The following is a 288,358-nucleotide window of genomic DNA, read 5'->3' as shown; positions in this document are numbered from 1 at the left end:
GTCCAGAATTGACGTAATTAACAATTCTGAATTCAAATGTAAGTAAAAAAATGGTCAGACAGAAGAGGGTTCTGTTGGAATAGTTATATTTTCTATGTCAATGCCATATGTCAGGACAAGATCAAGAGTGTGATTCAGGCAGTGGGTCGGTTGATTCACATGTTGAGTGAAACCAATCGAGTCTATTATTGATTTAAATGCTGAACTAAGGCTGTCATTGGCAACATCTACATGAATATTGAAATCACCTGCTATAATGATCTGATCTGTTTTAAGAACTGTTTTAAGATAATTGCATTTATCACTGCAGAAATCTTTTGTGATTTACCTCTAAACCTCTGATTAAATTATTATTATTATTGGGATCAGATGTTTTTTCCCTTCCCATAACCCCTTTTGGTCCAAAGTTCCAAAACTTTCAATACCAATTGTTTTTGTTCTCCTTTGCCTAATAGAACATGGAGATCAGAATTTGATACCTTTCCAGTGAATCAATCTAAGCTACTGAGACAACACAGTGATTGAACACACAAGAAAAGTGTTACTTACAGAGGTGAGGGAAGAGTTCAGAATCTTCCATTGATATGCATATATCAAATCCTCTAGTTACATCTACACCTTGTGATGTTAAAATTAGCATATTACTCAATGAACACATCAAATCTCTACCAATAAAATCTATCAGCCAGCGTGGTGACAACAAAAATTAATGTTTAAAATTTCCTTAACCTCATTTTAACAAAACAATGGTACAGTGTATCTCTCTATATACTGTCCCCAGCTCCAACGCTACTCAATCACACTATGTGTATTGGTTCTCAGGACAATCCCTGATCTAATGTCCAATTTTGCCACATTTGAAACAAGCGTCAGTTCTTCCACGTCCCCTTCCTCTCCGTCCATGACCTTTCTTGTGCCCGCAGACTTGGTTTTGATATGCTGCCAGCTGTCCTTTTTCTTTGTCTTGCTGTTCAAGAGTTTTCCTGCATGATCAGCATGACCCCATGCTGGATTCACCATTCTCCACTCCTGTGCAGAGACGGATCTTGCCTCTTTCGAATACTGAGTCCCCATCTCAGTCATCAGCAGTCTCTGCTGTTCAGTGCTGGTTCCAGTTGCACTGCATACCACTCCCCCACTTAACACTTGTGGGAGAGATCAAATGGTAGGTTCTTTCATACTGGTGAATGTCCATGGTCTGGAGATCAGCTGAGTGTTTCCATCTCCTGCAGCCACCTCCACCATCAGTCCTTGCAGGGTTGCATTCAAATCATAAATTGCCTCCTTCCTGGTTCGCCGTGGAGTATGTGAGTGGTGCATGATGGAGGCCTATCCACCTCCTCTGCTGCAACAAGGTCGAGGTCTGGATGGAGGTTAGGGACACTGCACCGCTGCTGGCTGTAGTTGTCCTCTCGGTGGAGCTGAGTCCAGATCAGGGTCTAGTCGGACACACTGAGACTTGGAGATTAGTTCAATCCCTACCTTCTGTAAACTGTCCCTGATATTCACTTCAGTTAACCAAAATTCACACGCTCCAGTACAAATATCCCTACATTTCTTTTTCCCTTATAATTTGTCCTCACTAACTCGTTCCTCTCTAACTCTACGCTTACCATCACTTATTAACATATACTGAACATTAAGAAAAGAAAGTGGATTAGCATTATCCTCATCTTTCTTTCCTTTACCAATGTTTAAACCCATTTCTCTAATAGGTTGTCTCAGCAGTTTTAACATAACTCTTATTTATCAATTTAAACTCCCCATTTGTTCAACAAAATACAAAGTTTGGAGGACCAAAGTTATGCTGATATGGGAAAAGACATTTAGAAATTCCCTAATTTATTTTAATCCGTTCTTTTTAATTTACTTTTGTTAAAAATGTGTTGTTAGGATTTTAATTTTAGGATTTAAGTCTTTCTTAATAACCTGTAACGTAGTCACACTAACACTTAATTTGTTTTGTTTTTTTTTTGTTTGGTTCCATGTGTCATCACTAACTCTCCTGTCATATCAGGGCCTGCCCTTCTTCCTGCCTTGCTATCACGTCATTTCCCTCACGTGGTTTTCCCCGCCCACCTCCTCACCTGCAGTTCATTTGCTCATTAGTTCCTCAGTATAAATACCAGTCATTTTCACTCGCTCCCTGCCAGATTGTCTAGTGTGTTCTTGCCTAGCTATCCCGCGTTATATTCTGTGTTCTTGCCTGCCTGTTCCTGACCTGACTGCTACCCTGCTTGGATTTTTGGATTCCCTTCTTGCCTGCCCCTTCGGATTTGTTTGCTGTACTGACTGATATCCTGGTTTTGACCTCTGCCTGTCTTTTCTCTGCCTGTCGGTGAATAAACCACGTTGCCCACACTAAGACTGTCTGTTGGCGTGCTTTTGGGTTCTCCCTTGCCAGCACCAGTGTGCGTGACAGAACAATCTGGCCACTATGAACCCAGCCGACGCAGACTCAATGCGCAATGAGCTGAGAGCGCTCTTCAGCGACACGACGAACAATTTACCTCCATTTCAGGCGGTCTGCAGGAGATGGCGGCTCGTCATGAGAGGAGCATGGACAGCATTCAGGAACATCTCCAAAGGCTCTCTCTGTCGGAACGCGGTCGGGATCCTGCATCCTCTGTCAGTCCTCATCTCCAGTCTCCCCCGATGTCGGATGCTCGTTTGCCTCCTCCAGAACGTTATTCCGGAGCTCCGGGTCCCTGCCGGCCATTCCTCGTACAGTGTTCCCTCATCTTTGAACTCCAGCCTTCCGCCTTTCCCAGCGAGAGGTCCAGGGTGGCGTATATCGTCTCTCTGCTTACCGGCAGAGCTAGAGATTGGGGAACCGCAGAGTGGGAGAAGCAATCCGCCATCTGCTCATCTGTCAAACTGTTCTCCGACGAGCTGCGGAAAGTTTTCGACCATGTTACACCAGGAAGAGAGGTCGCTCGGGGTTTGTTTAACCTGACACAGGGAGGGAGGTCCGTGTCCGATTACTCAATCGAGTTCCGGACCGTAGCAGCTGAAAGTAACTGGAACGCTGCCTCGCTCTTTGATGCTTTCTACAACGGTCTCTCAGACGACATCAAAGACGAGCTGGCGGCTCGTGATCTTCCCGTTGATTTGGACGCACTGGTCTCTCTCTCTATACGCATAGACGGTCGTCTGCGGGAGCGGCGGAGGGAGAGGGTTCGGTCCGCTGCTTCACCTGCGCGGGTCAACCAGCCATCCTATCCTCCGGGGCGTCCTTCTGAGCAGCACACGAACGCTCCTGGTGACGCTTCTGAGCCGATGCAGCTGGGCAGGACACGGCTGTCTACAGCAGAACGACAGCGCCGCCTAAAGGAGAACAGGTGTCTGTACTGCGGCCAGGACGGCCATTTCGCCTCTTCTTGTCCAGTAAAAGACATGGCTCACCAGTCATCCCGAGGGCGCTGGTGAGCCGGATTATGAACTCTGAAATGCCCTCTCGGTCTTTGGTTCAGGTCAAGCTGTTCTGTTCCGGAAATTATCAGACTGTCTCAGCCCTCATTGACTCCGGCGCAGATGAAAGCTTGTTGGACAGGACTCTTGCCTCCAAGCTGGGTCTTGGTCAGGTGGATCTGGAGGAACCTATCGACGCCTCAGCCTTGGATGGTCGTCTCCTCTTCCGGGTTACACATCGCTCTACTCCCCTTCAAATGACCATTTCAGGTAATCACACTGAGACTCTTTCTTTTCACCTGATCAATGCTCCACAACAACCTGTCATTTTGGGATTTCCTTGGCTTAGGAGACATAATCCACACATTGACTGGTCTTCGGGAACTATATTGCAGTGGAGTACTCATTGTCACGCTATCTGTTTGAAGTCTGCCCTGTCACCTGCCTCTGGTTTGACTGTTCCCTCTGAGTTTCCAGACCTGTCACAAGTTCCTAAGGATTATCTGGATCTGAAGGAGGTTTTTAACAAGGCCCGGGCCACCTCTTTGCCTCCACATCGCCCTTACGATTGTGCCATTAACCTCCTCCCAGGTACATCTCCCCCTAGAGGGCGACTCTTCTCCTTATCGGTTCCTGAGACAAAGACAATGGAAAAATACATCAATGACTCCCTGGCGGCAGGGATCATACGACCATCATCGTCTCCCGCTGGAGCAGGATTTTTTTTTGTGGGCAAAAAGGACAAAACCCTGCAACCTTGCATTGACTTCAGGGGACTTAATGACATTACCATCAAAGACCGGTACCCTCTTCCATTAATCTCCTCTGCTTTTGAACTGCTACAAGGGGCTACCATTTTCTCCAGACTCGACCTCCGCAACGCTTATCACTTGGTGAGAATCAGGGAGGGTGATGAGTGGAAAACAGCCTTTAATACTCCTAATGGTCATTATGAGTATTTGGTCATGCCATTTGGTCTTACTAATGCCCCTGCAGTCTTCCAGGGTTTAGTTAATTATGTTCTGCGGGATCTACTCAATGTGTCTGTTTTCGTATATCTGGATGACATTCTAATTTTTTCTAAGTCCAGACAGGAGCATGTGGTGCATGTACGCCAGGTTCTGCAGAGGCTCTTGGAGAACCAGCTCTTTGTTAAAGCGGAGAAGTGTGAATTTCACGCTTCAGAGGTATCCTTCCTAGGTTTTATTATCAACGCTGGCAACATCCGGATGGACCCGGCTAAGACCAAGGCAGTCGCTGACTGGCCAGCTCCATCCACACGCAGGGAGCTTCAGCGCTTCCTGGGATTTGCTAACTTTTACCGAAGGTTCATTCGTAATTACAGTTCGGTGGCAGCTCCCCTCACTGCCCTCACCTCCCTCAGTAAGCCCTTCCGGTGGTCCTCCGGGGCTGAAGCAGCTTTTGGTGAGTTGAAGTCACGCTTCACCTCTGCTCCCATTCTCATTTTTGCAGATCCCACTCGCCAGTTTATCGTGGAGGTGGATGCCTCGGACACCGGTGTAGGGGCAGTTCTTTCTCAGCGGTCGGCTGAGGACCATAAAGTTCACCCATGTGCTTTCTTCTCCCGAAAACTAGATCCAGCAGAAAGGAATTATGACATTGGGAACCGGGAGCTGTTGGCAGTAAAACTTGCATTAGAGGAATGGAGACATTGGTTGGAGGGGGCAGAGCAACCATTTGTGGTTTGGACTGACCACAAAAACCTTGAATATATCCGATCGGCCAAGAGACTGAACTCTCGTCAGGCTAGGTGGGCTCTCTTCTTCAACCGTTTTGATTTCTCCCTATCATACAGACCAGGTTCCAAAAATGTCAAGCCCGATGCTCTGTCCCGTCAGTTCCAGTCAGAGGATTCTCCATCCCAGCCTGAAGGTATCCTCTCCTCTGCATGCGTCATCGGGGCGGTAACCTGGGAGGTGGAGAATAAGGTAAAACGCTCCAACACCGAACACCCTACTCCTAGTGCTTGTCCAGAGAACCGGTTGTTTGTTCCAGACAGTCTTCGTTCTGAAGTCCTCCAGTGGGGGCACTCTTCTCGTCTGGCTTGCCATCCCGGGGTGAGACGCACTTTGGCCCTGCTTCGACAGCGCTTCTGGTGGTCTTGCATGGAAAGGGACACCAAGGAGTTTGTTGCTGCTTGCCGTGTCTGCTCTCAACAAAAGAGCTCTCACCAAGCTCCATCCGGTCTCCTTCATCCTCTGCCAGTTCCTCGCCGTCCCTGGTCTCACATTTCTTTGGATTTTGTCACCGGCTTACCACCTTCAAACGGTAACACAGTTATACTCACTGTTATTGATCGCTTTTCCAAAGCTGCCATGCTCATTCCATTACCCAAATTACCTACCGCCAAGGAAATGGCTGAAGTTTTGTTGCAACATGTGTTCCGGCTGCATGGCCTCCCATCTGATGTGGTCTCTGACCGGGGACCACAATTCACATCCCACTTTTGGTCCGAGTTTTGCAGGATGTTGGGGGCTACTGTCAGTTTGTCATCTGGTTTCCACCCACAATCCAATGGTCAAGCAGAACGCATGAATCAGGAAATGGAGACAGCTCTGCGCTGCCTTACTTCCCACAACCCCTCCTCCTGGTCTGAGCAGCTCCTGTGGATTGAGTACGCTCATAATACCCTGCCCAGTTCAGCCACTGGTCTTTCACCCTTCCAATGCTCCCGGGGGTACCAACCACCACTCTTTCCAGAACAGGAACGTGAAGCCAGCGTTCCCTCAGTGCAGGCATATGTCCGACGGTGTCGGCGCACTTGGATGCAGGCCCGCACCACACTCCTGCGCTCTTCCGACCGTTACCAGCGATCGGCCAATCGACATCGCAATCCTGCACCCCGGTACACTCCAGGACAGCGCGTCTGGCTGTCGACACGGGATCTTCCCCTCCGAGTAGAATCCAAGAAGTTGGCTCCCCGTTTTGTCGGCCCGTTCCAGATCTCTAAAAGTTAATCCTGCGGCTGTCCGTCTTCGTCTTCCATCTTCCATGAGGATTAACCCCACATTCCATGTTTCCAAGGTCAAACCTGTCAAGGAGAGTCCACTTCAGCCCTCCTCCAAACCCCCACCACCCCCCCGGCTCATTGACGGGGCACCTGCGTACACTGTCCGTCGTCTCATCAAATCCAGGCGACGTGGTAGGGGAGTGCAGTATCTGGTTGACTGGGAGGGTTACGGCCCCGAAGAACGCTCCTGGGTCCCTGCTCGCAGCATCCTGGATCCAGCTCTCATCATAGACTTCCACCGGGCTCATCCTGAGCAACCGGGTGGGACGGCAGGGGCCGTCCCTAGAGGGGGGGGTTCTGTAACGTAGTCACACTAACACTTAGTTTGTTTTGGTTTTTTTTTGTTTGGTTCCATGTCTCATCACTAACTCTCCTGCCATTTCAGGGCCTGCCCTTCTTCCTGCCTTGCTATCACGTCATTTCCCTCACGTGGTTTTCCCCGCCCACCTCCTCACCTGCAGTTCATTTGCTCATTAGTTCCTCAGTATAAATACCAGTCATTTTCACTCGCTCCGTGCCAGATTGTCTAGTGTGTTCTTGCCTAGCTATCCCGCGTTATATTCTGTGTTCTTGCCTGCCTGTTCCTGACCTGACTGCTACCCTGCTTGGATTTTTGGATTCCCTTCTTGCCTGCCCCTTCGGATTTGTTTGCTGTACTGACTGATATCCTGGTTTTGACCTCTGCCTGTCTTTTCTCTGCCTGTCGGTGAATAAACCACGTTGCCCACACTAAGACTGTCTGTTGGCGTGCTTTTGGGTTCTCCCTTGCCAGCACCAGTGTGCGTGACATAACCTCAAAAAGCCAATTAGACCCATAATATACTTAAGTTTACTTAAATGTACTTACCTTTACTTACCTTTGGGGGTTGAGAACTTCTCTTAAAGCAGATTCATCGCAGTGTCGAGATGATCCTGGCTCAGGTCTCAGTCCCATCTCCAGTGCAAAACTCTATTTACTATATTATATCATAGTTTGTTAAATCATGAACTCGACGTCAGAACCCAATATAACAAGTTTATTAAAATCAACAAACACTCCGTATATTCCTATTATTATATCTTGTATATATCAATACTCCTTAACTCTGTGACCTCCTCTCGGATCACCAACCTGCTTATTCTAATACCATACTCATTAGTTCCCAATTAACTATGTGACCTTCTCTAAGATCACCAACAGGCTTATTCTATATTAACTCTGTGGTCTCCAAGACCACCCGTGATCTCCAAGATCACCTGAAGCTTCCTTGATTCTACATCGGTTCCAAACCTTGCCATGCCGACACGTCTGTCACTCACCCTGTGAGAGAACCGTTTCCCTTCTGAATTTGTCTTCCCAGAAAGACAGTGTCTTTGTGCTAAGTGGTCCACTGGATCACAGCAGTGAGAGCACTCTTTGGTTTTCAGGCATCAGGCCCTCACGTCTCTACCTTCTTTTCTCAGGGAGGTTGAGGTCAGAGTCCCAGACTCCCTGCGCAGTTTTACCTTTCAGCCCTGAGATCCAGAGTGTCTTCTCACAAGAGTGATCCTGCCGACAACACCAAAATTGTGGTGGCAATTTCTGTGAAACAAGCACAAAGTCAAACACTTCTTTCTGAAAGTTTAATTCAGCATCTGCAGATTGACTCATCAGTACACATCATCTGAATGACATGCACAAATGAGCAAAGAACATAGGAGAATCAGTGTTCAGTGTGAGATCCCAATCAGAGATACCAAGAGATACCATAAAGTTGTAGTTTCTCGAGGCCATAAAACTCAAGTCTCTTAAGCCACCATCATAATCCTTACGGTTACCCTTTTAGATTAACAATTTGGTCAACTCTTTGGTCAGTCATTCACATACATACATCATGCAATTAAACATACACAAATGCAAAAATTTCCATTACAGGAGCAATGTAAGCCATGCTTCGGCATAAGGTCATATATCGTCTGGGGCTTAGTGCATCGCACTGTGATCATGTTGGTGGCAGACCCAGGTGGCAATACTACCAGGCTGTGGGGTTCCTGTCAGGGTGACATGAAACAAACAAACGATTTGTGGAAAAGGAGTATATAAACTTTTCTTTTTTTTTTTGAGAAAAAAAAAGTTTAAGAGAGGATGTGCTCAGTACTTACATGTCTGCAGGATAGCTTAAACATCATCCTATGGTCTGCAACGGTCAGCTCTTTTCTTAGGGTCCGACTGCACGCTTTCACCAATGCTACTGTCTTAATGACATTTTCGTAGAAGCTAACTCCTGGCTGAATCTCAGTGTATGTGACAATATATTGGTTGACAATTTCAGTCAATGGTTGTTTATCTGTCAACAATAACTCAAAAGCTCCAGAGCCCAATAGATTAAACCTTGGGTCTGCCCATAGCTTCTTCATTGTAGAGAACAGTTTGGCTATATAGCTCCAAACACCAGCGCTGGATAGGTAAGCGCAAATAACTCTCAAATGCTGGGTCTCATTTTCTGTACAGTTCCACCTGCTCATGTACCACCAAGACCTGATGTGGGTTAATTGATGTGAGGCTGGGGCACACGGCACCATCGGACAACCACTGTCATGTACTCCATCATTTTAAAGCTTGTCGAGCAGACAGAGATCTGTTTCTGAGGAGAAACCAAGCACAGAATGATCTCTTCTGCTTTTATGCACTGATGAGGACCTTAAAATGTCCGTACAGATCTGAATCATCCCACTTCATAAATTTATCCAAACACCCCTTGTTTGTCTCACCAAGGTTTCTCATTTTTTTAAACGAAATGTGGTTGGATAAATTACAAAATATCTGGTTGGATATACAACATGTGATTGGATAAATGAGAAACCTGGTCGGAGCAACAATGTCCGGTTGGATAAACGAGAGGTGGTCAGATAAATGACAAAATATCTGGTTGGATATACAACATGTGATTGGATAAATGAGAAACCTGACCGGAGCAACGACGTCCGGTCGAATAAACGAGAGGTGGTCGGATAAATGAAAAAACATCTGGTTGGATATTGTGGTGGCAATTTCTGTGTCTCTTAAGCCACCATCATAAACCTTAAGGTTACCCTTTTTAGATTAACAATTTGGTCAACCATTGTCCGCTCATGCAATTAAATGTAATTTCCATTACAGGTTAAAACAAATAGGAGAATGTAACAAACTTCAGGAGCTTGAAGTACCATTGTAATCTTTTTTTTTTTATTTTAACTGAATTTTGGAGAAGAAGATTGTCCTCAACTAGATGCATTGGATAATCCATAGTAGAAAACAGGAGAGCTGACAGAGAGCTTTTTCTTGCAGCATTCAATTCCATTGCCATCTTCTCCTGAGCCCCCTGTGCCTCGACAGCAACGGCAGCTGCCATCTCTTCCAGAGCCTCCTGTGTCTGGACAGCAGCGACAGTGTCAGCTGTCATCTCTTCCAGAGCCTCCTGTGTCTGGACAGCAGCGACAATGTCAGCTGCCATCTCTTCCAGAGCCTCCTGTGTCTGGACAGGGAGAAGGAACTCTGTCTCCTGAAGCCCCGTAAATCACCTTTCCTTTGCTACATGAACACAATCAGACACATTAGAAGACAGATACAAACGGAGGCTCAGAGGTAGGTGTGTGTGTGTGTGTGTTTGCATTAATGTGTGTGATACTTACAATAATCCAACAGGAGCCAGCTTCACCTCCAGGTGTTTGGTCAGCTTCACTGCTGGCACATTGTTGAACTGGAGACAAGAACAGACACAAAATAAGAGATAAGACAACCTGCATCCTCTGTGTCATCTGTCCCCTTGGTGTCAGAGAGTTAAAACCACAACCTGTTAGTTATAATAGTTTTCATCCAGGATTGTATCAGTGCCTCATCCATAAGCAAGTCATACACTATACTGAGCCTTTATAATCAGTATCAAAGTCCCTGTCTCTTCTCTACCCACTTAAATACTTCTTATTCATCCAGTAATGAAATGTAACAGAATACTTTATATTAACAAAAGTAAAAGTAAAGTCACATTATTAAAACCTACTCTACTATAAGAAAAATAGGTCATTAAAATATTTGCATAAATACATTTGGTCAGAAGTATAAATGCATGTAATCTGCATGTATATCTGTATGTATGTATGTATATGTATGTATGTATATATATATATAAATATATATAGTATTTTTATAAATGCGATTTTAATTTTATTTTGGTAAATCATTTGTTTTATTATATTTATAATATCTATTTGGTATGTATCATAATGCATATCAACAATGAACTGGTGTCTTTCTTGTTTTGCACAAGTTAAATCTGGATATATAGATGTGTCATGATGTCAAGAATTATAGTTAGAGAACAGTTTTAGAAGTGTGGTCATAGACACAGCTGGATGAGGTTTGTGTGACACAGAGTCTCAAACCTACAAAGCAAAGACACATACTCTCTTTTCAACGTTGGGCTCAACGACTGCACAGTCAGGAGTTTCGAGCTCAGCAACAGCGTTTAGTGTCTGTTCCGTCTTCGAAAGCTTGACATACGGCATGTCATCATCCTGCTAGCTCTCACATTTTCTCTTTCTGTGGAAAAACAGAAAAAACACAGAAAGCATGAATTACCAATGTTTAAAACTGTGAGGAAAGAAAAGAACATGAAAGCATCTCAATCAAAGAAATATAAATTCATGACAGAAAAGGTGACTGTGAACTAGTCAGGCAGACTTACTGTGAGTGGCGGTTGTTCACGGGAAAAGGAAGTCTGTCTCCTGGAGCCCCGTAAACCCCCTTTCCTTTGCTACATAAACACAATCAGACACATAAGAAGACAAATAGAAACAGTAGCTCAGAGGTGTGTTTGTGTGTGTTTGCATTAATGTGTGCGATACTTACAATAATCCAACAGGAGCCAGCCTCACCTCCAGGTGTTTGGTCAGCTTCCCTGATGGCACATTGTTGAACTGGAGACAAGAACAGACACAAAATAAGAGATAAGACAACCTGCATCCTCTGTGTCATCTGTCCCCTTGGTGTCAGAGTTAAAACCACCACCACACACATTTATACCTAACCCAGCCTTGTATAATCTCTGTCCTGATCTTAATATTGTCCTCCTGAACATGATGAACCAAAGATGAATAATATCTGTAACCTGTAGTTGCTCTGTGGTGTTTCCCAGAACTCTAAAGCACAGCACTATCACTGACACCACTGATTCTTTAATCAATCACAGAAGAAATCAATCATGCACAGTTTTTACAATTTAATGAAAGAAGAATTTGCTGCTCCAAGCTGAGAGGTGATGCTATTGGGGGGGGGGGTCGTCATCAGAACCAGTCCAGTTGAACAAGTCATGCCATTCCTGAGCAGGGACATCTTGAGGAAGTGGATGGTTATTTGTGTCCTCTGACAGTTTGTTGACCACTGCCCAGATCATGTCCAACAACTCCTTGTCGTCCATCTCCTCCAAAGTAAGGTCACTTTCTGCCCTCAGGTCCCTAAAATTCTGGTGTGTAGCCGTCCATTTCATTGTTGTTCTTCTGTGACATTGATGAAAAACTGGGTTTGAGACACTGCAACAAGCTTACATGCTGATAAATACAAATGAATGAACCAATGTATTATGAAATAAAACTATACAAGTGTAACCCTTCTGAGAGGAAAAGAGAATAGTACTGAAAAATAGTAACTAGGTTCAATAACCAGTGAAATCAGAAGTTCTAAGATCGACTATGGAGCCCAGGATTGATCAAACGATGACGCAGGAATGAGACAAACTCAGTATACTCCTTAAGAAACAATAACGCTTCCCTATTTATTACAGGATGGGAAGGATGAATAAAAACATCAATCAGACAAATTATCACAACTCTTACCCGGGTAAGTATAGAAAATAAAATAAAGTTTTACAGCTGCGTTTTTTCTAAAGTTCAGTTCACCTGTTTTCAGTCACTGTTCAGTCAACACCGTGAAGGTGGAAAATCAGTCCCACCGCACTGTTGCGTGGATGGTGTGTGTGTATGTAAAGTGTAAAAGGATTCAGGTTCCACGGCGTAGTATCTCTAAGTATCCTCCGGGGTCTGGCTCGCCATCAAACTTTGACTGGCTCCAACATCCAGGTAGGTCAAACTCTCAATGGGTCCATCAAAAAACCTGACCTACGATAAGTTGGATCAGAGCATTCATCTTAATTTTCTCAAATCTCAAAAAATGAATTATAGTACATTAATCATGTTAAATCTACATAAACTCTTTATCAATAGAGAATAGGCCTGGGCCGATAATCAATAAATCAATTAATCGCACGATAAATTAAAATGAACTCGATAATTTTTCCCGCCTCGATTTATTGCCATGTGCATGCGCGTTTGTTTTCCTCTTCTCTCGCCTCCAAGCAGGCTGGATGACAAGAGGGTTCACTCTGAGCTCGGTCTCAGCACCTGGGGGCGTTTGTTCCATAGCGGAATGAACAGAGTGAACCCTCTTGTCAGTCATCCAGTCTCTTTGTCTCTGTGGGGGGAGGCAGGGCCGCTAGCATTGGCTCCACACCAAGCGGCAACCTCCCGGGCTGAGCGCTGAGGCCACTGCGGAAGTGCAAAAAACTGCAGTTCACTGGGTGGCCACTTGAGGCTGGCTCCAAGAGGGAGTCAATGGGAATTGACTCCCATGTTAAAACGCCAGACTTTAGAGCAGAATTAAACCTGTTTACAGCCTGGTTCAAAATACGGTTTTAGACTCAATCAGTAAGTTCTTCCTTCATGACAACTATGTATTATCTGTTTAGATAATACAGAGGTTTGAAATTGTGAATAATTATCACTTGATTGACACGCGACGTCACCGTTAGCTCGTCACTCTGGCTGTTAGCCTGTGGTCTGCTCGGCTTCACCTGAGCTAACCGACCGCGACCGGGTCTGGGGAGGAGTTTTCACTCACATGTGAATATTATCGTTTGTTGTTCGGCTGATTGTCCTGACGGAGAAGTGTCTGTGGTGTGTAAAGTACTGCCTTTTATTTACGTGTCAGTAGTGATGAGCAGGTATCATTGTCTCTGTACCTGGCTGGTTAGCTTAGCTCCGCTAACCTCCAGGCAACATACCAGCAGTAATGGCAATGCTAACGGGAGCGGCATGACATGAAGCGGTTCACACAGCGGAGAGAGGAGCGTTAGAGTTTATGGTGATAAATCTTTTAAACTGAAGGCGACTGTGTGTTTAGTGAATGAGCTCCACCAAGTTAGATATTTAACGTTATGTAAAGTTGTTCAGCTCCCCAACCTATTTGGCTTGACTATGTTACTGTGGGTAACTTCAGTAATAATGTTTTATTAGATTATTGGTTCAGAAATAACGTTAGTGCACCTGCTGCAGTGTGAAACTTGTTGAGCTGGACTTTATTTATGAATGAACAGTTTACCTACCAGGTATAGACCTGTTTTCATAACTTACTAACAATTAAAGCAAATGATTGCACATGATGCATTACATTATAAATGCAATACTTTTAATGTGAAAGAACTCCATACTGCACATTCATTGTAGTACACTGTTTAATCCCAAACCATATTCAAATAAATAGTTGAATATCCACAGAATGTAAGGACATAGACTTTGTTTGAAAGTAACACTTATCTCGGCAATAATGCCATACTTTTATGTTTCCTGTCATTTTATTAGGGACGGACGAACCTGAGGGACACAGCTGTGCTGACCGTGTTCTGTCTCTTATGACAAAAAAGAAAAGACTTTTTATCTAAAGTTTATCAAATCAGAAAGTAAAAGATGAACATTGTTGTGATAACAGTGTTCATTTTACCAACCATAATGGATATAGAAATTGACTCAATATTATTAACATGTTGACCAGCATGAAGCTGCCGATCTCCACCTTGTTGCTGCTGCCACAGTGGATTCAGAGGACATCAGGTGTTGCAGTGCTTCATGTAATGAAATGAAAAAAGTCACGTTAAAGGATATTTTATGCTGAAATCATTGTCATATCTGTAGATATTAAGGAACAGAGGAGAAACACGATTATTTACAGATACTGTACAATACAATAGCCTACAATATTTTTTACACATGTAATATCAGCTGTGTTAAGCAGCCAAGACTGGTACTTATAGTTTATTCTGTGTTCAGCAGGTGGAAGCACCACAGATTTCAGCCAAACTGATGTACTAAAAAAAATAAACATTGTACAAAAAAATGTCTTTCTACCACATCTGTAATAACCGAATGAGCAAGGTGAGCCCATCAACATGGACGAGCCAGTTCAAAAGTGGTGGCAACAAAAAAAAGCAACACAACAAACTCGCATGCCCACCTAAAGCACAACCACCCGACCCAGTGTTCCCAGCTGGGGGAAAAAAAGTGCACCTCAAGATGCAGAGCCTTCGTCCCGAAAGTCAACACTCACTGAGGCGTTTGGTCGACAAAGTAAATATAAATGGAGCAAAAATGGTAGTTCGCTGCATCGCAAAAGAAATGCTGCCCTTTAGTACAGTTGAAAAATCAGCATTGAGAGAGATGCTGCAAACGTTTGACAGACAGAACGAATTGCCTGCGAGAAAATACATGTCACAAACAGCCTAAATGTTCAGTATTTATTGAAGTGCAATTTTGTTAATCGAGACTTGATAAGCCATTTTATTTATTGTCTTGGTTGTGTGTGGTTTTATATTTGAGTGCTGTTTTTGCTAACAGAGACTGAGAGTCCATTTTATTCTTTGTTTGTTTTATTTATTTAGGATATTTCAACGTTCCTGAAATTACAATTACGATGGTAAAAAATTACTGAAAAATAAAAGTTTATTGTATTTGAAAGGGTGTGCATTATTATGATATATTATCATGTTGACAATCATTTCATTTATCGGCAATAATTCGTGGGACAATATATCGTCCAGCTAAATTTGTTATCGTCCCAGGCCTAATAGAGAATAACAATTTTACTCAATTACTGTTGCAACATGCTATCACAATGTTCAGTAATAAAATAAGCAACACTCAAAATATCAGATTATGTTATTGAATAATCTTCCTCACTCCAAGTCAACAGTATCAAAATATCCTGTGCTCTTTACATCGTAATTAGCACATAAAACAATATCAATCATCTAGAAAGAAAAACATGTAATGTGCACAGCTAATAAAATATGGCTGGATGAGCTTAGAATGCACAAATAAGGTGCTAAACACACACATAATACAGCTCTATGTGCAACAAAGGAGCAAACAAATGTCTCACATTGCACCTTTAAAATGTCGGATCAGGGCTTCAGCATTAATGTGTGGTGTGTCGTAGTGTGTCTCTCTCGTGCCAATCAGCACCGGAGCTAGTGCTCTGATGTTAGCTCCTATGCTAACGGTTTAACTCGTTGCATTAGCTATTAGCCTAGCACATCAAGACGGCCGCTCACCGATGCGTTTCTCTTCCCGAGAGGTTCCTCCGACGGTGCTCACACAGGTCCTGGTCGTCCCGGGAGATTTCTTCGGCAGCTTTTCCGAGTCTGATCCACTTTTCTTGTTTTATCTTCCTATGGTGAGTGTCTGTTTAATGCGCCTTGCTCTCTCTCTCTCTTCCCGGCAACTTCAGAGGAAGTGAACCTGCTCCGATCAGCTCAATGGGCGGGGCTTCTTTTCTGATTGGGTGACAGACCGTCTCCAACCCGTCTCCTTCAAACTAAAACTCTCTATAAATTATTTTATTATGGTTCTATCTCTCCTTTTAGATAAACATCAGTTTTTTATTATTAACCAAAACGTAGTATTAATGAATTGATTTTTCCACCATGAATTTCACTTGTCTTCATTCAATCAACTAATTTATTGTTTTTAATACAGATTTTTAACCTGGGTTACACAAGAATCTAATACTTTTATTTAGAAGCTGTTTTGTTGTGATATTTTTTCACTGTGATTTTGAGCTAAATGGAGATATGGACACTTCCTATGCTTCTATATACTATATACTATACATCCACTGTCATGATTACACCTGATTTCTTTGGAACTATGTTCTTTCAGATACAAATAAAAAAATCTATTCTATAGTTATCTTACAGGATCACATAACTGCCTCGCCCATAGGCAACTCATATACTTTACTGGGCCATTATAATAAGTCTCTATACTCAGTCAGGTTCACTACTCTGAGTAATCATGAATTACGACCTCCTCCATTAATAAGTATCTTTCTTGATACAGGTATTGATAAAGTTCCTCTGAATCGCTCTCTAACCTAAAGTTAGTACCTAACCTGTGTCTGGTTGTGAGGCCCTGCCTGGCTGAACTGGGGGCCTGACTGCAGGACCAGCCTTGTCTCCCATCTAGCCCTAATGTAATCAGTTGAAGCACTCGTACAGTCTCTGAGGTTTTTATATAACACAGATACCACCTTGATTTTTGACCCATTATATACTCGCATTTGTACATCTATCACTCCGTTTAATATTTTTGCACTCCCTATTTCCCTTATAATATAATCCCTTAGCTGTAGTTATCTAAAAAAAATCCTAATTTTTTAATCCATACATTTCTCTAAGGTCCTGAAAAGACATTATGTTTCCATTCTTTAGTATTGTACACATGGCAGTGATTCCCTTCCTCTCCCAGTTCCTGTATGTCAGGTCACTCAAGTTTGGCTTGAATCTTTCATCATATGCAATCCAGCTCAACAATCTCACTTTCTTTTCCAATCTATGCCTTTTATTGAAATCAGCCCAGATAGTCAGTGTGTGGGAGTTTATTGGATCTATTGAACCTTTTAGTAGTTTTTATCAATGTAATGTTGCCCAAAAGTGATTGCACTTGTTTGTTAGCCACCCTCATCTCAATCTCTTTCCATTTGGAGTTATAATGCTTGTCACACCACTTGAACAAGTTGTGCTGCCTCATAATAATCCTTTAAATTTGGGAGTGCCATACCCCCCCGATTCTTAGCCAGTTGTAGCGTGCTATATTTTATTCTTGGTTTTTTACCACTCCAAATGAACCGCGATATCATTTTGTCCCAGGTTTTAAATCTTTCTAACTGTATCTTGACAGTAAGGGATTGGAAGAAATACAATAGCCTCAGGAAAATGTTCATTTTAATAATGTCAATCTTTTAACTGAACTCCAGTGATATGGTCGACCATCTCTCAATATCCTCTTAATTTGTATATGAATCTGATCACAATGAAAACATGGCTGGAATTATCTTCTGAAGATGGCTTATCTGTTTTGTTAGGGTTACCCCAAGATATTTTATGCTTTATGACTTCCATTTCCATTTATAAGCATTTGTAATTTCTTTGGAAGTGGTATAATTAAAAGCCAGAATCTGTGTTTTATTCACATTTGTTTTATATAATGAGTGGTCTCAGTATATACTTATATACTTAAATGTGTTAGGCTTGTATCAGGTCTTTCTAAATATATTATTACATCGTCTGCAAACAGACTTATTACATGTTTTTGTTTTTTAATATGTATTCCCTTTATTTCCTCACACTGTCTTATAGCCTGCGCCAGAGGTTCAATGTATAAGTCAAAGAGGAGAGGGGACAGGCAACATCCTTGGCGTGTTCCCCTCTGTAGCTTTATGCTTTTTGTTAGACTACCATTCATTTTTATTCTAGCTATAGGATTCTGGTTTATTGTATTGCTGCATTTAATGGCGAAAGCCTTTTCGCCATCAAGACTCAGCAATATAGCCTTAGTTTCCTTCATTTGTATCGAGTTTACTATTTGCAGGGTCCTTCTTATGTTCGCTAATGTTTGTCGTCCCGTAGTAAATCCAGTTTGGTCCTCGTCAATTAATTCTGTCATGAAATTCTGATCTCTCCTTGCTATAATGGATGTGTATATGTTGTAATCTACATTGAGCATAGAAATGGGTCTGTAATTGTTACAATATTCTGCGTCTTTACCCTCCTTGGGGATTACAGATATGATTGCTTCATTACATGAGGGTGGCAATCTACCTTCCTTAAGGGCAGTGGCGGTTCTACATTGAGTTACTCCTCGGGCGAGGGGTGTTATATAAAGTAGAGTAATGTGTATAGTCTTTTTCCCTCAGATGCAGTTCAAGCCATACATCAACCAGTCCATGTTCCTTCAACGACATGTTTACAAATTTAGATATATGTGTCTTATTTCTTTTTATACTTGTTGTGTCTACCCTATGATCCATTATCATATTAAAATCACCAGCACATATCACTATACCTTCAGATTTTAAGGCCATGACTGGGAATAATGATTTAAAGAATTTTTTAGTACTCTCTGGAGGGGCATATACATTAATTAAGGTAACCATCTCTTCCTGTAGTTTCCCCTTCACTATAATATATCGTCCTTCTGTATCCTTGATTTCTTTTAGACATTCAAATTTTGTTGAGTTTTGTATAAGTATAGCCAAACCTCTTTTGTTCCTTTGTTTACAAGTACTGTAATAGGTGTTTCTAAAACCAAATTTCTTCAGCTTTTCATGCTCTTCCTGGGAAAGGTGTGTTTCCTGCATGAAGATAACTTGAGCCTTAAGTTTTCTCATTTTCGAAATTATCTTAGTCCTTTTAATTGGATTATTTAACCCATTAACATTTAACAACACTAACGATATGCTGTTCATTTATAGCTTTGGAAAATGGCATTATACTCCATGATATATATATATATATATATATATACATATATATATTATATACCATGAGAACAAACAATAGCCAAAAGAACATTGAGCAACTCAGCAATAAAAAAAAAATCGAACTAAGAATACATCAGTAGGCACTTGCCCCCCACGTTTCCCCCGTGGGTTGAGGGGAAATTCAGATGAAATATGGGGGCCCCTCCTTAGTGAGGTCCATTCTTGTTATCCAGATTCTCTTGAGCATCTGTCTCATTAATTCAATTCAATTCAATTTTTTTTATATAGCGCCAATTCATAATTTACATTATCTCAAGGCACTTTACATTTAAAAGTCAAGACCTTAAAACAATATTAACGTAGAGAAACCCAACAGTTCCCACAATGAGTAAGCACTGTGGGGAGGAAAAACTCCCTCATTAACAGGGAGAAACCTCTGGCAGAACCAGGCTCAATGTGGGCGGTCATCTGCCTCGACCGGTTGGGGTGAGGAAAGAAAAGTAAGGGGGGAGGAAAGGAGAGATGGGTGGAAAGCGGGGGAGAGAAGAGAGAGATGAGGTGGAGAGAGAGAGACCGGGAACAATTGGGCACCATCAGTATCAGGGCTGACTATAACAATAACAATGTAGTGATCTACAACAGGATTATATATATTAATGAATTACTGAGTTATTGTAATTAATGATAACAATGGTGATGGTAGTCGTTGTTGTCCTGCAGTCCTGGTGCCAGAGTTATCTGAAACGAGAGAGAGAGAAGAGCCAGAGGGACTATGGGAGGAAAAAGTGACACTTTGACATGATGACATGTTAAAATAAATAAATAAATAAATAAACAGGTGTGGGGGGGCAGAGAGACAGAGAGACAGAGGGAAGTGATGAAGTGCTCAGTGCATAATGGGAGTTCCCCCAGCAGTCTAAACCTATAGCAGCACAACTAAGGGATGGTTCAGGACTCACCTGATCCAGCCCTAACTATAGGCTTTGTCAAAGAGGAAGGTTTTTAGTTTTACTTTAAATGCTGGGACAGTGTCTGCCTCCCGAACCCAGATTGGGAGCTGGTTCCATAGGAGAGGAGCCTGATAGCTAAAAGTTCTACCTCCTGCTCTCCTCTTACAGACTCTTGGAACCACTAGAGAGCCTGTGTTTTGGGAATGAAGTAATCATTATAGCTCACACATACAGCGTCCGATCAGTCCTAACAGTGAAGACTGAAGACCTATATACAATCTCTTAGACTATTTGTCTTCAGTGTCTAACATGTGTTATCTTTCACTTACCTATTCATTTAGATGCACTTACATACTTTATTTGTCCATTCCTCGGTATTTCTGTAGTTTATGTTTTGCTTGTGTTGCGGTGTCCTCTTTGTTTCCTACCTGTTGCCATGGCCACGGGCCGGTGTCCCAGTGTATCCTCATTCTGGCCATGGGTGTCTGGAAATGGATTCCTCTCTCTTTTAAAACTTTTTTAATTCCTGCGTACTCCTTTCTTTTCTGAATTATTTCCGTGGCATAGTTACATTATTGGAAATAGTATTAGTTAGGTGATAAGTTGCAACATCATGTCCCAATTGGAGATTAGCCATGCTGCACTGCTGCTGTGCCTGTGGAACAAAGAAGAAATGAACAATTAAGCCACAGTATCACTAATTCCAGCTCTGTCCAACAATCCATATATAATAGCTCCAAAGACTCCTGGAAGAGACACTGTCCTACCCTGAAGAGCAGTCATCCACAGGAGGCAAACACAAAAGGTGGCCATCTCACAGCCCCAGTGGTGTGACTACTCTTGGAGATTCTCCCATCACAGTGTCTTCTCCATGCAGTCTCTCTGAATCTTCATTTGACGTGGCTGGCTGGAGGGGTGCGTGGACCAGTTCACATGTGAGAACAAAGCCTTTGCATGGACTGGAGAATATGCTCTGCCTTTTGGGTGAGGATAAATCCATATTTAGGCGAAAAAAATGGATGCGACTAAAGAGGAGATGGAGAGCCCCTCATCAGCAGCGATCACTTAAATAACGTTGACTGTTGTGTTCTGCTCCACGTGGAGTCAAAATAATGTTAGTATTAATGACTTTGCCTCATACAGAGCACCAAAAATGTTGTAATTATGTACTTTCCCTTGCGCGGGGTATGATTATGTACTTTCCTTCATGCAGGGCACCATTAAATGGTGTGCTTTTGGGCATTCAATAAATGTGGCTATCAGAGAAATATTAAATATTAATATTAAAAATACTAATATTAAACTGATAAAGGATAAATCGGGGCACCACCCTTCAAAGGAAGGGAAAAGATAGCCAATTTAAGAAATAAGTCTTACTGACTACAAATTTGGAACTCTGATTAATAATTAAATAAATAACTATAACCAAAATTACCACATCAATAGCTAGCAAAGTTGAAGGATATGGAGTTCTTGACAGTGTAGAGGTTGGCAAAATTCACACTTATGCAACATTAATGAAGATGGAGTTTTGAGACCATGTGGCTGAGATCACATGTATGTGTTAAGTTTGTGGAAATGAGTGTGTGAGGTGTTGGTGCCAGGTTAAAGAAAGTAGTTAGATGCATGCAAAGAAACTGATCAGTATAACAGAACTAACATTAACTTTCAAATAACATATTACCAAATATCACAACAACACAATTCAATCTTATAAACATCACATGAAATAGAAATAGGACAGTCCTTTGCTTAGCCTAGCGTAATAATAGAGCCCAGTTGTGTTACCCGTCCACGAAAAAGAGGGAAAGGTCCTTTTTGGATGTGCTGTTTGAAGTCGAGTGAAGTGGTCTTGTTGGTTTGTGGCTCCTGTTGTGCATCTGCTGGTCAGACCTTGTGTCGTGGCCAATTGTGCTGAAGTTCTTAGGCAGGCTCTCGCGTCGCTGCCTTTGGAAGGTTTTAGCAGTCTGCTCCAGGCAGGCCTGCTGGAAGTTGAGGAGCTTGTGTAGGGAGGAAGTCTCCCTGGCTGGGAGAGCAGGGCCAGAACCTACTCCACCAGGAGCGGTCAGCAGGGGAAGAGGCAGAAGAGAGAAGAGAGCTAGGAAACTCGGCTTATATTGGCCTTGTGACCTCATGGGTCATGGGGGACACAGTGACCAATAGTGGTTGAGAGTTGTCTTCTGGAGCAGTTTTACCACCTATATGTGAAGAGGAAGCACCCTGGGAGACTGAGTTCTGGAAGCTCTCCTTTGTCTCCAGAGCAAAGGAGACATGCATGTCAGGCTTTTGACTACACATGTAGGCCCAACTATGGTTCACAGATACCAGGTCCCAACATGACATTATGGCTTCATTGAATGAAAATGTATTTAACCTATCTCGATGTGCTTCTTTAGGTTGGACGGGGAGTTTTTAAATGCCAATATTTCAGTCACTCTCTGTAGGCATAACAGGCACTTAATCCAGTAGGAAGAATCTTTCACTCCAACGTACGAAAATATTTCTTTTTTTTTGGAATATTTTATTTTTCAAATATTTTCACGATGCATGAAAACTTGCAGAACATACTACATTAAACATTACAGAAAATTACATAACAAAATTAAAAAAATTCACACAGATGAAATTAAGTAAGGTAAGGTAAATAAATAAATAATCCCCCCCACCCAAAGAGAAATTAAAAGTAAAAAAGAGTTGGTGCATAGGATGACACATCACAGAGAAATACAGCAATGACACAGTACATAATGTAATTCAGTAGTTCAGAGCTCCAAATATTTAGTCCTACGGTACCGTTGGTGGTGTATCCATGTACTCCAAATAAGGCTGCCAGATTTTCAAAAATAACTTATATTTCTTTCTGAGACTATATGTAATTTTTTCAAGAGGAATACAACTGTTCATTTCCACAGACCATCTGTCTATGAGAGTCGGGGAATCAGACTTCCAAGTCATTGCTATACATTTCCTGGCCACACATAATGCAATTTCTGCAAATTTAATTTGGAGCTTCGTCAAAGACCCGTTGAAAGTTGTGAAGTTTCCCAGTAAACATAGCTCAGGATCCAATGGAAAGGTAACTCCCGTGATCTCAGTTAAGACATTACAAAAGTCATACCAAAAGGACCTCACCTTTGTGCAAAGCCAGGTACAGTGTAGGAAGGAGCCAACCTCTATACCACATCTGAAACACATTTCTGACAATTCAGGTTTGGATTTATGTAGCTTCTGTGGGGTGAGGTACAGTTGATGAAGAAAATTATAATGCACAAGTCTGTACCGGGCATTAACCGTTGCTGACAGACTGTTCTGGCACAAATCTGACCAGAGTTGTTCATCAATTGCTATATTCAAGTCTGATTCCCATCTCATCCTGGATCTGTGTAATCCTGGTTTTGGGCACTCATTCACAAACATGGAGTACATTTTAGAAATAAATTTGCATACATGTCCCTCATGAAGCATTCTTTCCAGATTAGTTAACACAGGTAGAATCATTTCAGGGCCCAGGTTAGTTCTCAAAAAAGCTCTTAACTGGAGGTAACAAAAGAAAGTTCTACTGGACAAGTCATACTTCCTCTTCAGTTCTTCAAAAGACATGAGACGTCCTTTATCAAAGCAATCTTCCAGATGCTGGATTCCCCTATCATGCCAAGTCTCCAGAATTTTATTATTTAGAGTCATGGGTACAAGTTCATTTTGTCTTAGAGGTGTTTTTGGGGACAGTCTCAAATCCAGCCCAAGATTTTTTTGAACTTCATACCATATTTTAATAAAATGTTTCAGAATAGGGTTATCTGTCCTTTTGGATATGGTTTTGGAGTTCCATTTATAAATGAAATCACTGGAAGCTCCTTCTTTCAGAGGATGAAGTCCAATTTGTATCCAAGAGGGGGCAACATCGCCGTCGAAAAGTGACGAAATATATTGCATCTGGGCCGCTAAATAATATTTTTTAAAATTGGGCAATCGGAAACCTCCCAGGCTATAATCCCATGTTAGTTTTTCCATTGACACCCTTGAGATTTTACCGTTCCACAAAAACTGTCTAACGTGATTGTTGAGTGTTTTAAAAAAGGTTTCAGGTAATGGAACGGGTAAGGACTGGAAAAGATACTGCAACCTCGGGAGAATATTCATTTTCACACAGTTTATTCGACCAATAAGAGTTATGGGTAGGTTCCTCCATCTGTTGAGGTCCTCCTCGATTTTACTCAGCAATGGGAGGTAATTAAGTTTGTACAAATTTTTAAGATCATTGTCTATAATTATTCCTAAATATTTAATATTCTGGAGCCACTTAAATGGGGTTGTTTGTTGGTATTCGGTGAGATCAAAGTTCGTGAGCGGAATAATTTCACTCTTTTCCAAATTGACCTTGTATCCTGAAATAGCACCATATGTGTTTAGCAGCGTCTGTAATTTCGTGAGAGAGTTAACCGGGTCTGTTAGATACAGAATTACATCATCTGCCAGGAGATTGATTTTATGATTTATTTGGTCCACTCTGAACCCCTTTATTTCTGGATCTCGTCTAATTGCTTCAGCAAGTGGTTCAATAGCCAGGACAAAGAGTCCTGGAGACAGAGGGCAGCCCTGTCGACTCGATCTACTCAAGGGAAATGCTGTCAAAGTCTGTCCGTTTGTGGTAATTTTGGCTCTGGGTTTATGGTAAAGTGTTTTCACCCAATTGATAAACAAATGGCCAAATCCAAACTTGTCCAAAACTTTGAATAAATACGGCCACTCAAGCCTATCAAAGGCCTTTTCAGCATCTAATGCTACAGCTACACTAGGTTCAGGTTTAGATTTCGTTAGATGGATAATATTAAAGAGTCTGCACAGATTATTGGCTGATGAGCATTTTAGAATAAAGCCACTCTGGTCTGGGTTTATTAATTTTGGCAAATGTTGGCCAAGCCTGTTTGCCAGGGCTTTGGAAATCAATTTATAATCTGAATTCAATAATGAAATGGGTCAAAAAGAGGAACACTTTAATGGATCTCTATTTTTTTGTGAATCACTGTGATTATGGCAGTGGAGAATGATTCAGGAAGGGTTTGAGTTTGAGATGCCAAATTAATCACATCCATTATAAGGGGGGTTAATAAGTCCTTAAATTCTCTGTAGAATTCAGGGGGGAAGCCATCCTCTCCTGGTGATTTATTGGGTTGTAGTGAGCATAAGGCCTTTTCGATTTCTTTCTTAGTGAAGGGCAAATCAAGATTCTTTTGGTCTTCATGGCTGAGTTTCGGCAATTCAATAGTGGACAGGAATTCATCAATCTTAGATAGATCCTCTGGCGATTCTGATGTATATAGATTTGTATAAAACTGTTTAAATGCATCATTAATTTCTGTTGGGTTGTGTGAGATTGCACCAGTTTCAGTTTGAATTGCATTAATTGTCCATGAGCTTTCCTCTGTTCTCAATTGCCAGGACAGGATTTTGTGAGCTTTCTCTCCCAGCTCATAATATTTTTGTTTGGTTCTTAAAATTATTTTTTCAACCTTATAGGTATGTAAAGTATTGTATTTTAGTTTTTTGTTAACCAACCGTTGGTAAAGTTCTTTAGACCCAGATTGTTGAAACTCCTTTTCCAATTTCAGAATATCTGCTTCTAGCTCATTTATCTCTGCCATATATTTCTTTTTGATACCCTTTGTATAAGATATTATTTGCCCTCTTAGATAAGCTTTCAGCGTGTCCCATAATATGAAACTACCGGGGGAGGAGGGGCAGTTTATCTCACAGAACAATTTTATCTGGTCCCTAATAAACTGGCAAAAGTCTGGTCTATGAAGGAGAGTAGGGTTCAGACGCCATCTATATTGGTTTGCTGGTTTTTCTGGCATCAAAATAGATAGGGTCAAAGGTGATTGATCAGACAACGTCCTAGATAAATAGTCAGATTCCAGTGTTCTATGAATCAACTGTGTTGACAATAAGAAAAGGTCGATCCTGGTGTGAGATTTGTGTGGGCAAGAGTAAAAGGAATAGTCTCTAGTCTGAGGGTGCATCTGTCGCCACACATCAGTCAGGTTTAGATCTTTCATAAATGATAAGGTAGTCTTGGCTGCTTTTGTTTTGGATATTGTCGTAGCTGACTTATCTAATATAGGATCTAAGCAAAAATTAAAGTCACCTCCTACAAGTATGTTTTGTTGTCCCCCCGATACTTTCATAAAAATATCCCGAACAAAGGATTCATCATCATAGTTGGGTGCGTATAAGTTTAACAGTGTCCAGGGTTCTGAGTAGATTTGGCAATTAACTAGGACATAGCGGCCTGCTGGATCAATCATAGTTTCTCCAATTGTAACTGGAATATTTTTATTTATTAAAATAGCAACCCCCCTGGCTTTAGAGTTAAATGAGGATGATAACACATGTCCCACCCATTCTCTTCTCAGCTTTTTATGCTCCTGTGTGGTAAGATGGGTCTCTTGTAAAAAAGCGATATCAACGTGCAGTTTTTTAAGTTGTGTCAAAACTCTCTTCCTCTTAACTGGTCCATTTAGCCCATTCACATTAAAGCTAACAAACTTAACTACCCTATTCATTAATACTAACTGTGTACATCAGAGTACCATAGCCTCCTTGTAAATGCACTGTGCAAGAGCCAGTGTATCCCCCGTGATGAAAGAAAAAAAGATAAACCAAAGCACCAACATTCAACAAGAAAACAAACCCCCTTAACCCACCCCTCTTCCCCCCAAGTGCCTAATCCTGAACGTTTGACACTATCTTCCCTCTCGAACTGGGTTGTGCACTTCGCACTTGTCAAGTATGACATGTCTGGCATGGTTCAGAAACAAATAAACCAGCCCAAGGCTCTATCTAAGAAAGATTTTTACAATATGCATAGTATCCATTTCGGTGTAACAAGAATTTATATGAAAAAAAAACGCTGAAAACACCCTTTTCTGAAATTGTTAGAATGCAAACAGGGTGGGATAACATGAAACCAATCCATCTGAAGTAAACTTAAACTTGAATTGCTGCCATCACTTACTTTATATCTCAGCACCTTTAGCATAACAACATTGACGGCAGTGTTAATGAGAGACAGCTCCGGAGCTGCCGCTGGGTTTCATCCACCTGTTGGTTCTGTCCGCCTGGTCCGTCATGCTCGTTCCGGGGAGTCGCGCAGGAATGCCGCCGCTTCTTTTGGTGTTTTGAAGAATTTCCTTCCTCCATCGGGAAGCGTGATCCTCAATGTTGCAGGATGAAGCAGGGCAAACGGGATGTCCTTGGATCGAAGCTCCCTCTTCACTTGGTCGAACTCCTTTCTGCGTTTCATCAAGCTGGCACTCAGGTCAGGAAAGAACAGTACAGGCTTTTCCTCGTACATGATGGGACCGTAGTTCTTGCGGGACCGCTGTGCGGCGATGTGCAGGATTTTGTCCCGGTCTTGGCATTTAAGCAGGCGTATCAATACATGTCTCGGTCTCTGGTCTGCAGGTGGACGGTGCGTAAAAGCTCGGTGCGCTCGCTCTATGATCAGCGGCTCAGTGAAATGCTCTCGTCCGAGAGTGGCTGGGATCCAATTAGCAAGAAAGTTCACAAGGTCCCCACCCTCGCAGTTTTCCTTCAGGTTAACGACCCGTATATTGTTGCGTCGACTGTAGTTTTCCAGCTGGTCGACTTTCTCCAATAAAAACTCATTTTCTTTACTCAGCTTTTGGACGCAAGAATCCAGGCTCACCAGCTGGTCCTCCGCTGTGCTGATGCGGCATTCCGCCTCGGTTGTGCGGGTGTTCAATATATCCAGCATTGCTTTTAGGCCAGAGATAGATTGGTTAATTTCTGCCGTTTTAGCGTCGATTTTACCGGAGAGAGCTTGATTTCCGTTTCGTATCTCTTGAAGAATGAGGGAGTCTTTCACACCTTCCAGGTGGCCTTGTGCCGCGGCCGCCGCCATTACATGAACTTCTTCCTCGCCGTAGCCGGGAGTTGTTTTATCAATAGATGTCGAGTTTTGCTCACCAGCTGAGTTCCGTTGCTTGTTTCTGGTTCTCCGGTCCATAATAAAGCTAACCGACCAGGTTCGGACTGAGTTTGGGTGTTTTAAAATAATTTAAAATGGATTTGTTTGAAGAGCCTGTGGGTCTGCGTCTACCTAGCTTCGCTGCATCACGTGACCCCCTACGAAAATATTTCTTGACAATACGGCCGGTGTAACGTTATCTTCATCACCACCACGGAGTTCACCAAGTTCGCCACTTTAGTTGAGATGCTCGTCATCTGCTACCGGAGCATTAACGTTGGCAGCAGAGCCGGCAGCAAGTGCTTCCATGATGGCATCAATAATGTGACATGCCCGTGTAGTAAAATTTCTGTTCATTACACTGTGTCACATATGAATGTCACTATGTACCTTTAATCTGCACTGCAAACTGAGGAGTGATTATAACATAAATTGCTAATGATTACAATAATTTTAAGACAGATATTACGAATCATCAAACGAATCAAACAATATACTCTATGTGTAACAATCAGTATGTAGTGTATGTATAACTTGTGTGAAGAAATCATAATCTTTTTGTTTTTTTAAAGGCAGTCTGACAAGAATGAAATATAATGGTGTAAAATCAGAGACAAATATCTTTAAAAAAATAGTAAATGGTTTGGACAGATATAATGGTGTCAAGAGTAAGAAAAACTGTGTAAAAGAAAAAGAGACTCATCATGGTACGGTAGGGGCTCTCCAGAGGGAAAGTCCCAGCTCCAAGGCCAAAGCAACCCAGGTGTTTGGAGGCTTTCCAGGGGTAAACTCAAGTCCAACGTATCAAAGTAACCCCGGTGCTTGGAGATTTTCCAGGGGGAAGGTCGTAACAGGTGTGGCCCTTAAGGATAGATAAAGCGGAGCAACACCACTGTTAGTCAGAGTTCTTCTGGTGCAGCTCCGGCTCGCTGCTGAATGCTCTCAGGTTTTGTTGTCGACAATAAAACTCTGCTGCTTTTAAGTTGAGTTCTACTAATTTTTTTTTTAACTGAATTTTTGGACTTTTGGACCACGAGTGGAACTTAGTTTTTCACCACAACACCCAGACAAGCGGGACTTCTTCTTCTTCGTGCTTGGCGGTTGACATGACAACGAATGTGTTGTGTAGTGTAAATGAAAAAAGAAGCTAAAAGGCAAGCTAATTCAGAGGAACAAACTTTACTCTTTCTTATTCAGGTACCAGTCACAGTCACTCTCTTCTTCATGGGGTACATCGAGTGACACTGCCACCCACTGGCATAATATATATTGCAGGCACACGTATATACCACAAAAAGTTTCCGGCATTACGTCACCAACTCAAATTTCTTCTGATTTTAATTTGTAGTAATGAGTAACGAAGATGGTTAGGAGAAATGTATTGGAGTAAAAGTACACATTTTACTTAGGAAATATAGTGGAGTAAAAGTGAAAGTTGTCAGAAATAAAAATAACAAAGTAAAGGACAGATATGTGAAATTTCTACTTAAGTAGAAATGTAAAGAAGTATTTGTACTTCGTTACATTACAACACTGGGTAAGGTCAGCTCAGGTGCTGTTGGATGGGCGCTGCTGACTACTTCGAACACTGTGGTTTTCTCAACCCCAGAGCGTGGCGGATTCTCTTCCAGAGTGAAGTCTTCTTTGGTTTCTCAGGGAGAACACTGGAGAGAGACTTCTCCTCAGTGACATCATCCTTACTCTCTCCATTGAGCTCCCGACTGGAAACTTCAGCTTCATGACAGTGGCAGACCACATTGTAAGAAGCTTTGAGCTTCATCAGCTCTTCTTGGAGAACCTTCTTCTCCTGGAGCTCAGTGTTGAACTTTTCCTGGTTGGTAGTCTGATTTTGACAGACCTCATGATAAGAATCTCTGAGCTTCATCAGCTCTTCTTGGAGAACGTTCTTTTCCTGCTTCTCCTCCTGGAGCTCAGTGTCAAACTTCTCCTGGTTGGTAGTCTGATTCAGACAGACCTCATGATAAGAAGCTCTGGCTTCATCAGCTCTTCTTGAAGAGCATTATTCTCATCCTGAAGCAGATCGCTGGTTTGAGTCTCCTTGTCCATGGAGTCAATCTTTTGGCTCTGAGCTTGCCTTTCCTCCATCTCTGTCACCACAAGCTCAAGCCTGCTCAAATCCCTTTTCAATAGGGCCACCTTCTCCTTCAGAGCCACATTGTCCTCTTCCAGAGCCTTCACCTTGTTGCTTTGTACTGCCAGTTTGCCATTGTGGGCTTTAGAGTGAGCTGTCATTTTCTCCTTCTCCCTCATCAGAAGCTCATCATTCTGTTTGAGCTTCTCTTCCAGAGCCTTCACCTTGTTGCTCTGTACAGCCAGTTCAGCCAGTTTGCCATTGTGGGCTTTAGAGTGAGCTGTCATTTTCTCCTTCTCCCTCATCAGAATCTCATTGTTCTGTTTGAGCTTCTCTTCCAGAGCCTTCACCTTGTTGCTCTGTACAGCCAGTTCATCCAGTTTGCCATTGTGGGCTTTAGAGTGAGCTGTCATTTTCTCCTTCTCCCTCATCAGAAGCTCATCGTTCTGTTTGAGCTTCTCTTCCAGAGCCTTCACCTTGTTGCTCTGTACAGCCAGTTCAGCCAGTTTGCCATTGTGGGCTTTAGAGTGAGCTGTCATTTTCTCCTTCTCCCTCATCAGAAGCTCATCGTTCTGTTTGAGCTTCTCTTCCAGAGCCTTCACCTTGTTGCTCTGTACAGCTAGTTCAGCCAGGACACCAATGTGGGCTTTAGAGCGAGCTGTCATTTTCTCCTGCTCCCTTATCAGAAGCTCATCATTCAGTTTGAGCTTCTCTTTCAGAGCCTTAATCTCAGACTGCATTGTTCCACATGTCTGAAAAATAGAAACATGGAATTCATTATTAAAAGTCCACTCAACACAACCTGAACATACATTTCTAAAAAAAAAAATTCTTACCAGGATGTCCATTTTGGTAAAGGGGGATTTGTATTTATGAGAGCAGTGTCTTCTTAATGAATTTTTACTGAACAAATCAGCGGTTGTCTCCGTAGGCAGCATTGTTGTCTTCACTAATGAGGACTGTGGTCTTCTCAGTTGACGGTCTGTTATTTTCACAAGCTAATAACTTGAAGCAAGGGAACTTGTTATTTATGTTGTCTTATGTAGGTCAGAGGACCAAAGAAATATCCTTAAATGTCTAGAGTTTTTGGTTCTTTGATTGGATTTGATAAGGATTTGCAGGCCAGCAATCCCTTTGATGGTTGCCCCCACATCAATCATCAAAGAAGATTTTTAAGAAGCAACCGTTTCCATGGCAATTTTTATAACTGCACAACATGGCGGCCCCTGGGGGTTTATCAGGTTGACTTCTATATGATGCACATCACTGCGGAGCATACACAAATCCTGAGCTAGGCGGCTACTATACACATGTCGCACTGATAGCTAAGTGATCCCTGTCTGAGACTGAGGTTAGTCTCTTGACCAAATGAAGAAAATCAATCAAGGATTTCAGATCCATTAGATAATGTGTGATATGCTTGAGGGAATTAATGAAATATGCTATGAAGTGTTAAATTAAGTATGTAGATATGTACATAAGCATCAACAAAATATAAGTCTATGTGTCAGTAGGTACATAGTGTGAAATCTTAACAGCACAAGCATTATAAAATAAATGTAGTAGGATGAAAATAAAATAATGAAGATGGAAAACACTGTAGAGCAGCTGTAGTCAACTACTTTACCATCACCGGGAAGTGGGTACATTTTTGCAAACTAATTGTTGCATTGTGTGTCACTGAGAGCATGGGGAATTGTGCATTTCTGCAGCATGTTTGGATTCGTGTTTGTAAAAAATGTGTGTGTATGTGTGTGTCAGGAAAGTGTGGACCTTGATGCTGGCTGGTTTCTAAAACTGATGCGAAATAATTGAGAGGATGTTTATTTACATGTTTATCTATGTGATTTTAGTGTGTGAGAGCTATTGATGCACAACACAGGCACTGACATTCTGTGATTAAGTATTGTATTGTTGTGTGTTGTTCATGTGTTCAATGTGATTTTACACTGCAGATAAAGGTTTCATATTTTAATTTCATTCATAGATTCATGGCTATTGAGCAGTGCTTTGTGAGTGTTGGTCGAATACTGTCAGTGGCATAAGATATTAATGAAAATGCATATTATTAATATTTGTATGTGTGTATATTAAATCAATACAATTGTCAATGCTTCTGCAGATGTGTTTGACTGTTTCCATTTAATTTAATTTACTATGTTCCACTTAATAATGGGCTAAAAGGATTGGTTTATGTAATATTTATGTCTTTGTTATGCACATTAGTCATCCAATCATTACTGATTTGATGATATAGAGCTCAATCTGAATGCAGACAATTATATCTTCAATGCAAAATATATTTTAAAAATCTTGCCTACATTTGTTTACATATGATAATGAACAAAAATAATAACCAACAGATTTGACACATCTTAAACAATTCATTGACCCTCAGCATCCAGCCCTTCATCAGCCGTGAGTGTGGCACATTATGTCATTCTTTGTCGTATATGGTCATCAATAATTTAATAATAATTTATCTCAGGCTCCCTCTCTGGAATCGAACCCTGAATCCCCGTTACCTGTGGTCATTGTAGGCACAAAAAGTACCATTGAAAGTTGATAGGGCAGACATTCAAATGAGACGTCGCCACCACGTGGGCCAGCGATCAGTTCGAGGTCATCTAGTGTCACCAAAGCAGCCGGGGCACCACGGGTCTGATAAATGCACACGTCCCCGAAGGTCAGCGCCCGTTGGGGAAGCGGAGAGCGGGCGGGGAGTGGAGTTCAGTTGGGGGGGTGGGATTTTGTGGAAGTTATTTTGCAAAAGGGGTAAGAACTCATACATCGCCTGGTACACTGGTGCTGACAAGTAGAAACATTTTGCTTAATTTTGCCTTTATACACCAAATTAAAGATTAGACTCTCCTCTTCCCAACAATATCAGCTTTCCACCCTAGCACAAACTGGCTGCTAGTAATCAGACATTTAGTGTGGTCCATTTCAGGCAGCTTTCGGAGCTGGGTCAGAAGTCAAACTTCTTTCACTTACAATGTTTGAACACTGCTGCTAATGTGTTTAAACATGTTTAGGCTTGTGCAGGAATGTGTTTAATTAGTTGTAACTTCATAAAAAAGGACTTTTTGGCAAGTAATTACATATCGTCACAACCTCACTCAGTCTGAGAATATTCATCACTGGTGGTGCACTTTTCAGTTTGAGTAAATTATCAGTTAATCTCAGGCAGGTCTCTCAATACAGCAAAACAATTCTTTACAAACTACTTTTCTTTCAATTGTCTTTTTATTAATGATAAAATACATATAAGACAATCAATGCACAGGAAAAAAGTTTTTTAGATTTTTCGTACAACATCCATAACACAAAACAATCCCTTGTCAAAACATCCGGACATGGACATACTTAAACATCTACTGACAAAAAAATGTAAATAGACAGAATAATAATAATAATAATAAAAAATAAAAAAATTACAACCACGCTTGGAAAGATAAAAGATTAATAAGATTTAATAACTGAAAAAAGCACAGCACAGACACCACCAAAAAAAGGTGAAATACATAAAAAATAGATACATAAATAAAATAGATAATAAAAAATTTTTTAAATTATTTTTTGTTATTTAAAAATATCAAAAATAAAAAAAATAAAGGGGGGGGGGGCTACTCAAAAATTATTGTTGAAGGTTTTTCATAAAATACCAAGAAGGGGCGCCATATTCTGTAGAATTTGTTTTCTGATCCCCGAATAGTGTATCTAATCTTCTCTAGATTCATGCAGGATATCATGTCTCTGAGCCAATGTGAACAGCAAGGAGGAGCTGGGTCCTTCCACTTAAGTGAAATAGCTTGTCGGGCTAGTAAAGAGGCAAAAGCAAGAAAGTTGAGCATAGCTTTATGTAAGTTCAAATCTGGAGCAATGCCAAAAATACCAGTCAAGGGATTTGGCTCAATTCGATGATGGAGGATATCTGATAACGCATGGATAACCAATGTCCAAAAGTTACCTAAAGAGGGACATGTCCAATACATGTGGTAGAGTGAGGCAGGTGCGCCTTTACATTTATCACATGTAGGGTCGACATCAGGATACATTCGCGCTAATTTGGTTTTTGATATGTGGATTCGATGCAGTACTTTAAATTGTAAAAGTGCATGTCAAGAACACATAGAAGAGGAGTGTATCCGATCAAGCACCGAGTCCCATGTGTCCTCTGTAAAGGTGTAATTTAGGTCTTGCTCCCAAGCAGTTCTTATAGTTGCCACTGAAGAGCAGTGCAGTTTGGAAATAAGGTTATATAGATTGGACATGATACCTTTAGAGGTGGGGTTAACAGAAAGAAATATATCAACAGGGGTAACTGGGGGTTTATAAGGAAATTGGGTCGTTAAGCGCTGTATAAAAGTCCTAATTTGTAAAAATCTAAAAAAGTGGGTTTTGGCAATGCCAAAAAGTTTCTGTTAGTTGAGAAAAGCTCGCAAAACAATTATCAATGTATAGATCTTCAAAGCATTTCAAACCTTTTCTGTGCCAAATATTGAATGCGCCATCAGCCATTGAAGGAGCAAATAGATGGTTAGCAGCAATTAGGCTTTTAAGTGAAAAAAGCTGTAGTCCAAAACTTTTCCTAAATTGGCCCCAGATTAACAGGGAGTGTTTAACTACTGGGTTGCTCTTGGGAATATCCGAAGCAAGTGGAAGTGCGGCACCTAAGAGGGCAGGTAAGGAAACAGGGTTACTGGCACAGACCTCCATTGTAACCCAGGCCGGGGAAGTGGGTTCGAGATGGAAATGTCTCCAAAATAACAAACACCCAATATTCACTGCCCAGTAGTAGTACTGGAAATTAGGCAGAGCCATTCCCCCTGCCTGCTTGGATCTTTGGAGAAATGCTTTCCGCAGCCGAGGGTGTTTACCATTCCAAATGTAAAATATCAATAATGAGTCAAGGGCTCTAAAAAATTATTTGGGGATGAGAACAGGAAGACATTGAAACAAGTAGAGGAACTTTGGAAGCAATGTCATTTTAATCGAGTTTATTCTTCCAATAAGGGACAGAGACAAAATCTGTTTTGCCTGATCAAATAAAGTGAGAAAATTTGATTTCAACAAGTTTTTGACTTCTCTGGTGACACAAATTCCGAGGTAATTAAATTGATCTTTGACCACCTTCAATGGGAGATGGGTATAGTTAAGTTTAAGAGCTTCCTTATTAATTGGGAATGGTTCGCTTTTATTTAAATTGACTGAAATTATCTAAGATCGTGAGGGCTTCTGGTAGAGAAGTGGTTGGTTTTGAAACAAACAGAAGTAGGTCGCCTGCATACAGCGAGACTTTATGTTCGACTCCTCCCCTCCATATTCCCTGTACCCGCCCATTGCTACGTAAGGCAATTGCAAGAGGCTCAATGGCAATTCCGAAAAGGAGTGGGCTTAGTGGGCAACCCTGCCGGGTCCCACGGTGTAAATCAAAGTATTCAGAGTAATGACTATTGGTCAAAACAGAGGCTGAAGGATATTTATACAATGTTTTGATCCAGGACAAAAAGACAGAACCGAAACCAAATTTTCCAAGTGTAAAAAAAAGATAGTTCCACTCTACTATATCAAATGCCTTCTCAGCATCCATAGAGGCAAGGCACTCTGAATCCACATGTTTGGGGGAGTACAGAATATTAAATAGCCGACGAATATTGTAAAACGAATGGCGTCTTTTAATAAAACCAGTTTGATCTGGCGATATTACAGAAGGAAGGATATCCTCCAGTCTGTAGGCCAAAACTTTGGCGAGGATTTTTACATCCGTGTTTAGCAATGAAATTGGTCTGTATGAAGCACAATCTAGTGGGTCTTTGCCTTTTTTCAGCAACAAGGAGATACAGGCCTGATTGAACGAGGGAGGGAGTGCACCTGAGTTTAAGGAATCAGAGAACACTGAGCACAGGACGGGGACTAGATCAGCAGAATTTTTTAAAAAGAAATCTGATGGAAGCCCATCTGGGCCAGGGGATTTACCTGATTGCATAGAAGATATAGCTGCTGAAATTTCCTCCTGGGTGATGGGCACATCCAGGTTATTTCTCAGGTCTTGAGAAAGGGACGGTGAGTCAAGGTTATTAAAGAAGTTTTCCATAATATTAAAGTCTGCTGTACAATCTGAAGAGTATAAATTTGAGTAGAAAGTTCTAAACTTGTCATTAATCTCTTTCTGGTCAGATGTTATACATCCATTATCAGTCCGTACTCCAGCAATAAATTGGTTCATTCTCAACCCACGCAGCTGAGTAGCCAGGAGTCTGCCAGTTTTTCCACCGTGCTCATAATAGTTACTTTTACTCCGAAGTAAGAGACTTTCGACTTCATGAGAGGAAAGAACATTAAATTCGGCCTGAAGTTTCAAGCGCTCCTTGTACAGATCAGGTGAAGGTGAATTTACATGTTGTTTATCTATGTTTAAAATCTGATTAGCAATGTCAGTCTGCTTGTTTTTATATGCTGAGAATGATATAATTTCTCCTCTTAAGTACGCTTTCATAGCTTCCCAAATTGTTTTATTAGACACATCAGGTGTTCTATTGATGCTTAAAAAAGTTTTAATATGTGTAGAGATGTGTGAGAGAAAGCTCTCGTCGGAGAGTAACAATGGATTTAGTCTCCAGTGTCTCCTTTTATAGTCAGCATCTGGAAAAGCTAGTACCAGAACCAGGGGAGCGTGATCAGAAATAACAATACTTTCGTATTTACATGAATTTATTATCTATAAAAAAATAATCAATTCGAGTGTAAGTGTGGTGGACATGGGAAAAGAAGGAATATTCTCTTCCTGTAGGATACAAGAACCGCCAGGGATCAGAAAGGCTAAAATCATCAAGAAATGCTTTAATGTAACTGGCGGATTTGCTGAGAGTGGTAGGTTTAGGTGAGGAGCGGTCTAATACTGCATCCAAATAACAATTGAAATCTCCCCCGAGAATTAAAAATTTAGAATTTAGATCAGGGAGTTCAGAGAAAAATCTATTGAAAAACTGTACGTCATCAACATTAGGCGCATGCACATTGGCCAAGACCACTGGCTTATTGTAAAGCTTGCCTGAAACATGGGTAATATGTCCAAATTTATCTGCTGTAATGTTGCAGGGCTCAAAAGGAATGTTTCTATCAACAAGGATGGCCACACCCCTGGCTTTCCTTTAAAGTTAGAATGGAAAAACTGTCCTGCCTAGCATTTACCTAATCACCATTGGTCAGAATCATGCAAGTGGGTTTCCTGAAGAAAGGCTACCCCAGCCCTGAGCTTCTTTAGGTGTGAGAAGACTGGGTGATTTAACCCCTTAACATTCCAGCTAATGAAGTTACAATTACCTTTCATTTAGAACACTTGCAGAAAGAATAGAGTGAGTAGCTCCGCAGGGGGAAAACAAAAAAAAAACAAAAAAAACCCTGAACCCCAAGCTCACACAGCGCTCTGTGGAGCAAGCTCAGAAAGACCTCCTCAGGTCTCGTACTATACATCCCCAGAATATACTTCCTATTTCACTAGCTCCAACATAGGTTTTTAATATTTAACCCTATGACAAAAAAGCAATCAAAACTGAACGACTAACACTAAATACACCATAAAGCTAAAACAACTATGAGCAATAACATAACACAGGTTATCATGCCTCTTCTCCCTGCACGCTGCACCTCCAGCTGTAATAATCTCCCCAAACCAGGACTACTCCGGCGAGAAATAAAAATATATTTTTATATATAATAAAAAATACGACTGCATCAACTGGTCTTGTCAAAAGCTTTAATCAGTTAAGTTGGATTTTCATGCATTATAAACAGGTGAGGGAGGGGATCCCGGAGCTCCTGTCAGCTTTCCCCTCTCTGTCTGCAGTGGATGGGCCAGCAAGGATATATTCTGTATATATTTGGCAGCACTTGCACATCAAACACATTGGCCATGAGAACTAAATCTACTTTCCCTACATGTATCTATCAACGGCCTCTGCCAGGACTGGTTGGGGTGAGTGGAGAAAAAAAAAATATATAGGGGAAAAAAGGAAATAAAGGGGGGGTGGAGTCACAGTCTCTGGTCATGGGCTTGAATCCAGCCCGGGAATCACCACCTGGATGTTGGCATGGTCTTCCAAGGGCGCGTTGGTCCCTCCGGGCACTCCTACCTCCCTCATGGTCCAACATGTGCAGTAGTAGTAGTGAACATGGCTCCAAAGGTGAGAGGTCCTCAGGTGAGAGTGCTGGTGGTTGCATGACCCTCCACGTTAGCCCTGCGACAAACCGGTGACCTCACTAGGTCCATCCCTCATCAGGACCCGGGCCAGGATGGGTTCCGGAGAGCCGCACAGCATGGACCAAGGAGGGGAGGAGAAGACCCAAGGAATTAGAGACATGTAATAAGATACAATAAAATAAACAAGGCAGAGAGAGAAGAGAGAAGGTGCTGGTTTCTGGTGCCTGATGGGTGATCCCCCCGCCGTCTAGGCCTATAGCAGCATAACTATGGATGACTATGGCTCATGACGTATCCACGCTTGTAAAGTCATTTTGAAAGATTTACTGGTAGTGCTGGAAGTGTGTAAATCTCAGAATCACTTTCTAGTTAACTTTGAGCATTTTACCACGATACCAATATACCTCTTCATGGCCCAACAACTCACACTTCGGGCAGAGTGGTGCTAAAAGCCCAGCTGCCCCCTAATGCAAACAACAGACCCAATACAAAAGTGATTTAGACTTGAAGGGAACAGTCTTGATTCTATGAGCTTCTAAAATATACCGTGTAAATAGAATGCTTTGCTTGTGTTTCCTATTGATGAACAGTTCTGACTTGCAATGCCTGCTCTCAATTTCAAGTCAATGTCATTGCCACAAATTTTTCAAAACATGAAAAGGCCCACTTAACTATCTTATTATTACAAAAGTGATATTTCAAGAAAAAAGTTTCAAATGGTTTTCATTGTCTGTTACACAAATAAACCAATTCCAGAAGTACATGTTGACATTTCATCTGCTCAACTTTCGAAATACAAAAAATTGGCCAAAAATAGTCTATTGCCGGGAATCGAACACAGGCCTTCTGCGCTAAACGTCCCTAACACGTTCCCATTCATTCTCTATGGTAGTGTTAAATCACTATGGAGGTAATGCCCGTCCCGGCGACTGAACATTATGGCGCTGTTTCAGCTTCATCTCTGTCTTTCTTACTTGACTTTTCCTTTAACTTCAGTGACTGAAGAACAACAAACTACAGCAGATGTTGCTCTACAACTACTTTACACATGTGATGTGTTTTATTCAGCAAAGGTAAGAGACTGTTTGACTAAAGACCAGATAAATGACGGGCAGATGTATGTGTCACAGTGTCTCTTTGTTTTTTATATTAAATTACATCCATCTCTGTGATTTTCTGTTACTGTATTTGTACATGATTTTTGATGATATATAGGATATATTTCTTGGCTTAGACTAATAAACTCTAAAAAAAAAAAAAAAGATTATATCTATCCATGTGAATGTGTACAAATAAAGTCTATTGTTGTCTTGTTGTCTTAAGGCCTCAGCCCCCAAAAGTTTTATTTAACAATTTCTACACTGTGACCCATATGTGTTTTTCAGCATGTAAATGGAATACAAAGTAAATAGAGGAAGTAAACAGTAGTATACTGGTTGTAACTGAACTATTGATCTTTTCAGGAATCTACATGCTGAGATCTCCTCTGCCCCTCATATACCTGAACAACCACACAGTGAGATGTTTCATACGGCTAATCTTGAGTATTATTGGGCCCCAAACCGCTCCTCCTTCAAGCTGACCCTCATTCTGCTCATCATGAACAACCTGCTGCCCATCACCAGGGGGACGCCTCTCATCAGTGAGTGTCCGACCCCTGTGATGCTGGAAAGAGAACATTTCTTGGTAGAAAGTAGTTCCACTGAAAAGTGTGTCAATTATTTGGTCAACGGGACAGTGTGACTTTAAAAGAAATTATTAATTTGTTTAATTTATTGTGAACAACAGGTTCCTCGAGTTTTATTGTAAACATCATTTCCAACACACTACAGTATCTCGCTGTTCTTGTGTTCATCCCTCCAATGAAGAGGAGCAACACAGTCACAATCTTCTTCAACCCAGCTACTAGAGGTATATTGATATTATCTATACAATTTATATATCTATATCAATATATTATTTATATAAAATATGCTGATCAGACAGTTGGAAGAAGTGGTTCTGTCCAAGCAACATTCAGTGGAAGTAGAGCAAAACTGTTGTCCTCTTTCAGATGATATTTCTTCTATTCGTCTTTTACAAAGTACCCTGAGCAAATAGATAATAATGTATGAGATGGAGAACATCTTTTCCTCCTCTACAATCCCTCTTTTCTAGATCCTCTGCTGAAAACATCGACCAGTCTTAAACTGTGTTTCGCTGGTTGAACTGGTGGTGACAAAAGGTGTTTCACCAGATGAAGATAACTGGAAAGATCCATTTATTACCTCTGTTTGTTTATTGGTTTATTTGTTTGCCAGATTACTAAAAAAATTAATTAACCTTTTTCTACCAAACTTGATGAATGGAAGGGGAGGAACCCATTTAATGTGGATGCAGGTGTGGATTCAGTTTTTTTTATTTTTTTCACTTTCACAGGAAATTCTCGACATTTTATGTAAAAAATATGTTCCTCTCCATCTGGGAATCGACCCCGGTCTCCCACGCAGCAGCCGTGGATTGTTTAGCTAAACGGCCCTAAACACATTCCCATTCATTGTCTATGGTAGTGCTAAACTACTATAGACGTAATGCCCCTCCCGGCCACTGAAAATTTTGGCGCTGTTTCAGCTTCATCTCCGGTTCTCGGGAGTCATGCTATGCAGGGTCGAGGTGAAGTCTGAACAAATGAGTCTTGAGTCTTTTGCGGAAGATGGAGTGCGATTCCGCTGTCCTGACATTGGTCGGGAGTTTGTTCCACCACTGATGTGCTAAAACAGAGAAGAGTCACAACTTCGCTGAGTGGGCTTTGCTTGCTCTCAGTGATGGGGGTACTAGTCAGCCAGCTGATGTAGATGAGCAAAGTGCTCTCGCTGGGGCATGTGGTCTGACTAGTGTTTGGAGGTAGACAGGTGCAGTTCCATTGACGGCCTTAAAGGCCAGCACCATCATCTTGAATCGGATGCTGGCCCCAACAGGAAGCCAGTTGAGGTCACGGAGGAGGGAGGTCACATGGGACAATTTGGGAAGATTGTAAACGAGGCGCGCTGCAGCGTTCTGGATACGCTGCAACGGTTTAGCTGCAGAGGCTGGGAGTCCAGCCAAGAGGGAGTTGCAGTAGTCCAGGCGGGAGATGACCAGTGCTTGGACCAGGAGTTGCGTTGCGTCTTTTGTGAAGAAAGACCGGATCCTGCGGATATTGTAGAGGGCAGACCTGCAGGATCGGGCCACAGCAGTGATGTTGGGGGGCGCAGGACAGTCCATCGTCTAGGATTATGCCCAGGTTCCTTGCCGTCGACGAAGATGGTACCGTGACATCCTCGACAGTGACTTACAGGTCCATATGAGGGCAGTATTTCCCCGCGATGAAGAGCAGTTCAGTTTTCTAAGGTTGAGTTTGAGGTGATGCGTAGCTGTCCAAGCGGAGATGTCTGCCAGACATTCCAAGATGCACGTCACAACGTGGGTGCTGGAGGAGGATGTGGGAAGAGAGAGGAACAGTTGGGTGTCGTCAGCATAACAGTGGTAAGAGAATCCATGCGATGTGATTGCAGAGCCTAGCGATCTAGTGTATAGTGAAAACAGAAGTGGTCCTAATACTGAGCTTTGAGGGACACCAGTTTCCAGAAGGCAGGGATTGGACAAGGAGCCATTCCATGTGACCTGAAAGGTGCGATTTGTCAGGTATGATGTGAACCAGGTCAGAGCAGAGTCAGCAATGCCAAGTTCAGCCAGAGTGGAGAGGAGGATTTGGTAGTTGACTGAGTCAAACACAAAGGATAAGTCAAGGAGAATGAGGACTGACGAGTCAGACGAGGCTCTGGCGGCACCGAGAAACTCAGTCACTGTGAGGCGGGCCGTCTTAGTGGAGTGACCAGTCCTGAAGCCTGACTGATTAGGGTAAAGGAAGTCATTTTCTGAAAGATAGGAGGACAGTTGGTCTTAGACTGCACGTTCCAGTGTTTTAGAGAGGAATGAAAGAAGAGATACAGGTCTGTAGTTTCAGATGTCAGCTGAGTCTAGGGTGGGTTTCTTTAGGAGTGGCTTTACCATGGCTGTCTTGAAAGGAGCTGGAATAATGCCTGAAGTGAGGGAGGAGTTGATCGGAGTGGTGAGGAATGGCAGGATGTCATGAGAGATGTCTTGGAGAAGGGAGGAGGGAATCGGGTCAAGGGAACAGGTGGTGGCACGGTTAGACGTCACTAGCGTGAGAACATCTTCAGAGGAGAGAGGGCTGAAGCAGGTAAGGCCATCAGAGGTGAGGTTTGGGGGAGGTGCTTTCTGGATGGGCATAGGAGTAAATGAGGAGCTGATGTCTTTTACTTTCTTGGTAAAGTAAGTTGGAAAGTCATCAGCAGTGAGGGAGGAAGGAGGGGGAGGAGTAGGAGGGGTGAGGAGAGAAGAGAATAAGGAGAATAGTTTCCTGGGGTTGGAGGCAGAGGAGTTGATCTTTGACAGGTAGAAGGCAGATTTAGCTGCTGATACTGTTGAGGTGAAGTCAGAGAGGATGTGGTGCTAATGGGCAAGGTCATCAGGATGATGTGATTTTCTCCATTTTCTCTCTGCTGCTCGTAGCACCGATCTATTGGTTCGCAGAGATTCAGACAGCCAGGGAAGGGGGGGGGGGGCTGATCGTGCCGGTAGGTAGGTGAGAGGATATAGAGCATCTAAAGAGGACAAGAGAAGGATAGCAGAGTGGAGGAGGCTTCCTCAGTAGACATTAGTGAAAATTTGTCTGTAGATGGTAGTGAGGAAAGAACAGTAGAGGAGAGAGCAGAGGGAGAGAGGGATTTCAGATTGCAGCGGGTGGTGACCGTGTGAGGCCTGGGGGCGAGGGAGGTGGTGAATTTTAAGGGGAGAGAGAAAGTGACAGCGTGTTGGTCAGACACAGTGAGTGGTGCCGAGGTACTACAGGATCTTGTGAAGACAAGATCGAGTTGGTTCCCAGCCCGGTGGGTCGGTGGAGAGGGGAAGAGGGTGAGGTCAAATGTGGAGAAGAAGTCAATGAATTCAGAGGAGCGCAGGACAACGAGCGGTGTGCCATCGTCAGGGGAGCAGCTCAGGAGGGCATCCATCTCATCAAAGAAGTCACGGAAAGGACCAGGAGGGCGATAGATCACCACAATGTTGAGTTTGAAAGGAAGTGTGACAGAGACAGCCTGGAATTCAAAAGCAGATCTGGGAAGGTGGTCCAGGGGAAGGACCTGGCAGGACCACATGGGGGAGAGGAGGAGACCAGTTCCTCCTTCTCGACCTGTTTGTCTCGGGGAGTGTGAAAAGGAGTAGGCAGATTAGAGGGCAGCTGGAGTGGCAGTTTTCTGGAGTGATCCAGGTCTCGGTAAGGGCCAGGAAGTGAAGAGTCTGCAGGGAAGCATAGTAACATAATTGACAGATATGTATGTCACGTTGTCTTAGGGAAAGTCTTTGCATTTTATATAGAATAACATTGATATCTGTGCTTTTCTATTCCTACTGCATATACAGTATAAAGTAGAGTGAGCTTAACTTAGCAACACCGCGAAAAAACTTTACTGTAAGGTTATAAAGTTAATGTTATTTCCGTGGGACATGAATTCAATTCAATTCAATTCAATTTTATGTATATAGCGCCAATTCATAATTTACATTATCTCAAGGCACTTTACATTTAAAGGTCAAGGCCTTAAAACAATATTAACGTAGAGAAACCCAACAGTTCCCACAATGAGCAAGCACAGGCGACTGTGGAGAGGAAAAACTCCCTCATTAACAGGGAGAAACCTCTGGCAGAACCAGGCTCAATGTGGGCGGTCATCTGCCTCGACCGGTTGGGGTGAGGAAAGAAAAGGAAGGGGGAGGAAAGGAGAGATGGGTGGAAAGCGGGGGAGAGAAGAGAGAGATGAGGTGGAGAGAGAGAGACCGGGAACAATTGGGCACCATCAGTATCAGGGCTGACTATAACAATAACAATGTAGTGATCTACAACAGGATTAGATATATTAATGAATCACTGAGTTATTGTAATTAATGATAACAATGGTGATGGTAGTCGTTTTTGTCCTGCAGCCAGAGTTATCTGAAACGAGAGAGAGAGAAGAGCCAGAGGGACTATGGGAGGACAAAGTGACACTTTGACATGATGGCATGTTAAAATAAATAAATAAATAAATAAAAAGGTGTGGGGGGGCAGAGAGACAGAGGGAAGTGATGAAGTGCTCAGTGCATGATGGGAGTTCCCCCAGCTGTCTGCTGTGGTGCTGTCTAATAATGTTGCCTAAGGGGAGCATATATAAGGTGAAGAGTATTGGTCCAAGGACAGAACCTTGTATGGATGTGCATGGAGGAGTCATTGTTAACGTTAACAAAGTTAAGTGCTGAAGAGGAACCTGGGGTTGTTCCTATTTTCTTCTATTAGTAATGAATATTAAGAGGTTCGGGCATTTCTAAGTGCTTTTTTGTAATTTATAAGGCTATTCTTCCAGGCTAGGTGGAAGTCTTGGCGATTGGTGGAACGCCACTTACTTTCTAGCTTCCGCGATGTCTGTTTTAGAACGCACGTTTGGGAATTATACCATGGAGCTAATCTCCTCTGACTTAGTTTCCTCTTTTTTAATGGGGCGACAGCTTCAAGTGCTGTTTTTAGTGAGGCTGCAGTACTATTTACAAAGTTATCAACTAGTGTGGGAGTAAGGTTTTGATAATCTTCTTGTATTGTACTGACACATGGCTGAGAGGGAAGGGAAGAGGGGAGCAGTTCTTTAAATTTGTGAACAGTTTTGTCGGATAGACATCGACTATAATAGAATTTCCGTCCAGAATTGACGTAATTAACAATTCTGAATTCAAATGTAAGTAAAAAATGGTCAGACAGAAGAGGGTTCTGTTGGAATAGTTATATTTTCTATGTCAATGCCATATGTCAGGACAAGATCAAGAGTGTGATTCAGGCACTGGGTCGGTTGATTCACATGTTGAGTGAAACCAATCAAGTCTATTATTGATTTAAATGCTGAACTAAGGCTGTCATTGGCAACATCTAAATGAATATTGAAATCATCTGCTATAATGATCTGATCTGTTTTAAGAACTGTTTTAAGATAATTGCATTTATCACTGCAGAAACCTTTTGTGATTTACCTCTAAACCACTGATCAAATTATTATTATTATTGGGATCAGATGTTTTTTCCCTTCCCATAACCCCTTTTGGTCCAAAGTTCCAAAACTTTCAATACCAATTGTTTTTGTTCTCCTTTGCCTAATAGAACATGGAGATGAGAATTTGATACCTTTCCAGTGAGTCAATCTAAGCTACTGAGACAACACAGTGATTGAACACACAAGAAAGTGTTACTTACAGAGGTGAGGGAAGAGTTCAGAATCTTCCATTGATATGCATATATCAAATCCTCTAGTTACATCTACGCCTTGTGATGTTAAAATTAGCATATTACTCAATGAACACACCAAATCTCTACCTATAAAATCTATCAGCCAGCGTGGTGACAACAAAAATTAGTGTTTAAAATTTCCTTAACCTCATTTTAACAAAACAATGGTACAGTGTATCTCTCTATCACTGTCGTACCTGTTGCTTCAATTGTTTTAAAACATCTCTAACATTCATTTTTGGAGTTATATTAAACTCTTCACATTAAATGACTGATTCTGTTTCACCTGAATCTACCAAAAATGTGATGTCTTTACCGTTTACTGTGATCGTGTGTTTTTGCATATGTGCATCAGTTCTAACAGTAATTCACATGGTTTGCGTGTTACAGTGCTCTTACGAATTTGGTGAGTAGGTTGAAACTTTCTCTCTGTCTCCGCGTCTGCACCAGATGAATCCTTCACTGTCCCCAGCTCCACCGCTACTCTGTGTATTGGTTCTCAGGACAATCCCTGATCTAATGTCCAATTTTGCCACATTTTAAACAAGCGTCAGTTTTTCCACGTCCCCTTCCTCTCCGTCCATGACCTTTCTTGTGCCTGCAGACTTGGTTTTGATATGCTGTCAGCTGTCCTTTTTCTTTTTCTTGCTGTTCAAGAGTTTTTCTGCATGATCAGCATTACCCCATGCTGGATTCACCATTCACCGCTCCTGTGCAGAGACAGATCTTGCCACTTTCGAATACTGAGTCCCCATCTCAGTAATCAGTGGTCTCTGCTGTTCAGTGCTGGTTCCAGTTGCACTGCATACCGCTCCCCCACTTAACACTTGCGGGAGAGATGAAATGGTAGGTTATTTCATATTGGTGAATGTCCATGGTCTGGAGATCAGCTGAGTGTTTCCATCTCCTGCAGCCACCTCCACCATCGGTGCTTGCAGGGTTGCATTCAAATCCTAAATTGACTCCTTCCCGGTTCGCCGTGGAGTATGTGAGTGGTGCATGATGGAGGCCTATCCACCTCCTCTGCTGCAACAAGGTCGAGGTCTGGATGGAGGTTAGGGACAGCTGGAGCTGCTGCCTGCACCCTCTGCACCGGTAGCAGCTGAGTGTCCTGCTGGTCATCACACTGCACCGCTGCTGGCTGTAGTTGTCCTCTCGGTGGAGCTGAGTCCAGATCAGGGTCTAGTCGGACACAATGAGACTTGGAGATTAGTTCAATCCCTACCTTCTGTAAACTGTCCCTGATATTCACTTCAGTTAACCAAAATTTACACGCTCCAGTACAAATATCCCTACATTTCTTTTTTCCTTCTAATTTGTCCTCACTAACTCGTTCCTCTCTAACTCTACGCTTACCATCACTTATTAACATATACTGAACATTAAGAAAAGAAAGTTGAAGTGGATTAGCGTTATCCTTATCTTTCTTTCCTTTACCAATGTTTAAACCCATTTCTCTAATAGGTTGTCTCAGCAGTTTTAACATAACTCTTATTTATCAATTTAAACTCCCCATTTTTCAACAAAATACAAAATTTGGAGGACCAAAGTTATGCTGATATGGGAAAAGACATTGAGAAATTCCCTAATTTATTTTAATCCGTTCTTTTTAATTTACTTTTGTTAAAAATTTGTTGTTAGGATTTTAATTTTAGGATTTAAGTCTTTCTTAATAACCTCAAAAAGCCAATTATATATAATTATTACTATATTATATCATAGTTTGTTAAATCATGAACTCGACGTCAGAACCCAATATAACAAGTGTATTAAAATCAACAAACAATCCGTATATTCCTATTATTATATCTTGTTTATATCAATACTCCTTAACTCTGTGACCTCCTCTCAGATCACCAACCTGCTTATTCTAATACCATACTCATTAGTTCCCAATTAACTATGTGACCTTCTCTAAGATCACCAACAGGCTTATTCTATATTAACTCTGTGGTCTCCAAGACCACCCGTGATCTCCAAGATCACCCGAAGCTTCCTTGATTCTACATCGGTTCCAAACCTTGCCATGCAGACACGTCTGTCACTCACCCTGTGAGAGAACCATTTCCCTTCTGAATTTGTCTTCCCAGAAAGACAGTGTCTTTGTGCTAATTGGTCCGCTGGATCACAGCAGTGAGAGCACTCTTTGGTTCTCAGGCATCAGGCCCTCACGTCTCTACCTTCTTTTGTCAGGGAGGTTGAGGTCAGAGTCCCAGACTCCCTGCTCAGTTTTACCTTTCAGCCCTGAGATCCAGAGTGTCTTCTCACAAGAGTGATCCTGCTGACAACACCAAAATTGTGGTGGCAATTTCTGTGAAACAAGCAAAAAGTCAAACACTTCTTTCTGAAAGTTTAATTCAGCATCTGCAGATGGACTCATCAGTACACATCACCTGAATGGCATGCACAAATGAGCAAAGAATATAGGAGAATCAGTGTTCCTATAACTCGCAGCCCCCTCCCACTAAGCATGCAAAGGTATTTATTACCCTCCTGTAGTTTCTCTCAGTGGAGGAGATATCCTGTCCATTTGTTTACATGTTCTGTTGATGACCCCAGGTGTGAGATCCCAATCAGAGATACCAAGAGATACCATAAAGTTGTGGTTTCTCAAGGCCATAAAACTTAAGCCACCATCATAAACCTTAAGGTTACCCTTTTAGATTAACAATTTGGTCAACTCTTTGGTCAGTCATTCACATACATGTCTGCTCATGCAATTAAACATACACAAATGTAAACATTTCCATTACAGGAGCAATGTAAGCCATGCTTCAGCATAAGGTCATATATTGTCTGGGGCTCAGTGCATCGCACTGTGATCATGTTGGTGGCAGACCCAGGTGGCAACACTACCAGGCTGTGGGGTTCCTGTCAGGGTGACATGAAACAAACAAACGATTTGTGGAAAAGGAGTATATAAACTTTTCTTTTTTTTTTGACAAAAAAAAAGTTTAAGAGAGGATGTGCTCAGTACTTACATGTCTGCAGGATAGCTTAAAAATCATCCTATGGTCTGCAACGGTCAGCTCTTTTCTTAGGGTCCGACTGCACGCTTTCACCAATGCTACTGTCTTCATGACATTTTCGTAGAAGCTAACTCCTGGCTGAATCTCAGTGTATGTGACACTATATTGGTTGACAATTTCAGTCAATGGTTGTCCCCATAAAAGAAATGTATCTGTAGGTTTGATGTTCACAGGTCCTGAGGAATTTGGAGAAAGCCTGAACAAATGGTAGGGTGTTAGGTCACAGTTCGAAGGGGAACACTAAATTTGAGCTAGTGTCGTCTCCCTTCCTGTCACTGTATAACCGTGAAGAGCTGGATAAGAAACCAGATGTGTTTTCTTTAGGTTTACGCAAACAACCCTCCTATATAAACGAGGAGATGAAGTTGCCTCGACAGAAGATTCGCATTGGCCCCGAATCTCTCTCCAGGCAGATTGCTTTGCTTGTATTGATGCTGAACTTTTTGTATTAAACCTTTATATACAATCAAGACGGTGTCATCGGAGATTCCTTCATCATCTTCACATCATCGCAACCCCAATATACGTCAAGACTTGGCGTCACGAACGGACGTGCTGTGTCCTGCGGCGTCGCCGACAACTTCAGCGGACCTACTCCCGCACCACGTCGACAAAAGAAGAGGGTGAGCATTTCTCACATTATTGGGCGCTGGTACGTTCGTTGCTGCTGTTGTGTGCTGCTGTTTGGTCACACCGTAAATGATTCATCTGTGTGGGCATGTCATGATGTGTTGCTGTTGAGTGGAGCTCCGTTCTAAATTTGATTTTGTTGCGTAGTGCACAACGCAACAGGGGGGAGTAGAATAGAGAATACAAGGAATATAAGTAAAAGAAAATGTAAAGTACTGAAGATAGTAAAGAGTTAAAGTAAAGGTGTAGAATAGTCTGATTAGTAACGATAAGGTGAGCTAAATAACATCATGCGAGATTAATGAAGAAAGGGCTCTCATCTTCTTAACGGTAAGACGTGTAGATTAGACACTGCGTGAAAATAGACTTTAAGGAATAGTCAGATTTGGCTTAAAAAGAGTAAGTAATAATCCTGGGCCCAGGAGTAATTGGTAATGTGTAAAATGATGTAAAAACGGATAAGGTAAAAGAGTAAATAAAAGTAAAGTTAAAGGATAAAGATAAGGAATAAAGTGAAAGGATAAAGATAAGGAATAAAGTAAAAGGATAAAGATAAAGGAATAAAGTGAAAGGATGAAATAAGAGTAAAATGCTTGTAAAGCAAATAGGGATAAAGGTAAGAATTAAAAGAAAAAGCCGCGGATTTGACCAAGCCCTCAAGGAGGCGATTCTAAATCGGCCTAAATCCTAGAAAGTCACTAAGTGAATTTCAGGTCAGTTCAAGAAACTGGAGATGTAGAAATAACATTCAATTGTAAGTTTTCAGCAATAGTTGACGAACAGATGCTTGAATTAACCTCTCATTGAATAACTACACCTCAAAAGGTAGCATAAATTTAGATTTAAAAGGATAAGGAAGGAGCGGCTAAAAGCATGCTATAGGAAAAGTATGAATGAGTCGACTTAAAACTTTAGGATTGGATGCTGTCTGTGTCTTTGGAATGATGCCAAAGTTCTGTGTGTGTGTAATGTCAGCTGTTGGAGCTCTGTGTGTGTATGTGTGTGAGATCAGTTGAGAGCGCTTGATCTGAGTGGTTTTTGTTGCTGTGTTGGTTTAAATTGAATAAATACATGTGGTAGAGTAATAAAGAGACTTACTATTTTATAATATAAGATATTTTGGTTTTTTAATCTGTTAAAATACATTCATGAGCCCTATTGATGATAAAGGGACTTTATGATTTGATTTATTACATGAGCCTTTTTTGGGGACGTTTAAAATATTTTAATAAACCTAATGAGCCTCTGAAAGGGGGGACATAATGATTGGTTAAACATGAGCCCCAAAAAGGACGTTTATAACTATTAAGAGAAATAAAGAAATCAGTGAGGATGTTTTGTGTGCATAAGCATGGATAAAACAAGAGAGTATTGGGAAACACTGCTTGGGGATAATAAAATACTATTAAAATTTGAGATGCTATTAGGGTGAATTAAATTTTATATTGATGATGTCTGGTATGTGACTGTGCGCTGATGTTTGAAAAGTGGATGACTTCTGTCATAGATAAAACAGATCTAATGTGTTGGCGGATGTGCGTAAATTGTATTGAATTGTTATTTTGCTGTTATAAGGACTTAGTGGGATATTAAGTTTCTTTCTGTTTTTTCCCTTATCCACCTATGGTGAGTAAGGGAGAGGAGAGAAGAGAGACACAGACAATAAGCGGAGACACTGACCAGTGTGTCCCACGGAGCGATACTTGCTGTGTGCGGCTCCTGATTCCAATTTGATTAAGGCCAGTGCAGTTTTATCCACAAACTCTTTAACCTATATCTGTATTTAAACATATGTATGTCCACTCATTTATAGTCATTATTATTGATAGATATTAGTTTTCTTTGACTTAAATGCTTTTATAAAGATATTTCTCAATTTGGGGGGTGTTGGAGAAATACCTCAGTAAAGTGAGAAGAGACATTGAGCAAGTTGGGAGACCGTTTAAGTGTTACTTTTATAGCTCTGAGTTGGTTGTGATTGATGCTTGTGTGACACTTCTGGTGTTTGCTTGACCTTTTAAAACATTTAGTGGTAGAACATCTGACTTTGTATGGCTTGTTTATGAACTTCTGTCACTCCTCCTACATCATGTGTTTCTCGTACACTAAATTGGCTTAGATAAATAATTCAATTTTGTGATTGTTTGGTGATTTGAGGTGAACTTGTGTGAGTTTGATGACAATTAGGTGGTTGTCTGGCTGTGAGTGGAAGCACATTTGCTGATAGTTTGTCCCTTGTTGGAACGCTAGATTTTTTGAGCTTTAATTCTGATTGGCTTTTCCTTGTTTGCAAGACATTGAGAAAATTGTGTTTACAATTTGATAGATTGTTTGTGTGCTGAGTCAACATTTTATGTGGACTTATTGTGGTAATCTTGCTATAATATTAATAAGTCCTTGATTTCTTTAGAGTTGGCAAATTAATTTCATTTTCTCTAACTGATTGTTATAACTTATTGGCTTATTAAAAATCAATTAATGAATTAAATTAAATTAAAAGAAACAAATAAAATAAAAAAAGTGATGCAATTAGCTTTAAATTGTCTTAAGTCTTAATAATTCGATTAAAATACAATAAGGGGATATAAAGGCACCATTACAATGTTTAAAAAGGACATTAAAACTTCAAAAGCAATCACTCCGGTTGATATAGTAAAGAAAAATAACCCTTTAATTAAAGGCATAGGCATCGTAAAGTTATCAGAGAAATGGCATAAGCGTTGGCCTGATATTGATATTGACCAACCATGGCCAGTTTTCAGACTTTTAACCCTGATGTAATTAAAACAATGCAGGTTCTTGTGTCTACATATAAGGCAAACCAAAAGAAAGGAAAAGAAGGGGCAACCAGAATTGTTTGCTGCAAGAAGAGGTCCAGTGTGGAGAGCATTGAAAGACACATTTCCAACAAATGTACATCCGGACAATATTCTAATTGAGCCATTGGGACAGGAAGAGAACCCGAGGGCCTATGTGTCAAGAGCCCATCAAGTGTGGAGAAATGTTACAGGAAACGATCCAGACCTAAATCAGATGGAGCAGTCAATTTTGCGAGCCAAGTTACAGAAGGGGCTGCCCATACCAGTGATGAGCAAACTAGCAGAGGTGGTTGGACTTGGAAGCATGGCAAAGGGTGTGTATACAGATCACATAGCCCATCAAGTGGAGCTATATAGGAAAAAGGAACATGATCAGAAGGAACAGGACCAAGAGACTCTCAGAAAACTTAATCAAATCAAACTGGTAGGGAGTGAAACAGCTGATTCCTCATACAGAACCAATTGAGCTCTGCTACAAAAATTTGAAAACTACAATACCCATACTGGTATCAGAACATACACCAATTGCACTTTTGGGAAGAGACGCTCTATGTAGACTGAACTGTGTAATAAACTGTACACTGGAAGGTTGTTTGGTGGAAGTACCAGATGATGCAATTCACCAATTACCAATGACAACGGAGACTGATGGCTCTTCAGTCTTTTGGATTGGAAATCTCAGTCCAGATTTTTTGGAACCAGCTAAATTGTGGGAGAAGTTTATCATATCAAACATGCCTGATGCGAAGCCTCCAGAGTATCCATTACACTGTACGCTTAAGTATTTCAAGGATGATACCAAATCAAACTCAGAAGAATGGTTGAGTCGACAACCAAAGCAAGTTCAACTCAGCTCGAGCTGTATAATCTTGGGACCACAAGGAGCAGCTATGAAGATAAATAAAGATGACTATTTGGACAAAGAGTTTGCTATCAAGAAGAGTGCACCACATGTGACCTTGTTGGTGTCTGATATCTATGAGTAGAAGCATATAGGAGGAATGATGACAGAAGCAGAGGAAGCTGTCGACCGGTGAAAGAGAACCTTGCCATCTGGAAAAGTGAAGATCAACGATTCATTAAGATTATGATCTCTGCTCAAGGACAGGGACAGCCACAAATAGTGCGGATGACACATGAGTCAATCTACAGTGTTAATGAGAGCTTAGACACTATGAGAGAGGAGATGCTGCAACAAGTTCCAGAATGCTTATGGTCACAACATAGTACTGATATTGGACTTGTGAAGTCAGCCCAACCGACGAAAGTTGAACTCCGACCAGGAGTCAGACCTCCTTGGAAGAACCAGTATCCACTAAAAGAAGAGGCAATCCAAGGGATTGAACCACAAATTGAAGGACTTCTGAAAGCAGGTGTTCTTAAGATAACACAGAATCCTCAAAGTAACACGCCTTTGTTACCTGTGAAGAAGCCAGATGATTCTTATCGCCTGGTACATGATTTGAGAGCAGTAAATGAAGTAGTAGCTGATTCTCCAGCAGAAGTGCCGGATCTGCATACTTTGCTAACTCAAATTCCTCCGGATTCAACACATTTCACAGTATTAGATCTATGTGGTGCCTTTTTCAGTGTTCCACTTAGTTTAGAAAGCCAGGGTCTATTTGGGTTCACATACAAAGGACAATTTTATGAGTATAAGAAGGCACACAAGGAAATAAAGTGGCAGACGAAGCTGCAAAAGCAGTCACATGTGCAGACTAATTGGGAAAAATCTTTCTAGTCACTCATGAAGTGGACTTAGAAGAAAAAATTACACTTAGAGATGTGATTATAATGCAGGAAACTACTGCTGCAACTGATAAACAGCTTTGGCTAGATCGAGGTGAAACCCGAGATTCTACTGGACTTTGGAGAAATCATGAGGGGCTGATAGTAGCACCTCCAGACCTGTTAGGTCTGATGATTCAGGAAGCTCATGGGTTAGCTCATGTTGCAAGGGGGGAAGTTAGGAGAAAAATCACAAAGGAGTAGGGTTTTTGGGCACCATACTTGCTTGAACAAATTGACTATGTTATAGGCAGATGTACCATCTGTCTGAAAAATAATATTCGGAGGGGTGTACCAGTACCTCCTGGTTACATTCCAACTCCGAGAGGTCCAATGCGTGAGTTAGTAGTGGACTATGTTGACATGATAAAACCAGTTGAAGGAAAAAGATACATGCTGGTTGTTGTGGACAGATTTTCACGATGGCCTGAAGCTTGTCCAACCAAGCGGAAGGATGCTCAGTCTGTAGCGAAATTTTTGTGTAGAGAAGTCATAAGTAGATGGGGACTTCCAGATCGAATTTCTTCAGATAATGGCAAAGAGTTTGTGGATAAGACGATAAAACTAATACTGCAAAAACTAGGAATTAAACAACGTCTCGGTGCAGTCTATCATCCGCCCTGTGTTTTTGGTAGGGTTAGGGTTAGGCTTTTTTATATATATAGAATGTTATTATAAAAGGGGGGAAATGGAAAGTGTGACTCATAATTGGGAATAATATGATGTCATGAATTATACATTTCTATGCATTTGATTGTTTCTGCAAAAGATACTGTTTGGTGTTTTCTTTTCTTTCCTCCTAGAACAATATTGGGGGATATGCTGAAGGGATTAAGACACTCAAACATGGACAATAAGAATGGACTGAAGGACTCTGAGCAAGGACACTGTGATAACATGTCTAGAAGTCACCACACCATCGACACTACACTGAGAGTCGACGCTGCGAAGGAGCTGCAGTGTGATATATTCTTGTCTTTTCTTATATATTTTTTGGATTATATTGTTTTAATCTTTGATAATGCTTATTCAACTTTCATAACATTTTCTTTTACAATAATTTTTGAAGAATGATGTTGTTACTGGGTGAATATATTGGGACCTCAGATTTTTTGATTGTTTTGATGTCTAGGGATATTGGGGCTAGGCAAGGACAGGTCCATTGGAAGGTACGATGGGTCGACCAGCCTGAATTTGGACATTTTTGACTTTATTTTTCTGAGGTTTCCATATATATTTGTTTAAGTAATATTCATATACAGATTATTAAATTCTTCATTTTTTTTGATTGGTCTGGAGTACTACGTGTGGCCGCCTAAGGCAGAGGGGCCGTGAGAGAATTTTCCTGTCTAGATTGATTAAGGGAAGTTTCAGGAAAGATAGCTGCCTGACAGGTTTTTCACTCTCGCACTCCATAAAGTTACTTAGTGTTGTTAAATCACAAATTTAAACATATATGTTATTATTATGTGGGGGGGAAATATGTGGTGTCTGAAATGCCATGTGTAATCCTCCCCATAAAAGAAATGTATCTGTAGGTTTGATGTTCACAGGTCCTGAGGAATTTGGAGAAAGCCTGAACAAATGGTAGGGTGTTAGGTCACAGTTCGAAGGGGAACACTAAATTTGAGCTAGTGTCGTCTCCCTTCCTGTCACTGTATAACCGTGAAGAGCTGGATAAGAAACCAGATGTGTTTTCTTTAGGTTTACGCAAACAACCCTCCTATATAAACGAGGAGATGAAGTTGCCTCGACAGAAGATTCGCATTGGCCCCGAATCTCTCTCCAGGCAGATTGCTTTGCTTGTATTGATGCTGAACTTTTTGTATTAAACCTTTATATACAATCAAGACGGTGTCATCGGAGATTCCTTCATCATCTTCACATCATCGCAACCCCAATATACGACACCTCCCCCCTTACTTTTCTTTCCTCACCCCAACCGGTCGAGGCAGATGACCGCCCACATTGAGCCTGGTTCTGCCAGAGGTTTCTCCCTGTTAATGAGGGAGTTTTTCCTCTCCACAGTCGCCTGTGCTTGCTCATTGTGGGAACTGTTGGGTTTCTCTATGTTACTATTGTTTTAAGGTCTTGACCTTTAAATTTAAAATGCCTTGAGATAATGTAAATTATGAATTGGCGCTATATAAATAAAATTTAATTGAAGACAGTTAAGAACCAACCAATTAGAAGACAGTTAAGAAACAACCAATAAGAATACAGTTAAGAAACAACCAATCAGAAGACAGTTAAGAAACAACCAATCAGAAGACAGTTAGGAACCAACCAATTAGAAGACAGTTAAGAAACAACCAATTAGAAGACAGTTAAGAACCAACCAATTAGAAGACAGTTAAGAACAACCAATTATAAGACAGTTAAGAACCAACCAATCAGAAGACAGTTAAGAAACAACCAATCAGAAGACAGTTAAGAAACAACCAATTAGAAGACAGTTAAGAACCAACCAATTAGAAGACAGTTAAGAAACAACCAATCAGAAGACAGTTAGGAACCAACCAATTAGAAGACAGTTAAGAACCAACCAATCAGAAGACTGTTAAGAAACAACCAATTAGAAGACAGTTAAGAACCAACCAATCAGAAGACAGTTAAGAACCAACCAATTAGAAGACAGTTAAGAACCAACCAATTAGAATACAGTTAAGAACAACCAATTATAAGACAGTTAGGAACCAACCAATTGGAAGACAGTTAAAAAACAACCAATAAGAAGACAGTTAAGTAACAATCAATCAGAAGACAGTTAAGAAACAACCAATAAGAACCAACCAATTAGAAGACAGTTAAGAACATGGTTGTTTCTTAACTGTCTTCTAATTGTTTTTTTCTTAACTGTCTTCTGATTGGTTGTTTCTTAACTGTCTTCTTATTGGTTGTTTCTTAACTGTCTTCTAATTGGTTGGTTCCTAACTGTCTTCTGATTGGTTGGTTCTTAACTGTCTTATAATTGGTTTTTCTCGACCATGATTACGCTCCGGATGTACTGAGAAAACGCAAAGAATATACGGATGCAAAGAAAGTATTGAGAGAGAAGAAAGTACGCTTCCAAAAACTTTTCCAGCGAAACTACGGGTGTTCTACGAGGGAGAGACTGGCGTTTACAACATGGCAGAAGAGGCGACTACAGACATGGTGAGGAGAGGGCTTCAAGTGACGGTGGTGAAACCTACGGAGAGCAGTCTGGAGAGGATCAAATGCCTAACCTGGCAGGTCAGTCGTGCATAGAGAAGAGCCAAACACCCAGGGAGATAGATCCAGGTTTTAAACATAAACTAAAAGCATTTAGGAGGAACTAGGACAAGATGTGTTGGACAGGTGATCTCTAAAGGAGGACTGAGCAGCCTTGACACATTTGGACTGTATACTTAGAAGCAATAAGGTGAGAAACGGGCCCCCCTTCTTAAAGTTGTTTTGGTTTACTTAGCTTGGGTAATTTTGACAGAATATATTCACCTCTCTATTAAAAAAAAAAGAAAAAAGGAGAAAGTCTGGGCTACATTTGCGTTTATTTATCTTTTCTTCCCCAGTTTTTTTTTTGGGAACATGTTGGACGCATATGGACAAAGCTGACTGCAGCACAGAGGGCCCACTTCACTTGGAAGGAAGAGGTCATCAATCAGGACTCATTCAGGGTCAAAATGCAGACCTCACACATGGAAGTGGTTTTTGACAGTGGGTTTATGGTGAATGTTTGTCTTGTTGCGTTTGTTTTGTTCAAGGCAGTTTGCCTTTGTTGTAGCATAAGGGGCATTTATGGAGTGAAAGAAGGTAAATAATGAATATGGCAAACCCAGAAGAAATAACTGAAAATAGTGAATAATGTGAATGGGATATTTAACCCAATTAGTCCAAGATACTAGGTAAAATGAGAAAGGAAGGGGTTAGAGTTGCTCTATTGCAAGAGACACACTTATCAGAGAAAGAAAATGGAAAACTAAAAAAAAATGGGTTTAACCAAGTATTTTTTTCTTCTTATAACACAGGTCATAGAAGAGGAGTGGCCATTATGATATCAGGGATGATTACTTTTGAAAAACTCTCAGAAATATCAGATAAATAAGGAAGATATGTACTGATTAAGGGGAGAATAGAGGGAGAATTGGTCACCAATCTTAGTGTATATGCCCCCCCCCCCGGCTCAGACTGGGTATTTTGCGTGTAAAGCTGTGATTAAAGGAAAACTAATTGCTAAATCAACATACTTGAAAATGCAAAAACAGGAAAAACTCAATAAATTAGAATCAGAGCTTAAAAAATTGGAAAAAGAACAAAAAAAATTTGGACGAGAGAATAAACCAAAATATCAAAAGAGTTAGAACAGAGAGAAATGACATCTCAGGACAAGAGATTCAAAAAAAGCTGTTGTACATGAAACAGAGATACTAATAAGCGGGAAGTAAATCTACAAAACTGCTGGTGTACAGATTAAAAAAGCAAATGGCAATTAATAACATATACAAAATTAGGGACTCAGCTACAAATCAACCAAAATATAAGACGGAAGAGATACATACATGTTTTGAAACATATTATAAGAATCTATATTCCCAACCAAAAATAAATAATAAACATAAGATAGCCACATGGCTGGATTCCTTAAATTTACACAGGGTGTCAGAGGACCAGAATTCAGCTCTGACAAAGGAAATCACAGCAGAAGAAATAAACTCAGCGATTCAAAGCTGAAGACCAACAAGGCTCCAGGCACAGATGGATACACCTCAGAGATTTATAAAGTGCTCAGAGAACCAGTGATCCCCTTGCTAAATAATGCATTTAACTGGGTGCTAAAAGAGGGAGATATCCCGAACTCCTGGAGGGAAGCCTACATTTCGGTTATCCCGAAGGAAGGAAAGGACAAAATGGAGTGTTCTTATTTTAGACCAGTTAGTGTCCTTAACCAGGACTATAGATTATTCACCACTATCTTAGCTAGACGTTTAGAAACAATTTTGCCAGACAAAATTCATCAGGACCAGACGGGCTTTATAAAGCAGAGACAGACACAGGACAATATCCGACGTACATTACATGTTATGCAAAACATTATTGAAAAAAGAATAGAGGCGATAATATTAGGATTGGACGCAGAAAAAGCGTTTGACTCTGTCAGGTGGGATTTCCTATATATGATGCTGGAGCGATTTGGTTTTCATGCAACGTTTGTACAATACAATACAATCTTTATATAATATAATAAACCTACAGCCAGGATTAGAATTAATGGGAATCTCTCAAACTCTTTCATATTAGAGCGGGGGTGTCGCAAGGGCTGTTCAATCAGCCCGCTATTATTTGCTCTCTATTTGGAACCCCTGAGTCAATGGATAAAACAAAATGAAAATATAAAAGGTATCAACTTCAAGGGAAATGAACATAGCATTATTTGTGGCTGATGTATTAATTATATTCTTAACAGATCCCACTAAATCTCTTCCAGCACTCATGTCAACACTTGAGGATTTTGGCTTATTTTCGGGCTATAAACTGAACGTGAGGAAAACCCAGATTCTCACATTCAATTATGTCCCAGATAGAAAAATTAGAGAGAGTTTTAGGTTTAAGTGGGACTCAAAATTCATGAAGTTCTTGGGAGTGAACCTACCTCAAGACTTTTCTCAATTGAAATCTTTAAACTATGATGCATTAATATCAAGAATAAAATCTGATATGGAAAGGTGGAATTTAATCCCCATCACAAGTTTGGTTTCAAGAGTGGAAGTGGTTAAAATGAATGTACTTCCAAGGTTACTATATATATTCCAAACCCTACCAGTAGAAGTAAAAGACAAAGACTTTACAGAATGGGACAAATTCATATCAAGATACATTTGGCGGGGGACAAGACCCCGAATAAGATTTATAACTCTTCATCTGCCTTGGGATAAAGGGGGCCTAGCCCTACCATGTCTTAAGAGCTACTATCAGGCTGCACAGTTTAAAACTTTATGGAACTTATGCAATCCCGCCCACAGTGCAAGATGGAAGGACATTGAGTGTCTCACATCAAACACACATGTTCCAATACAAGCAATAATAAGTGATATAAAATTGAGGCAACATCTCCAAGAGGAATTGAATCCATGGCTGGGGATAACCTTGAAAATATGGTTTGAGATTATATCAAAGAATAAAGTGATTGAACAGAGTAAGGTATTGAGATCAATCGCATATGATTCAGACTTCACACCAAACACAGCAGATAGTAGATTCAGTAGATGGGACACGGGACCAAAAATATTTTGGGAACTTTTTAAAAAGAAGACCATCAAAAGTTTTCAGGATCTAAAAAATCAGTATGGATTAAACAATCAAGATTTATACAGATATCTACAGATGCGGCATTATATGGAGAAAACTATAAAAAAGTTTAATTCAGATGAGCCTGAGTCAGGAATCATTAAGTTATTCATCTCAGCATATGATTCAGACCAGGGAAAGAAACTAATCACAAAACTATATAAAGAAGTGGAAAGATTAAAGGGTAACAATATGACATATATAAAAGAAAAGGGGGTAAAAGAGGCTGGGTGGCAGTTATCAGAGGAGGAATGGGACAAGGTAAATGAAGGACAGTGGAAAACAACATGCTCCCTCTCATGGAGAGAATATGGTTGGAAGAACATTGTAAGATACTTTATTACACCAACACAACAGAAATCTCAAGACACACGACGTTGGAGACTGTGTGGGGAAAATAAGGCCAACCATTTTCATATCTTTTGGGGATGCCCTTGTATTATACCTTTTTGGCAAGAGTTAAAGAAGAGTATGGAAACAATTCTGAAAGTGCAAATTCCACTTTCATTTGAAGTTTTATATTTGGGAAAAGACAACCAGGAGATTAAATACATATTTCGAATAATGGTGGTGGTGGCTAAAAAGGCCATCACCAGAAAATGGCTAAAAAAAGATCCACCAAAAATAGAGGGTTGGGTAGATGTAATGCTCGATATATATAGAATGGAGAAGCTGACTTTCTCAGCTAGACTAAAATCAAAAACTTTTAAAAACTACTGGGAAAACTGGGTTGATTTTGTGTCTCCATTGAGAGCAGACTTTGTGCAATAAGGACAGTGTGTATTGCAGTGTTGACCCCCTTGGTTCAGGCTACAAACTTGTTTATTGTTCATATATTTATTTGATATGTTTACCCCAATCAGGAGACAAGGAACAATGCAGGAGAGGTGTGAAAATAAGGACAAGAGTTAAAAAGTGGTTAATTTTACTTCACATTTACGCTACTGTAACTTTACTTGAGAATTCATGTCCAATTATGTCTCTGCTCTGCGGTGGACAAGTATAGGAATGTTTTATACTGTTGGAAAATTGTACAGATTATGTAAAATATTGATGGAATATTGATATGTGGAATCAATAAAAAAGATAATTAAAAAAAAAAAAAGCTCTGGGTGTTGGAGGTCAAAAGATCAAATTTGGGGCCTTTTGGGTTCAAATTCCACCTGCCTCAGTTCAAGCCCCAAACCACTCGGGGGCCCCAAATTGTCAGTAGAGGTTCCCCCGGGGACCCAGGCAGCGCAAGTACGTACTCTATAACAACACTCAAACATACTATCTATATAACAACAGATCTTAACTGTGTTTGTTCTCAAGTGTGGGTTGTTTTATACATTTTTAATAACGTTATACGGATCACATTATAGCATGACATGCTCGCTCTTGCTCGCTCTCTCTCACTCCATACACACACACACCGCCCCATCTCTTAAAGGAACCATGCCACTCTTAAAACACTCTTCTGCAGCAGACATTTGCTCATTTCATCATATCAACTCGTTACGCTATATTGTGATCCGTATAACCTTATTAAAAATTAAAAAACAAGAAAGATCTTACCTTTGCACCTTTCCTGTCACACAGGGAAAGACCACGCCTCCACGACACACACACTCACTTTCCTCAGAAATGAAACTTATCTCTCTCTCTCTCTCTCTCTCTCTCTCTCTCTCTATCACACGTGTCTGTGTGTGTGTCGGGTCAGATCAAGGTGGTCAGCGGGACCTTTCATGTGACACCTGCATTTAGAGACGTGGTCTTTCCCTGTGTGCCAATCTCATGAACGCCTTGAGGGAATTTCTTCAAATCTGGTAAAAACATTCACTAACAGATAAACTGATTAGACTTTGTTCCCTGGAGATCAAAGTTAAAGGTCAGAGTAACCTCACACCTCGGTGAATGTGATATATTAGGTCTGTCAGTAGGGAATTTCATTATATCTGGTACAATTAACTGGGACTCACTGCTTGAGGGAATTTCTTCTCAACTTTTGATGAGTTGTCACATGGACTCAAACAAATTATAGCGGTCCAGGGTCAAAGGTCACACTGACCTAATATGAATCTAGTTTTAAAAATGTTTAAGAGAAGCAAGTTATGCATGCCATAATGAAAATTTCCCTTTAATTTTCTCAACAAATTTACTGGAAACTTGATAGAGGATGTTCATCCTGATCAAGGGTGAAGTGAAAAATGTTCATCACCTTTTAAGGATTTTTTTAGGTTGAAATTTTTAATCGCTGCCATAATAAAAATTGAGCTGTCTTTGATAATAAACTTATGGTTAAAATTTAAATTTAACTTTTCGTTAATTAATCATTTCTTTCTAAAAGTCCATATGCTAAAACAGCAACAGAATGCCTATAATTCAAAAGTAACTAGTGTCTCTGCAACCCCCCTCTACAATGGACTATTCCATGAGCATGTCCACAGAAGTGATTCAGGGTGTAAACAGAGACTGATGAGAAGTGTTGTGCCAATTCACACTTGAGAAGAACTAATTCAGTTCATACAGATCAAAATGAACTATTTCACGTTCATCTGTTTCGTTTTTTATTGGGATTATATAGATGATGATTGTGCGTTTAGTTATTAATCAATGGTGTCGGATCATAAGTCTGTGTCACTCCAGTCACTTAAATGCTGAGCCCTGTGTGTGTCACCTCACATGTTGTATTGAGTGCCCACATAATGTGGATGACTTATTTTTCATGATGTTTAAATGCAGCCTCATAAACTCTGGAATCAAACAGACACTGAGTTACCTCTTCTACTGATCAGGTCCTGATAACTAGTGAGGAGTGTTTATTAGTTATTGTGAGAGCAGGTCAGAGTGAAGTTCGGAGGAAACAGAGACTCCAGCTTGACACAAAACATCTGCAGCTTCTGCTCTGATCATGATGAAGCTGATCATGAAGCAGATGTTACCAGAGAGAAACTCTGTGTTTTTGTTGTTATTCAACAAAGTCTCTGACCTGCTGCTTCATGAAGGAGCTCTGATCTCACTGTGTGTGTAGCTCTGAGAGTGTGAGTGAGGCCCTGGAGCCTCTATTTGCACAAACAAACACATTTTCACTTGCAAATGGTATTTCACATGATAGCCTTTACGATGATGATGAAGAAAATGTGAGCATTTTTAAGAAAAAGACATGAAAATAAAAACATTCAAGGTAGCGGAAGAAAAAGACAGAGACAAAGAGAAGTTTTAACTAACTTTATTCAACCCAAAGTTTCAGCAGAGGTTCCCCCAGGCAGCACGACTATGCTTTGCTGGTAAAAGCTCAACTGGAAGTTGTTGTTGTTTTTTTTATCTCAGGGTGGTAAAAACTTCGGTTTTAAAAGCTCTGTGAGTTGCACGTCCAAAGTTATAGCCCAAGGCTCTTTTCTGGCTTCATATTTCACTATTCAACCGGCCCCTATTTTGGCCCCTAACCAGCTAGAGGGTTGAAAACTCGCACACTGCTTTTTCTCAAAGCCCCAAAGGAACATGTGTGTTTTCAGAGCTCTGCACCTTGCACGTCAAGAGATACACCCCCCCAAAAGCCCAAACCCAGCCTTCCCCTGCGTGCCTGCCTTTTGATTAAAATTACAAAGATTCATAGTTTGGGCCCCTGACCAGTTAGAGCTCTGAAATTTTGCACACTGCCTCTCCTGTCGCCCCAGAAGGCTACCTATGTGTTTTAAAAGCTCTGGATGTTGTAGGTCAAAAGATCAAATTTGGGGTTCAAATTCCACCTGCTTCAGTTCGAGCCCCAAACCACCCAGGGGCCCCAAATTTTCAGTAGAGGTTCCCCCGGGGACCCAGGCAGTGCAACTACATTCTGGTCACTGTAGCCAGAAGTTTTTTTTCTTCATCTCAAGTGTAAAATACCTGAAAAAGGGAGTATTTAAGTGAACAATAAATGGACAGATCACGTCTATTATGACTCATTGTCAGGGTACCACCCACTGTAAATACAAATGCCACAATGTGTGCAATTACTGCTGAATATCTACAGAACTGAAATATTACATACGTTAATAGAATATACTGAAATATTATCATAGACAATGTACACGGGTCTTGGACGCAAGCTGACGTACTACGGTGAGCGTATTAAGTCATTTCCGGTTGTTATCGCTGTTGTGTCTTTTGCTGTCCTGAATACTGCTCTCTTCCCTATTATATTTCTATTATTCTGAAAACGTCTATCTATCTATCGACTCTCTATCTATCCACAATCATGACCTTAATCTCCTGCTCCGTGCCTGCCACTCTCACACTAAACATTGTTGAAGCGTAATTTCTTTGCCGGTTAGAAAACTTAGCTCCTAGTTTTAGTGGCAGCCATGGCTCCCCTCGTCCTCTACCTCTCCTGCCCTCTCTTGCTCGGTGTGTCTGATGATTAGCTACTCCTCTGCCTCCTTTAGTTGTAAAGATATGTGTAGTACATGTAGTTTATTCAGTAAGTTGGAGGCGAGGCTTAGTCAGCTAGAGGCATGGCTCCGCACCATTGAGGCACAACCTTTAGCGGCTAGCATTGGCTTGTCCCCAGTAGATGGTGTGATTCCAGTAGTGTTAGCTTCCTCAGCCCCCCCAGCAATTCCTGAGCAACCATCACATTCGTGTTTCCAATATATTTTCCCCTCTCAGCAACGCAACATGTGAAGTTTACGTCACCAGCGACCATAGTTAAGTGTATCCCCGGGGCCAGAGCTGGTGACATAGAGTCAAATCTTAAACTACTGGCTAAACATAAAAGTAAATTTAATAAAATTATTATCCTCGCCGGCAGTAACAATACCCGCCTGTGTCAGTCGGAGGTCACTAAAATTAGTGTACATACGCCAAAACTATGTCCGACACCATAATCTTCTCTGGCCCCCTGCCCAATATAAGTAGTGATGACATGTTTAGTCGCATGCATCAATTTAACAGCTGGTTGTCGAAGTGGTGCCCGGACAATAATGTGGGCTATATAGAAAATTGGCCAAAATTCTGGGGAAAGCCTGGTCTTATGAGGAGAGATGGTGTCCACCCCACTTTGGATGGAGCCTGTCTTATGGCTAGAAATATTATAATTATTTAACTTGACAATTCAGAGTCGAGACCAGGCAGCAGAGTTGCAGTCCTACACACTTCTCTGTGCTTCTGGATCAGTCACCTACATCTATGATAAAGATGTGTCTGCCCCCAAAACTCAAAACGTCCCCATTAGACAGATAGGAAGGAGAGGAGCAGTCCACAGTAACCTAGTAAAAATCAAGATAACCCATGCCACAGGATCTAAAAATAGTCAAATTAGATGTGGCTTACTAAATGTCAGATCACTCAGGTCCAAATCTCTACTGATCAATGACCTGATTAGTGATCACAAATTTGATTTATTCTGTATAACAGAATCCTGGCTTCAACAGGACAAATTTGTGATCCTAAATGAAGCTACACCTCCAACCCACAGTAATCCACATATTCCCCGAAGTACAGGTAGAGGTGGAGAGGTAGCAGCAATATATAACTCTTACCTTACAATCACCCCTCGAGTTAAAGAACATTTTACATCGTTTGAAAGCCTCACCCTTTGTCTTTCCCACCCAACCCTCAAACAACTTAAACCTGTTTATTTAACCATCCTATATCGCCCACCCGCTGTTTATACAGAGTTTCTAAATTAATTTGCAGAATTTCTGTCAGAATTAGTCCTTAGTGCAGATAAAATCATCATCATTGGTGACCTTAACATTCATGTTGATGAAGCACCTTAGAGGTGCGTTTAACTCCCTGTAGACTCATTTGGTTTCAGTCAGCACGTAGATAAACCAACTCATAACTTAAACCACACCCTAGACCTCATACTGACACATGGCATTGATGTTGAGAATCTAGTAGTGATTCCAACCCTTTATTATCAGATCATTTCCTTCTCTCATTTGAATTTATGACTAGCAACTGTACTCAGGCGAGTCAAAAATTCTCCCATAGTCGGTTACTCTCCGATAACAAAATTGATAAATTCAAGGAGATAATCCCCTCTATTTTGCAGCCATGCGTAAATGAAACGCGTGATTATCTTTTCAACCTCGCTCCTGCAGAACTCGATAACTTAGTGGATAATACAACCTCATCACTTCAAACTGTCCTTGATAGTATTGCTCCTCTGAAAAAGATGTTGATTCATCAGAGGAGGTTCACTCCGTGGTTTACTTCTGAAACTCAGACCCTAAAACAAGCAACACGGAGGTTAGAGGGGAAGTGGCGCTCCGCGCTCTTCCTGGAGGAGTAGCCTTGAAGTGTATAAAAAAGCTCTTAAACGTGCCAGAACCTCATATTACTCTAGACTAATAGAGGACAGTAGGAACAACCCTAGGTTTCTCTTCTGACCAGCTGACCAAGAGCCACAGCTCTATTGGACCAAAAATCCCATTGTCATTGAGCAGCAATTATTTTATTCACTTCTTCACTGATAAAATTGAAACTAGAGAAAATTCACCTTTACTCCCCAAAAACTTAGTCACAAACTATGAAAAAAGTGTAGACCTAGACTCACGGTTAGATCAGTTCTCCCAGATATCCCTTTCACAGCTATCTTCTTTAGTCTCATCCTCTAAAACTTCAACCTGCTCGCTGGACCCCATCCCTACTCAGCTCTTTAAAGAGGCTTTCTTAGAAGTCGGCAGCACTGTATTGAATCTAATCAATAGCTCTTTATTAACTGGCCACAGGGTTTAAACTAGCAATAATTAAGCCTCTGCTAAATATGCCTAGCTTAGATGCAGGTATCTTAGCAAATTACAGACCTATATCAAACCTCCCATTTATTTCTAAACTTTTAGAAAGAGCCGTTGTAAATCAGCTGCCCGATCACCTCCAGAAAAATTACCTGCAGAGGCCTATCACTCTGGATTTAGAAGGCACCATAGTACAGAATTAGCACCTTTAAAAGTTTCAAATGATATTCTCCTAGCCTCTGACCAGGGTCTTGTCTCCATGCTGGTCATGTTAGATCTCAGTGCTGCATTTGACACCATTGACCATAACATTCTCCTTCAAATATTAGAGCAAGAGGTTGGTATTGGAGGGACAGAATTAAGCTGGTTTAGTTCTTATTTATCCAATAGATTCCACTTTGTTAGTGTTAATGATGAATACTCATCATACACTAAAGTTAATCATGGAGTCCCACAAGGTTCGGTTCTTGGTCCAATACTCTTTAATTTATACATGTTACCATTAGGCAATATTATTAGAAAACATAACATTCTTTTTCACTGCTATGCAGATGACACCCAATTATATTTATCTATGAAGCCAGATGAACTGAACCATTTAATTCGATTTCAAAACTGTCTTAAAGACATCAAGGCCTGGATGACCCAGAATTTCTTATTGTTAAACACAGACAAAACTGAGGTCATAATCCTGGGTCCTAGGCATCTCAGAGAAACTCTGTCTAACCAGTCGGTTAACCTAGATGATATCCGCCTGGTTCCAAACTCCACTCTGAAGAGTTAGAGTGACCTGGGAGCAGCCATGATCCATGAGAACCTGCTGGACGAGAGAGCACAGAAACTCCGGGGAAGAAGTTTGTTGTGCTCTGCTCCACGTGGCGTCAAAATAATGTTATCATTAATGACTTTGCCTCACACGGAGCACCAAAAATGTTGTGATTATGTACTTTCACTTGCGCGGGGTACGATTATGTACTTTCCTTCAGGCGGGGGCACCATTTAATGATGTGCTTTTGGGCATTCAATAAATGTGACCATCACATTTGCTCCAGGCAGGCCTGCTGGAAGTTGAGGAGCTTGTGTAGGGAGGAAGTCTCCCTGGCTGGGAGAGCAGGGCCAGAACCTACTCCTCCAGGAGTGGTCAGCAGGGGAAGAGGCAGAAGAGAGAAGAGAACTAGGAGAGGGGAAACTCTGCTTATATTGGCCTTGTGACCTCATGGGTCATGGGACACACAGTGACCAATAGTGGTTGAAAGTTATTTCCAGGAGCAGTTTTACCACCTATGTGTGAAGATGAAGCACCCTGGGAGACTGAGTTCTAGAAGCTCTCCTTTATCTCCAGAACAAAGGAGACATGCCGTCAGGCTTTTGACAACACGTGTAGGCCCAACTATGGTTCACAGATACCAGGTCCCAACAAGTTTATTTAGTAACATGCATTAGCATGCATTAATGAGACATGTATGTTTACAGATGGTGATGATAATAGAGAGAGAGAGAGAGAGAGAGAGAGAGAGAGGGAGGGAGGGCGGGTCCCCCGGCAGTCTAGTCCTATAGCAGCATAACTAAGGGATGACCTGAGCCAGCCCTAACAATAAGCTCTATCAAAAAGGAAAGTCTTAAATCTACTCTGGGTCTGCCTCCCAAACCCAAAATGATAGTTTGTTCCACAGAAGAGGAGCTTGATAGCTGAAACCACAAGGAACCCAGCATTCTGAGAGCGCAGTGTTCTGGAGGGGTAGTAAGGTACTATCTGCTCTTTTAGATATGATGGTGCCTGCCCATGAAGAGCTTTGTATGTAAGGAGAAGAATTTTAAATTCTATTCTAGATTTAACAGGTAGCCAATGTAAAGAAGCCAAAATGGGAGAGATGTGATCTCTGATCTTGGTTTCTGTTAGAACACGTGCAGCAGCATTCTGAATTAGCTGCAAAGTCCTAAGAGACTTATTGGAGCAACCTGATCACAAAGAGTTACAATATTCCAGCCTAGAAGTAACAAATGCATGGACTAGTTTTTCTGCATCTGCTTGAGATACAATGCGTCTAATTCTAGCGATGTTATGTAAGTGGAAGAAAGCAGTCCTTGAAATTTGTTTTATGATCCCGTCTAAAGTAACCAAGTCTCTAGAAAGAGAGTTTCTGAGGTTTTTGCACAGTGGTACATATTGTGATCATCTGACTCTACAAAGAGCATCCACCATATTCAATGTGCAGTTTATGATAGTATCAACACTAGGTGTCGATGCAACAGCAATAGTATCCCCTCGTGGTCACTATGAGGAAAGTAATTTCATGCTGAAGGTCGTGGGGACCATTATGTGAGTCTTCATGGACCAGTCAGACCATTGATAAAAAGAATACAGGATGCAGAGAAGCAGAGGGTACTTGTTTATAACCCTGACTCTGATCAATATTCAAACCCTGACTCTTGACCACCATTCAAACCCTGACTCTGACCACCATTTAAAACCTGACTGTGACCACCATTCAAACCCTGACTCTACCATTTAAAACCTGACTGTGACCAACATTCAAACCCGATTGTGATTCGACACATATCCTCTGGATGGTTCCATATAACCAACATATATTGGAAGAAATAAAGTTTTCTTTTTTTCAAAATCCGATTCACCTTTAAGCCCCTGATCTGAGTGATCACGGGCAGTGCCTGACAAATGGAGCCCTGGACTGGATTTTTGTTGGCTAACTATAATTTTTGATTATGTATTATTTATGCATATTGTTTAGTTAAATTTGGACATATGTTTTTTACTTGGGTGTCCTGACAGACTGTTTTTACAATTGAAGAACTTCTGAGCTGGTTCATGTTTTGTATGACCCCCCCTTTGTCTGTTCTATAAGTATATAGCCAGTATGTAAGACTACTGCTCTTTTGTTATTGTATGTTTCTAAAACAGTAACAATAAATGATCTTGTTTTAAATTAATAGCTCGTGATTGGTTCTTGTTTCACAAGTTCCAAAATAAAGTAGATTGAATGAACATGTTATGCTGCTTGTATCAAGTATTTAATGTAAGTAGTAGGAAAATGATTAAAAGCAATTATTAAATTGGCATTAAAGACCAACAATAAAAAACTTCCTCAGGCTGTATAGAAGGAAAGTGTTAACTTACTTATTCAAAAAAGAACTATCTTAAATGTGTTTTTATTATAAAAGTTATTGTTTCCTGCATTTATTGTAGCAATAGCAAACAAAGAAAATGCTCTTCCCTAATCCACCCTATTACTGTAGTGCCACCTATGTACAAATCATAGACAAAACACAGACCTCTCCCCATAAGTGAATTCTTGTAGTCAGTGTGCAGGTATGGCCGTTATACCTTGGACTTAATGCTCCACCACGTTTTGCAGAAATTGTGTGATTCTGATTACATACAGACAGAAAATTACAAGAATGGCAACGGTAAACATGGTGATAATGCACTTTTCTCACACTATAAGCCATTGTTACATTATGCGTAATAGACGTTATTACATTATGCGCTCATGATTTTATTACATTTAAGTTATTACATTATGAGTTGCTACAAATACTACAGACTACTACACTACTAACTAAAGAAAAAGAACAGGTCACACAAAATACTATTTCATTTCAGGCCTGGCCAAAAGGTTTGATTTAAGAGAATGATTTAAGAAAAAAGAAAAAAAGAAGCAGTTACACTTTAATATACCACATACTGTTGTATTTAGTATGTGTGGAATTTTGTTGATAAAGGTGTCACATGGGGGGAGGATTGTTTTCTCAGGAGTTTATTGGTTTCATTTTAGAAACAAGGAACACTTAGTGAAGCCAAGATTACAGATGTTGAGAAGTTAAAAAAAAAACTGCAAAGAAAAAAAATGTCATTTTCAAATATTACTACTTTAAATATTTTTTTGTTGTTGAAAAAATTGTATTAACTGGTACTAGAATCTTGCTCCCTTTGATGAAACCTCTGAGTTTACCTTTTGAATGATACTTGAACAAAGGATCAATGGGCATCTAAATATGAATACAGACTAAAATAAATGATTAAATGGGTTTCTTTAGGAAATGCAGCAACACAACTCTGAATACTGTCACTTCCATATGTGCTAATTCTTGTTGCTGTCACCATTTTCAACAACTTTGCTCTTCTTCTCCTGTGTTGTTGCTTTGAAGATGTTGGCTCTGTAGTACTGCAGCTCTTTAATGCTCTCCCGAATGTCATTCAAGGCCCTAAAGGAGAAAAAAAGGAAATGTGAATGAATTGCTTTTGTCATGCATGTTCTTCTGAACCTTCTTCAGAAAATTAAAATTAAAGGGTAATTTTGAGTAATTTCAACTCTTTTTGCAGGTTTTCAGATCTCTTGGTTATGATCACAATGTACTTACCCAGTTAATTATTAATCATGCTAATTTTACTAAAGAATAAGTCTGATTAGGCAAGATACCTCAGCAGACAGGTTGAAAGTTATTATGTTGTTAAACTGTAAAATTACCATTCCTTGTAAACATTCATTACCGTTTATGGAGCCGCTTATTGCTTCAGCATTGACCACCTGTGTTTATTCTATTTGTGCAGTTTTTTCAGACTTTTTTGTTTAAACAAACAAAGAATCTTTTCTCTATCATACATCACTGTCTTGCCCAAGACTTCAATACGCTCTCTTGTTTGTGGACAACCAGCTCCATCACCTGAGCCACAGCCGCATATCGTACAAGAGACACATTCTGGGCCAGATGTCAATACCAGATCTGACTCTCACCACCTTTAACTGTGTTTTCCTCAGGATTCAGAATGCAGCTGAAGTTCCTAATTAAAATGCAGCAGAATCATGAATGAGAAATTAATTTCATATGGGTGTGAATCGCGATCACAATTTTTTTACAATTAAATGTAGTCTGACGATGCTCCCATCCATTTCCTGTCCCATCCCTATTGTGCTCAGATACAAGACCTTGAGATACCTTAATTATTTCACCTAAGGCAGCAGCTCACCCTCATCCAAGGTTTCTGGTGGGCACTGCCTCTCACTCGATGTCAGCTAAGATTGGCATTTCATCCCACTGTTACCCTCAAAGAATAGGCAGTTTAGCTAATGGATGATGCTAAATACTAAAATAATAAACCAAAAAAACAACGTAAACGTACCACACTGCAGTTGTATGTATCCAACAAGTGCGGTTTCATGTGTAAATATTTCTACATACTTTTTCCCAAAGATTCATATAAGGTCACTTGGACCACTGAACCGTAATCAATTTATCTCAGTCCAGATTTAAACTGATCAAAAGTTGAAGAAATTCCCTCATGCAGTCTTAAGATATCACATTCAAAAGGTGTCAAGAACATGTTTTTTGTGACCTTTACCTTTGACCACCGAAATCAAATCAGTTTATCAGTAAGTCCAAGCGAATTGTACCAGATTTAATCAAATTTCCTACCGGCAGTTCAAATACATCACATTTACAGGGACGTGAGTTAACTGTGACCTTGACCTTTGACCTCTAGGCACCAAAATCAAATAATTGAATTTGAGTCCAAGTGAATGTATTGTACCAAATTAAAAGACACTCCCTCAAGCTGATGTTAAGATATCACATTCAAGAAAAACATAAACATACTTGACTGTGACCTTGACCTTTTGGCAACCAAAATCTGAAAACATAATCCCTCCCGTCACTGGCTGTCGCCATGGCGGAGGCATAAAAAAGAAGGGTGTCTGGAGGAAAAAAAACATCTCTTCTTGACTCATCTTTGCAGATGCTGCAACAATATGAACCTATCATTATAGTTTAATTAAATGTGACAGTTTATTGAAGATTTTTCTAATCATTTACCTGTGGGTGGCTTTCTTTTCAGGTGCCATCCTGTATTCCTCTGGAAACCACCGTCTGTAAATGCCCGGGCCAAAACCAATCCCATATTAATTTTCTGCATTTAACTTGTCATGCAGAGGGTGCCATACAATTTTTCCATTTCCTAATGTACTAACAAGCACAAACACTAATCTCTGAGTGTTGGTATAATCAGAAAACCTACCTGCGATGCAATATTACAGTGAGCCTTTGATACTTAAACCAATGGACCATGAGACTCAATGGTCAAACTCAAACAAGGCCTGGCGTTGTCACTTTTTACTTGAAATTTGAGGATTCATTCGAATGTGGTGGGGTTGGGTTTTGATATTTGAACTGTATTTACCTGTTTGAAAACCAAATATACTATAAATATACACTCTAGAAGTGCAAGTGCATTAGAGTGTCTGAAGTAGTATGAATACATTAGAACAAATTCCGAATCATGTCAAAGTCAGTTGAACTAGATTTTTGTGAAAAGTGACAGTCCTAACAGGGTCTTAATCAGATGAGCAAGGAAAGTCCCCAATAGGCATGCCAAATAGGCTGGAAAAAATATATTGTATTTATTATTTAGTGTTTCCGTATCATTAGGCTTCTTAAAGAGGACAGGCGATAGATAAATGTGAATTCAAGTATTCAAATGCTTTTTTCAGACATACTGATACAATATCATCTGAACAAATACAGAACACTCAGAAAAGGGTAGAAAGTCAAAGCTAAGGAAGTTTTCATTACTTTACACAATAAACCCCAAAAATCACACTGGCCTGCAAAGCTCCTTGATAGTGCTGACATCAATGATTCTGTAATGAAGGTGGTACATAAACTGTGACATGTACTTTTCCAGAAACCTCTTGTCTGCATGCACAGAGTTACCTGCAGGGAGAGAAACCATTGGACATGAATGTAGAAGCCATACCAGTTGAATAACATCACAGTTCTGCTGCTGCTGCCAAAAAGAACTCACCAGCAAGTGGACACTGTCCAGGTGGGGTGTGCTGTCGGACAAAGGACAGGAACTCATACTCTGCTTGTTCCAGGGTGATTTTACTCTCCCGTACAGCCTGCGTCAGTCCTGACTACAACACAATGACACTGGCTGTGTACATCACTTAAAACTTAGGGCTGCTGCATTTGATGATTTTAGACCTGATATGCCAAGTTAGTTCCGAGTATGTATCCAAATAATCCTGAAGTGTGAGGGATTTGCAAAATAGTCTTCATGCTACTGATTCAGTCGGAGCCTCCCCAATTTCGAATCGTAAATGTTAAACATCAGCTCCGATAGAGATCCACAGGAAGCGTCAGCAACCAGATGTTGCGTAGTTGTACAGCTGCAACTAAAAACAACAATACATTTCCAAATCCTCTCCAGCTCGTGCTGCAAAATGTATAAACCAATTCTGCCTTCTTAGCCATGATTTCATCCCCAAAAAATGTTTCGTCATTTTTCGCTGCAGAACAGAACACACAACGTTCACAAAGTCACGTTCAATCATGTGAGGGTTCCACACTCTAGTTCAGCAGGGGGCAGTAATGCACCTAAAAGAATTTTGAGAGTCTCCAACATTTTGAAAATTGTTCGAGTTGAAAATCCTTCTGTGTATAGCAGCCTTTTGATGCAATTCAGACCTCGTATTAACATAAATCCTAAATGATCTGCTCATTAGTGGTCAGCATTAAGTACAGGTGGGAACATATCGAAATGCATTCTCAATACTTTCTGAGATCCGGTCAGTTAAACCACATTAAGAGGTGGTCTGGAACCCATGTGGCCACATTCTTTCTGCTTTGTGAACGTAGATGCGTCCTGGGCCTCATATAAAGGACGCCTTTCAGCTGACGTCCTCTGTTCTGTTTCACTATGAATCAAACATTTTTACACTCCCCATACATTGATTTGTTTGTAGAGACCATGACAACATCAACACTGATTACCATGTAATGATTGATACTTTCCTGTGCAGTATCATGGGTGATGTGCAATAATATTATATTATCCTGGTGTGCTAGACTCATTTACTTATGATCTGTGATTTCTTTTAACTGTTTTTATTGTTTGTTTCTTTTTATTGTCTCTTTGTACCACTGAGAGAAGTTGCACTTAAGTTTAGTTGTAAAGCTGTCCATTGAAATAAATGCTTGAATTGAATTAATCTGGTAAAATCTTTCTTCATAGCAGTGCACATTAATTCAATCGGCCTCACATTTTTTTTCTGGCTTGCACTGACACACAGGGATACACACACTTTACACAAATGCTGGGGTATGATTAACATTTGCAACTCATATAGAACTGTGAAATACTGTATATGTCCCCTGTCTGATATTCTATCCACTTTACTTCAAGCCCCTGACTACATAGAAAGCTTACTTTTCCATGATGCTCTTTACACCACTCTGACATCCCATCAAGCAACTCATCCTGCTGGTTAATTATCAAGTTGGGCCCCTGTCAATCGAAAACAAATACATTTAATTTACAAGGCAGTTAGAAGACAAGAGGCAGTTCATGGGTGTTAAGGTTTAGGTTACCTCAGCCAAAATGTTCAAGTCTGAGTCTGTAATAATGCATGCCATTTCAATGATCTGGTCCTTCTCGATGTCGAGACCGGTCATCTAAAAAGTACACACAATAAACACAAAGATTGAGTCGTCATCTATTATCTTTGCATGCAGACAGCGTATGTCTGAATACATGTCAGATATGTCAAATATTTTGAGAAGCAAGCATGAAGGAATGAAAACAAATTACACAGATAGCAGATTTCTTGTTGGCAGTTCCTTCCAACCAAAATGTGACCTTTAAGTCTGCTCATATACATTGCACTGTCAAATAATGTTTAGCAATGTGACACTGTAGTTGACAGCATGTGCAGTGTCTTAAAATTAAAGGAAACATTACATTGTGTATGTATTTTTAAGTACAGCTAAAATCATATTAAGCTATTCCATTTAAATAAACTTTTGATTTTCTACTGGAGTTAAAGTGAGTGTTAAGAAGCATATGTTAAACATTTTTAAAAGGCATGACAGCATATCACTCTGTATGCAAAACAGATTATGTTGTAAGCCTTCTTCTGGAAACAAATGTCAAGGCAGGAAGGCAAAACGTAGACACATTTCGTTACAATTCGCTTTTGTGGCTTGTAAATTTAAGTTACATTTGGTTCTGTCTTCCACATCAGTTAGTTACACACACGCCAGTAATTAATAAATTGACGCAACACTTCAATCATATCATTGGTACAGCCTTAGTTAACGTCAAAAAGAATGTTGAACGGCTGCGGTACCCATCCCAGTGACTTGCCTCCAGGTCAACCCATACCATTCTCTGGGACATCGCGGTGGAGGACATGCTGGTTTTTCTGGACACTTGAATGTAAAATCCAAATCTGTAACAAATGCCGGATCCTATTTCCGGAGCGGTGGATGAGTTTACAGTGCTCAATGGTACGCTTCTCTGCAAAACACTGTGGCTTAAACTACGCGCTGCCCTAATATACGGAAAGATGACCCGCCTCATGAAGAGGAATTCTAAAGGTGGCAAGAAGCCTGGCTGCCCACATGTATACATGAACTGTCGTAAAAATGCTAACAGTCACGTCATTGCCGTCTTCTTCTCTGGATTGGGCAGACTAGACACTTCGGTTGGGTTTCGCTGCTCTCTACTGTTTGTTACACAAATTGCACCAGTATCTTCATTTTGTTCCAATCGTCCAGGTGGAGTAAAGTTTGCAGGGTAAACAGGCTCTCCACTAGATCTTAAAAGAGCTTCTTCCTTTTAATTGAGTAATTTTTGTGATTTTTTTCAGAGCCAACCCACCGCTATGCCCACAATGGACAACCTGGTTGGAATTGAATTTGGATTTGAATTTCCCTTTGACAATTATAAATAATTTTAGCTTTTTCCACTGTTGGATGGAATTTAAAGTATGAACTCCCCTTCTTCTCTTCTTACCTTCCCATTTTTCTTTGCTCACCTCAACCATTCAAGGCAGGTGGCCGCCCACATTGGGTGTGGTTCTCTAAGAGGTTTCTTCCGGTTAATGAGGCAGTTTTTTCTCTCCACAGAGATTCTATATCCCTATTTAATTATTTATTCGGGAATGGAAACTCCAAATACCACTTTCCCACTCACTGGATCTTTCGATCTATCTGTATTACTTTGTAAATGGGATTGCCACTCTTGCTTTGACAAACATAATTTCTTCCTCATGTTATTATTCAGGATGCGTAGATGAACTTTAGGACCTGGTATGATGAAACAACTGACCAACAAGCTGAAGACACTAAATCCTTTTTCATTTTTTGAAATTATTTAACTTACATATTTGCTCTATCTTTTCTTTCTTATCTTCTGTTATTTACAGCCTCAGTTCCATTAAAGTGGAGGACAGAAACTGATCATATCCTCTCCTCCTCCGTCTTCTTCTTTTCTGTTTTATGGCGGGGGGCAACCATCATTAGATGCATTATATCCACTCATCCTGTTGGAGTATGGACCAGAGTCATCTAAACCCCTTAAAAGTTAACCGGGCAGTAAATCATTCTTTAAAATAATTGAATTGATCTGATGGTAAATAATTTTTTTAGAAACAGCCAGTCCATTGCAAGCTTCCTGATTTCCCTGTTGCTTACAAATTCTACTTTTGGCAGGGAAGAATTATATGCTTTACTGATTCTTCTGTTTGACAAAAATCACATAATCCTGATGCTTATTTATCAAATGCATTACTTTATTAAGTTTGGCATGTCCTAAGCCTGTAAAGATCTTGTATCTCAGCTGCCATTCTTTCATTACGTTAGCTTTGATTATTGCTTTTGCTTCAGATTTAATGAGAGAAATGTCCATAATCTCCTCAGAGTCTGCCTTCACTGGTACTTCAAAAAAATGAGGGAATGTTTTGTTTCATAGTGGCGATGGATATTATATTCTTTTGAAACAACACTCTGTCTGCAAATGAGGAAATACTGCAGTCAAATTTATTTCTGTAAAGAAATAGTCCTTCTGACATTTTTTTTTTTTGTGTGCCACTGCCTCATTCGCTCCATCATTTTCTTAACTGGCTCGTGATGTTGTGGATCTTTGCCAACAAAATGTCACTGTGCCCCACAATTTCCTTGAGAGGCTTCGGAGCAACACATAAGGAAAATTTGAGAGCACTTGGGGCCCAATTTACAGGCACCTTAACTTTCCTGAATGACACTCCAAATTTTGCACGACACCCATTCTGGCTATTCCTCGCCATATGCTTTATTTTTTATTTACTGAATGATTTATTAGTATAGGCTGTAACGCTATAGCTTCTCTCTGTGGAGTTTTTTTCTTTTTTTGTACTTTGTGATTATTGTGTTTTATGCTTTTGTTTGTATTGTATGTTTCTTTTTTTTTCTGTGTGAAGTTAAATATAATTAAAAAAAATATTACTTTGGTGTTTAAGTGCAAGCATTATAACTTCAAATCAGACTTTATTGTCATTTTACCAGACATACAACAGTAGTGCAGGCAGAATGAAATGACATTTCCCTGGGATCATGATATAAGATTTAAAAAACTAAAGGATATCACACATACAAATACAAAATTAAAAACACACATTGTCCCTGAGTCCCATCTATTGTTAATGTAGTGATAAAATGTCCACCTTAAAAGACCATGTAAAATTAAAATGCTACGTAAAATGTTGCATTTTTAAATTGTAAAATATAAAGTTGCTGTAGAGTGTGTGAGTAAAGTGCAAACTCAATGCAGAAAGTCATGTGGTTAGCAGCCTAACAGCCTGTGGGAGGAAGCTGTTTAGTTGTCTGGCAGTTCTTGTTTCAATGCTCCTGTACCATTTGCCCGATGACAGCAGTTTATAGGGGGATGTAAGGGGTCTCTAACAATGTTGAGTGCTGTGTTCCGGCACTGGCTCTGGAAGAGGTCATGGACAAAGGGTAGGGAGACTCCAATGACCTTCTCAGCCCCCCTCACTATCCTCTGCAGGGCCTTTTGTCTGACACGCTGCAGCTGGGATGCCAGGTTGAGATGCAAGATGTCAGCACACTCTCCACCATGCCTCTGTAGCAAGTAGTGAGGATGCTGGTTAGAAAGTAATGTTTGTTTAAGTTTCCTCAGAAAGTGCAGCCTCGGCTGGGTATTTTCCCAATCCCAGTGATGTTCTTTGACAAGGTGAGGTCTTCAGAGATCTGTACGCGGGGGAACCTGATATCCTTCACTCTCTCCACTATAGAGCCACTGATGCTGAGAGATGTGTGCTCAGGCTGTAACCTGAAGTTGATCATCATCTCCCTTGTCAACATGAGTACCAGGTTGTTATCTCTACAACAGCCCTCTAGATGTTCAACTTCCTCCTTATACATTGTGCCCTTGTTTCTGCATATGTGTCCCGGTATTGTGGTATCAGTCGCAGACTTGACAATTAGGTTCCCCTTTCGTGTGGCTGCAGTCATGTGTAAGCAGTGTAAACAGCAGTGGGTTGAGTATAGCCTTGATAAGATCCAGTGCTCAGCATGATTAATATGAGGAATTTTGGTGCTAAAAGCTGAAAAAGTTCATTTTATCAGAGTTTAATAGGAGAAAATTTAGTCCAGCTTTAGTCTGTTGATGACTTTGTTCTGGTTTCATTGATAAGTAAAGCTGGGTATCATACGCACAGCAGTGAAGATGTTTCCTAATGGATGTGGAGCTCTGGAATACAGAACCCTGAGGAACCCTGTGATTAAATTTGGTCAACACAGATGACTCATCCGTGTCCATGGCGTGGCAATGAAATTCGATGTCTTCACATGCAACCTTAAGTAGCTGTAACTTTCATGTTTTAGCTCCAATTACTTTTAAACTTCATATGTGTGATAAGGATACAGCCCAGAAGACAACTATTTGCCAATATTCTATAATATTCACAGCACCCCCTCACGTGTTACACTTTAACATGCTATAACTAGCTTTTTCTTTTGATCTTCTAATTCTAATTGTACTCCGTCAGATTTAATCCAATCAACTTCACATTTCTTTTTTATAATTAGGGATTTTTTTGACAAAAAGATAGATTTTCGTTGAGTTTGTCAGGGGGTGGGGGTGGGGCTGTGGCATGGTCATGAATTCTGAATTCTGGTAATTTGGTGAGAGCCTAAAGGAGTTGTGGTGAAATTCCATTTCATGGAGTGCATCTTCAAGTAGCTGTACCTTCCATGTTTTTGCTCCAATCACTGTCAAACTTCATATGAGTGATTAAGTCACGCCCTAAACTCATTTTTATGCAAAAATACATTATTAGTCACAGAGCTCCCTATTTGGACAGGAAGTACAATGTTTGATACTTTGACATGCTACGACTTGCTTTTTCATTTGATCCACCTCAAAATTGGTCATGCAAGCCTTGAGATGCTGGTGATGCCATGTTCTGACACTTAAGCCTTTACATTGAATGACTTTGGACGTGACCTTTGATGGAATGCCAACAAACAGTTAGTGGTTGTAACGTCACTGCACATGCTCCAATCTGCCTCAAACTTGACATGTACAATGAGAGTCACCACATTAACACAACCCAAGGACTATATTTGACAGCTGAGGAAGAATGGCTCAACGCCACCAAGTGGAAACTGGAATTAGTCCCTCTGCTTCAAATTTCATTGGAATAAGCTAATTATTCCAATTCCAGACCTCGTAGTCTCGTTGGTCAAGACATGGCAGCCTCTGCATGGTCGTGTCACTTCCCCACCAGGCATGGGCCCACTCATACATGCTTGCAAGTCTAGTTATGTTATTATTCTTGTCATCTTATACTCTTTTTGGTGTGATTGCACAGGTTCATTCAAAAATATTCATGAAAAGAAAACAAGATAACAGTGCAAATAAATCAAGCTGCTTATATTTGCACAAACAAAATTTATTAGGCCATATGGTAGACATGTTCACATAGACTCTGAAGGTGTTTGACATGCAACTATTTCAACTTCTATAAGTCACTATAGGGAAGTAACCATATTTACAGATTTTCTTTGATGACCCACTTTGTTTCAATTTTGTGCAGTGTCTTACAAATATGTTATGAATACACTAATATTAAAAGTATAGATACAACTATCCTACCAAGCCTTACAGTATGTCAAATGCTGAAAGTTGACGGTGCATGTTGATACACTGAAAAACCAATCAAAGGTGGCAGAATTTCAAGAGCACATCAATATAGTGGTCACATATAAAACAGTTCCTCAGATAATTTAAGAGGAGATCAATGGTCATGTTACTGCAGTATTTAGGATGTGCTATTATTCCTGTTTCTCATTACACAACACATCAGTGTGCACCTTATAGTGTACTGGTCACTGGAGAACTTCATTAACAGCTGTCTGAGCATATGGCACAGGAAATTCCAGCTTCTCACACACTGTCAGCTTCAGGGATAAGTGCTGGGCGATCTCATTTGGATCAGTGTACAGTGCAGCAGGGACATTCTGAAAGAGAGAGTAACATTTGTTAAAATTACAACACTGAATAAAGAGCTGGAACGTTTAATTATTCCACAAGAATTTGAATTCAGATTCTGTTACCAAAGGCTTTCATAAAATTTGATAATGAATTAAAGTTTCATTTATAATGACTGTCAATCACCAAAATAAGACTTTAAATTTAAAGTCATGGTGCAATAGAACATTTGTATGCGAATGCTTTACAAAAAAAACTTTGGCCGCCCTGATAACCAGTACAATAGAATAGGGCTTGACAGTTGTTTCTATATTTCGTTATACTCCATCGACGGTGATATGTTGTGGTTTCTCTCTTGTGACAAATGTTCTCATTCTTATAAGTCGCTTTGGACAAAAGCGTCTGCTAAATGCCCTAAATGTAAATATAAATGTAATAGAAGGTTATCACCCAGCTCACTAAATTCCTGTACTATGATCAGAATTTGTGGTTAAAGAGGTATCTTCCAGTTAGTCAGTGAGGGCTTCTAGGGCTGTCTAACTGTAAAATCATCCAATGCGTGATGATCTGTTCCAGATTTCTGAGCCCTTTATGCACACTTTCCATAATTCTGCATTTCTGTAAATTTTGCCAATCGGAATTACCCATGGTGCAAAGCCTTGTGACATGGGTATACAAACATAATGACAGCCTAAATATCTGACAAGCAAACAACAACAGCGTGTGCCTTAGGAACAGACTACATATAGCATTTCTAGGGTTCACTTCCTATGTCATATGTACAGGCACATTAAGCGCCATTCACAAATTAGAGAACACCCTCAAACGTTTGTTTGTGTGTGCTCTTTCTCTCCAGGCTCTGCACCTCCTCCTTCTTGCTCTTCAGTTCTTAAAATCATTAGGACCTGGAGCATAAAAACCCTGTATGCTCATTGGCCCTTTTCTATGGCCATTTGACAGCTGGTGTGCATGTGTGCTTTTTAACTAGGCTGTTTTAGAGTGAAACCAGTAAGGTTATACCATTTCGAGAAGATGTTTAAGTTCAAAGTGTTTTTTTGTCATACATACACTCCTGTACAATGAAATTCTTTCATTGCCTTCCATGCTTTTGAGAGTTACTAAAAAAGTAAGAAAACTATAAAAATGCTATAAAGCATGGTAAACATGGACTTGTTGAGTCTGTGCAAAAACTCACTTGTGTGCAGTTTGGCTACAGTATTGGATGTGTGTGTGTGTGTAAGGGGGGGGGGGGGGGGGGGGTAGGAGTCAGAGTAAAGACTCTATTTCCTGAGGATCTCAGCTTCCTCAGGAAATAGGGTCTGTTCATTCCTTTCTTGTAGACAGCATCGATGTTGGTTTTCCATTTCCATGTCAGTGTGGACACCCAAGTACTTGTAATCCTCAACTGTCACAACATCCTCTCCCAGAATACGCAGGGGCCGTGAAACCTTCCTCTTCTTCCTGAAGTCAACCACCATCTCCTTGGCCACATTCAGAAGCAGCAGAAAGGCAACCTCTGCAGAGTCCAGACTCAATTCTCAGAGGTCATGTCTGAAAACTGCTTATGTCTGACTTTTACTCCTGGGAAGGATGTGTCTGAAGGATGTGAAGGATGATAAACTGTCTTTTTTTTTTTCTGCCATAGGCCTGGATGGACTTCAAGGCTGCTTAACGGTGTAGGTTTTATCAATGCTGTGTCTTTTGGTGGTCAGTCTGCTGCTAAGGTGAATAATAACTGTTCTAAATCCTTCATTTCTAACAATTACAGTCTGGCCCATAAATATTTGGACAGTGAAACAATTTTTGTAATTTTGCCTCAGTAGATAACCACAATGGATTTGAAACAACAAACAAGATGAAATCTAAGTATAGATCGTATGCTTTCATTCAAAATATCAGACCATTTCTGAACATAAAGTGTAGTTTCCCTCAAAAGTGATTGGACAATTGTTGGATTGGACACAGTTTCAGGTGTGGCCTGCCTAATTCAGGACAAATTAAGCAGATAAAAGATCTGGAGTTGATTCCAAATGTTGAATTTTTATTTGGTAGCTGTTATTGGGAAGTCTCAATATGCCATCCAAAGATGTGTCGATGCAAGTGAAGAAGGCCATAATGCGGCTGTAAAAATAAACCTAATCTATCAGACAAATAAACAATTTGGTTAATTCTTAAAAAGAATAATGCAACAACAAAAGGCCTGGAAGACCACGGAAGACAATTCAAGTGGCTAATTGCAGCATTCTTTTCCTTGGTGAAAAAAGCCTTCACAACATCGAGCAAAGTTAAGAACACTCCTGAGGAGATAGGTGTATCATTGTCAAAGTCTGTGATACAGAGACGCCTTCATTATTGTAAATACAGAGGGTTTACCACAAGGTGCAAATCACTGTGAACACTCAAGAGGCTAGAATAGACTTTACCAGAAAACATCTAAAAATGGCGGGTTCTGGAACAAGATTCTTTGGACAGATGAAACCAGGATTAACTTGTACCAAAACAATGGGAGGAGAGGAGAATGGAGAAAGAAAGAAAGGAACTGCTCATGATCCAAAGCATACATCATCTGCCAAACATGGTGGAGGCATGTATGGAAAAGGCAGGACGAATTCTGAAGTGTATAGGGCTATACTACCTGCACAGATTCAGTCAAAGGCTATGCAAGTGATAGGACGGAGATCCACAGATAGATAGTGACCCAAAACAAACTGCGAAACCAACCCAACTCAAGGCCGAGAAATTGAATATTTTTCAATGGCCGAGCCAGTCACCTGACAGTAACACAATTAAGGAAGCTTTTCACATACTTACAAGACAGAACTGAAGGCGGAAAGTCCCACAAACAAGCAGCACCTGAGGATGGCTGCAGTAAAGGCCTGGCAAAGAATCTCAAAGGAGGAATTTTATTGGGTGTGTGGACAGCATCGACTGCAGGGGAGAGAGATCGGAGGTGCGGTACAGGGAAAGGTGCCAGGGAGGGAGCCTTGTCCACAGGTGGTCTGTTTTGGCTAGTCACTCACTCAGAATTATCAGCAGTAGCGTGCTGGGGCCACGGTGCCTACTCACAGAGACTAATCTTGACTGTTGGGCAATGCTGTAAACTCCTTGGTATTCTGAGCATGACGCCCCATCCACTGTTGCCTGGCCAACATTGTCTGAATTCAGGGTATTTGCTAGTGAAGGAGTTGAACACTATCTCAGGTAGCCACTGTAATTTTGATCAGTTCTGTCCACCATGTTGCATATTCTAATGCTACTTTGCACCTTGAATTGTTGTTGCGGCTGGTGCTTCTTCTGTGATGAAGCCATAAATTAAGTGTAGAACAAATTACATTTTTACACAAAATATTTAAGTTAGTTATGTAGATGTAGCCTGAACTGCTGTACATGGTTTGATGCAGAGAGCTGTTAATTCCAATTACCATGTAACTTAAAGATTCAGTGTGTAAGATTTAGGTGAAAGGGATCTATTGGAAGAAATTGAATATCAAATAATCCTAGTGTTTTCACTAGTGTGTTTCATATAAATTGTATTAATCTTCACCCTAGAATAGGCCCTTTGTATTTAAGTACTTTATATTAACATCAGGAGCAGTTCCTCTCTATGGAGGCCACCATGTTTTTTACAGAAGTCCAGACTGGACAAACAAAACATCTTTTGAGCTTTTTGAGACAACTGAAGGCTACCACAGGTTCTCCTTCTTGTTTCGAAGGGTAGGGTGAGGTGAGGGGTATTCATCTGCAACATGCACCTAGAGATGTCACTAAATTCTACACACTGAGCCTTTAAGTATGAAAGATGACTAGAGTGACAGTGTCAGTAACAAAACAAGGACACTGGACAAGAGATTGAATGAAATTAGCTAACTGTAAAAAATGAGAGAAAACATTTGAACATAGAAAGAGGCTGCAATCTCCCCGCATATACATATATAAAAAAGTGATCAAAAAGCAATACATACAAAATAACAATACTAAGCCAGTTTCATGAAAACTGAGCCAACAACTCCATCCGCTAATGGAGACAATGAGAGGTCACTGCCCTGGAAAAAACTGGAGAGAGGACAGTACTGGCTTCAAAGCAGATTATTTCAATAAACTACTATTCCTGAGGACAAGATTTAAATTAAATGCCCCAAAACACCATTTCTTTACAAACCTATCTTACAATCAATGAGCAGTGGTCTGATCACAGCTCAGGAGATTACTGTTCTGTAGATGTGCCTTGTACTTTGTCATAGGAACTCACCTTGAGTTCCGCAATTTTGCTTTCTCTGGTGCTGAACTCTCGTAGCATGTAATTCTTTCCAGCCTGGAAACAAAAAAAGGATAATAGTAGGTGTGGTATAACTTCTTCCACATGTGCATTTTTTGACTAGCTCATTATGTAACCCTGCACTGAACCATATCCTGGCTAAAGGAAACCAACTTGCCTCGTGATACAGTCGAGTGTCATTTATTCTTATCAGCACTCCATCCACACGTAGGAAGAAACGCAGCAACAGGAAGAAACTTGTGGGCATCACCCTCTGCATTGTCAAGACAAACAGATTTTTAGTATGAATTTGCATGGGTGTTTCCTAAAAAAAAAGTGGAGGTGGACTCTAAGTGAAAAGGCCCTGAATGAATGAAAGCTAAAAAGGTTACTGAAATAGTAATAAGCTTTGATTAAATCAAGTAAATGCTTCACTCAAATCGGTTTTCCTCAAATGTTAGGAAATCCAGACCTCATTTTGATCAATAGTATTTGCTGTTTGACATCAAGTCACCACTCACAATTTTTACACTGATCATTGACACTCCGTGGTCATGCAGCTCATCCTCAAACAGCAACACGTCATCAAAGAACATGATCTGTTCCCGGGCCTTCAATTTCTCCATATCGATACGCTCTGCTGTCTCAGTCACCTTCAGAGGTGCAACAGGTACAAATTTAACGCAGACAAAAAGCAGTGCTGCTTAAAGACAGGAAATCCCACTCCATATTTCTGAGACTATTAAAAATTAACATTACAAAAGATGTTTTTGTGTTCCTTTCCATTAATTAAAATTATCCCATACCTTTATCTGCATATCTTCTCCTATTAGAGTGCCTCTGTAGTCTGTGGTGTATGTCCAGTCATAAGGTCTCACCACCTCTTTTGAGTGTTCAGAATCAGCTCTGGAATGAGATCACAGCGATTCGTGTTAACAATGCAGATGAGATACTTGGAATCAGCTGCTTTACTTATTTCTTCAACAAAAAGTCATCTTCACTTTTCATCTTCAATGTTAACAAAGCAATTATTAAGCTACTTTCTTTTGTGTCACACGGCCATGCTTCTCTTGCCTGCTTTCCTGCCATTCCTGAGCACAGGCCACCTTGACAGCATCCTCCATGTTGTTTACTCTCTTTAGGGCATCAATGGCGTTGAATCCAATGCCGTAGCCATCTATGTGTTGGATACGTAACAAGTTGTCCCCAAACAGCATCTCTGGAAGGGAAGGCATGTTCATCTCTTCTGCTAACCTGGGAAGGCAAACAGAAAACAGCTGTTCTCCCTACGAGTAACACTGCAACAATGATTCTTACTTCAGTTCAGGATTGAATCCTACCAAAGGCACAAGGCTTGTTAGTTTTCTAAACTATCATTTATCTTGGTGTCAATAATTGTATCCTCTATGGCAAGCCGTTTGAGCATTTATTCCATATCCTTGATATTACATGTTATTCCCCTCCACTAGTTTGCTCTTTGTCAGCACTAGTTGAACATTTGGTTGCACTAGTTCAGCATCTTTTCATACATGTTGAACAAAAACTCTTACTAGTCACTCTATTTCAGCAACTAGTGGCACTTTTGTCCAACTAGTTCCAACAGCAACCTTACTAGTAACAATATGTGCCGCATTAGCGGCATCAAAGTCCCTGCTAGTCGGCTTTTTGACACACAAGTGGCCCTCTGGACGGAACTAGTAAACTAGGCACTGCAAAAGCTCTGACATGTAAGCTAGTCAAACATGGATTCAGCTCACTAACTAGTGACCTACAATTTTCTGCACTAGCTTACTAATGCGAGCCAAAATGCACACTAGTTAACTAGTTAAAGCCTTTTTTTACCTTAATAGTTAACCACTGAGACTAAAAATGTTTACTAGTGAGGTCCAAATATCCACTAGTTACACCAGTCTGAGCCATTTTGACTTCACAAGTTCAACTAGCAAGGGATACTAACATCTAGTCCTACATAAAAACCTTACACCATTTAAGAGGAACACAACAAAAAGAAAATTGTGATTCCAATTTTTTCCAAAACCTGTCGCCGTTGCTGCTGAAAAATCCTATAGGAAACACTGTATTGTGAATACTGACCAGCATCAACCACTGTGTTTTTTAAATTTTGACATTATGGGATATTGAGTGTGTATGGATGTGTAAAAATTACAATTTAATCAATTTAAAAATAAATCAAAAATAACAATGTGACCAAAAAGTACAAATACTGAATGAATACTAAATACTAAGTTAATACGAATAAAGCATTGGGAACATCTCACCTTTCAATGTCTTTGGATTTCATGATGTGATTTTTGGCAGCGGTCACTTTCCATTGGCCAAAGGTAAAGTCCTGCTTACTGCTCTTGAAACCATGTGACATCATCGTGGACAGAGTGGCCAGCATTGACTACATGAGAGATCATCAACAGGTTTTTCAAACAGACTGGACTAACAAAGGGTATAATCAGATTTGATATTCAGTCAGGCTTGATTTATGTTTTGTTTGTCAGTTTTTGATAGTGTGCTGCATTACAAACTGCAAATATATGTTTCACATATACACTGCTCAAAACAATAAAGGGAACACTTAAATCACACATTGAATCTCAATAAAAAAAAAATATATATATACACTGCTCAAAAAAATTAAAGGAACACTTTGAAAACACATCAGATCTCATTGTGAAAACAAATTATGTTGGATATTTATACTGATATGGAAAGTTTAATGTCTTAGGAACAAAAGGATGCCACATCTTTGATAGAAATAAAAGTTTTCAGCCTACAGAGGGCTCAATTTTATAGACACCCTGAAAATCATAGTGAAAAAGTGATGTGGCAGGCTTGTCCATTTTGCCAAAATTCAATTTCTGCAACTCAAAATGCTTCTCAATATCTTGTGTGGCCCCCACGTGCTTGTATGCATGCTTGACAACGTAGCGGCATGCTCCTAATGAGACAACGGATGGTGTCTTGTGGGATGTCCTCCCAGATCTGTCTAAGGGCATCAGTGAGCTCCTGTAAAGTCTGAGGAGCAACCTGACGGCGTCTGATGGACCGAAACATAATGTCCCAGAGGTGTTCTATCGGGTTTAGGTCAGGTGATCGTGAGGGCCATTCAATTGCATCAATTTCTTCATCCTCCAGGTACTGCCTGCATACCCTTGCCACATGAGGCCGGGTATTATCGTGCATCAGGAGGAACCCAGGACCTACTGCACCAGCATAGGGTCTGACCATGGGATCAAGGATTTCATCCCAATACCTAATGGCAGTAAGACTGCCGTTCTCTAGCCTGTAGAGGTCTGTGCGTCCCTCCATGGATATGCCTCCCCAGACCATCACTGACCCACCACCAAACCTGTCATGCTGAACGATGGTGCAGGCAGCATAGCGTTCTCCTTGGCTTCTCCAGACCCTTTCACGTCTATCACAGGTGCTCAGGGTGAACCTGCTCTCATCTGTGAAAGCACAGGGCGCCAGTGGCGGACACGCCAATTCTGGTGTTCTATAGCAAATGCCAATCGAGCTCCACGGTGCTGGGCTGTGTGCACAGGGCACACTACAGGACGTCGCACCCTGAGGCCACCCTCATGAAGTCTGTTTATGACTGTTTGGGCAGAGACATTCACACCAGTGGCCTGCTGGAGGTCATTCTATAGGGCTTGGGCAGTGCTCAACCTGTTCCTCCTTGCACAAAGCAGCAGATATCGGTCCTGCTGATGGGTTGAGGACCTTCTACGGCCCTGTCCAGCTCTCCTAGAGTAACTGCCTGTCTCCTGGAATCTCCTCCATGTTCTGGAGATTATGCTGGGAGACACATCAAATCTCCTTGCAACGGCACGCATGGATGTGCCATCCTGGAGGAGTTGGACAATCTGTGCAACTTCTGTAGGGTTAAGAAATCGCCTCATGCTCCCAGTAGAGATAATGACTCTAGCTAAAGCCAACACTAATGGAAAACCAGTCTAAGTGATCAAGAGGGAGAAACTTGAAATGGCCTCCACATGCAAAACCACTCCTATTTTTGGGGTCGTCTCATTGTTGCCCCTCTAGTGCACCTGTTGTTAATTCCATCAACACCAATGCAGTTGAAACTGATTAACAACCCCCTCTGCTACTTAACTGACCAGATAATTATCAAAAAAGTGCAATTGAATTCATGCCATACCCTGATAAAAAAGTGTTCCTTTAATTTTTTGAGCAGTGTATATATATATATTCATGTTGAAAATCTTTAATGAAAAACATTGTGTAATTCATTGACAACAAAATAACGTAAGAAGGTTCAATGAAAACAAAAATCACTGACCCCTTGATATCAATTTATTAATGCATGAGTGGAACCAATATCGCTCCTTACATCTGATCCCAGAACACCATGTGTCTCATTTAATGGTAAATGGTCAGTATTTATATATAGCTTTTCTAGTCTTGATGACCAGTCAAATCGCTTTACAGTGCAGTTTTAGATTCACCCATTCACACACATTCATACAGTGCATCTATAGGCAGTACTTTTTTCTATGAGAGGCCATTCGAGGTTCAGTATCTTGCCCAAGGACACTTCGGCATGCAGATGAGGAAGACATTACATGTAGGAAGACTGGGATAGAACCTGTAATAATATGCACAAGATGACATTGACTAGGAGATATAATAATAAAATAGGAGAATATTAATATTACAATCTTCTGGTTGGAGGATGACCACTATTACCCTCAGCCACAGCCGCCCCTCACTAAGGATCTGATGTTTCCTGTCTACATTTTTTTTGAGATGCCAGTTCTAGTTTAAGTCGCTGCATCTATTGTTTGTCATTTTTATGGCTGACCATACCCCATTGACAAAGGTTGGAGCTTTTCAAGCAGAGGGGACAGCAGCATTTTCTGGACTCAGCAACACATTGATGATGATAGTCTGGCAGCCTGGTAACCATCACCATTACTGCCTACGTTTATTTTTATTTTATTTTTATATTTTTTATATTTTAAGTTTCATGCTATTCTTGCACTGTTTCCAATTATTAAATACATTATCCTATTATCCCTCTGGATCAATAAAGGATGTATCCATCTATTTATTTATAAAACAGTGCATAGGATTATAAGTGTATGTGCAAACAAAAAACTAAAATGGCACATGCAAAACAATAATCAGATGCATAAAACTGTGTGCCTGCACACCTGGACACAATGATATCCTAGGTTGGACTTTGGGATACCACTGATGGTAATGATGAATTTGGCAAGGTGTGAAGTTATCAGTCTGATTGCTATAGATATGCAACACTTTACAGTATGCATTTTCTTTTTCTTTCTTCACCTCCACCTCACTCACAATATCAATGTCAGCAAATGTGCAATTCTTTTCACTTGATTCATAATGAACCATGAGGTGCTTTGCAGTGACCATTTATGGTTGAATGTGGGTATGAAGAAGCAGGGATATGAGGCAGATCCACATGTGCATGTTTCTGGACTGTGATTTATGAAGAGAATACTGCTGTCAGGTGTGTACGCCATTATTGGCTTTTGTGCACATGTACAGCTTTCATACGAATGTTACGTGTGGTTTTAAAATGAGGGTATCTCAGGTATCTTGCTCATAATATGTTAGAATGGGTTTAAACTAGACAGAAAAATGTACTCTCAATGCTCTCACGTAATCTTGTCCACCATGAACCAGTGCTGCCTCACTTTTGTAAGATACCCGTCAGTAACACTGGTCCACCTCAAAACTTTGGTTACTTAGTATCGTTAATCCAGCATATATTAAATTTGACCATAATCAAACTTTCGAATAGCTTGGCTGCTGGTTTAAAACCAGCAAACATATATTGTTGTACTAATGCAAACGTTTAACCATTAGGAGCGACTGGAAATGTATTTCCACTTGAGCACGAAGAGAAGGGATGTGTATGAACGTTTCCAGTTGCAGCAAACTTTACTTTGTCAAAGGATTGTACCGTTCATGTACAGTCACAGCTCTGCTTCACTGCACATCATCACATTTAATACAGTCGGTAATGTTGAGAGAACACTGAAGACCGCAAAACTGTTTGCAGCAATATAGATATACAGAAATAAATCAGTTTACCTCGGTATTGTTGTCAATTGTGTCATACATCCATGTCATGGAGGTTACTTGGTCCGCCCTAGAAGAACGTCCGGTCGTTATTGCTACGCTTGATCGATGGTTCCGCCACTTCCTCCCTGTCAGTTGCGCAAACCTGAGGTGCTTTAGGAAAGTCAAAATAACTTTCCCAACCACTATTCCTCGACCCTGATGGAAAGCGTCACAAGGAAAAGATGTGAAGGAGACGTCGTGAAGAGTTACGAAAAGAGAACCACTGTGCAGAGAAAAATCCGACTCCATTTACACTCGGAATAAAAAAAAACCCGTATAATTTAATATATATATATAAATTATACAGTTTGGGACAGGCGTTTAATTTCTTCCTCACAAAATCCTTCTGGGCAATAGTTGTACATCTCCTGCAAGTGAAGTTGTTGCGGCGGAGGAAACGGTTTAGTCAACCAGCACTCGCGGCAAACTCCTCATCTCTGCTGTGGCTCACGGTGGCATACATTTGTTTCGCCATCACCCTGCTCATTTTGCGGGACACTCTCTCGTGGCTTGCCCGTTTGTTGATAACCCATTCCCGCATGTTTATTTCAAGCTCCTCGCTAGCCTTCTTCCTACCTCCACCAGGCAGCCTGGCTCTTTTGCTGTCCTCCTCGGACAGACGCTGAAGCTCAGTTTTATTTTTTCGTCAATCTCTCACTGTTTTGGGGTTGACAGAGAAACGTGTAGCGGCTGCTTCCCCGAGTTTTTCCTCTGCATATTTTACGACAGAAAGTTTTAATTTCAAGTCGTATTTTTTGTTTTTTGCTGCACCGGAGCCATGGCGATAATCAGAAAGCAAGCACAATACGTGAAAAAGGCGAAGAAACATGCAGTGTCAGTGGTAAATGGTTGTATTTATATAGCGCTTTATACTACAGTTTTCCATTCACCCACACAGTGTGACACACAGACACTTTGGCATGCAGATGGGATTGAACTTCCTTCTGGTTGGAGGACGACCGCTCTACCCCCTCAGCCACGGCTAATATTTGGCAATTTAAGGTATATTATATAGAGGAGACATGAGACTTTTATTTTTTAGAGACTTGAGACTTGACTTGGACTCGTGACCAAAGACTTGAGACTTGACTTGGACTTGCAAAAAACAGACTTGTGAACATCTCTGATACCCAGTCTCTATTAGAGAGAATCAGGGAGAGAATAAAACGTAGCAGCTGCTACGTCACCAATTCCCGCCCCTGAGCCCCCGGCACTAAGCCCCTCCCCTGCTTAGCGGAAGTCCCACCCCAACCAATGAGAAGTCTGGACACTCTTAATCTGGACACCCCCCCCTCTCTTTTTGTAATCGTAGTCTCTGTGGCGCCTGTCATCTGCCTCAGAGGTTGAATACAACAAACAGTTGAGTTGAACTTAGTGGTATCAGAGTTTGTGTGGATTTGCAACTTCGGGTGCATGTGCATGTACTGCTTTACTGGAGGGCTTCTTGTTTCAGATGATATTGTTATGTTATATTGATATTGTTATGGTCTGTAATCTGATTTGGGATGAACAACTAATGGTTTTGCGTTTTTCATCAATCCATCAATCCATCAATACATCATTGTGGTGGTAGACTATTCCACGGGGCTCTCACCACGACAGCCAGAGACAAACCAGTCAAACCATTTGTGGCTCAGCAACATCTTTATTTAAACTTTAACAGAAACTCACAAAAACACTGAACTTAAAGGGTCCAGCACTTTCTGCTGGACCTCTGGTTTCGCAGCTTAGTCTCTTCCCTCGTGAGTGTCCTGAGGCAGCTCCGCTGCTGCCCTTTCAAGCATGAGGATCAATCAGCTAACAGCTCTCACCCGGCTGACTGATCCTCTGTGGTGCAGGTGAAGGTGCTCTCCCAGCCCCTTCACCTCCACAATCATATTTGTGTTTAGCTCATAATTTTGATGGGACCTCTTTCGAATTGTGATTTGCCGTCTTTCACTAACTTAACTATACTATGCCAATAATTGTGGAAGTTAATGCAATTAATGCAGTCTTGCTGTATTCTGTTCAGGGATCCCCCTCAACTGGTTGGAAATCTCTCAGACTCAACCGCTGCTCCAGCCACAGACCCAAATCCTGCCATTTCCAACCCACTGGTTTTCCAAGTAACACAGGAGTTTCTCCAGTAAACACTGTATTGGAAATGTGTCTTTTGTGTATGTATAATTGCATGGGCAGACGTGTATGTGGAGGACTGACCTAATTGTTTATCTAAAAGGGCAACTTTAGGGTTTACGATGATGGCTTAAGAGACTTTAGTTTTATGGCCTCGAGAAACCACAACTTTATGGCATCTCGTGGTATCTCTGGTTGGGATCTCACATCTGGGATCTCACAGGGTGATCATCCACAGAAGGACAGGATGTCTATATCTTGTTGTATATAGACAGCTTCTCCCAGATGAACCCTGATCAGCTAACTTTAATTATCTCATCTTATAAACCAGCAATTTTTCTTTTAGACCCCATTTGAAAAAAGCTAATCAAACAAATTCTCCTCTTAAGCAAGCTATAATTAAAGGTTTAAGCCAACTACAGACCAATATCCAACCTCCCCTTTCTTTCTAAAATCTTTGTGAAAGTTGTTGCTAATCAGCTGTGTGACTCTCTCCAGAACAACGATATGAAGACTATCAGAAAGGTTATAGAGTCCATCACAGCACTGAGGCAGCTTTAGCAAAAGTCACAAGTTAACTTTCCATAGCTTGGCATAAAGGGTTGTCCTGTCCTTGTCTTTGAACAAATTAAAGATGTGTCTTCTCTGCGTACCAAGGTAAATTACTGATTTCTTCAGGGTTCTGTTCTGATATGAATTGTATTGACCTGATATATATATATATATATATGGCCCTTAACACTTCAGCTATGCATTATCTAATGATATAGCTCCTCTGGATGGCATCGCCCTTGCTTCCAGGTATCTTTGATCTAGACTTGTCCTATTATTCACATTTTAAATGTTTTTACAGAGTGCTTTTTCCCTCGATGGAACATCAGAAAAGTCAGGCACATCCTGTTTCAAAAATATGCTGAAAAGTTCAGTTAATTTCCTAATTTCCTGACTTCTTCCCCAGAGTCCTGTCTTTGAGAAACTACCTGTTTCCACGGACTAATTGCACTTCACAATGCAGTTCACCACCTCAGAGTCTCACTCTAACAATATTAGAACAGTCTGATGTAGAATATCAAAGTAAAAGTATCATATTTTCACTGTTTTGGTTGTGGCAAGAGAGAGGGAGATTCTGATGGCACTTGACAAAAATTATCTCATTGAAAAGATAGCAGAGGGCAGTGAGTTACTGCGCCACCTACTTGTTAACTTTACTGGTAACTAGTACATCTACAAATAGGGATTGCCTACAAAATTAGAGGTCTTGTGCATTGCATGAAAATGGTGGCCAGGAATTAGTCAAATTCCCCGCCTGAATTATTGGCCCAGTCTTCCCCTGTTCAGGGCCAAGAACAATGACTCAAAAACGTACGTCTGAATTCAAAAGTAAAAATGTACAGGTCATCCAGGCCTTTGTCTTTTCAGTTTCATCTGGCTTCATAGATAAGTACAGGTGGGTGTCATCTACAAAACAATAGAAATGTATTTGATGCATTCTGATAATATTGCCTAAAGGAAGCATATACCAAGTGAATAGTATCAGTACCAGTACATAACCTTGAGGAACTCCACAACTAACTTTTGTGTGCAAATATTCTGTGTCATTGTTCATTTTAACAAATTAGAATCTGTCTGTAAGTACTCATTAGTTAGCTAAAATATCTGGGACAAGATGAGGCTTTTTACACAGAGGTTTAATACTGCTACCTTACAAGCCTACAGTACAAAGCCGGTTAATAGATATATTAATCTAATTTTATATGGAACTGTTACTCACAGGTAAAACTTCCTTAAAAACGTCTAGTTGGAATAGGATCTAATAGACAGGTTGATGGTGTGGATGAAGATACCAGAAAAGTCGGCTCAGACAAATCTATGTCAGATAAGTGGTCTAAAAATAAATCTGGTGCTACAGTTGGTTGTAAGGTTTCTGATCTGGACAGGGGGTCTGTTCTATGTGTGTGATTATTATTTTCTCTCTGTTGTCACACTGCAGTGCTCTTACTCCATAGAGGCCCTCAAAATATAAGCAGTATCAGTAATAGATGTGTGGATCCTCTCGAAATCGAGAAGTGACCTCTCAGATATATTAGTTTACCTAAGGAAAGGGTTGGGATTGTGTTGGTTCTGAACTGCTGGATAATGAGTGAAGGTCAAATGAAGCCTTATGGGTGGACAGGGAGCTTGATCATTAAAAATGAGGCCCACTTTGACCTGTCTCTATAGTTGTGAAATAACATTGACTTAAGCCTAGTTTATGCCTCTGCGTCACGTCAACGACGTACCTACGCCGTAGCCTGATGAGCACCTCCAAAAAATCCTAACTACGCGTCGCATTGATGCGGACCGCAAGCGCTGTGATTGGTCCGCTCATAACGTAAGTTCCGGCAGTTGCTTTTTCTTCCTTGTCGTACAGACCACCTCCGCAAACGTCTTCTCTGTCACCTGCGCTTCAACATTTGCAATATAAGCATTTGTTCTTCAATATTGATGAGCTCCAACTCCAAAAACAGCGGCTCCACCTCGGTCGCCATTGTTTACTGTTGTTTACTTTACGGAAGAAAAAGCAAGGATTCGGCTATAGCGCCAGAAACCACACAAACACACAGCCACACCCCCTAGCGGCATGGCGGTGAATTGCAGAGTAACGCGTTCCCTCGACGCAGGACTTCGAATGCTCAACGACGGCGTCACGTCGAACGGTGTAGGTACGGCGTCGACGTTGAGCCTTTGAAGTTCTGCGAAGTTCTGCATCGAGGGCAGAAGCATAAACTAGGCTTAAGACATTTGACCCTTTCTTGCTCCAAGTGCCTAAAGTACTGACAGTGTTTTTATGTGGTCACTAATAACTGGACAGTGAGTGAGCTCATAAAACATAAAATCACATGAACACCAGGAATAACCACTCCCTGCATGAATTTATTTAACAAAAGAATTCAGTTTATACTTACTTAACTCAATAATACTGTATAACAAACATTTGATTATTTTGAATAAGGTTACACACAGTTTACAGAAAGAAAACTACATAAATTCATTCCATAAAAAAGAAACTATGAGATGAATGTTGTCAATAAAGATGATTAATAAAAGTGACTTCTATGTGATCTGTGATTGTACAGCAATGACAAAATGAAGCAGCATTTACATAAACTGGACTGGAAACATATTGGCTTAGGCAAGAATCCCTACAATACAGACATTGACATTTTTACTATTTGTCTACAGCCAGTAAACATCTACATTTTCAGCATCAGTCCTCCCAAAGAGACTTCACAACATTTTGAAATTAGCTTTTCTTTGCCAGGCATTTGTTGCATTATGGAAAACAATTTGTACATTCAGAAGCACAGTGAAAGTTTTTCATGACTTGAGAGACTGTATAGAGACATTAAAGACAAGTGCCTAGAAAAGACAAACAGCTCCTACATTTCCACATATTCACAGAATTAACGTGGTACTTCTAGAGACACTTGTGACATGATTCGTTTTTAAAGCAATAACTGCATAGCCTGTATTTACTTACACATAGAGCAGATACTCCAGTGGGTGTATGCATGGTTGACTGAATGAAGCAGGACAGAGGCCTATGCTTTTCCCACAGGTGTAATGATGAAGTCACATATCCAAGTTTCAAGTTAGAACAAAAATGTGTGGGACTCAGAAACATTATAGGGGTGTGTATACAGATTGACACTAAATCAGTTCATGTTAAGTGCCAGTACAAAAACATTTCTTAGAATTGCCTTGTGAGGAGCTGAAACTATTCATTGATTGACCAAAATAAGGAGTTAATAATTGATTAGTCACAAATAAATGTTGACTGGTTCCAGTTTCTCAAATGTGAGTATCTGCTGACATTCTTATCCTCAGCTCATTCGCTGAACTTTCTTGGAGTCATAACACCAAAACTCCCAGGATGCCATGCTTTAATGACAGAACTCAACTGACCCTAACCCTACACTTGGCATTTCATCTTCCACAATCATTAAGGAAATGGCATAATTCAATAATGTGCTTGTCTGGTTAATAAGAGCTGCTACTCAAAATAAGTCACACAAGAGCGAAATGTGTTTGGTATAAGCCTGAGAATCCCACTAACTGAAGCGTCAATTCAGTTTTGCACAAATACTGAGTTAAATATGCAGCGAAATTTGAGTGTTTGTTTTGCTCAATGGGGACTGGTTCTTATGAGTCTGGGTTTAACAGACCACTTTAACACTGAAACCAAACTCTCTTTGGTCACTGTGAAAATAAAGTAGCTTTTTAAATTTTGTGAGGATTGCACTCTAACATTAGATAGCTGCACTGATCCCACCTGACGCTTTGTGATTCCCAGACAGTCCAGATGTCTTTAAAATTTGAACTGAGCTCAACACCACACATGGCAACACGAGGGACTTGAACATTATTTCATCTGATGTGTGAGCATGTGACACATTTTTGAAATTGATCTCTTCTTCAGTTTACAGAAGATTTTTATCTACAGATAAGAATCCATTCTGTGACCTTTGGTCAAAGAAATATTCTACTATGCATATAATGTACAGTAATGGAAAAATTGTCTTTGTCTGATAACACAACAGAAATTATATTTAATATTCTGATAGAGAAGCAGAAATATTGTAACACTGGGTAACAGTGCCAAGGCTGGTGTTATTTGAATGAATTAAAAAAAAAACAAGCCATGTGGGTAGTAGGTATGGTTAAATAAGTGGCTATCAATAATGTAAGTGTACATTGTTCAGTTTTGGGCCATGATGTGCATCATACTAAAATATAAATTTCCTCCATACTATTCTTTAACAATGGAAAGGTGAAATACTGAAATCATTACATAAAGAGTCTCTGCTACTTGACAGTGACTCAAACCAGTGGTGTCATGCAGGCAATGACCTTGTTGTGGAGAGTCACAGTGGTCACGTTTCCAAAACACTAAAACTTCCCTTCTCGACATGGTCACATCTGCATCAGCATTGACCTGTTTGAGCCAAGCCAATCCTGTGGCCAACCTTTAGTCTGGGGCTGTTTCAAGAGGAACTGTGAATACAATGCATACTTATCAATGCAGCATTTCATCTTGAGGTGATGTTGCACCGAAAATAGGTCTTCTATCATAAAGGCAGCATCCCACCTCACTAACATTTCTTGAAATGTAACACAACTGTAAGGTTCAACTCTCAGATTCCACCATGGCACACAGTTACACAGACCAATATAGTACATACATTATGTGAAACTTTATATACAATTAATAATGTTTCATATTTGACATAATTTCTGATTACGCAAGTGCTGTGTCAAACTACAGTAATACATTACACATAAATACAATATCTAATGTCAGAAGTAATAAAGAATTGAAATAGCAAAAATAAACACTTCAAAGATAATTAGTGCAATTAAATGCAACATAAAGCCAGGTAGCCAGGAGATTTGGTCCAAAGGAGCTAACCAGCTTCCAGAAACACTGTATGAGAGAGTTTAAGGATCTGTCACATGTCCAAATAACAAGCTGCTTTGTTTAGGCCAACTTCTAAGCATCATTTGCATGTCAGGAAAGAAAAATGTTACATGGCCAGCCTCTTAAAAGTTTCTAAAAATCTGCTGAAAGCTGCTGCAATTAGTATTATGGTCTGTGACTGACACTCAACCCCCCAGGTCAAAAAGTATTGCATTCAAACAAAACCTTTGTCACCAACCACTATGACTCACAATACTAACAAAGAAAACAAATTCACATTAAAGGGATAGTTCACTGAAAATGAAAATTCACTCTTTATCTACTCACCAGTATGCAGATGGAGGGGTGGGTGAAGTGTTTGAGTCGACAAAATGCTTTTGACATCTCTTAACAGCGTTGCAGCCAAATCCAATAAAATTGAAGTAAATGGTGATCAATTTTTCAAATGTAAAAAAAACAACAGAACAATATCATAATTTTTTGGTGAACTATCCCTTTAAATGTTGCCTTAAAAAAGTTAATATATATTTGCATATCTGGATGTGGATATGTATGTATGCTCTGATTATAAATATGAAATTTTTATACTGAGGGTTTTTCATAAAAAATTGTGAAGCGGCCACCTCCAGCAAATGTTGCCTTTGACAAAATTCTAGTACAGTGGAAACTGCTTTTAGTGATCATGTTTATCCTGGGCCAAATAGTTCATTTTAAGCACTTGATTACTATAAACAAATTGATTTCCGTCTTTATGATAGTCCTAGAACTTGAGGGAAAGGTAAGGGCATGCGCACGCACACGCTTACGCACACGCTTACGCACACGCTTACGCACACGCTTACGCACACGCTTACGCACACGCTTACGCACACACTTACGCACACACTTACGCACACACTTACGCACACACTGACTCCACTGCTCACTTTCTAACATATCGACGCAGACTTAGCTGGCGTGTCTTACCCGACGTGTCTTACCCGCATCAGCTTAAACATTGATTTGTTTGAAATGACATCACAATGTAATAACTGATCACTACATTATGATCCATACTTTTATCAAACAAGTTAAATCTTTCTGCAGAGCTGTAGACACTCCGCTCGCTGTCTTTCTCTCTTGCTGAAACGCCGACAGCCAGACACACGCACTCACACATATAGTGTCATCAGACACGTGTAAACACAGACTGGGTAAAAACAGAATTTGTGAACTTACAGAATGTATAAAGAGCAGGAGGAGATGGCAGGACGGCTGAGTTTGACAGTGCAGTGCACAGTGCGAATGACTGAGACACAGAGAGGAGCAGTAAATTAGTTAGCCAATTAACCCCCCCCCCCCCCCCCCCCCCCAAACACACACACACACGCACACTCCCTCATCCCTACCCATTTTGATGGTACCACTGCCGCCTACTTTTCAGCCAGGAAAGACCCTGTTTAAATGACATCTCATCAGTCCTGTCAACTTTTTCAAGAATACATAATGAATGAAACATTCAATGACTTCCATTCAACTTCAAACATAAGTCGCCAAAGTACCTTATCACCATCACAGTTATAAAGATAAATATTAGGCCATAAACTTTCACTTCAACTGTAGGAAAAGCAGAGGTATGTCACACTTCTGCTTTTTGCTTTTAAAGGGTTTTTCATATGTCTATGACAAACAGTGATTTGTTCATGGGATAGAGAGAATGTGTTTAAATGCATGCATGTGTAAACATCAGAGTATGAAAATGTGTGTCATGATGGTCTTCTGGTGTGAGGAATAAGTCAAGATGATTTACATGTTGCTGTGTTTGTTCTTATTGAACTGTCATCATTTGGATTTTTTTCAGAGGTCATTGTATCAGATTAGGATCTCTACCATGTCATTGTCCAGTTCCTGTTGGGTGGATGGATTTGATGGATGGAGCTGTTGCTGTGGGTGGGACTGGACAGGTAGCCTCCGCTCCAGGGTGCTGCCGTGAAACACTGCCACGTCTACACAAGGACGAGAAGCAACATCAGAAAGTCAGCAGAGGCAGAATTTCAGTTCAGCCTGTTTGCAAACATATAGTCTTCTACATCATATTTGCCTGAATGAACACTTATTTAAAACAAATTACTTGCTATTGTGTGGGCTCTATTCAAATTTCTAATTCTGATTAATGACCAGATGAACTTTTTGGAACTGGGTCAGTGGGTAAATCATGTAATTAATGGTCCTGAACTATAAGTTGGACAGAGGAACTCAGTGTGAATATTTACTGCTGAGTGTACTGACTCTTCAGTGTTCGAAAAAGGGCTGTGTCTAAAATAATAATTTCTATTCAAACACATTTTGAAGAAGACACTGAGCTGGATATTTGTTGTTCAAGTGTGCTAAATAACCAGTGTGATCAGAACCTTAGATGTTTAGAGGCTCTAATTATTAGCTGACCTGCTATGCGGTCAGGGATGTAGATGGGGCCAGGGCTGGATAGGCGGGCAGGCAGTGTCATGCTCTGAAGGGCTGGAGTGCTGGGCTTGCTGGTATCCTGACCATGACCCTTGTCGGTCTGAGTGGAACTGTCCCTGCTGCCTGTCTTTGAGTGGCCTGTGGTCATCGGGGTGGAGGGAAGCACTGGGGAGGGGGATGATGAGATTGATTCTGTCCTGAGAGACTCTGTACGAAACTCAGGACCCAGCAGAACCCCTGGTAAAGAGAGCAGTCATTACTTAAGATAATGACAGTACAAGTCAGTTACAAGTAACTGTCTATAACCATGTTACACCCCAGTACCATCTCAGCTGTTTTTCTTCCATGTGTCACACATTCCGTGTAAGAACTATTGGTTCTTACCCAGACTGCCTTTCCAGCAGGTGTCCTTGCGTTCTTCAGTGATGGGCGAACTACTCAGTCCCAAGCTGTGAGAAAGCAGTCCTGATCCACCAGAGCCACTGTTGGAGATGGACATCAGGGACTTAGAAGGCCTCATGGCAGACGGTAGGTCTGACTTGATAGGCTCCTTCCTTGAGCGCTGGTGGAGCACCTTGATCATGGCATCCTTTTCTATGATCTGGGCATGGAGATTCTTTATCCTGTATTAGGTAAAACAAGCAGAAGACCAGGAATGAGTTGCAGTTACTACAGGACAGTGTGAGTTACATGTGTGCTTTCCCAAAAAAAATATATACACAAATATACATTAGCGTATTGGTCCACTTCATGTTCACACTGACAAAGTCATATAGACTGAAAATGAACCCATACATTTCAGTGATGTCATTTCCAGAGGTACATGGACTCGTACGTGGGGAGATCTAAAGGCCAGAAGTCTAAAGTAGCACATCAAATGTGTTTGGTTATCTCCTTATACATTGTATGTACATTAACTGACCTCACAAGTCATAAGCAAAAGTAGATCTTGTCCTGTAACATTACTGTTTGATCAATAAGTTCTGTTTTAACACGTTTGAATTCCTGCCAAAATCACAGTCTCTGTCTAGTTTACACCAGCTCAAACCAAACAAACCAAACATAACAGACAGTTCATCTAAACTGGTGTGAAAGCAGTGTAAGTAACACTTAAAAGGGGGTTTAATAACAGATTATCGCTGCCTGTATGCTTTTATTTGTTGTTTCCACTTTTACTATAACATGCTTTTATTTTGGTACTCCCAGGCCAGAAGTAGAGGTTGTGCATCTAACAGCGTACAAAGTAATTGACCTTGCACTGAGCAGACGATAACAAGTGACGGTCAGAGATCAACATAGCTCCGCAATTTTAAGGATTTCTTATTGATGAAATCTGTCTGATTGGACATTCGAAAATCCAAAATGGCGGCCATTTTTCAAGATGACTGCCAAATTAGCCTCCCGAAGTTCCTGCTTTTCATAGAAATGTGTGTAGTTTACTAATTTGAATGACATAAGTGCAATTTTTTCTTTAAGATACATTGTATTGTATTTGTATACAGACACATACATGACATCATTAATGGAAAAGGAGAAAAAAGATTAATATATAACTTTATTGGAAAAGTAACGAAAAAGAGAACCAATATAACTGTGTAACGTCACACAAACACAAACGTTCCTCTAGCTGCTACTGGTCACATATGCAACTGCAGAGTGCTGTGCAAGGGAGTTCCTTTCTGTGGCCACCCCCAGTCAGCAGGACTGCTGGTGTCTGGCCTGGAAATGGTAGCCTGGACCCAGATGATCCCGGCCTGATAAGCAGCACGCTTGGCATGCTCTCTGAGAGCTGCCTGTGTTGGTGGAATTGAGTTGTATGGCCTCTGCTTGCGGGCAAAGAGATACAGTCTTGCTTTATCCACACCAGTGGCTGCACTTGATCTATCATACATTAGGACAGCAAATCTCTCCAGATGTTGCAGATCTAGATCACTAACTGATGTTGGATGCTGGCTGAGATTGGTGAAGGTTTCAGAAACCTCATCACAGATGTTCCAAGTCTGCCATGCTGTCTTCTTCCCTTTACCGCGGAAGGCAGAAACAACGTCATATCCAGTGAAAGCATGAAAGTATAGTATTCCACTAGCTTTCTCAGGCCCAACTGCAGAAACTACCTCATGAACTGGAATCCATTGAATATTGACTCCTTGGCCAAAGGCAATCCACATGTTCTCAAGACCAAGTTCCTGTAAGGATGGCAGTACAGACACTGCTTTGCTGAGAATATCTGTGTCATTAGCCGTGATGATTAAGGGACTTGCTACCATATGTTGTTGCATCCCTGCAATGTACAAATATCTGTGTGTCAGCTTCTTCATGACAGCATGGAGACACAGCATTGAGGGGCTTCCTTGTGTTGCTAATGGCATCTTCTCTTTTTGTTACAATGAGTGTGCTTGTTGTCTGTGCTTCACAGATCTTCTCTGCAAGAAAGTGAAACAGCTCAGTCTTGTTGCTTTCATCTCGAAGAAAGCTTCTCCAGTTATTTGGGGTCTTACTTGTTTTGGTCACTCTTCTTCTCATTCCTTGCCCCCTTTTTGACCTGGTTTCAGATTTCAGACTTGACTTCTTGTACACATCAAACACTATGTCCACCCATTTGTACTTGGCACAATAAGATTCCACTTTCTGGATTATGTCTTCTATAGCGTAGTCATCAAATGTCTTAGAGGTTTGTGGAGGTAGGGCATTGATGAGTGCTGAGCCATCTATGATGGCTGTGTCTCCCCTTGGTTCACTGTTTGGGATATTCACTTGTGCCTGAAGAATTTCAGCCAGCTGTGACTTCTGGCATGTATGAAGCTTGCCACTGTCACTGAGAGATGCAGGAGATGACTGGTTCTCATGCTTGAAGAATTCCTGCAAGTCACACTGCCAGTTCTGGCATGAGATGAAGATTTGTGACAAAAACTGACAGTCATCTTTCAGCACTTTATCCTTAGAACTGCCGCCAGGTTACTTTAAGACTTGTTTAAAGAAAGAAACTGTATTATTTTTGATTGGATGACAGAATGAACATTCATCTTTATTCTCTAGCCCCTTCATGAATTACTGGAACTGATCTTTGCCCCGCTGGTGATGTGTACCAACCATTTCAGCAAGAGCTGGGTCTGCAACATTCTTGGTGTCTAGCACTAGTAAGTCAGCTGACTCGTCTTGGAATGGGTTGCCCATCTCCTGCAACACTTCAGAGAGTGCTTTCACCTTCTCAAAGAAAGATCTTTGCGCACTCAGTGTCTGCTCATGATGTCTCCTCTCATTGTTTGAATCTTTCATACCTGACACAGCCTCATATCCAGCTACTAGATGACTCATTTCGGGTCCAGCTACCATCCACCTATGAAGTGCTACTGGGTCTTTTGTCAATCCAATGGCTCCTCCATCACCTTCAATGACTCATGGGCTTGGTCAATTGCCAGGCCTAAGAATTCTCTTCTCGACTTGTGAACAACAAAGTTTCCCTTGTGAAACTCCCTTGCCAATTCTGGATGTTGTTGCTCAAGGCACATCATGTCTCTGAGGTGAACTAGGATCAAGTGTGCATAATTGACATTGTTGTTCGCAAGGAGGAGTAAGGGGCCAGTTCTGAGAGTGCTTCACGATACAGGTTGAAGTCTCCTTCTCTGAATGAGCGGATCAGGGTGAAAATGGTGAGCTCCATGTCCAGCACCAGACTCCAGAACTGAAACTGTGGACTCTCTAGCTTCTGTTGTTGACACCCATCTTCAAAGGTAAGATCTGACTGGCCAGATGAAGCAGAGCAGTAGTCATGGTATGCTTAGTTCATCAGTTTGTACAGGTTGCAAGCTGTGATCTGATGGGCTTGTCTTGTCTTGGTGACACTTGATGCAAACAAGAAAGACTCTGCTGTTCCAGATGAGGCCACTCCTGCCTCCACAATGGCACTGGTCCAACCACCGTCCTGCAGTAGTGTTCTTAGTGATCTGAGTACAGCCATTTCCATATTCAGGCCATGTCCACTGGAATTGCTTTGCTAGAGCATACAAAGGTTGGTCAGCAGCAACAACAGGGATCTGCCCTGGGTTCAGGAAAGCCACTGTATCACAAATCTTCTTCAGGACATGCTTGATGGTTGCAACAGAGTGAGCCTGGTCTTGCATCAGGGGCATTAGTGCTGAAATGCTCACTTCAAATGGCTTGCTCCTCTTCAAAGATTAAGATAAATTTCCTCTGTATTGTCCCACACACAGCATCCAACATGCAAACATGTATTTAACCCATCCGTGTGAACACAGCACACATGGAACACAATCCACACAGTGACCACATGGAACAGTGGGCAGCCATGAAGGAGCAAATAGGTGGTTCGGTGCCTTGCTCAAGGGTGCTGGGAAAGGAGAGGGAAATAATAAAGTCAAAGTCCCACACGGAGTACCAGGGGCTCCACAAGTAGTACCAGGGGCACATGCTGGGAGAGGAGAGGAAAATAATAAAGTCCAAGTCCCACACGGAGTACCGGGGGCACAGAGGATCGATCAAAGAGTGATGCTGATCGTTGCGATGTGCAGTTTCGCACCCCTTTTTGCAAAGCACCCTACAGGAAACCGGTTTTCGGTGGCACAATGGAAAACATTGCACTAAAAAAAAAAAACCTCGGCAGTGCACAGGCACCTCTCCAACTTCCGTCCATGCTGGACTTGAACCGACTTGGCTTGGTTCCCAAGCCAAGTCTCTATGGACTGAGCTACTGCCTCCCCTTCTGTTTCTTCATCCCCATGTCTGAATTCAGTTTGAGTATGTCACGTTCTTTACCAGCATTGTCAGGGCTTGGATGTTGAAATATGGACAAACTTGTACCATGGAAGGAAGTTTGAGCCGTAGTCGCAGACGGATTATGGTCAATGTTGTCCACAGTTGCAGTAGTGAACAATTGCTTTCTCAAGACTGGTGGACAGATGACACCATCTTCCATGTACTGGGCTACAACCGCTTCTCCCAGCTGAGCTGATATTTCAAGGACTCTGTCATATGATATTCTGAGTCCATTCCCATGGAGCATATCAATGAGTTGTCTCTTTCTGGTTTTGGCAAACACAGACATACCAACATAGAAAGCAAAAGGTGTCTTGCGGTCCTTGGAATGCCTGTGGACTTATGTTCCTTATTTGTACTTGGCAGAGCAGTTGAACTGCAAGAGCTGCGATATAGCAAGGTCTGACTTCGATGCTCCATGTTGGAGTTAATGTCTCCACCATGTTCGATCATGCATACAAATTGCAAAAGTGATGGTGGTACAGCCTGTTCTAGGTCTTCATTGTTAAACATGCTGCTGAAATGTGACTTATGATTAAGAATGTCTTGTCTAATCATCCCAGCAGCTTTCACCAGATGGGTTGCTTCACCATACTTGGATGCTTGTGCAAACATTGAGCCCACATCTTTCTCAAAAGCCAGCATGACATCTCGTCCCTGGTGATGAGCTTGCAGCTCAGGGATGTGACAAAGCAGCTGGTCCTTCAGTCGAGTAGCATGAACCTGAGGTGATTCAACACCCAGCTGCTCCAGTCTCTGCTTGTAAATCATGGTCAGATCAGCAAGCCTGAAAACGGGTGGATCTGCACCATCACTGGCAGCTTTTATTTCACTGATGTGAGTGACCAGTTCAGAAAAGGCAATTGGATATGCTTCCCTCCAGTCTTCCTGTGCTCTCTCTTGCTCTTGGACCCTTAGGTAGTCTCGTTCTTTGTTATACAGAGCCACCAAGCAGGCAGGATGATACTTCAGTTCTTGTGCTATGACATCTCTGCCACTCAGTTTGGCAAGAAGTTTCCCATCATTGAGTGTTCTTGCACATTCATTTACTTTCATATTCACTTTCATTGTCATTGATTCTCTTAGCTCACCTCCTTGAGTCTCGCATAGAAAACACTCTATTTTCTTTCCCTCTTGGGCCTTTTTTGGGATATTGATTCTACCGCCCTCATTTCTGGTAGCTGCTGGAGTTGATCTTTTTTCAGCTCTTTGCAAATTTGTGTTGTTAAACAGGAGCCTGCACGTCTCATGATAGTGTGCCTTGTTTCGTCTAAAGGTTTCCTCTATTCCTCCACCTTCGTCAAGTCTTGCAGGTTCTATATTGATTGGTAGTTGATGAAGTGATTGAAACTGAAGAATATTCCTTGCCATGGTCACATACCCATCATCTCCTTTTTTGACAGGATTGGTCTGGGGAGACTTTAGATATTCCTTTTTATCTAGTTGACATATGTAACACTTGGTCCAGTCAGTGGTCCTTGATTTACTAGAAGAGCTCACATCCATGGCTGGTCTGACATTTACTTTCCAAGGCTGATCCTTTTATGACCATGGAACTGAGAAAATATAGCCCATAAAAATATATCAATTTTTGTGGCCAATGCTGATATGAATGTTAGAAAGAAGAGAACTTGTTCAATATATCTGCCAGTGTCCAGACTATGACTAAACTACGTGCTATAGCCTAATAAACTCTCCTCTGGAAGGGTTATCAGAACAAGGCGGATGCAACTCAAGTCTCTTTTCTTTTTCTTTTTCTGTTTATTGCATACACACATACATTAAACATTCACACACTAGTTAGCCTGCCTACTACAGCTACACTAGACTTAGACATTTAGTTAGATAGACAATTAGTTAGACATTAGGTTGTAAACCTGCAATGCAAACACAAAAATCAAAACCCAGAATTAATCAATGAAACTTTACAATTATTCATGTGACATTTATTCTTGTTTTTATATACTAACAATGCTAGCTTATAGTCACTCACCGACAAGGCGTACCAGTCCTGATGATCAATTACGTGAAATGAAATCTACGGCATTACTTAACTGCTGATTGATGATGCCCCATCCACACAGTCTGGAGATAACGGAATTACAATTGAACAAACCTCAATGTAAAATGAGAGATAATACAGTGATCATCATTACAGTAATCTGGTTTGATTAACATACATAAAATATAAACACAAAATATACCCACTATATATATACAGAAACAGTTTCAACTGCTGAAAAGTTCTACAGCCAGTATTCTTTATATAAGCTACTATCGAGTCAAGTATAGACTACTGTCAACTATCAAGAATTACTTTATGAAATGCTTCAAAAAATAACAAATTTGAATAATTGTTTGCTAAACTTGCCACTAGCCTTTGGAGAAGAAATACACCAAATTTCGTGCTTTTAACATAATTTGCACAATTCCACTGAAATTATGCTTTTATCCGCTCCACTATTATGCACCTGGAGAATTGCGCTTATTGTGGTGTTTACATTCATATTTACAGCCAGTTGGGTGTCTCTATATTAATGTATCTGTGCAGCCGATTATTAAGCACTGACTAACTATATGTTGTGCTTATGCTGTTCACTTTAAGTTTCCTGAGCATATCTGCCTAAAGGTTTTCTTCTAACTTAAAAGGGTTAAAAATTCAGATGATTATGGCAGAGCCAGCTAACAAGAAAGGGACGGAGAAGCAGACGGCTGGTTCCCAGCATGAAGTTCAAGACCCACAGAGTGAACTTAATGAACTGCTTCATCATGACTGTGCAAAATCCATCTATGGATCTGCTATGTCCATGATAAGTCACAACAAGTCTGATCACTGCTCCATGACCTCATCACTAGCAGCAAAGCGTGCTGATGCAGCAGCTGAACTAGCAGTGAAGGAAGCAAATTACGATATGCTGTTAGAGGAAGAAAAACAGAGAGAATCTATACGAGAGTTAGAGGAACAACAACAGAAGGCTCTAGAGGCACGTAAGCGTGAGTTAGAGTGATTGCAGGCAGAGAAGGAAGTGCGGGCAGCTCAGGCCAAGCTTAAGGTCTATGATAAGGAGACGGAACATGATATTGCTTACTACACAGACAATGAAAGGAACAAGGAAGCAAACATGCCTATAACTGCAGTCCCTTCACCTCATGCTACAGCACCCACTCAGGTTCTTCAAGACAGCATAGCCTTAAACAGGCTTCCCGTTACTGGACCATTCGTCTTCAGTGGTGATCCAATACGATTCATTGAATGGAAAGCAGTGTTTACCTCACTTGTTGATCAAAGGGCAATCACTCCAGCTGAAAAGCTCTAGCTCTATTATCTCAAGAAATATGTTGGCGGCCCAGCACGCCAGGCCCTCGATGGCACCTTCTACCGAAATGACAATGAAGCCTACCAAGATGCCTGGAACAAGTTGAATCATCGCTATGGCAAGCCATTCGCCATTCAGAGAGTATTTAGAGAAAGACTCTCCAAATGGGCAAGGATTCAACCTAAAAATGCAGAGTGACTAAGAAACTTGTCAGACTTTCTGAACGCCTGTCAAGATGCCATTCCTCATGTCAAGGGCCTTGACATATTAAACGACTGCGAGGAGAACCACTATCCACAGTGGCCTCTCTATATGACCCTCTCGGGCTTGTGGCACTCATCCTGCTCAAAGCGAAGATCATCCTTCAAGAGATGTGCAGACGTGGCACGGGCTGGGATGATCCACCCACTGATGAACTTCATCTACGATGGGAACAGTGAATAAGTGATCTGGCTCATCTGGATAATGTCACTATACCCCGCACTTACTTACCTGATGGATTTGGAAGGGTCTTAAAGGCAGAGCTGGATCATTTCTCCAACGCCAGCACAAAGGATTACGGTCAGTGCTCATACTTAAGACTGCAAAATGAAGAGAGGGCTGTTCACTGCGCCTTAGTTTTTGGAAAGTCACGCGTCTCACCGACAAAACTCACTACTATTCCAAGATTGGAATTGATGGCAGCAGTTGTTTCTGTGAAAACAAGCAACCTACTCAAGGAGGAATTAAGATCTGCTGACACTAAGGAGTTCTTCTGGACCGCCTCAAAGGTGGTCTTGGGATACATAAAAAATTATGTACAGCGATTCCACACCTTCGTGGCCAATCGCGTTCAGAAGATTCAGCTGAGCTCAGCTCCTCAACAATGGAGATATGTACCAACCAACAAGAATCCTGCTGACCAAACTTCTCGGGGCTTGACCACCAGTGAGCTTCTGTCATCCACCTGGCTCACTGGACCCCAGTTCTTATGGAACAAGGAAATGGAGCTGCTGGCAGATGATTCTCCAGAGTTGACAATTGGAGATCCAGAGGTCAGAAGCGCTTTAGCACTCACCACCAGAACCACAGAATGAGTAAGCTTGGTTGATCGCTTATCTAAGCTCTCGTCTTGGTCACTGGCAACTCGAGGTGTTGCACGCATTCTAAGGCGCATCCGCTAGAAAAGTCAAACAGTCTCACCTCTGTAAAAGAACAAGAAGATGCAGAACATTGCATGATCAAAGATCTGCAAAAAAATGTGTATCAAGAAGAGTTGAAGCTGTTAAGCAAAGGGATTCCCCTACCCTCTCAAAATCCACTGTACTCTCTCGATGCATTCCTGCACGAAAATGGAGTCCTCAGAATGGGAGGAAGACTGGGCAACTCCTCTCTTCCCAACTCCATCAAGCACCCTGCAATCATTCCCAAGAATCATCACATCACAAAGATGTTGATTGCTCATTTTCACGACAGGATGAAACATCAAGGTAAAGGTCTCATTAATCGCGCTGTTGCGTCTTACATTCATCAATGCGTCAACTGTAGACGCGCCGGAAACCGACTGAAGAGCAAAGGATGGCCGATCTTCCACCTGAACGTGAGGAACCATCACCCCCCTTTACCTTCTGCAGAATGGACTGCTTCGGCCCATTCCTCACTAAGCAAGGAAGAAAGGAGAGCAAGAGGTACAGCCTTCTCTTAACTTGCCTCAGTTCCCGTGCCATCCATATTGAGATGCTCAATAGCATGTCAACGGATGCTCTCATCAATGGCCTGATATGTTTCATTAACATACGATGCTTTGTTCGTCAGATTAGGTCTGACCAAGGAACCAACTTTGTTAGAGCCAAAAACAAATTCAAAGAGGCTCTAAACGAGGTTAATGCAGACCGTCTGGCTGAATTTCTAGCAGACAAACAATGTGACTTTGTCATGAACGCACCCCATTCAAGTCACGCTGGGGGGTGTGGGAGAGACAAATCAGGCTAGAATTGGGAACAACGTATGTTGTAAAAATATATTTTTATGCAGAGTTATGTGTGTTTAGCGGACTTAATCGGAACTACACGACCTTGGCCTACTCCGGCGGCCCGCTTCGACATCGACCCCCACTACTGCAGCACACCCACAGAGGAAGTGCTGCAGGCTGCACCGCCTGCAACGGTGGCAGGGAAGCGCAGGGGGTATCCAGGCCAGGCTAGCGGCTAATCCACACAAGCCAGCTATACCGTCCATCGTACTCGCCAATGTACGCTCCTTGGACAACAAACTGGACTACATACACCTTCTGAGAGCTACCCAGCAGACTGTGAGAGAGTGCTGTGTCTTTGTATTCATGGAAACATGGCTCAACAACAGCATACCGGACTCCGCCATCCAGCTCGACCGTCTAAAATGCTACCGTCCAGACAGAGCCCTCATTGAAGGAGGTAAGGCCCGCGGCGGCGGGGTCTGTGTTTACATCAGGGATGCTTGGTGCCAGGACGCTGTGGTGGTTTGCAGACACTGTTCACCCCTTGTGGAGTTTATGATCATCAAGTGCCGGCCTTTCTATCTACCGAGGGAGTCTTCTGCCATCCTGCTTGTTGCAGTTTACATCCCTCCCAGCTGCAATAACAATGATAGAGACAAGGCACTGAGTGAACTGTACAACACCGTCAGTGACCAGCAGACAGCCCATCCAGAGGGACTTCTCATCGTGGATGGAGATTTCAAGGAGCCTGTGGCAGGGGATACAGACCATCACGGACTATAAACCTCGACCACAGACCTGTGACAATGACACCACTCTGCTGAACAGTCTGAACAACTTCTTTGGATGGTTTGAAGCTGACAACAGCACTCCTGCACAGAAGACAACACTCCCTCCAGATGACCAGGTGTTGTCACTGTCTCCAGCCCGTGTGAGGAGGTCCCTCTCCAGGATGAATGCTCGCAAAGCTGCAGGACCTGACAACATTCCTGGTTGTGTGCTTAAGGACTGTGCAGAGGAGCTCACAGATGTCCTCACAGATATCTTCAATACCTCCCTAAGCCAAGCTGTTGTCCCCACCTGCTTCAAGAGCACCACCATCGTCCCTGTTCCAAAAAAGGCATCTCCATTGTGCTTCAACGAATACCGCCCTGTGGCACTGACCCCCTATCATTATAAAGTGCTTCGAGCGGTTATTCATGCAGCACATCAAATCCATCCCCCCTCTCTCCCTGGACTCATACCAGTTTGCATAACTGGCCAACTGGTCCACTGATGATGCAATCTCCACTGCCCTCCACTCAGCTCTCACTCACTTGGACACTAAGGACTCTTACGTGAGGATGCTGTTCTTAGACTTTAGTTCAGCTTTCAACACTATCATCCCCGAGCAGCTGATACAGAAACTGGACTGTCTAGGACTGAACACCTCACTCTGCAACTGGTTGCTGGACTTCCTGACCGGAAGACCACAGGCAGTCCGAGTCGGCAGCAATGCATCCAGCACCATCACACTGAACACAGGGGCCCCCCAAGGATGCGTGCTCAGCCCCTTACTCTTCACCCTGCTGACCCACGACTGCACACCAACACACAACAGCAACCTCTTCATCAAGTTTGCGGAGGACACTACTTTGGTGGGACTCATCAACAACAACATGAGTCAAACTACAGGGACGAGGTGAGCCAACTGGCCGCGTGGTGCAGAGGCAACAATCTCTCTTGTTGAGAAGATGAAGATTGAGATTGTTGTCGACTTCCGGAGAGTCTCCACCCAGCACACTCCATTGACCATCAACGGTGCTGCTGTGGAGAGAGTGAGCAGTAGGCCTGGGACGACAAATTTTGCTGGAATATATATTTCACATGAATTATTGCTGATAAACGATATTATTGTCAACATGATAATATATCATAATAATGACACCCTTTCAAAGACAATAAACTTTTATTTCTCAGTGTTTTTTACTTTTTGCGATGTAGCGAACTTCACTTTCAATGAGCGCACACCATTTTGCGCTGTGAACCCTCTTGTCATCCAGCCTGCTTGGAGGCGAGAGAGGAGGAAAACAAACACACATGCACATGACAATATATCGAGGCCGGAAAAATTATCGAGTTCATTTTAGGCCAGTGAGCAGCACCAAGTTCCTGGGTGTGCACCTCACTAAGGACCTCTCATGGAGCAGCAACACCGCTTCACTGGCCAGAAAAGCTCAGCAGCGCCTCTACTTTCTCTGCAGACTGAGAAAAGCCAGAGCACTGGTCCCCATGCACATCTTCTACAATGGAACCACAGAGAGCATCCTGACCAGCTGCATCACTGAGTGGTACGGCGGCTGCACCGCATCCTCCCGAGGATCATCGGTGCCCCCCTCCCTTCAGGACATTTACAACAAACACCTGGCCCGAAAAGCACTCAGCATTGCGGGCACCCATCCCAACCACCGCTTCTTCAACCTCAAGCCTTCTGGGAGGAGAATGAGGAGCCTCCGGGTGAGAACCAGCAGACTGAGGGACAGCTTCATCCAACAAGCCATCGGGATGCTCCCAGCACTTCCCCCCCTTCCTTCTCTTCCCCCTGCCCCCACAAACTGTGGTTATTACTATTAGTCATAATTCTATGACATTAATATTAATTTGTTTATTATTGTAGCATTGTTATATATTACCACCACTCCTAACCACTGCTACTGTAATCATTGTCTTTCATTGTAATTGTACAATATTTTTCTGTTGCGTTGTTCTGTACACTTGACATCCATTGCACGTCTGTCCGTCCTGGGAGAGGGATCCCTCCTCTTAGGCTCTCCCTGAGGTTTCTTCCACCTTCTTTTCCCTGTTAAAAGGGTTTTTTTGTGGGCAAGTTTTTCCTCACTTGAACCGGTCTAAGGACAGAGGGTGTCACTCCCTGTACAGATTGTAAAGCCCTCTGAGGCAAAATGTGTTTTGTGAATTTGGGCTATACAAATAAAATTTGATTTTGATTTGATTTGAAGATACATTGAAGAACTTAAATCCAAATCATAAATACAGAAACTAATGATCGGCAAACTGAATGAGATAATCTTCCCAACAGAAAGGAATATTTACCAGGCTGACTCCATGTATTTATATTGACATGAGCAAATCTGAGAGAGGTTGCATGTGAAGATTGTTTTACCTGCTTTCCATGTCCAGACAGCGTCGATTGGCCATGAGAATCTCTTCTTCTTCCTTCTGGATTCGAGCCTCCACTGATGTATCATAGCTGCTGCTTGGAGAGTGGCTTATCAATGCGGCAGATGTATCCCTGCAAAACAGGACAGAGTCTCCATTATTCTATAGTACTATCCAGAACATCCAGAGAAATTCAGAATAAACTGTTGACCTGTTATGAATGGCTGTCTAACCCTAGGATTGGTGAAATCCATTAATTGCCTGCTTTAGTGACCATGTTAACAGGTCGGTTTGTGAGGTCAGTTACATTATAATTTCTATCAAACGTAAATCGCTGAGGTGATTAAGGTGAATTGCATGCACAGAGCCCAAAGGACAGTCACTATCTCATCCACAGCCTGTTATCCTTGCTGTCGTACTACCTAACAGAACTCTGAGACTAATGAGTCAATCCTCCTTACTCAGTAGAAAGTTGTTAGTGATTATTTATTTACTCTATAGAACTTGGCAATTCAATTTCGTCTCCCCAATTCCACATGCCGAAGTGTCCTTGGGCAAGATATTTGAATTCTAAATTGCCACTGGTGTCAGTGCTACAAGTGCATAATAGTGACAGGGCACACACTGTATGATTTGTGTTTGATTGGAAAATAAAATAAAAAACTAGTCAACCATTTAAATTGGAGGATTGCAGAATTCTATAAAAAAAAACCTTCATAACATCTAGCAAAGTTGTGAACACTCTCGAGAAGGTAGGCATATAATTGTCAAAGTCTACAATCAATGAATGTAAATACAGAGGGTTCACCACAAGGTGAAAACCACTGGTAACACTCAAGAACAGAAAGACCAGATTCGACTTTGCCAGAAAACATCTAAAAAGTTGCTTGGTAACCGTCAAGATGACATCAGAGCCACAAATATGAGACTGTGCTTGTCTCCCCCCACCAAGACCTTGAAGAGGCCTTCAGCCTGTGTCTTATCTCCTGGTGTTTAACTTCTTACTTGGTTCAGACACGCACAGATATTTCACCTCTTAACACAGAAACATTTCACCTTTTCACTAAATCTGCATAAAAGCACACACCTGGAAATGTATCTTTGTCATTGCCTCTGCAAAATGCTCTTCACATGCTGTGTGATTGTCTGTCCTTCCTTACAAGGAATAAAGTACAATTAAAAGACTATTATTCTCAGATCTCTTTATTTCAAAAGTCTCAACGGGTCAAATTTCCACCACAAGAGTCAGTCACTAGACCTCAAACCAATCGAGCTTGCTTTTCACAAACTGAAGAAAAAACTGAAGGAAGGGAGACCCACAAACAAGCAGCAACTGAAGGCAACTCAGCATTTGGTGATGTTCATGGGTTCCAGACTTCCAGACCAGGTATTAAAAATAATCAGCCTTATTACGAACAACCCTTGGCACAGTCGCCTCACTTAAAAAAGAAGATAGTAAATCTGAGGAGATTATCTTAATGGTATGATTCTTTAACACATGCTTTAAAACAGACATCACAGAAACTGGGAATTAAGTGATGTTCCACCAGTTGAGATGACAGGCCTCCAAAATGCCAGAACCTCTTATTATTCATTAATAATAGAATAAAATAAGAACAACCCCAGGTTCATCTTCAGCACTGTACCCAGGCAGCTCTACAAATCTGTCTATTCATTTAAGATGTAGAGATTTCATAAACTTCTTTTCAAATAAAACTGTGACCATCAGGGAAAAGACTAGTTTGTCTAACACAAACTAAACCATTTTCCTTATGAAGCTAGAAAAAATTAGGTTTGAAATTGTGTAAAGTTGGTTTTTTTTGGCTGTATTGAAAGACTACAAAAGACAAAACAGGCAGAAAAATACAGATATCTATTAGAAGAAAAGAAGATGAGGACAGGGATTCCCAACTAAGCTAAAAAAAAAGTAGCAAAGAGTTTTACAAAGCATCATCCAATGAAAGGACACGTAAAAAACAGTTATGTGCTGGGTCATAAAATAGCCATAAGTAGCAAGCCATTTTCTGATTGGGAATGTATCAAAGACTGATCTGATTGACTCTGTAGCAATAATCTGCCCTGTTTTTAAAATCTGTCCCTCTCAGGGCAAACGATTACAAGGCAGGTTGAGGACATTGCAGGAAATCTGGAGGTACAACTGAAAAACAAAGCTGATTTTGACCTCTTTTAAGTGGCTCTGGATGAGAGTTGTGATGTGCGTGACATAGCCCAGCTACTTCATACGTGGAAAATAAGACTTTGAAATAATGTAGATACTGGCTTCCATACAGTCAATGAAAACAACTGGTAAGGATATATTGATTTGATTTCAGGCATGCAAAGGTTAGGACTACAGTGGGAAAGGGTTGGTCAGTGTTACATCAGACGGGTGTCCTAATTTATCCGTGAAAAAAACCTGGCCTTTTGAAGAGGCTGCAAGATCCTTATCTTCTGTTTAATATTTTTTTGATGTGTATACAAGAATAACAGAGGCATTTACAATTAAACATGTTTGCATAGACCCTTAGATTTATATTTGTATATTTTGGATTTTCATATTTTAAGAACAAACGATTGCAAAAAAGTCCATAAACGGTTGCCATTTATTGTATAATTTGCTCAAGTTTCCCCTTCTCGGATATCTAATTTTCTCTACTTTCAAAAATGACATAGTCTCTTTGATCCATTGTGTGCTGGAAGGAGCTGTTGTGGATTTCCAATTCAGAAGGAGGTGGTGTTTAGTAATTACAGAGGTAAAAGCTATTACTTCCAATTCTTTATTAGAATACAGGGTATAGTCTTCTGAAAGACCAAAAATGCCAGTGTGTGGTGAAGTGTGAATAGTCCTTGAGAGTACCTTCGACATATGTTGAAGTAAATTTGCCAAAAGTTCGTCAGAGTTGGACAAGAGAAAAACATATGCGTAAGATTACAGGATGAGCCTCTGCATCTGTCACAGACATCTACCATATTTGGGAAAATCTGTGCCAACCTTGTTTTCGAATAATGGAATCTAAATACAACTTTAAACTGTATCAAGATCAAACGGGCACAGACAGAGGTTTTGTGAATGACTTCCAGTGCGGATTCCCACCAGCATTCATCAAAAATCAATCCCAGCTCACGCTCCCAAGTCTCCTTTGTGTTGTTGGTTAAATGATCATCATATGACTGGATGGAATTATAAACCTTTGAGATTAAAGACTTTTGTGAAGTATTAACTTGTAGGAGTTCACCCCATGGCAGCTTAGGTGGAAGGTGAGGGAAGTTGGGAAATAAGGATTTTACACAGTTCCTCACCTGGAAATATCTAAAAAGATGAGAGGCTGGAAGATTGAATTCAGTCACGAGGTCTGCGAAAGATCAAAAGATCCCTTCCTTATAGAAATCCTCAAAACATTTCAGTCCCTTATCATGCCATAAGGAGAAAGTGGAATCAGTAAACGTGGGTTTAAACACAGGATTCTTTAACAATGGGGTTAAAACTGTGGGAGCAGTAAATTTAAATTGTTTCCTAAATTGAAACCATATCTTGAGTGTGGCAATAACCACAGGGTTGCAGGTAAGGCCAGAGGGGTTAGTGGTCACTCGGCCGGTCAATAAAGCAGAAAGAGAGACTGGGGGACATGACTGTCCTTCCAGCTGATACCAAGGTACATCAATTGACTTAGACCAGAGTATAATTTTAGAGAGAGGCTGCCATAGAACTTATAGTTCTGCAGTATTTTTTGTCTAACTTTAGGTATCTTGCCATTCCACAAAAAATGACAAATAATCGAATCAACTGTTTTAAAAAAACTTTTGGGTAAAAATAAAGGCAAACATTGAAAAAGAACTAGAAATTTTAGCAGAACACTCATCTTGACAGTATTTATTGTCCCTATCAGAAATTTTCAGAGTAAAGAAACTTGAAGGACCTGGTTATGTTAACCCCAAGATACCTAAATCCCGAAGGACTCAATTTGAAAGGGATGTCTGACTGGGAGAGTTGCATCTCCAGTTTATTGATGGGATAACATTCACTCTTGGCAACGTTAACTTTATACCCTGAAAACCGGCCGAATCTACGAAAGAGTGAAACAATAGCGGGGCAGGCTCCTACTGGATTTGTGACAGGTCATTGGCATATAACAATAATTTCAACTCTGTGTGAGTCCTGGTGATGCCATCAAAGGTGGGAGAGGTCCTAAAATACATAGACAAGGGCTATATTGCAAGTGCAAACAAGAGACAGGGGGCAGGCTTGTCTAGAACCTCTATTTAGAAAAAAATAACCGGAATGAGTGTTATTAGTGATAATACTGGCACAGGGGAGGGTATAGAGAAGGTGTAACCATGAAATAAAACTTTCACCAAATCTGAATTTAGCTAAGACTAGAAATAAATAATTCCATTCCATTTTCACAAAAGCTGCGGCATCCTTAGATGATGTAAATTCCCTTGTGACATCCCCTCTGGTGATCCGGAGGCACACTGGATGTAACAGCCCAAACCTTATGTTGGGGATGTCCCTGAGCTGGCGTCGGATGTCAATGAAGGCTGCACGGGCTTTGGCTGTGTGTGTGGTGAAGTCCGGGAAAATGTAGATCGTTGAGTCCTTCACCTTGAACTGCCGCTGGGTTCTGGCACATCGTAGGATATCGGCACATTCTGTATGGTAGTGTAAACGTGCTATTATGGGACGAGGTCGCTCACCGGGTTTCGGCTTAGGCTGGTCTTTTCATAAGCCGAGAGTGTCTTTCAGCAGGGTGGAAACTGTAGACGTGTCGACCGTGCCATGCTCCTCGGGTAGTCCTATTATCCTGATGTTGCTATGGTGAGACCTCGCCTCCAAATCTTCACATCTACTGTCAAGAGTAACAACTTGGGCCGAAAGTTTGTCCACTTTACTTTTGAGTGAAACCACATCATGCATGAAGACAGCGAGCCCTCCATGTCAATCACTGTTACCTTAAGTACATCCACCTCTGACCAGATAGGGGGGGTAGGCCTCATTAGCGTAGCCGTCAAGTTGTTCGTATTTTTCTGTTTTGGAGGCATATCGGAACGTAATGCAGTCACAATGAGCTTGTGGAGTCAAAATATAATCATAAAAAGTTCAAGAAAAAGCCCTATCTGTTCATTTAAGAAAGTTTCACAGGAGCTCCAGAAGGCACGTCTCACTCCATCAGTCACTAAGCCGTAAGTCCAAGATCCTTATCTTGTCAAAGATTAACCAAGAACATAAACTATATTTTTGCACTGTATTATTTTACAAAGGTGCTATGCAAGTCGGTGCTGAAAATAAGCCATGTGATCGATGTTACAAAATTTGTAAATTTCATCAGGGCAAGAGCATTAAATCACAAGCAATCTGTTGGTCTGTTGGAGGAGTATGAGACTGAACACTGATCTGAGCTACCAACACAGAGTCGAGTGACTCAGCCTGGGCAAAGTGCTCTAAGGAGTGTGGGACCTGAAAACTGAAGATTCATGAGTTTTGTTAGATCAAAGGTAAGAACATCCCTGAACTAACCAGTGAAGAGTGGTTGGTTTATATGGCATTTTCCAAGGACATAACTGCCCTCATGAATGAACTGAACTCAAAATTGCAAGGAAAGGGTCTCTTTGCATGAGATGCACAGCCCAGTCAAGGCCTTCATGAACAAGCTGCTATTTCTCTCTCGAAAAGTATATCCCGCCTGCAGGGGCGGCGCGTCCCATTGGGCAAGTCGGGCAGTTGCCCAGGGCCTCGGCCACCAGGGGGCCTTGTCGTATTTACGTTTTTTTTTTTTTTAAATAATTCAAATAAATCACTTGTCATTGCACATGCATGTGACTGGAATGTAATGTTTCTAAGTGTCTTCTTAATTTGTTGGGTCTCATACTGTCAGCTGCCAGAGTTGCCACAGGAACGAGCTCTGATCTCACTGTGTGTCTCTCAGCGAATGAGAGAGGGCGGAGCCCCGGCTCCTGTGTGTGTGTGTGTGTGCTGTCCGGACACACACACACACAGGAGCCCGCACAAAACTGTACAGGGAGCCGCTGCAGAGCCCCGGGTTGCCGAGTCCTTTCTACGGCGAAATAACGATTTGTTTACAATTCCACCGTTAATTAAAGAGATGCAGACGTCAAAACATTAGTTCCGCCTCACATTTCCCCTCCCGGTCGCAGATTCACAGTTTGAGAATCACTCATAGACTGTATATAAAGAATCACTGCAGATTTGGGAGATCGAGAGCCGGTGAACTGTCCCTCGCGTGCCTCCCCTTCCCCCTTCTCACGCAGCATCAAGCCGGGGCGCCTAGTGTGGTGGAGTGTATGTGATCGCGGAAACATGAAACGATTTCAAAGTGGCAGTGACAAAAGAAAGAAGAAAAGGGAGGAGGAGAAGTTAAGGGAGAAATTACCTAAGCTTACAAAGTTTTTCCAATCAAAGAATTTGTCTGTGGAAAATGAAGACATATCTGATAATGTTTCAAGTGCTGCTGGGCTAAGTTTAGCTATTGCTAGCAGCAGCAGACACACAGCCACTTCAGCACCAACTAGCCCTGCCTGCCTTGCTTCTAAAAACGATGAGACATCATCGTGTACCACAGCTGCCCATATCCCTGACACTGACACCTGCACTGAAGACGCGCAGGATACTGCCATGGTCATCATCCCTGCTCAAGTGCAGCTGGATGATAGGGAGAGCAGTGATGTCAGCAATGTGAGTAACCCCAATGAGACAGTGATCAGTGAAGACCCAGCATTATGGCCTGAAATAATTACAGATAGGGAGAGAATTTAAATTGTTAGAACAGGACCAGTACAAACTCGAAACTTTAATTACCCCCAAAACACAGATAACCCGCCAAGGAGATTCACGATTGAAAACTTTGAAATGAAAATGAAAAACAGGGAACAAATTACAAGGAAGTGGCTCGTCTACTCGACCAGTGCTGATGCAGTTTATTGTTTTGCCTGTCGAATCTTTGGGAAAAGCAAAAACTCACTCAGTCTCAGCACCAATGGATTTCGTACATGGAAACATATCGGAGAACATCTCAGAACTCATGAGCGCAGCAGGGAGCACATAGATAATATGGAAAATTGGCACCAACTTGTGGCAAGATTGAAACTTAACACCACAATTGACTCCGTGAACCAAGAGCTGATAAATACGGAAATTACCCACTGGAAAATGGTGCTGAGGAGACTCTTTGCCATTGTATGCCATTTGGCTGAACGGAATTTAGCATTTCGTGGCCACACTGAACACCTGTATCAAACCAGAAATGGGAACTTCCTGGGTCAGGTTGAATTAATGGTCCAATTCGACCCAGTGATGAATGAACACTTGAGGAGAATCCAAAACCAAGAATGCAGAGATCATTACCTCAGCAAACAGATACAGAATGAGATAATATCTGTAATAGCACAAAAGACCACAGATGCTGTTGTATCTCTGTTAAAGAGAGCCAAGTACTTTGCTGTCATAATGGACTGTACACCAGACAACAGCCATACTGAACAGCTAACCCTTGTAATGCGCATTGTTAACTGTGCAGAAAATGTGGGTATTTCCATTGAGGAGCATTTTCTTGGTTTTGTTGATGTCCATGACACAACTGGGAAAGGACTGTATGAAACTTTCACGGACCAACTGACCAAATTTGATCTTGACATCTGTGACTGTCGTGGGCAGGCATACGACAATGGGAGCAACATGCAGGGTAAGCACCAGGATGTACAGAGGAGAGTGCTAGACACAAACAAGAAGGCCCTGTATGTGTCATGTGGGAGTCACAGTTTAAATTTGGTTATTTGTGATGCGGCACAGTCATCTAGACAGTCTGTGAACTTCTTTGGTCTCCTCCAGAGATTGTACAACTTGTTCAGTTCCTCTGTGCAACGGTGGGAGATTATGCAGAAACATGTACTGATGATGACTGTCAAAAGTCTGTCTTCAACCAGATGGGAGTGCAGAGTGGACAGTGTAAAAGCTCTCTGGTACCAAAGGCCTCAGTTTGTGAAAACCTTGGAGGCACTCATTGACCATGCCATGGCCAAAAGACCTACAGATTCTGAGACTGTGTCCAAGTGTGAAGCACTTTTGAAAGACATACAGACCTGGAGTTTCCTTGTGAGTGTTATTGTTTGGTATAACATTCTGTACCAAATAAATCACATCAGCAAACTCTTTCAGAGTCCAAAAATCTCAATAGAGACCCTGAAAAGAGAGATGGATGGACTTGGAGAAAGTCTGCAAGAGTACAGAGAAAGTGGGCTTAAATCAGCGCAGACAGATGCCAGGGAGATGGCAGAGGAATTAAAAATTGAGATGACACTCCCTGAACAGAGACAGCGAACAACTACTCAAAGAGGCCTGTATGAAGGAAGAGAGGAGACAAAGTTCATCCCCTGAAGAGCGTTTCTACAGGGACTTCTTTTTACCTCTCATTGATACAGCCCTTTGTAGCATCAGAAATCGATTTGCTCAGACAGAGACATATTTCGGTCTTTATGGATTTCTTTATTCACTGGAGAACATGAAAAAAGCAGTGCATGAAAGAACACTCGGCATTAGCTGCCAGAAGATGGAGGTGGAAACAGAGGATGTTGATGGTGCTGATTTGGAACTGGAGATACGGGCTGCAGTTAAAGCCTTTCCAGACTGCATCTCCTCCCCTTCAGAAATGCTTGATTACATATACAAGGAGAACTTACTGGATTGTTACCCCAACCTAAGCATTGCACTCCGATTACTTCTCACACTGCCTGTCACTGTTGCTTCTGGGGAAAGGAGTTTTTCTGCCTTGAAACTAATCAAGACATATCTGAGGTACACCATGGCTCAGGAGCGACTGTCAGGTCTGGCAGTAATATCCATTGAGCAAGATGTGAGGAGAAAGCTAGACATGGAAGATGTCATCACTGCATTTGCCAATGCTAAATCACGAAGAATCAGGATTTAATCCTGCACTCAACACTCACACACAGTAAGTGGCAGTTATAACTCCTTTCAATTCATGCCATTTTCATTAAAATGCTATACTGAATGCTAACTTATATGCTCCTTCTCTCTTTTAGTCTGCTTTTTCAGGTATTTGCTCGCCTCCTGTGCAGATTGAAGAATGGGGAGCTGCACCTCCTTTGCCCTCCGACTCCATCCCCACCTTGGCCCACTCTTTTCACCAAACCCCACATACAAAGACGGAAACACGTGTACAGACACTCACACACACACGCACTCACTCAGTCACATCCACTTGTCTCCCTTTCACTAACTCACTCACTCACTCATTCGTCTCCGTTTTTCTCACACACACACACACACAAACACTCACGTCTCCCTTTCACTCACACACACACACTCACTCTCACACATACAGACACACACACACACACAAACTCACTCACTCACATGTCTCCCTTTCTCTCACTCTCTCACACACTCACTGAAACACTCACTCACTCACTCACTCTCTCTCTCTCACACACACACACACACGCACATAGACAAAATAGATGTTAAAGTCAGCCGTTTTGCTGTAAAGTTAATCATTATGAAGTAAATAATTGTTTAGTTGTTTCTATTCACAATAAATGTCAGTTTCACATAACATGGCTCATTAAGTGTGTGTGTGTGTGTCTGGGTGGGTGTGGGGTTGTAGGGGATTGGTGCTTTTGTGGGTGGGATTGTTTGGTTTTTTTGGGGGGGGGGGGGGGGCTCAAAATTGTTCTTTGCCCAGGGCCTCCAATTAGCCAGAACCGCCCCTGCCCACCTGGAGCCACGTTCATGTTGGCACACGCACACTGGATACAAGCTATAGCCCAAGGGCACGCACTGTAGCATTGCTACTTCTGCTAGCGTCACTACTTCTTGTATTGGACATTTAAGCTAATAACATTCACTTTTAAGTCGAATTTGAATGTCAGGGCTTAGCCCCATATTCATATTCACAGCGCCCCCTAGTTGTTTTAATTTGCTCAGGAGAACATAAAGGAGTTTGTGATACCATACAATAAAACTTCTGAGTTTTCCTCAGGGGGCGTGTGCATGGCGTAGCCGCTAATTTTGGTGTCTCACCATGAAACTTAGAGTAGCTTACATGTTTTTGCTCTAATTACTATTAAACTTCATATGTGTGATAAAAGTCCCCCTAGAAGACATCTTTATGGCAATATACTGAAATAGTCACAGCACCCCCTAGCTGTGACAGGAAGTACCATATTTTATACTTTGGCATGCTACGCCTAGGTTTTTCAATTGATCCACCTCAAAATTGGTCATTCTACAATTATGCGAAATATTTGTGTAGCAGCAAGCATGCTGCAGACCTTATAAACATTATATAAGAATTTACATGTGCGCCTGCATTATGAAAGAGGTCATTCTATAGTTCACTTCAATTCAATTCAATTTTATACATTATCTCAGATTTTAAAAAAAAATGGGGTTCCCACAATAATAAGAAACTTCTAGCAGAACCAGACTCAGTGTGGGCAGCCATCTGCCTTGAAGCATGCAAGAGAGGGAGAAGATCTAATATAGAGTGCTAAGCAGTTCAACAAGTTTGGGGCAGCTATTGCAAAGGCTCTGGTTATGAGCCTAGTTTGAGGCACACCCAGGAGGAGCTGAGTGGCTGACCTCAGCTCTCTAGATGAATTGTGAACATGAAGAATTTCAGCTAGTTAGGGTGGTGCCCGTACATTAAGGGATTTAAAGACAAACCAAAACATTTTTAAAATCAGTCCTGTAATGAACAGTAAGCCAGTGGAGGGAGTGCAACACAGGTTTAATATGGTCCCTCTTTTTCTTTCTTGTCAGGAGGTGAGCAGCAGCGTTTTGGATGAGCTGCAGGTTTGGAATGGGTCACTGGTCTAAGCCCTCATACCAAGAATTACAGTTGTCAAGTTGAGATGTTATAAAAGCATGGATATCCCTCTCCAGATCTTTGGGGGGTGACATGGCTTTACCTTAGCTATAAGTCTCAACTTAAAGAAGCTAGACCTAACAACAGAGGAAATCTGCTTATCAAATTTAAAAACACTGTCAATATGAACTCCAAGACTCTTCACAGAGGAGTGAATATTAGGAGCTAGAGGGCCAAGGGTGCCCACATCAAGCAGTTCAGGGTGTCCAGACACAATGACCTCAGTCTTGCTTTCATTTAGGTTGAGGACTTTTAAGCCTATCCATGATTTAATGTCATTTAGACAATCAAGCAAGGGCTGCATTGAACTCCTCTTCCCTCTTCTCAATCTTTTTAAATACAAGGGCAAGTACATTTGTACGGCATCAACAAAACAGGCGAAAGAGCCATCATTTAAAAAATTGTTTTGAAAATTGACAAAATTGCAGCATAGAGCACAGAAAAGAAACTTGAGGGACACCACTTGTAGGTGGGACCATCGCGGAGGAATCATCATCAAGGTGGACAGAGAAACCCCTATCTGTTAGTTAGGACTGAAACCGCACTCAGGTATAAGAGCACCCGAATCATCAGTTAAATTCAGATTGTTCGAACTCTCAAAGAGCAGTTTCAGTGCTATGACAAGATTTAAAACTAGGGTGGAACTTTTCCTATACATTATGGTTGAGTAGAAATGTTTGCAGCTGCTGGAGAACTACTTTCTCCAGAACCTTAGACAAGAATGGCAGTTTAGAATTGAGCTTGAAATTAGAAAGAACAGAGGGGTCGAGATTTTCCTTTTTTTAACAAGGGTTGCACAAAGTATAATTATTGGAAATAGCAGTGTAGCAGTGCACATTCTGCACACTTTGACTATTGCATATCTCTAGAGGTAAATGCAAATATGTGTCTCATGGAGGTTAAGTTACTTAAATCAGAGCAGTGAAAACCCAGCCAAACACTTCTAATGTGGCTCTATTTAAACATGAGGAACACAGTCCATCTCTTTGGGTATTTGCACTCATGGCTTTCTGAGTCAGTAGTATTAAGTTAATCCCAGGGCAAAAGTATGATTCATAAATGCTGACGAATAGTTTCTGTGCGATCATTGTAGAAAAAAAGATATGCCATTCCAGTAAACGCAAGGCAATGACCAAAATCTTACATCTTTCTTTCATCCAGAGTAACACAATTATGTGATGTATCTTCATTGTTTGAGGTTCAATGATCTGTCTCAGGAAATAATTCTCAAGTCAAAGTTAAGGTGCCCTAATAAAGATAGCAGTTTGCGATTAGTAATGGACACTGTATCCAACAGACTTTTCATAACTTCTCAATGCAATCCAACATTTCCAGAGGTAGAGATGTTTGCTCTTTTAGGGGGCCAAGGTTTGTCTGGAGAGATAAGGACACCATGATTAAAACCTTTTTCAGATCGCTTATACATCTGGTTTGGACTAAGGATAATATGTCATCTAGTAGATAAAAAACGAAAAGAAATATGCTTCAACTGTATCTCACAAAGTGCTTCTGAAAAAAAATACAGTTTTATCCCTCCATCTAGGGGCTGCTGTGGCTGAGGGGGTAGATCAGTCCCTTAAGGTTGGCTGTAAGATCCCAGTCTTCCCATCTGCATGCCAAAGTGTACTTGGGCAAGATACTTAACCCTGCATTTCCCCTCATAGAAAAGTTTCTGCCCATAAAGGCACTGTATGAATGCGTGTGTGAATGGCAATGAACTAAACAGTAAGGTGCTTTGAGTGGTCATCAAGACTAGAAAAGCTCTATATACAGTAAATACAGACCATTACCATTTAACACCAAACACTGTGATGGATGAAGTGGTGACATTGAAGGCATCAGCCTTCTCTAACCATGTACTTTACTGGCTAGCTTGATGAAGTTATTGGCATTATCGACCATTACATAGAATAGGGAATATGGTTTGAGGTATGAGGCTCTTAATACATGGAGCACTATTAATATGTGGGGCTGACAAATCTTTAATTAGAGGTTTTTTTGGGGGGAAAAGATTTATACTACTAAAAATAAAGCTGTGGGCACTGCAGTTCCCAGAGTTCTTTGAGGCATGTCATTGGGGAAAACGCAGTGCTGATGAAGTGGCGGGAAGGTCCAGCAGTGGAAATCTGCGGAAAGTGGTCTGTGTGGATTTACAAAATCTGGAGGTGGACATCCATCTCACTGAGTGGGGATTAAATGTTCCCCAGAGCATCGTGGACCAGGTCTCCACTCAGATGGGTGGAGTTTGGAGCCTTGCTCTTTTAGCAGGGGTGCTAACATTAGCAGAAGCAGCAGTGTTAGCATCTACATCAGCAATTCTTTTCAATGTGCCTTTCCTTGGGATTAAGGAAAGAGTGGTGGGAGGAGCTGTGGCCTGACCCTGAACCTGGAGATTAGCAACTAAAAACTTGTACTGGAAAAATAACAAATTGTGGAAGGAAACTACATTTTGCGTTCTTGAGATATCCAGTTCAGGTGAATGAGATGGACAGTCATATGTACGTACATATGGACTGACGTACAGATGGAAGGACAACCCGAAAACACAATGCCTATGGCCACTGGCTGTCGCCAGCACAGAGGTGTGAAAATAGGCACAAATAATTACAAACACTGGGTCTTAAATTACAAGTAGAATTTATTCAAAATAGTAATATCACTTTACATCAATAATTTTAATCAATAAATATCTACTGTGCTAAGAGCACTACTAACACAAGCTACTATACTAATCACAGCACACATGCAGGCAAGACAAAAATGACATACAAGGTTACTTTGGAGAAGTCATCTCACCACATTCAATGTTGGTCGAATGATGTGGTTTGAACAAAGTGAGGTAAAGAAAAGGAAACAACGTGACCTAACACGTGGTCCTAGCCACAGAGTGGCGATGAGCAGACCACGTGGTTTATCATACTTTGCATTGTAAGCGCAGTCCGTGGCTGAGAGTTGGTGGGGGCTGGTATCTCATTATGGGGAAGTTGGTGAGGATGGTTTCCCCTTTGGCAGCGGTGGAGAAACAGCAAATTCAACAGAGATGAGGGAAATTGGTCCGTTTTCCTAAAAACTAAGTCTCTCATCCTTTTGCAGGAAAGATCTGCTGGTTTAGCGCCAAATATGCATTCAATCAGTGTATTTTACTCGGCCTGCGAGTAAAAGACCTGTGGCTTATGTCTTATTTAACAAAAGGGTGAAGTAAAATTTAAATTAAAATCAAACAAAGGTTTGCTCCTTTTATACGACTTGAAGCATTCTTGTAGTTATATCGGTGCAAGGGAAAAATCATGGAATTACAAAGCTGGCCTCTTTCTATCACCTAAATTACTTCATAGACAGCTCCTGGGGGGTTCTGTTGGCTCTCAGCCAGTGAGAGGCCAGAGTTTAAATTTAAACAAAATTTTACACCTGAGACGACAACAAAGGAAATTCTGGTACAATTCGAACAATGCTGTTTGAAACTCTGGCTCAGGCTTCTGGGGCCTCTCTATTGTTCTCGCCACATGGCTTGAGATCCCAACACCACTCTCTCACAATAGGTGGAAAGTTAGAGTCCAAAACCAATATTGTATCATGGAGTGTATGGCGTATAGCTCATATAGCTTATGAGATGTCACATTTAAGTCAATTATAGTCTTCACTCTGGATCTGCTGGACCGATAACTCTTCCCTCCTATCCTCATTAATGCCAAGCGTTTTATCTGTGTAGTATGAGTTGCTCATCCTTTCAATTGATAATTCACATATTCAGTCAATATTCAGGTTTTGCAAATATAAACAGATTTTTTAAAAATGTAAATCAGACGTTATTGCAGATGAACTGTGAAAAAATATTTATGTAAAATGAAGGTTAACACATTTATTTGAATAATAAAAAATATAATACAAACACTTGGCCTGTGCAAGTGGTAACAGCTATGCCTTCAATAGGCCCAGATGCTGAATCCAAATGGTGACCCCCCCCCCCCCACGCAGGGATGAGGAGGAGCAGAGGTGTGGCTAAAAATTTTCTATTTCTTTTAGCAACCATAATGAATACAAAAAATAACTCAACAGGGTCATCTTTAGTTGGGAGAAGAAAACATGAAGTGTTGTGCAGATGAAGCTGGTGCCATAGTGGATCATAGTGCTCTTCCTTTCAGAGAGTAGGAAAAGAGGGGAAGAAAACCTTTCAACCACACAGACACAACTATCCAGCATGCCATGGTCTCTGCAGCTCTTTGGGTACCACACCAGATATCATCACCACAATCCAAACTGTGACTGTAGAAAGAGAATAAAAAATAAATATGTGATATATAGTTCATGCAATGAAAAAAAGTTCACTATCAAGCAAGTTTTATGTAGTAATCATTGTTATGTCACATCTGTAAGACAATATGGATCAAAGGAGCAACACCTCAGATTATATAGATAATATCAAAATAAATGTTTGGCCTTTTAAAACAGACAATGTAATATCAGCTGTGTAAAGTCAAGCAGCCATGACTGGTACTTACAGGACGCTTCACAGATGACCTCAGCAAGAACTAATGTACTGAAAAAAATAAACATCTTTTAACAAAAATGTACAATGCAGTTTTATCTCAACTATGATATTCAAGGTGATAATTTCTGTCACACATCTGCACTGGGTGTAATTCAATGTAATTCCTTAACAAGCTAATAAAACTGGAGTTACAATAGTAATCATGGTAAAACGAGCCCTGTATCAAAATATTTGTGAAACACTGAGTAGCTACTATCACATGCACACTTACACATGCAGCTTATTAACATTTACTAAAATTACAATCAAGTGAGAACCAAACACACGACTCTTAACTTAAAAACACACTAAACTTACACACTGTAAATCACGGCTGAACGATATTAGGAATACATGCGAATTTTGCAATAATGTTGTTGAATGTTGCGATGATGATATAACTTGTTATAGATAAACAAATACTCAAGTATGCGTGTTAAATTCTTTCTTCTATGGGTTTGGTGCTAACATAGACACCATACAGTGAGTAGCCTATGCAGAAACTGAAAAAAATCCCATTCCAACAATATGGTTTTATTGAAAAATTCCACCTGGCTACGAAAGCTGGGACCACGGACAGCTCCACAGCCTGAGGGAGAAGGCGCACAGTTCGGCCATGGTGCTACCAAGTCCAGGGCAGACACCCAGTCTGCTTACAGTGATCAATTGGGTTCTTTTCATACATATTTGGATGGTAAACAAGTTTCACAGTTTGTCAGTGATTTACTGCTCCTCTCTTTGTCACTATCATTTGCACTACGCAATGTCAACCATGTCGAGCCAAACCTAGCGCCCTGCCACCTCCCCCAGGCCTCCATACATTGTCTAGCTTTACAAAATCTATTGTTTTTATCCATACTGAGTTTACACATATATCTTTAATTTATTATCTAGGGCAGTAAGGCTCCATCTGATTGGCCAAATATATTGACATACAGAGTGTGAAAGCGTGGCACATGGAACACTATTTATTGCAGTTCAAGCAGTCTTTTGCAATATGTATATCATGCATGTTGATATGGCGATGACAGTAAAGAGCTAGTTAAGTTAAGTAAAGTTAAGATATATTGTGCTCTTCCTGCTCCCCAGTCAGCGGTGAAGCTGACGCCTCCGGTCCCAGTGCTGAGGTTGGAGGGGAAGCCGAAACCTCCAGGTCCTGCTCCCCGGTCAGCGGAGAAGCTGACGCCTCCGGTTCCAGCGCTGAGGTCGGTGGGGAAGCCGAGACCTCCGGTTCTGGTGCCTAGGTCCGGCTCCCCGGTCAGCAAGGATGCTGAAGCTCCCAGTCCCCGCAGTTCTGGGTCGCCGGTCAGTGGTGAAGCTGACGCTCTCTGGCCCTGCGATCCCCGCAGCTCTGGGTCCCCGGTCGGCGGATAGGCCGACGCCTGCCGACCCTGCTTCGATGGGTAGGTCCCCCGGACGGCGGCACACTCCTGTTCCGGGGTCCAAGGTGCCCGTGCGGCGGCGCCCACCTTCCAGGCCACCAGAGAGACGCCGCATCCCACGACGCCCACCTGCTCGACCCCTGGAGCGCCTCAGTCAGTGGGCTGGGTTCCTCCCCTGGCCGGATGGAAGGGGGGGAGTAGTTCAGGCCGGATAGCTCCCGGACCTGAATCTGACGGTGGGGGTATGTGGAGGTGAAGGGGCTGGGAGAGCTCCTTCACCTGCACCACAGAGGATCAGTCAGCACAGGTGAGATCTTTTAGCTGATTGATCCTCATGCTTGAAAAGGAAACAGCAGAGCTGCCTTTGGGAATACACACTGGGGAAGAGACTGGGTGAAGCTAAAGGTCCAGCAGAAAGTGCTGGACCCTTTAAGTTAAGTGTTTTGTCAGTTCTGTTTGCATTAAATAAAAAGAAGTTGCTGAGCACCCAATGGTTGGACTGGTTCGTCTCGGGCTGTCGTGGTGGGAACCGCGTGGCATGGTCTACTGCCACAGTGAAATATTAGGGCACGTCAGAATGAGGAGCACAAGAGAAGAAAGAAATATAAAAAGGCAATAAAATAAAAATAAACATTTGATTTAATAAATGCTTAGTATGTACATTATATAAACCTTTTCTGGTTTGTATGAAATGTTCTAAGTAAAGTGCAGTGGTACAGGATGATTATAGGAGCAAGCAAAAACCTGTTTTATGCATAAGAAGAAAATGCTGTACATAAGAAGAACATTGTACATAAACACAAATGTGCAAAAAGTTATTTTCTGGTTATCTGATTTATATCATGATATATATCAATATCTAATGATATGAAAAAAGATTGTGATAAAAAAAAATTCCATATCGCCCAGCCCTAATTACACCTATGACTTTTTTCAGTAAGGTTAGTTACCACGTGTTCCAAGTTGAATTTACCAAACTCTTCTGAATAACAAATCACTTGTTTCAAACTGAAACACATGATTTGTTCATGATTCATGATTTGATCATTAGCAAAATCATTGCCCCTAGTAAAATCATCACTGAGGTGATGCTGATTCATAATGCCGTGTGATGTGATCTAAATATGTTTTCGATTTGCACTTTATCCAATATCCTGTCTGTCCTGTTTAATAAATGTTGACCCTGTGTGGCCCTCGACGTAGTCCCAGTTTTTAATTTTGGCTCTCTCTGTGATTGAGTTTGACACCACTGCTCTACATTGTACAATCACCAACCAAAAAGCAGAGGATGCCTGTTCAACAGAGGGTGTGGTGGTTTAGGAGGCAGAGGCAGTCAACACATTGAATATGAGATATTCAAATGTTAAAAGAAATTTTAAAAATTTCTACAAGGAATATTCCACCACAATACACGTATGTAAGTATGGTTGAATGTCTACTCCGGTGGCAGACTAGTAGAATTGAATTAAAACTTTTGGCTTGACTGAAAATTGAGGATATTTACTTAAGTAAATAGTAAAAAGCAGAAAAAGGGCAAAAAAAGGTGGACGAAGCAGGCCCCAACGAAGCCTCGGGCTGAACAACAGATTCTGCCCCGAAGACGAATAACAACAAACAGACAGAAAATAGCCAAAAAACACAGGACTGTGCAGCTCATTATTGCCATGCTTTTGAGGACATAATGCAGAAAGTCATGTCTGCCACGGACTTATCATTTTACAACCAACAAATCCGAATGTTCAGAGACTTCCCACACAAAGTGATCAGACACAGAGTGGCATTTACCCAGTGAGGAAGATGCTTGTGACAGACCAGTGGTCTCATTTATGAATAGGGGGGCACTGATATCGATACCAGTATCGGGTGTCTGTCCGAAACTGTGCTCATGTACTCCTAATCATAATCAAACTACTCCGATACAACCGCACCTGATACCACTTTACGGCAACATGACATCAACCTGTCATCAGTTGAGCAGGTAGCCGGAGGAGGTGCAATGTCAGCTGTTTGGAGCTATTTTAAGATTAGTGATGGTGACAAAAGTAAAGTAGACTGCAAACTATGCTCTGATAAATTGTCAAGTGGAGGGGTGAAAAGTAGCTCCTTTAACACAAGCAATTTGATAAAGCATCTCAATAACCAACACAACGCAGAGTTCAAAGAGTTTACTAATGCTAGCAGCGGCAAACAGCAACAACCAACTTTGCAGCAAATGCTGGAGAAGCGAGAGAAAATGTCCAGAGACAAACCACAAGCAGTAATACTAACAGAAGCTCTTACCCAGTTCATTGCTCTTGATGACCAGCCGTTGTCAATTGTAGATAATACGGGATTCCGCCACCTTCTCAGTGTACTGGAGCCGAAGTATGAGATTACCAGCCGTCACCACATCACAGAAACCGTATTACCAAAGCTACATGACTTTGTGAAAAAGCACGTCAACAGCCTGTTGCAGGACATTTCGGCCTTCAGCTTCACCACTGATATTTGGACTAGCAGTGTCAGCCCATTGTCTCTCATCAGTTTAACTGTGCAGTGGATTGGTGAAGATTTTACTCTCCACAGAGTCACTCTACAAGCTAAACAGTTTTGGGATTCGCACACTAGCCAAGCCATAGCAGGTGCGTTTGAGGACATGTTTCAGACGTGGGGCATTCAGAAAAGTTCTGTTGACGTTGTGCGGGACAAAGCCAAAAACATGATCAAGTGAGTGATGCTGGACCTAGCCTGCCGTGTGTCGCCCACACCCTTCAGCTGGCTGTTAACGAGGTGCTTCTGGCTCAGAGAAGTGTAGCCGATGCGGTGGCAGTGAAATGTAAAATAGTTGGACATTTTAAACATTCTGCCTTAACATGCTTATAAGAAGACACCAGCAAGACGTGCAGACCCGCTGGAACAGCATGTACTACATGCTACAGTCTCTATATATATTATATTTGGGTCCGAATATGAGCTCCCCGACAATCTCACCGCTCCCCAGTGGGCACTACTGCAGCTAAAATATTATTTTTTCTATTTTAGGTATAAAGATTGTTTTTTTCTCCAAGATCAACACTGCTACAGAGGAAAATAGAGGGTGATGCTGGAGCTGCAGAAGGTGTCTGGAGGACAGGCAGACAAGCAGGAGGATCTGGGGTAACCACCTACCAGAAAGCTATGCAAGGTCCAGGCCAGCAGCAGTTTAGACAGTGTGTTTGATTAGATACCAGATGAGCAGGCATCACCAACACTGAGCAGTGCACCAGTGGGTGCTGCTATTCAGTTAGAGACATACCTTGGAGAGACCACAATATCTCGGGAAGACAAACCACTGCAGTACTGGGGGGTTAACATAGTGCGGTTTCCCACTCTTGCCCAAATGTCAACTATACCTCTCGGAACCATGCAGTAGTGTGGAAAGTGAAAGGCTGTTAAGCTCAGTGTTGCATATTGTCGATGAAAACAAAAACAGGCTTGTCAGCTGATAATGCAGAGAAGCTTCTTTTCATCAAAAAAAATTTGCCTCTCACTTTTCCAAAAATTTAGGAAACTTAGTCCTCACAGACAGCATTTCAGTTGTTCTGCTACATTCAGGAGTTGTATGTTGTGTGGTACTTAAATCCACTGAATGCGTTACAGGTTATATTTATGTGTAAAATGTGTGGCAGTGCTATGTTTGTTCAGGAAAACAAGGTTAATTCAGGCTTAGTCCTCAAAGACAGCACTATGATTTCACTTGTTCTGCAACAATTTTAGGTTGTGTCGTACTGAAATCCACTGAAGGTGTTAAAGGTTACATTAAGTGAAATGTCTGGCAGTGCCATTTGTTACAGTGAGAAAGTAACATCTCATTAAAATAAATATGTTTTCAAAGTCATTGTTAGAATTTTAATGGTGACTTCCGGCTTAGTGACTGATGGAGTTAGACGTGCCTTCAGGAGCTCCTGTGAAACTCTCTTAAATTAACATATAGGGCTTTTTTGCGAACTTTTTATTATTACATTTTGACTCCACAAGCTCATTGTGACTGCAATACATGCCGATATGCCTCCAAAAATACAAACAACTCGGCAGCTACACTAACGAGGCCTACCCCCCCGGCTGCACCCCCGGGAAGTGGTGCGGCCACCCCGCCACGGAGTGCACCCGCTAAGACCCCCCCCTCCAGAGGAAGCTACCGCCGTCCCGAGCATGAATTCTGCGGGCTTCATTTCATTTTTCATTTTTAAGACGGAATTGAAGACGGCAATGACAGATAACTTTGCTCAGGTGTAGTCCGAGCTGCAGAGTGTGAAGATGGAGCTAAATGCTAATATGGTGGCTGTCCGGTCTGAGGTGGATGTACTTAAGGTAACTGTGATTGACATGGAGGGCTCGCTGTTGTCATGCACTGATTATGTTGTTTCTCTTAAAGTAAAGTGGACAAACTTTTGGTTCAAGTTGTTACTCTTGACATCAGATTTGGAGGAGAGGTCTCGCCGTAACAACATCAGGATAATAGGACTAACTGAGGAGCACGGCATGGTCGACGCGTCCACAGTTTCCACACTGCTGAAAGACTTAAGAAAAGAGCCAGTTGTGGACTGTGCGCATCGATCCCTACAACGATATACTGTATATATAATATATGCCGATATCCTACGACATGCCAGAACCCAGGACTCAACGATCTCCTTTTTCCCGGACTTCACCACACACACAGTCAAAGCCTGTGCAGCCTTCAATGACATCCAACGCCAGCTCAGGGACATTCCCGACATAAGGTTTGGGCTGTTACATTCAGCACGCCTCCGGATCACCAGAGGGAATGTCACAAGGGAATTTATATCACCTGAGGACGCCGCAGCTTTTGTGAAAACACTCAAGTAGAATTGGGTTTGTTACTGCATAGTTGTTGAAGCACAGGTTTGAGTGTAGGGGCCACTGCGTGAAGTTACTTTAAAAAATTTTGAATAACATACCATTACTGTAGACATGTTCAGTTAATTTTGATATAAATGGCACCATAACTCCTATTGTTCTAATAAGCAGTCAACATGCATATGTATGCACAGATTTCCTAGACGGTTCTGAGTCTTGTGTTGTTTAATACGTAGGCCCTATCTTTAGCTATACATTTTTTATCTTCTAAATGTTTCTGGGAGCTCCAGTCAAGTTGGAGCGAGGTGAAGATGACTCTTTGGTCCAAAGACTTGAGTTTGTTCTTTTGGTTCATGACTCCTTGTGGAGTTAGCACTGGTATGCTATCATTTGGGGATGGGATAGTGGTAGGTGCTCTGGGGGGAGGGTGTGGGATCTGGGGTGAGTTCGATAAGTCCATTTTTATTTTTATTGGTTTTTCTTTTTCTCCCTTGTCCCTGGAGTGTGGGGTTGGGAACCTGGTTGCCTCCTATTTTAATTCACATTCCGTATGGCTTCAAGCTCAAACATAAGATTTATCAGTTGGAATATTAAAGGTCTAGGGGGTGCTGTCAAGCGGTGTAGGGTGTTCTCCCATTTGAAATTTGTTGTGTTTTTGCAGGAAACCCACATGAGGAGCAAAGATCTAGTCAGACTGAAATGTCCCTGGGTTGCTGAGGTATTCAATTCTAGTTTCAAGTCGAAGGCCAGGGGGGTTGCCATTTTGATCTGTAAATCTGTCCCATTGAACCTGACTAATTTCATTTCTTCCTGTCAATAAACTGGCGATGCAACTCTCCCAGTCAGACATCCCTTTCAAATTGAGTCCATCCGGATTTAGGTATCTTGAGGTTAACATAGCCAGGTCCTTCAAATTTCTTTACTCTGAAAATTTCTCGCCCCTTTTAGCTGAGATTAAGGCAGACTTTCAAAAATGGAGTTCCCTTCCTCTCTCCTTGATTGGGAGAATAAATACTGTCAAGATGAGTGTTCTGCCAAAATTTCTATTTCTTTTTCAATGTTTGCCTATATTTTTACCCAAAAGTTTTTTTTAAAGAGTTGACTCGATTATTTGTCATTTTTTATGGAATGGCAAGATACCTAGAGTTAGACAAAAAAAATTTTCAATTCTATTACAAACAGCTTAAATTATACTCTGGTCTAAGTCAATTGATGTACCTTGGTATCAGCTGGAAGCACAGTTGTGTCCCCCAGTCTCTCTTTCTGCTTTATTGACCGGCCCAGTGACTGCTAACCCCTCTGGACTTACCTGCAACCCTATGGTTATTGCCACACTCAAGATATGGTTTCAATTTAGGAAACAGTTTAAATTTACTGCTCCCACAGCTTTAACCCCATTGTTAAAGAATCCTGTGTTTAAACCCACGTTTACTGATTCCACTTTCTCCTTATGGCATGATAAGGGACTGAAATGTTTTGAAGATTTCTTATTTCCCAACTTCCCTCACCTTCCTACTAAGCTGCCATGGTGTGAACAGTATTTATATATTTAGAGCCATCAAACTGTTACTTCACACTGTGGATCCTAACCTTCACTCTGGAATATTATTTGGAAATAGAAGTATGAAAGTGAGTAGTTTTTCTTTATTTTTGTGAGTGATCTCCAGCGCGCTCTGTGCACAGTCACGTTCACTGCGGCAATTGTACACACTCTTCCTTGATGATACACAGACAGTGAAGATATTATCAAAAATATTAAAGACTTGGCTCTGCAACTCTACTGTTTAATGGTATCTGAACATAATTTGCTGTAAGTTGTTTTATATCTTTTGCACTTGAAGGTTCTTATGGAACAGTTTTGTCGCGCGAGCACAAGTAAAGCTGTTGGTTTTAATGTTAATGATGAAGTGGATCAATAATATGCTTCAGTTCACAAAATGTTTGACGCACGAGTCAGAGTTTGCGTGGAAATGCAAAAATTTTCCCGTCAAGTCTGATTTTTTAAAATCCCAGCGTTTGCATGAAGAGTGGCATATAGACATTTCAGGCCCCATTTTGTGCATAAGCAATGTTTATAAATAGACGCCTGGAATAAGATTTGGACTTATATATCCAGCCAAGTTGAGAGTATCATATGACGAAACAGAGAGGTTCTTCATGGACCCAGACGACGGCGGTAGCTTCCTCTGGAGGGGGGGGTCTTAGCGGGTGCACTCCGTGGCGGGGTGGCCGCACCACTTCCCGGGGGTGCAGCCAGGGGGGTAGGCCTCGTTAGTGTAGCTGCCGAGTTGTTTGTATTTTTGGAGGCATATCGGCATGTATTGCAGTCACAATGAGGTTGTGGAGTCAAAATGTAATAATAAAAAGTTCGCAAAAAAGCCCTATATGTTAATTTAAGAGAGTTTCACAGGAGCTCCCGAAGGCACGTCTAACTCCATCAGTCACTAAGCCGGAAGTCACCATTACAATTCTAACAATGACTTTGAAAACATATTTATTTTAATGAGATGTTACTTTCTCACTGTAACAAATGGCACTGCCAGACATTTCATTTAATGTAACCTTTAACACCTTCAGTGGATTTCAGTACGACACAACCTACAATTGTTGCAGAACAAGTGAAATCATAGTGCTGTCTTTGACAATGCATTTAGTTAAAAGGATGTGTGTTTACATTTTCTAGGACAGCCGGGCCTTCATCATTTGTGCCTATGCATGGTCTGAGGAAGTGCTAATGAGGCCCAATGTGTCCCACACTTTGGGAGATCTTCAAAGCATATATAATAGGATGTGTTATCTCCTTTAAATCTGCACAGAAGAAGTGTATCATTGTGAAATGAGTGCAAATAGAAGAACAGAAAAAGAAATTTGATGCAGAAAATGCGACTCAGCCATTCATAGGGCTACATAATAAAATTTAAGCATAATCAGATACTTTCTGATAAAATTCAAAAGCATTTACATTAACCAAACAAACTTACCTTAAAGTAAACTAGAATTGTTGGCAAGACAGCTGTGCAAATAGGAAAATGATAGGACCATTCACACAGTGGATACCAAATCTGGCACCCAAGTTTCATTACAAGAGGATATTAACAATACATTCCGCAATACTACAAAAAGCTGTACACTGCACAAATCCACACAACACCTGAAGTTATGGACAATTTATCAGAGCCTTACGTACTGAAGATGTATAAGGAGGCTTTGAGACAGGCAAGCTACTAGTGACTTAAAAAGAAACTACGATTATATTCCCCCAAAAAAGGAAAGGAATTCATTCAGGTGGGATCATATAGACCAGTGTCACTACCAAATACAAATCAGAAAATCCTGGCCAAGTCCCTAGCCAGGAGACTAATCCTATTATGACTCAGCTAATTCATCCGGATCTGACAGGATTAATACCAAACAGACATTAATTTCACAATCTCTTGTGAAGAATTGTGAAGCTTATCAATGATCCCAGAACCACAGGGAAAAGTAACAGCGCACACATAGACTCCGCTGCTGTGTCTCTGTCTCTCCCTCTCTCAGCCGAAGTCTCATGACTCGCAACAGTTTAAAAGTTAATTTGTTTGTCGCCACAATATCAACACTGATCATCACATAATGATCAATACTTTTATTAATGAGTTAAATCTTCATTCAGAGCAGCACGCACATTCATCAGCCATCAAGCTTGCTCTTTTCCCCCCTCTCTCTCTCTTCCTCTCTCTCCCACACAAATACAAACAGTGTGTCAGACACATAAACATAAACATCGGACACATAAACTCAGTCTGAGTAAAAACAACAGACTTTAAAAACTTAGTAAATGTATGTGAAGCTGGAAGAGATGGTGGTGTCTCAGTTTGGTTTGAAGCAGTTGGTGCAGCACACAGCGTGAATGACAGAGACACAAGAGAGGATGCAAATTAGTGACAGAGCCACTAAAAACTGTTAAAAAAAAATACTTCAAATTCCAAACATGAATTAAAAGACTTCACATTAACACTGTAAGTGGATATAGTGGAGCTGCGGCTCACTGGTGTTCTCCCCGACTTGGTGGCGCTGTGGCCGGGCTATGCACCTTCTGCCGGGTGTGGAGCTGTCTCTGCGTCCGTAGCCAGGGACTGTTTAATCTTTATTTTTTGCAAGTCATATCGTCATCCCAATATTAAACAACGATATCACCTATCGCATGTTTACCTAATATTGTACAGCCCTAATGCAATGGTTTCATGGATTTATTGCTGAGAACATCGCCACATACCTGAGTTCTTCCTCCATCCCGGTCCAACTGAATCCAAATTGGAGGAAACTCACGTCATATCTCCTAAGTGTTTTGCACCGTTTGCTGTTAGCAGGTGCTGTGGAGACTTCACTGGTGCTGCTAAAATAGCTACTAGCACTTGCGCTCGGTTTACTGTTGGCGGCCACTTCACTTTCAACACGGCTGCTTGAAATATTCTGCTCCTACTACGGCATTTTCTTCCAAATAGTTCCCATTTGGAGCCACGATTTTGAACCATCCATTTTATAATAATATTATAATAATTTTTAGATTATTCCGCGTACCACTAGAGGGAGCTCACATACCAACAGTGGTACCATAGTTTGAGAACCACTGCTATAGGTTGTTTTATTTGGCATAAGATCTGAAAGAAAATCTTTGGTATCATCAAATTCTGATTGGGAACAAATATATTCATACAACTGCCTCTTCGATAAGGGCCACTGTCACACAACATTTAAGGTCAATAACTCTAATTCAAATGTACCTCTGAGTGGCAACAGAGGCAGCGGCGTCCAATGCAAACTGCCTCATCACACTCTCCTCCAAGTATTTCTGCTCCCACTTGGTCATGTCAGCCTCCAGAGCCAGGATCCGCTCCTCCTTCTCCCTTAGGTGTTCCATCAGCACTGTGGCATTGTACTCAGATGGGACCCCACCACTGCTTTGAGAGGCTCCCTGACGCTGGGAGGGACAAAGGAATGAATAAGGGAGACAAAAAAAGAATAAAACTTTCATTTGTGAGTTCCCAATAAAATATGTTGATGTTGTAACCCCCATAAACAGTTAACCAGTCAAATTAAATGGGAGGATGAAAGTTGTAGTTTTCCTAAATGAGGGTAAAGGGCTTGCAGGAAGAGTCTGTAGTTGGTAGAGGGAAAATGAAAAGATAGGATGGGAAAGAGAAGGGACAAGCAAAAAAAAAACAGTGTAGCATGTCTGCAAGCTTTCTGAAACATAAAAGGTAAAGCTTTTGTATACCTGTCAGGATTGCCTACATTTTTTCCACATCTGAGGTGCACAAAGACCCACCCTCAGAGTCAAGGTAGGAGTGGGCGTTTTCCATTCTTTGTGGGGATACTAATGCTTAAAAGGAGGTGAGTAAATTTAATCAAACACTCCACTATTCTAGTCTTGATAACCTTCAAAGCGCTTTACATTTCACATATTCATGCACACATTCATACAGCGCAACTATGTGCAGTACTCTCTCCATCGTACATCAAAAATCTGTCCGAGAGAGACTGGGTTTGAACTGCTGATCTTCTGGTTAGTCTGCAACTTGCTCTACCTCCTGAACCACAGCCTCCCACACTGTATTCTGATTAAAAACAGACAAATAGTCTGCTTTGTTATAAAATGTGTTGAAATCTGACAGTATTTGTTGTTAAGAGCAGATTTATACTGCATGACAAGAATATCCTTTTCATGATAGTGAGTGAGATAGTGAGAGTGATAGTCTGTATGATAAGCTGTTAGCACAGTCATGTTACCTGCTGCATGCGCAATGACTCCAGCTCTCTTTCCAGTCTTGTACGGAGACGATGCTCGAGTTGTTCCCTCTTTTCACAGGCTGCCTGAAGCTGAGCTAAGGCTTGTTGCATCCTCTCCACTTTCTCCACGTAAACCTGCTTTTTTTTCAGCTACATACACACACACACAAACACACACACATGCACACACAAATATTTAGAGTTAAAAAAAGGCTTTCTGGAGTTCAATATAAATCACGCCCTCACGTGTCCTCACTGAAGACACCTCTACACAGGCCTTTAAGGCAGATGACGTGTGATGTGTATGTGAAGTCTCACCCGCACGTATATCGATACTGTAATTCTTCAGTTCTTATGTGTGGCTAAATTTTAGTTATATATTCCAACTATGAGCTTGTGCCCTAACCCTAACCAAGGGAGGAAGAAGTCTTCTGTTTGCCCATTTCCTCAGGGGTGCGGCTTCTCCTTGCATGAAAGGGACCAGCACAAAACGTGTCCCGCATGCCTGAGCATTATCCATGCTGAAAGAGCATTGACCGATCCTGATGCGTGTGTTCCTTTCTTATTGAAATATGTGTATATTTTCCGTCCCTGTTCAAGTATCTTCTTGTAGATACTATAGGCCTCACTCGTTCACAACAGTACCGTAACCTTTCCTCTCTTATGTATCTCAGCTGTTCCACACATACCCAACACCTTGTCACAGGGGGCCTCTGGAACTGCCAGTCAGCTACCCGCGAGACGGAGTGCATCTCTGGCTTTGTTACCCAGCAATCACTTGACTTCCCTGCTCTTTTGGATCACACCAGCCAATACATCCACCTCTACTGCTCTCTCCTCAGCCTACTCTAATACCCACACAACCAGACCCACTGGCAGAGGTGGTTGTACAGGTCTACTCATCACCCAAAATGGAGTTTCTCTCTCTACCTGCTACCACATTTTACTCCACTATTTTCCGAAAGTCATTCTGTAACCTCATACCTCATCTGGTACAATTAAACATTGTTATCTCTACCGTCCACCAGGTCCTTTGAGAGAAGTATTGGAGGAATTAGACGTACTTGTCTCGAACATCCCAGAAAATGGCCCTCCACTCTTCTTGGCGACTGCAGCATTCAGACAGAAAAGTCGTCTGACTCACTACTTTTACTTTCTTCTTTTGCTCTCTCGCATTACTCCTTCCCCACCTACACACAAAGCTGACAATCATATTAATTTTATACAGAAACTGCTCTACCTCGAAATTACTATGACCCTGCTTCATGTCTCCGATTACTTCTTCATCTCTTACTCTCTGCCACTCTCACAATCTGACAACCCTATCAATTCAACAAACTCTGCACCTTTCGGTTGCAACATTAGCTTCCCCTCGCCCTCCTCTCTGGCCTCATCTGTTTTATCAGCCCTCACTTCATCTGACTCACGCATCCTAACTCTGCCACAGACACTCTCCTCTCAACTGTCCTCCTCTCTAGATTCTCTCTGTCCTCTTACTTGCAGACAAGTAAGAGATGCGCAAGATGCCCAAGTCCTCCCCAGCTGTGGTTATCTGACTCAGTGTGCACCCATGGAGCCACTACGAGAGCATCAGAAAGGAATGATGATAATGATGAAAATCAAAATAACCTGATGACCTGCTCACATATCAATCTCTTCTCTCCTCCTTCTCTGCCTCTATTTCTGCAGCCAAAAGCTCCTTTTAATCAAACATTTTCCAACCCCAAAAACTCTTCTTCATCCTTTCCAACCTCCTTGACCCACCCATTCCCCCTCCTCTTTCTGTCCTTCTAACAAGTCACTTTGTCAACTATTTTACAAAAAAGATAAATGACATACACTCCTCATTCTCCAACCCATCCTCTGAAATTACCTTTTCATCAACTTCATCTTCATCCCCTTCTCTTTCCTCTTTCAGCCCTGTCTCCCAATCAAGTTCTTAACCTGGTAACTTCTGCCTGCCTAAACACCTGCCCCCTTGAGTCTCTCATTTTCCAGTCTATTGCTCCCGACCTTCTTCCTTTTCTCACCCATCTTATTAACACTTCCCTGTCAACTGGCTGTTTCCCTAACTCTACAAAGCTCTCGAGCGAGCTATCTCTAATCAACTCTCCTCCTATCTTCAGCAGAACAACCATCTTGATCCTCACCAGTCCAGTTTCAAGGCAAGTCACCCAACTGAGACAGCCCTCCTTGCTGTCTCTGGGCAACTTCACACTGTTAGAGCAGCCTCTCTCTCCTCTGTGGTCATCCTTTTGGACCTTTCTGCTGCATTTGAAACAGTGAACCACCAGATACTTAATTCCTCCCTTCAGGATCTGGGTTTCTCAGGCTCTGCACTCTCCCTGCTCTCATCTTAAAGACTGTACCTACCAGGTTACTTGGAGAGGATCTGTGTCAGAACCTTGTCCACTCACTACTGGGGTCCCTCAAAGTTCCATCCTGGGTCCCCTCCTTTCCTCTCTGTACACCAACCCTCTCGGCTCTGTCATTCACTCACATGGCTTTTCCTACCACAGCAACACAGATGACACCCAACTTATCCTCTCTTCTACCCAATCTGAAACACAGGTTGCAGCACATGTCTCTGCTTGTCTGACTGACATCTCTCAGTGGATGTCAGCACACCACCTGAAAATCAACCTGATAAGAAAACACAACTCTTTTTTAAGAAAACACAATGTTGATAATCGTTTGAGAGTATGTGTTTTTGGTATTTTGACTCTGTGAAGTTGATTGTTGCTTGGTTGTTTGTTCTCGGCAACACCTAGGTCCTTTATCTACCTTCTTTATAGATCATGATGTCCTGGCTCTGATAAAGTTGACAACAAGCATAACCTGTAGAATAAACAGATGAAGCTCTTACCTCCTCCTCCAACTTGACTACCTTGGCCTGAGCATTGTTTAGTGCCTGGTCTCTGATCTCAATGTGTCTCCTTTGGTCTTCAGTGGTGGAGCGCAGCGAGTTCAGCTCCATCTCAAGCTTTTCCTTCTCACGAAGTGTTTCTTTATCTGAACACACAAAAAAACATTAAATCATGCTCGAACCAGACTTTCCTGCATATTGTTAAGTTTTTTGTTATGTACTCCGAATGTTAATCATAGCACATCTGACTTAATAGCTGTGTCTCATATCAGGCTGCATCCTTCTGGAGATCTGGTTCCTCATCGGCCATGGAGAACATATTGGGCAAAATGAAATGAGTCCGGTCTTCTTATTGCGTAATTTCTGGATAATATTGCAGATACTGATTTTTATTATTAAAACTGATGATTTTTAAAGGCAAATAACAAAAATATTTATTTTATCATTGTAAATTGAAGTACATACATAAAAACATTTCTTTTGGAATAAAGTGCAAACAATGTTTTCAAACCTTTTTTAAATTATTATCAGTGTGCAAATAATTAAACAAAAGTACTTAATTATCGTCAACCATTCTTATTTCATTCATTAGACAGTGTTCTCAAATATAGTCTGCTATATTTAATTAGTCTGCTGAAGTAACAGCAAATGATGACCAATTGCAGTTTGACTAAAACATTTCTTTTCGCTACTATCGACCTAGATATTCTCTGCCTTTCTAAAAAGACTGCCAGTGAACTGTCTTTGTGTCAGGGGTCTGGGTGCTACTGAGGCATCATCCCCCTCCTAGCGGACGAAAGAGTAGGTTTGTGTATGTCCATGACGAGGTATATAGACAGCTCTTATCCTCTATGCATGGGAATAACATAAAAGAAGTAGTATTGGTAATATCAATACTTTGGTATCGATCCCCCCACCGCTTATTTGGGGGAGTCTCCGAATTGGGACAGTCTAGTCACGTTGCAGTGAAGGAATCAGTCTTCAAATGCAGCCTCTGAAGGATGCGCCCCCGAATCTTCACAGAAGGTTAGAGTAGGTGTGTGCTTGTGAGTGTGTGTTATTCACTCTGTGTGACAAGCTGGGAGATGGTTTTGCGACTGTCCTCTGAGCCATCACACTCTTTAGCAGCAAGCTGTTTGTTGGCCGTCTCCATGCGCTCTTAAAAACACACAACACAAATGCTCAGTTAATAATTGGTACAATACAGGCAACAAGAGAAGGCGAATGTGACGAAACATACTGGAAGTACAAATCTCTCAAAGTAGATCGTACGAATGGTGCATTAAGTCTACTAACTTTTCTTCATTTCTTCCTCTGATAATGATTTTTACTTTAAACAACTCACCAATTAAACATAATAACTAACTGTGCTTAAAGAGGGTATATCAGCACAATGTGATTCATACATTAAGTGAGTTTTTAAAACTAAATCTATCTCTGTCCAAGCCAGCGTTTAGGCTCCATATATGGACAAGTTTGAATCCTTGTCCATACTAACATACCTCCAAACATATATCACCTGGCCAGTCACATACACTGGTCATGCATGTGCTGGTATGAACAGGAAATCATGTGCTTGCCACTGGACATGGGAATAGTCACAGTTTGCTTGAATTCCACTTGTTTCCTACACATATAATCAGTTGTAGCATTGGAAATACAATATTTAACTGCAAAACAGCTGTTAGCAAAGACAACAGTGTCAGATATGCTTGTAATTGATTATGATTTATTATTGATCATGTTGCATTTTACACTGGAAGCTGAGGCTGATGCCAGTTGTGCTCTTTCGGTAAGGGGTAATGTGATAGGAGCCAGACGAATCAGCAAATGCTACATTGTGATCAAAAACATCATCAAGTGCCTCATTTGCAATATCTCTGTTTCTGCCCGTCCTGACTAAAACACAGCCCTGGAGTTTACAAACTAATACAGGGCCAGCAGCATTTACCAAACTTAACTGTTTTAGCAACCCTTAAAACACCTGAGTAGTTGAGCTGATGAATTTTCAAAAGAAAAAGTACTAGTGTGTATGTAGCCATAAGCTGCTTTCAGACATGAAATGAACTCCAGAGATTATCTGGACTTTCTCCGAATGGGTGGAGGGGTGGTGATGAATGCAAATGTCCGGGTGAGATTTTCCAATATTAACAACACGGAAACTCCGGAGGAGCTGATGAGAGAACACAGCAGGAGATCCTCTGCAGGATTTAACGTGAGTGAGGTGAAGATGTTTCTAACGTGACAGATGCAAAAAAACAAAACAAAAAGAAAACAAGGGTGAAAAGAGGGGTGACACCAATGAAGATGTCAAGAGAGCTTTTGGTGACTTTAAGAGCTGACGTTGAATATCACCTGTGCATGTACATTTACAGTCAGGGACATGTTCTTTTACTATTTGCACTTTATGCACAATGATGTGCCAACAAACTTTTAAATAGACAGTAAATAAACATAATAAATAGTTATATACAGTATGTTTGCCATATATTGGCACATTTTCCTATCACTCCTCCTCTCCTCTGTGTAAAAGATCTATAAACATATTATTATATTGTAACTGCATCACTGTGCTCTCTCACCTCTGAGGTCCCTGTTGAAATCATGCAGCCGGCGCACCTCCAGCTCCAGTTTGTTCCTCATAGTTTTCTCCAGGGCCTCCCTCTTGGAGGAGGACTTGGCAAGATTTTCATAGGCCTCTGACACCAGCTGGATCTCTGTTTCCAACTGCCCACAGACACAGGACCTCAGAGAGAGCCATTTGACAAACAACACTGTATATTGATTGCTGGGTCTGCTTTCTATCAAATAGTGCATCTTGGGGACTTTTACAGCCTTTACAAAAAATGAAGGTCTTCACTCTTCATAGGGAATGAGATTTGACCCTGCCAACCCAGTGTTTACAGACCTGAATAACCTACCATTAAATTAATGAACAGTTGAATTAATTTTTCAATACCAATTCACTCAAGTCCCCTGACTTATAATGAGGTCAGTTTTCCCTGTACACTGCAAAGTATATCAGCAACATTTGCATGAAGAACATCTGAGAATATAGAATGTATTAACATGCATCCTCAATTATTTAATATTTGCAGGACACAGCTCTCTTTCTTACTATACTTTGTAAAATAGAAATGTGTGCATAGTATCATAGTAGTTTAAGAAATGTTAGCGTTTCTTTAAAAAGATGACCGATCGAGGTACAATACATGCATTAAGTGATCATTACATACATTTTTTTCCAAAAAATTACCCTTTTTAGCAAATATGACGCACTAGTTATTTTAGCATTATTTATATTTGAGTCAAACTCTCTACCGTATTAAGTACAAAAGGCATGCAGAGTTACTATAGATCTGCCACATCTCAGAAAGAATAAATACTGCCACTGAACAACAGAATCTCATACTGAAAAAACTAGGGCTAATACCCACTTTATTTATCTAAAGGTTATTTTAACACCCATCTATCATCAAAATTAGTGCATACTGTATATCTGGGCATTTTGAATGTAGGCTAACCCACATAAAAGATGACTGAGTCCTTTCCCATTGCCTTTTGAGTTTGCTTTTCCTTTTTCTAATTGAGTGTCACAAATGTGCCTGAAAACAGTGGACCAAACAAACTCTACACTGAAGACAGAATCCAGATGTTAGGGTTTGTTTGTCCAGCATTAAGGAGAATAATAAACTTCAGATGAACTAAACAATTAATTTATAAACAGAAAAATAATTGTGGATTAAATTCACCTTCTCTTAAATGCATATTGCTTGTAGAGGTGGTCAATATGTACAGGAGGAATCAGACTTGTTATTAAAATGTAAACATATTCTGTAAAAGTCTACTGCAAAGGATGCTTGCTACCTTATGCAACTTGGTGACTTTCTCACGACACGTCTCCATCTCCTGCCTCAACATCCTGTTCTCCTCTGTCAACACATCCACCATCTGGTGGGCATGTACCATCATGGCAAAGGGCTCTCCCTGCAGTTGGGAGTAGGAGTGCGGATGGGGGAAATTTCCTGCCTGGACCGGCAGTTGGAGCTGGAGAGATGCTGGTCCTTGGAGCTGCTGCTGCTGTTGTTGTTGATACTGATGGTGCTGATACTGATGATGCTGTTGCTGATGGTGCATCCTTGGGGTAGAGCCATAGGGGTCATGTGGGAAACCATGACCTCTCTGTAGGGGTGGGTGAATGTGCCCTAAGGTCAAGGGCTCACTTGCATGGTGCAAGCTAGAACTCTGTGGACTGCGGGGCCCAATGCAATGGAAAGGCTCACCCTGGTTCTGCGGGTGCTGGTGGTGAAAGGAAACATGGGAGGAGTGGGAGGCACCAAGCATACTGCTGAGGGTGGAAGACTGAGCACGGGACAAGGAGCCCACCGAGGTGACAGAGGAGGTGGGACTGTGCTGGTGAAGGGGTCTCTGGGAGTGAACCGAGCCCTCCTTACTGGACCTGAGAAGAGATCAGCTGTGTGATTACATGGTTCTCTACCTTAGCTGGTCTCCTGGCTTGATGTTTAGAATCTAGAAATTAGTAGTAGAAGTAGAATTAGTCCAAGTGAACATGTGAGCCAAATTTTAAAAAATTATCTTGAAATGTTCCTGAGATATTACATTCACACAACATGAGAGGTTACATTGACCTTGTCCTTTGACTACCAAATTCTCAATCAGGTCATCCATGAATCCAAGTGAATTGAAATACAGCAGTAACACGTTTTACATGGCTTAAGCGGTTATGCCTGTCACTGCATAGCCACTTAAAAACACAAGTGTTCAAAGTGTTTTGCTCAAGAGTGCAAGAAAGTGCCACAGCTGATCTCTTGCAGTGAAAATTCTTCCTATCTCAAACTTCTGCAGTAAAAGCTAGATAACTTAAAAATTAGAAATAGTATTTTACGTTAATTCTTGAAATATGTGTCTGGAGTATGGCGCATTGAAGTTAACATTGAATGCTCAGTCAAGTCTTGCATATGTATTATGTGATCAGATGGTTCCTTCTTCAAAATGCATCCTTTCTTATTAGACTGCATTTTAACAAGACAACAGATGGTGCTACATAAAAACGATGATTTTGATATTGAAACCCAGGTATAACACCAGTAATAACTAGTAATAAATTGTTTACAATCTAATATATCAACAGTGAGTGTCTAAAACAGCAAAGGCAAAGCTAATTAATCAATTCCAACTCTGGATACTGTTGTTGACAAATGGTTAAATGTACAATTCTAAGTCTGCTTGTTCACAGTGTGTGATTAGAACTACTTTTTCAGGGAAGTGACAAAACTGCAGCTGTCAGTTGACTTTGTGTGGGGCAAACATTCCTGCTTTTAGCCCTCAAAGGTGCATCATCAAAGCCACACAGATCAGGTCTAGACTTGTCCTAGCCTGATCCAGTATTCATGTCTGTTTGAATTTGGTTTACTCTTAAGGTTAATAGGTGAGTGGAAAACAGGCCCAACAGGATCTGTTCTCCCTGTTTCAAGAACACTGTTAGGAGACCATGAAAGGTTTTCACATCTCATCTTTTTCAATGTTTATTTTTTATCATTTTCCAAAGTACATGTCATGAAAATTTGTTAAACTGTGTTTGGTAATCTGTATGTGGAAAGGGCCAGCTGTTCTTAGTAAGTTTTCTGGTGAAAAAGGCAAACAGTTGAATTGATTGATAAGTGATCATTTCAGTTTAGAAAATTGAGAAGCCAAAATAGAGTTGTTTCACAATCACGGGATAGCAATACTGAATGTGTGTCTTTGTGGATAATGTTAAACTCAGCATTTTCAGTAATTTGAGAGATAAGTTTTGTGGTCCTTTTCTTGGTGTCATTGCTATGGAAACCACTCACATGACTTATGTTGAGACACACTTTCCCAAACAAACATTATAAGATTTAAACTTTATGGCTTCTGACATTATTAATTGGCATAAAACTGTTTTAAAACCTGCAGATTTATTAATGATCTCCACTGAGAAATCCCTATGTATGAATGTCACAGGTCAGAACAGCTCCTCTGGACTTGGCAAGGATTCAAAGTCTTGCTCTAGCATATTTCATGCTGCCTTGTGCTTTTCCTTATGTTAGTTTCAGTGGCGTCATGCCAATGTAAAACCCTTTGACAGTTGCACTTACACTAGCACAAAAAGAACACATTAGAGCCAGGGCTACCAATTTCAACCACCTTACCAGGGCTGTACTGGAACAAAATAATTGACCCTGGGCATTTTTGGTCCAGGCGGTCCACCAAAATTGGTTGAGCATCAACCATTGTTAAAGCACCACAGTTTAAACTACCCATAAAATATGCTCACTATCATACTTTTCCCCAAACCACTACACAGAGAAGTAGTAAGTGTCATAGATTGAGCAGTGGTAGTAAACTTGCTCATTCTCACATGACTGACTCCCTGGTGATCATAGGTGGCCATGGAGTACATATCATCTATTCTCAAGTAGAAGTCTAAGAAATTCTCAAAGACAAAGCTCTGCTACAATTCAAAATATCATCTTATACACATTTAACATATAAAGAGGTTAAAACAAGTTCCCCCCGTCTCTCTTGTCCTCTGTTATTTCAACAAGCTGTCTTGACAAGATACAGAGAGATGATTTTGATTAATTGGTTATTAATTTTCTGACAAATAATTTAGTTTAGTTTTTTTTTTTTAACAATAACAATGGTTATAAGCAAATTATTTTTTATCCAACATATACTGTATGTGGTGGTTTCGGTCACTGCAGTTTCTTCTATTTTTTCCTTGTGTCTTTCTCTCCCTTTTCCCCATTCCTGTCCCTGGACTCTGCTCTGCACACTTGGCTTCAATTTGGCTATATAATATTAATTATTAAATCACCTTTAACCTTTCCCTCACCATTTGAGCTCTCAGTATTTCAGGATATTAACTATCCACCTCATACAGATTTCAATTTATTTATATTAATGTTCAGAGTAGATTAATAGTTGTATCTTTGCATGTGATGTATCTGTTTATTTTGTTATAATAATCATTGTTATTGTGGCATGAATGGCTGGCCCATGTAACGGAGGTACTCTCTGTCTCTGTTATGCTTCTGTGTCACTTCCGGATTGGCGAAATATATTTACACAGCATGCAATATTTGCACAAAAAAGACTGATTTGCACAATTAAATAATTGCTCAATAAATAACGACAAGCAGTGAATACATTTAAGATTTTTATTGTGGTTATTTTAAGAGTAGTTGTGTGTATGTATTGTAATGTAGTTGTTCCAGACCCCGGGTGGTGAGATTGGTGCGCCACCTGTGAAACGACAGTTTAGCAACGTGATTAGTGGAATGCAGATTGTCAATTCTGTGGCTTGCTAAATCAGCAAGATATACATACATATATGTGAATATAACAAACACTTCTATGTATTTTACACTCACCTGTGTGTGACTGTCTCCAGGGATGTGCATGTAAAAGAGTCCCCAGGGAAACAAGCACCTTTTTATCTTTCCGGGAGGGTCGTAACGTGCAGGAAAGGTATAGGGGGTGGGTGAAATATGATGGGCTTGTTTGTTGGCTTTGTGAGGTGTTCAGATTTATTGAATGAAAAATGTGGATAGTTTATGTAATGTTAGTATTTGTTTTGTCCGATTTTTTTAGGTTTTCCTATGTTTATGTTGTTATGTAATATAGGTCACTTTGAGCACCCCTGTTGTCGGTAGCACCCGAAGGTGAAGATGCATATATAGCTGCCCTTTACTCCAGTGTCAGTGCGGGCAGTTATGCCTTTGAATGCTGCTGAAGATTTTTTCCATAGTGTCAGAGAATGGAATGCAAGCACACATGCATTTACATACACCAACCACAAATCTACACACAACATCAGAATCCCCATGCACTTTGATAAAAGCCTTTGTAATTGTCCAATATTTACTGAATTTCTCAATTCCTTCATATTAATTTCTTTGTTTTACTTGTGTTGTTAATGTTCTGTCTTTTGTTTTTAGATTCCTTTTTTCAAGTAGTATTTGCTAGAATATTTGACTTGAAATAAGCAAATGTACAATTAATTAGATTTATTTCTGCAGCTGGAAAGACGAGCGGAAACAGGGCCAGATAGTGGCAATTCTCTCTGTGTAAGGCAGGTTGCCTCTTTCCATATACATAGACTGTATATGGTAAATGGTCTGGATTTATATACCACTTTTCTAGTCTTGATGACCACTCAAAGTGCTTTACAGTACAGTTTTTTTGCCATTCACCCACAAACATGAAATAAAATAAAATATCTTGGATGCTAGCGCTTCCATTTTGCACTGGTGACAATGTTAAGAGTAAAAGTCTGTGCAGTAGTGATCGTGTGGTGGAGCCACCGAACCCACAACTTTGACACAATGTCACTGTAAAAAGTTGCCTTGACTTGCAGGTTATTAGTGTTTTTTGACACTTTCATGCAACCTACAGCAACATTAACATATATTTGTATTGATGTTTTGGTCATCCTGATGATGATTGATCTGATGACCATGGTGAGACGTATTTTACTAGAGTAAAATTAAGACTAGAGATCAAAGAGTGTCAACAGCTGTTTGTAGAATTGAATCATAACTCCCTGGGTTTGTGACTTCCTCCCTTTCACATCTCAACAAGACAGCTGATATTTTAAAATTGCAGCTTCAAGTGTGTATACTGTATATACGTTAATTAATGCCATAGTATGTGTGCATGTTTGTTACCTGAATGAACCATACTCAGGTGGTGGCTGGTATCGAACAGGAAGCACCTCCCTTGAGTGCTCCCTCCCTCTCTGCTCCTGGTAAAAATGGCCTCCAGGTTCCTGCTGCTTTGAAGGTGAGCCGATTCCTTTGAAGGGGTACTCAGGAGGGGGACCACGATGCTGCGGCTTGTAGAAGTCACTCTGTGTGCCTGGTGGGGGCAACTGAGGGGAGAGAGGGGCACTGATGATAGGAGCATGTGCCTTCACACCACTGGTGGCTAGGGAGAGCTGCATAAGTCTTTCACTGAGAGACCGAACATGCCCTTGCTTCAGATCCTTCAGCCCATCATCCTGGTGCACTTTTCCTGCACCACTCACTCGTACAGTTGAGCGACCCTCAGTACGCACCTTGGTGCTGGTTACCCCAGTGACATAGAAGGTAGCACCCACTGAGGCTGGGAGAGGAGGCTGATGGGCCTGGTTGTTTTGCTGCTGTGGCTGAGGAGGACCATGGCCACGGAAGTATTGTGACTGTACTTTAGCCTCCTCATAGGTAGGGAGGTCCTCCGGGTTTGGGCATTGCCCTTGGCCACTTCCACCACCTCCACTGCTGCCACCTCCCCCGGTCCCTAAACCTCCTCCTCCACTGCTCCCACCCCCTCCTCCTACTCTGTTGGAGCCCAACTTCTCCAGGCCATTGTCCGTCTGCAGCTCCTGTCCCTGGGGCTCCTGACGAGCTATGTGGGGGGTCATGGAGTGATCATCAGAGGGGCCAACCTGTCCCTGTCCTGAGTAACCGCCACTCCCCCCTGCTACTCCTCCTTGTTGTTGTTGCTGCTGTTGAAGCACGTAATTCCGGTTCATCTGCTCCTGCAGGAGGCGCTGCAGGACGGTGCTGCCGCCACCTACTCCACCACCCACACTGTTGTTGCTGTTTGATGGTTCCTCAGCTGTTGTCCTCATCTCTGCCTCACACCAATCACACACCTCATGGAAGGACAAACTCTGCCCACGATCTACGCTCCAAGAGAGGAGGAGGAGAAAGGAGAAAAGGATAAGAAACTGAATTTTATATGGGTGAATGTGCAGGAAAACAATCCAAGAGATACAAAAAATTGAGTGTGAAAATATAGCTGAAATATAGTGGGGAAAGAGAGGAGACAGGGAAAGGAACATGACTCATCAAAGTCAGAGGTGCACATGGACCATCCACGACAATCACTTATTTGCTGTCCCCCACAAAAAGCCATGGGACACCCACTGATGCATAATGGGACAAAAGAAAGACAGTGGAGGAATAACAATTTTGAGATAAATCTAAGGAACTAAAGCACCAGCAAAACCCTGAATCCTTAAACCATAATGACAAACACTACGTGAGAATCACCAAAGATATCAATAAACATATTAAACTATAAAGCACTGTTTGCAAATATAATAGTGTGATTTGATGACTTCACAGCAGTCTGCTGATAGAATAACTATAAAATGCCTGTGGTTTTCCTTTTCATTAAATCCATAAATCATTTCATCCATACAAAGACAAATAGAGTAAATACCGCATTGACATCCAACCAACAGTCGAAAAACCAGAGATATTCAATTTATAATTATATTAAAATGAGAAATGCAGTAAAACCAACAATGGAAAAACTGGAAAAAAATACTGAAATGTGGTTTTGCGAATTGAGATGATCAAAACTACTGTAAATTAGGGCTGCACCTATTGCTAATTTTTTTTAGCGATTCATCTAATGATTCATTCTTTTTTGATTAATCGATTAATCTAATCATACATTTTTTCAATTAATCTGACGATTAGTTTGTATGACTCGATTAATATAATAATGAATTTGTCAATATGTCAATATATTTGCCATATATTTTGAAGTAGTACAACTACTAAGTTGTATAAATGTCTGTATGAAGTCAAAAACTGATCAAATAAAGCACATTTCAAAATAATTTTAACAATGTTTACTATTCATCTTAATAATAAATAAAGAGATTTTGAAAAAGACATCTTAAAATAAAGTGCTTAGTAAAAAATAAGGAGATTGACTTTCCCCTTTACTTATTTTCCCCTAACTACACTTAAATCACACGTCAGATTTTGATGAACGAATTATTCAAGTTGAAAATCTTTACTGATGTACATTGTATAATATGTTGAGAACGAAATGGTGTAACAACGGTCAATGGAAACCAAATCATTAACCCATTGAAGGCTGGATTCAAAATCATACCGAAAATCAAAGAAGAAAAACTGAAACCACAGGGTGATCCAACTTGTGTGACTTTATGACCCCCACGTGCCTGTATGCACACCCGACAACGTTTGGGCATGTTCCTGATGAGTTGGCGGATGGTGTCCTGGGGGATCTCCTCCCAGACCTGGATCAGGGCATCGCTGAGCTCCTGCACAGTCTGTGGTGGTACTTAGGTGCTCAATTGGATTTAGTTCAGGAGAACGAGAGGGCCAGTCAATGGCATCAATGCCTTTGTCATCAAGGAACTGCCTACACACTCTGGCCACATTGTCCTGCACCAGGAGAAACCCACTGCCCACTGCACCAGCGAAGGTTTTATAATCGCTCTGTGGATTTCCTTCCAGTAGCTAACAGCAGTCAAGATACCATTGGCTATGACATATACTGTAGGTCTGTGCGACCCTCCAGGGATATGCCTCCCTAGACAATCACTGACCCACCACCAAGCTGGTTATGCTGGATGACGTTACAAGCAGCATAAGGTTCACCACAGCATATCCAAACTCTTTCATGCCTGTCACATGTGCTCAGTGTGAACCAGCTCTCATCTTTGAAGAGAACAGGGCGCCAATCGGGACGTTCCAATTCAGGGGTTCTCTGGCAAATGCCAACCAAGCTGCCTGGTGCTGGGCTGTGAGCAAAGGTTTCACTAGAGGATGTCAGGCCCTCATGCCCCCCTCATGGAGTCTGTTTCTGACGGTTTGGTCAGAAACATGCACATCTGTAGCCTGCTGGAGGTCAATTTGTAGGGCTCTGGCAGTGCTCCTCCTGTTACTCCTAACACTAAGGAGCAGATACCAGTCCTGCACCTGGGTTGATGCCCTTCTACAGCCCTGTCCAGATCTCCTTGTGTAACAGCTGTTCTCCTAGTATCTACCCCATGCTCTTGAGATTGCGCTTTCCTGGATGAGCTGGACTACCTGTGCAACCTGATCAGGCAGCAGATACCACCTCATGCTACCAGTAGTGAGAAGGACACTAGCAGAACAATAAACTAACGCTAAACTAAGGGTTTTCTTGATTTTGCTTCTCCATGTTGTCATTTTTATTTGCACCAAAGCAGGTGAAACTGATTCATTATTTTTGAGGAATTTGTTGTATATCCTCACACATTGCTGTATATGCCACTATATACGATTATATTATAGTGTATATTACATTATATCTGTACAACAGGAAGAGAGGAGTGCCAGGCTAATTCCACAGATAGTCCTTTCTCTCTGTAAGCAGTACCCAATGTCAGTTTATAGATAAAGGACCAACTAACAGTGCATAGATAAAATGATAGATATGATAGATATGTTCAAGAAAACATAAACAGTTTGTGAGGCCACCATGACCTTGACCTTTGACCTTGGGCAAACATGATGAAATCAAAGTTCAAGTGAATGTAAAAGAATTACCCCAAGTTGTTGCAGAGATATTGCACTGACCTTTGACCAGTGAATGTTTGTACCAAATTTGATGACATTCACTCAAGCTGATCTTGAGGGAATGCCCAAACAAATAGGATTATTTCCTCTGATTCAAACCATTCAAGCTCAGCACAAGCAGCCACAGAGAGAGGGATACACCAGAGGACAGACCAGAACGAGAGTTTTTTGGGTGTGGTGACATATCTAACAAAACCACATCTCTCAACACTCACTCAACCACCAATAGAACATCTGCACAAAGAGAAAGCATAGCACTGGAACAAGAGGCATGAAGAGGCAGTGAATGATATCAGAGAGCCTTGTGTGAGATGGGCATAAAGATCACAAAAGCACTGACCAAGTATCAAGTATGCATGTATCAAAAATCAAATGGTGTATCGATTTTATTCAAAGAGCACCATTCTAGTCTTATGGACTATTTAAAGTCACATTCAGCACTTCTATACACCATTCACGCACTGTCAGCACAACTGTCAGGAGGAATTTAGGGATTTATTATCTTGCCCAAGGAAACTGCAGCATGTAGATGGGAGAAGGTTGAGATTGACCCACTGACCTTCTGGTTAGTGGATGATCTTTCTCTTGAGCTCCTGACAGGGGTGTAACAGTATATGTGCTTATGGGTCTCAAATTTCGAGTAACAACTTCAGCGAAGGACCGGATGTGCTTTCAGCTCGTGGTCATAGCAACCGCAGACAAATAGGAGTGTGAAGACCCTCCCTCATCTTGCTACTGTACCAAACCGTGACCTCAAAACCGAGGTACATATCGAACCGTGATTTATGTGTACCGCTAAACACCTAGATTAATCAATTTCAGATATGGCAAAACAACTGAAATCACAAGCTGCTAGTATCCATATTCAAGAAACCAATCTGAAGTAACTCATTAAGGACACCTCCTCCTTTTGAAACTACAACCCAACCAGCTGGATGTGATACACAAACCAAGAGAAAAGAAATGTAACAGATGATTATTCTTATCCAGCTGAGAAACTGGAGGAAGGTATTGACACTCAAGTATACCTCATGTTCAAAAAAGACTATAGACAGACTATACACAAAGTAACAAAGAGGTGCTCCATGCTGCACTGAGAACAATGGTGAAAGAAGTCTGGTCAAGAGAGAGAAAGGATGATCCAGCAAAAATCAGGCAGTATATGAATTACGGAGAAGATTTGTGTAAAATAGAGGGTATCTTGATAAAAAAAGTGATTCGATAAAAGTACTGACAAGAGTGGGGGCTCAAAAGCCTCCATAAGTGGGGTGCTCATGCTACCAGGTGAGCTAGTGGGCACTCAGCATACAGCACCCACTCTCTAGTACCATGAACACCAAGAAGACACATACTGAGGAATAAAGAAATTATAGCAGAATATGAAAGAGTGTTAGAGCTGAGGAATATATATGCCCGGAACTGGACGCATGGGGTTCAAGTAGCTCCAAGGAAATCTGTGCCTAAACAGCATTATTTTAAATATCTAGGATTGAGGGCAACAGCAAAAATGAAATATTGCGATATTGACAAGCCAACCTGATGCACATGATGTCTCCTCACCATATGTTGAGACATAAACAATAGTAGCAGCACTGGTGGAAAAACTGAATGTCACATGTCACAATGCCCCTTTGTAAACATATCAGTGTTCAGCCACTAATGATTAAAATAATAATAACCACTATATCTACAAGCAGGTAATAGCAGGCCCTGACACCCTGGTGGCAGTTGGAGGTTGACAAAATTTCAGATAAATTGATGTTTGAACAACAAAGTCATCAAACTTGATAAGTCTTCTGCATATTGGACAATATAAAGTTAAAGGAATGGAACTTCCTTTTTCATAGCGAAATGGCCACGGGCATGGTGTTAAAGGAAAACTTAAGATTAGCACAACTTTACATTGTGGAGGTTGTTTGGTTGCACTGGCCGAATTTGATGTGATTAATGCAAGGGGTTTGTCAAAGTACAAGGTCATGGAAGAAATTGAGCAGAAATTGTACATTAAATTGCACAAAGGTGTGCTGCTGCTGTGTTATGTTTCAGCATATGAAGTGAAGAACAGACCATGAAAATATATGTGATGTATATGTTTTACATAACATATGCATCACATATTAGCGATGCATAATAATAAAGAGAAGATACATGGTTTAATTGTTGTAATAAGAAAAGACTGACTTCATTGATCCAACTAATACATGCCACCAGGGCTGCCTTTGTTGAATGTTTTAGGGGGACTTATCAAGCCATTTTGCCACGAACATATGCAAAACTGACAGTGGAAGAAAATGTATGTCATTTTAGATGTAAAAATTTGGTGCAGACTGGACAATATATAATCAAGTTCCAGGAACTTCCTGTTGCAATGCAAAACCTAAAATTTGAAGTCACGCCACAGACAGACTGACAGACGAAACCTCATGATGAACACAAGTTTTTAACTTGAAGGTGTTTAGATTACACTGACCCAATATGAAGTTGATGCGATTGATCCGATTGATCCTCTCTGACATGTTTGTTAAAATTCAGCATTCAATATGGGTGACTTCCTGTTGGGTTTAAGGTATACCAAGTGTGGACATGGTACAAATACGAGCACAAAACAGGCGTTGCTTCTTCTGGAACAGTTAATTTAAAACACAGTGTTACCTCATAATCTGCAAGAGGAACTTCTGTCTGCCAGTGTGTGTGTTTATCTCTCTCTCTCTCTGTGTGTGTTTGTGTGTGTGTGTGTGCTCGTCTCTGTTATTCTTCACACAAACTGATAATCACATGTATTTAGTTATTATCGATGATGTCAGATCATGAGTCGGGGTGGTGATTGTGAGCGTCATGTTAATTTCGTGTTGTGTAGCAGGTTTTAACATGTGTTTCATAAACTCTAGAGAATAAAACAAACACAAAGTGAACACTTATAACTTGTGATCAGTGAAGGTGTTTATTGTTAAAGTGTAAAGTGAGCGCAGGTCAGAGGAGGAGTGAGGAGGAAGCTCCGACAGGACTTTAATGATCCTGGATCAGCGGTGTTGTAATTATTCAGTGGTGGAAACCCACTAAAACTATGAACGTAGTGGATAAATCACCCCATCCGGTCCTGGCAGAGGCCGTCCACACCAAGCCCGGTTCTGACGGAGGTTTCTTCCACCTGGGAGTTTTTCCTCCCCGCTGTTGCTCATGCTTGCTCGGTGTGGAACAAGTTGTATTTTGTGTTTCTTAAGATCTTGGATTTTTTTTACAGCATCCTGAGACAACTGCTTGTTGTGATACCGTGCTATATAAATACATTTGATTGATTGATAAACTTGATTATGTTCAGTAGGGATGGGCATGATTAATCGACAAATTGATAATTGATCATTAAGAATTTTGTCAATCACGTTATTTTTTTATCGATGAAATGCTCGAATAATGCGAATATTGCGCAGAGGTACCTATGCATCCCGACAACGTCAGTCCCCTCAGAGCGGGTTTTCGGCGGCTGGACTGACAAGGCTGCGGTCGCGTCTCAGGTAGTGTGAGTTTATTAACAGCTTCCTGAGAGCTCACTCTATGAACTGGAGGTGACTCACCAGAAAATGTCCCCTGTAATAACTGGTGCTCCCTCAGTGATATTTAACCAACAACAAGCCTTTGTCACACAGTGCCTGGAAGTCATGATGATTCTCAAGGTGTGTATGTTACATGTTTTTTCTTTGATTGAGTATTTCTTAAACCACAGTATCAAATCAGACCGTAAATAAAAATGATGTGGACTCCGGTTCGGGAAAATGAAGCCAGTACAGAAGCTCCTGAAAAGTTATTTCATCCTCCTGACTTCTTAGACTTCTTCATCTACAGAATTTACTCTGTGTCAATAAACTATCGAATAATGCGCGAAAACGTCAGTCCCCTCAGAGCGGGTGTTTTCGGCGGCTGGACTGACGGTCACCAGGCTCCGGTCGCGTCTGACCCCAGAGAATGTTAACATGCTTATCTTTATCAACAGAAATTAGTAGACTGGTGCTGAAGTTGTATGTGAGTTAGGCCTACTAGTGATTTTTATGAGGCTTTGTTAAGTAGCCTAATTACTTGTTAGGTAGGCTATCTCTCTCTCACCCTCTTTTTAGACACTGTGCCTTTTGGATAGTTTCTGAGTTACATTTTGACAAAACCTGTCAAACCTAAGTATGTTTTATGTTTTGGTTAAGTTATTGTTTAACATGATTTTTTTTATTATCATTATTTTGGAACAAATGAGGGTCAATTGTGTTTAAGAGTGTTGGCTCGCAGCTGCAGGCTCCTCTGCTTTCTTCAAGTTTAACCATTGAATGTCAGTTTAACTACCACAAGAGTTGTTCTTCTCGTAATAAAGATCTCATCGTGGAAAAACACGCTGTATTTTGTATTTTCATTGCATTTTTAGTATATAAAAAGTTAAATAATGTATTTTAATTAATTAATTTTTTCAACGATTAATCGAAAATTGATCGTTAATTCTCCCAACGATCTATTAAGAAAATTTAATCGAATGCCTACCCCTAATGTTCAGTCACTGTATCAATCCAGAGTCATCCACCTCTGTGCAGGAGCCCAAACATTGACACGTGCTGCTGCTCCTCCTACACTCTGTGCTGTGTGTGTCATCCTAACTTGATGTGGGTGTAACTCTATTCCAGCCACGATTGGTTCAGCTCATTATCATTGGCTGTTCGTGTTGTCTGTCAAAACATGGACGGGATCAGTTCTATCAAAGTTATGTCAACGTGTCTTAAATTTCTAGCAAGGAAAAGTTATATTGCGATAATTATCAATATCGTTTTATCGCCCAGCCCTAGTAGCAGTATATTACACTAGCAGTAGAGGCATATATTTGGTCTTTCAATGAATTGAGACTTCATTTATTTCCAAAATTAACAGAAAATGCACAATGGCAGCCATTTTACATACAGTAAGAAAAAAAAATCTTAGTTAACTTAAATATCACAGAAATATTATTACATTGTCATGTCCAAAAGATCACCTATTGTTCTATGAAAACATTTAATATCACCAAGCAGCCTGTAACATAAATACACATCTGACATACATAACAAAGCTAACGGCTTGACAATCTGTTGAAAATTAAATTAGTTATGAACATTTTAATTGTGGATACACTTCCTGCCTTACATGTGCATTAGAAGATGCAGCTACATGAACCAAGGCAGCATGAGTTAGATTCAAGATTCAACTGTGAGGCATAAAAAAACAAGATAAAGTCAGGTATAATGTAAATGTGTTTTATTCTTATGAGTGAAAGAATTAAAGCAACGTGCCTGACAGTTGAAACTGAACAGCCCTAGTGCCTCATCCATAGGATCAATTGTGTCCCCATCTCTTAGGGCAGAAATTGTGGAAAATGGCACAACAAGCCACCACCTTCCAAAGCAATGAAAAATATTGAACGCATGCCCTTTCAACAGAACAGGCCTTTGCATGCTGTCTGGTAAAACAGCACTTCTAACTGGCTCCCTATAAGGTGTGATAGGTGCAATGGGCTGTGACATGCAGGGATATCCACCATCCCTTACTATGCAGTATCCTTCAGGTGGTTACAGGCTGTGAACATACAGCGGGCTGTTTTTAAGAACCCTGGCATCATGGACTGACCCTGGCCACAGTTAAATGTTTTCCTGGGGCCGGAGCGGGCGACATAGAGTCCTATTTAAAACTGCTGGCTAAGGGTAAGTGTAAGCACAGTAACATTGTTATTCACGTCGGTAGTAATGACCTCCCAGACTTCCGGTTATGGCGCGCTGCTAGGCAGACGTGTGAAAGAGAGCTCCCATGCACAATTCATAGAAAAGTAATCAGGAAGCCACTAAGAATTACCAAACAGTTACTACTGATCCAAAAACACAACAAACAGCCGTAATGCCACCGAAACTGCAGCCAAAGACTTCAAAGTCTACTAAATCAACCGATGGTTCCTCCAGCCCGACGATGCTACCTAGCTCCAATGCTAGCGACGACGACACAATTAGCCCTGGTCCAATTCTCAACGCTATCCAGACAATGAAAGAAGATTTTGTGTCGAGGTTTGATGGGCTATTGGGCGCTATTCAGGGAGTGCAAGGCGAATTAAAGTCATTGACTGGCCGACTGACCGAAGCTGAAGACCGAATTGGCACCAATGAAGATGACCTAGCATCTCTGAAAACACGGACCACCACCATGAAAGCAGCTATGGATGAGCTTGTGCTAAAGGTGGATGACTTGGAAAACCGAGCACGCCGCTCGAATGTGCGGTTGGTGGGTCTGCCTGAGTTAACCGAAGGAGGTCACGTGCGTACATTTTTGGAAAAGTGGATTCCTAAAGCTCTCGGTGAAATGAACTTTAATGGGCCATTGCTTATAGAAAGAGCACATCGAGTTGGTAGACTCAACAGTAAAGATGGAAGCCAACAAACCGCTGCACGCCCTAGAGTGGTGGTGATGAAGTTTCTGAACTACGCCGACAAAGTTCGAGTGATGAAAGCGGCCAGAAGCAAGGGAAAGATACTTGTCGACGATAAGAATGTCATGTTTTTTCCCGATGTGTCGGCGGATCTGCTTAAACGTAGAAAAGTCTTTGATTCAGCAAAGAAAGAACTAGCCTCCCTTTCTATCCATGACCTGCGTTACGGAATAATTCACCCAGCTACACTTCTGGTGACCATCAAGGGAAGACGGCACACGTTCAACACTGCATCAGAAGCGGAGGCTTTTGTGCAAGAATTGAAGTCTGAGCAAAGCTAGGCAACGCTGGGTGGTGAGAAAGCTAACGTGTTTAGCGCTGTCAATACAGGTAACTGAATTCTTCCTGGACTATTTAAAGAATGCAGCCGCAATACAGGCGCGATAAGCTTTTCCTGGACTGTTTAAGACTGTTAATTTAAGTCTAATGTTTTGCTGCAACGTGGTTATTTCTGATTGCAATACACAATAAGTTCACTTTTAATATTTTGCATGGAGGTCCAACATGATCGCTGAGCATGCTGTTCCTCGACAAGTGGGTGGACCAGCTTAGTTCCATAGTCAGACTCTGTTCAGGGGTCTATTGGAAGTGTGATCTATGGGAGGGAAGCGTGTACTTCGTTTGGGGAAGTACACCCTATTATGTTTACGTCTACGTCTTAAGGCACATATTTTTATTTTCATTCTTATTAATTAAGTTTTCTTGTATTGTATACTCAATTCCAACCCGCACATACAATATAGTATTATACCATGTCATTTGAACTCCAGTTCACTTCTTGGAATGTAAGAGGTCTAAACAAACTTGTCAAGCTTAAGCAAGTAATGAGTAGGATTAAACAATTAAAAGCTAAGATAGTCTTTCTGCAGGAGACACATTTAACACCTGAAGATGTAGTAAAAGTGAGGAGGAGGTGGCCAGGTCGAGTTTTTTCTGCTTCACCTAGTTCTCGCTCACGTGGGGTAATCACTCTGATACATAACTCCCTACCCTTTCATCTCATCAATGTGGATGAAGACCGATACGGGAGATACATTATTATTCAATGTGAAATACTTTCAATTAGGTTAAATCTGGTAAACTTATATGGACCCAATGATGACAACCCGTCTTTTTTCAGAAATCTGTTTTTGTCCCTGGCTGATTTGTCTGGTAGTTTCATAATAGGTGGTGATTTTAATTGCACTCTCCAACCAGAGATTGGTAGATCCACGGGGATAGATACCTCCCATGCCCAGACACGAAAGGAGTTATTACAATATATAAAAGAATTTAATTTAACTGACATATGGAGAAGAGACTATCCTAATCAGTCAACCTTCTCATGTTATTCTGCCACCTGCCAGACATTCTCCAGAATTGACTACTTTTTGGTCTCTGCTTCCTTGATGTCCACAATCACAAGAAGCTGGTACGACAGCATTGTAATTTCAGACCATGCTTCAGTTTCATTTAGACTAAACATGCCAAAGTCAGTGAATTTCTCCATGAGGTGGCGCCTTCAGTCATTTTGGCTGAAGGATCCAGAATTTATGAAGTTTATTGGGGCACAAATTGATGATTACTTTGTAAATAATACAACTCAAACATCAGCTGCTATACGGTGGGAAGCATTTAAAGCCTTCCTGAGAGGCCATATGATAAGTTATACAAGTTATAAACAAAAATCTTGGAGGCTGGAGATGCAACAGTTAGAAAAAAAGATAAAAGAAACTGAATCAAAACACTTCAAAAATCCTTCCCAACAGTCATTTAGAGAACTTAATGAATTTAGAGCTAAGTATAATGTTTTATCTGTCAATAAGGCAACTAAAAGCCTGCTGAAATTGAAACAGTCCTATTATGAGCAAGGGGAAAAGGCTAGTAAACTCTTAGCTTGGCGTATTAAACAATCAGAATCTGAAAGAACAATAAATACTATTCAGCTAGATGATGGGTTGGAGACTAGTGACCTTAAAGAAATTAATAAAGCTTTTAAAGGTTTTTACGAGAACTTATACAGCACAGACTCTTCAGCTTCAGCCTTGCAAAAACAAAAAGACTTTTTGGATTCATTGAACATCAAGCCTCTTGAAGAAAACTTCCTGGATGATTTAGACCTAGACTTAACCATTGAGGAATTGTCTGCAGCCATTGGGAGTATGAAGGGGGGTAAGACGCCTGGCGAGGACTCGATTCCCATTGAAATCTATAAAGCTTTTCAGGACAAGCTACTGCCACCTTTACTTGAAATGTATAAAGAGTCCTTAGATAGCGGGTCCTTCCCCCCCTCTCTAAATATGGCCGTAATCACTCTATTGTTAAAACCAGGTAAAGCTTCTAACCTTTGTGGATCGTATAGACCAATATCACTTCTTAATAACGATCTCAAAATTTTCTGCAAAGCATTAGCCAGACGGTTAGATACACTTCTACCACAAATCGTGCACTCTGATCAAAATGGCTTTGTTCGGGGACGACAGGGTTTTCATAATATAAGACGAGTTCTTAATATTTTGTTTGAAAGTTCAGGATGTATGGACACTGCTATTTTGTCATTAGATGCCGAGAAGGCCTTTGACAAGGTGGAGTGGCACTTCCTGTTCGAGGTTCTTCGAAGATTTGGCATAAAGAAGAAATTTCTCTGCTGGATCAGACTACTTTATGCTGACCCCCAGGCTGTAGTTTTAACAAATGGGCTATCTTCAGCACCCTTTAAGTTGTACAGGGGCACAAGACAAGGCTGCCCCCTGTCTCCACTGTTATTTACCCTGGCAATTGAACCGCTGGCCATGGCAATTCGCAACCATACTAGTTTTAAAGGCATAAGGATAGGAGATATGGAACATCGAATAGCACTGTATGCTGATGATGTCATTTTGTTTTGCTCTAATTTGAAACAGACTTTACCAGCTTTATTGGACCAAATTAACTTTTTTGGCACCTTTGCGGGATACAAAATTAATTACTCCAAATCTGTAATATTATTCATGAATGAAAAGGAACGACTCCCCCCCCCAATCCCTACTCCTTTTACGGTTTCACTAAATGGCTTCACATACCTGGGTGTTAAGATTGCCCCTACCACTGACAAAATTGTTCCTAATAACTACAATACCTTAACTGATAAGGTCACCCAACTTATAAATAGATGGACAAATCTACCCATTTCTATGATTGGGCGTATAAATGTATTGAAAATGTCAATTTTACAGAAGTTTCTTTATCTCTTTCAATCTATTCCACTTGCTCCTCCACCCTCACTCTTTAATTTTCTTAAAAAGCTTTTCTCTAACTTTATATGGAACAACAAGCGTCCCAGGCTCAGGCTCTCCCTGTTGTATTTACCATATGATAGAGGGGGTTTACAACTACCAAATCTTGAGTGGTATTACTGGGCAGCTCAAATCAGAGCAGGAATGTTTTATTTTGAGAGAAACCACCCTCCAGCTTGGGTTTCAATAGAAGCACATTTAACAAACATACCTTTAAACCTGTACATCTTCTCTGCTAAAAAACATAAACTAATCAAACATACTAAAAATCCTTTTCTCAAAAATACATTAATGGTTTGGCACAAATCTCTTGCATACCTAGGAGAAACAGCTAAACTATCTCGGTTTTCTCCAATTTTTGGTAATGATGACTTCCAACCTGGTAGAGCAGACCCAGGGTTTAAAATATGGGCAGCCCAGGGTATAGCTAAGGTAGCTGACCTTTACAATGAAAACTTGGCTCTCATGTCATTCGAAGAGCTCAAATCAAAATATGGGATTCCTGCAAAACATTTTTTTAAATATTTACAATTTAGAAGCTTCATCCTTTCCAGACAGAGCAATGATTTGAAACTTCCCCCCCTATCTACTCTAGAAGATTACACTTTGAAGTTTTTACATTCTAGGGGACAGGTTTCATTACTCTATGAGCTTTTTGTAAGCAAGTCTAAAGAATCATCACAGCGCTCACTTCAAGCATGGCGAAGGGACTTGCAGGATAATGTAACTGAGGAGGAATGGTCAGAGGCATGTTTTCTAGCTCAGACCCAATCCGTAAATACAAACTCCAAACTGTTACAATATAAATGGATAAGCAGACTGTACATAACACCAGCTAAATTGCACCACTTTAACCCTAACATACCTGATACCTGCTTCAAATGTAAAGACCAAAAAGGTACCTTATTTCATTGTATGTGGGAATGTCAAAAGACACTTTCTTTTTGGAGTAAGGTGGTGGACCTTGCTAGCCAAATCATTGGCAGGAAAGTGCCTCTTAGTCCTAAATTGTGCCTATTGAATCTCTATCCAGAAGACTTCACTACCTCTAAAAAAATTAGGTCTCTCCTGAATATTTGTTTTCTGGAAGCCAAACGATGTATTGCTCTCTCATGGAAATCAGATACACCCTGTGCCACATCACAATGGTTGAAGGGAATGACTTCTTACTTAGCTTTGGAAAAGATAAGTTACACAACAAAAAATAGACTTGACAAGTTTTGGGAAATATGGAAAATTTTCTACAACTTCCTTGAAAATAACAACATGGATGTTGATGGTTGATTGGATGATAAGACGGATTGAGTACTTTTTGTTTCTGTTTTGTTTTGTTTTGTTTTCATTTGTTCTCCCCTGTAAACAATGTAAGTTAGCAGATGTAATTTCAACGACTGTAACACACTGTCTACTGTGACAAGAACATCTATTATATGTGCTATATGTGAGAGCAAATTGCATTATATGTGCCTTGTTGTGTTGTCTTGTATTGTTTGTCTGTAAAATGAACAAAATTCTTAATAAATATATGTTTAAAGTAATGACCTCCCAATACATCAGTCGGAGGTCACAAAAATCAATATTGATACGGTGTGTACATATGCAAAGACGATGTCGGACCCCATAATGTTCTCTGGACCACTGCCTAATGTTACCAGTGATGACATGTACAGTCGCATGTCATCCTTTCACCGCTGGCTGTTGAGGTGGTGTCCAAATAACAAAGTTGGCCTCATAGATAATTGGCAAAGTTTTTGTGGAAAACCTGGTCTAGAAACATGACAACGTTTGTCCATACCGGAACAATCCAGAGTTGAGATCAGGAGGCAGAGTCGCAATCTTACACGCTTCTCTGCACTTCCTTTTGACCAGTAACCCTCACAATATACCTCACAATATCCTATAAAAACTGTCTGCCTCCCTGACCACATAAATTAATTTAATCAAAAGTAAACAGGAGAGGAGTTATACATTCAAACTTAATAAAAGTTTACATGACCAATATATCAGTACAAAAAACAGAAGTATAAAATGCAGTTTATTAAATATCAGGTCACTCAATACAAAATCCTTACTTATTAATGATCTGATTACTGATCATCAAATCGATCTGCTATGTCTAACAGAAACCTGGCTGCGAGATGAGGAATATGTAGGTTTACATAAAGCGATGCCCCCCCACCCATACTAATACTCATACTCCTCAAAGCACGGGCAGAGGTGGAGGGGTTGCAGCAATCTCTAAATCTGACTTATCTATAAACCCTCGACCGAAACATAGTTATAACTTGAAAATCTGTCCACCTGCCCTTTACTCTGAATTTGTATCTGAATTCTCTGAACTTCCATCAGAGCTAGTTCTTAGGACAGATAAAATCATTATAGCAGGAGATTTCAACATTCATGTAGATGTTGCCAACGACAGCTTTAGTTCAGCATTCAACTCAATAATAGACTTGATTGGTTTCACTCAACATGTGAATAAACCCACTCACTGTTTAAATCACACTCTTGATCTTGTTCTGACATACGGCATAGACATTCAAAATGTACTAATATTTCCCCAAACCCTCTTTTGTCTGACCATTTTTTATTTACATTTGAATTTAGAATTATTGACTACACTTATTCTGGACAGAAATTCTATTATAGTCTGTGTTTATCTGATAAAACTGTGAATACATTTAAAGAACTGCTTCCTTCTACACTGACCTCACAGCCATGTGTCAGTACAATACAGGAAAGTTATCAAAACTTTACTCCCACACTAGTTGATAACTTTGTTAATAGTACAGCAGTCTCATTAAAAACAACCCTTAAAGCTGTTGTCCCGCTAAAAAGAAATGAGGTAAATCAGAGGAGATTAGCTCCATGGTATAATTGTCAAACATGTTTTTTGAAAAAGACATCACAGAAGCTAGAGAGGAAGTGGCAGTCAATATGACTTTCACCTTGCCAGGAAGGATAGACTGATGAATTACAAGAAAGCACCTCTTAATATTCATTATTAATTGAAGAACAACCCCAGGTTCCTCTTCAGCACTGTAGCCAGGCTTACAGAAAGTCACACCTCTACTGACCCATCTATCCCTCTAACCCTAAGAAGCAATTATTTCATGAGCTTCTTTACAAATAAAATTATGACCATCAGGGAAAACATCCACCAACTCCTCCCCATGAATAGCACATACATAGATACATTGTTTGGTCCTGAAAGCATAGCACCACCTGAAGCACCAGATTTCTATTTGAACCAGTTTTCTTCTATTGATCTTCCATATTAAAACAGATATATATGTCTTTGTTAATGGGCTACGTACCACAAGCTTTTAAGGTAGCTGTTATAAACCTCTGCTTAAAAAGCCCACGCTTGATCCAGAGGTTTTAGCTAATTACAGACCCATATTAAGCCTGCCCTTCGTTTCCAAAATCCTAGAAAAAGCTGTTGCTAACCAGCTGTGTGATTACTTAGATAGTAACGGTTTGCTGGAAAAATTTCTGTCAGGATTTAGAATCTATCACAGCACAGAAACAGTACTACTAAAGGTTACTAATGACCTTTTCATGGCATCAGATGATGGACTTATCTCTGTACTCATCCTGTTGGATCTTAGTGCAGCATTTGACACCATAGGTCATAAGATTCTGTAACAGAGACTAGAACAACATGTTGGGATCAAAGGAACGGCACTAGACTGGTTTAAATCATATTCATCAGATAGATTTTAATTTGTTAACGTCAACAATGACCCCTCCATGCATGTGCAAGTTAGTCTAGACTGCTGAGGGAACTCCCATCTTCCACTGAGCACTTCTCCACTTCTCTCTGTCTCTCTGCCCCCCCACACTAATTTATTTATTTTAGTACATGTCAATAACTGTGTCACGTTTTCCATAGTCCCTCTCTCTCTTTTTCTCTCTCATTTCAGATATCTCTGACCCCGGAACTGCAGGACAACAACTATTACTATTATTAATAACAACACTTTAGTAATTAATTATTATATTAATTTTGACTGTTATCAATAATCTGATACCTGTTGGTGCTCAAGTGTTCCCGGTCTCTCTAGCCTCTCTCGCTCCCCTTCCTCCCCCGCCCCACTATCACTCTCTCTTCTCTCTCGTCTTTGCCACCCATCTCTCCTCGCCTCCCCTTTTTCTTTGTTGACTCCAACCGGTCGAGGCAGATGACTGCCCAAATTGAGCCTGGTTCTGCTAAAAGCTTCTCCCTGTTAATGAGAGTTTTTCCTCCGCAGTGGCCAAAGTATTGCTCATTGCGCGAACTGTTGGGTTTCTCTATATAAATACAATTTTAAGGTCTTGACCTTCTATGTAAAGTGCCTTGAGATAATGTATAATATTATTTGGCGCTATACAAATAAAATTGAAATTAATTGAATAAAACTGGCACTCATAGTGACACATTGCCTTCATCAAAATTGAATAGTAGAGTTTCCTGCATTTGGGGGCTTGATTCTGATATGGCAGCCGTCAATGCTGCCTATAAGCCTGGCAAATGCTGTTGATCCTTTGAGATGTTTAAATCCAGTCCCGATTCTTTGAAAGTCATCAGGTACTGGAAAGCAAATGACATTGTTATAATTTTATTTGCTACCCTGTGGATTATATAATTACTGTGGAAGGTGGGATGCCAAAGGCTTTTGAGACAATGCAGTAAGATGTTGCACTTGCCAGCCAAAATAGGAAGACAAGAACCTCTAGGCCATAGATTCTCAAAGTGCGGCCCACGGGCAATTTTTTTTTGAAAGGATGAATCTCCGTTTCGTGGTCTTTAGCGACATCTATAGGGATTAGCGGTAATGACAGGTGTGGATCTCACTTGACCTCACTCCCAGAGGTCCATGGGGCAATGTTTTTATTTCACCACTGGGGCGCTGACGACATATCTCGCTTCACTCTGCCTCGGGGAAGAGAAGAGATCGTGACCGTAGTGTTGAAGATGGAGTTAGAGTGGGAGTCGGAGCTGGAACCCTCGAGAAAAAACCTTTGTATCGGCGAGGAGAAAAGGCGGTTTCAAGATAGGTGGATGAACAAATACTTGTCGTACCTCACGGGTCGGATAAAGTCATGTGCCTGATCTGCAAGCAGGTGAACAAAATTCTCAAAGAGTTCAATATAAATCGCTATAATATAACATAAAATGAAAAGAGGCTACACTGCACAGCAGTCAATGTTCACAAATCTGGCCAAATCCAGTGAAGCTGTGACAGAGGCTAGCTACGTGGTAGCACGAGAAATAGCTAGGCGGAGCAAGCCGTTCAGTGACGGAGAATTTGTGCGAGACTGCATTTTAAAAGTGGCCGACATTATATGCCCAGAGCAAAAAACAAAAGCTCCGTGACATAAGTTTGTCGAATGACACAGTGACACGACGAGTCGAAGATCTGGCTAACGATCTCAAAGAGCAACTGGGACAACGTTTGGAGGGCCTGGGAAAGGGGGCCTTTTCAATCGCACTGGATGAAAGCACGGACATTTCCGATACAGCGCAATTGCTGATTTTCATCCGAACAGTCACAGAGAACTTTGAAATAGGCAAGGAGCTGCTAAGCATGGAGAGTATCAAAGACCGAACAAGAGGAGTCGACATTTGTGATGCTGTATGCCGCAGTCTCGATGCATACAATGTGAAGCTGCCGTCTATGGTCGCTACAACAGATGGAGCACCGGCAATGGTTCGGAGAAAGACAGGTGCCGTGTCGCTGCTCTCTGAGAAAGTGGCCCACAACGGAGGTGAGAAACTAATCAAGTATATGTGTATAATACACCAAGAAGCCCTTGCTGCTCAAACGCTTGAAATGAAACATGTCATGGAAATTGTTGTGAAGACAGTTAATTTCCTGAAGTCCAGAGGTCTGAATCACCGCCAATTCAAGACTTTTTTGGAGCAATCAGAGGCAGATTTTGGTGACGTCATATACTTCACTGCCGTCAGGTGGCTGAGCAGAGGTGCCACGCTGAAGCCTTTTTTTAATCTGAGGAAAGAAATAAGAGAGTTCAAGGAGTCAAAAGGATAAGATGTGACACAGTTAAGTGACACTAAATCTCTCTGTGACCTAACGCTCCTTGTTGACCGGAATACTTGTCTCAGCGATCTCAAATGTGAAACTGCAGGGCCATGGGAAGCTCATTTCCACACTATTTGACAACGATAAAGCTTTCCAGCGAAAACTTCCACTGCTGCAAGGACAGCTCAAACAGGGAAATCTAACGCTGGCAGATGACACAGACACAGATGGGTGCCACGTTTTATGTCACCTGCGTTCAGACAAGAACCATAACCTCAAAAAAAAACTCAGAGAGGATTTCGACCACCTCTTCTCCGACTTCAGGGACCACGAGAAGTCATTCAACCTCTTACAAAATCCTTTCTCATGTGTCCCTGAGGAAGAGCCTGGAGAAATGCAGTTTGAGCTCATCGACCTGCAGGAGAGCTTCAAGGCCAGAGCAGCATATCGTGACAAGAACCTCATCGAGTTCTACAAAGGACTTTTCCCATCCACATATCCTGCACTTCGCCAGCATTCTGTCAGAATGGTCTCTTTATTCAGAAGCACATACATTTGTGAGAAGACCTTCTCCACCATGGCCATCAACAAATCCAAGCTGAGATCCAGGCTGACAGATGGCCATCTAAATGATGTCCTTCGTATCGCAACGACGGAGATAGAGCCAGACATCAGAGGAATCATGGCCAACCGAAAACAGCACCACAAATCCCATGCCAATAAAAAAAGGAATGCAGTTGAACTAGTAAGAAATATTCAGTGTGACTTAATGACAAGCTTATTGATGAGAGGCAATGATAAATATTGATGATGATGACGACTTGTTTGGTAAGCTTCTATTTTAAAAGTCTCTCTCTCTCTTATTATTATTATTATTTATTGCTATCGTTATTGTTTTATCTTATCTTATTTTAGTTATTTTTATCTAATTCATTTCTAACCTGCCTCCAGTGTTTCCTCACTGCTCGACGATGAGATGGCGCTTCCTTAGTATTAGGGACGGGTGGAGGGTGTTTGCTTGTTCTTATGTTTTTATGTGAAGCACTTTGTGTTGCATTTTTTTGTTAGAAAAGTGCTATACAAATAAAGTTTGATTGATTGATTTAAGTGTAAACTGTAGAAATGCATTCTGGTCATTAAAATGATTACAATGGGATTTTTCTGTTTTTTCCTTTTTTTTTTTTCTTCAGCGGCCCCCAGTCCAATGTTGGGTTCCATGAACCCAGGCATTATCAAAAGGAGAGCAGAGAAGATGGATAAGGTGGGAAACAGTGGGTCAGGAGAGCTTGAAGTCAGGACTGAGGTCACTCTGGCCATCAAAGTACAATGCCAACACAAGTACTTGGTGGTTCAGTAAACAATACTGAGCTGGTTGGTCATGCTAAAAACAGAAATACTGATAATACAGTGTATGAAAATAATCGATAAAACAAAAGCCAATCACATTATTTACTGAAAACACAATTGTGCTATGTCTGTTTCCCAAGGAGGGGGTGTAGTCTGACCATAAGATTGACCGTGAGAATTGACTGTGTATGTGTGTTTCTATGCATAAAAATAAAAATACAGGCCTGGCATTGTCTTCATACTTTCACTTACAATTTGACGATGTCTTACTAGTTTAGCAACAGCAGCACTTCTCTCCTTGGCAATTTTTCTGCTCCTTGCTCTTACTCTAAAATGTGAAAAGATGTTTATGTTTGGTGTCATTTTCACAGACCAATTTGAACTTTTATGTATGTATTTATTTTGTATATTTTCTTAGGTATGTGATACCAATTCGAGTCATGCCAAGGAGCAATTCCCTTTCACCAATGACCTGATCATGGCCACTCAGTTGCAAGGAGACTTGATTCTGGATCACATCATAAAATTCTCGCTTTCAGCACTGGAAACTACAATCGAGGCCTACCCCATGTTGAACAAGGCCAAGCTCAAAACCAATCTGTCTCTGATCTATGAGAACAGTGAGTTCAAGGCTTGCAGAGAGAGAGAGAGAGAGACACACACAGACCATCCTTTATATTTTCAATATCGGCATTAAATAATTGATAATTTCAGAGAGCACTGGTATCCGGCTGTTTATGTAACTTGAATTGTGATGGTTAATGAAACTAAATGAATTTAGCTCTGCTTAGAATATCTTTCAACAGCCACCACTGCAAGCATGCACACAATATATGCAATTAATATATGTGCAGGGAGAGGTTTATACTGAATAAGTATACCTTCTGAGAAGCTAGAGTCTCATAATGAACTATTAGTATTTTTTTAACTTTAAGTTCATTGTGAAACTGTAAAAGGTCAGAGGATGTCAGGTCCTTTAGGTGGTAGGTGGTCCTTCAATGTGAAAATTTTAGTTTTTGTCATAATTAATTAAGGAATTATATTTTAGGGGGTGCTGTGGATCCTAAGCATCTCTACTCCATACACACATACCCTGTTAGTTGATTTAACAAACATTGGACAGTTTAATGTGAAAGCCCTTTGCAGCCTGGATTTTCTTTAGGATTATGGAAATCTGATTGCGTTGATGCTACTGCTCCCGGTATACAGTGCAGTACCCATTCACACATACATTCATACAGTGCATCTATGTGCAGCACTTTCTCCATGAAAAGGGGACATTTTGGGGTTCAGTATCTTGCCCACGGATACTTTGGCATGCGGAATGGGAAAGACTGGGGTCAAACTGCAAGACAACCTCTACCCCAAAGCCACAGCCGCCCCCATTAGAGCTGCAAAATCAAATAGATTTAATCAATTATAATAGATTATAAAAATAGAAAACATGTAGGAGCTCTGCTTTATCTCCATCCTCCTTTCTCTTGGTTTACTGGAGAATCATAAACAACTTAAAGTTTTATACTGCTGAGTCATGTGAAATGAGCTTTACACATTTACTTTAAGGTTTAAATGTAAAGGGTTCACACACTTTTAAAGACCGTCACTTCCCTTACTCAACAAGAGAGCAAGAGAGAAACAGCAGTGGCCGAGAGCACTATAGGCTGAATGATGAGAGGGAGCACTGAAAACAAACACAAAGCACAATGTTTTGATTGTGTGACAGGAGTTTTTTTGTAAAGCCCAAAAACAGCCTGCTAGAAGACATTGCATTGATTTTTTTGTGTAAATACAGTCATGAATTCAGCAATTAACTTAAAGGGGAGGCAGTAGCTCAGTCCATAGCGACTTGGCTTGGGAACCGGAGGGTAGCCGGTTCATGTCCAGCATGGACGGAAGTTGGAGAGGTGCCCGTTCACCTCCTGGGCACTGCCGAGGTGCCCTTGAGCAAGGCGAGTCCTTTAGATATAATAAAACAACAGAAAAACACAACATGCTTTCATGCAGCTCGTGTGGTGTCATCCAAGTGTCCGCAAGCCCTGACATTCATATTTGACTCGCGACATGACTATGAATATGAATGCCAGGGCTTGCAGGCACTTGGATGACACCACAGGAGCAGTATGGAGGCATGTTTTTCTGTTGTTTTATTACTTCTGAAGATTGGTCACTAATGTCTTCAATTGTATTGGATTTGGCTGCTACACTGTTTACCCTTGAGACTCCCAAAGTGTTTTTAATGGACTCAAACACTTCACCTACCCCTCCATCGGCATAGGGGTGAGTAGATAATGAGTACATTTTCATTTCTGGGTGAACTATCCCTTTTACATACAGCCGTGAATAAACATGAAACAATGATGATGTGATCTGCATGGCTATCAGATTAATGCCACAGTATTTTCTTTGATATGGGAGGTTTTCGGGATAGAATCTCTGCAAATGAAGGTGATGTGTACCAAATGTCACCAATGATGAGGAATTAGCTTTTGCAGTTTTTTAATCTGATTAATCAAAAGCAGAACTGGGACATAACAGAGCTTGCTCAGGTGACACCGGCTCCCAATGGCGCAAAGGTCAAAATACATGCAGGCAGTCCAAATCAATCTCATAAAGTTACCTGAACTGCCCCAACACTTTTCCTATAAATAAGCAATTCATTTTTCTTGGCAAAATTGCTACTTGGAAAGCCAGAGGATCTACAAAGTGCCTAAAAACAACATACTGTTGTGGAAAACTTCAGCTCTTTTGGCCCTGGAGATATCACAAATACACAGCCAACACTCATCTGTCAGTTGTAACTATGCTAACAGAGAGGCTGCTAGCATTAGAGCTAACTCAGCTATCCACAATGGTAGAAATGTATGGTAAACTCTGAAAAATGGACACTAGTGATGTAATGTCTATGCTAATTGTATCTGATAAGCTATAACATTTATAATCCCCACCAATGACCTGCAAAAATCACAATTATTTCTCACCCTATAGAGTAACAACTTTGTATTTAAGGTCATGTGACACATTTTAAACTTTTACAAAATATATGAACTACAACTGCCACTCACACACTGGATCACTACAGATGATGACATGATTTTTCAGCTTTTATGTCATATGAACAAAGGTTAAATGCAATATATTATCTCCACATGTTATAAACTTATACATGATATTATAATACAACTATATAAAAGGGCACAGAGCATCATCAGGGACCACACTTACCCACAACACAGACTATTCGCACTCCTACCATCTGGCAGACGCTACAGGAGTGTGAAAGCACAGAACATAATCATCATCTATCTCTATATTTGCAATTTTTGCACAAGACATTGCACATTATATCTCCTATGCACATTGTTTGAATTGCCGTTATATTTCACTTTGATCGGTCATCTGTTATCTTATTCTTTATTTTAATTATGTTTATTTTTCATTCTACTTATATATTTTTCATTGCATATGCACTTATGCATATATTTTATATTTCGTATTATATATTTTCTTCTGTTTTTCTTTTTATATTAGTAAGCACAGTTCTTTGGTCGGGCAGTTGCAAAGTAAGAATTTCATTACCCAATAATAAACTGCTGTGTCTGTTATTATGTAACGATAAATAAACATCTTGAATCTTGAATCTAACTAAGAATAGTACCGTCAAAATTTTAGTTTGTTAATCAACTTCAGAATCGAAATGATTGATCATTATCACTATGATTTCAGGTAGATTGTTCTTTTTGATCAAATTGTTTCATTAAAAATTATGATACAAGAATATTAACTGCATTTTAATTTTATATACATTTTTTCAAGTACAGCATGGCTTCTTTCTCTCCCATTCATAGAATGTATAAAGATTAAGATGTCACTTCTTCCACCCATTGTCAAAAATGAAGATATCCAAAAACAATGACATAACTTGCGGTTTTGACACAACTTGTTTCACCCCATTTTTATAGAATTTTAATTAAAACCAAACTTATCAGATACATGAACACTTGGGCATTCACAGGTTTTATAAGAACTACCAAATAGTCATAAACTCCACCTTCTTAATAAAAGTGGAGGGACGTGGTGCATATCGAATCCATTTTTATTAAATATGGTTGCTGTTAATCAATTCTTATTTCACTGTATGTTTGAGTTCATTTTCCTGGCAAGTTTGGTTATAATGAGTTGTTTGATGCTATAAAAACTGAATTAAATATCACGATTGACATCAGAGACTAATTATAATATTACAATAATCATTCTTCAATCGCTACTGCAGATTCTGACTCAGAGTGTGTGAGACGATAGCATTCATATTCAGGGTATATCAGCTTCATTTCTTGGTAGAGAGAGGTGATGGAGGCACATCATCACATTAATATGCAGTCTATGCTCCCTACCAGTGATAAGGATGTTTTTACACATCAAAGGTCACCTGATGAAGTATCCTGGATGTTGCATTAAAAAACCAAGCAGCATGTTGCAGTGCTTACAGACCAAAGCTTTGTTAACCCGCCTTTGGGACAAAATCATATTACTGCACAGTGTGTTAACTGGGATAAACACCTCAAGATAAGCAGATTATAGCATCCATGTGGATGTTGTGTATCACATAACAGAACAACATCTATGTTTTCCCATGTCCTTGAAGAGCCCCTTGAACCACAACAAGAGCCCCTTGTGTGGCCCCACACTGGAAAATATAACGCTGAGGCTGAGAAGCAGCTAACGCAAGGAGTTGTGATAACACTCGGAGGGATGCAGGTAAAGATACACCCACCTACACTACACATTATTAAAGCTTCAGTTACGGGGAGGCTATCAGCAGAAAATACTTTTAAGGCAAGAATTCATAGAAGCGAGTGGAAAAAAGAGAGTGAGAGAGTGGAAACAGAATAAAATCGATCGAACCCCGCTCTGGGTCTACAACAGACGCCTGACTGCCTTCAGGATACACAAAGAAAAATTACCAGGTTTCTATCTGACAGCCATTTCCTTCATTATCCTTCAAATGGTTCATTATAAAACTTGAACAAGCGAAAGTGGGGAACTACACATACAGTTATATAAACTTTCAATCTTCTTCACTCCATATCTGTAAACGCAGTTTTACCTTCCTGCAGAGCCCCTTCCGTTCCCTTTCTCGGTCATTCAGCTCGATGGAACATCGTTTACTCTTATTTACTCCTTTAAAGCGAACTGAAGCGAGTCCTTCGGCTGCCCTCCACCTCCTTTTACACGAACACAATTTTCTGCTGCTGCTCACTTATGACTTTCGCTGCGAATTTGAATCTTTTTTTAAAGGAAAAGGAGCCTCTTCGCTGCCACAAAGACTTCGTCCTTCCCCGCAAGTTTCATGCGAAACTGTAAAGAGGAAGCGGTGTGGAAGAAATGGCAGGAAGTTCCCCCTGCCTGGTCTGCAGTATGAGAAGAATGCCCCCCCCCCTTCCTCAAGCCAATGCTACTGGAGGGAAAAAAATGGATCAGGGAAATCCCTTCTCCAATCTTCCTCGCTTTTAAACGGTCAAACGTAATTATTATTAAAAAAAAAAAAATGCTCATTGAAGTAACCAATACATGAGCAAACTACTGATAAGTTTGAGCACCGCATTTGTTACATTATCAACACAAAGTGGTTGTGATTTTGAGCCCATGTGTTACAGCCATTAACTACAGCCATTAAAAATAAAAAAGATAAACAATAACAAAGGCCTTTTACAAGTTCCAGCAAACACTTGTAACTGTGCTTTATAGCAGTCTACTCCTACTGTAATATAATGCCACTATAAATAACCTATAAAATATATCCTATTTTGCACCAAAACAACAAGTAAGTATAAGTACCCCAGTGATATCATATAGATATCACTGTGAATAGATTCACATTTGTGAAACATTTCCATATATAAACCCAACTCAGAATAAGTATGGAAAATGCAAATAAATTAAGACAGCAGTGATTTCTAAATATAATTTGACCTGTATTTCATTGCAGACAGTATGAACATAAAATATTTTATGTTTTGTAAATATACATCCATTCCTGCCATTCAGGCCTGCAAAACATTCCAAAAAAAGTTGGGACAGGGGCAGTTTAGGGCCAGTAATGAGGTTGAATGATTAAAAAATGAAGTGATTTGAAATAGGTAATGTCAACAAGTGATTATGATCAGGATTTCGAAGAAAAGCAGCATCCAGGAAAGGCCTAGTCCTTTAGGAGCACAGACAGGACGAGGATCGCCAGTTTGCCAACACTGTAACGAATTGCTGTATATTTACGGTGGATTTACAACAGTATCCTACTGTATTTTATAATAATTGTAAAATACTGTTAAATATTCATCCCTCACATGTAAATTAACAGTTAAATCAGTCATTTAACAATACCAGTAGATAACTGTAATTTAACAGCATAAAACAGTATTTGTAATGAATTGCTGTAAATTTACGGTGGATTACAACAGTATCTTACTGTATTTTAAAATAACTGTAAAATACTGTAAAATATTCATGCTTACATGTAAATTAACAGTTAATGCTCAGTTAAATGACAGTTACAGTTAAACTACAGTTACAATTACAGTTAAACTGTAATTTAACAGCATAAAACAGTATTTTCTGTCAAGCAGTGGAAACATCCCTTCTTAAGTCCAGTCATTATCCATCAGCATCTTACTGATGATTGCAGTCTTATGTTCCTATTTTCATGATAGCACTTCTTTACTGATCAAACTACTAACTGACTAGTCCCGAACTCGACTTTGGAGAGCACAGCTCCTTCATATCATTCCAAAAGTCCATGTGGAGTTCATCAGAGCAGGTAAAGTAAAGTTATGCTTATCTCCTGAAATTGGTAGTGTCCAGTGTTGCTTTGTCTGCATGATTATTGAACTGTTGACATTTCAGATGTTTTATTAGGTCTGTTTCATTAGTTCAGGTTGCCTGGCTAAGTGAAAGCTAGCTCTGTAGCTATCTTGAGCTCAATTAGCTGTAGGTGTTGCTGACCTTCATAAAGTTTTTTTTATTGTAAAATGTATGTCATTAAGATCTCAGAGATTGTTATGTTATTAAAGTTAATCACCAATTTTGTGAAGATATAACTAACTTGTGTTAACTTGTGCTTTTATAGAGCTGACTGTGCAAACACAAACAGGAAGGAACGGAGGATTTTCCAAAGGGAGTGAGTTAGGACCTACAGTCTCTCACCAAGTGGAGAAGTAAGGTGTGTCAGTGTGTTCCTGCTAGGAGCAACATTCAAAACATCACACACGTTTTATTATGTACTCCATTGTAGTAATGTCTGTCTTTCTCAATCAGTGAAATTGAAGAAGGAAAAAAATCAGCTTCCTTAACTTTGCTTAATCATTTCATCATATAGGCAAGTCTGCACATTTAAACTGCATGATATTGTCATATTAGCCAAGTATTGCTGTGTTATGCGAACATACAGTAGCCTACTTTGTTTTTCTTAAATGCCAGAAGTTATTCTTTTATCACACTAAAGCTGAAAACACATTTTTGTTGTCAAAGACAGACATTTAACTAAAGCAATATATATATGTATATATATATATATATACATATATATATATGACAAAGATGTCAGATGTCTGATATCTTGCCTCTCTCTCTGTCTATCTGGTCTTTAACCATTTTCTGCAAGAAGTTGTGTTGCTAATTTTATTTTATTTTATTTTATTTACAGGCACTTGTCATTGGTGACTGAGGAGACCAGCCAAACGCTGCTGTCAAGTACTCACTCTTTCTTTCTCCCCCTTTTCTTTCTCCACTCCCACTGTTATAGTTCACATGCAAAATACTTGTTTTCAAGCTAGACTGTTCAGTTACACTGTTCTAGATGGTACTTTAATGCAGTGTTACACTGTTCTAGATGGTACTTTAATGCACTGTTACACTGTTCTAGAGTGTAGGGCTGGGTATTTAAAAGGCCCTGCATACTTTGGTTTTAAATGGGTGAGGATTTATAATGTGCAAAAATAGCAGATTTTATAACACACTGGCATCTACTGTAAAATTACTGTAGCTGATGTTCATAATTTATCATTGATTATGTAATTATTGTCAATTGGTACATGTTTCAGGTGTTTTTGTTGTTTGAGAGGGCTGTCAACCTTTATTTTGAAAGTATGACTTTTATTTTGACATGCTGTGTTCGCTGCGCTGCTCCGGAGAGTGAGAAGTAAACCTACGAAGGTGAAGAAGTGCTTTAGCTAATACAATAAAATTAAGAACCAATTTAACGAGGTAACGAGGTAATTAATGTGTTTGTCTGTATTTTACTTTGCACGTGTTTCATTTTGTTGTTGTAATGCTATCGCTAACACTTTGTGTATATGTATGTTATAGTTTTCACGGTGGATTTGGAGGAAGCTTCAAATAAATCAGTACCAAGAAAGCCACTTGTGTTGTCCGTGCCTTGAGGGAATTACAATTACCATAACCCACAGTTCTCCTACTGTCATGTACTGTAATCCAAAATACTGAAATATACTGTTAAATAAATTACACTATATGCGCTGTAAAATTACTAAAACACAGTTATCCTACCATCATGTACTGTAATCCAAAAAACGGTAATATACTGTTAGATAAATTACGGTAGATGTGCTGTAAAATAACCACCAAACACCCACCGTTATTCTACGGTCATATACTGTAATCCAAAATACGGTAATATACTGTTAAAATAAATAACGGTACTTGCACTGTAAAATAAAAGTAAAATACTGGCGTCCCTGCTGCCAGTATTTTACTGTTATTTCACAGTGTAATTCTTTACAGTGAACAAATGTGTGAGAAAATTATTGAAATGTTTTAAAACAGTGTTCCTCAAGGAAAGATAGGAAGGGGTTTGGATATTTCATCCTCTACAGTGCATAACATTATTATTCAAGTAATCTGGAGGATTTTCAGTGTGTAAAGGGCAAGAGCACAAGCCTAAACTGACTAACCGTGCTCTCCATTCCCTCAGACGACACCGTTGTGCACAGGAAGGAGCAGGTTTGATAATTGGTAGAAAAATCACACATCAGATCTTTATAGAACAAATTATTCAAGTTGAAAAGCTTGATTTAAGTCAGGGGAACTTGAGGGCCAGTCAATGGTATCAATGCATTCGTCATCAAGGAACTGCCTGCACACTCTGGCCACATGAGGGCAGGCAATGTCATGCATCAGGAGGTACAGAGGGCCCACTGAACCAGCGTAAAGTCTGACAATCATTATTTCATCCCGGTACCGGTAGACTATGACATGGAGGTCTGTGCAAGCCTCCAAGGATATGCCTCCACAGACCACTGACCCACAGCCAAACCAGTCATGCTGGATAATATTACAGGCAGCATAACGTTCACCACAGCTTCTCCAGACTCTTTCACGCCTGTCACATGTGCTCAGTGTGAACCAGCTCTCATCTGTGAAGAGAACGTGGTGCCAGTGGCGGACCTGCCAAAGTGTTTGAGCTGTATGGTGCTGGGCTGTTAGCACAGGTCCCAAGAGAGGAGGTTGGACCTTCATGCCATCTTTATGGAGTCTTTTTCTGATAGTTTGGTCAGAAACATGCACACCTGTAGCCTGCTGGAAGTCAATTTGTAGGGCTCTGGCAGTCCTCCTCCTGTTCCTCTTTGCACAAAGGAGCAGATACCGGACCTGCTGCTGGGTTGATGCCCTTTTACGGCCCTATCCAGCTCTCCTTGTCTAACTGCCATTCTCCTGGTATCTCCTTGTGGCAGTTGACCATGCCATGGGGCTCACACCACAGCAGCCAGAGACAAACCATTCGGGTTTAAGCATCTTTATTAATCAAAAGAAAAACATAAATAACCCTCAGCATGATCTCAGCTTCGGTCATGTGTCTGTCCAGCGTCCGTGTCCGACCTTGTGTGTCTCTCTGTGATTTTCCTTTTAAACCTGAGAATCAATCAGCTAACAGCTCTTACCTGCACTGATTGATCCTCTGGTGCAGGTTAAGGTGCTCTCCCCACCCCTTCACCTCAACATACCCCCATCACCAAATTCAGGCCAGGGAGCTATCCAGCCTAACCTACTTCGCTGTTGGTGGTGCTATGACTATGTTGAATCTTTGCATGTAAATGTGGTCATACCAGGTAATCAAACATGTTAAGTTGGTTTGGACAATGTATAGTAAAATAGGTAGAACTTCCTGTTTCATGGCGACATGGCCACGAGCATGATGTTGAAGGAAATCATACGATTAGCACAGCATTTTATTGTCCAGGATGTTTGTTTGCACACATTATTAAGAGGCACTATTGAGCCATTTTTACAACTATAAAGAAATACACTTCTAACCCGTATTGGATGTAAATGTCATCCAATATGGATGAAAATCGATGTTCCAATGAGTTTCTTCACTTTTCGAGTATGTTTAGCCCCCAAAAATTCATTCATCATTCTTTTTTGCCAGTTGTAAGTGCTATGACTATGGCAATGACTCAGGCCAGGACTCTTACCAAGAATGTCAAGTTTGGTACTCTTACAACTTCCTGTCTCACAGGGATACATTTAAATTTGACACCACAACATGGACAGGTCCTCTGACAAAAATTCATGAATAGTAGAACTCGTCATCATCAAGGTGTTTGAATTGCACTGACCAAATTTGAAGTTGATCTTATAAGTTCCCTAGGAGGATGTTTGTGAATCACCAAAAATTACCACTTAATCCAAAATCGCTGACATCCTGTTGGATTCGGAATATGGGTCCTCTTGACATTTTTGCACGTCAGGGCATAATACATATGCCCAACAATCTTCATGCATTTTGATGAAACGTAATAAAACACCCATGCATGAACACCATTTGACAAGTAAATTTCAAAATATGTAAATCGTTATTAGAATGAAAAAAGGAAGTAAGAATAACCGGAGCAGTTGCACTGTTCGGGCCCTAAAAATAGTAATCAGAGCACTTCTTTTTCAGTAAATCAGAGCTTTGTATGGTAAGCTTCATGCGGACTGCTGCCTCATGTTCAGTTGAGCAAGAAGTTCACAAGTTCACCGACATCTTTTTGAATATGATGCCCACTGTCTATGGTAGAGGGTGAAGGCTTTCAAAGGATGATTTTGACTTTCAATTGAATGTACACACTTCCTTAAAGAACCTACTTCATGGAAATTATGGGAAAAAGGTATTTAGTAATCAAAAGCAAGTTGAAAAACACCTTTAAGGAAACTCACATTTTTACACTCACAACTGAAATTTGGATGTCAGTTGTTGAAACACAGGTGTATCTCTGGGTTACGTTCACCTCTTCGAGAGGGTTGGGAAATGGTGTCACACAGCCTGACAATGATGCCCCTTGAAGAGACACATAGCTGGAAAGTTGCTTGAGAAGGTTATTGCCAAATTTGAAATTTCATCAGAAAAAAGAATCAGAGCTCTTGTCCACAGGGATGTGCACATTTTGGGGGGCAGGGACTCAAGTGAGAAAAGGGCACTTCTCATAATTATTTTATAAAAAAGGCCAAAAGTTGAATATAGAAGAACATCTGTGACTCAACAAAATATTGTATTACCCTCACACCTACAATTGTTAACACTCAACAGTTCAGGCAGAGACAATGTTCTTCTTTGGTATTCACTAGATTTATCACAAGAGCAGACAACAGCAAAGGAAACAACGATGCATATTGATGTATCTCAATGTATCACATCCACAATTTCCTATATTACTGCACATGGCTGCTTTTTCATCAGTTAATATTAGTTAATAAAATCAGTCATATATGAACTCTCTCTTTATTTAGAAAGTGGTAAGTATTATACACTACTGTCATTACAAGTGTGCTGTAATTTACAAAATAATTAAAATTTAAAAATCAGATTACAACAGTAAGTATATGACAGTGGTCAATGCTCTAAACAACGATTGACATTCATTCAGTTTAGACTTGCATGTTGCACCTTAGGCCTTAAAAGGACAAACTCTGATTATAGCCCTTTGTTGGAGCTATTTGTTTATTGTTATTATTTAGTGTTGTTTAGTTTAGTAAGTATTTAGATTTGATTACTCTGAAGCAATTTATTTGATTCCATTGTGATTAGGTTTCTGTTAGTATTTTGTTCTATTATTTGTTTAGACTAGGTGTTTTTTGGTGTTTATTATTTGTGTTTTGTTTCATTTGTGCACGTTAGAGGTCACGTTAGATTATATCTAGGATCACGGTAATGGACCAGGATGCACCGTGATAGGCATATGGTTTTTACTGGAGCGGGAGAGGCACGGAGAATTTGTCTTTGTTAATGTTTACTCGCTCTTCTGGTCAAATAAACCACAGTTTTCTACTGAAATTGGATACTTGTTTGGACATTTGTTTTTCCCATCCGCGTACACCACCCATGGTGCAACAGTGGCCCTTTGATTTTTTGTAATTTAAAGGTTTGATTTGAAACTTTTATTTTTGACGAACGGCTACTACACCCTTACTGTATCAAAGAGGAACCCCCTAGCCCCCCTCAGCAGTGCCACTGAACTGAGGAGCATTACTCTGCACTGGTCAACAAGTGACTCTGCTCCTCTGTTGTTTTTCTATTCACTCACACTTAGAACTGATCTTGATGAAACCCTGATGAATTCATATTTATGTTTCTGGATAAACGGGGCATTGCTTATTCTGCAACAATGAAGTTAAAACACAGCATTTATTTCTTAATAGTCATATTTATTATTTTAGTCATGTCAAAACAAATACTGCAATTTTGCATGTTGTCTCTTTGTGTTCATACTCTTTGTGAATGTCCTTGACCTGCTGCTGTGACACAACAATTTCCCAACTGGGATCAATAAAGTTCATCTATCTATTTATCTATCTGTCTATCTATCTTAACCCTGTTGCGTTGCACGTTTAAACTTGCGTGTCATAAACTCTGTGTCACATCTCCTCTGTGCCCCCCATTGTTTTCCCCCCTTCCCTTGTTTTTCTCCTCTCTACAGGTGTATGCCATCTTCCTCTGACGACTCTGCAGAGGTGCGGCCAAGAACAGCGGTTCTGACAGATACTCTGACACAGGAAGAACGGATCTTTAATGAGCGTCTTTCCTAGAGCAGCAGTGTTTTAATTATTCAACAGTGAGACATCACTAAAATAACATGAATCGATTATGTTCTGTCTCTGCATTGGGATGCATCCAAGAATCAAGAAATGTCCACAGCTCTAGTGCTCACCACTGTGCAGGAGACACATGGAGTGAGGGAAGAAACTAATCCAATCTCCTGTCCTGATTTTGCTTTCTTTATTTAATCAGTAAATTTGTTGACAAGGAAGCGGTGAACAAACAGTGTACAATACACTGTATACACAATAGTATAATATTACTTTATTTTAAAAAAGCACCCCAGAAAAAGGGCTCTTTCTCTCAAACAAGAAAAAGGGCAGGGGCTCAAGCCCCCTTTGATGGCTATGTGTGCACACGTATGGTTGTCCATGACGACGGGGCTGATGTCGTAGCAGTGATGAAGAGTTTGGCAAATAAGCATGAATGGGCATCAGTGCAATGTGAGGGTCCACCAGCCTATCTCAAAGTGTGTGTCTGCTGCAAGATGCCTTTTTGAACACTGTAAAGGGAATGGGCTGACATGCACTAAGTGTAAGGATAAGCAGCTGTAAATCAGTTTACTGCAACACATGCTGGTTCAAGAAGTACCATTTGTACCAGCACTACCTGGATCTCAAGCCAGACCCGTGGACCCAGATTGAGGAGCTAAGCCAAGCCCTTGTGCCTTTTGTGTTGTAAGTGGGTACAAAAAATCTCATTCCCTGCACTTCCACAGCTAGTGCAAAGTCTTAAGAAGTCCATAGAGAGTTCCGCTTTTGAGACAGCACCAGTAAGGTAATTCCAGGCTCATGTGGCAGAACAGATCACAGGGAGATGGCAAGGACTATTTGTGTTTCAACCTAAATATGTAAACACAGTCCTGTTGTGCTGCTGCTTTCAACACCAGGTTTCAAAAACATAAGTTCTTGCCTGCTGATGAAGCATTCAAGGTCCAAAACACAGTACAAGACTTGTCCAAAAAATAAGCGATGCCCATTGAAAGTGAAAATGGAGCCTCCAGCACAACAGAAGACAGCAGAGTAATGCACGTCAAGGGTGCAACATCGTTCCTTGACAATTCAATTCAATTTTCAATTCAATTTTATTTAAATAGCGCCAATTCATAATTTACATTATCTCAAGTCACTTTACATTTAAAGGTCAAGACCTTAAAACAATATTAACATGGAGAAACCCAACAGTTCCCACAATGAGCAAGCACAGGTGACTGTGGAGAAGAAAAACTCCCTCATTAACAGGGAGAAACCTCTGGCAGAACCAGGCTCAATGTGGGCGGTCATCTGCCTCGACCAGTTGGGGTGAGGAAAGAAAAGTAAGGGGGGAGGAAAGGAGAGATGGGTGGAAAGCGGGGGAGAGAAGAGAGAGATGAGGTGGAGAGAGAGAGACCGGGAACAATTGGGCACCAATCACTATCAGGGCAGGATTAGATATATTAATGAATTACTGAGTTATTTTAATTAATGCTAACAATGTGCATGGTAGTCGTTGTTGTCCTGCAGTCCCGGTGCCAGAGTTATCTGAAACGAGATAGAAAGAAGAGCCAGAGGGAGTATGGGAGGACAAAGTGACACTTTGACATGATGACATGTTAAAACTAATAAATAAATAAATAAACAGGTGTGGGGGGCAGAGAGACAGAGGGAAGTGAAGAAGTGCTCAGTGCATGATGGGAGTTCCCCCAGCAGTCTAAACCTATAGCAGCACAACTAAGGGATGGTTCAGGACTCACCTGATCCAGAACTAACTATAGGCTTTGTCAAAGAGGAAGGTTTTTAGTTTTACTTTAAATGCTGGGACAGTGTCTGCCTCCCGAACCTAGAGTGGGAGCTGGTTCCATAGGAGAGGAGCCTGATAGCTAAATGTTCTACCTCCTGCTCTACTCTTACAGACTCTTGGAACCACTAGAGAGCCTGTGTTTTGGGAACGAAGTGATCTACTTGGATAATAAGGTGGTATCAGCTCTTTGATATATGAGGGGGCGTGATTGTTGAGGGCTTTAAAAGTGAGGAGCAGGATCTTGAATTCTATTCTAAATTTTACAGGGAGCAAATGTAAGGAAGCTTAGGCAGGAGTGATATGATCTCTCCTTCTAGTTCCTGTCAGCACTCGTGCTGCAGCATTTTGGACCAACTGGAGACTTTTCACAGTCTTCATGGAGCATCCTGCTAATAGAGTTACAGTAATCTAATCTAGAGGTTACAAACGCGTGGACTAGTTTTTCAGCATCCTGCTTAGACAGGATGTTTCTAATTTTGTTAATATTGCGCAGATGGAAGAAAGCCGTCCTAGACACTAGTTTAATATGGGGGTCAAATGACATGCCTTGGTCGAACAACACTCCAAGGTTCCTCACAGTGGAGCTGGAAGCCAGACTGACACCATCCAAGGTGACTATCTGGTCAGACAATATACCTGGTCAGACAATATACTAGGAATCTGAATTGTATTTCGGAGAGCATACCCTGTCTAAGGAGAATCAGCTGTCATGGTGGAAAACAAATGCAGCATGCTATCCAACGCTGGCAAAGCTGGCAGAGTCCCTGCTCAGAGCAACTGTTTTCTGCAGAAGGAATCATTGCATCTAAGCACATAATAAGCCTCAGTTCCAAGCATGTTGACATCCTCATTTTTCTTAATTTCAACCACTAGATTCTCCTTTAAATCCTACGCACACACTTACACCCAGACAGCAAGCACACTTATGCAACTGCAGAGAAATAAATCCCCTCTGGTGGTGAAACCTAGTATTGTAGGTTGTCAATTTTGAATCCACTGCCATCCCTTTGTGTACCTTCTTTTAGATAGCACCATCTGTACGTTTTGTTGTATTTGAGTAGTCTATGATTGAGTTAAATAATTATTTGTACAAAGTATGTTCCTTTTTAGCAAAAATATACACAGTAATTTTCAGTTAATATTCACAGGTGTTTGAAGGTACAGCAGCTTATTTCAGTTCACTCTCACCTCTTTGCTTGTTCCTTTTTGTTTAAGTATAGACTATTATTACTGTGGTTTAATGATTGACAGGAATAATCATTTGAAATGTTATATTACTCTAGTCTATACTTACATTATCCTAAGGCATAGGAAGAATTTAGTTTAAATTAACAACTTGAATTTGTTTATAACTTACCTTGCTTAATTATGATATTGCACCATATTGTTTGTGTTTTACAGTTTCACACCTTTTGCCATATTAAAGACTTTTGACTGTTCCTTGGAGGACTTAGTATGGTTAAGAGTTTAGCTGACTGTTGATCCCAATATAGGCCCACAGGGAGCAGGCTGAGGGAGAACAGTACACACACCATGTATACCTCATCCTAGAGATGTCCTCCTTCAAATGCTACAATGCCAGAAGACACTAAAGTAGATGTTATACCTAAACTGTAGTGAGCTGAAACTTGTAGTACTGAAAGTTAAGTTACACATACTAAAAACAATGTTTATATATTACAGTGTGTAGAATTTTGTTATATCTAGTGTTGAAATTGCATGTTGCGGCTGAATACCCCTCTCCTCGCCCTCTCCTTCCAATCATGAAAAAGAACCTGTGGTAGCTTCAGCTTTCATAAAAACTGAAAAGGTGTTTAGTTTGTTCAGTCTGGACTAATGAAAAAAAAACATGGCAGCCTCCGTAGAGAGGGTCCCCTCGATGTAAATAATTTTTAAGCATTTAAATATAAAGGGCCTTTTCAAGGGTAAAGAAAACAATAAATCATACAATTTAGATGAAATTAATTAGTGAAAACATCATGAGAATAACTCTACATTACATTTCTGCGAATAATTCCCTATCACCTAAATCTTACACACTGGACCTTTAAATATAGTTCAATGTAGCATAATTTTTTTGTAATTTGCTTTTGTATTTCACAAAAAGTTTACTTTAGAAACCCAGAATGTAATATGGCACCTTAAAGGCAGGAAATGGTTTATGTTTGAAAGAATAATATTGTATTGGCAATTTACGCACTAAACTTTTTAAAAGGAAACCAATTACATCTTCATTTCAAGAGTCTTGTCTTTATTGTTTTGTTCTTTTGTACATATAGTTTTACTCTTTAATAGGGCAAATGTATTTCTTATCAGATTATGAGTTTAATCAATGAAATAATCGGTAGAATATTCTATTGATGAAATAATCAGTAGCTGCAGCCCGATATTCAACCGATGTTCACTAGTTTGATACGCGTAACTGTATGATGTGCGCATGCTCACTCAGCAGTCCTTCATTTGTCCTCTGATTTGCTTCGTACTTAAAGTCCTCTTCCACCAAAATTTCTGACAGCAAACAGCATAGAAACACGTTTTAGAGTCACAGCATTCAAAAATCGTTTTGCCCTTCCAGATCAAAACACCAAACGACAACACAGTCACCTACCCTTATACCTGAGCTCTGTGAACCACAGTGCCGCCACCCAATGACCATACCACAAAATTACAATGTAACCAATATTTGGCTTCTACATGGGCTATACAACTACAATTTGATTGATTGTGCAAGTGACCTACAGTTAGCTGTTGGTAATATTTCATTTTCATAAATTGTAGGATTTATTTTGTTTTGTATTTCTGTTGTTTTGTAGTTTATTTGTGGATTACTTGTTTTTCTTTCTTTATTTTATTTTCTATCATTGGTCCTGAGTGTATGCATGTGTGTGGATGAATGTTTTTTAATAAGTGACCATTGTTGTTTCTTTTGACTATTAAATTTTATGCACACATGGCATGTTTTTTTCTTCATGATTCCCTTTTTGAGTTGGTTTGCAGTGTCACGGGTGGTTGGTTTGTGGTCCCCTCTCCTTTTTGCTTCCCGGCCGCTGTGGTAAGCCCAAGCCCTATTCTTCCTCCCTTTTGATCCCTCCATGTTGCGCAAAACTAGCAGCAGCAAACTCTGTGCAAACAAACACACCTGATTGTCAGCTGTGCTGCGGCTGTGCGCCTCGGTGACGTCACCCCAGTGAAAGCCCAGGATGTAAACAAAACAACTTGGACTCACAGGGGATTAGTGCTGGCGATTCATGGTAAATAAAGAGTTTCGCGGCAGATAATGCGTTATTTAGAGGCTGTATTGTGGATGCCCCAATCACTTGCGTTGTATGGATATTCGTCGATCGTGTGTGGATCTAAAAGCGTCCGAGGTACTCCAAGTTACTCCAAACCTTTATGGGTGAGTAGATCTGCATACCATATGCTGGAAATAAGGACTAGGTTGAAAAAAAAACTTCTCCTTTAACGTCTGGGGGGGCCTTGCCCTCCCCAATTTTCTGCAGTATTATTGGCAGCTAATATTCAAAAACTCTTATACTGGATGGACGATTTTACGATTTTACAGCCTGCCTGGGTCCAAATGGAGCATTCCTCCACTCAGATCTCACTAGAGTCACGGCTATGCTCTCACCTCCCGTCGTCTGCCACTGATGTCAGCACTAGTCCAATAGTCACTCAGTCTTTCAAAATCTAGTTGGCCTGCAAGGCCCCTCTACTTCAGCCCCTGTATTACCACAATTTCAAGCCTTCTACAATTGACTCCACTTTTAAACGTTGGCACTAAATTTCAGCTACCAACATCCCACTTCTTTGTTTTTTTCAAATTAGACATTTTGTTCAGAATCAGTATCCCCATTTTCTGAATCTCCCTCCAAAAATGTTAAATTACATTCATTTTACAGTGGATCCCAAACAGAGAGGCAATATTTCCCATATTTGCAGTGCCATAGACTATTTTTCCAGTCTTTCCCTCTAAAACTCTAAAGCATGAGAACAAGATCTTTTATTCAACATAGAAGATGGCCAATGGGACAAGATTCTTGAGCTAGTCCACAACTCCTCTCTGTGCCCACCATTGGGCGGATTTAATGCAAACTCATACACAGAATTTATAACACTAACCACAGACTGTCAGTTTACCCCAATGTCAGAGATGCTTGTAATAGATGTTGCCAGTCCCAGCCAACTTGGTGCACATGTTTTGGTCTAAAATATATATATACATATAATATATATTATATATTATAGATATTATATTATATACACCCTGACTCAGGTTAGAACTCTGCAAAGTTCAGTAACTAACCCAGTCACCAAACCTGTCCGGTGCTCTGCTGGGGCCTCTGGAGAGGTGTAGAGTTCAGAGGGGGGCCACCTGCTGCTCCCCTAAATGGATGCTGAATCCCAGCCTTATCCAGCTATGACCGAGGGAGTCTGTCATGGACCAGACTGCTGTCCGGTGGAGGTGACGAAGAATTGGGGCCCCACAGTTAGATCCTCTGTGTCTGATGGGGTGTCCATTTTTCCTCTATAGGTGCCCAGGTCAGTTTTGTTGAAAAAACATCTGTTGTCCAGTGGGGTCCTGGAGAAATAGGGCTTGATGGACTACTTTGGCCTTGGCCCTGGGCTCTCTTCAATCCTGTAGACCAAGTCATCCAGCAGGGGCCCTCATAGGAGGTTAGAAACTTCTGTACCTTGTTTTTAATCATTTTGGTGCTGTAATCAGATGACTTGTTTCATTGGTGCTCCATACTGAAACTTTTATGGGCACCAGGAAAAAATTAGGCATACCACCAACTCAACACATTAACATGTTTTCCCCTCTTAACTGATAAATGTTTTGGTAATAAATAGAAAGTCTACAAAATAACAACCACAACAAAACGGATAAACAGTAACTTCCTCTCACAGAAAGCCTCTCCTTCCCCTCCCTTTAGAGCACATCCCCCTGAGGACCACTCGGGCCTGGCACCCCCCTTGTGGTTGGACCTTCTAGCTCTTTGCCCTGACTGAACCTCCTCTGTACAGTCTCCTTGTCATCAACCTCCTCCAAGCTAGTCCCCTCAAGACTTATTCTAATGAGGTCCTCCACTGTGTCCACATGCTGGACCCTCTGACATCAGATTTAATCCTCTTCTGTGCTGAGAATCCTGTCATCAATTATTCTGAAATTGGCTATTCTACACATTTACTTTAAGTAATGCTGATTAGGGCTGGGTATCGACATATTTCCCAAATCGATTTGATTACGATTCACAAGGTCTCAATTCATTTTGATTTCTAATTTGATTCAATATCAATTCAGTTAGGCATATTTCAGTCTACAACACCAATCTTGATTGGAATGAAATATATTCTCAGAGAACTAAAGCTGTAAACTGTGCAGGGTAACCTCGAACTTGATGCATTGTTAAAAATATTAAGGAAGGCCTGTGTTGGACAATATCCGATGTCCCAGAAATGATTGTAATAAATGACAGTTTCGTCATCATTTTGAAACAATTTCATACCACTGAAAAACAATATTATGCATAATCCTGCAAGTACAGCATTTCAAAGAGCAATGAACTTTTCAATTCTTAACAATATTCATTCTGACATTTGTATTAGAATGAAATGTATTAGAATATCCTAAATAAATACACCATCATTAAAATAAACCACACACAACTGAAACAAAAAATAAAATGGATTCTCTAGCTCTGTACCAGCTCAGTAAACAGGATGGGATGGTTATGATTTACAACCCCAAATCAGAAAAAGTTGGGACGGTATGTTGCATACAAATTAAAAGTGTCAACAGTGATTTGTAAATTACCTTTGATCTGTATTACAATATTTGATGTTGACATCAAGAATTTGCAACATATTTCAAAACAAATTGGGACAGTAAAGCATTGAACACTTTGTAATGTTGCCATTCCTTTTCACAACACTTAAAAGACATCAAGGGACTCAAGACGCCAAGTGATGAAGCGTTTCAGGTGTCATTTTGTCCCATTCTTCCTGCAAATAAGTTTTAAGGTGTGCAACAGCACGGGGTCTCTGTTTCAAAATGTGCCACACGTTCTCTATTGGGGACACGTCGGGCTGCACATAGGCCAGTCCAGCACCTCCACCTTCTTCTTCCGCAGCCATGCCTTTGTAATGTCTGCAGGATGTGGTTTTGCATTGTCTTGTTGAAATATGCATAGTTGGGCGGTCTGGATGATACTTTTCATTTTTGGTACGGAGCACATGGCATCCATTTCTTTCAGAAAATAACAGAAAGACTGACTTCTCTGACCACAATACACGTTTCCACTGTGTTATGGTTCATCCCAGAAGCCTTTGTGTCCAGAGAAGTCAACGGTGCTTCTGGACACGGTTAACATAAGGGTTCCTATAGCACAGTCAAGTTTTAACTGGCATTTGTGGATGTAACTACGTATTCATACTGTCTCTGCAATGAAATACAGGTCAAATTAAATTTAGAAATCACTGCTGTCTTTTTATTTGCATTTTCCATACTGTTCCAACATTTTCTGAGTTGGGTTTGTGTGTCCTCGCTCCCAGCGTGCACACACAGTCCTCGTGGTGCTACTAGTTATAAAATTTGGGTCACAGTCTCCCAAAAAGTTGCAGAATGTGACTAAATGGTCACAGTCTGTAGCCCTGTATGCAATTCCTCTAATTAAGTGTTGGAAGCTTTCAATATACACTCACCGGCCACTTTATTAGATACACCTTGCTAGTACTAGGTTGGACCACCTTTTGCCTTCAGAACTGCCTTAAAGGTCCAGTGTGTAAGATTTTGGTGAAAGGGAACTATTGGCAGTAATTTAATGTAGAATAATCCTCATGTTTTTTTCATCTAAATCATATGAATCGTATTTTTCTTTACCCCAGAAAAGGCCCTTTATATTCAAATACTTTATATTAAAATCGAGGGGACACTCTCTATGAAGGCCGCCATGTTTTTTACATTAGTCCAGACTGGACAAACTAAACACCTTTTGGGTTTTTCTGACAACTAAAGGCTACCAGAGGTTATTTTTCATGTTTGGAAGAGGAGGGTGAGATGAGTGTTCAGCTGCAACATGCAACTTCAACACTAGATATCACAAAATCACAAAAAATTGGTCCATATTGACATGATAGCATCACACAGTTGCTGCAGATTTGTTGGCTGCACATCCATGATGCGAATTTCCCATTCCCCCACATCCCAAAGGTGCTCTATTGGATTGAGATCTGGTGACTGTGGAGGCCATTGGATTATAGGGAACTCATTGTGATGTTCAAGATTCATGATATGAGCTTTGTGTCATGGTGCATTATCCTGCTGGAAGTAGCCATCAGAAAATGGGTACACTGTGGTCATAAAGGGATGGACATGGTCAGCAACAATACTCAGATAGCCCATGGCATTTAAACAATGCTCAATTGGTACTAAGGGGCCCAAAGTGTGCCAAGAAATATCCCCCACACCATTACACCACTACCACCAGCCTGAACCGTTGACACAAGGCAGGAGGGATCCATGCTTTCATGTTGTTAATGCCAAATTCTGACCCTACTATCTGAATGTCGCAGCTGAAATCGAGACTCATCAGACCAGGCAACGTTTTTCCAATCTTCTATTGTCCAATTTTGGTGAGCCTGTGCGAATTGTAGCCTCAGTTTCCTGTTAGCTGACAGGAGTGGCACCCGGTGTGGTCTTCTGCTGCTGTAGCCCATCTGCTTCAAGGATTCACGTGTTGTGTGTTCAGAGATGGTATTCTGCATACCTTGGTTGTAACGAGTGGTTATTTGAGTTACTGTTGCCTTTCTATCATCTCGAACCACACTGCCCATTCTCCTCTGACATCAACAAGGCAGTTTCGTCACAGCTGTCGTTCACTGGATATTTTCTCTTTTTCTGACTATTCTCTGTAAACCCTAGAGATGGTTGTGTGTGAAAATCCCAGCAGATTTTGAAATACTCAGACCAGCCCGTCTGGCACCAACAACCATGCCACGTTCAAGGTAACTTAAATCCCCTTTCTTCCCCATTCTGATGCTCGGTTTGAACTTCAGCAAGTCGTCTTCACCACGTCTAGATTCTTAAATGCATTGAGTCGCTGCGATATGATTGGCTGCTTAGCTATTTGTGTTAACAAGCAATTGAACAGGTGTACATAAAAAAAGTGGCCGGTGAGTGTGTATCTCACCTGTTTTTATTTGCAGCATATCACCAACAGCTCTCCATTTGCATATTCTTTTTGGATTTATTTTCCAGTCTTGCATCTGTCATGTGTTGGGATGTTATGGCCACTTGCTCGCTGTGAATTCTTGTGACTGCTGTATTCTCACATGAGCTTACTTGGACATTCTACATACATTTTACCAGGGGGCTGGAAGGAGAAACTCTGTTTGGATAATTTCAGGAGAAGCTGGTTTGCCAACCACTGTCAAAACTCAAAGAAACGCTTTTTTATATTTTTTTTAATTAATTTTAAATGTGGTTCTCAGTTTTGCTCCATTTTCACTGAGAATTTTGGATAAAAAGTGAAGGCACGCAGAACTTCTGCTGGAAAAGAAAGAGAAAAAAATAATTGATTCAACCCTGTGTAGAACTCTCATTGACATATTGATTTGCGGATGTGTAAATTGTGTCCATGAATTCAGTCTTTGTCACAGGTGTGTGAATGTTTTTGCACCATATCTGCTGTAGCGACTAGCAAACAATGTGACAGCAGGAGTTTCTTAATTTGTTATATGTTAACCTCTAATAACAAATTTGCGGAGGTATAACCAAAAAAATCTTGTCTCCTAATACATGACACTGACATCATGAACAAGTGTGACTATTTTCTACATCTACAAAGTCCTTTCTAGAAGTACAAAATCCATTGTCAAAGGTGCAATAATAATTACTTTTCCATACTTACTTCTGTAGTGGTCTGACTGAAAGCTGAAGCCAGGATCTCTGCCGACTCTTCCTCCGACACCGTCAGTACCTGCAGTACATTGGGACAGAGTCATCAGTAACAGTTGCAGTCTAATGTGTGTGTGTAAGTGTGCATGTGTACTCATGTGTAGGCCTGGGCCGATAATCAATAAATCACTTAATCGCACGATAAATTAAAATTAACTCGATAATTTTTCCGGCGGATATATTGTCATGTACATGCGTGTTGGTTTTCCTCGTCTCTCGCCTCCAAGCAGGCTGAATGGCAAGAGGGTTCACTCTGTGCTCTGTCTTAGCACCTGGGGGCGTTTGTTGCGGAATGAACGGAGTGAACCCTCTTTTCAGTCATCCAGTCTCTTTGTCTCTGTGGGGGGAGGCGGGGCCGCTAGCATTAGCTACACATGCTACAAACACAGAGAGTGCAGTGAGTGAGCGTTGTGCGGAGCAACGCGAGGAAAAAAGATGATTGCAAAGTCAAACGCTACAGCCCCGGTGTGGGAATATTTCGGCTCCAAACCGAATGAGCAAGGTGAGCCCATCAACACGGACGAGCCAGTTCAAAAGTGGTGGCAACAAAAAAAGGCAGCACAACAAACTTGCATGCCCATCTAAAGCATAACCACCCGACCCAGTTTCTCAGCTGGGGAAACAAAGTGCACCTCGAGATGCAGAGCCTTAGTTCCGACAGTCAACACTCACTGAGGTGTTCGGTCGACAAAGTAAATATAAACGGAACAGCGCAAAATGGTGTGTGCTCATTGAAAGTGAAGTTCGCTACATCGCAAAAGGTAAAAAACACTGAGAAATAAAAGTTTATTGTCTTTGAAAGGGTGCACATTATTATGATATATTATCATGTTCACTGTAACGAATTGCTGTAAATTTACTGCAGGATTTCAACAGTATTAAGGCTTTTTTTTTAAATGCAGTGCTTTACTGTTAATATTAAAGAAAATCTGTTAAATTACAGTCCATTCAGTTTTTTTTAACAGAACTGTAATGTATTCCTAAAATACAGCACTTTACCATAAAAGTATCTTAACTAACAATATCATGCAGTATTTTTGGCATTCTGGGAAGAGCATTACCTGAGCTGCAAATATGAAGCTACGTATCTGCCATTCTTGATCCATCCCCATCTAACTAATTATTTGGTGAGTATAGCAATTTTATTTGATTGTTTTATATTATATATTTATATCATTGTTTTATTTGATTGTATTTGTTTTGTGTGCGTTGATGATTACTGCATGTGCACATCATGCTATAGAAGGATTTACCAGCTAGCTAAATTTCCAAAGATAATTAATCAAACAACACAAGGAGCATATTTTAATTTCTACTAAGTTAATGTGTGTTGACACCTGGATTTTGCCAGTGAATTGATGAAACTTTATGATTGTCTTGTGTAAACATTTTACCGTTTAAGTCACTTCAACAGTTGAATCAGACTAATATTATGTAAGACTACAGTGCATGCTAATTATTGTGTGTCCCAGTGCAGATTCAAATAAAGGCAATATTATTTTCAAGATATTTATTGGATCATAAATTAAGTACTGAAGAATATTTTTTTTGCTGTAACCGTGACTGTTTCTCCACCTTGTGTTGTGCAAGGGACTGTTCATTTGTATTTAGATTGATTTTTGACACATTTCTGTGATATTGCAGATGCAGTAGATGACTTTACTGCTGCCCTACTGATCATAGTAAGTAGCATACTTGTGTGCTCATCACAGGACACAATTAATCAGTTTATTAATTAATTAAAAGCAAGTGTGAAACATGGTGTCAACAACTTGATTTTTACACATTGAATAAACACTATAATTTTTCAGGCGTTTCATTGGAATAAACCCTGAGAGAGGCACCAAGACTGGATGAGGCAGAGTCGTATCCAAGAAAACAGGCAAAGTTACAACCAGAAAGAGAACCACAGTGAACCCACGTGTGTCCACTCTGCTAAGGAGACTCATAGATTTGAGTGGGACTTCATTTGAGATGGTGAGATTACTCAATCCCATTGATCTATTTGTCAAGACAACTGATTGTCTCAATCTTCTAATTCTCTCTCTCTCTCTCTCTTTTCCTTCATCTCTCTCCCTGTCTGAGCTCCTCTTTTCTTCTCTCTCTCTCTCTAATACTTATTATTTTCTCAGTCATTCTTTTACTCATGACACCTCTTTTTCTTAAACTTTGTATTTGTTCTGCCATTCTTTCTGTGTTGTTGTGTTCTGTTTCTGAAACTACACATGAACTGCTTGGATGTTTCACGTTGGAATGTCAGTATGATAGGAGGGAATGAGGGGCAATAATGTTAATTTTGTATGCATGTTGTATGTTAATTTTGTATGCATTATAAGTTATTTTGGAGCTGATCTCTCTCTCTCTCTTTCTCTCTCAGGCACACACACACCACACACTCGGCTACCTAGGCTGGATTGAGAAACCTGGTGTCTTTGAGTGAGTCGTAACTCTCCTGCCAATGTTCTTGGACTTCCACACTAACAGTCTCTGCAGTTTTGTAACATGTACTGTATAGTGATGTTCATTATACTGATTTTTTTTTTTTTTTTTTTTAATTTGAACTGTTTTGCCAAACCTTTTTTTTAATGCAACAATCATTCATTTAACATGCAATTGTTCTGCATGTGAAGGTTTTGCATGTCAACTTTACATTCAAATAAAAAGTAAAGTGCAGTAAGAAGCTGTGAAGGTTTTTCTCTAACATTGCACATCACAGGATTGAAAAATCAATAGGTTTATCTTATTATGGTTCACCATCTGCTTGTAGCCGTGTTTCAAACAGAGATTTTGTGACAGTGACATCTATTAACATGTCTTCCTTAACAAAAGTGCCTTTAATTGTATGCAATCATATAACTATTCATTTCTTAATTTATTTCTTTGAAATAGTTTATTAAAATAGTCATTTAATTGTAAAATACTGTGAAAGTAATTTTAAAAACCAATTCATACTGTATTTTTCATTAACAGTACAAAACTGTAAAGTACGCGACAGTAAAAAGATGTTAATTTTACAGTAACATAATGGCAACCCAGCTGCCAGTTCTTTACTGTTTTTTTACAGTCCATACTGATTTTTTCATTTACAGTACAAAGCTGTAACTTTCAGTAACAGTAAAAAGATGTTAATTTTACGGTAACATAATGGCAACCCAGCTGCCAGTTCTTTACTGTTTTTTTACAGGAAAATTTCTAACAGTGTTGACAATAATATCATTTATCGGCAATAATTCGTATGACAATATATCGTCCAGCAAAATTTGTTATCATCCCAGGCCTACTCATGTGCACCCAAGTAATATATACACAGAGACCAAACAACTTCTTCCTGCCTGTGCAGGGCAGTAAAAACTATTCTGAAGTCCAGTGAAAAGGCAGGATTCCTCCTGGGGTTAACGATGGCTGTGGCAGACTGGGAAGGTTCGAAAAACACTTTTGGAGTTTCAGGGGTTAACAGCGTTGCAGCCAAATCCTATTTGATTTAAGTAAATGGTGACCATTTCTTCAAACAGAAAAAAACATACGGCTCCTTTGGTGTCATGGATGGAACCTGTCATAATTTTGGGGTGGCAATAAAATCACTATTACATGAATTTGAGTAGAATACAGGTTTTATAAAGGCAAAGCTTACACTATACAAATGTAGTGCAATATACAGACTATTTTCCAATTGACAGATTATTTATTATTCTATTTTTTATATTCATACTTGTTGTTAAACTTTGCCTGCCAATCAGGAGTTGTACTAAATTTCAGCTGTGTGATGATAATAAAGGTATTTTATTCTATTCTATAATACGTGTATAATAAGGGTCCCAAACTACTACTGACTAAACATGTGATATGTGATAACATCATTTAATATTGCAATGAAGATATGACTTGCGATAAATAAATATAAACAGCCTTCTGACCCAGAGACCACGGAAAGCTCCACAGCAGGGAGAAGGCGCACAGCCCGGCCACAGCGCCACCAAGTCCTTTGCAGACACCAGGGAGCCATGCACAGCTCCACTATGTCCACGGGACTAGACTTAGAGTTCAAGGTGACTGCGCATCCTGGAAGAAAAACTCTTCAGCCTCATCCTCCCCTAGGGTAGAGACGGAGGACCTAAGACCTGATACTGGACTGACTCACCATGCGATACAAAGAACACAAAAAGGTGAGAATCTGAAAATGTATCATTACATTTGTAAAAGATTATATTTTAGGGAATCCATTTAAGGTAAGGGAAGGGAGTTTTTGTCTAATGATAAAATCAGGTTAGACCTAATTGTTTGGATGGTAACCCTAACAGTTTTTTTTAACCAAGGTTTAGTAGAATCTTGGCAGTGAACTGATGAATTCATCTGAAGAGTTTACCACAGTAATATAATATGGAAAAAATTATTTCAGGGTGATAATTATATTGTGTGAAGTAAAGCTCAAAAACACGTGTGGAAGTGGACAATTTCTTAAATCCTACCCTTCAAATAATTAAATTCCATTCAAGTGGAAAAAACAACATTTGGGAATTCAAAGATTATACAACAAACACAACAGAAAACTACTATATTTATACAATTAACTATTATAAGGTGTTCTGTGGAGAACCACGTAACTGACTGTACAAGACACATGTACCCCCAGACTTGACTGACAACCCATTGCAAAATGTTGACTCTGAGTTATTTGTTGATGGTTCAGCTGCTCAAGATCCAAAGACTGTTAAAAACGAAGTTGGCAGTCCAAGCAGTGGACAGACCCGTCCTAAGTGCTACTGACTACACAGACAGCAGCGAAGGTTGCTGAGACAGTCACTTGGATCCACATCAGCCACTGCAGTTCCAGAACCATCTGAAACACCGGCACGAGAGACAGCTTAACAGTAAGCTAGTAAATAGCACAAAGATACCTACAAGACATTGAGGAAGACAACAAGGGTGCTGCCCTCGACCCTACAGCTGCATTGGACTTAAGCAGGATCAAGGGGGAAAATGGCTCCCTCCTTCAACAGTGTATGCCAAGCTCTACGAAAGTGCCGTGCAGAGTGAATCTGTGTCACTATTAAAGGACAATGGAAACCAGACATAAACCATGGTATCAATACAAAAGCCCTGGATGGTGTGGCCTAAGGGGTTCAGTGTGTCTTATTATATTGTCACTAACATATATGAGATTTATGTATGTATATAAGTATGGTGGCATTATTGATGTGCACTCCCATTCCATTATCACTAGGGCTACTGATTTTGCATTCCTCCAGCAAGGATCAGGTTTGTCAGTGTCTCTACATTGGCAATGTGGTGGTAAGATTATTGCGACAAGACATGGCTACATTTACCACCCTGGAGTCTTTTCATTGGCATATAAATAAGTAAAAAAATGGGGCATAGGATTATTTCCTTGGTATGGAGTCACATTCTTAGCATATGATAATATTCAATTAAAGTCATAGCGCCGTGTTGCTGTAACAGGAAATGTCATGTTTTACATTTCTTGTGGCTAGCTCATGTAACCACGTTTGACCATCGAAAAACAATTTTGACTAGTCGTACCTTTACTGTGACTGAAATTGGATATAAGAAATATATAACATCATTGTAACTTGTCAAAACAATTGTTGAGATTGAGATGTTGAGATTCAAACTACTTTTGTCATTCATGTCTGTGTGTTTTCTCATTATAGATATCTACAATTCAGTTGATCACTAGGCCTGGGACGATAAAAAATTTTGCGGGATGATATATTGTCATAAAAATTATTGCCGAATAAACAATATTGTTGTCAACATGATAATATATCACAATAATGCACACCATTTCAAAGACAATAAACTTTTATTTCTCAGTGTTTTTTACCTTTTGCGATGTAGCGAACTTCACTTTCAATGAGCACACACCATTTTGCGCTGTTCCGTTTATATTTACTTTGTCGACCGAACACCTCAGTGAGTGTTGACTGTCGGAACGAAGGCTCTGCATCTCGAGGTGCACTTTGTTTCCCCAGCTGTGAAACTGGGTCGGGTGGTTATGCTTTAGATGGGCATGCAAGTTTGTTGTGCTGCCTTTTTTTGTTGCCACCACTTTTGAACTGGCTCGTCCGTGTTGATGGGCTCACCTTGCTCATTCGGTTTGGAGCCGAAATATTCCCACACTGGGGCTGTAGGTGTACCATGTGTAGCTAATGCTAGTGGCCCCGCCTCCCCCCACAGAGACAAAGAGACTGGATGACTGACAAGAGGGTTCACTCCGTTCATTCCGCAACAAACGCCCCCAGGTGCTAAGACAGAGCACAGAGTGAACCCTCTTGTCATCCAGCCTGCTTGGAGGCGAGAGACGAGGAAAACAAACACGCATGCACATGGCGATATATCGAGGCCTGAAAAATTATCGAGTTAATTTTAATTTATCGTGCGATTAATTGATTTATTGATTATCGGCCCAGGCCTATTGCTCAAAAAATTAAGGGAACTCTTAATTGTCACAGTATAACTGCAAGTCAGTTCAATTTCAGGGACAACAATCTGTCCATTGAGGAAGCACAACTAAACTCTCTCATCCGTGTCTTTATGGTCCTTGCTTTGTGCACTGGTCATGTTGTCACAGGAAGGGGCCATCCTCAAACTGAACACTTGGATATTGATACTTTTGGCAATATAGTGCACTATATTTGGATGGGTGAGTGAATACTTTTGGCAACTTTGTGGGAACAGTTTGGGGATGGCCCCTTCCTGTTCCAAGGTCCATAAAGACATGGATAGGAGAGTTTGGTGTGGATGAACTTGACTGGCCTGCACAGAGTGCTGACCTCAACCCGATAGAACACCTTTGGGATTAATTAGAGCAGAGACTGAGAGCCAGGCTTTCTTGTCTAACATCAGTGTGTGACCTCACAAATACGCTTCTGGAAGAATGGTCAAAAATTCCCATAAACACACTTCTAAACCTTGTGGAAAAGCCTTCCGAGAAGAGTTGAAGCTGTTATAACTGCAAAGGGTGGACCGACGTCATATTAAACCCTATGGATTAAGAATGGGATGTCACTTTAATTCATTTGCGAGTCAAGGCAGGTGACCCAATACTTTTGGCAATATAGTGTGTGTTTTTGTATATATATAGTTTTTTGAATACATAATGTATAGTATAGTTGAAAAGGGTTGCTTTTTAGTTCTAAAAATTTGAAATAGTTGGGTATTTCGAGATTGAGACCTTTAAATTAGAATGAAAAATAGCCCATGGTGAGTAAAAACTAATGCACAGGAACTGCTTGGGGTTCAGTGGGTTTGAATTACAGAAAGACAGACAATGTACAGATTGAAATTTTTCCCTATTCTATCAGAAGCTACATAGCTGAGACCCTCACCCCCTCTTCTCACCAAGCTCAATTTCAGTCTAAAAACTGTGTCCCAAGCTGTGTTAAAAAATGTTAACACAAGATTGTGACTTGCATTTAATTGATATTTACTGCAGTAAGCTAAACATAGTTTTGCTAAATATTGTAAGCAAGGGATATGGCGGGAGTTGTGCAATATTTGGCTCCCAAGGGATGTTTCACCAATATCGCAACATGTAACCTGTGATCATTTTGACACATTTTCCCAACTGGAACAGTCTTTCACCTATTTTATGTACATCAGGTTTTTGTTTGAACAGTGAGTGTGCTGTTTGTGTGGGTACCTTCACATCTGTGGTCTGTTGGAAATGTTGGATCAGCTTCATGACATTGCCAAGGTTGCTTTTGATGGAGTCCATGGATTCTTTCTGTGCAACTGTGATCTCCTTCACCTGAAAGCACAACGCTGTGTGTTTGGCCTTAAGGGCCCTCAGGTTCTCCAGCATCAATGCCGGGTTCTCCTGCAGGAACAGGATCAAACAACAGACTGATTGTATAGAATCCAGCCTCAGCTGATTTTATTTAACAGCGCTGTGGTGAAAAAAAAGTCTGTGTGATCTGAAATTTAGAGATGGTGGAAAATACAGCAAAACCAAAATTGATAGTGATGGCAGTGAAGACAATCAGAATATAAATATACACCCGAAAAATGATAAAAGGTTATTTAATATGTAAAAAGGAATTAGCATGATTCATTTTGCATGGTTATGCACTTTTAGTTCTCCTTTTATGATACTAACAAGCCAGTTTCTATGACTATATCAATGAAAGTCAAAATACTGGTCAATAAATATTGTCCATGAATAATCAATATATTGCTTCCAAACTAAATTGCTATTTAATTTCCTTCAGACTGTTAGTATCAGTGGTGGCCATTTAATTGTTACCTCAGCCGAACATCCATTCTCTGCAGTTCTGTTGATAAAGTCCAGCTTCAGCCGTTTCTCAATGTATTCCAGGTCAGCCTCTGATTTCAGGAACTGCAAAGACATTCAGCATTACATGCTTCAATATGCTCAAAAGGTAGTGTTGGACTTTTTACTAGTAAAGTGGAAATCAGATATAGTGATCAAGTATTCATATGGATAAAAAAGCTTGGGACAGAAATGTTACTTTACAAATTCTGTTTGGTCTGCACACTGCCAACTGAATCGAGCAAAACTGAGCGCGCCCCATCATCTTCTCTGGCTCTCCATACATTGCCTAGGTTTACAAATTGAGTTGTTTTTACCCAGTGCAAGTTTACAGATGTGTCCGCTGACAATGACTGTTTGAGCGCGTGTGGTGGAGTGTGTTTGTCAGCGCCACAAAGAGAGCAAGCGGAGTCAGGAAGTGCACACCCTGTCAGATCATACCATGGAGTTGGTGCAGCTGGTCACTGCTGTTTTCAGATGCTTTGACAATACTATTGCACTGCTAGCTGTCTGATACAGTAGTGCAACAAAGTCAGAGCACCTGCCAAAAGCTGGAAACTTTTCCTGTGCTTTTAACCACTGACCATTTCAATGGTTCTCTGGCAGGGTCACGAGTGGTACAATGTAGTGGGGCATTGGACAGACAGTGGACCTTGTCTAGCTTTAGGTTCATTCTACAGTGCTGTGCAAGATTTAAGTGAACATTTTGCTGACGCAAACATAATTACATCCAACCCCTTCAGCAAACAGACATGCAATTTACTTCTTATTCTATGCACATCTTGTATTGTTTGGAGCCGTTTTACCACTACCCATATTATATTTTAAATTGTCCAGCTGTGAGTTACTCTTCCATTTTCTTTGTGCATTACATGTAAAAGAACAGTGCATCAAAAGAACTCTAAAATAAAAAAATACATCTGCTTAAAGTGTACTTTACATTTTCTAGTTTACATACTAAAACTCTACTTAGAATCACTCGTATAAATCTCAGATACAGCCAGTGAAATACTGTTGCATAATCTGGAGTGAACCTGAGGTTTAGAATGTTTGTACCTGCTCCTCTCTTCACAAACCAGCACATACACTACGCAATTAGGGACTATCTAAAGCAGCTCGCTTCTGGTTCCAACGAGGAGTACAGGTGATTAAGATATTCGAGGTTTCTGTCAATGGCAACTAATCTCTGACCTCATACAGAGTCATCGATCCACATGCAGAACTACTGTTGTTGTTATGACGCTACATTAGTAGGTTGGAACAACTGGTGTGTTGTCTTTAAGCAACATGGGCCTGCTGAATGGCTCTGTGGTGTTTGAGGTGTGTATTGATACCAGAGAAGAGCATATGACTGCCATGACATGTCCTGTAAAAGTAACTCTACGCTGAAGAGCAGCTGCTTTTCTCTTTCATCATCAATTAACAAGGATCCAATCAAGTTCAGCTATAACATGGCCGAATAAGAGAGTTATTTTTACTTAGCTCACCATCGCCTCGAGCTTATCAACTGTTGTCTCCATGATGACTAGTTTTCAGCCTGGTGCGGGCTCTGTGATTGGACCAGCTGTGAGGATTAGAGACAGTTCAGTGTGAGCGCCGTTTCTGCCGTAGGTAAACTGAAGGAACCGGAAACCGGATTTTAGGATGTTAGCATAGATGAAGGCGCACAGACAGTAGCTACTTCCACTGAATTTAGCTCCAAGAGAGTCTGCCTGCAAACCTGTGGAGGTCTTCTTCTTCTTGTAGTGTTTATTGGCGGTTGGCAAACCAGCTTGTAGGCATTGCATTACCGCCACCTTCTGGACTGGAGTGTGGATCAGTAGAGTGGCAGTAAACAAACTAATAAAAAAACGAATAAAAACAAAAAGTCCCTAAAATTGAATTATTTCCTTAAATCCTGTTTCTCTTAAATAGTTGTTTAGAAGATTTTGTATGTTTTTCATGTCTATCACTACAAATTCTTTCATGTGATATTTTGCTTTTCATCTTTTGATCCTAACATTAATTCCCTTCTTTGTTCATTATATTATCATTATATTTGCTACATTCTATCAATACATGAGTGAAAGTTTCTGGTTGTTTGCATTGTTCACAGAGTCCAGTTTGGTGCTTTCCTATTTTATGAAGTGTATCATTTAATCCTGTATGACCAATTCTTAGAAGGGTAATGATTTTCTCTCCTCTGCTCCTCTCACCAGTGCCTACGAGTTCTGTACAAATCCCAGTATTTTTGCCATTGTCTGTGACTGTATTCATTCATGATTCTTTTTTCATTTCTGCTTCACTTAATGGTACCTGTATATCGATTGTTGTTCATTTACAGACATATTGACTGTTATGCCAATATGTCTGCCTTGTCATTAACTTCCACTCCCACGTGAGCTGGAACCCATAAAAGGTAGGTATTGCATTTTCTCTGATATCATTTGAGGATCATGTGAAACATTTCATTGGTAATATCCTGTCTGGATGATGATTTCAGTGAACTTATTCTGGCAATTGCTGACAAGCTGTCAGATGCAATGATATCTCACGGCCTGGCTTCCTTCCTTTGCCCAGTGCAATGCAAAAAGAATCCCCAGTAGTTTTGCTGTATAAACTGACTTTAATGGCTATGTCTAACTGTGGAATGAAAAAAGCAGAACCTGTACGCCCTTTTTCTGGCTACTTTGAAGCATCTGTGAAAATGAATAGCTTATTCCGATATTGCTCTATATAGTTTTGTACTATTTCGCACTTAAGTACCTTTGTCTTTGTCTTTCAACTTTTGCTGCAGACTGGTGTCTATGGATGGTAACACAAATTCCATGGTGGTATCTCTGATATTGAAACAGTAAAACTGATGTTAATTTTGTTTAATCCTACATCTTGTGCTTTGGTGTTTCCTTTCCACCCAAAACTAAAAAATCTTTTGCTCCCAACATTCCTGTAAAAGGAGGTTGCTGCCGGTGCAGACTACTCTCCTAAGATAAATAACCACTGGTTCCAAATAAATGCTGGGTCTAATTAATTTTTTTAAAAATCAAAGAAGACGTGAACACTGACACTGCACGTTTTTCTTCTTCGCCTTTTTCACGTATTGTGCTTGCTTTCTGATGATCGCCATGGCTCCGGTGCAGCAAAAAAAAAAAAAGTACAACTTGAAATTCAAACTTTCTGTGGTAAAATATGGAAAGGAAAACTCGACCCCAAAAGAGTGAGAGATTGGCGAAAAAATAAAACTGAGCCTCAGCGTCTGTCCGAGGAGGACAGCAAAAGGGTCATGCTGCCTGGTGGAGGTAGGAAGAAGGCTAGCGAGGAGCTTGAGATAAACATGCGGGAATGGGTTATCAGCAAGTGTGTCCCGCAAAATGATCAGGGCGATGGCAAAACAAATGTATGCCACCATGAGTGACAGCAGAGATGGGGAGTTTGCCGCAAGTGCTGGTTGGCTAAATCGTTTCCTCTGCCACAACATGTGCAGAAGACGTACAACTATTGCCCAGATAGATTTTGTGAGAAAGAAATTAAACTGTCCCAAACTGCCGCCTGGTCCCAAATAAACACCTGGTCTGTTAATTGATTGAAACAAATAAACGCCCCGGCTATTATTTGGTAATTTATGGTACTTCACCCACCCCTCCATTGGCATAGTGGTGAGTAAATAATGAGTGAATTTTCATTTTGGGGTGAACAAGCCCTTTAAGTTTACATGTGTTTCTCAAAATAAGAATCAAAAAGCTAATGTGGCAACTTGTACAGGTAACCTGAGGATAACCAGCAGGAAAGGTTAATTAAAACCATATTATTTTTTTGTCATGATTCTTATCATATTACATATAGGCCTATTTATCATGATATATACAGTAGGCTATTCTGTTGTGCCAGTAGAGTTCCACCTAAAGGATCCACTGTACTCTGCTGCAGCTGTCATTTTACTTTTATACTGTATTTACACACTCCCACCTTCCCGTTCCTCCCTTTACTCTTTGCTCTGCTCTCCTCCAAGAGCTTTCCCCCCTTTACATGTGTTGTGGATCTGATGGTTGTAGCCCTGCCCTGTATTTAAAGGAGGGTGCAGGGAAGGCTCACTCACTCCCAGCAGCAGCCTATTCGATAAATAAGTTTCTGTTTCATGTGTTTTTTTCTACTTGAGGCTGGAGGTCTGGCAGTCTAGTTTTCGGGCTTTATTTCTAGTTTAGTTTTACTTTCATGTCTGTAGGTTTAGGGGCGTAAGCCCTGGGTCCTTTGGTCTGTGGGCTGGCCCAGACTTCCTCATCCTTTTATTTTTGCCAGACCTCCAGACTCTCATATGTTTGGTTATTCTCAGTGAGTTTATTTTCCAATTGTAAATAAACTATATCTTGTGTTTAAAATCAGTACCCGGTTGGTGTCCTCATTTTATGTTGTGGCTACAAGGTTGAGCCAGATTTCACATTTTCTGTATGTGGCTGAACACTGTACATTAATAGTTTATGTATATTGCTCAACTTGTGATTGTTTTTCATGTGACTTCCCTTGTGTAATTTTTATTTGTAAATGTATTCTTTCCCATCATTGATTTCATATTTGGTTCTGTCTTTATTATTTCTTACCTTGTGCTGCTGGACACCAATAAAAGGCTTATCTTAAAATGGAGCAATAACTTAGCTCTGTGTTCTTCATGCTTTAATAAAAAATAATTATTAAAGGCCCCATAAACCTTTCTGGGATTTGATTTGAGGTCTTGATACCCCCTGGTTTAATGTGGAAAAAACTGTTGCATTCCCTAATGATGGCAGTGATGTTGGCTTCAGACCACCACTGAAACTCCTGACGTAGCCAGCGATGACCTCTTCTTGTACTGAGAGGACAGCAGCTTGGGGACATAGATCTTCTGTACCTCCTCGAGGTATGGTGCAGGGTTTGTACATTTGTACAGTGACGTTTGTAAAATATTTAATTCATGTAAATTGTATTTACTTTGAAATAAAAAACATTTTTTGTAACCAAAACATTTTGTGTATCTTACTATATGTTGGCCCTGTTTTCACTAGCTTTGCTGTGCAGTGCCCCTTCTTAGCCTACAGATATTTTCAATTTTATAGATCGGCTTCCCTCAGGAGCGGGTTTCTTGAGGGTGATCAGCAATTTCATTGAAGTGCATTACAGAAATCCAAATCAACTCATGACAAACAGAAAAGGAGGGTTCTGAACTTTCACTGCTGAAAGCCACCCCTCAACCCCTTTTTTGAATGCATTTCAGAATATGTGAATAGCTGTGTTAGGTTACTATCCATTTCAATTAATTCATTTATTATCAGATGAAATTCTTTATAAATGTGTTCACACGTAAAATATAGATATATAAACATTTCTCATACAAATTACATTAACTATCCATACCTTATACATTTCTTACCTGCAAAACATTTCAATGAAATGGAAGATGACATTCTTTGAGGCAAGATAACACTGTGGAATGCTTTCAAAGAAGAAGTCTGGTGGTGCGGGCTCAACTTCTCCACATCCTTCAGGACCCACTACTTTGTAGTAATTTTGACCCTGATATTTCAAACAAAAAAAAAGAAGAGAAAATGATTTCCTTGATATTTATTTTGGGGATTACCTCGGAAAATCGGTATAATACTTGCACTTATATAACAAACATGATTAACCAAGAAGGGAATTTATATCAGGAAGGACGAAAAGCTAAATATTACATATATACATTTGTTAGAAAAGAGATCATCTTCTGAACTACTGAAACAGGACGTAAGAAAATAATTTCATTTTAGTTTAATTTCGTTTTGTTTGCTGCTAATCTACTGCTCCACACTCCAGTCCAGAAGGTGGCGGTAATGCACCTATAAATTGGTTTGCCAATCGCCAACAAACTCCAAAAGAAGAAGACGCACGCACCGGAAATGATTCTTCAGTCATTGCTTGCGGTCAACCCGTCTAACGAGACTTAATAGCTGAATGAGATCGCAGTGTTTTGTTAGATACAATGGCTCCCTCCCTGTATGCTGGTTAAGATGTTAATAACCCTGTGCTACGTCTACATGTGGGTGCGGTTTCACAAGTGCTACTCGGTCCTGATCCGCAACAGTCTTTCCAGACTAAAGGGCAGCAGTTTCAGCTTCAGCGTGTGCTCCAGCTCGGCCTCAGCTGAAACCACAGCAACGCCAACTGGATGCCAAACAGATGCACGGCAGTACCTCGGCTCACTTCCACCCGAGGACATCGTCTTCCTTCAGCTGGGAGACAAGGCTGTCTATCTCACGGATCCTCAGGTTGGATGCCTTAGTTAACGTTGAGTTAAATTACATGATATAACATGGATAGAATCAATGGTAACTGGATAATTGGGTGCGTTCATAATGTCCAAATTATCCCCTTTGCTAACCACTATTCTTTGACCCCGATGGAATATGTCACAGGGTCAGGGAAAGATGTGAAGGAGATGTTGTAAGGAGTTAGGAAAGGAGAACCATGGTGCAGGAAAATCCTCCTCCACTTATACATTAAGAAAGCATTTACAGAAGATGCGCACAAAATGTACGGCACCCTGCTGTAGGCCGTGCGCTGACAGTTCTAAAGTTTCCTGTCCAAAGTACAATGAGACATCCTGAGAAACAATGTTTTCAGGTCATACAGAGGGAATATTTAATCTTTGACTACTCAAAGGAAATAACTGATTCAATTGAAAGCAAAAGTAGAACAAGCAGGACTGAAATTTTGAAGTAATATAATAATGTCAGGAATATAAGCGGGAAGGCTGATGAATGTGCTGCTCTGAAGAAAGATTAGAGAGATATCAGAGACTCAGAAACTGAGACACACACAAACAGAGGATATGTTAGAATATAGTCTGGAGAAGGCGCCTAAATTTGGGAGGAAGCGGCTCCGTCAAATCTCTATTTTCAAATTCTCTGTTTCCTCTCTGTTCTTTTCTTATCTCTTCTTCCGATAATGATTTTTTGACAAATAACCCGTCTTTTGCAACAGGTATTTCGTGATGATGATAGATTTTTGATATATTGTGCAGCCCTAATTTATATTTTCATATGCCCATTGCGATGAGAATCTTAATTGTATGCTAAGCAGAAGTGGGAAGAAACTCGATTTTTCAGGTATCTGTACTTTACTTGAGTATTTATTAAGGCTTTTTACTTTTACTCCCTATTTTTGAACACAAATATCTGAACTTTCTTCTCCTTACATTCTCAAAACTGTCTCGTTTAAACCATCACGGATGATGACACAACGTAAAAGACGTAACAACACAGAGAGGAAAAGTCAACCGCAGAGAGAAGGTATCGAGGGCCGTACAGTTTGTGATACAGAGAAAAATACCAGCAGCGACATGGATGAAGAAGGTGAACCAGGAAACACTGCCAATGACGATGGCAAACAGATTCGGAGAAGCAGGACATTCCCCATCCATTGCATGAGCAGTGGAGGTTGGTGCATTGCACGCCTTTATGCATTGCGCACCTCTCGCTTGCCCCTGCCTCGGTAGACACGCAGGCCCGGCGGCTTGTGTGCCGTCAGGGGGCAGCGGAAGACCCTTAGTGCCCAGAGGTTGGTCGGGCTGCCATGGTCGACGGAGGTCGAGCGGCTGTACTGGTAATGATCCTTCAACAGGTTCACCTACGGAAACCTTATTACAACTTTTACTTCCTCTATATCAGTGGCCCTGAGTTTGACATGTCTGCTTTAGACAGTCAAATTTTATCGTCTTCTCGGTGCTCTGCCAGGGCCCTGACCGACTCTGGTGGGGCCGATCTGAGGACCTCAATAAACCATCCAAGCAGTAGTAGCGACGTGTGGTGTGTACAGAGGGCAGGGAATTAATCAACACGAGCACATTCCCCATCCATTTATTCCCTGTAAAAAAGGTGCTCATGTAGGACCTCGGTTCAGTTAAGTCTTTATTATTCTGTGTGACATTTGGCAGCAAAACTAAACTTCGTTCTAGGCATGGCCATTTTTCTATGATTCATTCTAGGCTTCTTATCCTGCAATAGAAAGCGCTCTCTCTCTCTCTCTTACCTCCACTCACCCACCTCTCCTCTCTTCCCCATTTTTCTCTACTCACTCCAAACAGTCGAGGCAAGTGGCTGCCCACATTGGGTCTGTTTCTGCTGGATTTTTCTTCGGGTTAATGAGGGAGATTGTTATTTTACAAGCTGTTAAAGTGCTTGCTCATTGTGGGGACTGTAGGGTTTCTGTATAATTCTAAGATCTTGACTATTATATATAGAGTGCCTTGAGATAGTGTATATTACGATATGGTGCTATACAGGGACGTCAGCAGCACAGTAAAACATCCAGGGGCTAAGGCTGAGCCCAGAGCACGGGGGGGTTGGTAGATTTCAATATAATTTGGCTCTAGTTGCTTGTTATTGTATTAATAAACTTTTTTATACACTAAACAAGCCTATTTTGTTTCCTAGTTAAGAGAAGAACATGCACCCCAAGATGTACATTATTTCTCCTCTTCTGCAGGCTTGAAAGACAACAAAACACAATGTCACAAATGTGCCCCTGAAAACATTTATCATGTGACCAGTTACACACACTGGGTCAGTGTAAACATAAAAGCACATTGTCTACTCAGCAGTTGGATGCTTATTAACACAAAATACTCCGAATTAGCAAATGGTATTTTCACATTTTGCTGTCAGCGAATGTACGCGCAATTGGGTCCAGATTGTTTTTCACAAGTTTCAAAGTGATTTACTGATAAAAGTGGTGAGTGGCAAATTAATCGGGGCTATAGCCCCGGAAGCCAAAGTCATACAACACCTATGGCGCAAATTGAATTGAAGAACTTCCTCTGAAAGGGCAAAATGTCAAACTTAGGCAATAAAACATTATATCACTATTAAATCAAAATTTACCAAAACAATTATGAATATGCATGTTGTTGCAGTAATTCAAAGATCAGGATTACATTTTCTTTATACAAAGTGCTATTACTATATTGCTTGTTGTCTAATTACCGCCTAATTACCTTTTCTGTTTTTTTTTTCTTGTACAGTTAGAGAAATCTAGTTTCTGTTAGGCTTGAACAAGTTCACTGAAGTCAGGTTGGATAAGTGAAGAGAGGATCTGGATTTGTTAAACTTCATCACAGAGAATACTTGTTCACATATGTAGGTAGATCCAAAGAGAACCAACATTTTCTGAACATGCCTCCTCATGTGTGGAAAGTTGTCCTTTTTGAGAGAAGAATAAAACTCCAGCAGTCTGACATAAAGTGCTCTGCCAGTAGAGTATCAGATTGCAGGTCTTGAAATCGCCCTGAAAACTCACCATGCAGTCCCCCTAACATGGATGAGTATATGTGGAGGGGATCAGCTGATGGTGTGGCTACTCTCAGTTTTTGGCATGTGACTTAGAATGTTACCCTCCAACTGGCTTGAAAGAAACCAAAACCTTCTCATGAAAGGCTATGAAGGCAAAAAGTCTATTTTGCATTACTCGATTAATATAATAATTCATCAAAAATTAAAATTAAAAAACTTGTCTTATTTATATTCATTTAATCATCTTGTCTTAAATACAAACAAATCTGACCAAAAACAAAAATGCACTGCAAAGCATTATTCCACTTATTATATCTAATAAAAATAAAGTAAATGATCTTTTCTCGTTTCAAGTAAAATAAGGTTTGCATTTAAAAACTAAAAGCTTTTGAAAAAACTATAAATAAAGTGCTTAATTTTAGAAAAAATAAATAAAAAGATGTAGTTTGAGTTTCCCCTTTTCTTACTGCACATATAAACAATCTCAACAAAAATTTCATTTCATTTCATTTCAATTCAATTTTATTTGTATAGCGCCAAATCATAATATACATTATCTCAAGGCACTTTACATAGAAGGGTAAGACCTTTAAATCAAAATATAGAGGAACCCAACAGTTCCCACAATGAGCAAGCACTTTGGTGACTGTGGAGAGGAAAAAAACCCCTCATTAACAGGGAGAATCCTCTAGCAAAACCAGTCAATGTGGGCGGTCATCTGCCTCGACCAGTTGGGGTGAGAAAAGAAAACGGGGAAAGGAGATGAGAGATGGGTGGAAAAGAGGGGAGAGAGGGATAGTGGGGAGGGGGAAGTAGGGGAGAGGGGGGGCAAGAAAGACCGGGGACACTTGAGCGCCATCAGATATCAGATCTGACTAGTTAAAAAGTGAACAACAGTGTAAAGGCTATTAATTATTATTGATAACAGACACATTTGATATCATAATGAATTACTGCGATATTGTAATTAGTAATAGTAAAAGTTGTTGTCCTGAGGTTCCGGGCTCAGAGATATCTGAAATGAGAGAGAAAAAGAGAGTGAGAGACTATGGGAGTACAAAGTGAAATAGTCATTGACATAAATAAATGAATGAATGTGGAGGGACAGAGAGAAGTGAAGAAGTGCTCAGTGGATGATGGGAGTTGCCCCAGCAGTCTAGACCTATAGCAGCATAACTAAGTGATGGTTCAGGACTCATCTGATCCAGAACTAACTATAGGCTTTATCAAAAAGGAACATTTTAAGTTTAACTTTAGTTAGTTGGTTCCACAGGAGAGGAGCCTGGTAGCTGAATGCTCTACCTCCTGTTCTAATCTTACAGACTCTTGGAACCACAAGAGATCCTGTGTTTTGTGAACGAAGTGATCTATTTGGATAATATGGTGTTATTAGGTCTTTGATATATGAAGGGGCTTGATTGTTAATAGCTTTAAATGTGAGGAGCAGGATTTTGAAATCTATTCTGAATTTTACAGGGAGCCATCGAGAGAAGCTAAAAAAAATCAACAACTAAACGGCTTAAACTTAACTCTTTGTATCCATTTTCTCTTGTTCAGTGGCGTAAACTCTACCGTGTGCTGCCAGGATTTACTACCGTAAAGACGGAAAAGGCTGTGCAGGGTAATATAAGACTATTGTAAAGATGCAAAAAGTGCAGGTTAAAAATAGAAACACTCCATCTCAATCTAATCCCAGGTCTGTATAGAACGGCTTTTGGATCCGGTCTGGACCGCGATCCCTCTATTGGTGACATATGCTCAATGGTCATGGGCTTTTTTTGTTTCAGCTTGCACTTCACGTGAGTCCATGCTTTGACTGTGCACAGCCACCTTCCTTACGACACACATTGCAAAATTCGATGTATTTTTGTTAGCGATGACGTTTATTATGTCTACGCATCGCCCGAGCCCTACACGTCAGTTCCCTTTTCTTTACTAACGTTTCAGGGGCTCGCACACACAAGCGCACTGCACGCACACAAAACGATGTGCTACCACCTACATATCAGATAGCAGTTGCACATGTCAGCTGCCACCAAAGAAAAAACTATAAAAAACTAATTATCCACTGCCGCTATCAGGATCCACCATCATGATCCAACATCAGCTGCCAACACGAGCATGACATACTGACACTACTTTTGTCTCTTGTGATTTGCCTATTTGCACAGTTGGCATTCCCTGTTCGAACATTAGATTTTTCTTGCTTTTGAAAAAGAAACTTTTCTTATGTCTGTCTTTAAGGGAGTGTCTCAGGGACAGGTAATTTTTTTTTAAACCCTGAGGCATGCAGCTAGGTGCTCTCCTTCAAGCTTGTTCCCAAGGTCAGGTCAAAATTTTATAGGACATGGAGTAATTTTATCATTCCAGATCCCTGTTTTAGCAGTGGTGCACCAGGGCTCCATTTTTTACACAAGGGATGAGCCTCTGACAAAGTGGCATGGCTGGAGAGAGACATCAGGAGCTTAGGAGGAAATATTGGGACTGCTGAGCCTTGAGGAGACAATGGCAAAGGAAGAGTACTTATTACTTGTCCAGAGAGTTTGTATATATGTAGTAGATATACTGTATGTACCATGTCCATCTTGAACCCATACCCTAAACCCAACAGGTAGTGATGTTTTGCTTGGTTTTTGCCATTTCCATGCATTGTACTTCAACAAACTCTTCCTAATAATAATAATACATTTTATTTCGAGGTGCCTTTCAAGTCACCCAAGGTCACCTTACAAAGAAAATAAAAGATTAAATGATCAGAAACAAACTCTTCCTAGAGGATTGATAGCATATCCTTCATATTGGGTAATTTAACCTAAAAACCTCCAAGATGAAAAGTTGCACTCTCATTTCGTTTTGAAACAGGAAGTTCTTCCAACTTGACTATATATCGTTCAATCTGCACTAGTGTCATGATACCCAGATGCTTGATTTGCTACTGATAGCAAGTCATACATTTTGATACCGATCATTTTTTGAGTCGTTCAATCTGAGCCAGTGGCACCAGACTTCTGTAGTAGAAAAAAAAATAAAAAATTGACAAAATTGTCATAGCAGAGGGCCTAATTATTTTGTGAGGTTACCAGAAGTGTAAGACTTCTCCTGTGTTTGAGCTTCAGCACCATGAAATGCCAGACTTACAATGTAATTTATGTTCATTATTTCCGTGCTCAATAAAATTATAGTTTATCTGTGTTCACGCATGTAGATGGGTTTTTGACAATGGATAAGTAGCCTTCATTTTATAGCATATATAATTTGGATTATTGTAAAGATCAAGATCATAACTTGTTAACTTTAATAACGTTAAACAATGTTATTATAGGTACATGTGATAGCTGCTGCAGTGAGGCACTGCAGACATGCCTGCATAGATTGAAAGCAAAGCACTTTTGCCCAGGGCACGCCAGCTGTTGAACAGCAGCAGAACAGCCTTTGTTCGGTGGTGCTCTTCTCCATAAAATTCTCCGCATTCCTTACACAGTTCATAGCAGAGTATGAAAATAAAGTCATCTTTCACCACAGTTTCAATATACGAACTATTGACAACCACGTCACGCAGCCGTTCCATGGCCGTTCACAGCCAGTGCGCCCCGGGCACCATTCATAAAGTACTGATACTAATAAAATTAGTTATCGTAATGTTTTTAATGGCTGGGTAGCGCAATACCTTTCTAGTATTGGCATATCGTACAATACTAATCTGCACTAAATTTCTCACGACCAGATCCAACTGAAATTTGGTTCAAAGACCCTTAAGAGTGTGATGAAAACCTCTTGTGAATGTTGTCCCCGGTTGGTTAAAAATCTTCAGTCTTCAGCTAAAGTAAGTTAAACTAAAATTAACAGCCAATCAGCAATAAACTCAGCCCAAGTATGGCTTCTCTTGCATTTCGTGTACAAGTACACGGCAGCAGTTGTAGTTAATTCAGCCAGTACCCTCCTCTCCGATCTGATCACCAGATGCATGTGGTGTGGTGTGAACACGCACTCAGAGATATCCACTAGTGATCGAATCACAAAACCAAATGTTAATGCCAGTTGTGTACAGGGCTTTAGATTCACAGCAAATACTGAATGCTGAATAAGGTTTTGTAGTGTTTAGTTGAGTAGTATAACTAGCTGATGTAATAGTGGGGATGTTGATGCCTGTGTTTTCTGAAGTTAAAAGTGAACATGATTGTGTACAATTAGATTTTTCAATCATTTGTTTAGTAAAGTGGCTGCAGCCTGAATATTAACATGTTGCTGTAAAGTATAATCATACTACACAGGTTCTACAGAACAGTGCCTTTCTGTGCCTCTGAACATTTCCTGACTTCTGTCAGTAACTATTAATTAATGATCAACAGCCTTGTAATGTTTTGAGGTTGTCTTTTTTTGTTGTTTGTGTCTGTCCTGTCCCCAGGCATGTGATGACCTCAGCAAATGGACTGTGCTGTTGGGGTCCTCTCTGGTTCGTGGTCCACAAATAGAGAATATTTCATTCATCATAGAAGCTACAGGATACAAAGTGGGCTGCCATTCTCGCCACACATCGAATAAGAAAGTAGGCACCACACAAGTTAACGAGTAAACTTGTCAGAGATATTATTATTATTACAGTCTGACCTCAATTCCATTATTCAGTAAAATATATAGCTGAGTGTATGTATTCACATTTATGTATTTATTTCCCCCATTTTAATCACCTATTATGTTTATTTTAAATAGTTTATAATGTCTACTTTCACCAGTCAGAATTAAATATTCTGTTCCCTCCTTACAGCTAATTTATGGAGAAATTATTTTTGAATGCTGAAGCAGCTACCACGAAATTGATGGCTTACTTTTTACAAATCACTTCTGTGATCCAGTACAGTAAATAGGACATAATAAACCTAGCTTTTCCTGTTCTATGGAGCAGTGCAGAGTAATAGCTACCTTGTGGTATGTGTTCTGTACAGGTGCTGAAGTGGTCCGATTATTGTCTTCCTTTGGCCTGCAGCCCTTGCCAGCCCTTCAGGGTGGTGGCTCAGACCACTGTCGATAACTTCAGTCAGCTGGGAGTTGCTTTTCTAGAAGATTGCCTTCAGCTAGAAGATGGACTTATGCCTTCGAAGATAGTTCGTATGTTGCCTTTAATTATATTACAAATTTGCGCTTTTTATAATTTGTTGAAGTTTCATAATGCCTCAGAACACCTCAGCAAGAATAATTTGTAACAAACTTAAATTATTATTCAATTTTTTTTTAAATATATATTTTAAATGGGTCACTTGTAAGAACAAACACAGCGTATTCTCTCCAACTCTGCACCCTGCAAACAAACTAAATGAAAAGGAGACTCAATATTGAGCTTAACTTCATCATTAGTACAGTTGAGTGTTAATGCTTTGTATATGCAGGATGTGTAAAGAGGTAACTGTTTGCTAAAATGTCCAAATATATTATTGATAGGGTTGGGTACTGTTCACATTTGAACTGGTACCGGTACCCAACGGTACTTTACTCTCTCTATTTAACAAATAAAATGCCAACCTTCACCAGGAGACATGATCATTCTAAAAGGTCTCCACTGTATTGGTTTCATATTAAACTTTCGGCCATAATGTTACTTAAAGGGATAATTCACAGAGAAATAACATTTCACTCATTATCTACTCAGCATTTTGCTGATGGAGGGCTGGGTGAATTGTTTGAGTCCACAAAACACTTTTTAGTGTCAGTGGCAAATAGTGTAACCTGGGGAACAATTCTTCAAACAAAAAATAATGCATCCATACAGCTCCTATGGTGTCATCCAAGTTCGTAAGCCCCAACATTCAAATTCAACCAAGAACACAGTTCACACCTGAGATCACTTTTGACTAGCCATTGTTCTGACTGTGCACTGATCAGAAATTAGCTCTGCTTGATCACGTTCCAGGGTTGGGTCACATGCTCTCACTCTCTTTATTTAACGTATACTCTCTCTGTCACTCTCACTCACGTATACATACTCTCTCACCCAGACGCACTCACAGGTACTGTAATTTGGTACTGATAATTAAACATAAATTAGTTCCTGGTAGTATCGGCTTAATTTGGTTGGGACCCTTAAAAGTACAGTGCCCATCCCTAATCATTGAGCAATTTTTTGCTCTCCCCTGTTAGTTGAAAATATTGATGAAGCTAAGTTTAAGGTATTTTCATACCTGATTTACCAATATGTATAATCAATTGGTTACGGTTAAGCCTAACCCAAAGATCTGTCAAAAGAAATACTTGTAATATGTTCTCATGTGCAAAATATAAGTAACCACTGATAATGTTTTTTTTACATTTTTGTGACATTCCTTTAGCTGTTGTCCTCCAAGAATCTACTCTCAGTGAGCTGTTGGAGAAACAATATCCACAGAGCTCAAAGACTGTGACATCACAATGGCTCAAAGAGGGCGTTGTTGAACCTTTACCCTGTAACCTGTTAGCTGACCACCGGCACACACAGAGCCATAAAGGCAGCCTTCTCCTCACCCCACAGGCAAAGAGGAGGACTGAGGACCGAAGAGGATCAGAGCCCCTCCATGGTACCCAGGATAAAAGACTGATTGGTGACTGTGAGGATCATTCCTTGGGGAATCATCATCATATGGAGAGCCATGGACACCACCTCCACTTGTCCAGCTGCAATGAATGTTTGGAGATGGAAAACAGCACCATCCTCTCTGTTAAATATGCCTCAGCTGAAAACATTCCAGACCTTCCTGATGATAACTCAGTTGAGCTAGATAGTGAAGCTAAGACTTTGGATGAACATCAGCAAGACACCGGAGGCTTTTTTAGTCAAATTGGTGGTTTTGACTGTAATAACAAACCACCAAATGTTCTGGTGTACACGGATGGTTGCCAGGAGCGTTTTCAAACTGTTTGCCAAGTTTTATCAGAGTGTATCAACATGGAAAACCATGTAATATATCATCTCCAACCACAGCAGGCCCTGAGCCATCCATGGCTGGAAAACACCAGGCTCCTGGTAGTGGCTGAAGAGGAAGCCCTGACCCCCCAACTTCAGACCTGCTTTCTCACCTACCTGAGCCAGGGTGGCAGGGTCTTGGGGCTTGCATCTACCCTGTGCCCTGCAGGCCTTTGTCTGGAAGTCAGGGAGAGGCAAAGAAAGGTCAGCAGGCTGAACTTCATAAAGGAAGACAGCACAGAGCAGGAACTGAGTGTGTTGGCGAGTGGAAAATTCTATGTCAGGGATACTCAGGGAGGAGGGGAAGTGGAGCTTTGGGGAGAGCTGAAAGGGGAGGTCCCTCATCAGAGGGATATGGTAATCGTCAGAATAACCCATGACCAAGATGGTGGGCAAGCTGTCCTTTGTCAGGTAAAAACATTTGACATTACTCTAAGTGATGATTGTAGCAGTTTACAAAGATAAACATGACTAAAATGTATTTTTCAAATTTTTTATTTGAATTATTTCATTACTGTTATGAGCTAAGACATGAGGCCCAGTCCACCACATAAATTAATATGGCAGTTAATTTATTGATTTACTTGAAATTCTTACCTCTCTGGTTTGAGGTATGCAGTTTAGGTATTTGTGGTGCCACCTATGGGTGAGACTCAAGAGATGTGTATCTCATTCCTCCAAGAACGCATACCAAATTTGGTGTTTTACATCAATAATAATAAATAAATAATGTATAAAGCCTATTTTGCTGTGAAATAAGATGCCAGGTATTGATTAATAGGCCGTAACCATATTCAGCAATCAATATACTATTTCCAGTTATTATTTACGATCTCACCAGAACATATAGTACCAAATTTGGTGGGAGGGGGATGTGTTTGTGGCAGAATATGTCCATGATATAATATATAATTTCCAAAGCTGGCCTGTAGGAGTTTTATTGGGATTTGATTGGAAAAATGCTTAAAGGGGACCATTATTCCCCATATTTTGGTTTCTGATTTTAATTTGGGTCACTACTTGAAAAGGTTTACAGGCTCCAGTGTTCTGAAAACACATTAGTTTCTCCATTCTCTCCCTGTATAAGCTGGAGCAGATGCTCTCAGAGTCTGCCCCCTATCGCTAGAAAGCTGAGTCTGCTCTGATTTGCCATCAGGTCCAGTCTCTTGTGATTGGGCAACTGCTGATAGTGTATATCGGGTGCGGGCCGGTGCCAGCTGAGCTGCCGAGCCACTAAAGCTAAAAACACACTTTGATAATGGTGAATAGTGACAGAGAGGAGCCGGTTGTCCAGATAATTTACAACCAAGACTGGAGCAGGATGTATCAGAGTGGTAAGTAACATTGTTAATGTCTAATTTTTCTGCATTACATGTCCGCTGACCGACTGAATTACATATTACTGTGTTCAGGTGTACTTCTTGAAACAGCCAAAAAATGCACAGAGAGGTGAAAAATATCCTCTGCAAAGAAATACGAAGGGCAACGCTATCTAACAATTAGTACAAGCAGTTTCCCAATTATATTGATAACTTCCTGGTAACAACATCAACATGCAACTGATCTTGTATGTAATGGATTAACGCATATCAGTTTTATTTAATCACATTAAAATTGCTTTTGTTGGTAAAATACTACTTTTTTTAAATCCTTGTTTTATGGTTTGCTGGTATCTGTGACTTGAGCAATTTGACTGATAGTAGAGCAGATTTGACAGATGTGTCAAATACAGCAAAGAAGTTGTATTACCAGTTTGACACTAAATATACTGTTTCTTCTTGGATGAATATTTGTCGAATGCAGTGATGTTGTCTTGACTGTGTTTTTTAAATGATATTTGCAGTGTAAACACAAGTGTCTGTAATTTTTCAAATTGGTGCACATTATCAGTATACTAATTATACACTGCTCCAAAAGATTAAAGGAACAGTTAAATCCCACATCATATCTTGATGAACAAGTGAAATATCTTTACTGATGAACATTGTATAATTTGTTGGGAACAGTGACTGAAAACCAAAATCATCAACCAATTGGGGGCTGGATTCAAAACCAAACCAAAAATTAAAGGAACATTTTTAAATCGCAGACTGATTCAACTTGCGTGAATTTAATCACAGCAACTTTTAGTGTCACTCAGTATTGTGTGTGGCCTCCACGTGCATGTATGTACTCCAGACAGTGTCTGGGCATGCTCCCTAAGAGTCAGTGGATGATGACCTTGGGGATCTCCTCCCAGTCCTGGATCAAGGCATCAGCGAGCTCCTAGACAGTCTGTGATGGTAGTTATATCCAATACATATGCAACGTTATGTATCAGATACACCAATACATATTGTCCCATAGGGAGGAGTTCGATTTTCATCTGGGGAACATGAGGGCCAGTCAATGGCATTAATGTCTTTGTCATTCAGGAACTGCCTACACAGACATCACTCACACCTCCCCAGAACATCACTGACCCACTGCCAAACATGTCATGCCGAATGATGTTACAGGCAGCATAACTTCAGACTCTGTCATGCCTGTCACATGTGCTCAGTGTGAACCTGCTTTCATCTGTGAAGAGAGCAGGGTGCCAATGACGAACCTGACAATTCTGGTGTTCGCTGGCAAATGCCAATTGAGTTGCACGGTGCTGGGCTGTGAGCACAGGTCACACTAGTCTCATGGTCAGTGTCACAACCCGGCTCAACCTACGGCTCAGGGAAAAGAAGAACAGGGGCACCTACTGTCCAGGTGAGGGTCATTTTGTAGAGTTCTGGCAGTGCTCCTCCTGTTCCTCCTCACTCAAAGAAGCAGATACCAGTCCTACTGCTGGGTTGATCCCCTTCTACAGCCCTGTCCAGCTCTCCTTGTGTAACCGTCTCCTGGTATCTCCTCCATGCTCTTGAGATTGTGCTGGGAGATACAGCAAACCTTCTTGCGATCGCACGTTTGGATGTGCCTTCCTGGAAGAGCTGGACTACCTGTGCAACCTGATTGGGCTGCAGGTACAGCCTCATGCTACCAGTAGTGACAAGGACACTAGCAGAACTCAGAGCTAGAGAAGAATCAGTCAGGAAGGATAAAGAGAGAGCAGCTGTCAGTGTCCACCACATGTTAAACCATTCCCTTTTTGGAGGTTGACTTGATTTTGCTTCTTTATTGCAGCAGGTGAAACTGATTCATTATCACTTTTGCTTCATAAATGGACAGATTGATATCCCTGAAATATCCCTGAAATTTAACTGACTTGCTGTTATACTGTCCCTTAATTTTTTGGAGCAATGTATTAGCAGGCAAGATTTTATTTGGAACTCTAATGTCTTATTCTCTTCCCACAGACTTCTCTGACGCTTTGCCTACCGCAGCTTTGTCAGCAGGTCCTGGGGGTGTTTAGAACTCCACAAAAGGGTTGTCATCCCGTCATGTGTTGTCCTTAGGATCAGCCAGGAGTTTCTTGATCTGGCTGGCGAGTATGTTGTGTCTTGTGTTTTCCTGAATCCGCCTTTGTTGTTTAACTTCTGCTCAAAATTTTCATGTTGTATGTAATTGTAAAAGTAACAATAAAACAGTATTTACAACTTACTTTATATGAGGTCTGTTTTGTAACTTGTGAAACACAATTGTGTAGACTGGTTGTCTTGTGGATGTTGTAGCATGTAGTATTTTATTTCATTGGATTTTCATCTCAAATGGAGCCCATTACAATAGTTCGTACTGGCACTATAAAACAAATCTTTGATATTCTGGCAGAAAATATGTTGTTTTGAAGTTTGAAAAATACAGATGTTAATCTGCTCTAACTTTATATCACAAACAAACACTTTTCGTAGTGTGAGTTATTTACACACTCTATAAATATACTTGACTTTGTGCGGTTTTTTCCCGTGGCTGCTATATTTGTAAATATTTAGTTTATAAACTTATGTATTTTTTAACCTAAGAGGTTAATAACACCCAGACACACACACACACACACATTTAGTGACCATATATTCATTTACTTCCCACGTGTGCTTTCAGTGTTCTCCACAACAACTGTGTACCCACAGATTTGGTAGATGATCACAAGGACATCTGTGTGCCAACATGTACCATGTGATGGCTGAACTGTGTTGCCACTGAGACTGTGGGTCCAGGGTTAGTTTAGCATCCTGTGTCTCTGTCCTGTTTTTCATGGTTCTGTTGTGATGTGCTCGATTTGGGGAAAGACAATTTTAGTTGACAGAAATAATTATTTATATATGGTTAAATAACTGGTACACCTTAAACAAAAATGAGATTCAAATACATAATTTGTTAAGGTCCTGTAACGGTAGCTACAGCATGGTTGACTAAAGAGCAGGGTTCATCTGTTTTCACATAACTCCTGTCATGGAGTGTGAAAGTTTCTTTTGTCTGTGTGAGACACTTTCTCACATGCTGGAAATGCTCTGTTTGTTTAAGGTTAGGGGGCGCAGGTGGTCTGAGCGAGGATTTATCCATAATGATCACTATTTTCATGTTAATATTGTAAGTCTGTTAGCCTACATGTAGTCAAACGTGTGCACAAGATGTTTGAAAGAGTAAAAAGCGCTATAAAGGTGAACAGAAACCTTCGGAGAGGCATACTGACAAACTTCCAAAAAGTTGTAGCTGTGTACTCATGTACATCTGAAGTCATATTACTTAGAGGGTGGAAAAAATCTTTGAAAAGCAGTCGTTAACAAAAGAAATGCCCCGCTCCCTGTGTCTCACAGAGATAACCCCATGTATACCACATGCATGAAAATCTAACATTAACAATCAGGAAAAGTCTACCAATTATTAAGTGCATAATAAGTCCCCTTTCATGAGTAACGGCCAATAAATGCTAGCCTAGCCATTTGTAAAGATATTTTGGTTGATGGTGGCCATTTTTATAACCACTCTTGCTCTATTATTATTGAAATGTTGTTCCCCAGGCTGTATGCCAATTTTTAAAAAATAATATTCAAATTAGCAAATCATCCAAAATGGTGGACTTTCATTGTCTAAGAGAGTTTTTTGTGGAGCACATTATTAATAAAATGTATGTGATACCTGATAAATCAAATTCATTTTGATTATTAAAGTAGAAAATTATTATTATAGGGTTAGGGTTATTATTATAATTATTAATAATTAATAATTATTAATATAATTATTAAAATAATTATTATAGGCTGTAAGTTTATTTGTACGGCAATGCTTCAAATTCTGTTCCCTGTCTGCAGGTCCACCTGGAAATTGCACCTGAGAATTTTTCGACTGAAGGTTTTGATGAACTGAAGGTCAGCAATGCACTGCGTTATGAAGTCTTGACAGAAATCCTCATATCTTTGGGACTCAGCTGTGAACTAAACCATGATCTGACTCCAACCCCAGTCCACTTGCTGGCCATCTCTCTGGTAAGAGTCAGAGTCTCTGTCAGTACTTTGTTAGGCTACAGGATTAAAAGAATACAGTAAAACATGCACACTATGAATATTCTTCATCAGTGATGATATCAGTCCATGTTATGTGACTCTCTTGAAGTTGCCTCATAACTATTTTAACCCATGGCTTGTCCAAACGAATGGAGTTTGTCTGGCATTTACACTTATCATTTTTGTAGCAACATGACCCTACTGAGAATAAATAACAGTTCAATTAACTATCATCTTACCATTCATCTACTCATTAACTCATCCATTCATATACACACTTACACGCCAAATGCTCATTGTATCTTTTCTTTCCTCTACATGGCTGGCACCAACTCATTTTCACAGAAAGACGCGTAGTGAGTACCAGATTATTTGTATTGCAGTTAACTGTGGGAGTGACAGCACAGATATTCTACATCCTACACATATGTAAACAATTTGGCCATCTAAATGTATGCAAATATGAGCAGCTGGCTTATAGAAGGTCTGTGAAGGTCAATACAAAGATGTTAGGGCAGTAGGTCTGTCTTTGATCAGCCATCGTATTGACTGAACGCAGTCAGTGCTCCTTTGTTTTTGATAGCATTTGGTTAACCCTGAAGTTAACTATATCTTTTACATGTGCCTACTGAAGGCAGAAAAGAAAGAATTCACCAGTAAGGGGAGTCAGAACACCAGTTTGCTGGCAGTAATATTAGCAGTAAGCAACCCTAGTAATTTCTTAAAGCAACTCTGGAAACATTCCCAAATCTGACCCCTCAACTACTATTGTTTCAATGTATTATTTGAGGAAAGAGCCTGGGTCTCCCATGGAAAAAACAAAATAGTATTAAAGGTTCAGTGTGTAAGATTTAGGTGAAAGGAATCTATTGGCAAAAATTGAATAGAAAATAATCCTCATGATGTTTTCATTAGTGTGTTTCATCAAAATTGTACGAATTGTTAGTTTTTTCTACTCTAGAAAAGGCCCTTTATATTTAAATACTTTAATATATTTACATCGAGGGCGTCCTCTCTACTGAGGATGCCATGTTTTCAACAGTAGTTCAGACTGAACAAACTAAACACATTTTGAGTTTTTCTGACAACTGAAGTCCACCACAGGTTCTCTTACATGTTTGGACGGGGAGGGTGAGGTGAAGGGTGTTCCGTAGCAACTTGCAATTTCACCACTAGATATCACTACATTCTACACACTTTATCTTCAAGTAAATATAAGTAGAATCAACATTAGTACTGCAGTTGTTTTTGTCTTTATTATTGAATTAATAAATTACTGTGTGATTGGCCCTGCTGCCCCAGCCAAACACTTTTGGAGTTTCAGGGGTAAACAGGGGTAAACAGCGTTGCAGCCAAATCCAATACAATTGAAGTAAATGGCGATCACTTAAAACGTGAAAAAACAACAGGAAAAAGAAAATAAAATGCCTCCATCCTGCTCCTGTGGTGTCATCCAAGTGTCCATAAGCCCTGACATTCAAATTCGCACATTTAGGCTAAAAACATGGTGTAAATGACGCAGTTTCGAGTCAAATTTGAATGTCAATCAATCAGTCAATCAAATTGTATTTGTACAGCTCATATTCACAAATCATAATTTGTCTCATCTGGCTTAACAAGGTGCGACATCCTCTGTCCTTAATCCTCAACAACAATAAAGAGAAAATAGCAAAAAAACTATTAACATGGGATGATACCACAGGGGGGTATGCTTTGTGTTTTTACATTTGAAGTGTATTGGATTTGGCTGCAACGCTTTTTAATACTTGTAGCAGGCTCGTGCCACCGCAGGTTCCTCGTCACAGATGAGTCAAGTCAGTGCTCGGTTAATTTCTTTTATTTTCTTCTTCCACACACATATACACATGCATATATATATATATTGTCCTGCTGGACTTTTCCGGGTTGCCTCCAGCTTCTCGTCTGGTGTGTGTGTGTCTCGTGTCCCAGCACGCTACTGCTGATAAATGGGGGGGAAAGAGTAATTAACAAACGCAGTACACCTGTACACAATCACACCCAATCCCTGAGCAACCTGCTCAACTCTCTCCCTCCTGCCACCGACACTACCCACCCCCCACTACCACACCCCTCAAACTAAAAATGTGTTTTGTGGACTCAAACACTTCACCCACCCCTCCATCTGCATAGTTGTGAGTAGATGATGATACATTTTCATGTTTGGGTGTTCGTTTAACCCTCAACAAGAGAGGGGAAAAACTACCAAAATAATCCTATTAACAGGGGGATCCTTTTCCCAAGACGGACAGAAGTGCAATAGCTGAAAGTGGATAAATGTAAAATATATGTGTTTTACATATATAACAGAGGTCAGAGCCGTTGGGTAATGTTTTCTGGAGATGGACAGGTATAAAATATGTCCCGAGGACATTTTTGAAAAATTCAATCTGCAGTACTAAACATTACTCCCAGATCACGCTCCCACACCTTCAGCGAATCATAAAGTAAAGAATCACAATGTAACAAAAATGCATAAATCTTTGAGATTATACCTTTGACAGCTGAACATATTTTCCACTTCTGATAATAATTCCACATGTATCTCACCCATCTTCAGGAGGGACATTGTAAAGCAACACATTTGGAGATATTTAAGTCTTTATGGGTAATGTTAAAATAATTTCTAATTTGTGCTGACTTTATAGATTCAGAATTAAGCAGGCCCGTAAAATCTGAAAGACCCTTAGAAGTCCAATCCAATGGGCCAATACTTCTAATTTGTGCTAGAAGGTCAGGATTCAATGCCAGGGCAGACTGAGCAGAAATAACAGAAGTAATATTTAAGTATTTTCTCACATCTCTCCAAGCAACTAATGTGTTGTAAATTATTGTATTTGTTAAGAGAATTTATCTGATCTATATTGTTAATAAAGGGGAGGGTTTCAGGTTTTCTTGGATAACATGATAGGGACTCAAGGCCTAGCTTAGAGAACCTAACCTAGTTACCTATAACCTAATCTAGTTGTTTTTGGCATATAAAGAGATTATCAATGCTAGAAGTTTTGAAATAATGTACAACTATCAGTGCTCGATGTACATTGCCTGTTCCATATCTTGATTTCGGGTCTGTCCAGTCTGGTCGGAGTTTCTAAGCTTGGCGAGCAAGTGTTCAAGTCTACGAGCCAGTGCTTTTGCAATATTTTTTTAATCCACATTAAGAAGGCTGTTAGGCCTATAAAATGAGCAATCAAGGGGATCTTTTTCGTTTTTTAAAGGCAGGCTAATAAGGTGGGACACTGTCTTTTAGATTGCTGTTAATGGCAGGCATAAAAATAGGATGAATCTCTGGTCAGAATGTCTAAAAGAATTCAATAGGAAACCTATCTGGGCCTAGACATCTCCCATTTGGCATAGTCTGGATTGCGGCCCAGACCTCCTCTCATGTGAATGCAGTATTTAAATTGGAGCATTGACATTAGTCTTTTCAGAGCTGGAGAGGGACATATACAAATCTTGAAATGATTAATGAATAACACAAAATAGTGCCACACGAGTGGTTGTTGTACTGAATTTTCAACTGGCGGGCAAGAAAACGACTGGACCAAATTACATAATACTAAGTAGTAATTTTTGAATCTGACTGGTATGATCCAAGTTGAGTTTAGTCTTCTTATTCACTAAAGCTATCAAATAGAGAACAGTTTATTCCTGACTGCTTAACTTAACTGAACTGCACTGATGTCCCTGCCTGACTGTGACACTTTACAAATAACAATAACTTCACATTTTGTACAATCCCTCCAGCTTATAATATATTTTATCTGCTCATAGTATTTTTTATTTTCGCAGATAGTATTCTTTTTTATTTAATTTTTACATTTAATTTTTGTTTCCTATTTTTATTTTTTCTATATTTATAATTGCAAAATCTATACAGCAATCCCGGACTACATGTAGAAATTGATATGTAGGAAAGATATTCGAGTCTCGAGTACGAGTTATGAGGGTGTACTGTACTGTCCACTGCAGCTAGATGGGTACCACAGTTGCTGTAGTTGTCCTCTGTGGTGGAAACTCTGCCCTCTGCCTCCTCCATGCTCTTCTATAGGTTGGCCACTCAGCTAGCAAGATTAGAAAGAGAGCACTAAATCGAAGTGATGGATGTTTTAACTTCACCCAGCAGTATCCAGGCGACCGCTGACTGAATCATCCATTTCATTCATACAGGAGGCTACAGTCTTTATTTTGGCTAGAATCTGTTCCATGGTTGTTGAGCCACTTAAAGGAGAAGTTCGGTTTTTTTTCAACCTTGACCTTATTTCCAGCATATGGTATGTAGATCTACTCACCCATAAAGGTTTGGAGTAACTTGGAGTCCTTCGGACGCTTTTAGATCCACACACGATCGGCGTACATCCATACAACGCAAGGGTTCGTGGCATCCACAATACAGCCTCTAAATAACGCATTATCTGCCGTGACACTCTTTATTTACTATGAATCGCTATGAATCCTCTCCTTTAACTTTGGGGTATTAGCCTCAACATGCTGGTCAACATTAGTACTACATGTGGCTGCCTGTTGGGGCCCTTTTACTCTTAACGAACTGAGGAACTGGAAAAAATAGGAAAATCTTTATCACGTTGTGGTTTAGGCATCTTTGCCTAAATAATTAACTCATAAATTCAATTTTGCATGAAGAAAGATTTATAGAAATGAAGGAAGCAGCAATGACAATTGAAATGGAGGCATTATTGCCAATAATGGTAAAATATGTGAGTAGTCATATAGCATATCAAGCATGTATGTAATCATAGTCCATGATCAGCTGCCACCACGATTAACAATCCATCATCATGATCCATCAACACTATCCATGATCAGGATCCACCATCATGATCTGCAATCCACCATTACGCTCTGCGATCAGCTACCACCATGATCAAGATCCTGATTTCCAGTCCTGGCTTATAGAGCATTGTTTTGTAGCTTTCATTGTTTTAAACACCCTTTTCCTATTAAATGTGTATCCCTCATCTTCTTATGTAAACACACGATAGAGTCTTTTTAAAACCTTTGTCCGCCTAGTACTGCTTTATAGTCGTCGTGAGGGAGGAGCTGTGCACCCTGGACATCGAGCTCCTGGCAGTCTCTCTTTGTCCTTTTTATCTCCCCAGAGATTTCCACAGCTTTTTCTTGTTGCTAGTGCAGCCACTGCCACTGAATGCACCAAGAGTACTACTAAACAGACTTGAATTCATATCCCCTGACTCCCCCACCCTACATTACCAAAGACCTCATGGAAATCATCAACAGAAGGAAAAGAGTCTTCTTTACTGGCTCCAAGATGGAAAAAAGGATGTCAACCAATAGGTCAAATGTGCCTTCAAATCCACCAAGCAGAAGTAGAAATATGAGTTGGAGGAAAATTCAGACTGGGGAACGTCCACTCAGCTTGGCAGGGCCTCAAGAACATGGCTTCCATGACTACTGCTGTCACCACCCATATGGATCTCCAGGTTCCAGGTAGCAGTCCCACATCCCTTCCCGACGATCTCAACTCCTTTTACACCAGGTTTGAAACAGACAACTCCACCCAGCTTGAGGCGGCAACAGCCTCACTCAAACCTGGTGACCCTGCACTCATCTTCAACACACTAGATTTGGTGAGAGCCCTCAAGAGGACCAGAGAGATCAGCTTCCCTGGCCCATACAACATCAGTGGTACTGTCCTGAGGTATTGTTCTGAGCAGCTAGGGGGCGTGTCCCAGATCCTGTTAGCTCCATGGACAGCAGCACAGTCCCTTAGCTGTGTAAACACTCCACTGCCATCCCAATCTCAAGAAAAGCACTACCAAACCTCTGAACGTCCTCAGACCTGTGGCTCTCACTTCCCTTGTGATGAAGTCAATGGACAGGGTCATAAAACATCACAAAGTAACTGACTCCTTGATGGACCCACTCCAATTTACATTTGCAAACATTTGTCAAGCATCACAATTCGTGGTTACATCCACAAATGCCAATTAAAACTTGACTGTGCTAAAGCAAGCCTTATGTTAACCGTGTCCAGAAGCACCGTCGACTTCCCTGGACTCAAAGGCTTCTGGGATGAACCTTAACACAGTGGAAACGTTTATTGTGGTCAGACGAGTCAGTATTTCTGCTCCGGACCAAAAATGAAAAGGACCATCCAGACTGTTTTCAGCAACAAGTCCAAAAGCCAGGGTCTGTCATGGTATTGGTTGTGTCAGTGCCCTTAGCAGAAGTAACTTACACTTCTGTGATGGCACCATTACTGCCGAAAACTACATAGAGATTTTGGAGCATCACATAAGACAATGCAAAACCAAATCCTGCAGACATTACAAAGGCATGGCTGCGGAAGAAGAGGGTGGGGGTGCTGGACTGGCCTATGTGCAGCCCGACGTGTCCCCAATAGGGAATGTGTGGCACATTTTGAAATGCAAAATGCGACAACAGGCACCCCGTACTGTTGCACTACTTAGGACTTCTTTACAGGAAGAATGAGACAAAACGACACCTGAAATGCTTCATCACTTGGTGTCTTGAGTCCCTTAATGTATTTTAACTGTTGTGAATGATGGCAACATTACAAAGTATACAAGTTCAATGCTTTGCTGTCCCAACTTTTTTAGAAATATGTTGCAAGAATCAAAATTGAAATAAGTGTTTATTTTGAAAAAACAATCAAATTCATGAGGTCAGTGGCTATGTTTACAGTTGCCACGATAAATTGCTACCCATGTGCATTTGTTTTCAACGAAGCCGATTGCAGTAGAGGCAGAGAGCCTCCATTCTCCCTCGTTGCAAGCCAGTAAACCATCACAATTACTCCCAAGCTGTTCAATAAATTCATAATTTAAATATCTGTCTGTTCCTCAACTTACCTCTTTTATCGATCCGCAATTCTCAATCAAATTCTGCTGCCATGATTACACCCTACTCTGCCTCGGATTGGCTCTGACCCAAATGATAGAGGCACAGAGAGGGGCAGTAAATTATGAACAGAGCATCTACAAACTGTAAAAAAATAAGTTTGTGGCGCTGTGGCCGGGCTGTGCATCTTCTCCTGGCTGTGGAGCTGTCCATGGTCTCTCTGTCCGTCCTTTTTAGTTTGTGGACATTTATTCACCTTGTTTTCCTTGTGTTTGGGTTTTGTTTGGTTGGTTACTCTGAGTTCTCCTTTTCTGTTTTCCCACTCTTATGATCATCGGCACCTTATGTGTGTTCCTTATGTGTTTCACCTGTTTTCAATTATCCCTGCTTCCCTTATGTATTTAAGTCTCTGTTTCCCTTGAACCTTGTTTCACTTCAGTAGTGTGTTCCAGCCATTTCTAGTTCCCTAGTGTCTATCTGTGTTTTTGGCCAAATTAAAAAAAGTTTTTCACATGAACCCGTGTCTCGGGCATTTGGGTCCACCTGCTTACCACCCTGTAACAGCATGCCAATTTTAATCTGTGATGGTACAATCCAAAATTGTGATGAATTGACATGAAATGGCCCATTTGACAGCTAGTCTGGCCTTTGTTGTAAAAAGTGTATCTGTAGAGAAATGGTTGCCATATTTCATATAAAAGAAACAAATAATGGTGTTATTGTCCTTCCCTACTTCCCTGTTGTCCACACAGGAGGAAAAGGCCTACTTCCTGAAGTGGCTGGAGACACAAGCAGATCAAAATGGCTGCCTCACATTGTCCAAGCAGGCCCTGAGAATGGTATCCTGCTCTGAGCTGCAGGATGGTTATTTGTTGCGTGAGGGTTCTCTGGACCTGGTGACTGACTCGTCCGAGTCTCAGAGCTGGGCAGAGTTCAGAATGGAGACCTACAGAAAAAACCTACAGACCAGTCTACTCGGGCACACCCTGTTGTACACTGAGATGGTATCGTCCACGATGGACCTGTTAGAAGGGTAAGACACATTCCTTTGAATCTGTTTGATATTTAAAATAAAACATGCCGAGGCAGGCAGCATGGTATTGTCATAGTCAAAATTGTGACTTTGTGTGACCAACTGTGATTGCTGTAATATTACTGATCAGCTTACTAGGGCTGTCAAAATTGCTCCAAAATGACGTGTGAATATTCGCTCCAAAAAAACACATAGGTTCGAACCATTCGAATATATATGCGCATGCGCATTATGTCAATAACAGGAGGACAAACTAATGCAACGAGACATAAATAGTTGTGTAGGTATTTTTATTTCAGTTTTAACATAAAACATACCTACACATTACAAAATAAGTAAAACTAACCGTAAAACTTAGACCGTAAAAAAAGACCATTCCGTCGCTCGCCCCCCTCTCTTTCTCTCTATGCGCGATGCGCATACAGATTTAAATAAACAATTTGTTAATAACAGTTGGTAATAACAGGTCTCTGTGGCTGACGTGAGCTGAAGGTTGTGGGAGTTTATGTTGCAAGTTTAGGGGGCACGTCAGCCAGAGCTGTAGTGGGTGTGTATGTGAGTGAATGAGTGAGGGAGACTGCTACCTGCTGAACAGAGGGTCGCAGAAAGAAGGATCTGACAAAACCCAGCCGAACCGATCCGAAACCAGCCCAAATTTTTATCCACCCGCCTGGCAACCCTGGTCGTGTCTCACTTTCAGCAGTGAGTGACGCTGTGCAAGTGCAACTCCTTTGGACTGTCCCAGTGTGCCCACTCACAAAGCAGCCGCTGATGTGTTGTTTTCCACAGTCGAATATTAATTTTCACAGTCGAATATCCGTTTTATTTTAATATTCGAATATATATTCGAATTTAGAATATTCATTGACAGCCCTACAGCTTACACAATGCAATTCAACACCCTTAATCACCATTACCTGCAGCTACTCAAAAAAGTATTCAAAAACGACTTACTCACTGAAAGCTGTACCCTTTCCTTTTTTGTTTTTAAGTCTTATTTGCTCTCGATAGCCATGAACTAAGATATTGTTTTCAGTTGTCTATGTCTATGTTCATGTACAACATGATATATCAAGAGAGACTTGAGGAGATTTCTTAAAGTTTGGCATTATTGCTGTAACAATACAGAAATTACGATTTTGACACAATACCCAACTAAATCTCAATACTGACCCAATCAATACCACAGCAAAAGCGTAAAACAAGGAAAAGTAATAAAATAAACTAATTTGACTAAATGGAAAACACATTCAGTAGAGTACAGACCTCCACCAAGGATATGTATAGAGTCATGCATTTTGTTTGCATGCAAGTCTTTCTGCCAGAAAATCTGTCAGATTGAGAGACATCGAATTTAGTTTTATTTGTATTGCCCCAAATTATAACATATATTACTTCTAGGCACTTTACAAAGAAAAGTTGAGACCGATTACAGATTACAGTTTGGCAACTGTGGAGAGACAATTAACTGGAAGACAATCTCCAGCAGAACCAGACGATGTGGGGCGAAGAGAAAAAAAGTGGAGGAGAGGTGGGAGAGGGGGAGAGTTTGTTTTGATACAGCCAACATGTGAAACAATGACAAACCCACCTTTGACTGCCCACTTTTTGTGCAGGTGCTTCACTGATAAAGAAATGGAGATTAATTGCCATAAACATCAACTAATAATATCTATGCTATGCGAAGACGGACTAAAGTGGAAGACCAACTGAAGACTGTGTATAAGAAAGGGATAAGCAAACTTTGCTGTGATCTGCTTGGGGAGCAGCATCGGAGACGGTGACACCAACAGACTTAACAAGCTGATTAAGAAGGCTGGCTCCATCATTGCTGCAAACTGGACTCGTTTGAAGTGGTGATGGAGAGGAGGGTGCTGCACAACACAAATATTACAAATTCAGAAGGTAAAACTTTAAACTAAAGATGCAGCAGGGTGTTTGAGATCTGTAAAATTGAGTCTGTGTGTGTTAGTCAAAGATCACACTGACTTGGGACTGACCATGTCCATACCTTTATGACCACAGTGTACCCATCTTCTGATGGCTACTTCCAGCAGGATGCACCATGTCACACAGCTCACATCATCTCAAACTGGTTTCTTGAACATGACAACAAGTTCACTGTTATCCAGTGGCCTCCACAGTCACTAGATCTGAATCCAATGGAACACCTTTGGGATGTGGGGGAACGGGAAATTCGCATCATGGATGTGCAGCCGACAAATCTGCAGCAACTTCGTGATGCTATCATGTCAATATGGACCATAATCTCTGAGTAATGCTTCCAACACCTTGTTGAATCTATGCTATGAAGAATTAAGGCAGTTCTGAAGGCAGAAGGGGGTCCAACCCGGTACTAGCTAGATGTACCTAATAAAGTGGCCGGTGAGTGTAGATTCATCAGAGCGAATGATAAACCTTTGTCAGCTGCTGGAGCTGATTATAACCAATCTAACATAGTAGCAGTGTGCTCACAGCACCACAGACTGTGTGAATCATTCTACATCACCAACACCAACGGGCAGAGCCAAGGTGCATGGCTGTGTCTCTTGGGGCTCTGAGCAGGTGGACACAGCAGAGGAGATGTCACCACCACCGAGGGGCCCAGGGCACAAATGGGACCAGGCATCAACCTTGCAGTCGATGAGGGACCCAGGGCACGGACAGGACCAGGTGTTGGCCTCGCCATCAACAAGGGACCAGGAACAGGGGCTGGCATGGCACCTCACCATCAACTAAGGACCAGGAACCGGTGCCACCTTCACCACCAACCGGGGAGCAGGAACAGGCTTTGGCTTCACACTAACTGGGCAAACCTACAGGCGTTGGCTTCACCACTGACCAGAAAGTAGGATTAGGCATTGGATTGACTGCCAACCAATCAATAGAACACAGAAAACGAAGTGACATTAGACAGGACCCTGTTCCGGCATCCCTGGAAGGAGCAGGCTGTAGGTCAATAATAGTGCAGGACAGTCAAGGCTTTGAGCTGGGCACCTGAGTCTGGTTTCTAGCATATTGCATGCTAGGCCGAGGAGCAGACTCTAGGTGGCCCAAAGAGTCAATTTGCCGTGTGCCATGAGGAACCCCAAAACGGTCCAAAAGAAATTAAACAACATTCAAAATTCAACATGCAGGGAAACACTAGGGAACCAGGAAAATCAGAAAAGCATTAGTGATAGGAGCAAGATGAACAAGACAAATTGACAAAGAATTAAAACTATTAAGTATTTTAATAAATTATATTAGTTACATACATTTTTTAGAAAAGCCAACAAAGTACTTATGCCCCAGCTAACTAGTCGCTGATGAGACTATTCAGTGTTGGGTCCAGGTACAAAGTATGACAATAGTAATTTAAATTATGATTTTAATCTTTTCACTAAGGGCAACAGAAAGGGTAACGCTAAAGGAAAGTCCCTAACTAAAGATGTAACAAAGAATATCATTAACTAGTGATAGGTAGGTTTTAATATGGCTTGATTCTTTTTGTCTCCCTTCAGGTTAACTCTACGTTTACCAAAAGATGTGGGTTTAATAGCAGTAGCTGGTCGACAAAGCCAGGGAAGAGGTCGGTTCTTCAGTTCAATGTATAAATGAACATTTAATATTCACTCACACTGTCAGAAGTGTGTAACATGTTTCCTTTGCTTGCTACTGCTTCAGGTCGTGGCAAGAACACCTGGCTCAGCCCTCTGGGATGTGCTATGTTCACTCTAAAGATTCAAGTTGAGCTGAGCTCCAGGCTCGGGCAAAGGATTCCCTTCCTCCAGCACCTAGCTGCTCTGGCAGTGGTGGAGGCTGTTCGCACATTGCCTGGATACCAGGTAGCAGCCTACACACTTCCCTTTACCAGTTCGTTCATGTATAATACCCTATCTCATGTAATTTAGCCCATACACTACAAACACCAAAGACATTCAAATATGTGGCTGCAGTAACAGTATGTTGAACTTCAGTGCATTAAATATTAAATGAAGATGAATATTTTCATGTTTCAACATGTTTCAACCTTTGTCAGGACATAGACCTGCGAGTGAAATGGCCCAATGACATCTACTATAGTAACCTGATGAAGCTTGGGGGAGTACTGGTGACTTCCACTGTTATAGGATCGACTTTTCATCTGCTCATAGGTAACAACCCTCCCTATATTACAGCTAAAGAAACTGGAGGCTTTCCCTGAAAGCTTTATCAGCTTTTCACCAATATATCTACCATCTCATAATTAAACAAACACACCTCTTTTGGGCTGATTACATTTGTGCACCTTCAAACCCTGTAAAAGCTTAAAGTTATTTCTCTGAGTGCATGGTCACAGATTAATTTAAATATAGTGTGCTGTCAATTCATGGGACTGAATTGTCCAAAACAGGTAAATGGTAAGATTTTCTGCACAATTACAACATTATTTGTCAACTAACAAACGAAACAAAACACACATTCCTGTATATGAGAATCCCCACACTACTGTCTAACATGTGAACAGGCAACATATTCCCCATCCAGTAAACCATGAAACTGATGAGAATTTTTGTTGGTTCATTCACATTTAGAAGTGAGTGACCAATGTAGTCATTATTTCAATGGCAAAATAAGTGTGCATTTAATCAATAATGCAACCTCTTAAAGAACAGATAACTGTCTTCTCCTTTTGAACAAAGCACTGCTCTTTAGCTGTTACAGCAGACCAGAATGTTCCTTTTCTAATTCTATTATGTCTGAAAAAAAACTTGCATTGTGGTTCACCCACAATCTAATAGTCAATAAACAATAATCCTAGAATGGATAATGAATATGGATTAATGCTTATGAGAAAGCCAGCTCTCTCAAGGTTGATCAGCAACCAGCGACCATTGTCTTTCAGCAATTGGAGATAGACCATAGGCAGTGGGACTGTGTAGAGTCAAATGATATTTTCAAGTTTCAGAAACAAATAGCTCCATTCGTGATCAATTTTGTGTCATAGTAAAGGGGCTGCATACAACTTACAACTTGTCTATTTATAATGATAAGGGGTGGGACAAATAATTAGTCAACTATAGTAATTATACAATCCTTCTCAATATTTTATCTAGTATGCACCAGTCAAATAGTCTCATTTTGTTTGCTCAGAATAACACAATCAAACATATTGTGCTCTACAGGCTGTGGGTTCAATGTGACAAACAGCAATCCAACTGTCTGCATCAATGACCTGATCCAGCAGTACAACACACAGTATAACTGCAGTCTGGAACCGCTCAGCTGCGCACAACTCATTGCTCGCACTGTCAGCTGTCTAGAGGTCCTCATCAGCAGCTTTCAACATGGAGGCCCGGATGCAATCCTGCCCACATACTATAAGAGATGGCTTCACAGGTGAGCACTGCAAACATTACTCTGGACTTTATGCTCAGGTTTCACTTCTCATTTTGAATGTATCAGAAATTTTGATACAGGTTGTACATGCATACAAGCTATTTATTTAGGTGCAAGGGATGCATCAATTTAAATGTTTCATCTCTGAATAAGTAGTAGTAATGACTACGAAACAAAGTTGTTGGAATTCTTTTTTGCTCAGCATGTAAAATCTTGTCAAACATGACAAAGATAATAGAAATTGACATGGACAGCAGTGACACTTCAAAATGAAACTTCACAATATTTGGACAGGACAATATCACATACAGTGACGTAATGGTGCAGAGAGTTTTAAATGCATGTACATCAGGATTGTTGCAGAGACTTCAGAGTCCTTATGGTTGTGGGGAAAGACTATTTTTGAAATGGGATGATTTGGTGGGAATGGATCTGTAGTGATTATTGTTTGTGCCCTTGTGATGGTGCATTTGTGGTAAAGTGATTCAACAGATGGAAGTGGGGTGCAAGTGATCTTTGATGATTTGTTGACTATTTTGCAGTTTGTTCCAAACTGTTATGGAAGAGGTGAGTATGGTTTCAAAGTAGTCACTCGTGATTGAAAATTGTGGTGGCAATTTCTGTGAAACATGCACAAAGTCAAACACTTCTTTCTGAAAGTTTAATTCAGCATCTGCAGATGGACTCATCAGTACACATCATCTGAATGACATACACAAATGAGCAAAGAACACAGGAGAATCTGTGTTCTTATAACTCTCAGCCCCCTCCCACTAAGCATGCAAAGGTATTTATTACCCTCCTGTAGTTTCACTCAGTGGAGGAGACATCCTGTCCATTTGTTTACTACATGTTCTGTGGATGACCCCCCCCCTGTGAGACCCCAGGTGTGAGATCCCAATCAGAGATACCATGAGAAGCCATAAAACTCAAGTCTCTTAAGCAACCATCCTAAACCTTAAAGTTGCCCTTTCAGATAAACAATTTGGTGAACCATTTGGTAAGTCCTCCACATACATGTCTGCTAATGCAATTAAACATTCACAAATGTAAAAATTCCCATTACAGTATTCTCTGAATTCACCAGCACAAATGGAACTAAAGCCAACACTGCCCACCTTTCTCGCCGGCTAACTGACCTATTAATGACTATCGGTACCATGAGTAGATCCCTTCAAAATTAAACTGCGAACAGAGATTCTGTATTTCTTTTGATTTCCTGTTATGCTTTGATTTGCGGGTGTCCACCAAGTGGCAACATCCCGGGCTGAGCGATGAGGCCAATACAGAAGTGCAAATAACTGCAGTTCACTGGGTGGCCACTTGAGGCTGGCTCCAAGAGGGAGTCAATTCCCATTGACTCCCATGTTAAAAAGCCCGACTTTAGAGCAGAATTAAACGTGTTTACAGCCAGGTTCAAAAAACGAGTTTAGTCTCAATCAGTAAGTTCTTCCTTCATGACGACTCTGGGGGGGGGGGGTGAATTTTTTTGTTACTCACTCGTTTAGATAATATAGAGGTTTGAAATTGTGAATAATTATCACTTGATTGACACGTGACGTCACCGTTAGCTCGTCACTCTGGCTGTTAGCCTGTGGTCTGCTCGGCTTCACCTGAGCTAACAGGCTAATCCCCGTCACCGAGCACGAGCGGAGTCTGTGGAGGAGTTTTCACTCACATGTCGGATGAATATCATCGTTTGTTGTTCGGCTGATGTCCTGACGGAGAAGTGGAAGACGTCTGTGCTGCAGTGTCTGTGGTGAGTAAAGTACTGTCTTTGATTTACGTGTCAGTAGTGATGAGCAGGTATCATTGTGTCTGTACCTGGCTGGTTAGCTTAGCGCCGCTAACCTCCAGGCAAGATACCAGCAGTAACGGCGATGCTAACGGGAGGGACGAGAGTTATTAACCCGACATGACGCGTCCACACGGCAGAGAGAAGCGTTAGAGTTTATGGTCATAAATCTTTTAAACTGAAGTCGACTGTGTGTTTAGTGAATATCATCAAGTTAGATATCTAACGTTATGTAAAGTTGTTCAGCTCGCCAACCTATTTGGCTTGACTACGTTACTGTGAGTGACTTCAGTAATAATGTTTTATTAGATTATTGTTTCAGAAATAACGTTAGTGCAGCTGTTGCAGTGTGAAACTTGTTGAGCTGGACTTTATTTATGAATGAACAGTTTACCTACCAGGTATAGACCTGTTTTCATAACTTTCTAACAATTAAAGCAAATTATTGCACATGATGTATTACATTGTATATGAAATACTTTTAATGTGAAAGAACTCCATACTGCACATTCATTGTCTTGGTAGTACACTGTTTAATCCCAAACCATATTCAAATACATAGTTGAATATCCACAGAATATAAGGACATAGACTTTGTTTGAAAGTAACACTTATCTCTGCAATAATTCCATACTTTTATGTTTCCTGTCATTTTATTAGGGACGGACGAACCTGAGGGACACAGCTGAGCTTACCGTGTTCTGTCTCTTATGGCAAAAAAGAAAAGACAACACTTTTTATCTAAGGTTTATCAAATCAGAAAGTAAAAGATGAACATTGTTGTGATTGTGTTAATTTTACCAACCATAATGGATATATAAATTGTGTATATTAAATTGGATATATTAAATATGTGGTATGATTATGATAATAAATAAATCAATAGGTTTTGTTGTTATAAAGTTTCTGGGTAACTTACCTCTGTTCGGTTCATGTTACGACCGCGACCATCCCGGAGCAACAACACCGCAGCGCTAGCCGGTTAGCAGTCGCTGGTAGCATTTAGCCTAGCTCCTTAGCCTGAGCTAACCAGGTAACGATAAGCTCTGTGGGCGTGGCTCAGTTGTCAGTCTTCACTCGGCCCGCCTAGCGTCCACTCGCGCGTCTCCTCTTTGCCCATTTATGGGTTAGCCAGGAACTAGGAGGAGTCAGGCCCCGGCAAGATGGCGCTGGGTGAAACGCCCACTACGAGCCTCATTTTCACTCTTCAGAAACCAACGGGTGACGTCACGGACACTACGTCCATCTTTATATACAGTCTATGGTGTCCACAGAGAAACCTGGAGCCAACTTTTGAGGGGGGGTTTTTGTGTTGGGCAACTGGACTGAACGGTGGTGGTAAAAAAACAAAAAGGACTAAATGGACTGTATTGGAATGTACAGGACTACCAATTTGACGATAAGCCAGAAAATGACCGTGCATGGTACTCCTCATTCACCAATACCGCTGGTGAAGTTCTACTTGCAGCAACCCAAGAATTGGAACTCATATGTTCAGATGGCTCAGATGGCTGGGAAAGGAATCTGGTTAACAGGTGAAACGGATAGCATAGGACAGACTAAGTGATTGCTATGCTGCCCCCAAAATCATTGTAATGTTACTGTTTCAACGATGGGCAGTTTTCCTAAGATTCCAGCCAAGACCACTCCAAATTATGTGAACTCTGGAATTTGCGAGATCCAAGATGCTAAAGAAGATGGTTATCTCACTGGACTGTCGTATCTGGACACTTTATGTGTAATTGGACCAATCGTGGACACATGCAGGACATTCGGAAACAAACAACTCGACAAAATAAAGGTCTCACTCAAGGAGAAACGTATATGTTTGAAATGTTGTTCTTTCTTTCTCCCACCTAGCAACTAGGCACTGAAAGAGGTAGCGTGAGAATGATTGTCACCGTTTGTGTATATGTGTGTGTGTCAGTGTGCGGGTGAACTGCTGGTGGTCAATGACAGAGCTGCTCCATGACAATATCCCCATTCTCCCTGAGATTGGTACTGTGGAAGTCTGCCACCAGATTAGTCTTGCCTGATTGATGTCAGACCATCGAGTAGGACAACTAGGTGAGAAATTGGAAAATCCATTTCCAAATCAAACACACGTCCAAGCAGGTAGTATTGCAGACTTTCAAGTGTCCATTTAATGGCCAGGCCTTCCTTTCCACTGTAGAATACCCAGTCTCACATGGCTGCAGCTTGGGACTCATGTATAGGATTGGATACTCCTCTGTAGGGTCTCCTTGGGCCAGTAATACTACCAGGCCAACTGCAGACGCATCCACCTGTACCAGAAATCTTCTGTTAAAGTTTGGACTCTTGAGGACTGGAGAAGAACAGAAAGAGGCTTTTAAGCTCCTGAAGGCTGTTTCACAGTCATCTGACCACGACATTCTCTACTGGTCAAAGCTGTGAGAGGGGCAGCAATGGTTGCAAACTGGGACACAAACCGCCAACAAATCAGAGGAAGAATCGTACCTCTTTTTTGTTCTGAGGTCGAGGGCAGTTCCAGATAGCTTCCACCTTATCAGCTTGTGGTAGCACCTCTCCTCTTCCCAGTTGGTAACTGAGGTACAGTGTCTTCTCCCGTGCCCATTCACACTTGGAGGGATTGAGTGTCAGCCTTACATTTTGGATCTTCTCCAGGACCAGTAACAGGTGTTGGAAATGCTCCTCCCAGGTGTTGAAGATGACCACATCATTCAGGTAAGCTGAGCAGCAATAATCACAACCATGGAGGACTCTGTCCATTGGTCTGTGGAAGGTGGCTGGTGCTCCCTGATAGGAGTCAAACTCTGGGATGTAGTTGAGCCTCTGGAAGTCAATGCATCTGCGGAGAGATCCATCCTTCTTATCCTCTCTATAATGACTGGACTGTACCACTCTGAGTGGGGAAGCTCAATCACTCTGAGTCTCAGCATCTCCTCCAGCTTCTGCTGCATTTTTCTGCTGTTATGGGACATGGTAAAGACGCTGGTGAATTGGTCTTCCATCCTTTAAGGAAATTACATGCTCGACAAGAGTGGTTCTTCCTGGAGTAGCAGCAAAAAGGGAAGGAGCTTCCTTGAAGACCTGGAGGAGCAGTGCAGCCTCCTCTTCTGGAAGATGTGCCAGCGAAGGCGTGGTAGTACCAGTTAGGTCTCCTCTTACTCCTCTATGACCACCTCTCTTACCAACTGAACCTTCCCTGGAGCCTGGATTGGACACTCCTTCAGTAGGTTCAAATGATACTTCTGTTTCACCTTTTTTTTCTGGGCAGTGAACCTCAAAGGAGACAGGTCCCACACCTCACGCCGATTAACTTCAGCCTTGTCTATGTATCTTGACAATCGATCCCTCATACCCAGTACAAAATCCACCACCCCTCTGTCACTTGGAGTGGAGGAAGGGGCCTCCCAGCCTTTCCTGGAGCAGGTCCTATGGTCCCTGTACATCCCAGCCATACGGTAGCTCAAATGGGAAGAAACCTATTGAAGCCTGGGGAACTCCTTGATAGGCAAAAAGTAGGAATGGCAATCATCAGTCCCAGTCCCTGCCAGTGTCATTCACAAACTTCTGCAGCATCCTCTTTGTCTGATTAAAGGGGGCCCACAATATTCATGGAAATTCTGCGAAAACGAGTGGTTATGACAGGAAATGGCTGCAGAAAAGCCTGATCAGATTTTTGGCTAGTGCTAGTTTTTCAACATGTGGGACATATATGTCTGGGTGTCGGTGTACATTGCTGGCCAATATAAGCGTGAACTGATACTTAAAAAAGTCTTGTGGCGCTTGTGTGCTAGGTGCATAATAAGTACTCTACAACCAACGGCTATCACCAGACGTCTATGGTCATCATCAACCGCATAAAACACCACTGTATCAACAATAAAAAAAATGTTTTTACCCACATTTGTCTCTTCTTCCACCTAAGCAAACAATGTTTTAAATGTTTTATCTTGCCTCTGCAAAACAGCAATATTCTCAGGCACTTGCCACAGTTTATCACTCAGAAAAAATCTGGTACCAAACTGCGCTTAACTGGAGAGATAAAACTATACATACATGTCCAAGGTGGCGGCGCGTGAACAACGCGAGGCTCAGCGTCTCTCCAGAATCTGCAAAATAGTTGTTTTCTGCCTATTTGTTTCGAGTCTGATCACTAAGAACAGTCTCGCAAATATCTCATATAGTCGTCAGCAACTTTTGGATATCGGATCGTGCGATTCCAACCACTTTATCGACGGTCTCCGGCTCATCCCAGAGATCTCCAGGACAGCGGTAGCTATCAACCCGGCTACGCCGACCGGAAGTGCTCACAGGCGGCGTCAAGACCATAAACAAAAGCGGGGTAAGCGAGGAGGGCTACGAGCTAGGCTGCGAGCTAGGCTAAAGCTAACTCCTCACCGGCTTTCTCTACCCAGCATATTCCTCGCCAATGTTCGGTCTCTGGCGAATAAAATGGATGAACTGCGGCTGCGGATCACCACTCATAAATGGATTATGGACTGCAACGTCATGATCTTCACAGAAACATGGCTCAACAGCGGCGTTCCCGATAGCGCCATCAAGCTAACGGGGCGCTACATCCTCCGGGCAGATAGAACAACAGAGGACTCCGGTAAGACCAGAGGCGGTGGACTATGCATCTATGTTAACAAAGCTTGGTGTACGGACACTGCTATCATCGAGAGTCACTGTTCTGCTGACCTTGAATTTCTCATGGTTAGGTGTAGACCGTTCTATTTGCCCAGAGAGTTCACATCTACTGTTGTGACTGCAGCTTATATCCCCCCAGATGCTAACGCTAAGCTGGCAATGAAAGAACTGCATTCTGCCATTAGCAAGCAACAGACTTTGCATCCTGAGGCAGCCTTTATTGTTGTGGGTGACTTTAACCACTCTAACCTGAAGACTGTACTCCCCAAATTTCAACAACATGTCTCCTGCCCTACGAGAGGAGACAAGACTTTGGACAAGGTTTATACCAACATGGCTGATGCTTACAAGGCAGTCCCCCTCCCCCACCTAGGTCAGTCTGACCACCTCTCTTTGTTCCTTCTCCCCAAATACACACCACTCATCAAACGTGTGAAACCCACAGTGAGGACAGTCAAAGTGTGGCCAGAGGGAGCAGACTCTGCACTACAGCTTCGGTTCGAACACACGGACTGGAGTGTGTTTGCCACTCAAGCCACACTGGACTCCCACACGGACATTGATTCCTATGCCTCATCCGTTCTGGACTTCATTAACACCAACATCGACAGTGTCACCACCCTTAAACGCATCACTACCTTCCCAAACCAGAAGCCATGGATGAACAAAGAGGTCCGTCTACTACTGAAGGCACGAGACACCGCTTTCAGGTCAGGTGATGCTCAGGCCTACAGTTCATCCAGGGCTGACCTGAAGAGGGGCATCAAGCAGGCCAAGCACTGCCACAAGCTTAGGATCGAGGAGCACTTTAAGAACAACTCTGACCCCCGACGCATGTGGCAAGGCATCCAGGCCATAACAGCCCTTTCTCACCTGGACAATAAAAACAGCTATGTGAGGATGCTGTTCATTGACTTCAGTTCAGCCTTCAACACTGTCATCCCCTCCAAACTGATCATGAAACTCAGTCACCTGGGTATCAACCCCTCCCTCTGTAACTGGTTACTGGATTTCCTAACCAACAGACCCCAGTCTGTTAGGTTAGAGAACCACACCTCCTCAACCCTCACCCTGAACACAGGCGTGCCACAGGGCTGCGTGCTAAGTCCTCTTCTCTACTCCCTCTTCACCCACGACTGCATACCTGTACATGGTTCCAACACCATTGTCAAGTTTGCAGACGATACAACGGTGATTGGCCTCATCAGCGACAACGATGAGTCGACCTACAGAGAAGAGGTCCAGCACCTGGCGCTGTGGTGCGCTGACAACAACCTGGCCCTCAACACCATGAAGACCAAAGAGCTTATTGTGGACTTCAGGAAGAAAGATGGCGCACACCCCCCCATCCATATCAACGGGATGGAGGTTGAGTGTGTTTCCAGCTTCAAGTTCCTGGGTGTCCACATCTCTGAGGACCTCTCTTGGACCCTTAACACCTCATCAATAGTCAAGAAGGCACAGCAGCGTCTCTTTTTCCTGAGGAGACTGAAGAAGGCCCAATTGTCTCCTCAGATTCTGGAGAATTTCTACCGCTGTACCATTGAGAGCATTCTCACTAACTGCATCTCAACATGGTATAGCAGCTGCTCTGTCGCCGACCGAAAAAGACTGCAGAGGGTGGTGAAAACTGCCCAACGCATCACCGATTCCACTCTTCCCACCATTGAGGCTGTCCAGAGCAAGAGATGTCTGCGGAGGGCACGCAGCATCACCAAGGACAGCTCACACCCCAGCCACAGACTGTTTGCTCTCCTCCCCTCTGGGAGGCGCTACAGGGTCCTCCGTTCCCGTACGAGCAGGCTCAAGAACAGCTTCATCCCTGTGGCTGTCACCCTACTGAACTCTGCTCCACGGAGATAGCCCCCCCCCACCCCTGAGACTATACCTCCCACTTCCCCCCTGGCTGACTGCCGCACACCTCTCCAGCCACTAATCATGTGCACTGTACCCCCCCACCCCCCACCCCCACCCCCACCCTCACCCTGACCCTGGCTTGACTGCCACACAAGTGACAACCACTGAACATTTGCACATTGAACATTTGCACAAGAATGTCTTTTTTATCACACTTTACTGTTTACCCAACTCTTAACTGTATTACCTGTACTTAGAATACTATTTTGCTGTTTTACTGTTTTACTGTACTAACCGTACTTACACCACTTACTAATCATTATATTACTATTACCTCATTCACTTCTTTTTACTTATTACCACCACTAATACATACTTACACCTGCACTTTATATATTTCACATTTATATATTTCACATCTATCTACACTTCCTACCTCAATTGCTGCTAGTCCCAATTCTGTTCTTTTTTTCATACCCAACTCTTACTGTATATATCTTATTTATTCAATTATTCCACTTTACATATGCACATACTCTGCACTTTTATTGCTATTTTGCACTTCTGGTTAGATGCTAAACTGCATTTCGTTGTCTCAGTACCTGTACTCTGTACAATGACAATAAAGTTGAATCTAATCATCTAATCCCACTTCTGACACCATATGTGGCGGGGCTTTCATGAAAACTCAAAAAGATGTGAAAACACAGATGTAATTGGAAAATTTAGGTGGTTTCAATTTATTTCCTGTCGGCCTCCCAAAATGCGCCTAAACATATTTACAAGAAAATAAAACGAATAAATTGAAATCAAAAACAGATGAAAAGTATTATATTGGTTTAAAAAAACTGATGTTTACAAAAACACCAACAATAATTCTTCCCTAACCCCCTCATCAGCTCTGACCTTAAAACCAGAAATTAAAGATCTGTAGCCTAGATGGGGAAATTGTTGAGTTGCGATAAGTAAAGTAGGCCAAATCAAGTTATATTGAAGGAACTCTAAGTCCCCTGGACATCTACTTTTGTAAAGCTGGTACAAAGCCCCACCTTTCACTTTCACTTTCAAATTGGTAAAAAAAAATTAAAAAACATACAAAGGCCATATAAGTAGGGGAATGAGTGGGTTATATACTGAATTGATGTCAACGAGAAGCTTAATATATAGACATTTACTGCTTAACGAGAAAAATCGGCGCCTTAAGGACCAGTTTGGAACAATGGTCACAGAGGAACACTATCAAATCTCTTTGTGGTACAAATGGAACATATGCAGATTTTTCTTCTCTTTTGGTTGATATTATGGGTGATTTGTTTTGCTCTTTGGTTTGTTTATTTGCCCTCCACCCTTTTGCTGTCACTCCACTTTCTGTGTGTAAATAATGCTCAAACCAGCCAAAATAAGGTAAGCTACATCTAATTTGTTAGTATGGCAAATTCTTTCACTGAATTTTTATGGACTAAATAATCAAATTAAGAGGAAGATGATTCTTGGTCAGTTGAAGAAGGCTAAAGGAGATGTGGTCTTCCTGCAACAAACGATCTCAAGAAAAAGGAGCATGACAAATGAGGTAAAATGACGAGGGACTACTCCAGTTCACATGGATCTAAAAAGAGTGGAATAGCCATTATCCTACAACCACATATTGACTTCATGGAGGGAAAATTGTATAATTTATAGGGAAGGCAGATTTGTTTTGAAAGTTGGGAAAATAGAATAAATCACTGCCTCTTTCTTAAATGTATGAAATAATTGAATTTTTACAGTAATGGGAGGAGTTCTGAATCTGACAATAAAGCCTAGACTCCTAATAACAAAGCACATAGAGCAGACAAAGCATCATCAATCTCAGAGTTTGGATTAGTAGATACATGGTGGATGCTTAATCCAACAAAATAGCATACACATATTATTCAGGTAGATTCCCATCGTACAATCGATTAGATTATTTTTTATGTTGATGTGGATGTAGAATTAATTGAATCATGTACAGTAGGCACAAGGGATTTATCAGTTCACACTATACTAACTAAGACTAACTAAATAGATTTAAGCATAACGGAAGGAGAAAAATTTGGAGAGACAAATTATTTTTTAGAAAAGATCAATAGTATACTTAAAGAATATATAGGTCAATTTTCTTATAGGTCCATTTTCTGTCTGTATATGTTGTTTCCATTGTTGTTTGTTTGCACTATTGGTTGTATGTTAAATGTTATATATTACTTGCACATTTGGAGTATGTGGAAACACAATTTCAATCCTCTGTGTAACTACCTGTTGCATTTTTTGGTTGACAATAATGTTCACTAAGACTAAGATATATACAAATAAATTATACAGGGGATGCAAATCCAATTATTATATGGGAAGCAGCTAAATCTGTGTTAATCTGTGTTATCTCATATTCAGCATTTAACACAACAAAAGCAGAAGACACTTGACAAACAAAGACTACTCTTTGAAGAATATTATACAGATACAAATGAACAAATTCTTAATAATTAATTAATTAAAAAAAGAAATATAAAGAGTTGGATAGAATCCATACAGACGAAGTGGAAAAGTCAATGACAAAACAGAAATATTACGATGGTGGGCCAAACTCATTAAAACTCTTAGCTCATGAATTGAAGAAGTAGAGTAAAAGGGCACATATTAATAAATGGAATCAAGAGAAGGGATGTAATGAACAGATAAAAAACCAGGCAACAAAGTAAATAACTTAAGCTTACTCAAGTCTCACATCTTCATTGGTTCCACTGTTAGCTATCTGTCAAGTCCGATAGCAGAACATTAGATAAGGACAGAATAGTAGAAAGGCATTTCAGTAACAACTTCATCTACTGAAAAGTGTCTAACACTGAGCTTCATGTCTTCTCCGTCCGAATGCCATACACAGGAGATGCAATGACAAGAGGACACACAAGATCATTATATGAGAGCAGAATATTAGTATTGTAATTAGATTTATTATTATTTATTTTTGATGAATTATGGCAATACTTGGTTTGAAGGCAGTAATGTTTGTTGTAAAAAATGAGACTTTTCATATCGAGTTAAAAAGTCCTTGTGAGGGCTTTAATTATCAGGTACTAAATCAACGTACCCAGGAAGCAGACCTGTGAGAAGACTTTCATTTCAATTTTAGTTTTACATTTGGAAGAAGACAGGCCTTTAATTCTACGCAAGCAGCCTTAATTTATTTTAATTTTAGAGTCAACTGTTGAATGTGATTCCTGAATGATACTACTGTCAAACATAATTATAAATATGAGTATAAAATATAAGTATTTGTTAGACTCATCCTGAGTAATGTGGCTGCAACTTGAAATTTTGATAGCAGCATGGAGAATATCGTCTTCTTCCGTTCAGTTTATTGGCGGGTGGCAGCCAACATTTTAGAACTAGTCTGAGCTTCCTGCACCCTATATAACTGCAGAGTTGATGACCTCCAACTTTAGTAGTACTGATTCTCTGACTGGCTTACCTACATAAAATTGTGAAACGCTGTCTTCAATCAGCTTATTTTAGAAAAACTAAGATCTGCCCATTATTCTCCCCAAAAGCTGTAATTGAATAATTGATTGTTTTTGAATAATAGCTTGCATAGTGTAGTTTTCTAGCTGAAGATAGTCACTTATGACCAAGCCTTTTATTTATTTAAGTCATGCTACAGGCGGATTTGGGGACCAATCGGATGCCACCCTAATGAGTGTATTGTGCTGAAGTATTTGGATACAGTATACATAATACATGAGGGAATGGAAAACTCCATACAGTGAAACTGATGATACACAAGTCAGTTTTTGGAGTTGGGAGAGCATCACAGTTTATGTTGTTCAGGATGTCTTTTTTGAGACAGTTATGACCTGGGAAAGGGCCTGTGGAGGCAATGTGTCATCTCAACCTTTAAAGCTCTCTCTCTATGTTGAGAGGCAAATTCCTATAGGTAGTTGTATGTCATAGTGAAATTCTGAATCCTGAAATGCTGAAACAGAACTGTAACAATTGCTCTCTGTGCTTTGACCTCAGTGGGACCAAGGTACATCTTTGGAGTGAGGATGGAATGGAAGCTCTGGTGTTGGGACTGGACCACAATGGCTTCCTCCAAGTGCAAAGTGAGGAGTATGGCGTGGTCTCAGTGGAGCCTGATGGAAACTCCTTTGACATGCTGAAGAACTTGGTGGTCATCAAACAGCGCTAAGACTAAACGGAACCAACTACAGAAAATTCTTTTTTTTTCACTTAAATATATGTATCAATTTTTTTTCAAATTGATTAATATGTTACTACTTTAGAGTAGAATTTTGGTTACTTTTGAATCCTTATGCTCACCTGACATACATTTGAACTTGCTGTTATTATTTACTGAATTATTTTGGAGGATGTACATTCATGATCCATGCAGCTTCATAAAATGGTATTATGAGCCAGTGGTTAAGGACCAACTTGTACTACTCTCTGGGAACAGTTAAGCTTGTGTCCATCATCTAAATATATAATCTGATGAACAATGATAATTGTGGCTTTTACTGTTGCTAATTTGAACAAAATAAATAGTCCCACAGAAATATATTGCACAATTCTTAAAAATTACATTTTTTTATTCACTTATCTCATCACAGTAGATCACACTTCATAACATAGGGGTTGAGGGAGAGCAGAAGGAAGGAAAGCATAGCACAATAGAGTTTCATTTAGGGATGTACTGTAATACAAACAGATTTCAAGTGATAAATTCTTAGGGTAAGAGTGGGATTAAGGATATATTTTGGTACAGCTGTTTTATTTGTCCTCAGCATCTTTAGCAAATCAACAATTAATTAAAGCTTAACAAACATTAATTCAAGTGAAAGGTAAAAAAAATTAAAAATAACTTTCAGAAAATGTTGATATGCTGAATCAGCATAAATCTTAATCATTCAGATCGTCCCATTAAACTTTATTAAACATGTCTTTATATCTTGACTTATAATTCTGGTTTGTATTATTTTCTTGGTACCTTTAGCTCTATTGTGTGAAAAATATCCCGACAGATGTAAATATAAGATCCCAGATTTAATTTAATCCCTCAAGAAAAAATTGGGAGAATGAATCATTTTAATTTGAATTGTTTTTTGAACCAGAAAGACGTTTAATCTATTAAGTTTGAGGTAGACTGGACAATATATACATGGACGTTATAAGAACTTCCTAAATGTAAAACATGACATTTCCTGTTGCAGCTAGGGGCACTAGGACTATTGTTGAATACCATCATATGGATCTGGTCAGGGTGGAACTGTTGTCGGACATGTAAAGTTTGAGGCAGATTGGACACTATGATGGATGTTATAAGCATTTCCTGTTTTCTGCGAATCATCAGGATTCACCACCATGACACAGCAGCGCCCCCTTATGGAAACCCACTAAAAACTTTTAATTGAAAAGTCCCTTCTAAAATATAAACTAAATTCGAAGTTGAACGAATTAAATCTGTAGGAGTAGGATTTTGCAGCACATGTGGAAATGCCAAAAATGACGCCAAATTTGCATGTTCATCCAAAATGACTGACTTCCTGTTGGTTGGGCGAAGAGTGGCAAGAGGTTTTTTTGTGTTCCTTGGCGAAGTAAATGAATAGGTAAACCCTTAATCAAAGTTCCAAATTTGTAGTCAGTAATTTCATGAGACTTAATAAATAAATTGGCTATCTTTTCCCTTCCTTCGATGGGTGGTGCCCCGAGGTAGCTTTAATCAATTAAAGTTATTCTTTAATATTTTTAGATTTTTAATATTTATATTCAATATCCTAAGTCTGCATCCACTGCTAGTTCGCTTTGTGGCAGCAACCCATGAGCAAGTCAGCAAAAGTGTGTTATTTGAAGTTGTAATTAAAGTCCTCACCTCTAGTGTCAGAACTAAGACTTTGGCATCTCTAGCTCGAGAGCTGAGGTAATGAACATTGAACGACGCATCCGTTGGAGTCTGGCGCAGACTGCCGGAGTCTGAGACAGCTGTTTTTATAGTGTGTTGCGCAAAAACTGGAACATCCTCCACTGAGAGGCACTTCCATTAGGGAAACTCCAGTCAGATAACTGGTTAGATCTGGTTCTCAGTCAAAGAACATTTGACCTTTGTACATACTTCTTTTTGAACTCTAGATGCCCTCACTCACAATGGGCCCCCTCCCTTTCCTATGCTTCTGTGGCAGAGAGACATTTTTTTTTTTTTATGGGCCTTAAGTATAACTGTGGGACTTTATCAGTAAATACTTTTACTCTTGGACACCCTTCTTTCAGCATAAAACATGAGTAAAAAATAATATAAATGAGTAAACAACAATAAAAATGAATAAATGAAAATAAAAGCGATTATGATGAAATGATGAACGAGATTGTGAAGAATATTCAAAATAAAACACGAATAAGTGATTACATGTAATAGAAAAGATTATTAAATGATTGATTAATAAATGAGTTAATACATGTCCTTCTTCTTTGCCCTTCTTTCTCTATCATAACACATACTTGTTATGAGCTTAATACCACTTGTGTCTTAACTTAAGGATGGAAACCTTCATCAATTTCAGGATTTTCAAACAAACATGATCATGCTCTCTAATATTCTCTTATTAAGGTTTAGTGTGTAAGTGAACTGATGGCAGAAATTTAATTAAGAATAATCCTCATGATGTTTTCACTAGTTTGTTTTATCTAAATTGTATGAATTGTAGTTTTCTTTACCCTAGAAAAGGCCCTTTATATTTAAATACCTCTCTACGGAGGCCGCCGTGTTTTTTTCATTAGTCCAGACTGAACAAACTAAACACCTTTTGAGTTTTTATGATAACTGAAGGCTGCCTCTTGGAAGGAGAGGGTGAGGTGAGGTGTATTCAGCTGCAACATGCAATTTCAATACTAGATATCACAAAAATCTCACCCTGTACCTTTAACACAAAAATAAAACTAAATGAAAACACACTGTCAGTCTTAATCATAAATGGATACTTGTTTTTTATAAGGCGTTGTGAAATTAAAAGGAAAAATAATATATGAAAGCTCAATAAAAGAAGTTGATTGCAAATTAATGCATTTCATCCTTCTTTGGTCAGACAATTTCTTGTCAGTGCGGCTTTGGAGATTTTCCTCCTTTAGTTTTAGTTTTTGGTCTTTTTAAATTAAAGATGTAACCAATCCACTATATTTAATAAAAGTGAAAAAGCTAATGAAATAGTTGCATATAATCATATTCTTCTAACAGGCCCTTTGCAGAACACATGCCTGCGTTCTTTAGATACTTTTAGAGGTCAGCAGCATGCTTGCTACTACATAGATATTTCACATAACAGCAGTATTACCTCTCGCAGGATGCATGCTTGCTTTCTTTATTCAATAATTTAAAGGTCTGCAGCATGGATGCTTCTACATATAGATATTATTATTCTAGCTTGGCATTAGGTTTCCATTGTTCTGGGGGGGGGGGGGTTGCACATGCTCCCTGTTTTATCTTAGCACGCTGCTTGTCTAATCTGACTGAACCCCTTTTATCATAAAATTGGTTCATCCTGACATCTTTAGTATACACACAATTCACTCCCCTGCTCCTCTACTGGCATATCTCCCTTTCAGTGTGCCTATGGATATCAACCACCTCTGTTCACAGCCCTAGAAAATGGCTTTGGTGTATTGTGTCACAGGACCTGGACTAGTGGCTGTCCACGTGATTTAGCTATCCATGGGGTGCCAAAGAGACATTTTCTTTCAGCACTCTCCAGATCTCATACCAGAATGAGAATAAGATCCCAAGAAGGCCATGGAGTACGTTCAGAACATTATCTCACCAACAGAGAGTGGGGAGAGTATCCTTGACTGTATTTGATTAAAAAAAACTAAGAACTCAAGATAATGATTTTTTACTTTTATTTTTTCATGCCGTGTTTATTGTTAGCCCCTCCATGGGTTAATTAAAATGTTTTATAGCCAACATATATTAGCACGTCCTCTTTAGCAGGCAGAGCTCCAGTGCCTGATGGCTGTAATTTTTAGTATTCTTTGAATCATATCTACCTCATTAGTGGCTATTATGAGAGGTCTCTTACTATGTCTGGTCGCCTGACTCTTTGGGCAATCCAGACAGCTACATATTCAAAAGAGCAATTTGATTTATATACCTATGCTGGGCTCTGCAGGAGCCTAAATGCTAATCCTTGGGAAAATGTTATTTAGTTATCCTTTTGGCTTATCTTAGCACACCAAAAGCATAGTCTTACTGACATTCCTATTGCGTTTGTTGAAGTCAAAAAACCTTGGTACAGCTGTAGTCACTACTTTTCTCCTCTCTGTTCAGTCTCACTATCCAGCTCGACTCTTCAAAACCTAGACATGGCTTGGTTTGTATGCAGGATATTTTTATACCACCCCCAATCTCTCTCCTCTAAGTGTAAGTAATGAATACAGTAAACATTATAAGCTATAAAAAATGTCTTCTTAATCCTGTCAAGAGAAAGAAAATACTAAAGCAGCTGTAGCAAGTTAGTTGTCAGATAGCATTTCTACAGGAAAACCACTTATCTAATATGGACCATGAAAATTTAAAAAGGTCATGGGCAGACAAAGTACAGTATATTATTTTTCTCCCTGAAAAATGGGGGTTTTCATACTCTTACACAGGCAAATACATTTTACATAAACCTAGATACATATACAAAGAGGGGAGATATACTGTATCTTGGTTAATGGACTAATTGTGATATAAATTATATAAAAGTGTCTTTCATAAATGTTTATGCACCAAATGAAGTAGAGTCTGGGCTTATTAGGACACTGTTCACTGTGGTATTAAAGTATAGCACAGGCCTGCTTCTGATGGGAGGAGATTGCCTTGTGGATATATGGAGAGGTACATTTCCAAGAGGGAGGGATTTCATCTTCTATTCAGGCAGACACACATCTTATTCTAGGATTGACTACTTCTTTACCCTGAAGGTAGAGCTACACAGGATATTCGACATTGAGATTCTGCCTATAACTATTTCTGACTATGCACCTCTGTTATTGGAATGGAAAAAGGACAAAGACCGACATCTAAACAATTTAGACAAAATACATTCCTCCTTAATGATAAATAATTTACTTGCTTCATTACAGCAGATACTGTGTGATTGTGCCAAAGCATATATAAGGGGCCGCATTTTTTCATTCACATCTGCGATGAAAAGAGAGAGGATGCTAGACAGGGAGAATCAGAAGATAAAGTAAAAGAGCTAGAACATAAACATAAACAATCTGCATCGACCAATGTCGACCAATTTGTTATCAGATAAGGTTGAGGGAAGCTTGAGATTCATTAATCAGAAAAACTATGAATATAGAAATAAGGAAAGTAGATTATTAGCATTTAGACTGAGAAAACTACAATCTTCCAATATATTAAAGAGAATAAAATCACAAGAAATCATTCTCATAAAACCAGATGAAATAGAGAAATTGCAAAATTTGCAGTTCTCCTAAATCCAATAAAAATAACTGAACTGACAGAATCAACAGCCAAGGAGTTGGATAAACCAATTGAGGAATGGAGAATTAGGCAGGTGATGTTGTCACTTAAAGGGATACTGGTCTTAAAAATGAAATATCACTCATCATTTACTCACCACTATGCCAATGGAAGGGTGGGTGAAGTGTTTGAGGTAAACAGCGTTGCAGCCAAATCCAATACAATTGAAGTAACTGCTGATCAATTCTTCAAACGTTAAAAAACAACAGAAAGGAACGTTAAATGCCTCCAAACTGCTCGTGTGGTGTCATCCAAGTGTCCGGAAGCCCCGGCATTCAAATTCAACTCTAAAGGGCATAATTTCCTCCATGTTTTAGCCCTCTGATATCCTCCTCTGTAGCTGCATTCGCACGCACACACCAGAAACACTGCACACTCTGCACACATGGTCTCTTCCAAGGGTATGTGTTACTTTAGCTACATCTGCTAGCTTTTCTGGTAGCGAACCGTTAGGTGTAAAATGTGGTGTAAATGACACCATTTCAAGTCGAATTCGAATGTTGAGGGTTGGATGATACCACACGAGCAGTATGGAGGCATGTTATTTTTTTTTCAGTGTAAAGAAGTGATCACCAGTTACTTCAATTGTATTGGATTTGGCTGCAACTCTTTTTTACCCCTGAAACTCCAAAAGTGTTTTGTGGAGTCAAACACTTCACCCACTCCTCCATCTGCATAGTGGTTAGATGAATCTTCTTTTTTCAGTTAACTATCCCTTTAAGACAACTAAAAGCCTGGGGCTAGATGGATGTGTCAAATAATTTTAATAAAACCTTCAAGACTTGCTGGCCCCCCTATTAGTAAAAGCATATCATCATGCCCTAGAATTTATTACCATGGCACCATCCTGGACAGAGGCAACCATAGAACACTTATTCCCCTGTTATTGTCCTCGGGGACTTTAATAAGGGGAACTTATCTCAGGAACTCCCGAAATATAAACAGTTGATCAAATGCCCGACCAGGGGGGAGAACACTCTTGATCACTGCTACAGCACCATCACCAAGGCGTATCATGCAGTTACCCGCGCTGCTCTGGGCCTGTCCGACCACGCTCTTATTCACCTGATCCCAGCTTACAGGCAGAAACTCAAACTTTCTAAACCTGCTGTGCTGAGATCCAAGAACTGGAGCAACAGAGAAGCTGTGGAGGAGCTGCGTGATTGCCTGGATAACACTGACTGGGACATTTTTAGAACTGCTTCCAACAGCCTCGATGAATACACAGATGCAGTGACGTCATACATCAGCTTCTGTGAAGACAGATGTATCCCAACACGCACCAGGGTGAGCTATAACAACGACAAGCCCTGGTTCACTGCAAAACTCAAACAGCTTCGTTTGGAGAAGGAGGCGGCCTTCAAGAGTGGGGACATGGATAGTTTCAGACTGGCAAAATACTCGTTTGGCAAGGAGATTAAGGAGGCCAAACGACAGTACTCAAAGAAGCTGGAACAACAGTTTGCAGCCAACGACTCCTCGTCAGTCTGGAAGGGGCTGCGAGTGATCACCGGCTGCAAAACCAAATCCCCCCACTCTGTGGAAGACCTGAAACTTGCAAACGAACTGAATGACTTTTACTGTAGATTTGAAAGACAATGGACCAGTTCTAACCCAGACTCCCAGCCCCCCCACATAGCTATTACACCTCTTCACCCCAGCTTGGACAAAGACTCAACCCCCCTCCCCCCCATCACACCTCTCTCTATTCAGGAGAGGGATGTAAACAAGCTTCTGAAGAAGTTGAACCCCCGCAAGGCACCTGGACCCGACGCTGTCTCCCCCTCCACACTGAGGCACTGTGCAGACCAGCTTTCGCCAGTGTTCACGAACATTTTTAACACCTCACTGGCTGAATGTGCTGTACCCGCCTGTCTCAAAACATCCACCATCATCCCCGTTCCCAAGAAGCAGAGGATCACAGGCCTTAATGACTACAGACCTGTCGCCCTGACCTCTGTAGTAATGAATACCTTTGAGCGCCTCGTGCTGACCCACCTCAAGACAATAACCAACCACCTCCTCGACCCACTGCAGTTTGCCTACAGAGCCAACAGGTCCGTAGACGACGCAGTCAACATGGGACTCCACTTCATCCTCCAGCACCTCGACTCCCCCAGCACCTATGCCAGGATCCTGTTTGTGGACTTCAGCTCCGCATTCAACACCATCGCCCCAGCTCTTCTCCGTGACAAGCTGACACAGCTGAGCGTGCCTGAGCCCACCTGTAGGTGGATCTCTAACTTCCTGACTGACAGGAAGCAGCGCGTGAGGCTGGGCAAGCTTGTCTCTGAGTCCCGGACCATCAGCACTGGAGCCCCACAAGGTTGTGTGCTCTCCCCTCTACTGTTCTCCCTCTACACCAACAACTGCACCTCCAGCCATCCCTCTGTCAAACTCCTGAAGTTTGCAGACGACACGACCCTCATCGGATTAATCACCAATGGGGACGAAGCCGCCTACAGAGAGGAAGTTAACAGCCTGGCTTCCTGGTGCAGCCAGAACCACCTGGAGCTGAACGCTTTGAAAACTGTAGAGATGGTGGCAGACTTCAGGAGGAGGAGGAGCCCAGCCCAAACTGCCCCCCTCAGCCTGTGCAACTCCCCAGTTAAAACAGTGGAGTCCTTCAGATTCCTGGGGACCATCATTGCACAGGACTTGAGGTGGGCGGAGAACATCACCTCCATCATCAAGAAGGCCCAGCAGAGGATGTTCTTCCTGCGGCAACTGAGGAAATTCAACATGCCGCAGAAAGTGATGGTTGAATTCTACACAGCCATCATTGAGTCCATCCTCACCTCATCAATCACCGTCTGGTTCGCTGCCTCCACTGCCAAGGACAAGGGCAGACTGCAGCGGATCATAAGGTCAGCTGAGAAGGTCATCGGCTGTGACCTGCCGGCCCTCCTAGACCTGTTCCACTCCAGGACCAGTAGGAGAGCAGGCAAGATCATTGCTGATCCTTCACATCCCGGTCACCACCTGTTCCAGAGACTTCCCTCCGGAAAAAGGTTTCGGGCCATCAGGACTAAAACCTCTCGCCATCTGAACAGTTTTTTCCCCATGGCAGTGGGGCTCACAAACAAGCCCCCTGCATCACACTGACTCTGCACCACACTGACTCTACCCCACCACCCCCCACCCCCTGCACATAATTTATAATTTATTACTTATATACCACTGGCACTATCACCAATCTCTGCACCTTCGCACAGCACGTGCCCATAACCCTGTTAATCTGTTAATGTATATATGTATATTCTTTATTTTATTTTATTTTATTTTATTCTATTTTATTTTATTCAATTTCTTACATATTGTTGTTTTTTATATTGTTGTTTTATGTACATAAGTAGTGCACCAATGACACCAAGGCAATTTCCTGTATGTGCAAACATACTTGGCAAATAAAAGAATTCTGATTCTGATTCTGATTCTGATAGTTGTAATTCATAGACCCCGCAGAATGCCAATCATACCGACCAATATCATTGGCATTGTAATAAACGGAGAAGAGAACAAAATTTCATTGTATGCTGATATATCTGTATTTGACAGAACCTACAATCACAGTCCTGCAGCTGAAGGATGACTCATTTTTCATGATGTTTAAATGCAGCCTCATAAACTCAGGAATCAAACAGACACTGAGTTACTTAATGTACTGATCAGGTCCTAACAACTAGTGATGAGTGTTTATTAGTTAGAGAAAGAGAAATGGTAATCATTTTTAAAAGTATATTTTGTTATTATTTCTGTAACTGTATAATTGACCTCCTATTTCCTTGTGTGTTATCTTCTCACTTAATTAAAACAAGATATAAGACAGAGGCCTATCATCAACTTAACCAGAGATCCTGCTGAAAACCAAAGTTATAGACGACAGATCTTCTATGTGAATGGACAACACAGTTCATTCTTATTGTACAGAGATCATATAGTGTATGAAAATAAGATTTTACTGTGAGTGCATTTGTTAAACTGTTAATATGTTTTGTTGGGTTGGGAAGAAGTTACTAGAAGGACTTTCTTAGATAAATAAGGATTGAAAAGAGATTGAGAACAATGTATGTGGAGGGCCCCAAGCCTGTGTTTGCCTTGGGCCCCCAAATTGCTAAATCTGCCACTGACTGAAGCATACTTGGTTAACTCATGGAGGGAATTCAAATGGAAAATAGAAACCCGATTTTTCAGAACACCAGAAATAACAGCCAAGATGGGCACAACACATCCCAGTTCATGCTGGAGGAACTTTGGACATTGCCAATCACACTCATACAGTTTGTTCTTGCAGTGCCCAAGACTTAATCCTTGATAGAGGTATTTGATGCCCTCAAAGAGGTTTTCCAAAGGGATATTCCACACAACCCTACAGTGGCACTATTGGGAGAAATGTTTCAGAGTCTAGACAGGAGAGCGGAGAAATACCTTTTGAATACACTGCTCATGGCAACAACTATTACATGGTTTGAATCGGATCCTCCCATATACAACACATGGATCTAAAAAGTGTAGACCTGAGCAAATCACGTATTCATGGACGCTCCAAAAATCAATTTTTATTAAACAATGGAGACTGGTCATGACGCTATTAATACAATGAGGCTCACTATATTGTGCTGCCTGGCTCTCCTGCTTGGACTCTTATCTACATCAAGACATGTGCTGTCTCTTCCCAGGAGCCAACACTACACCTGTATTTGGATCAAAACTGTCACAGTTGTTTTATATTACATATAAGTTAGCTGTATATCTATAGGTGCATATCATGCAAAACATACCCAACACAGTGTAGAGAACCAATCAAGATAAAACAGACAAGAGAGGGAGTATCAACCACTGAGATGAGGCAGAGTGCATATGTCCATCGACAACAATTATTATGATTTAAATTCAGGAAAAAAATCCAGTGTAGCCTATACATTTCCTCCTGGACATTTATTCATGTCACAAATCTATTCTTGCCTTAACCCTTGTTTGCAATATATAATTTTTTTAATTAGATTTAAAGAAGTGGTTTAATTTAAATAGCTGTTGAACTGTATTTATGTCTGTTAATGGGTCTCAGTTTGCTTTGCACAGACAGTCAATATAAATTGCATTTTACGTTTATACTTTTACTTAAATCATTCTGACACAACTATCAGAATGAAGCATCATTTTGACCAAAAAGCTGTTCCCCGTTCTCTGAAACCTGAAGACCAGGTTTTGGTTCTGTTACCTATTCCTGGTTCATCACTCTCTGCGCGTTTTATCTGTACTTTATTGAACGGAAGTTAAGTGAAACTGATTATATAGTCCATACTCCAGATCGGAGACGCAAGTCTCGTGCCACATAAACATGCTGAAGCTGTACCATCCTAGAGAAGACCCTCAAACAGATATAAAAGATGAGATTGCAGGGCCTGCTGTCTTGTCTACTGTGCCTGTGGGTTTGCTGACATGCTTAAGTGATGTTTGTGATGGTGATGACGATGTTGAGTTGAGACATGTTCCCCAGCTGACACCTCGATTAGAGAATTCGGAGATGTTAAAGGCTCTTCCTTCACTTTTAGTTCACCTGGACAAAGATCAAGGGTCCGATATCATATCCTTGATACATGAGTTCCTGTGTCTTTTTAATGATGTACCCTCCTGTACTACTATCTTAGAGCATGATATTGATGTCAGTGAAGCATCTCCTATTAAGCAGCATCCATACCGTGTAAACACATTTAAATGGTCAGTGATGAAACAAGAGGCTTCCCATCTGCTGACAAATCAGTTGGCAAAACCAAGCTCTAGTCCATGGAGCTCTCTTTTTCTACTGGTTTCCAAACCAGACGCCTGATAATGTCCTGCAGTATTCTGTGATGGCTTTTGGGATGCGAAATGCTCCAGCCACATTTCAGCGCATTGTGAGGATTCTTTTAGAAAACATCCCTAACTGCTTACCTTGATGATCTTGTTGTCCATTCGTCTGACTGGCCCTCTCACCAAAAAGAGTGTGTTTTAGCACTTAGCAGCAGCAGTACGACTGTTAGATTAATCTACTTCTTAATTCCACACAACTTGGAACCTGTCTGTTTCACTGCCTTAGTCCAATCTCTTTTTGACCTGCCAGTTAGAGTTGGTTGAAAAACATTTGTCAATCAATGCATGTAGAGCACTGAAATAGTTAAATGTGACTGGCCATCTGTTGTCTTTTGTTGTTGTTCAGAACACACTTTGCTTAATTAGTGACAGTTTGTAGCTATACAATTTATCAGATATTTTACAATTGAGAATTTTAAAACAACTTTCAGAAGGTATTCTTAAGGGGTTCTTAAGGCTGGTTGGGGAAGCGTTTATTGTCATATGTACAGTCCCTGTACAAGGACATTCTTTCTTTGTCTTCTACTATAAATACTATGGTTTATTTTTCTAAATAGAGTGAGGGATCTGTGTGTTGAGTTAGTCCAGGGTGGTGTCAGGGCCAGTGAGTTTTTGACCTATTTAACAGTCTGATAGCTGTTGGATAGAAGCTGTTCCTCAGTCTGGACATCCTGCGGTTTACATATCTGTACCTCCTGCCAGAGGGCAGAGGTGTAATCAGTCTGTTTTGGGGCTGGGTGGAGTAGATATCATGCGGAGGGGTTGTAATGTCCTGATGATCCTCTCAGCAGTCATTACCACTCTCTGCAGGTGCTTGCGGCCATTTCAGTGGTGCTCCCATACCACACGGTGATGCAGATTCAAGATGATCTCAACGATAAATTTTATAAAAGTTACTGGGGATCTTACCTCAGGAAGTACAGCCGCTCATGTGCTTTCTTGACCAGCTGGGGGAGCTCAATTTGCAGTATTACAGCAGCAAAAGTCAGAATAGGCATCAATAATGAATAAGTAACATGCAATTCTTAAGTGTAAGGAATATAAAAAATATAGAAATGTATGCATGTAATCAAACTAATGTATACAGTGTAAAGACAGGAAAAATATGCGCAGTGTGAGAATAAGTACAGTGAATGGATTTCACATGAACCATTAATATTGCACTGAAAGATGAATATAGCACAGTTTATATTGCACAGTTAAGAGAGTTAAAGTCCAACCCAAAATGGGTGCATATAGTTTTACTGGTAGCAGAGCTTGTTGCACAGTCTTACTGCAGGTCTTACTGGACTCCCGCCGAATCTTGTAGTCTGCAATAATTATCTGACTAAATCAAATTGGCTACACATGGCATCACTGTTCTTAGAAGATCCTATGGAGCGTGAATGTTAGAGGGTCTCTGAATGGGACAAGATCTTCAGAGACCAACAAAATCCTTTTATCTACTCTCATGAGTATCTTTATAAAATATATAGATTCTCATCAGAGGGAATGTTTAACCTCTGTCAAGTTGGTTTTATGCAGTTCCGTCAGTTGACAATGCGCTCACAGTACACAGTGCACACTCTCTTTAAAGGGAAGGACAAGGGAAGTATAAAAACAAGTCAGAGAACTCCTCTGAGGGTGGCTGTGGCCGGGACTGGAACAGGTGGAGCAGAAATGCTAGCAGGCTGAGGAACTGATTGGCTGCTAGCAGACTGGATGCTAGCAGGCCGATGAGCTGACGAGTTTGAGCTTGCTGGAAAACCCCTGGATTGAACTGGCATGATGACCAGATTCCTGTAGTGCGTAGACTTGGAAATGGTTGGTGAGAGGCTATGTAGACTGAAACTTTTTAACAAAAAGGTGAAACTGGGTCCATGTCTGGTTAGTTCTTACTGTCACATTTCTTTCTATCTTTATTCAAGAGCGTGGTCTTTCACTATGAGAGCATCATCGGGTATTATTTTTCATCAAACCCCTGTCCATGCACTCAAATAGCCCATTTGCACTTAAATTTGCTGTGCTTCTGCTCAAACTGTGTGCTCTAGCTTCAGAGCACACTTGTGAATCGTCTGCTCTCAGATTCCCCTCTGCTCTTGGATTTCTTTGCGCAACAACCCAGTCAAAATTCCCCAACCAATAGAATGCCAGGTGTAGTGTTGACCACTGGTCAACCAATGAAATGATCCCTGCCTCGTTGTGGGGGCGTTCACTTTACTTCAGAACGTCCCAGTTCGTCCAGTTCCCACCCTCCACAGGAAGTCCATATAATAAAGCCGTTGAGGGCAGGAGTGGCTTAACCTGGTTAAAGAGTAACAGCCCAAACAGGACAGTAGTAAGTAAAGCGAACGCCCCCACAACGAGGCAGGGTTCATTTCATTGGTTGACCCTATCTAGTGCCTCTTTTTAGTGACAGAGAAGGATGGAGGGGAAGAGGGAAAGGGATGGATGGATGATGGATTGGAAGGAATGATGGAGTCAAGTTGGAGTAAGGAGGAGGAGTTGGTGGAGGAGGGAAAAGACAAAAGGCCACATTATGCAGTCACTGGTCTAAAATCTAAACTTCCAGCAAGGATGAGGCATCTTGCTGAGTCCAGATAATACATGAGAATGGTCAGACAGCAGTTGGGGTTATGCCTGAAGGCAGTGAGAGGCAGAAGGCTGGGCAGGGCTACTTAGCAGCCACATTTGAGATTCTTTGAGATAAGTCTCTTCATGTTTGTTTCCCTTCTTGAAAAAAACAGCTCATGAAGACACCACCCACAGTGGCAATGTCAAATGACTTCCTGAGCACCAGGAACTTTAATAATGCTGACTGACAGAGAGTCACAACTCTTGTGAGAGAGAGCAGATAGACAGAAAGAAAGAGCAAGAGATCTCATTGGTAACTGATCTCACACATAAAAGGTTTTATTATGTAGCTGTACATCTCAGGTAATCCATACAGTCAGATAAAGTCCTTCGAGGTATTCTAAATACAGTGGAATCCGCTCATAGTGACCACATATGTCCCGGGCCAAAATTATCACTATGAGGTTGATTTGTTTTTAATGAAATGCATAGCATGTCAGTCCCAGAATTTGAGGGAATACTGATCATCACATAATGATTGATACTTTTCTTAATGAGTAAAATCTTTCTTCATAGTTGTGCATTCACCAGCTTGTGACGCTCTCTTCCTCTCTCTCTCTCTTGCAATGACACAGACACGCACTCACACACACAAACAGTGTCATCGGACACATCTGTAAACTCAGACTTAGTAAAAAAACACAGTATAGAGAGCAGGAGGAGATGACGGGACGGGCTTGGTTTGGCTTGATTCAGTTGGCAGTGCCCAGTGTGAATGACAGAGATACAGAGAGGAGCAGTAAATTACTGACCAAGCCGGTAAAAAAAAAAAAAGACTTCTAGCTGTACGTGTTTAAAGACTTGATTACTATAACCAAATTATTTAAACTGCAGTTTCACTGTAAATTGATATGGAGTTTGATTAATCTTCTTACCCACTCATCAATTTCAGTTCCTGAGAAACCCACCCCACAAGGCAAACACTGCATGGGAAAAGTCACTTATATTGAATAATAAAGGCATATAAGAAGTATGTAGACACACTATTCAGCCACACCCTGGCTATAGCTCCTGGGGCACAGAGTCTTGGATATTGTTCCACAGCAAAATTTGTTCTTCAAACTAACACATTTTTTAACGTATATATATACCTGTACCTCTGCCAAGGGGATTATGTTTTCATTGAAATAATTACCATCTGCTGTTTAATATTAGATATATTAGGAGTTTTTTCCATGGCTTACTGGAGATACTCATTCCACATGACATATTGCAGACCCTTAACTTTTATCTTGAAGGTCTTAGCTCTTCTGCACTACTATTTTATATTTCTGAGAATTTACAGGATCCATTATGCATGGCAGACATGAATACTTGTGCCTCTGCAGAGAGAGGTAAAGACGCCAATCAGCTTCTCTCAGATTGAAAGCAAGTAGCACTGCATTAATTAGTATTTCTCTTTGAAGTTTGACTTTGGTTTGCTTTGAAAACAACTATGTTTTTCCTATACCTAAGCCAGATACAGGGCCATACATCCACACCCTATTTCCAAATGGATTTGAACACATCTTAACCCTTGTGATTAAGAATTGTTTAGAAATAATCACACATTCAAAAGATCATCAGGGAGGACGTGCTGACCAATGTTACAGAACAGCACACTTAAAACACAAAGCTAGTTTACAAATGTCTTCTCACAACCTCATAAATATACAAGATGGCTCATGTTGGATGGAGCCCAAATTCAAGAACAAGCTGCATGAGAACACCTGCAACACGGTTCATCTCTTCAACACTTAAAACAAATTAAAGTCATAAAAAGGAGAAGAAAAAAAAGGTGGAGACAAAGTGGATCTTACTATCAAAAATGTAATCTTTTGGAACAGCACACTAGTCACCTATACATATATATAAAAGAAAATCAATAGGTATTTACATTGGATTTTTGACATTTGCTTTAGATGGATTATGTGGATGAAAAATTTTTTTATTTAAATTTAAACAAGTCTTGCTCATCAATTGTATTGATAGCCTTGGATAAAGTGCTGACGTATTGCGTTGAGCGTATTGCGTATTGTGTCACTTCCGGTGTTAGCTACTGTGTGTTGTACCGGTCTCTTCTCCTCTTCGTCTCTCCCTTTTCCCTTTCACATCTTAATCATTTAAGCTAATTCTAAGTTACTTTCATAGTTGTGCTATCTTGACTTGTCGCTCATACACCCCCTTGTCTCAGCGACTCGTTCATAAAATCACTGTGAGCTACACACTACCCGTGTTAGCTAAAGCAATTTAGCATTAGCAGTTAACAATGGCTTCTCCCTCTCACTACCCTGCTCTCTCCTGCTCAGTGTGCTTGATGTACAGTTACTCCTCTGCCTCCTTTAGCGATAACGATACATGTGTTAAATGTAGCTTATTTGCCAGGATGGAGGCAAGGATGAGCCTTTTAGAGTCGCGGCTCTACACCATGGAGAGTAGATCGTGTAGCGATGTAGTTAGCCAGTCCCCAATGGCCGGTGCGAGCCACATAGCTGTAGCTTCTCCATCCCCCCCAGCAGCTCCCGAGCAGCCGGGAAGACAGGTCGGCTGGGTGACTGTGCGAAACAAGAAGCGTAGCCCTAAACCGAAGCCCCAGGTTCACCACCAACCCGTTCACGTGTCTAATAAATTTTCCCCACTCAGCGACACACCCGCTGAGCAGCAAACTCTGGTTATTGTCGACTCTATTCTAAGGAATGTGAAGTTAGCAACACCAGCGACCACAGTTAAATGTATTCCCGGGGCCAGAGCGGGCGACGTAGAGTCCTATTTAAAACTGCTGGCTAAGGGTAAGCGTAAGTACAGTAAGATTATTATTCACGTCGGCAGTAATGACCTCCGACTACGTCAGTCGGAGATCACTAAAATCAATATTGATTCGGCGTGTACATATGCAAAGACAATGTCGGACTCCATAATTTTCTCTGGACCCCTGCCTAATGTTTCCAGTGATGACACGTTTAGCCGCACGTCATCCTTTCACCGCTGGCTGTCGAGGTGGTGTCCAGATAACAACGTGGGCTTCGTTAACAATTGGAGAACTTTTTGGGGGAAACCTGGTCTGATTAGGAGAGACTGTATTCATCCCACTTGGGATGGAGCAGCTCTCATATCTAGAAACATGACAACATTTGTTAGAAAGTCCACACCGTGACAATCCAGAGTTGAGACCAGGAGGCAGAGTCGCAGTCCTACACGCTTCTCTGCGCTTCTATTCAAACAGTCACCATCACAACATCCCATAGAAACTGTGTCTGCCACCCGACCACCTAATTTCTTTAAATCAAAAGTACACAGGAGAGGGGTGATACATTCAAACCTAGTCAAAATTAACACAGCCAAACCATCAGCTAAAAACATAACTATAAAATGCACTTTATTAAATATCAGGTCACTAAATTCAAAATCTTTACTTATAAATGATCTCATTACTGATCATCAAATAGATTTATTATGCCTAACCGAAACTTGGCTACAAGACGGAGAATATGTAGGTTTAAATGAAGCGACGCCCCCAACCCACTCTTATACTCACATTCCTCGGAACACAGGCAGAGGTGGAGGGGTTGCAGCAATCTTTAAATCTGATCTATCTATCAACCCCCGACCAAAAGAGAGTTATAACTCTTTCGAAAATCTTAGAACCAGCCTCATCCACCCAAGCCTGACGTCACATAAACCAATTAATATAGTCATCATATATCGTCCACCCGCCCATTACTCTGAATTCCTATCTGAATTCTCTGAATTTTTATCAGAACTAGTTCTTAAAACAGATCAGATCATTATAGCCGGTGATTTCAATATTCATGTAGTTTTTGCCAATGACAGCCTTAGTTCAGCATTTAAATCAATAATAGACTCGATTGGTTTCACTCAACATGTGAATCAACCGACCCACTGCCTGAATCACACTCTTGATCTTGTCCTGACATATGGCATTGACATAGAAAATATAACAATATTCCAACAGAACCCGCTTCTGTCTGACCATTTTTTACTTACATTTGAATTCAGAATTGTTAATTACGTCAATTCTGGACGGAAATTCTATTACAGTCGATGTTTATCCGACAAAACTGTTCACAAATTTAAAGAACTGCTCCCCTCCTCACTTCCCTCTCAGCCATGTCTCAGTACAATACAAGAAGATTATCAAAACCTTACTCCCACACTAGTTGATAACTTTGTAAATAGTACTGCAGCCTCACTAAAAACAGCACTTGAAGCTGTCGCCCCATTAAAAAAGAAGAAAGTAAGTCAGAGGAGATTAGCTCCGTGGTATAATTCCCAAACACGCGTTCTAAAACAGACATCGCGGAAGCTAGAAAGGAAGTGGCGTTCCACCAATCGCCAAGACTCCCACCTAGCCTGGAAGAATAGCCTTATAAATTGCAAAAAAGCACTTAGAAATGCCCAAACCTCTTATTATTCATTACTAATAGAAGAAAATAGGAACAACCCCAGGTTCCTCTTCAGCACTGTAGCCAGGCTGACAGAAAGTCACACCTCTACTGACCCATCTATTCCTCTAGATCTGAGAAGCAATGACTTCATGAGCTTCTTCACTAATAAAATTACAACCATCAGGGATAAAATCCACCACCTCCTCCCAGTGAATAACACTGATACATTGTCTGGTCCTGAAACCATAGCACCAGATTTATGTCTAAACAAATTTTACTCCATTGATCTTCCTGAACTGACCTCGTTAGTTTCATCATCTAAACCAACTACTTGTCAGCTGGACTCTGTTCCAACTAGACTTTTTAAAGAAGTCCTCCCCCTAATTGACAGTTCCATTTTAAATCAGATTAATATGTCTTTGCTAACCGGCTACGTACCACAGGCTTTTAAGGTAGCCGTTATTAAACCTCTGCTTAAAAAGCCTACGCTTGATCCAGAGGTTTTAGCTAACTATAGACCCATATCCAACCTGCCCTTCATTTCCAAAATCCTAGAAAAAGCCGTTGCTAACCAGCTGTGTGGTTACTTAGATAGTAACGGTTTATTGGAAAAATTTTAGTCAGGATTTAGAACCTATCACAGCACAGAAACAGCACTATTGAAAGTCACTAATGACCTTCTTATGGCATCAGATGATGGACTTGTCTCTGTCCTCGTCTTGTTGGACCTTAGTGCAGCCTTTGACACAATAGATCATAAGATTCTGCTACAGAGATTAGAACAACATATAGGAATTAAAGGAACAGCACTACACTGGTTTAAATCATATTTATCAGATAGATTCCAATTTGTTAATGTTATCAATGACTCCATGCACATGCAAGTTAATCATGGAGTTCCAAAAGGTTCTGTCCTTGGACCAATACTCTTCACCTTATATATGCTCCCCTTAGGCAACATTATCAGACAGCACCACATACAATTCCACTGCTATGCAGACGACACTCAATTGTATATTTCCATGAAGCATGATGAATCTAATCGCCTAGTTCAACTTCAGGAATGTCTCAAAGATATCAAGGCCTGGATGACCCAAAATGTTCTACTTTTAAACTCAGACAAAACTGAGGTTGTTGTAATTGGCCCTAAACATCTCAGAGAAACACTGTCTGACCAGATAGTCACCTTGGATGGTGTCAGTCTGGCTTCCAGCTCCACTGTGAGGAACCTTGGAGTGTTGTTCGACCAAGACATGTCATTTGACCCCCATATTAAACTAGTGTCTAGGACGGCTTTCTTCCATCTGCGCAATATTAACATAAACATCCTGTCTAAGCAGGATTCTGAAAAACTAGTCCACGCGTTTGTAACCTCTAGATTAGATTACTGTAACTCTCTATTAGCAGGATGCTCCATGAAGACTGTTAAAAGTCTCCAGTTGGTCCAAAATGCTGCAGCACGAGTGCTGACAGGAACTAGAAGGAGAGATCATATCACTCCTGTCTTAGCTTCCTTACATTGGCTCCCTGTAAAATTTAGAATAGAATTCAAGATCCTGCTCCTCACTTTTAAAGCCCTCAACAATCACGCCCCCTCATATATCAAAGAGCTGATAACACCTTATTATCCAAGTAGATCACTTCGTTCCCAAAACACAGGCTCTCTAGTGGTTCCAAGAGTCTGTAAGAGTAGAGCAGGAGGTAGAACATTTAGCTATCAGGCTCCTCTCCTATGGAACCAGCTCCCACTCTGGGTTCGGGAGGCAGACACTGTCCCAGCATTTAAAGTAAAACTAAAAACCTTCCTCTTTGACAAAGCCTATAGTTAGGGCTGGATCAGGTGAGTCCTGAACCATCCCTTAGTTGTGCTGCTATAGGTTTAGACTGCTGGGGGAACTCCCATCATGCACTGAGCACTTCTTCACTTCCCTCTGTCTCTCTGCCCCCCCACACCTGTTTATTTATTTATTTATTAGTTTTAACATGTCATCATGTCAAAGTGTCACTTTGTCCTCCCATAGTCCCTCTGGCTCTTCTCTCTATCTCGTTTCAGATAACTCCGGCACCGGGACTGCAGGACAACAACGACTACCATCGACATTGTTAGCATTAATTAAAATAACTCAGTAATTCATTAATATATCTAATCCTGCCCTGATAGTGATTGGTGCCCAATTGTTCCCGGTCTCTCTCTCTCCACCTCATCTCTCTCTTCTCTCCCCCGCTTTCCACCCATCTCTCCTTTCCTCCCCCCTTACTTTTCTTTCCTCACCCCAACCGGTCGAGGCAGATGACCGCCCACATTGAGCCTGGTTCTGCCAGAGGTTTCTCCCTGTTAATGAGGGAGTTTTTCCTCTCCACAGTCGCCTGTGCTTGCTCATTGTGGGAACTGTTGGGTTTCTCTATGTTAATATTGTTTTAAGGTCTTGACCTTTAAATGTAAAGTGCCTTGAGATAATGTAAATTATGAATTGGCGCTATATAAATAAAATTGAATTGAATTGAATTGAATCATTATTATCAACAACCCTGATAGCAGACACATCATGTCAGCCTATCATGTCAGTGAAGGCAGCTCTGTTGTCGTCGTTGTGACCCCTGACCAAGGGCAAATTTTTGTTGGGTTGCGTGACAAGACAGTGACAGGGCTCTGATTAAGTCTGCTGCTACAATGGGGAGACTGAAATGGTCATGATCTCAGTGATGATGGTAATGTCAATTTGACATTGACATGTCAAGGCTGTCCTCATTAAAAGCCTCTGAATTTTAAGCAGACCTTACAGCTGGCTTTGCTGCGACATCACATAATTTAATGATGGATGGATCAATTCAATACAAGAGGTCACAGAATCACAGCACAGCATTCATGAATGGTGTTCATTGAAAAACACTGATGACAACACTAGGCAAATACATCAGGAACAATTTTAGCTTGCCAGTAGTATCAAAGAAAATCTTAGCCATTGCACTATGTATGATATATACAGAGAAAATGAAACAACAATAAACTTAAACTCACCTGTACTTAAAACCTAGGTGTCCATGCTGCTAATTTCTTTTAGGTGCATGCTATTGCTACTCTGTGCCACTGGAGTCTCAAGGCAGCTAGGGATGAGCGCATCTGCACTTGCAGATGATGTGGTCTCTATGCTGCTCAGCAATGCCACAGGACTTGAAAGGTGGCTCGATTTCCAGATGGCATTGCACTGTTTAAAGAGGCACCAGCTCTGCCGATTATTGCCATTGTATTGTGGTCAATGAACTGAAGGTATCTCTTCTTTTATGCCTTTATGCCAATACCTTGTATTGATTTGGACCTTGCTTCTAATGAAGCCTTCACAAAACACATCAATGCTGTGGACAGCAACATCAAGTTCACTCAGTAAGCTGTAAGTGATATAAGTCTGGCCTTCTTCAACTGTGTAGTGAATATTGAAGCTGATGGAAGCCTTATTTTTAAGGTATATAGTAACCTGCACACAGATCAATATGTACTATTTACCTCACACCACCCACTGGAACATGAGCTGGGGGTTATCAACCCAGCACCATCGGACTCAGTCTGTACCCACAAGGTCAGACAGCAATGAGAAGGAACAAACACACATCAAAAAAGCACTTCAAACGTGTGATTATCCCAACTGAGCCTTTGTCTAAACTACAAAAAGGAGGAAGAGAAGGATCAACAGAATAATGCTTTGATCCCTTATCTTGCTGGAGTACCTGAAAAAAATCAGGAGGATTTTCAATAAACACCACATCCCAGAACATTTCAAGCTTACAAACACACTGAGGCGTAAACTGCTACATCCAAGACATAAGCAGAGCAAAGTAGTATATGAGGTGAATGTAGTGAGGCATGCACAGACCTGGGGTCTCATTCATAAAACAGTGCATGGGATTTATACTAAGTGTACGTGCGCACAAAAGCCGGAAATGGCGTACACCGAACGCAATGTTCACTTCATAAATCACAGTCCACCTGGAAACACTGCAGGGGCTGCAGGCATCGGCCTCTCCGCTAACGAGGGACCAGGAACAGGGGCTTCAGGAACAGGAGCAGGGGATGTCAGCTTCACTGCCGACCTTAGAGCAGGAGACCTCGGCTTCACCGCTGTCTTTGGAGCAGCAACAGGAGCAGGAGACATCGGCTTCCAAGCCGAGAAAGGACCACGAGCCAGACCAGGTGTGGAGACCAGAGCAGCACTCACTGCCTCCCACAGCACGGCAGGCAGGAGCCAGAGCAGCGTTCACCACCTCCTTGGCATGGAAGGCAGGAGCTGGAGCTGGCTCTATCAGTGTTGACTCCCTCTCCACCTGCCTCTAGAATGCCTCCAGCCACTCTCTGCTCTCTGCTCCTGGTACGTGACCACTATGTCCTCTGCCTGCCAGTCTGCATCTGTGTGGAGCCCAAAATTGAGTGCCAGTGTGGCAGTAGACCATGCCACGGGGCTCTCAACACAGCAGCCAGAGAAAACCCATTCAACCCAAGCATCTTTAATAAGTCAACCAGTAAACATAAACCAAATGCAACATAAACTCCAGCGTGTCTCCGTGAGCTTTGCTCATGTCTCTGTCCAGTGTGTCTCTCTTGAGGCAGATCTGCTGCTCTCTTTTGTACCAGGGAATCAATCAGCTAAAAGCTCTCACCTGCGCTGATTGATCCTCTGGTCCAGGTGAGGGTGCTCTCCCAGCCACCTCCACAGTAATGCTTTGGGTATTGTAATTTCACACATGTTCAAAAAGTATGTTAATTCAGCAGATGAGTGCTTTGTGAATAAATGTAAGCATTGTTATGTAAGTAGCTCTCGGCAACTTAAATTTTTTCAAAGTAGCTCTCAGATAGAGAAAGGTTGGAGACCCCTGGCTTAAACTATACATTTTCCATTGAAAACAACAAAGTACTGGCACAACACTCTTCCACACAACTTACCCTCAGCAATGTGGAACATAAACCAAAATAACAGTAAATGAAAATAATAGAGATACAATTCACAAACACAAAACAGTCATGGAATTATAAATATAATCCACAAATGTAGATTTGAAATAATCATGAAAGTGCCTTTTAATTCCATTACACCTACCCCCACTGAATTCTATCGAAAATGAGCACACAGCATGTACCAACCGAATTACTACAGTACACAACAAAACACAATACAATAGAACGAAACAAAACATTGAGGTAGAAAGAACAAAAACAGAAACACAAGATGAATAGGCAGACAAGTAGTGCAGTGGCAATATGATGGTAATAGTAATGATGATATGATGGTAATGTTATTATTAGACAGTATATAAGAATAGTAGTACAGTATATATATATATATATATAGTATACAATATAACATAATATATATTTATATAGATAGTACTTATACCAATATAATAGTAGTATATAGTAATAATGGCGGCAACAGTATATATATAATAATAATAATAGTAATAGTAGTAGTAATAATAATATAATGATAATAACATGTACACATGTATAAATATGTGTATATAGACTTATATATACGAAGAATATACAGAGAATATACAGAGTATGATATAATATGATATGATATATAGTATATAGTAGGGTATAAATATAAGTACTTGACTATACAATATACTATCAGTGTAAGAATATGTAGACTGGGTGTGCAAAAGACAATATTATTGTATAAAATGGTCTGTAATATCAAAATGGTTTAAATTAACACATATCACAGAAGTAAATGTTCCAGTATATGGGGCGTAGTGTAGTACAGGGTACATGGTGCAAGGGTGACAGGTATATTAGTGCAGTTCTGTGATGGTGGTTCTGACAGAGGTCGATGAGTTATATAGTCTTATTGCGGTTGGAATGAACGATTTCCTGTATCGCTCCTTAGAGCAGCGGGGTTGGATGAGCCTGTGGCTGAAGCTGCTCTTTAGCTTGTCCAGTGTTTTGTGGAGGGGGTGAGAGGGATTGTCCATGATTGCCAGCAGTTTTGCCAGCATCCTGTTCTCCACCACCTCCTCCATGGTGACAAGCTTAGAGCCAACCACAGACTCTGCTTTGCTGATGATTTTGTTCAGTCTGTTGGCGTCCTTTGTCTTGATGCCCGCACCCCAGGACACCACAGCAAAGAAGATGGTGCTCGCCACAACAGACTGATAGAACATCTGCAGCATCTTGTTGCAGACATTGAAGGACCCGAGCCTCCTCAGGAAGTAAAGCCGGCTCAGGCCCTTCTTGTAGACGGCCTCTGTGTGGGTGGACCAGTCCAGTTTATTGTCCAATGTGATACCGAGGTACTTGTATGCAGGTACCACCTCCACATCCGTCCCACCGATGCAGACAGGAGAGGGCAGGGGCTTGTTCCTCCTGAAATCCACCACCATCTCCTTCGTCTTCTCCACGTTGAGCTGCAGGCGGTTCTCCCCACACCACTTCACAAATCGGTCGACCAGGTCCCTGTACTCAGCCCCCCCCCGCCCTCAACACACCCCACAATGGCCGTGTCATCAGAGAACTTCTGCAGATGACACGACTCAGTGCAGTGCTTAAAATCAGCAGTGTATGTGGTGAAGAGGAAGGGGGACAGTACAGTTCCCTGGGGGGCCCCGATATTACTGATCAGAGTAACATCAAAAGGTGGAGCCAAACATGTAGAAGACATGTAGAAGACACTTACAAAGATGTTAAGAGAGTTTGTGGAGATAAGAGCCGATATCAGTCTCTGTGTGTTGTAAAGAAAATCACGTGATCCACACAGCGAAATTAATAGTTGCTTCCTGCCTCTGCCTGCTGCACCCGGCAGCTACACCTCTCACCTGAATAATGAGGATTTGTTGCTGTTGTGAAAGCGTCTGTGAAGAGAACCACCCGCTACGTTGTGCATGTGTGAAAGGCAAACTGTGAATTGTGTAACCAATTCTCCAGATTTTACACACAGTTCATCTCTGAAAATGGCTATCAAGAAAAAACACATATCAGGCCTGGTTGTTACTAGGCCTGCACAATAGGTCAGGAGGGTATCCTTCTACTTTTTAAGAGTTTTTAACCTTGTTGCCCCTTTTAAAACGTTTTAACCTCTTACACAGGAATTCAACAGTTTTACCTCTTTCACAGGACTAACACTTTAAGTTATGACCTTTTTATACACAAATTCTCTTCTTCTGTATGACCCTATGACTCTTTTAATCAGTTAAGCTATTGAGCTTGTATCAGCTTCCTCATAAAATCAATCTATCATAGATCAATATTGTGTTATTTCTTATAATTGTCCATTCCTGAAGTATACCGTGTACAAAATGTGCAGCAGTTCTTACTTTAAATATAGATTTAGTGTTGTTAATGTTAATGTGTGACCCGACACAGTGTTTAGAATGACTGTTTTAGAATTTAAACAGCCTGTGGGTCATACTTGACCCCAATTATCTTAATGTGTATGGACACAAACAAATTTTGGGAGTTCAAGAAGAGCAGAGACATGCATTCAGTTCACAATTAAATCTTTATTTGATAATGGTAGGACTAGAATGGAGGACCTGAGAAAGGAAAAAAGATAGACTATTATAAGTAAAAACAAATAACCTTTTATTTCCGAGTTTTTATAAAAGCTAAAATAACAAATACTGAGACCACAGAGATACCACACACTTTAACCTATATAGACACTATATAAACCCCAATAGACACCACCACGTGAGCACACTGGTCACTACCACTGCAAGGACAAAACCACAACACACTGTTAAAGTGACCACCACCCTTTAGGCCTACCACACTGCATGCAAAGTGGTGTGAATCCCATGACTACTCCTAGTAGGTCGTCCAGCTGCCTAAAACAAAGAAAAGAGTGATAGTCTCAGTTGGTTCAGGGTCACAATAAAAATGTTTAAACAAAACAATATGATTAAAGGTCAAACAGTCCACCAGGAACATAATGCATGAGACGTCGGACCAACAAAAACCAAAAGAAAAAATTTAGAAACCAATGCAGAAACCAGTAGTATGAGAACACTGGTGCAGTCTGCCACTTGATCTGCAACAAGGGGGAGACAAGGTCAGTAATTAAATTGCAGACAAATACATTAGAGGGGATCACCCTTTACAATGCCATTAAATATTACCTTGCTCATTATGGGGAATTCTTTACAATGCTACGACAATGGATGGCTGACTCTGTACTGTGGCTCAAAGAGGAAATAAGAATCCTGAATCGTCTCAAATATGGGGCCACAGAAATCTGGGTAAAGACACAGTCACAAAACTGAACGTACAAGAAACCTCATTAGATTTCTAGCAGAAAAATAGTTGTTTAAGTTTTCATGTTTTTCAGAATAAATTTGTTTTTTTAAATTGAAACTGCCTCCTGCCTCCCTCCTGCATTTGGGTCCACCTGCACACAAAACATTAACAGGCCATGACTATAATTTATTAATTTGATATAATAATTATCATTTTAACACAATTGTATATCCATAAATCTGAATTCAAACATAGAAAACAAAATTTACAGAACTGACCATTTATATCAAGCCATTCATTTCCTTCATCTCTGATAAACAAATAAAAAAGATATTCAGAACTAAAGTATTGTTTTTTTTCTTTTTTCCTTTTTATTGATTTAGCTTTTCAACCCCCCCTGGTGTATTTATGGTCTGAATAACTTAACAAAGTTAATTAAACACTCTTTATGCCTGGCCTTATTTGAATTAAGAATAGTTAATTCCATTGTAGCCTACACATTTCCTCCTGGACAATTGTTCATGCTCAAAAATATTTTCTTGCATTAACCCCTGTTAGTATATATATATATATATATATATATTTTAATTTGATTTAAAGTAAAAGTTATTTAATTCAAACAGTCATTGAACTACACTTCCCCAAAAAAATAAGGGAACACTTAATCATCACAGTATAACACCAAGTCAGTTAAACTTAACATAAACAGGGATATCAATCTGTCCATCTGGGAAGCATAAGTGATTATGAATCAATTACACCTGCTTTTGTGCAAATGAAAGTGACAACATGTGCAATGGAGAGGCTAAACCAAGACAACCCTCTAGCAGGGAATGGTCTTACATGTAGTGGACACAGACAGCTGCTCTATCTTTATCCTCCCTGACTGATTCTTCTCTAGTTTTGTGTTCTGCTAGTGTCCTTGTCACTACTAGTAGCATGAGGCTGTACCTGAAGCTCAATCTGGTTCCACAGGTAGCTCCAGCTCCTCCAGTATGGAACATTCATACGTGTGGTCTCAAGAAGGTTTACTGTTGTAGTATAATTTTTGGCCATCAAACCATGTCACTTATGAATGTCACTATATACCTTTAAGAATCTGCACATGTGTGATTGAAACATGATTTACTACTGATTACAATAAGTTTGTGAATGTAACTACAAATCAAATCATATATTCTGTGTGTAACAAGCAGTATGAGAGATTGTGGTGCACGATTATATGAATATAATGCAATACTTTAAACAACAGGGGGCAGTCATACATCAAATCTGTCACATTGTTCACACTCTGTAAACATAATCTTTTGCCTTCGTTAACAATTGGAAAACTTTTTGGGGGACACCTGGTCTGATTAGGAGAGACTGTATTCATCCCACTTGGGATGGAGCAGCTCTCATATCTAGAAACATGACGACGTTTGTTAGAAAGTCCACACCGTGACAATCCAGAGTTGAGACCAGGAGGCAGAGTCGCAGTCCTACACGCTTCTCTGCGCTTCTACTCAAACAGTCACCATCACAATGTCCTATAGAAACTGTGTCTGCCACCCGACCACCTAATTTCTTTAAATCAAAAGTACACAGGAGAGGGGTGATACACTCAAACTTAGTCAAAATTAACACAGCCAAAACATCAGCTGAAAACACAACTATAAAATGCGCTTTATTAAATATCAGGTCACTAAATTCAAAATCTTTACTTATAAATGATCTCATTACTGATCATCAAATAGATTTATTATGCTTAACCGAAACTTGGCTACAAGATGGAGAATATGTAGGTTTAAATGAAGCGACGCCCCCAACCCACTCTAATACTCACATTCCTCGGAACACAGGCAGAGGTGGAGGGGTTGCAGCAATCTTTAAATCTGATCTATCTATCAACCCCCGACCAAAAGAGAGTTATAACTCTTTCGAAAATCTTAGAACCAGCCTCGTCCACCCAAGCCTGACGTCACATAAACCAATTAATATAGTCATCATTTATCGTCCACCCGCCCCTTACTCTGAATTCCTATCTGAATTCTCGGAATTTTTATCAGAATTAGTCCTTAAAACAGATCAAATCATTATAGCCGGTGATTTTAATATTCATGTAGATGTTGCCAATGACAGCTTTAGTTCAGCATTTAAATCAATAATAGACTCGATTGGTTTCACTCAACATGTGAATCAACCGACCCACTGCCTGAATCACACTCTTGATCTTGTCCTGACATATGGCATTGACATAGAAAATGTAACAATATTCCAACAGAACCCGCTTCTGTCTGACCATTTTTTACTTACATTTGAATTCAGAATTGTTAATTACGTCAATTCTGGACGGAAAGTCTATTACAGTCGATGTTTATCTGACAAAACTGTTCACAAATTTAAAGAACTGCTCCCTTCCTCACTTCCCTCTCAGCCATGTGTCAGTACAATACAAGAAGATTATCAAAACCTTACTCCCACACTCGTTGATAACTTTGTAAATAGTACTGCAGCCTCACTAAAAACAGCACTTGAAGCTGTCGCCCCATTAAAAAAGAAGAGAGTAAGTCAGAGGAGATTAGCTCCGTGGTATAATTCCCAAACGCGCGTTCTAAAACAGACATCGCGGAAGCTAGAAAGGAAGTGGCGCTCCACCAATCGCCAAGACTTCCACCTAGCCTGGAAGAATAGCCTTATAAATTACAAAAAAGCACTTAGAAATGCCCAAACCTCGTATTACTCATTACTAATAGAAGAAAATAGGAACAACCCCAGGTTCCTCTTCAGCACTGTAGCCAGGCTGACAGAAAGTCACACCTCCACTGACCCATCTATTCCTCTAGATCTGAGAAGCAATGACTTCATGAGCTTCTTCGCTAATAAAATTACAACCATCAGGGATAAAATCAACGACCTCCTCCCAGTGAATAACACGGATTCATTGTCTGGTCCTGAAACCATAGCACCAGATTTATGTCTAAACAAATTTTACTCTATTGATCTTCCTGAACTGACCTCGTTAGTTTCATCATCCAAACCAACTACTTGTCAGCTGGACTCTGTTCCAACTAGACTTTTTAAAGAAGTCCTCCCCCTAATTGACAGTTCCATATTAAATCAGATTAACATGTCTTTGCTAACCGGCTACGTACCACAGGCTTTTAAGGTAGCCGTTATTAAACCTCTGCTTAAAAAGCCTACGCTTGATCCAGAGGTTTTAGCTAATTATAGACCCATATCCAACCTGCCCTTCATTTCCAAAATCCTAGAAAAAGCCGTTGCTAACCAGCTGTGTGGTTACTTAGATAGTAACGGTTTATTGGAAAAATTTCAGTCAGGATTTAGAACCTATCACAGCACAGAAACAGCACTATTGAAAGTCACTAATGACCTTCTTATGGCATCAGATGATGGACTTGTCTCTGTCCTCGTCTTGTTGGACCTTAGTGCAGCCTTCGACACAATAGATCATAAGATTCTGCTACAGAGATTAGAACAACATATAGGAATTAAAGGAACAGCACTACACTGGTTTAAATCATATTTATCAGATAGATTCCAATTTGTTAATGTTAACAATGACTCCTCCATGCACATGCAAGTTAATCATGGAGTTCCACAAGGTTCTGTCCTTGGACCAATACTCTTCACCCTATATATGCTCCCCTTAGGCAACATTATCAGACAGCACCACATACAATTCCACTGCTATGCAGACGACACCCAATTGTATATTTCCTTGAAGCATGATGAATCTAATCGCCTAGTTCAACTTCAGGAATGTCTCGAAGATATCAAGGCGTGGATGACCCAAAATTTTCTACTTTTAAACTCAGACAAAACTGAGGTTGTTGTAATTGGCCCTAAACATCTCAGAGAAACACTGTCTGACCAGATAGTCACTTTGGATGGTGTCAGTCTGGCTTCCAGCTCCACTGTGAGGAACCTTGGAGTGTTGTTCGACCAAGACATGTCATTTGACCCCCATATTAAACTAGTGTCTAGGACGGCTTTCTTCCATCTGCGCAATATTAACAAAATTAGAAACATCCTGTCTAAGCAGGATGCTGAAAAACTAGTCCACGCGTTTGTAACCTCTAGATTAGATTACTGCAACTCTCTATTAGCAGGATGCTCCATGAAGACTGTTAAAAGTCTCCAGTTGGTCCAAAATGCTGCAGCACGAGTGCTGACAGGAACTAGAAGGAGAGATCATATCACTCCTGTCTTAGCTTCCTTACATTGGCTCCCGGTAAAATTTAGAATAGAATTTAAGATCCTGCTCCTCACTTTTAAAGCCCTCAACAATCACGCCCCCTCATATATCAAAGAGCTGATAACACCTTATTATCCAAGTAGATCACTTCGTTCCCAAAACACAGGCTCTCTAGTGGTTCCAAGAGTCTGTAAGAGTAGAGCAGGAGGTAGAACATTTAGCTATCAGGCTCCTCTCCTGTGGAACCAGCTCCCACTCTGGGTTCGGGAGGCAGACACTGTCTCAGCATTTAAAGTAAAACTAAAAACGTTCCTTTTTGACAAAGCCTATAGTTAGGGATGGATCAGGTGAGTCCTGAACCATCCCTTAGTTGTGCTGCTATAGGTTTAGACTGCTGGGGGAACGCCCATCATGCACTGAGCACTTCTTCACTTCCCTCTGTCTCTCTGTCTCTCTGCCCCCCCACACTCATTTATTTATTTATTTATTAGTTTTAACATGTCATCATGTCAAAGTGTCACTTTGTCCTCCCATAGTCCCTCTGGCTCTTCTCTCTATCTCGTTTCAGATAACTCCGGCACCGGGACTACAGGACCACAACGACCACCATCACCATTGTCTGCATTTATTACAAGAACTCAGCAATTTATTAATATATCTAGTCATGTTGTAGATCTATACATTGTTATTGTTATGGTTAGCCTTGATTTTGATGGTGCCAAATTGTTACCGGTCTCTCTCTCTCCACCTCATCTCTCTTCTCTCCCCCGCTTTCCACCCATCTCTCCTTTCCTCCCCCCTTACTTTTCTTTCCTCACCCCAACCGGTCGAGGCAGATGACCGCCCACATTGAGCCTGGTTCTGCCAGAGGTTTCTCCCTGTTAATGAGGGAGTTTTTCCTCTCCACAGTCGCCTGTGCTTGCTCATTGTGGGAACTGTTGGGTTTCTCTATGTTAATATTGTTTTAAGGTCTTGACCTTTAAATGTAAAGTGCCTTGAGATAATGTAAATTATGAATTGGCGCTATATAAATAAAATTGAATTGAATTGAATTGAATTGTATAACTTGTGTGAAGAAATATTAATCTTTTAAAAAAGACAATCTGACCGAATTGAAACATAATGGTGTAAAATGTAAGAATAATATCTTTTAAAAAATAGAAAGCTAATTGAACAAAAGATAATGGTGTCAAATGTAAGAACAATATCTTTTTAAAAAATAGAGAGCTGATTGAACATAAGATAATGGTGTCAAGAATGAGCAAAACTGTTTAAAAGTAAAATAGACATGTCTGGACATGTCTGGGCAAAACTAGTGTAAGATCACAACATGCCCAGTGAAAGTTTCCAGAGCTAGAAAAGTGACCAATGAAATGATGACATGTGTGCCCACGATAAAACGAGAGACCAATGATTTAATGACACGTGTGTCCCAAATGATGATGACCAATGAAATGCTGACAAGTGTGGTCACTAAAGGGTTTATAAGACAGCACCACACGACTGCTAGGCAGAGTCCTTCTCTGGTTAAGCTTCAGCTTGCTACTGAATGCTCTCGGGTTTTTTGTCGACAATAAACTCTGTTGCTTTTGAGTTGACTCTCCTGCTTTTTATTCGACTGGATTTTTGAACTTCTGGACCACGAGTGAAACTTAGTTTTCACCCACAACAAAATGTCTGCCAGCACAATCTCAAGAGCGTGGAGGCGATACCTGGAGACAGTTACATAAGGAGAGCTGGACAGGGCTGTAGAAGGGGATCAACCCAGCAGTAGGACTGGTATCTGCTCCTTTGAGTGAGGAGAAACAGGAGGAGCACATCCAGAGCCCTACAAAATGACCCCCAGTAGGATACTGGTTTGTAGATTTCAGACCAAACTGTCAGAAACAGAGTTTGGCAAGCCCAGCACCGTGCAGCATGATTGGTAATGGCCAGACAACACTAGAATTAGCAGATCTTCCATTGGCGCCCTATTCTCTTCACAGATGAGAGCCGGTTCACACTGAGCACATGTGACAGGCGTGCAAGAGTCTGAAGAAAGCTGTGGGGAACCTTATGCTGCCTGTAACATCATCCAGCATGACCAGTTTGGTGGTGGGTCTGTGATGGTCTGTGATGGTTTGCATTGCAAACTGAGATGCAGATTTGGTGTGAAGCCCAGTTCCGGAAATGGATAAGACACCTCAGGAGTTTCCTCTCCTCTGCCGTATTTCTGCAGCATCTTGACCTCCTTGTCTGTCAGTCTCTCAGCCCACCTGCTCAGGATACTCCTGCTCTGCCGAATGGACTTCAGTCCAATAAGTGAAGCCACCGCAGTTTCATCTGTCATTCCAGGCCCAGCTACATCCACCACTTTCCTCAGGGTGGTAGTCCCAGAAGCATACAGCAAGCTGCTTAGTCCTGGTGTCGTGCTGTCCTGGACATCCATTCTGGCTCCATTTACCAGAGGTTCCTCCAGTAGCCAGTGTAGTGAGCAAGTAGGTTCCATTCTTTTCCATTAAAACAGTTCCATACTTTAAAAAAGGCCTGGTAAAAAGGAGATAGTCCACTCAGTTTTAAAAGATTGAAATCTGTTAAAAAGAGTGCAGTGTCTACTCCCAGACCAGCTGCCTTCTTTATATACAGCTTGTTACATCTCTCCAAACCACATCTGTTGGACCTGTAAGGTATTGTTGGAGAAACTGAAACCTAAATGTTGTCACTCTGCTATCGATGTGATCCAGACCCTGTCCCCCCCATTCTTTTGGTAAAAATAGTACACTCTGAGGGACCCAATGCAGCCTGTCCCAAAAAAACGTCCACTAAGATGGCCTGCTGCTTGTGTGTGAGGCCTTTAGGTGATTCCATGTAGGCGAGCCTGTGCCACAGAGCAGAAGCCACCAGATAATTAATAATTAGAGTCCTGCCTCTGAAGGAAGTACTGTATGTGGCTTCAGCCATTTCCACTTAATCTTCCTTTTATTTTTCACAACCCCCTCCCAGTTCTTCTGAACTATGTATTCTTTCCCCACATACACATCAAGATATTTAAAACCATCCCTTTTCCAGGTCAACCCCCCTGGTATACTGGGCAGACCACCCCCTCCAGCTCCCCACTGCTACTGCTTCGCTCTTTTCCCAGTTGACCTTTGCGGCTGAAATGGTGCCGAAGTCTCGAACAATATTCCCCAGTTTATTGATCTCCTCTTGGTTTTTAATAAAAACAACAATGTCGTCAGCATAAGCTGATAAAAAATGACTCTTATTAAAACCCTTTAAAAACAGACCTTCATTGGCTCTGATTTTACACAACATGGGTTCAATAGACAGTGCATATAACATCCCTGAGAGAGAGCAGCCATGTCTCACCCCCCTTTGCACTTTAAAAGGTGCACTCAGACCTCCATTAATTTTCAAAACACTCTCAATATCTTGGTCCAAAACCTTGATCATAGCTGAGACCTGGGTTGAGGCCAATACTCTCCAAAGTCTTCCAGAGGTAAAGGTGCTCAACCCGGTCAAAAGCTTTTTCCTGGTCTACAGAAATAAGACAATTTTTTTCACCCAAAGAACTAGAGATGTCCAAAATATCCCGAATTAAGGACGCATTGTCCAGGATAGACCTACCAGGCACACAATAGGCCTGATCTTGCTGGATCACTTGTTCCATCACCTCTCTCAGAAGATTTGCCAGAGCTTTAGAAAGGATCTT

The 288,358-nt window shown here is 40.8% G+C and overlaps 6 protein-coding genes and 3 long non-coding RNA genes across 16 annotated transcripts; 2 read left to right on the top strand and 7 right to left on the bottom strand.

Moving 5' to 3' along the window:
• Nucleotides 1-10,849: 10,849 nt before the first annotated feature.
• Nucleotides 10,850-12,629, bottom strand: LOC138404842 (uncharacterized). Its single transcript, XR_011238605.1, has 4 exons — nt 11,656-12,629; nt 11,289-11,356; nt 11,125-11,193; nt 10,850-10,979 (listed from the first exon to the last, which is right to left on the bottom strand). It is a non-coding gene; the product is annotated as an uncharacterized lncRNA (long non-coding RNA).
• A 16,499-nt stretch (nt 12,630-29,128) lies between these two features.
• Nucleotides 29,129-31,061, bottom strand: LOC138413819 (golgin subfamily A member 6-like protein 25). The gene is made up of 2 exons (XM_069539925.1): nt 30,894-31,061; nt 29,129-30,809 (listed from the first exon to the last, which is right to left on the bottom strand). Exons 1-2 carry the CDS (start codon nt 30,993-30,995, stop codon nt 29,931-29,933), a joined length of 981 nt encoding a protein of 326 aa, XP_069396026.1. The 5' UTR covers nt 30,996-31,061; the 3' UTR covers nt 29,129-29,930.
• A 39,601-nt stretch (nt 31,062-70,662) lies between these two features.
• smfn (small fragment nuclease) lies at nt 70,663-76,378 on the bottom strand. Of its 2 annotated transcripts, none has more exons than XM_020106839.2 (7): nt 76,063-76,378; nt 75,288-75,371; nt 75,127-75,204; nt 73,720-73,831; nt 73,520-73,628; nt 72,732-72,785; nt 70,663-71,126 (listed from the first exon to the last, which is right to left on the bottom strand). In XM_020106839.2, exons 1-7 carry the CDS (start codon nt 76,327-76,329, stop codon nt 71,003-71,005), a joined length of 828 nt encoding a protein of 275 aa, XP_019962398.1. In that variant the 5' UTR covers nt 76,330-76,378; the 3' UTR covers nt 70,663-71,002. The 2 variants fall into 2 exon arrangements, with proteins under 2 accessions (XP_019962398.1, XP_019962399.1); XM_020106840.2 differs by having other exon boundaries at nt 76,081-76,365.
• Nucleotides 76,379-80,629: 4,251 nt separating this feature from the next.
• tiprl (TIP41, TOR signaling pathway regulator-like (S. cerevisiae)) lies at nt 80,630-92,402 on the bottom strand. 2 transcript variants are annotated; one of them, XM_069539854.1, is made up of 8 exons: nt 91,544-92,402; nt 87,724-87,851; nt 86,519-86,698; nt 86,251-86,350; nt 85,966-86,097; nt 85,623-85,718; nt 85,439-85,501; nt 80,630-81,218 (listed from the first exon to the last, which is right to left on the bottom strand). In XM_069539854.1, exons 1-8 carry the CDS (start codon nt 91,820-91,822, stop codon nt 81,087-81,089), a joined length of 1,110 nt encoding a protein of 369 aa, XP_069395955.1. In that variant the 5' UTR covers nt 91,823-92,402; the 3' UTR covers nt 80,630-81,086. The 2 variants fall into 2 exon arrangements, with proteins under 2 accessions (XP_069395955.1, XP_069395956.1); XM_069539855.1 differs by lacking the exon at nt 91,544-92,402 and adding an exon at nt 89,963-90,807.
• An 8,504-nt stretch (nt 92,403-100,906) lies between these two features.
• Nucleotides 100,907-179,950, bottom strand: amot (angiomotin). Of its 2 annotated transcripts, XM_069539611.1 has the most exons (12): nt 179,684-179,950; nt 153,791-154,787; nt 148,944-149,535; nt 147,659-147,803; nt 146,142-146,234; nt 145,077-145,222; nt 142,211-142,360; nt 141,205-141,401; nt 114,796-114,924; nt 101,973-102,211; nt 101,571-101,825; nt 100,907-101,131 (listed from the first exon to the last, which is right to left on the bottom strand). In XM_069539611.1, exons 2-12 carry the CDS (start codon nt 154,732-154,734, stop codon nt 100,998-101,000), a joined length of 3,024 nt encoding a protein of 1,007 aa, XP_069395712.1. In that variant the 5' UTR covers nt 154,735-154,787; nt 179,684-179,950; the 3' UTR covers nt 100,907-100,997. The 2 variants fall into 2 exon arrangements, with proteins under 2 accessions (XP_069395712.1, XP_069395713.1); XM_069539612.1 differs by lacking the exon at nt 101,571-101,825.
• LOC138413793 (uncharacterized) lies at nt 152,268-152,631 on the bottom strand. The gene is made up of 2 exons (XR_011246196.1): nt 152,495-152,631; nt 152,268-152,366 (listed from the first exon to the last, which is right to left on the bottom strand). It is a non-coding gene; the product is annotated as an uncharacterized lncRNA (long non-coding RNA).
• A 15,956-nt stretch (nt 179,951-195,906) lies between the features above and the next one.
• Nucleotides 195,907-208,438, bottom strand: ska2 (spindle and kinetochore associated complex subunit 2). Of its 2 annotated transcripts, none has more exons than XM_020106629.2 (5): nt 208,179-208,438; nt 206,665-206,757; nt 206,062-206,238; nt 198,355-198,423; nt 195,907-197,993 (listed from the first exon to the last, which is right to left on the bottom strand). In XM_020106629.2, exons 1-5 carry the CDS (start codon nt 208,209-208,211, stop codon nt 197,949-197,951), a joined length of 417 nt encoding a protein of 138 aa, XP_019962188.1. In that variant the 5' UTR covers nt 208,212-208,438; the 3' UTR covers nt 195,907-197,948. The 2 variants fall into 2 exon arrangements, with proteins under 2 accessions (XP_019962188.1, XP_019962191.1); XM_020106632.2 differs by having other exon boundaries at nt 197,609-197,990; nt 208,179-208,437.
• On the top strand, nt 199,324-201,074 carry LOC138413826 (uncharacterized). The gene is made up of 4 exons (XR_011246227.1): nt 199,324-199,528; nt 200,046-200,083; nt 200,213-200,378; nt 200,779-201,074. It is a non-coding gene; the product is annotated as an uncharacterized lncRNA (long non-coding RNA).
• A 4,122-nt stretch (nt 208,439-212,560) lies between the features above and the next one.
• On the top strand, nt 212,561-274,535 carry hlcs (holocarboxylase synthetase (biotin-(proprionyl-CoA-carboxylase (ATP-hydrolysing)) ligase)). Of its 4 annotated transcripts, XR_011238647.1 has the most exons (12): nt 212,561-212,945; nt 220,372-220,512; nt 220,910-221,072; nt 222,287-223,308; nt 228,117-228,290; nt 235,922-236,202; nt 239,706-239,773; nt 239,869-240,029; nt 240,224-240,338; nt 241,350-241,563; nt 242,106-243,322; nt 244,019-244,254. XR_011238647.1 is itself a non-coding variant. In XM_069510417.1 (11 exons), exons 1-11 carry the CDS (start codon nt 212,676-212,678, stop codon nt 274,297-274,299), a joined length of 2,613 nt encoding a protein of 870 aa, XP_069366518.1. In that variant the 5' UTR covers nt 212,561-212,675; the 3' UTR covers nt 274,300-274,535. The 4 variants fall into 4 exon arrangements, 3 of the variants coding, with proteins under 3 accessions (XP_069366518.1, XP_019962192.2, XP_069366517.1); XM_069510417.1 differs by lacking the exons at nt 242,106-243,322; nt 244,019-244,254 and adding an exon at nt 274,296-274,535; XM_020106633.2 differs by lacking the exons at nt 242,106-243,322; nt 244,019-244,254 and adding an exon at nt 253,889-256,322.
• The last annotated feature ends 13,823 nt before the right edge of the window (nt 274,536-288,358 follow it).

The sequence above is a fragment of the Paralichthys olivaceus genome, chromosome 15, assembly GCF_024713975.1.
Source record: "Paralichthys olivaceus isolate ysfri-2021 chromosome 15, ASM2471397v2, whole genome shotgun sequence".
Taxonomy (NCBI): Eukaryota; Metazoa; Chordata; class Actinopteri; order Pleuronectiformes; family Paralichthyidae; genus Paralichthys; species Paralichthys olivaceus.
The sequence above is the reverse complement of the archived record's forward strand: the minus strand, read 5'-3'. Positions and strand labels throughout refer to the sequence as shown.

Coding starts and splice junctions, on each gene's coding strand:
- ska2 (XM_020106629.2), bottom strand. CDS start 208,211: ATGGAGACAACAGTTGATAAGCTCGAGGCGATG. Junction 206,758..208,178: donor TTGATAAGCTCGAGGCGATG/GTGAGCTAAGTA, acceptor ATGTCTTTGCAG/TTCCTGAAATCAGAGGCTGA. Junction 197,994..198,354: donor TCAGTCAGACCACTACAGAA/GTAAGTATGGAA, acceptor TTTCTTTTCCAG/CAGAAGTTCTGCGTGCCTTC.
- smfn (XM_020106839.2), bottom strand. CDS start 76,329: ATGTATACATGTGGGCAGCCAGGCTTCTTGCCACCTTTAGAATTCCTC. Junction 75,372..76,062: donor TGGTATGGGTTGACCTGGAG/GCAAGTCACTGG, acceptor TGTACTTTTTAG/ATGACCGGTCTCGACATCGA. Junction 73,629..73,719: donor TGGACAGTGTCCACTTGCTG/GTGAGTTCTTTT, acceptor CTCTCCCTGCAG/GTAACTCTGTGCATGCAGAC.
- amot (XM_069539611.1), bottom strand. CDS start 154,734: ATGAGGACAACAGCTGAGGAACCATCAAACAGCAACAACAGTGTGGGT. Junction 149,536..153,790: donor CCTGAGTATGGTTCATTCAG/GTAACAAACATG, acceptor ATCTCTTCTCAG/GTCCAGTAAGGAGGGCTCGG. Junction 142,361..145,076: donor TAGTCAAGTTGGAGGAGGAG/GTAAGAGCTTCA, acceptor GTGTGTATGTAG/CTGAAAAAAAAGCAGGTTTA.
- hlcs (XM_020106633.2), top strand. CDS start 212,676: ATGCTGGTTAAGATGTTAATAACCCTGTGCTACGTCTACATGTGGGTG. Junction 220,513..220,909: donor GCCACACATCGAATAAGAAA/GTAGGCACCACA, acceptor TGTTCTGTACAG/GTGCTGAAGTGGTCCGATTA. Junction 240,339..241,349: donor GACTTTTCATCTGCTCATAG/GTAACAACCCTC, acceptor TGTGCTCTACAG/GCTGTGGGTTCAATGTGACA.
- LOC138413819 (XM_069539925.1), bottom strand. CDS start 30,995: ATGCTGCCTACGGAGACAACCGCTGATTTGTTCAGTAAAAATTCATTA. Junction 30,810..30,893: donor TTACCAAAATGGACATCCTG/GTAAGAATTTTT, acceptor TCTATTTTTCAG/ACATGTGGAACAATGCAGTC.
- tiprl (XM_069539854.1), bottom strand. CDS start 91,822: ATGGAGTCGGATTTTTCTCTGCACAGTGGTTCTCTTTTCGTAACTCTT. Junction 85,719..85,965: donor CAATGATCAGTGTAAAAATT/GTGAGTGGTGAC, acceptor TTGACAATGCAG/AGGGTGATGCCCACAAGTTT. Junction 81,219..85,438: donor GCAAAATTGCGGAACTCAAG/GTGAGTTCCTAT, acceptor TCTCTCTTTCAG/AATGTCCCTGCTGCACTGTA.